A 288,358-nucleotide genomic window follows, 5' to 3' on the forward strand; every position below is an offset into this window, starting at 1 on the left:
GTGAAACATACTTAAGATGAATGCCAAGGGCAACCTGGAGAAGGAAGAGAAGAAGCCAAAAAGTGAATCCTGCAAAAGGAGCATTCATGAGGGAGGGTAAATTAATCCACTCACCTTCCACTTCCTCTCTTCTCTGACATGAACTTCAGGTTATTTATTAGCAACAACTGGTAATCATTACCTCTTTCCTAACTGCCCTAAATCAATACCTATCCCCCAAACCCCCTTTCTCCCCCAAATTCTCAAAGCTGGTGTCCTAAGTAGTATTTCTAGTTTGGCAAACTTGGTAGCAATTTCGGTAGCCTGTACATGCTCCTGAGTGAGGGAAGCTTGGACCATCTGCCTAGGGGTTCACCTGGTCTTGGGGGTGGGAGGTGGTAGGAGAGTTGGCAGGTTCAGCAGCCAGTCTTGTAAGGATCAGAACACAGGTTTGGCAGTGAAACAGACTCAGGTTCAAACCCAAGTGCTACGCTAGCTGAACTTGGAGATTGTTTCCCTGTTTATAATGTGGAAATATCACTAGATCTACTTCATTGGTTGCTACCAGGATTAAATGAGCCAGTTCATGTAAAGCTCTTTGAACAATGTCTGAAAATAGTAAGTATTTAATAAACGTTAGCTATGATTATTACTATGGATTTATGTAATCCATAAGCAAGGAGGCTGGTGAATGACTTCAGTCATTCACTACTTATTATTAACCCCTTTACTACTGACTAGATATTATGTTAGGTCCTGGAGACACAATCTTCATTTCTTTATTCAGCAAATATAACTAAGCTTCAGACAGGAATAATACTTTGAGTTATTTGCAATGATAAGTGTACTGTTGAACTGGCCAACACCTTGAAATCTTCTTTCCCCAATATTTCAACTCTATTTAGGGATTTCCCTGCTACAGGTAATCATCATAAATAGAAAGCATTTGGGTCACAAAATTTTGCTTTACTGTAAAAGTTTATTTTCTCCACAAACCTCAGGATGTTTATTTTGTACAGTTGAGCGTTTTTTGTTTCCAAGTAATGTGGTGTTCAGGGAGGTATAATGCTTTTTACAGATTAATTTATGGGTTTTGACACTCTTGAGTGTCCAGAATGTCCAACTCTGATTACAGTGGATTTTTTTGTCATACAAAGCAGTGAGAGCTGTGGGCTTTGGGGTCAGAAAAACCTGACTCTAACTAAGTTCAGCCACTTAACAACTATGGAATCTTAAGTAATTTTTTCACTATTCAGAGCCTTGGTTTCTTTACCTGTAAAAGAGGGATAAAAATATCTCCTCTTTGGAGACTAATGGGAAGATTAATCCTTTCTTCCTACTCTCCCTCTCTTTTTTTCCTCCTTCCTTCCTTCAACTAGTATTCATTTGTTGAACACCTATTATATAGCAGACATTCTCCTGGGTGCTGAGACTACAAAAGTAAACAAAACAGGCAGGAATCCTTATCCTCATTGAGTTTGCAATCTAATAAGAAAAAATTGAGGGAATAATTAAGATTGTTCGTGGAAATTAAAAGACAAAATTAATTATTGCATCAATGTATGTAGTACTATAAGTCCGAGGAAAGGAAATCCCGGGGAAAAATACCTCTAAAAACCGAAATCAGTCAAAGGGAGAAATAAAGTTTAAAACCCGTTTATTGCTTACAAAACTGCAGTCTGGCCCATCTCTCTCTCCTGCTCCAGCATCAGCAAAACTGGCCCTCCCCTTCTCCTCTCAAGTACAGATAAGCCCTCTGTTGCCCAGGTAATTACCCACTGATATGGAGATGAACTTCTCTCCACCCCTGAGGAATGATGCAAATGCACTAAAGCCATACTTTTTTTCCACCTCTGAACGCCTATTGATATGCAGATGTACTAAAGCCAGCCGAGATATTCTGGAAATATTACAATTCTACCCACAAGTACTTATATCACTAATAAAAGGCTTCAGAAGCATTTAATTGTGACAGAGTAGAGATGTAAATTTGAATCTGCAGTTATGTAATGAAGACAATCTGACCAACAAAAACAGGAAGGAATTAACTGCCAGTGAAAAGAGTTTCAAAGTATCTTTTATTAGGTAATCTTATAATTTCATAACAGCTGTTTGGGTATACAAACATGTATATACAGTTTCCTAAACATGTAAATAAAAGACAGTAGTATACTAGATCTGCTTGAATTCATATTATTCAAAATATCATCAAACATTTACTAAAGAAGTCAGTAAAATTGTTAAACATGTTCTAAAAAATTTTGGGTGTGTGTACATAAACATTTTCAAGCTTGCTTAAAAAAAAAAGTGCAATTTCTATCCATGTGTTCATAGTGACTTTCAAAAATAGTTCAAAGGGGGAAAAGAGAAGGTAGCATTGCCTTGTAATACAGCATTAATACTGACTTACCCTGGGACATTTGTGAAAGATCTTTTGTTATCATATATGGTAAAATATATTTAAAAATTAATACTCCATTTCTGTGAATAAAACATAGGAAATAAGACTGTTTTCTTAGACTAACTTGTTACCATAAAAACTGCATTCATTTTGCAGATATAATTGATAGCTCACATTATTACTTTAAAAATATTTATGATACTTGAAATTCAAAAGGAAACCCAGAAGATTTATTCTCCTCTCAATACATTCATTGAATGCAGATTTAAGTGAGCACATCTCATTTTGATGGTGCCCTCTATTTGCATATTTTTAAATGACTACAATATGGTACATGTGTATTTTTAACTGGTACCAAAAGGAAGATGAACGATCTATGCAAAACCAGCAGCCTGTACTTCCATAACAGTTGTCATATGCAAAAAGAAAAAAAAAGCCCTGAGTCAGTGTTTTTTGCAAAAGTAATGAAAAAGGGTGCTCTGAAGTCATTTCATAACTTATGAAATTGGTAAGACTGTCCGGTATTCATTTGTTTTGTTTTCATTTTGACTGAAGAGAGGTATGGATTTTGTTCAGTTAATCCAATTCAAATCATTTCTTAAAACTCAATTTCATTTAAATCCTCAGAATATCCTGATGATTGCTGAGTTGTATCTTCCATTTCTGTCAGGAAAGATAGACAATAATAATCTCTATTTTTATGGTAGAAAAATATTTAATTTGCATTATCAGCTGAGACTACTGTAAAAGCCCATTCCAATCAAACTTAAATTGGGAAAAATACTGTTACCTGCACAGGGTCCTGCTTGAAATTTAACATCATCAATGGCAATATCACTTCTTATTGACACTCCCCGAATGGCTTCAAAAATTACCTGAAAAACAATGAAGGCTGAATTTAGAACAGAGTCATCTGATAAAACAGTGCTGGTCAGGGACAGATTCAGGCTGTGTGTATCTGGAAATTTAGGTTGTTCTTGGGCCCCCTTTAAGGAAAAAATACAAACCCACAAATACAAATTTAGGTCAAAAAGAGAATACTTATTTGGAAATAAAAGAAATTCACAACAAATTACTGGAGACGTGGAGATTCAGGTCCCTTTCTTCTGAGATCTCTTTAGGCCATTTCCCAGGAACGCTCACCTAGAAAGGTTTCCTGGTGGTGACCTGGTTTCCCCTCCCCACCTGCATTCTACTCCCAGAATTCAAAGGTCCTATGAAAGTTATGGGCTGAGAAGCTTAAGCTTTCTTAGGTTCTCCATAAATCTACCTTTGATATTGGTACTAAAATAGAGAATTTAATATGACTGATGAGACTATGTATGAACAGCAAAGCATAGTAATTAAATTTACCAAAAAGACAATGGTTCATTCATCATGTTAAATACCATAACATCTAAGAACAGCCCAGGAGGATGCGGGAACCAGTTTCATGATTCTACAACCTGAGAAGAAAAGTAATGATCAAATATACAGGTCCTAGGGAAACTAGATTATATTACCAGCTCTAAGGCTGACTCAACAATGATTAATAACCCAGTGAATACTCCAAGGAGGTTTGTGGGTAATAAAAATTGTCCAGAAGACACATTTGCTCTACTCATTTTACGAGCAAATGATTCCCTATTGAACTACTTGATGATTTAAATTGAATCAAAGAATATAAAGTTGATAATAAGTCTGTGAAGCTATCTTGAAATTAATGACCTAAAAAATCTTTAATGACCAAAATATGGCAAAATAACATTAATAAAAATTCTAAGGACACAGCCCTAAACAAGAATCCAAACAAATGGCAAGAAGAGGGAAGAAAATGTCCTGACACACTTAGGTAGGAGGGTATATGAGTAAAGTTAATAAGCATTTTGGTTTACTGGACAACAGTAAAATCTGTTTTGACTTTCAAGTCTGCAGTGGAAGTGTAATAGACAAATGACCTGATAAAGTTACATTCTGAATAGTTTGTGGTTGGGCTAAACACTTGATTTCATAAAACCTTCTTCTTTGAATTTCCTTCATAGTTGAGTGATAACCATTTTATCACATAATGACTTCCTCCTTGGATTACAGATAGGTATTCTTTTAGTAAATAATAGTGATTACTTAAAAGTTAGATAAAAATATTATTTCCCTTTCAATTTAAGTGTATTATTTTTTTCAAATGGCTGCTGAGTTATTAGGACATAAATACTTAGGTTGTTTGGACCCAACAACTTAACAAATGAAGCTGTTAGGTATTTCTTTAGGTCTAGGGACAACTAGGAAAAACTTACTGAGACTAAGGGCACCATGAAAAAGAAAATTTGGAGACTAGTCTTAGCTGAGTACCTGGCACATTCCTAGTATTTAGTCAGTATAATGAACAATATGAGTGATGTAAATATTCCAGTGAGCTGAGAATTTGTCTAATATTTCCTTTCAATGGCATCAAAATACAAGAAACCATGGACAAAAACACTTGAGAGCAGAGATGGAAAGGTCTTGAGCAAGGAATCCAAAGGAAATAATTTTGTGTTTTTGATCAATTGCAAGTCAAGCTCTGCTTAGCACTTTAATAAATCCCTCAAGAAGAAGCATGATTAAAATTTTACCACTTGAAGCATTCCTTCTTCAAGGATAATCTCATGATTGGGACATCATCCCAAGACCACCTGCATATTTTCCCTGGAGGATGAGTCTCACATGGCAGCAGTACTGTAGCATTCTAAACTCATCTATATGCCCACTCCCACAAATGATATCCACATTTCCTTCTCTAGCTCTGTTCTTCCCCCTGAACTCATCTCTTATCCTACTGTTTGCCTGACATGCCCACTCGGATGTTTGATATCAAAAACTTGGCATGTGCCCCCACAAAAACCTGTTAATTTCCCTCCTGCACACATTGCCCTCACTCTTCCTAATCTGCCACCTGAAGTCTTCCTCACCTCAAAAAATGGTGACTCCATTGCAGCAATTGCTCCAGCCAAAAGCTATGGAGTCATCTCCACTCCTCCCTTTCTCTCATACCCCATGTTCCATTCATAAGGAAGTCCTGTGGGGTTCTGATGACATCTCACCTCTGTTGCATAGCCCAGGCCACTACTCCTCTTGCCAGAACTAGTGCAGTAGCCCCCAAAGTCGTCTTTTCCCCCACAGTTTGCTCCCCCCATAGTAGCTTGTGTGATCATTTTAAATATAAATCAGATCATCTTACCTTCAAGTCATCTGACAGTTTAATGCTTTTGGAATGAGTATCAAATACTACCATGATGTCCAAGGCCTTTCATGATAACATCATGACCTCATTACCTGATTGGCGTGACTAATTTTTCATTGTACTTATTACCACCTGATGTTACATTATATATTTTTTGGTTTATGTTTTCTACTTCTCCTCCACTAGAATGTAAGCTCCAAAAGAGTAAGAACTTTATATGTTATGGACATTGCAATATACCCAGCACTTAGAGTAGCAAGTGGTCAATAAATATTTATCAAAATGAGATATTTTGGCCTCATACTACATAGAAGCTATGCTTGAATGCCTGATGCAGCTACTGAAAATGCCGGGTCTGTCTGATGATATGAATTAGAGATCAGAGAGATTTGAGAGGGAATGTATTTTTAGAAACAATAATAATATCTTTTTATATTTTAGTACTTTAAAGTTTGTAAAACCTTTCACATACTGTGGGGTAAATGGCAGAATTTCTAGAATTTCTTGCCTGGCCTTAGATAAACACATATCAATAGGTGTTTACTGCTGCAGCTTCCTACAGCCTCTGGGCAAGGGGTGGAGAGATAATGGTCATTCTTTCCTCCCCTCCACTTCTGGTATGTAATTGGTCTGGCATCTACCAGTCACCAAGGACCTACCAATGGAGTTACTCTTGGAAGAGGCCGGTGGGAAGTAGAGAGCATGGGGTGGGGGTGGGCAGAGCGTGAGTGGAGGCTGGAGGAGACAGATGGGGCCAGACCTAGCAAGCAAATTTGAGCAAGCTGTGAGCAATAAGAATTGGTTTCTCCCAACCCACCCTTTCACATGACTTATTTCGGTTTCACCGGTTTCATAGGGGAAGTTGCACCAGGCCAGGAATACCCTTCCCCCTGGAGCTACACATACCTCCACTCGAACTGGTGATGTCAGCATGGCAAGAATTATTACCTCATTTGAAAATGTGTAAACTTTATCAGAGAAGATGACCTTTCCCCAAGATCATACAGGTCTTATGACACTAGGGGAATGAGGTATTTGGGGACTACTATGGTGGGAGGGATACAAACTTTGGAACTAGTCAGATCTGGGATTAAATTCTCACTCTGCCATTTGCCAGCTGGACATTTAGTTTTCTCCATCTGTAAAGAGGAGTGCCAAGATCAATTAGAAGAATTTATATGCCTGATACATAGATGATGGCCAGTCTATGTGCATATGGGTATATCTCTATTAGATGCTAGGATATTTTGGAGAAACTAGTTCAGCCCAGTCTCCTCCAGACAGTTGTTTTGGATTCCTGAAGGAATCATTAAATCTAAAAGAAAATTCATTACAACAGATTCATATCTGTTTCATTCTAAGCCAAAGGGAATGGTCTGGAGTCTTCTTTTCAGATTGAAAGCTGAAATCTCTCAGGCCATTCTGCACCCTTTGAACTTGAAAATCCCAAGACGCCATCCCAGATGGCTCACTACTTTGTGTTCAAAAAACATTGCAAACAACCAGTGTGGATAAAATGGGAGTTCCAGTGGCCAGGATTCTCACCTGGCCCTGGTTGACTAGCTCTCTGCACACCAGTGGGCAATTTGACTCTATATAAAGAGCTCCACCCAGTGCTCTGGGTGCAACATGGTGGCAGGGCTGCAAGGATGCAGGAGAGCAGAACAGAGGCTGAAGTGGTGGCAGCGCAGAGGACAGAGGCCTAGAGGATGGCTGTGCAGACAGAGGGGCCCAGAGGCAGAGACCGGCTTGCTGCATGCAGACTCGCTCTGAGTGAATGGAATTCTAGTGACTGACCTGCAACCTGGAAATAAACTTGAGTATAACCCTTTCACCCCAAGAACGTTTCACTGTCAATTTCTTTGGTCACACTGAATCCATAGCAAACTTGCCTGGGGCTGAAACCTATTAGCAAGACAACCAGCCACTCTTAGTCTAGTAGATGCAAGGCCTTGTACCCAACTCCCTAGGCTTAGATATCCATAAGTCACCTGTTCCCAGAACTCAAGTCCTAGAACTCCTATGCATGAGCACATGAAGTTTGGGGATTTAAAAAAAAACACCAATGCTCGCACTCCACCCAAGAGATTAGGTTAGTCTAGGGCAGTGATTCTTCATCTTTAGTGGGCATCTAATTACCAGGAGGCTTTAAGAGACAGATTCCTGGGCCCCATCCCCAGAATTTTTGGTTTAGTAGTTCTTAGGTGGGGTCTGAGAATGTAAATTTCCAGTGAATTTCATTTTAGGTGAATTTGCATTTCAAATGTTGCTGCCAGTCTCAGGGCCACATTTTGAGAACATTTGTATAGGCTAGAAGTATGAGTGTCCTAATAGCCTAACAAAATTGGTCCATCAACTCTGGTTGATGATCAATCATATTAGTAAGTTCTTGAGGAATCCACTTTCCTTCTGTAAACAGACATTAAATCATCAAAATCATTCCAGAGTTATCTGTTTTCTTTACTGTATTACTAGACAGTTTTGCCCTGCTGAGCTGGTGGGCCATTCCTGGACAATGGCACATCTTCCCTCTGTCATTGGTTCTTTAGGAACTCAGCACTTTAGATGGCACTGCAACATGGTGACCTGAGCTTCTGGAATTTCTTCCCATTTAGATCTGCAGAAAATTAATTTAGGCTGTGGGATAGTATAAAATAAAGTCCTTGTTTTGGATACCTCTTCCCAGAAAGATTTGGGCTTAGCCCAAGCAGCTGGTGGTTAAAGCTGAGGGGTGCTGGTCCCAGAGTTCACCAGTCAGAAGCAGGGATTTTAGTTGAAGGTCACACCTGAGAATTCTACAGAGCAATTTCATGAACAATCAGGGGTCTGAAGGTTATCTTCCCAGAGCTCTCTAAAGTTTAGCTCATGGTAGGCAGGTGAAGTCAGTGGCTGCAGGAGGCCACTGATGATATCTAGACTCGATTGGCTGCACCACCACATCTAGTGGAATTTAAAAGGGTCTTTCCCACCACTGCCCACATTCCCTTATAATCAGGATGCTGTAAGATGGAGATCTACTAGCACCTGAGAAGACTCAGGGGAGACTCAGGTCTTAGGAGCAAGACTTTCAGTTTCTTCAGCATCAATGCAGACAGAGGCTTAAAAATTTACTCTGGACCATATACTCTACTAAATAAAGGCTCACAACAAAAGCCTTGCATGTGGGTAATGATGAGTGAAAGATGCAGCTGCAACAACTGATTAGTAATACCATGTTTGGAAGAAAGGGAGCCTTTGTTTTTGGAGATTTGCAGGACACACAGAATATACTTGACACAATGTACCCAGACAATTGCTGGCATTCATCACTGAGTTGCAAAAATCACTTTATGCATAAATACCCAAAGCTTTCTCTCCTTAATTTCCCACACACTGCTTGGATTTAATCAATGTAGACTATGTTTACTCTTAAACAAGTACGGCCTTTATCTTTGACCCTGAAAAAGAACAAAACACTCTCTTTGGTAGCAAGAAAAAGAGAGAACACCAGAAGCTTATAGTTATATGTCCTTTCGTTTACCTGGTGTTGCCTCTCACAGCTGTATTCAATCAGTGCTCGCGTCCAGGAAATGCTCTGCTCCCCTCCTCTTCTCCATAGGAGGGACTCTTCACTGTCACCTTCCTTTTTCAAATAAACGCTCAGCAGGCCAGTCCCTGCTCCATACATATGGTAGAAAAAGGTCAAGCAGTGTTTTCCAGTGACTCCCCTCAGAGGCCTGGACGAGAGGTGTGCTTTCTGTCCGTACACCATGTGGGAGGCTTCGATGTACATGTAGTAACCTTGAGAGCAATGCAAAATCAGGTCTTGTTAGAAAGGACCCATTATATTCTCTTCTTTATCTTCTGACTAGTGTTCCTAGAAACAAATTAAAGTAAGTAGATGACTTGACTCCAGTACTGATTAAGGATTTTATAAGTTCAGCAAATTCAGTTGAATATACAGAAGGTAATTAGTATACTAGTATTATGCCATTGTTGTGGTGATTAATAAATCAGAATTTATCCTACCAATTCATGGACAATATTCTGGAACTTACAGACATTGTTTTGGTGGGGGGGGGAAGCAAGGAGTTTTGGAGTCAGGTTCAGGTAGATCTGGGTTCAAGTCTTGGCTTTAATATTTGTTGTCTGTGTGATCCCGGTCTAATGAATTATCCTCTCTCAACCTATATTCATCATTCAAAATAAGGGTTAATAGTATTTGCAGTACAGAGTTGTGAGAATTAAATAATGTATGTGTCATATGCCCACTTGTAATACATATTCAAATGTTAGTTTTGTATTTCCACTTCCCTTTCCCAATTTTAGTTTTTTTTTTAATTTCCAGGCAGAAGCAGGATTAGTCTGCATATGAATAAGGCAGTGATCTGCTGGCATCAGTTTTCAGCAGTTCCCATGAGTCACTGGTGTGACTTCTGTGGGTAGGTCCAAATGATTGCACATCAGTAGCTGGAAATGAGCCATGATGTAAATATTTACACCATAGAATTGGGAATAGCTACAAATGGGCAACTACCCCCAACCCCCACCAAAAAAAAAATGCTGGTTAGTATTAAATAATTATCATCAAGCCACTGAAATAAGGCAATAATGAATAGGAATTTCTAGAATAATGTACCAGGAATATAATTCTGTGTACCTAAGCCCATTTAAAAAAAAGGGCCCTGGACTCCACATCTGTTCTTAACCTTTGACCATTTGATGAAAAGTTTTTACCACTTCTACCTGAAAAAATATACACAATCTTTTGCAAGCAATTTGTCTCTTTGCCAATATTGACATTTTTTAGATACATGATAAAAAAATAATCTTTACATACTGTTACACCTCCTATTATTTCATGCAGAAATTGATGGCTGAATGGAGTGGGGAGAAAAAGAGATCCCAAATACTGCATGCAAATGATGGCTTCTAGGGCATTGTTCTTCATAATTTGAAGTTTAATGAAATGAGCTTTAGCCATTTCCCCAAATGCATTGCTTGAGATACCTCAATTGCAACTGATCAAAAGCCTCATCTATGCTCCTCCATGGTGTTCCCCTTTCCCCCATTTCCACAAACACAGACTTGAGAAGTCCTACAGGCTATCAGAAGACTGGGAGAAAGAGTACTGCCCAATTTGGTCTTATCAAATTGTGTGCACTGTGTAACCCCCTCTCTCGGAGTTTCGCTCAGTAATGTTGTCACTCTGAAAAACTGGGCCATTAGAGTCAAGGGATATGGCCTTTGCTCAACCAGTCATCCCCATGATCTGCTTTAAAATATTAGGAAAACTACTGTCAGTGTTTCTGCAGTGTTCACCAATGATTCCTCTTTACGAAAACCAATGGTCCATTTTCAGTCCTTGTCGTTCTTGTCCCAGCAGTAGCATAACAGGTTACTCCCTGGCTTGCAGGACACTGTTCTCTTCTGGGTTTTCTTCCACCTCACTGGTCACTCCTTCGCTAGTTCACGCTTTCTTCTAACCTCTCGAACTTGGAGTGGCCCAGTTCTTGAACTTCTCTATTTTCACTCTCTCCTTTGGTGATCTCATCTTGTTCCATGGCTTTAAACATTACATATGTTGTATATCTCAAATTAAAATTTCTAACCTCTTTGCTAAAATCCAGAATTGTTTATTCAAACTGACAAACGGACATCTCCACTCACTGTCAAACAGACATCTCAGACTGAACATGTTCACAACTCAGCTCCTAACAGCTTTCCCCTAAAGCCTACTGAGCTCTTTCTGGTTGGCTAGACCCTAAACCTGGGAGCCATGTACCACTCCTTGCCTCCTCTTGCTCTCCACAACCAGGCTGTCAGGAATTCCTGTGGCTCTACCTTCAAAATCTATCCAGAGCCCAGTCATTTCTCTTTTCACCATCTCCATTGCTACCTCTTGGCCTGAGCCACTATCATTTTTTGCTTGGATTAATGCAACACTTCCCAGCTAGTTGGCCTGCTTCTACCCTCGTTCTCTACAATCTAATCTCAACATAGTATACATAGTGAACCTTCTGAAACAAAAGCTAAATCTTTTGAACACTACTCTGTTCAAAACCTTCCATTGGCTCAGAATTTCACTCAGAGTAAAAGCTGAAGGCCTCAAAATTGCTTTTAGAGTCCTGTACAATTTCCTGCTTATTCTCTACATCTCTGATTCTTACTATTTTCTTCTCCTATAACCTTCCTCCTTACTCTGTGTTGAGTGAATCACTACACTGGTCTCTATGCTGTTCTGGGATATAGTAGGTATGCTACTGCCTCAGGGCCTTTGGATGTGCTAACCCCTCCACCTGGAATGGCTTTTCCCCTACAGGATCTGAAGTCTCACTCCCACCTCCAAATCTTTACTCAGATATCACCTTTTCTATTAGGCCTATTTTGACTATACTATTTGAAATTGCAATCCCTCTCTTCTTGAACTTCTCATTTCCTACTAATTTATTATCTTCCACAGCACCATAACATTTAAGTTGCCTAACATGCTATAGAGTTTTCTTATTTTTCACGTTTGTCTATTTCTCTACTGTAGAACACACAACAGCAGAGATATTCTCTTGTGTACTTCACTGCTATGCTCCCAGGTCCTAGAACAGTGCCTAGACACAGTAGACGCTCAATAAATGTTTGTTTGAATGAGCTAATGAATGCATTTTTTCCACAGCTCTAAGCCACAAACCAGTGTGACCAAGGTCACTCCAGTTGTATGAGGGTCTTGGAATGAGACATGCACTTGACTAGAACACTCTAAGGCAAAACTAGAACAAATCAGGTTTTGATAAAATTAGTCATATCCAAGCAAATGTTCTTAAAACAGTTCCACACCATCTGATGTATTTTTTTTAAGGGAACACACATAATATGATAATTCTTTAACTTTGTTACTTTCGTTTCTTTCACTGGCAAGAAAATTGCTATACTAGAAGCACTGGGATTATGGCACTTTCAGCAACAAAAGGAACTTTGTTCTTTTCCTTGCATTTTCTCACTTCAGCTAGGCTGGATGTAAACACATACAGATATACATAATCCTAACTGAACAGTGTATCTAACTTAATTCCCTGGGGAATAAGGTCAAAGCATGAAAATGACCATGGTTCACTGCCTCACTTCATATAAAGGTATCCCAGGCTGTTCTATATATTAGGACAGTTCGTGGCACAGTGGACGGAAGCCCCACTTCAGTGTGTGTTTTTAACCTAAGAAACATTTCCTCCAAAAACTAATTCTAAAGGAAATCAAAAGAAATCAAAGAAAAATCACTTTTATCCCTGGCCATTGGGGCTCTAAAAAAGGCCCATGTGAATCCTAAGTAAAGGACTTGGTTAAAAATGAAACAGTAAGGAGGGTATAATAGCCTCCTCTGAAAATACTGTCCCTAGGAAAACTGGGAAGTAAAGACTAGTGGGGCCCTGAAACCAATTCTTCTCAGAAAGGAAAGGGAGCAGCAGACCCATCACAAATGAGCAATGGCCCAGAAGTCTCTTTCATCTGGTGATGATAATGTGCCTCCTAGTGATATCATGAGTGCTGGCCAGAAGTCAGTCCTGGAGGGGAGGAAAACCCCTAGTCACCTCCAGGATTACCCAGTTGAATCCTTTTTCATGATTACAATGCGCTAATCATTTAGCTTCAAATGTTGAAGTATTCTTCTGGCAATGCTTTCACCTCATGCTCCTCTAGGTCTCAGGTATCAGGCTGAAGCCAAAGACAGGTTTCCAGTTCCTGGGGCCTTTGTGTTTTGTACTGTGAAATGTGAAATAGGAAAGGAAATCTCCTAAGCCTTGACCTGTGTAATTGTGCCACTTTTCCAAGAGAGGGCTAACATTCAGGGGAACGTAAGTACAACTGGGCCTTTCCACAGCACTGACACCAGGCTACTTTTCTTCAGTAATGTTGGCCTTTCCAAAAATCCTTCAGGACACAGTTTTTATTTTAAGCACATTCCAGAAGGCAATACTGATTTAGGCCAATCTAGGCCAACACATACACCTACAAATAATTTTAGTATATTTGTCAACTGGTTAGAATTTGTCCTTCTGATGCACAAACCAATTATCCCTCTTGATTCCAAATATGTTTTTCTTCTTGACTTTCATATGACAGTGACATTTCATTTTCCCAGAAAAGATCAGAACCTTATAGAGAGGCCTGCCTCAGGTGTGTTTAGAAAGCAGAGAAAAGCCCTGTGTGTTAATCAGTTTTGCCACATTAAAACTCCAAACGCTGTCTGTCTCAGCAAACAAGAGCTCTGGAAGGGAGTCAGGAAGCCCCAGCATTGAAACCTCCAACTGGCTCACGTTTTCTTGTCCATGAAGGATTCCAGTCAGTAGAGGGGATTATTAACAGGAGAAAACATATCATTTTCTCTCTGTGGGTCATTGTTTAACATTCAAGACAGGGTTCCAATAGTTCTACTGGGAGATCAGAGTCCCATCTGTTCTCTGCACAACAACTGTGATATGTTGAGACACACACCATATTTGCAATTTGGAATAGGCGAAGCAGCTGCTCCTTCCTTCTTGCACCCCCTTTACCAGGGCCAGAAAGAAGCCCAAGTGGCGTGAACATCTAGCTGCATTTATTAACTCTGGAACAGGATTCTGAACAGAGAAAAAGTACATCAATACTTTGGATAGAACGACAGCTAAATGTCTCTCTTTACAATTGTTCTTTACTCTGCCTTTTAAATTATTTTTAAAGCTTGTCATAAATGAGGAATTACTGTTTTATTGGCATGGCATTTTGGCATTTCTGTTTGGGAAAATGAAAAAAGTCCAGGAGGTGGATGGTGGTAATGGTTGTACAACAGTGTGAATGAATTTAATGCCACTGAACTGTACATCTACAAATGGTTAAATGGTAAATTTTATGTATGTATACTTTACCAGTTAAAAACTTATCATAGAAGTCTTCTCTGTGTAATAGGTTCTGACAATATCAGGAACTAGTATGATAACATAAAGAATGGGAGGATTGAAGGACACTGGAGATTTTAATAATCTGAAGCTAATTCCTCAGATGGCTACAGGCTAATTGGGTAACATTTTACATGTCTGGATATCAACTATCAAAATTCTGAAAAGACCAAGACTTGAGTTAGACTGCTATTAAATTTCAGCTATATAACTAACACATTAAATACACAGTTTTGGTTTTCTTTCGTCTGACAGCACAATTTTACAAATAGATTTCACTATTTGGTATTTTAATGCATCACTGATATTTCTGTCACACTGGAAGGCAGTGTTCTTAGACATGAAGGAGACTTCCATCTCTACTTAGGAGCATGTTGGAAGAGAATTTAATTGCCAGAAATATGAAAGACTTACTGCAACACTGAAAAACACCACAAAAAACCCCCACATACTGAAGAGGAGTGTCCTTAATTAAAAAAACCTCAGGTTGTATTTTTGAGGTATATTCTTGAAGGCATATGGAGAACCAGGGATGGAATCAGCAAAGCAGGTCTGCACCACCACCTCAAGCTGGCTCAGGTCTGATTGGACTGAGGTGACACATTTTACTCTAGTTGGTTATTTGTGAATAGGTTTAAACCTCTCTGGAGGAAAAAACATCACCAAAGATTCTGTAATTTTTCATTCACAATATAAAACATTCAATCAAACTACCAGGTATTTCACGAAACAAAGCTAAAGGTGAGGTGGGTGGGGAGGGAGGAAACAGACAGAAAAAGCCCTCCAGGACCACAGGTGACCCAGATACAGAGTTATCATACAAGGACTGTAAAATAACTATGATTAATAATATAAATAAAAGCATTAAATAATATGTTCAAGAAAAAGATAAAATGGGGAATTTCATCAAAGAACTTGAATCTATTGAAAAAACAAATGTAGGGGAAGAATATGGAGCTTTTGGAATGTCAGAATAAGGACCTTTGAAAACCTGTTTCTCTATAAAAGCAGTGAGAACATTGGCAAAAATTGTCAAATTAGCTTTTTAGAACTCTGGAAATTAATGCATGCAATTATCTAAGAGTTTTATTCAAGAAAAATGACTAGTTCTTACTGATAATGGTGAGCTTATAACATGTCCTAATCCTGTTTTCATCTCTCCTACTCCAAGAAAGACTTGAAAACCAGGAGATTTACAATTAAGGTATCTGTAAAAAAGCAGTAGCCCATAGTCACTGCAAGGGGCAAAACAGGTTTGGAGATCCCCAAAACCCTATTCCCAGAAACTCATTATTTGACCTGTTTATCAGCTCACTGAAAAGCTCCATTCTCAGAGCTCCTCTTTATTTAACCTGGCTGAGGTAAACCTTACTCTGTATGAGTAGCCGTATCTCCAGAGCATTTGTCAAAAACAATCAGTTAAACAATTGTTTAACATTGTAACTGCCTGAGGTGATATTAATAACCGAAGCTAAAAAACGGTTGACCAAAATTTTTTAAAGAAAAGAATTAGGGAATGGGATGTCTGTGGGGGGTCTTGCAAAGCAGTGACTCTTGGCAATCTAGAAAACCATGCATGTGTGCAGAGCTGTGCACATACCCAAGAGAAAATTGAGAAGGTCCTAATGTATCACCCCTGGCTGATTTTAAGACTGCACAAGCAAGAAGTGAAGGCTCAGGCAGAGTCATAAATTGCCTGCTGGAGCATTAAAAAAACATGTTCTAACACACAGAGCACCTTGACAAGGACTGGACAATGTATTGGTTGAAGGCATTTAAGGAAAATATCTGTTCAATCATTAGTTGATGATTAAGCTAACAGCATATTCTTCAGTGGCCACACACAACAAATAATACAGGCACTACATAATTAGTCCAGGAAAGTCACTAAAAAAAGGAACAACAAGAACACACGAAAATAATAACAAACAGCAACAGCAAAAAAAAAAAACCTGGGAAGGAGAGGGAGCTGCAACATTACATTATTTAAAATGTCCAGTTTTCAACAAAAATTACATACAAAGAAACAGGAAACTGTGATCCATACATAGGGTCCCTAAGGAAGCCCAGTCATTGAGCTTACAATAAGTCAATTATTATACTTTTGTTCAAGGAATTAAAAGAAACAATATCTAAAGGATTAAAGAGAGTATGAGAATGATATGTCATCAAATACAGAGTATCATTAAAAAGAGATATCATACAAAGAACCAACCAGAAATTATGGATTTGAAAAATATCATGACTAAAAAAAATTCTCAAGAGTCTCACTGGCAAATTGGAACTGGCAGACAAAAGAATCAGTAAACCTGAAGAAGGTCAATTGAGATTACCCAATCTGAGGAACAAAGAGAAAGATGAAAAACAGAAGACTGAACAGAGCCTCAGAGTACAGTACAACAGTGTAAGTATACCATGTATGCATAATGGGAGTCCCAGAAGGGAGGGGAGAGAGAAATGCAAAAAAAGAACATTTGAAGAAAATAATGCCCCAAACAATCCAAACATGATGAAAAATGATAATCTACATACCGAAGGTCAAACAACTCCAAGTAGGATAAACTCAAGGAGATCCACACCTCAAAAAATCACAGTTAACTGTTGAAAGACAAAGACAAAGTGAATTTTGAAAGCAAGAGAAAAGTGACTCATCATATACAAGGGATACTCAAAAGGTTAAACGCTTACTCCTTATCAGAAACTATGGAGACCAAAAAGCAGTGAGATGATATAATTCAAAAGTGCTGAAAGAAAAATGAGAGTTCTGTATTAAGAAAAACTTTCCTTTAAAATCAAATGGGAATTTAAGACATTCCTAGATTAACAAATACTGAATTCACCATGAGCTAGTAAAGGGAGTCCTTCAGGCTGAAATAAAAGAATAGTAGACAGTAACTCAGATCCTTATGAAGAAAAGGAGGTAAATGTAAAAGACAGAATGAATGTATTTTTCTCTATCTCTTTTCTGTAAAAGACAAGTGCACAAAGCAGTAATTTAAAAATTATATCTATGGGTTTATATAAAGATATCACATTGTACATGACAATAATAGTACAAAGGGGGAAGAAAGGAATAAAGCAAGGTTTTGTATATATGACATTAACATTAATAGGAACTAAACAGTTTTAAGTTAAGATGTTAATTTTAATTTCCAGGGCAACTACTAAGAAAATAACTTAAAATATGTAATAAACAAGGGATTAAAATGGATATTAGAAAATATCTATTGAACACAAAAAAGGAAGTAACAGAGGTATAAAGGGATAAAAGGAATAAAGGAACAAAAAAGACATTACATATAGAAAGAAAATAGAAAAATGGCAGACATAAATTCTATCTTATTAGTAATTACATTAAATATAAATGAACTAAACATTCTAATCAAACAGTAGAGATCAGTAGAAAAGATTTTTTAAAAAGATTCAATTATATGCTGTCTTCAAGAGATGCACTTGATTGAAAGACATGAATAGGTTGAAAGTGAAAGGTTGGAAAACCATATACCATTCACACAGTACCCACAAGAAAATGATATACCGTTCACACAATACCCAAATAATAATCAGACTAAATAGACATTAAACAATGAGATACTACCTCACACCTACTAGGATGGCTATAATAAAAAACAGAAAATAACAAGTTTTGGCAAGATGTGGAGAAATTAGAACCCTCATACACTGCTTATGGGGATGTAAAATGGTGCAGCCACTTTGGAAAACAGTCTGAATGTTCCTCAAATGGTTAAATATTGAGGTACATATGATCCAATAATTCCATACCTGGGCATATATTTAAAAAAATAAAAAAATATATATATCCACACAAAAACTTGTACACAGACAGCATAGTATTATTAATAATAGCCCCAAAGTAGAAACAACCAAAATGCTCATCAACTGATGAATAAACAAAATGTGGTGCCTCATATGCTGGAATAAAACTGCTATAAAAATCAAAAGAAGTACTGATACACATTACAACATGGATGAACCTTGAAAACATTATGCTAAGTGAAGGAAGCCAGTCAGGACATATCACATTTCCTGTTGTATGATTCCATTCATATTAAAAGTCTAGAATAGGCAAATCCATAGAGATAGAAAGTAGATTAATACAGTTGACCCTTGAACAATATGGGGTTAGGGGTGCTGATGCCTTCCACAGTCAAAAATTTTAAAATTTTTGACTCCCCCAAAACTTAACTACTAATAGGCTGCTGTTGGCTAGAAGACTTACTGATATATAAACAGTTGATTAACACATAATTTATATGTTATATGTACTACATACTGTATTCTTACAATAAAGTAAACTAGAGAAAAGAAAATGTTTTTTCAAATTGTTACAAGTCTTCAAAATTTTTTCCAATATATTTATTGGAAAAAATCTGTGTATAGGTGAATCAATGCAGTTTAGACCCATGTTGTTCCACAGTCAACTGTAGCTGTTTTGAGATGTGGGTTTGGGGTAACAAGAGTTGGGGGAGAGAATGAGAATGACTGCTAGTGGATACAGGATTTCTCTCTGAGTTTATAAAACTGTTCTGAAATTAAGATAATGTTGATGGTCACACAACTTTGAGGATATACGGAACACCACTGAACTGTACACTTTGGAAGAGTGAATTGTATGGTATCTGTATTGTATCTTATAAAACTAATATTTAAAACAATAAACAAATGGAAATTTCAGAAATAAAAAACAGAATTACTGAAATTAAAATATCAATCAGTAAATTTAACAGCTTCCTGAACACAGCTAAAAACAAGATGTGCAAACCAAAAAATTAAGTCAATAAAAAACATCCAAACTGAAGCATGGAAAGCAAAAAGAAAGGAAAAATTGTAAAGCAGCAGAAAGGTGTATAATAAATGGTGAGAACTTTCATTGGAGTCTCAGGAAGATAGAAGAGAGAATGGGGCAGGAGCAATATTTGACATTAAAGATCAGTTTTTGAAAACTGATGAAAAGATCTCAGTCTACAGATTAAGGGGTTTAATGCAGATTAAGGATGTTTGATGAACCCCAAGCAGAGTAACTATAAAGAAGACTACACACACACACACATATCATGTTAAAACACAGCAGATCAAACAGGAGGAAAAAATATTAAAAGCACCCAGAAGAATAAAGTATACTTTCAAAGAACAATTATATGGCTAACATCTGATGGAAGCCAGAAAACAATAAAATGATATTTTAAACCATTTTCAACATAGAATCCTACTCCCAGCAAAAATACCCTTTAGATGTGAAGGAAAAATAAAGAAGTCCCAGACAAATACAAATTGAACTAACTATCAGCAGACGTGCAACAAACAAAAACAAATCTAACCAAACAAAACCAAAAGCTAGATGGAGAAGAAAATACTTCTGACAGAAGAAAACTATTTCCTACAATAATGGGTATAACTAAAGGAAAGAAGACTAATGGAATGGGATAATATGTGAATAAATATAGAAAAATACCTTTAATAAAAAAAAGAAAGAAAAATACCAAAACTGTCTAATCTTCTGGAGTTTAAAAAATACATAGAAAAAATAAATGCAAGACCAACAGTAGACAAGCTGTTAAAAGTATAAGACTAGTAAAAGAAAGTAAAAAAAAAGCTAATAGAGGAGAAATTAAAATAATACAAAAGTAGATATAAATCCAAATAGGTCAGTAACTACATTAGATATTAATGATCCAAATAACCAATTAAAAGACAACATTGTGGGAATGGATAAGTAAAAAACTCAACTATGGCCATATATAAGAGCTATACTTTAAAAAATAAGGACACAGGAAATTTGAAAGTAAAAAGATGGAGAAAGAAACAAACACTAATCAACATAGAACTGGTGCAGCAATACTAATATCAGGCAAAGTAAACTTGAAGAAGCATTACCAAATATAAAAGGGGATATTTCATAATGATAAAATGGCTTATTCACCATGCATCAATTATAAATTTGTATATATTCCTAGTAACATAGTTTCAAAATACATATAAACAAGAATCAATGGAAGGAAAAATAAATTCACAATCATAATGGGAAACTATGTCTCTTAATTAAACTGATAAAAAAATCTGTAAAAATATGATCATGATTATAAACTTGGTTCAGTCAACATATATAGACCATTTCATCCAACAAAAACAACAAAATACACATTATTTTGTAATACACATACGACATTTACCTAAGTTGACCATATGTTGGGTAATAAAGTATCTCAACGAATTGCAAAGGATTGAAATCATTAAGGGTATGTTCTGAGTGTAGTCAGATTACCTAGATAAATAAATTGGTAACTAGAAAATTTCCAAATATTTGGAAATTAAGCAGCATGCTTGTAAATAACTCTTGCATAAAAGAAAAAAAAATGGAAATCAGAAAAGATTTTTAACTGAATGACAGGGAAAACACAACATATTAAAACACGTGGTTTGCAGCTGAAACTGTACTTAGAAATTTACAGCACTTAAGTATAAGTTATTCTTCAATAAGTATTTTACTTCTAAAAAATTAATAGGAATGTACTTTTCTAGCTATGTCTAGAAGTATTAGTAGACCCCTGGATGGGTATTGAGGAGTCCTGGATTATAATCCCAGTTCTAAACTAATACTGAGCTCATTTAGAGTATAAAGTATTTGCTTGAAATAAATATTGGGCATACTAGGAAGTCTTTGCATTACAATTTTGCTAATAGTTTTACCCAAGCCAGCTGAAACATCCTTCAAAGTTTTCATGATACAAAACAAACATAATTGCATCATTTTCTTTAAACAAAGCCACACCAAGTTAACCTAACATGGGCCCCTACAAACAGGAAAACATGCAAATAAAGGAGGAAAATTATGAGTAATTGAATTATCTTCCAATATGCTTTTCTTAGATTTTCACAGATTTTGTGTATAGGGAAAGTACGTAGAAGATGGTCTTCAAGTTAAACAAGTGCAAATTATTTTGGCATAAAGATGCGAGAAGCAGGACAAAGGCTAGATGGTCATTTTATTAAAACTCCATTTTATGTCATAGGAGTTTACCCTGATTCTTCAAAGTTCAGCACCCTACACCAACTCTGAGTTGTGTTCTTCCACATTCAGACATTGAAGCCCCAGCCCCAGTACTTCACAATGTGACTCTATTTAGAGACAGGGCCTTTAAGGTTGTAGTTAAGTTAAAATAGGGTTGTTAGCCTAGGCTTTAATTCAATATGACTGGTGTCTTTATAAGAAGAGATTAGGACACGGACATCACGGCCAAGGGACAAGCATGTGAGGACACACTGATAAGAGATCATCTGTAAGCCAAGTAGAGAAGCCTCAGAATAAAACCAACACCTGTGGACTTCTAGCTATAGAACCATCAGAATTCTGGTACACAATATAGGAAATTCTGATTTTTTTTCAGTAAATTCCTTCCTGAACTCCAGACTGCCTACTAGACACCATCACTTGAGTATCTATTAAGTATCAAATCTAACATAAAACTGAGCTCCTGATCTTCCCAACAAACCTATCCACTCAATCTTTTATCTTCAATTGTTGACAATTCCATGCTCAAGCAGTTCAGGTCAAAATCACTGAAATCAGCCTCGACTCCTCTCTTTCTCTTATACCCATATCCAGTCCATCAAAAACTTCTTTTGACTTCACTTAAAAAATATATCCAGAATGTGGCCACTTCTCACCACCTCCACTGCTACTACCCTGGTCTGATGCACTGTCATTGGTAAGTCCACCACCACAGGTCACCCGGATTACTTGCCTTATCCCCGGAACTGGGCTCTCTGATTTCACTCTCCCTTCAATTCTATCACTCGTTTTTTCTCAACAGAGTAGCCAGAATGATCCTCTTAGAGCCAGGTCAGATCACTTCTTCCCTAAACTTGACACTCTTCAGTGTCCTGCCGTTCCAGGGAAAGTAAAACCTAAAGTCCTTGTGATGACTGACCAGGTCCTCCAGGGTCTGGCCCGCCCTAATTGCTCTCATCTCATTTCCTAGTATTTCCTCCCTAGCTCTCTCGGCGTAGCTAACCCAGCCTCCTTGCTGTTCCTGAGACACACTGAGCATGCTTCCCCGGAAAGGGCTTTGCACTGGCTGCTCCCTCTGCTTGGAACACTTCCTCCCCGACACATACCTGGAGACTAGCTCAACTCTTTCAAGGTTACTTCCCCAGTATATTCTACTGTGACTCTCCCGTCTAGATTCGTTAACTCCAGCCACCTCCTCCTCCCAGTTCCCAAGCTCCCTTGGCCTGCTCTATTTTTTTCTACAGCAATAATCACCTTTTAACATACTACATAAGTTATAGTTAAGTGCAGTGTTTATCATTTAGAAGGCAAATGATTATTCTGTCTGTTTCCCAAGTACCTAAATAGTATCTGGCACACAATAGCCAATAAATATTTGTTGAATGAAGGAACAGATGAATAATAGAGCATTCATTGAGTATTTATTGTATACCAGGTCCTATCCTAAGTATGTTTTATATATTGTCTCATTTAAATGTCACCACCATCTATGAGGTAGGTATTAATTATTCCTAATGTCCAGACAAGGAAAATTAGATTTAGACAAGTTCAAAAGTGGGACTCAGGCAGTCTAATCCAAAAGCCCTCAATATTTAAACTCAACCAGCCTATGTAGTAGGTAAATAGCTATAATTATTCTCATCTCCTAGATGACACAACTGAAACTTTTGAGATTTAATTAACTTTCTCAAGGTCTCGTCTACAGTGAGTGGGGTGTGACTCCAGAGTTCATGGGTCTGTTAGAATCCTGGCCTGGGGACCCTCCTCAACTGCTTACTATGTTTGCTTTGCCCTCTCTCCCATGTTCAAGACATTCCACGGCCCGTTACCTAGAAAATTCCCCCATGATAGTCCACCACAGCACAGCCCTCTGTTAGAGCATCTCTTCTGATATTTTTCATTGCTAGCCTTCTTGAGAAATGGAAGAAAAACTATCAACTCTCTTTCCAGAAAAATGTTCATAAAGACAACACCATGATTACAATGGTCTCTCATTAAAGCTGACCTTTCTCTGCTACATTCCTGACCTTTCTCTACTCTTCTTGTAACTTTCACACTCTCTCGTCTCTAACAGTTCTTATATGCATCAGTGAAGGCTTATAGCCTCATCTATTCACCCCAGGGACATTTTTGAACATTTATAGCCAATTTTTCTCTCTGTCCTCCAATCTGCTCTAGTTTTTCTGGGTTGGCTCCAATTTCAGACTGGCGTGCCCGCTGTCTACGTGCCACGACATAATACTTAGACTACTGTGCAGGCGTGTGCACAAACCCACTGGCAATAAGCCATTACCGCCGAAACTGGTATTCCCCTGGTGCTAAGACCAGATCCTAGGAAAGGCAGCAAGAGAGCAGGAGAGAGGACAGCAGAGGCTGGGGGTGGAGGCAGCCCTGGGGCAAGGAAGAGACAGAGGCGAATGGGATTCTAGCTCTCGACCTACCGCCTTGAGAAAAAAGCTTGGTATAAGACCCTTTTCACCCCAAAAATGTTCTGATGTCATTATTCGGTCTCACTGAATCCAGAGTGAACTTGCCTGGGGATGAAACCTCCAGGCGAGACAGGAACCCAGGCAGAAAATCTATGCGGGTTGTACCTCTGCAGAGCAAGTGCTAAGGAAGAGGGCGTGGTCACAGGAAATCAGACATTAAGTACATTGCCAGATAGGATAAGATGGTAAGTGGTTCCCCAAAGAGCCAGTATTTAGATATCTGTCAGAACAGAGGACATTCAACAGCCAAGGGAGGATTTGAAATAGTACCAAATATTTGAAAAGGTCTTTTCTTTTCATCTCTTCTCCACTCACTCTGACTAAAGGTTCACGAAGATGAGGGGCATGGGAGGAAACACAGCAAAGATAATGAAAGAATGGAGTTTCCCCTTTCCTCACCCCCAAAATGAGTTAGGCCTAAATTGAGGGAAACAGAAATTATTTAACTGAATGAGAAACTGAGGTTTTGATTTGAATTAGACTTTCTAACATATATGAATATGTGACTGCTCTAATGCCTTAACAGGACTGGGAGCCGATGGGATCTGCTAAGGGGCAGGGAAGGTATAATCCTTTAGGGTATGTTTGCAAAGAGTGTTCAAAAAACAAAACAAAACTGTTTCTGACTGCACCTACCAAGTTTGGCCAATTCAGCAGGTCACACTGTAAGTGCTCTGTGAAGTTGGTCCACAGACTCGTCCTGAGGAAAGCTGTGAGAGACAGCACTGTGCACCTCACCTTTGTATTTGCTATCATAACGGCTTCTCCATAGAGATCCTTTAGGAAATAGCTCTCTGAGCTACTTACCAGGGGTAGTTCTGCCTCTCTGGAAAGCCCATTTAAATCCTCTTTGTAGCAAGACATATAAGCAATGTAGTAAACAGAAAGAACGATTTTAAATGCACATATTTGATTATCTATCCCAGGTGTGCACAATCATATGGGTAGCTCATTCTAGACACAGGACATAAACCTGCATACTTCGAATTCCAGTAAACGACCCCTTGCTATTTTAGAAGGTTTCCTTAGCAAACAGCACCAGGTGGCGTGACTCACCTACCCCAGTAGTGTGGTCTCCCTTTGGTCCCGTGTAGGAGGTGGGAGTTTCCCCCCTCCTCCTGTGCCAGCTGCTCCGGTTTCTTCTCTCCTGAGTAAAGGCACATTCATCTTGTTCAAAAGTACACTCTCCAGGTGGAGGTGGGAGTTTCTCTGCAAGGAAAAAGCAGGTGCTGTGACTGCAGGGCACTTCCAAGGATTATGCACTCCGGTGCTGGCTGGCAGCCCATTCTGCATGCATGAATGCCATGTGGACACAGGCTGTGCACACAGAAGGGCAGCCTCCGCACTGGCAGCCCATCTATACTAAGCCTGGCCTTTAGCTGGTCTGGGCTCTATGGGGCCTGCTGGAGAGGCAGAGTACAATCAGAAATCGGGATCCCAAAGTATTGGGATACTTCAAGAAAGAAACTTTTTTTGACTTGTGACTTTATTTGTGTGAATGAGCTTATAAAGCTCTGAAAACTGGAGGCAAACTGCCTTTATGGAAATAAGGGAAATAACGAAGTTGTGTAATGTAGGAGCTTTCTTCAGAAGTCCAGGATGAGTGAAGGGAATCCTTTGAACAACTCTGTAGTTGCTTTTCAGGAGGGGAGAATGGGAGAGAATGAAATGTGCTTCTGGAGGCGAAGCCTAAATTATGTGGAGCAAGTTACTTAATTTTTCTGTGCCTCATTATTATCTACCTCAGGGACTGTGAGGGTTAAATGAGATGATGTATATAAAGTGTTTAGACCAGGAAGTCTCAATAAATATTAGCTAAATAAATATTAGGGCTTGGTGTTTTGCCACCTGGAGTCTCATCTTCCATTTCCCAAAACAAATGTTTATATCTTTGGATGCTATCTTTAATAAGTTGAATAATAATTACTACTATTAGAATGGTGCCACATCCCAACTTACTGGGACTTCTATGCCTCCCTATATCCAGATTCTTAGCATTTTTCTTTAATAAGCAGGCTGCTTTTTATATCTCTGCATGATAATTATTTTACTTCATTTTATTTTACATATAGAACAAGTTAATGAAGCCTCATTCCTTTTCCTATGCCTTGAGTGTAGAAATTTGCATCTTGTTTTTCTTTGTGTTGTCCTTACAATGCCTTGCAAGTCAAGGGACTAAAAACAAATTATCTTTTAATTAAATAAACATGGAGATTGTTCTCCAGTGTGAGAGAGAGACCACAGTTGGCCTGTTAAAGAAATGGATATCCTATGATTTAGGATACAGCAGTAATTAGTAAATATAGAACAGTGATCTGAGTTGAGATATGCACTATTTTCTCATTAGGCAAAATGTTCAACACAGAGCCACCACCTTTATTTAATCACTATCATCAATGCTTGGTCCATTGTTCCACTGTGATTTAATTCACTTAGGAAATACTTATTTTACTACCATTTAAAAAGTATGTGTTTAGTATCACAGCTATGTAATAATAAGTTCATTAGTATTGCTTGAAAATCTGCATTTGTGTAAGATGACAACAATAATAATAGTAGTAATTAAAATAGAACATATTTGTTTTTAAAGCACTGTTTTGTGCCGGGTCCTCTGCCAAGGAATTTATATGTATCATCCCCAATATTCAGGTCAGTATTACTACCTCTCTTACAGATGAGGATACAGGGGTCAAGTCATATGTACAAAATCACACACTGCATTCAAGTCATCATTTCGAAATTCCAAAATTGATTATATAGAGAGGTGCTTCTGGCAAGAAAAGCAAAGGATACACTAGCACAGATTAAATGTATGTGATATGTTCCTAGAAAAGCAGGATATGCCACATATTGAGGAAGACAAAGAGGACTGAAATGACAGCCATCTTACCTGGAGACCAGCAGCTTCCCAATTCTATTGTAATGTCATCTAGGGCTACAAGTCCACAGTCCCAAAAGCTTTTGCATAGGCTCATGAAAACTACCTACAATTCAGAAAAATAAAACTATGAATTCCATTAACTGAAAATTGGAAACTCTCATAACTTGAGATTTACTTAGCATAATAGGTGTGCATAAGCAAACCATGGACCCCTCTTCATTGTCCACCAGAACTACAGATCACAGTAGCCTGAGTAACAGTTAAGCCCTCATACAACCCTGGAATTACTTCCATTATTTTTTTCAGCAGAGTCAAGTTCATAATGACATATTGGGTACACTAATGTTGAAATTAGTTTGCATTCTTTAAAGAATTGAGAGAGGAAAGCTAAAGGGTAAGTGGGTAGCAGAGGAAAAACCTGTCAGGTTTTGAATATTTTCCCCAGATAAACCACAAAGTACATCCAGAGTTGATGGTATTCCAAGCATTTTTACAAACATTTCCAGTACAAACACTATTGATTTCTTTGAAATGACTTTCTGGCAACGTGCTTCATTCATATTGTGAACAAAGTCCCAGTGATTTGCCATCTGGAGACTTATGTTCCATTTTCAAAGAAAAGATCTATGTCCCTGGATAGTATCATTAATAAAAGCCCTAAACACAGTTATTTTATCAGGCCAAACATTTTTACTGTTGTATGTGAAGGAAAAACAAATCCATACTATAAATTATTAAATTCATTCTGCCAGAGGGAAAGAGAAAAATCTTGGGTTTCTTTCCAATAGGTCAATTTTAGAGTCTCCTTTTCACATATAAGATAACAAAGAACACTTTTCAAAACACTTATATTAGATTTTCACTACTTTGTGGTTTACAAAGCTACTTCACATGTAATAGAATGTTTAATGAGCACAAGACCATTCAGCCCATGTTTAATCCCTCTAATACAAATCTTCATTCAGAGGCTAAGAGAAATATAACAGAAACTAAAACCCAAATTATGGATAAGGAGAACATCTGAGTTTTTTAGGTTCTAATATTCAGTATGTTATGTCTTCAGTTTATCTATTATCAGTAGGATCTCTTTGCTCTTTGATAATCAGAGCCATCAACTTCTTTATCTAAAAAGAAATCTTAAGATTATGTGGTATCTCACCACTATGAAAAATAGAAAACGTCTGAAGCTGATATCTTCAGAATAATTACTCATTGTAAGATGTGTGGAAGTTGTCTTGGACTATAGTCATACAGCTTTAAATTATAAAAAGGATAGTTTGGAGATGTAACAATATATTTGCAAGGAATAAAATAAATGGATTCTTTTTTAACCTCTTAAATTTTCTCATCTTTATAGATTCTAGAAATTCTATTAGATTATCTGAATGTGTAAAATATTTTATTTCTTGTACTTATGCCTGGGAACTTACTCCCCATTAGCAAAGCAAGAGTCTATGTCATCAGTCATGAATGCAGTTACATTTTTATCAGCAAACTTTATATGGGAAGGAAATATAATCTCTCTCATAATTCATTGAAGTAATTGTGCTGCAGAGAGAAGAGTCTTGGCTTTCTTTTGGCAGCTTTGAAGTCTATTTTTCATATGAATGGTGAAAAAAAGTGCTTTTTCAAAATGAATCTGTGATAGTGAAATGATTCACCATGTAAAGTGTTACCTGAAGAGGATTCAAACATTGGCTTGTAAATGTATTCTAAAGAGGTGAAATATTAACATGCATTCATATGTTTACTATGGCATTATTTTATGAGGGCCATAAACCAAGCAAGCAAGCAAACAAACAAATAAAACAACCCAACATTTCAAATAATACAGAGGACATGAATAAACTATGGGACTGCAATCTAAGAAAGAGGCCATCATTAGCCCTGATAGTTCACAAATATTACTTAGTAGTATACCAATATATATCCTCTCATAGTGTTAAGTGAAAAAAGTTGGTTATAATAGATAAAAATAAAATAAGATAAACTATATCCAACTCATCTAAAAATACATAGAAAAAAACCTCTGAAAATCTATCAAATTTATAATTATGTTAGGCTTATGAAATTATGGGTATGAAACACAATTTCCCCTTATTATCTAAACATTCTTCAATTTTGTTATATTTATAATTGAGAAAAAAAGAAAAAGGAATCCGGATATGTATAATTAAGATGTGGAATAATGAGTTGGTGTTCCCCACATGGGCATTGTTTATTCTAGTAGCCACAAGGACATGGGGCTATTTCAATTAAATTTAAGTAAAATTAAAAATTCACTTCTTCAGGTGCACTAGTCATACTTCCAAGTGCTCAATAGCCACATATAGCTAGGCCAACTGAATTGGACATAGCAGATATGTAGCATTTCCTCACTGCAGAAAGTTCCACTGGAAAGAACTTCTGGCTCCTTTTAGGCATTCTAAAACAATTTGTAAACTGACACAGAGGGTTTAGTGAAATGCTCAAGATGTTTTCTGGGCAACAGTAGGCCACTAGGTTGTTCCTGTCTTAGAACTCTTTCCTAAGTTAGAATACCAGCCAGACTACATGTTGTTCTGTCTGATGAAAGGGCCACACAGTCAGTGAGCTGTGGACTAGATTCACAGGATGGCCGCGAAGCACAGTCTGTCTGGCAGTTGTCTACGGGCATGCTAACGCACAAAGGAAACACGGCGAGATTGGTTTGTTTGGTCTAACACCCTGGGTTTTCCTCTCTGCTCTTGATAATGCTTACAATGTTAGCTCCTATTCCTGTGTCCATCTTAAAGTGTTGAGCTGGAGAAGTTATTTTTAGGGGGGTTGGTGACTGAGAAAGCTAGTGACTGGGCCTGGCTGATATGGGGCTAAAAGAAAGCCAAAACTCTTAGTCTATTCTTAAGAACTCTGGCCCTGGATCCAGTTAAGAATGTGACAAAGGAATTGGTCATAGCCTAAACTCTTGAGGAGATTAACTACTTGTTTATTTATAGATCATTTAAAAAGAGTGTTTATTTCATTTTAGGCAGTATTTCAAAGCAAGTAAAATACCTCTATAGAATGGAAAAAAATTCTTAGGCAACTTGGGTGTATCTTAATAGCTATTTGAGAGGGGAGAAAGCAGTTATGGTAAAATAATATCCCTTACACAGGTGTTGCCGATTTTATGTGAATCTCCTAAAAGTGAGGGGCAAATTAGATTTGTGCATATCAGTTTGCTTCAGTGTAGTAGAGGTTACAATCCTTAAATACTGGTGATATGAAAAATTTTGTTTTGATAGAGAATATTCATTGTTGAGGGCATTTACCTAAACTAACTTTGGGAACATCAATAGGCAGTGAATGGAGAGCTATATAAACATATTTGCAAACAAATAGTTTTAAATAGTCAAGTAAGGATCAACATTATTACTTAATTTTTATCATAATAAAGATAGCCATTGCCCGTGCTCATCTGTCTACAGCAGGTGTTACAACCTCAACACTTGATATTTTGGCCAGTTAATTCTTTGTTGTGGTGGACTCCCCTGAACTGCACGATGTTAAGCAGCAACCCTGGTCTCTAGCCACTACATACTAATATCACCCCCAAATAGTGACAGTCAAAAATATACCCAGACACTGCTAAATGTCCCTTTGGTGGAGGGGCGTGTATGTGTGTGTGTGTGTGTGTGTGTGTGTGTGTGTGTGTGTGCAAAATCTCGGCTGTCAACCACTGGGGGGTGTGGAAAACTGTGGTGTGGATTATAAAACCTCAATTTCCCGAAAATGAACTAAGATACGATATGAAAAAGAACTTCCAACATCAGCACTCTCGGGAAGACTCATGACAGAAGATGATCAGCAAAAAAAAAAAACCCCAACAAAGATCCACGCACTGCTACAGCTGTAGATGCACTCATCCCACCAGCTCCTGGACTTGCCATGGGAATGATGAAGGAGATATCTAAGCTGGCCTGTGCATACAGTAAAACAAAAATTGGACTGGATCTATACTGATGGAACTCAACCAAGAATTAGGAGAAGTACAAATTGTAGCGCTCCAAAATCTTACAACCACAGACTATTTATCGTTAAAAGAACATATGGGATATGAACAGTCCCCAGGAATGGGTTGTTCTAGTTTATCTGAATTCTCTCAGACTGTTTAAGTTCAGTCGGACAATATCCACCATATCATAGATAAGTTTTCACAAATGCCTAAGGTGCCTAACTGGTTTTCTTGGTTTCACTGGAGATGGCTGGTAATTACAGGTATGCTTTGGTTAGGTAACTATATTCCTATTATGTTAATGTGTGTGCACAATTTAATTAGTAGTTTAAAACCTATCCATGCTGAAGTTACTCTACAAGAAGATATGTCAAAGAAATAATCAATCTTCCCAGGTTTTCTTCTGCCTGCTACTTCTATAGCTTTTCTTCTTCCTACCTAATCACAACCTTTAAATAGAACTCGTGCCACATGTCAAATTTACCGAGTATCATAATTCTTCCAAGTGGTAAAGACACCTCAAGACAAATGCTGGGCATAGAAGCCACAGGGCATAAATATGCAAAGAAGTAAAAAGCTAACCTTTTCAAACAATAAGGCTTCTCTCTCACTTACCAACTTAACATTTCCCTGTATGGCCCCGGAAGATGACTGGTTAGCCAGAGACGGGTAAGATTCCTCAAGGGAGGAACAACCTAAGACAGGCACAGTCGCAGGGGGCCATCTGGTGAGAAAATGGGGATCAGCAGAGGTGAGGCTTAGAACCTCCCCCCTCATGTTCTGAGAGAAATCTTCTGCATACATGGATGTTTATTGCCCTCGTCTAGCTTGGATTAACACATAGTCTACAGGCACACACCTGATCATCTACATTTGCTCTCTTACAACACTAAACTCTGTTTTCTACCTTTATCTCGTATCTACCTACCACTTCAGCATTTTATTAAAAATAATAATAATAGAGAAATGTGGTATCCACATATAAATCAAGTTTAAAAATCAAATGAATATTCATATTTGAACTGACTGTGTATAGTTCATAATGCATGAGCAAAACCGAAAGTTTCTGTGATGACTGCCCTTGCACTGTTCACCATGTAACTTATTCACTATGTAAGAATTTGTATTCCATGTAAGAATTTGTTTGTTATGCATCAGAAGATTGGAGACTGACGAAAATTAGGCTTGGGGTGGATTAATGATTGTGCATTGAGTATTGACCCCCCTATACAGAAATTTATTGTGGTTAACAACTATTTGATCAATAAATATGAGAGATGCCCTCACAAAAAAAAAAAGAAATACACACTTCCAATGGTAAAATAAATAAGTAACCGGGATGTAATGTATAGCATAAGGAATATAGTCAAAATATTGTAACAACTTGGTATGGTGATACCTGGTACCTAGAATTATCATGTATATAAATGTTGAAGCACTGTGTTGTACACCTGAAACTAATGTAATGCAATACTGTTGTCAACTACCCTTCAATTAAAAAAAAAAAAAAACCTCAATTTATTCTCTCTAGTGAGAATAGGACAGTTTACATTTTAAAAGCAACTAGATTTTCTCTGCCTCTGTAGGTCATGGGGTGGTATTGTTCTAACAAATACGGAAATACCGTCAAGCCCTGGAAACAAAAGACAAAGGGGTAAAAATGCAGGGGAGATGGAGTAACACTCAAGCTGCAGAATCATCCTTGAGATTATCACAGCTTCACTGCTCCAGTTTCCTGCTTCTGAAAATTACAAAATTGTCAAAGCACAATAGAATCTTTTATTTATTTAAATTTTTCTCTACTACCTCAAAACAACATAAATGACCTAAAGGTCACTTTCCCCATAGTGTATCATTTTAACTGTCTTCTGAATGGGTTGGGTGGGTGGTGAGGGGCTGGGGAAGGCAGTGAAGTGGAGAGAGAGGGTCTGGACAGAAATCCAGCCACGGGGCTGTGTTAGTCAGAGCGGCTGGACTGATCCTAGGCCTGGAAAAGTCCATGAGAGTTCCTGGTAAAAGGAAAAGTAGAGAAAGGAAACTCAGGGAAGAAAAAGTACAGAAACAGATATGTCAGGAACTTATTTTCCCAAACTAAATCAGGTTGGATTTTTAACAGAATTCGGGTTACTGACTGTCACTCTAAGAGGTGTACAGTTTAAAGGGCCACCAGCACAGTGAATAGGGTTTGCTGAGGAAGGGAGGAAATGGAGCTTTGCAGGGAGCTGTGGCGTACACAATCACAGAGCTTTGTTGGGCAGTTAAAAAGGATTGTTTGTATTAAATAGCTAAATACTGCATGAATTAACTGGTTTTTCACTGTCTTTTAAAGTAGTTTCCACAGCCTCCTCAACAGACACAGTTGGCAAGGTTGCTGGGTTCTTCCACCACCTAATTTTACCAGCTGAATAGTCCCAGTCAGGCCTGTAATAAGTGTGTGAATGATAGGTTACAGAAATGGCCTGCTAGCTTCGTACATTTCAGTGCTGCATGCCAGCAATACCATAAATCACCCATGTTCACAACCAACCTTGTTTGCTTCTTGTTAAAAGCAGTAGACTGCAACCATTTAGCAGAGGGTTTGATTCTGGGTTAAATTTAACTTTTCTTCCAGTGGGGTTAAAAGCCTTTGAAAACATTGGTACAGATAAATTTGGATCCAGAGAATACAGAGATGGTGGAATAATCATTCACGAAATTACTATAATCCAGTCAGTGAAATTTCAGAGCCCTTCATTAAGACACTGCTGACACAATTACAGGATATACTGTAGAATGCAATTGCATTCATTCCGCTGTTTGACCAGAAGTTGTTATAAGAATTTAAAAAAAGAAAACAAACATAAAGTAAAACGAAACAAAAATTTCAATAATAAAATATTTGGCTAAAGGGGTAGCATTATCACAGATCCCTAAAGACAGGCAGAGTGGAGCTTTATCTGGAGAAATGAGTGTAAGACATTAATGCTTTTAGAATCTCAGCTATGGTTTGGGAAATGTTGCTAAATTGAAAGAGCATGCCTCTGCAAATACTATATTTAGTCTTCAGACAAAAGACAGAATGAGCATGTCCTTAGCTGACCAATACTTTTTTCCTTATAAGACCCTTTTTTTTTTTTAAAGACCCATCTGATTTAATTCAACTTTTGGCTTTGACAGGCAGCAAGGATTGAGCAGTTTCCAGCTTCTCCCAGTGTGAAGCCTTTCTACTCATAGGCCTTCTGTTCTGAGATAGCCGGCATGCTGTGGACTTGCAGATATATAGCCAAATTTTTTCATTGCTACTTTGGTGGTAAATATCCAGATCTCTCAACTCACAGATTTCAGAAATCTGTATTATTTGTGGATCTTTTGGTCACTGTAAAGGAAGGGGAGATTCCAGAGAACTCAGAATCAGTCATGTTTTATAATGAAGGCCCAGAGACCTTGTGGTGGAAACTCAAGGTCACACAGCAGCCAGCTGTAGACCCAGACATGAAACATCACACTCCAAATCTCTGATAGGACATATTTCATTATACCAAACTGCTTGTTTTCTGCATTTTGTTTTAGGTATTTAAAAATAGGATTCTGAATCACTATGTTGTACACCTAAAACTAATATAGTGTTATATATCAATTCCTCCTCAATTAAAAAAAATGATTCTGAAAGGCATGATCCCGGAACTGCCCAGTTAATAGCAGTGGGCCAAACATGTCTTTGACCTGTGTTTCCAACCAGCTTCCTACCATTTTGTCGTAGTCTGTTGGTAGAGAATTTTTGGTAACATGGCACTAGAACCTGAATCTGGTATAAATTATGGCTGAAATTCAGAGCCAGTCATTATCAGGGTGTGGCATTAGTAGTCTCTCCTCTCCACAGCAGGTGTCCTCAGCTCAGTGACATCCTTCTCTCCCTTAGCTGATGACTGTACCTCTTGCTCCACACTGAAAATTTAGGCCCATAGGAAAGAACCCCCTCAATTCAGCACATCCATAGCTACAACCTTATCTTCATTTGCACTTATTTTCACTGCCTTGCCTTTGGTTTGGGAGCAAGGTCCATCTGACTGCCAAGTTCATGCTCTTCTCACTATGAAACACAGATGCCTAATCCCACATAACCAATATTGAGGAATCAAGTGGAAAATAAACACGAAAAGCTTCTGAAAAAAAAAACAAAAGAACATTCGACAAAGATAAGATGGTATCATTTTTAGTGTTTTAGAATCTAATCCCACACCCTAAAATTGAGGACTTATCATATATAATTATCCCATAAACCTGTCATTGTCACTGAAGGAAAATAGGTGTGAATGCCTTCCTGCTTTTTACATATTGTTCTCTGGGGGCAAGTGGCCTGAAAACAAACAATGCTGGGAGGTGGACATATAATGTGGTTTATCATTGACTCACCTCCCTTAGGGAGGATCTGTGGCCAAACACTTCATTGACCAACTTAAAATGAACAATTTAACTGTCATATTCAAGGATGGACATCCTAACACAGAGCTATTGCTGCGGCTCACTTGGATGGAGATACAAAAATGTCAATCCTACCAGAAAACATGGCAGAACACAATCAATACACAGCAAAAAGGAAGCATCTAGGTCTTCATCTTGACCCTCAAGGACTCCTCCCTGCTCTGGGGGAACCTCTCCTGGGTCAGAAGACAGCGAACACTTGAGCAGTGCCTGCTGATACCCAAACAGAAACACTGCCTTTGCTCTGCTCATCTGAGAAGACACAGTTGTTGGCCTGTTTCACTGATTCCCAAGGCAAGAGTATAGATCCTTGATGTGATGAAGAGCTGTGGCTTAAAGCTTACATTACACATCCACATTCATGACCTTATCTTCATTTGCACCCATTTTCACTGCCTTTCCTTGTTCTGGGAGCAAGGACAGCTGACTGTCAAGTTCGTGCTCTTCTTGCTATGGGACACAAACCTTTTTGAGCAATGTCACAGCTTATTTAGCAACCCCTACCAATAGATAATTGCGAAGTTCCCATTTCCTCAGTACTGCAAATCTCACTGTGATGAATATCAGTAGCTAAATCTTTATGCGTAACCGAGATTATTTCCTTATGCTAAATCCCTAAAAGTAGAATTGTTATGTCACATGATATGCATGTTTGGGGACTTTCTTTCTGATACATGTAATTAGATTGTCATCTAGAAATATTATATCAATTTACTCTCACACTAGGGCTTATGAGAATTGTTATTTCCTTGCATCCTCACCCCTCCAGGCCGTGTGTGTGTGTGTGTGTGTGTGTGCGCACGTGTGTGTGTATGCATATATATAGCTTATATATGCATATATAAATATATTTTTTTATTTAAAATGAAAGCTTTATTTTTTAATTGATAAACTGAATACAAGCAATATAAGTATACAGTATGAATTCAGCTATTAATACGAACATCACACCTCAGAGTATTTTATTTTTAAAATATTTTTATCCATTTGATAGAAAAATGTGCTATTCTATTATTTTAAATTTTCTTTCATTACAAATGAGGTTGGATATATTTAGGCATTTATTTTCCAGTAGTATTTCTTTTTTCTGATTTGCCTATATATACCCATTGCTCACTTTCCTATTGGTTGGTTTACCTCTTGCTTATTGAGTTACTAGAATACATTTATATATTAAATGTATTAAGAGATTGTCATGTACATTGCCAACTTTTTTTCTGGTCCGACATTTGCCTTTCAGACATGTTTATTAGGCAATCTTTATTTGGAGAATGAAATGTCTTGGTCTGAAGACTGAGATAATGAATTAGGCAGGCCACAAACAGTAACGTGTCCTTGGCTATTGTATAGACACACATGTAGCCTGACGTTGAACAGGAATTAGAAGCTCACGGCCTGTCAGTGGTGTGCTGGGAGATGCCGTGGAGAAGTGGGTTTTGGACTATCTGGAGAAAGGTTTCTACTAGAGGTAGGTACTCAAAAGATGGAGCAGAAAATAACCAGAGAAAGTCATTCCAGAGAGGGAGAAAGAGAAGGGAATATCTATGTAAAAGGAAGTAAGATATTCCTTCCTGGGTGAAAGTAAAAAGTCCTCACTAATGTATGAATTGTCAATTTCCAAGTAAGTGAATGGAGCTTATAGCTACAGAGGCCAGCAAACATTCTCTCAGTCCGTGTGCTCAGAAAAATCAAACGATTCCCCAGAGAATCCAGTATGAACATCAAAAAATAATGTTGCCTCATCCAACAATCTTGGGAAAAGATTTCCCTAAAAATGCAGCCATTTTAAGACTGTGAAATACTCACAAGAGTAGGAATGTGGAGGGAGGTACAGTGTTTTCAGATTCATAAACAATCCTCAGAATATATGTGTGCTTAATTAAGCTTTTTAATAAAATGATGGGGAAAGAATGTCTATGCTGTCTTCCCAGGTATCTCTACAGTGCTAGGAGGACAAATGTGGTAATCCATCAATATTCCATGAAGTTAATTCCTCAGGAAAGTCCGGAAAGAATGCACTGACATCAACACTCCCTCGTGTAAGCCGTGTGTTAACAACTACCAGCTGTCCGCATCAGTCTCTCCAGTCATTTCCCCATTAGTTGGCATGAAATGCAGAAGCCCTCAACAAATACCTGAAAGGAAATACAAGAGAAGGAAAACCAGAGCATCTCACCCTTGTCTCCCTCATATCTAAAGGAATTTGGAACTCCTGCCCTGACAACTGACACTGAGTGTAGCCTGTAAACCTGAAGAGGAGGCTCCTTTTCTATATTTAGTCCCTCTATTTAATTTCACACCAAACCTCATTCCGCTTGCAAGTGTAATTGTCCTTGCTCTGTTCAACAGAACCACCCTAATCTGTTCTATAATGTATTGATTATCTTGTCAGTAATTAATGATCTTGCTATTTCTACTTTGCCCTCAGCTGCCCTGCTTTAATAATGCTGGGACATTAATATCCTGGAGCAGCCATTTCCCAGTGTTCCCAGACATGTGAAGTGATAGGACATTTATCTCCGCTCATGTATCTTGTCTACACATTGGCTTTCTGGGCCCTTAATCCCTTTCTAGCAGGATGTCTTGTTATTAAATAGCCACCTGTTTAAAAATCTCTTCAGAAACGTACTAGACTTGCTCTTATACTTGAACAAACTTTTCAGTATTGCCTTTAAACATTTTAGAACCTAAGGTATGTTACATCTAGTTGCATTTTCATTAGGAAAGGGCAAAGGAAGATTTTAAAAGCAGATATCCAAACCACAGACTTAAATTTCATTGTCTTTTTTGCTAAAAGGAGATTACTGTAAGAGAAGATAAGGAAATTGAGAAGGTTATCCACAAGGACTGTACTGCACAATATTAAAAGATAGTTCCTGCCATTAAAATATCTAAAAATATAACAGGAAGTAGAAGAGACTTACTGGTCATTTAAAAACATGTCCTTATTTCATAGAGAGGTGACATGACATTGTGACTTACAGAGTTAATGCCAGAGTCAAGAATTGAAGGCAAGTCTTCCTATTTATGATCTAGAATCTTTTACTATACAAATCTTATTCTAATAATTAAAACATAAGTTAGTGATTGGTGACTTATAAAAGATTCAAAGAGGACGGGGACTTGAGATGGGCTTTGAGAGAAGGGTAGGTTTTTCTCAGGCAAGGTGATTTCTGCAGCAAAATCAATGGAAAATATTTGCTGTTGATTAACCTTTGGAGGAAGCATTGAGGGCAGAAGGCACAGGTCAGAAGGCAAGAATCTGAGGAATGAGAAACTGCACTGGAGCCTAGATAGTAACTGAAGATGCATTTTTCAATAAGTTTGGAGACTAAAGGAATGGGATACGGTGGTAACTTGAGTGGGTAAAAGGCTGAAAGGAAGGTTTGTTGTATTTTGTGACCAACATGTTGGGAATAATTTAGGAAATAAGATCCCAGAGGAGGCAGGACGGTGAGATCAAATGTACAGATGGATGATTGGTTTTGTGTAAGAGCAAGGGTAATACTTCCTTTGTCATAGTCACCAGGTGGCAAGGAGAGGCAGGTAAGGGGTTGGAGAGGAACAGAATTGAAGCAGCTTATGTTGAATGCCTTCATTCTTTTGGGAGATGAACCCATGAGCATGTCCTGGGCCTGAGGCAGGGAGGGTCATTTCAGCCATGCAAGTGAGAGTGGATCTGACCACCCAGGGCATAGGGGTTGTGGAAAGAAGTCAAGGAGAGATTACATGAACAAGCTTTGCCAGCAGCATGGAAAGGACAGTGAGGTTTAGTCTTATTTTCTCCAGTTGTGCTGAGAAGAGTGAGGGGAGGGGGAATGAAAGTAGCTCCTGAGGGTTCTCAGGGGTTAAGAGGACCATGGTGGGAGAAGCCAGAAGGCCCTGGGGGTGGTAGAGAATGAATGTGGAAAAGAATGCATCATCCACCACAAGCCCAAAAAGGAGGCTGGAGAAGCTGGGTTGTGGAGAGGGATGGGATTAGGAAAATCAAGAGGGCTGGTCAAACCTTACATCAGTCTTTGGGAATAGGGAAATGGTGCAGTGTGAGGACGGGAAGTTGTTTCAGTGTCACACCTTTTGGTTTTATAAATACCATAAGAAGCCCTAAACCAGACTCAGCATATGTGTCTATCTGTGTCCTTATAACCACTCCACCAGGATATTCTTGCCTTCATGTATTCACACTCAAATTCCTTGTGGGATTAATGGCTCAGGGGTTGGGCTATAAGTGATTTTGGTTTATATGATCTGAAGGCAGAAACAGTTAATCTCCCTTCTTCCTTTGATGGATTTACTTTGTTCTTCCTTGTCATCAACACATATTCATTGACAGCTCAGTTCTCTTTCCAACTATTTATTGAGTATCCACTCTGTCCAAAATCGTGTTCACTTTAGAAATAAAAAAAATAAGACATGGATCTCTGTTTTCCCGAAGTTTGCCATTTGATTAATGTAGATAGGCATGTAGGGAAACAATGTCAGTATAGTACATTAAACCCCATGCTAGTAGTATGATGCTAACGGGGGCTACACAAGGGTTCTATGCCAACTCCTCTGAGAGACTTGCCACCTTACACAAGGCTAAATAGGATTCTTTAATGTTGAACTTACCAGCGTTGCTAATATGTTATTGTGCATCATGAATGTATGTGGAAGAGTAGAGATCTGGTATGCAAAACCTTCCCCAACTCATTTGAACACAAAACCCTTTTTAAGTGAATGACTCAAGGGATTTATATGTCAATGGGACATACCCAGAGAAGTGGTGACATAAGGTTCTTGCCAGTGGGAAAAAAAATGTATTTATATTTTTCAGACTGACAAGATAGGGGTTCCCTCCAAGTCCATAAATGACTTTTGAAGTTTGTTTTTTAATACTATTAACAGAGTAAAGATGTAGACTTAGAAGGGTTTAACAGGAAGATTTTAATGACCTCTGAGCTGATCATTAAGCTAGACTTGGATGAAACAGAATGTCTGGTCATTCTCTCATTTATGGGCCATTTAACATTTCTTTCTCCTAAAGAAATATTTAATAAACACAATATTGAGTTCCTCCTGGTGCTTCTAATTAACAGACCACTTAAAGATCTTTGTTAAAGGGAACACTAGCTTTAGGAGAGATTGCAGGAGCTAATATATGCACTGTAGTGACCAAGCATAATGTTAAACTAAGGATTTGAACATATAAAGGCTAATGACTATATCTATCATTATGGAATTTCTGACAATGACCTTCTAGTCTCTCTTGACACTTGGCTTTCGGGAAGGATTTTGGAATGAATTATTTCCTCTCTTCACTATCCTCTTTGCTGTACAAAAGTGTCAAGGTAAACTCAATTACCTGCTCTCTATTTAGCAATGTGCTGGGGAAAAATAGATCAAGGAAATCATTCCATGAGTCATGCCATTTCAAATGTTTCTAAAATATATATATTTTTAATTCTAGGCTGTCATGATAGTATAAAAGCATACATTTCATTAAGAAAGTCTAATATTACTAAAATAAAGATTTAATCCTGACCTGATTTTTAGCACGTACTGAAGAGATGTCACCTATTAATCCTTAGGAGAATCAGGACCCAGAAAAAACTGTCATTCTTTGTCACTTTCTCTCTCTGTTCAGCTAAATTTAATAAATGTTATTAGCTATGTGCCAGGTGCTATGCTGAGAGCTTTACCTGATGCATCTCATTTGATCTTTACCATAACCCCGCAAGGAGGCACTACTTGCATATCCATTTTACATATAAGCTAAACCGAGGCTTGGCAAGATCATATAACGAGCCCAAATCATAAAGGCGTAAGTGGCAGAGAATCCACATGTCTCTAAAGCATTAGGCTGTATTTCCCTCAATCCCAGAGCCCTCCTTTGTCAGTGCTGAACCACATTGAGTTTTGATCCCTCCTAGGAACCAAATTATTTCTAAAAGAAAACCACTGAGTGTTAATAACAAAGCCCTATAAATGTTTAGAAATCTTGAGTTAGGGCTGGGCTCCTCCCCTTACCTAGTCTGACACTTTCCATGTTAGCTGGGAGGCAGAAAGGCATAGTATAAAAAGCATGGATTCAGGTTTCAAAAAGACCTGGATTTATCACTTAGTAGCTGTGTGCTGTTGAACAATGTCCTTAGTTTGCTGCCTGAACTTTCCTCATCCCTTCAATGGGGCTATAATGCTTTCCTTCCTAGCGTCCTGTGGTATCAAATGAAGCAGTGTGTGCCAAGCACTTAGCATGGTGGCTGGTTCACGGGAAGTGTTCAATAATGTTCCTATTGCTGGAAGCTGGTACATTATACAGAATGTATCCACATGGCTACTTTGCTGTAATGCTCTCAAGGAAATTCTTTCCATTGCTATCATTCCTTAAACAAAGCTATATATTAGAGTCCCCATCGAGCACTAGACTATTTAGGGGAGATAGCAGGGAGTGATTAATCAAATCAGCCCACTGGGTAAGAACTAATAGAGAAAAGAAAGGTAAAGAAATATGCAGAGTCGAAGAGGTCTGGGAAGGCACAGATAAGGTGCGCGTGGGTGTTAGGAGTGAGGAAGGATAAACAGGAAAGGAGGGCTGAAAGTTTTGACTTCTTTACAGTTCTGTCAGGCTGCCTCTCGCTCAGCTTTGGTCTCACATGACAACTCATGGAGAGGTGAAAATAACTCGTAAGAGGAGGTTATACTAACAAGCAGCGGTAAAAGATTACGGATTCATTTTGAATATGCAGCACAGATACTCAAACATATCATCGTACCATTTCCACCAATGAAAACTAGGAGCAGGAAATTGGAAAAGAGCAGGATAAAACTTGGGCGTGGCTGGGAAAGGGGGTGGGGCTGGGGCTGTCGGCTTGGAATGGAAGAAAACCTGCCACCAGTTGAGAATAATCAAACAGAAATTTGTTAACCCAGTCCAGCATCTGAGAACGAGCAGAACACTATCGGTTCCAACATACCTTGGCAGGCATGGGCTTCTTAAAGGTGATTTCGGCTTGCAACCAAACACCCCGTGGGGACTCCAGCACAGACCAGATCTTCTCTTGAACCACATGGTTCTCCTCAAAAATGTAAACTGCAAGGGTGTCTCGCATTTTTAAAAACCCATAGATGGCGTAAAAAAACCGCAGACAATACTGCAAATTTCCTGGCAGGGAGGGGCCGTAGAGTCGTCCAATGTAACCAGGCTGAGATGTAAACTTTGTGTTGGCCAGCAGGTAATACCCTGTGAATAGGACAAACCACTGAGTGGATCAGCAATGAGAACTTGAATGATCTAGCCCAGATTATCACGTGGGAATATTTGGGTAAAGTAGTGGAATTTGCCGACTGAGATTATTTCCATTGACTTTGAATCAGAGAAAGTACTTTCTAACATCTATGGCTTAAATGACAGAAGATACCTATGTGACTATTGTAAATAAGCCTCCAATTCTAAGTAAACTTCATAAAGCAGTGTACATTTCCAGTTGCATAGGCTCAGATTCCAGTTATCCATTAGAATTTATACTTTTAATGAAACACCGATGGATGGAATCATTTTGGGGGCTCCCAACCAACTGACTTAGACTGAGTGCATGGCACTGTGTCTGCAAGGCCCAGCACAGACTTTTCCATCCTATCTCTGCAGCGATGGCAGTCCTGGGAACTTTGGTTATTTCACATGCGTGGTGTTATGAACTGAGTTGTATCCTCCCCCAAATCTGTTTTGTTTCAGGCTGTCATTCAGTCCAAAAATGTCTCTCAAGTCCCCTCTCTGTACAAGAAAAGGACCCAAAGAAGGATAATTATTTCTTCTAAATAACATAAAGAAAAGTAAGATCAGAAACTTCCGTACCCACTTGCTCCACCAACCCTATGGCAAACTTCAAACAGGTCCATGTACCCTAGACAGCCTGGGCAGACGAGAAAAATGTACCTGCTTTTTTCCTTCCTTTTTCTGCTCCTCCCCACCAGTTTTCTTTTGTTTGCCTCAGCCTTTGCTATATAGTTTAGTTCTACCCAATTATTTAATTCATCTGGCAAAAGGTTCTTTGGTTATTGCACGAGTGGTGCTACGGACTGAATTGCATTCCCCCCAAAGTCACAGCTGGCAGTCCTAACCCCAGTGTGACTGTATGTGGAGACGGGGCCTTTGAGGAGGCATTTAAGGTTAAAGGAGGTTGTAAGGACAGGACCTTAATCCTATAGGACTCATGGCTATAGAAGAGGAAGAAACACCAGAGATCTCTCTGTCCACATGCACACACAGAGAAAAGGCCATGTGAGGACACAGTGAGAAGGCCCATATGGGCTGGGATGAGAGTTCTCTCCAGAAACCACGCTGCTGGCCCTTAATCTTGGACTTCCAGCCTCCGGAACCATGAGGACATAAGTGTGCTGTGTAAATCATTCAGACTGTGGGATTTTGCTATGTCAGCTTGATCAGCCGAATAAGGTAGCTGCATAACGGCCAACAAATTCTGAAATCTAAGTTTAATCTCTCTTTTCTCTACTTAAAGCCTTTTAATGGCTTCTCATTTCTTTTATTTAAAAAAATCCCAAATGCTACTCTGGCGCCACACCCACAATCTGTATCCCCTCCATTTTCCTCCACTTGCCTCTTCCCCCGAGTGTCCAGTCATTTCCAAACTTGAGGACTTCCCAGATGCTGTTCCCTCTGCCCGGACTGCTGCCACTCTTCTGGTTGATACCCACACTTCCCTCAGGAAAGCCACCCCTAAGCCCCTGACCAAAACTAGGTTCTTTGCTCTATTTGTTCTCAGAGATCACTCTTCATTTCTTTCATAGCACTTATCACAGTATGTAATTGTAAGTTTATTTGTGTATATATTTGTCTAATGTCTCTCTTGTCCATTGAAATGATTGTCAGCCAGCGAGGATGGGGTTCACAGATCTGCTCACTACTGTACCCCCAAGACTTAGTCTGGCCACAGTCAGAAAACGTTTTTGCAGGGTCTGTGTTTCTACAAGTTAGGCAACCTCTAAGAAAAAACTACCAAATTACAAGTAGAAAAATTTGAGGGCCTTTTTCAAGGCCTTTCCCAGGGCCTAAAGGGGTCCTGAAACTTAAGTGTCATCAGCTTACCATCAGCTCACCCTGTGGTGCCCAGTATATAAATAATTGTGGAATAAATGAATTAGACACTAATACCCTCTTCAGAACAAGCTCTTTCCACCATCTACTGGAGTGGGCTTCACGAGGGATGGCAGTAAAGTGATCAGGTAATCCTTATATACGGGGAGCTCAAACCCACTGCTTTCTACGAGTCCCTTATATATAATTCATCATGTATCCAACATTTCCCAATAGGTTTTATAGTTTTTATTGCCCCATGATATACTTTTTATTTTAGTAATATACAAACAGCATACATAGCATAGAAGTCATCATTTTAACTATTCTAAAGCATACAATTTAGCGGCATTAAAAACATTCACAACCACCACCCCTATCTAGTTCCAGAACCTTTTCATCACCCCAATCTATGTTCATCACCCCATCTGTACCCAGTGAACAGTGACTCCCCCCCTCCATTTTCCCTCCCCAGCCCCTGGTAACCACTAATCTGCTTTCGGTCTCTATGGATTTGCCTGTTCTAGATGTTTCATATAATGGGAATCTAATAGTTTTTTAAAGGTACTTCTCCCTCTAAAATGAAGAGCAAGATAATTTCCAAAGGTTCAGCTATTTAATTGACTGGCAAATACTTTTGCTACCACAGCAATCTGAACTCCAATTTTTAAAAAATGGTCAAACACAAGATTACCAATGGTCACTGCTTCTGAGCAGCTGCCTTTAAAAAAAAAATTTTTTTTTAAGTTAGTGTCTTGGGAGGTGTGGGGTAAGAATGGCAAGTGGATCATGAAATGTATCCCCTGCCCCCAGCTATGTTCCCACATGGACAGACTCATGAGTTACCTGTGCCTGATGTGTGGTCTCCAGCCCGGTACATATTTGGTTTTACTTTCACTCGAGTCCAGCCTGGACCTTCTTTATCTTGGTAGAAGTTGCAGAGATCTCCCTCAAAACTGCAACTTGCTTCTATGGCACTGAAAGGAAGCCCTGGGCGAAAGAGAACCAAAGTTAAATAGCCAAACCCAGGGATCTGAAAGGACCACAGCAAGTGGTTGGTGAATACACATCAGTGTCAGGGGAGACCAAGGAAGTGACACACAACAAAGCCTTTTTACCCTGACGGCATGCTGACAGGTTAGCATCAAACTGAATGTTTCACAGACAGGAAGATTGTTCTTTCCCTCCCTAAGGGGACAGAAGGAGCTCGGTTCACATTCTCTATAAAAACAAAGCAGTGCCAGACTTCAAAAGAAATTTCCTTTATGATGTAAAGACAGGGAGCATTTATTCACATACTTCTTCACAATTCACAATTATTCACAGAAAATTAAAAAGAAAGAAAAAAAGAAGGAGTTTAAGGAATTCTTAATGTCTAAGACAGATATTTTAGAAATCATATTTTCCAAAAAGAATCTCCCTTCTGTGGGTCAATTTCTGTGTCAGAAGCATAGCCACTGTCTGTTTATAATTGATGTTAGTAATGGCAGCTGATCTTCTTGAAGAAAATCATTACTCAGTATAAATCACTCTGTTCAAAAAGTCACACCAATTCCTTCACCCATACTGCTATTGCTTTGACTTCGGCTTGGTTCTGGTATTGTTTACCCTGGCCTATAAATGTCACCCCATTCCAGATTGCCTAGAGGGAACGGAACATAAAAGATTTCTGTTCTTTTGAGAAAACTTGGTACTAGCAACAAGTGATTGTAAACCTCACTGTGTTTAGATTGCCCTCTGAGTCCAGAGAGGATGTAACTGCTGGAGTTTGGGATAATTCAGTGTAGGCAAGCAGGATCCTCTTCTACATGCTAACATACCTTGGTCTAACCCTTAGAGCCAGAGAGAGAGGGCATGGTTTTGATTAATTGGGAAATCATATCTAGAGAAACATATGAGTTCTGGGAGCAGTGATCCGATGAAACAGGGAATTATTTATGGACAGACTCTCTATAGTCTCAGTCTGTTAATTTTCAAAGCAAGAAAACATTCAGGTGGGCTGAGTTGCTGGCCCAGATTTAAGGCGACAAAAGAAGCATGACAACCAAATGCTACAAGGGATCCCAGATTCAATCTTGGTTCAGGAAAACAAATAGCTATAAAGGACATTCTTGGGGCAATTGGCAAAACTGGTATGTGGACCATGTGTTAGTTGATAATATTGTATCAGTGTCAAATTTCCTGAACTTTATATAGTACATTGGAGAATGTGTTCGGTTTAGAAAACACACACAGAAGTATTTGGGGGTAAAGGGGCATAATGTTTGGAATCTATTCTTGAATGGTTGGTAAAGCAAATGTGGTAAAATGCAACAATTTCTAGATCTGACTGAACAGTATATGTGAGTCATTTTTCATATTCTTACTAATTTTATCTGAGTTTGTATATATTTATACAAAAATAAAGTTTTAGGAACACCAAATTAAAAAAGAAGTAGGTGACTAGCTCTACATTACAAAATAGGAATAGGAAAAAAATGTTCCTATCTAACTGGCACCTGGCTGTATCTCAGGACCTAAGTCTCAGCAAGCGGACAAGGAGGTGTCCCTGATGAGCCAGACAGGAGAAAAGAAATATCATAATGTCAAGAACATATGATGTCATCTGAACAAGGATCCTCTGACTTCCCCCACAAGTAGATTTGAGCCCTGGGCAACCCCATGATGGTCTCCAGTCTTAGTCACCTGTCTGCCACCTGGTATGAAAAAGCAGATGAAAATTCAGAATCTACAGATGGCCACCTACCTCAGAAAATGGCACTCCCAAAAGCCACACATAAGGGAATGGCAGGTGGGTGAAATTACTCATCAGGGATATAGCCCAAGGAATATACTCGTGGGTGGCCCCAAGAGAACCATATCCCATTTATTTGGTGTGTAGGAGGGGTAGAGGGGTGGTATTAAAATTTGAAAGTACACAAGGATCAGTTCACTCCAGGATGACAAACTAAGTCACACAGACAGGACTTTCCTGAGGATGTGATTATATTCTTTTGTTAAATACCTAGTCCTAGTAATGGATAGTCTGAGGACTGATAACGAGACAGTCTGATAAAAAGAAAATTTCAAATTCAATGCCTTAATCCTTTCCACCCAGAATGTGTCTTCTACCATGAGACAGTTTCTAATTCCTGATGATGGGGCAGAGGGCCTATTTGTGGCCCAAAATGATCTCCCAATCATTGGGGTGCAGTGTGTCCTTTAGGCAGCTAAACTTGTCCAGTGATTTTGTTTTAGAACAAGTCAGCCTGAGAGCAGGCTGAGACAGCTGACACGGGGAGGAGAGTGAGTGGGTCCTGGCACCAGAGAGGACTGTTGATGGATCAGGGGCTGGGCCACTGACTGGACTGTGGCGAGGCTTGAGGGCAGCTGAGCTAAGGAAGGCTGTGGCGACCTCATCTGTAACCAAGGCAACAACTGGAGCCTGGGTTCCAATTAATCAAGAGGTCTGGGCAGTGTATTGCTAGCGCATGGCCAGTATTGGGGTTTAGGCCCAGACATCCTTTGAGAGGTATAGCCATGTAGGTCAGGACTCTCCCAGTCCATGGCCTGAGTGTGGGGTTGACCCAAGCCCAGATATTAGGCCTGCAGGTGGTAGAGCAGCGGAGCCCTCAGTTTGGGGTTAGGCATTCAAGGATTTACAACCTAAAAGGAGAGCTTATTCCTATTATTTAGACTCTAGGCCAAATGTGGTAATGGAGTCAAGCTTGTGGGTGGAGAAGGCTTGGAAGGGCAAGTATTGTAACTCAAGGTAGGGGGATGGGAGATCTGTCCTCTGGAAGCATCCTGGACAAAACCTGGGGGGTGACATGGCACTAGTGTGTAACCCTGCGACTCTGCAGTGGGTCTCAGGTCTGGGACACTGGATTAACTCTAGGCCCAACCAGATGGTGGGAACGAGGCGTCACATGTTGAAATCATTCCTGTCTTGGCTACAAGGAAGATGAGGGATGGAAATGCTAGATCCAGCTGGGAAAAGCAGAGACAAGTCTAGAGCTAACCAAGATAAGGGAAAAAATTCTGGCACCTGCTATGAAACAGAAGGGAATAAACTATTTGTGAAATGTAAAATGAAGTATGAAAACCGGAGGGCTCTGCTTCTAAGACTCAGAATCCGGCTCACAGCTGCTGAATGAAGGCCCAACAGGCTCAGCTAAGGTTCTCTTTAGTTTTGATCTGACCCCCTAATGCATGGGAGTAGTTCAAAAATTAAGTAAATAATGAGTCTCATGGCCAAGCACTTTCTGTGTGCCATACTCTGCTAAGGCCTTCATAGATACTAATTCATCAATCTTCCCCAAAACTCTATAGAACAGATTCTTCTATCCTTGTCCATAAATGTGGAAATAGAATCTCAGAGAGGTTAATTAACATGCCCAAGGTCACACAGCTTGTAAGTGGCAGAGTAGGAATATGAATCCAAAATCCTGGCTCTCAAGCACAATATTGTGATCATATAATTGAACCATTCTGAAGCATAGTCGGTATGTTGGGAAGTTCTGAAGACCAATATGGAGACTTAGTTAACCTAATTACATTAAAATGTGAATCTCTGTTGTTCCCTGAGGAGGAAGGGTCTTCACGGGGGCTGGGTTTACAGACTGCATGGCCACTAGACTCTTTTACAAATAGTCTCACTGCACTGGAATATTTCTTTTCCTTTCACCAGTCAGTAAGAAAGAACTCATATATGTTCTGTATCTTTTAAAAGGAAAAGTGTTAAACATTACTTGTAAGGTGGCTGAGTAGATTCTATTACCTCTCACCTACCGCTTCACCACACCCTCTAACCAGCGCAGATACAAAATGGAACACCTCTCCTTCATGTATAACTTGGGAATAAAAATGTTCAATGTACAAAATAGCAGCAGACTCACAGAACCCAAGAATGGACTAACAGTTACCAAAGGGAAAGGGACTGGGGAGGATGGGTGGGAAGGGAGAGACAAGGGGGAAAAAGGGGCATTAAGATCAGCAGACATAATGTAGGGGGGGCACGGGAAGGGCTGTACAACACAGAGAAGACAAGTAGTGCTTCTACAGCATCTTACTATGCTGATGGACAGTGACTGTAATGGGGTTTGTGGGGGGGACTTGGTAATGCAGGGAGTCTAGGAAACATAATGTTCCTCATGTAATTGTAGATTAATGATACCAAAAAAAATGATGTTCAATGTAAATGTGGAGTGACAAAGAAGAAAAGGCTTTCTAAAAATAATGATAAAAGAGGATGTAAAACTACTATTGGTATCACTAAACTATCAACTGACAGGAGTAGGAGCAAACAGATTTAGACGAGTAAAGCAATTTTGGTTTTTGGGTTCTGTCAAGTTTAGAGACTTTTAATCTTTGATTTCGGCTTAGTTAAATCACTTTCATGAAATATGTAAATATGTAAGTCCAGCCTGGTCCTATCTGTTTCACTAGTTTTTTTAAAAATTAGAATTAGTAAAAAATAATATCTGTTTTCAGCATATTAGTATGTGTCTCTTTAATTTTGGGGTAACAGTTTAGCTCAAGTAGCAAATATTACCTTTCTCAGTTCCTTTTCTTGTAAAATATATCTGAAACCATGCAAAATTAGAGACCAATTCTATCTTCAGTGAAAGTCAGACTACAAAGGCCAACTTCAAAAATTTACTTCCCGTGCTCTTAAACCCAGAGTGAGGGCTCATTAATAAGATGAAGTGGCCCCAAAGGAAAAATTTCTTCTCTTCCAAACACCAAATTTATGGAAATAACAAAATTGCCCATACCAAAATAACTTGAGAGTTCACTTTGAAAGAGAAATTAAATCAAGTACATAATACATAATATTTAGCCACAAACTATCACAGAGAAATATACCAAATACTAACATGAGGACATTTATGGGTATTGACACACATAGAATTGGAGAGAGGCATTATGATTCTACTAACTAGATTCTGAGTTTTTTCCACCTACCCATCCACTTGCCTGTGTACTCAAGATAACCTTTAAAGAGAAACAAGGGGAGGGAATGAATTAGCGTTATTTAATTTTCATTTCCTAGTAGGTAGGGAACATGAAAGCTCCTTAACACATGACCCTGCTGTGGTGTCAGAAAAATCAGAAGAATACAGAGATTCACTCTGTAAGGGGGAAGATGAGCGACGTGCTAGGAAAATGACCACTTGGTTAATTTTTAAAGGATAAGATCCCAAGAAAGGTGAGGAAATGAGAAGGAATTAAGTCAAGCCCTGACCACAGACATCCACTGAGAAAGGAAAATTCCAAATGTGGAGAAGAAGAGAATACTTACCTGTCTGATTCTGGCAATGGACAGGAGAGAAAGAAATATCATCCAGGGCAACATGCCCTCCTTTGGGGCCATTAAAAGCAACTTCAAAAATAACCTGAAGAGGAATATGACACATCATTAACATGTTTATGTATTTTCTGTCAGGCTTCAGTGCTCTTCACTATTATTTAAAATGATGTGTCACGGGGAAAACAGTGTATCACAGAGAAGGCAAATAGTGGATCTGTGGCATCTTACTACACTGATGGACAGTGACTGCAATAGGGTATGGGTGGGGACTTGATAATATGGGTAAATGTAGTAATCACATTGTTTTTTCATGTGAAACCTTCATAAGAGTGTATATTAATAATACCTTAATAAAAAATTAAATGAAAAAAAAAGAAAAGAAAATGATGTGTCAATCAAGCCAGGAGATGCCAAGTTTTATGTACATGAGAAATCATGTCCCTAAATAAAAGCATTTGGGTAGCTGCCTCTGTGACCTAAAGCCTTTTTTAGGGAGAGTGAATACTAAGACTTATGTCATATTTTATTGGAGTATTTATTGGTGATGCTCCCTTGAGTACTGTGAATACCTTCAATAATAAGAGTACCTATATTACTTCTGATAGAACTACAGAGTTAACAATTTGCACTGTGAAATTCAATTAAAGAAACAACACGCTCCTTGCAGAAAGCAACCTGGATCCTCCCCCTGCCTGTCACAGAGAGCTAAGCCCCAAGGCCCTTTTCCTTTTCCTTACGTGGAATTCTGCGGGGAGGTTCTGGACAAAGATTCAGCAATCAGAGATGATTACCTGGTGGCAAAATCAGGCCCAGCAATTCTGTGCACAGAGGTTAGAATTTTAGCATGTCCAGGAGGGTCTGAATGGCTAGAAAGCACACTGAGTGTTAATGAGTTCAACCCCCTTAGATTTACTCTCTTCTCTGCCACCAGCTTTAACTCCGAGTGCAATGGGCTACCTTCTGCCTGTGACCATGGGGATCAGGGGTCAGCAGAGCACCCCCTACACTGGGAACATCACCCAGGTGAGCAGTCCACTCCTGGAACTTGATAACATGAGAAGACACAGTGTTGAGCAGAGGTTGAAACTCAAAGGCCTACGAGGGCCAGGCAGGTCATGTAAATGAGTGACATGGTTTTGACAGGATGCAGCAAAGGGTGCAGACTGTCCTGAAATGGAGAATACAAGACTATCTAATGGGGGCAGCTGCTCCTCAGCTTTGTCAGTTGCTGACGGGTAGGAATTCAGGCCTCACGTGTCTGGATCTAACAAACTGTCAGGAGGACCTGGATCTCTAGATTTTTATTTGAAATCTTTGGATTTTTTTAATGTTGGCAATTAATTTGAAACCTGAAACAAGCAAAGAAACCAAAATGAAACAAAACAAAAACAAACTAAAACCACTCTAGCAGGCAGGCAAGTCGTTGTGGGCTAGATTTGACCCATAAGCTTCTAAGTTTTCAGCCTCTTCTAAAGAGAATGGTGTCTTGGAGGCAGACAGACCAGAGTCCAAATCCCATTTCTGTTTCTATCACTTTCTAGTGACATGATTTTGGGTACATTGCTAACCCTCTCAGGGCCTCATGTTCTCATTTATAAAATAGGCATAACACCACCTACCTTGTAGGACTGGTGAAGAGATTAAATGAGATAATGCATATAAGGTGCTAGCCCGGAGTCAGGTATATAATGAACTCTGGACTAAATTCACACCTTTTCCTCTGGATGACCTCTCTTGAACTCATATCCAGGTTTGAGCCGTGTTAGCCACTAATTAGCTCACATAGGTCCCTTCTCTCCTCCAGGCCTCAGTCTCTTCATTTTTGAAAAAATGGGTTGGGACAAGATGGTCCCTTTCTGCTTAGCAACAATGATCCTACTGATGTCTGGACTCGGCAAGACCTAAAAGGGCTCTGGAGGTTTGTCTCTGGCAAGGGGAGAAGGGCTGAGCACAAAGGGAACAGATGTGGACAAATGATAAGGGGCAGATTAAGTTTACAGACTCATCACAGGTCCGTGACATTTAGTTTTCAAGGTGCCAGCTGTTAAAATCAATGACCAAACTTGATCTTACTGACCAGGAGGATTAAGAATTTCTGATCAGAATGTGCAAATCAGAGCCCATGTGACAATGTGTTCTTTCTTATTCAGAAAGAGGTTCTCAAATGTTTTTCCTTTTTAAAATTCATTTGAGAATATATGATGACAAATTCACTGATTTCTGCAGGATAGATCTCTTCCTGGCAATTCCCAAGAGCAAATAGTACTAGCATAATGAATTCAGACTGCTAGAGCAAAATCACACATGTGTGAATCAAAAAGATATATATCGAAGTTTTGAAGTTTCCAGAGTTGTAACTTTCCAAACATTGACTTAACAGAAAATTCAGCAAAGTCTCACTTACACTGCATTGCCTGAGGAGTTTATGGTTGGATAGAAGGAGTTTGCAAAGAAAATGCCCTCACTGTGTATGTGACTCATTTGACTTTCATAGAAGGAAAACTTTCTGAAGCAGTAGGTATGTTTATTTTCCTCCTTGTAACCCAAACTCACAGAAACCTTCCCACTGGGCTGCAAGAGCAAGTCCTGGTCTGGGCAGACTTCGAGACGGGAAATAGCACATGAGCTGCAAAAGGCATTGTGCTCTCCTTGGGGCTACATGGAGGGGACAGTGCGGGACTGCAGAGGGCAAGGGGAGTGGCAGGCATGCCATCAGGAGATGACCACTTCACTTCAGAAAACAAGACCCACCCCAACGCTCCCTGAAGCTCCAGGTCAGGTGAGCAGACGGCATCATGCGGAAAGCGTCCAGAGGATAATCAGCTTCCTTTGCACTATAAAGGGAATTAGGGAGATATTGCAAAAAGCACAAAGTGAAAAGTAGGGGACACTGATATCCTGGGTTAATGAAGACTACTTAGAGCTCTAAATCTGTACCCACAGTCTGCACCCACTGATTCTAGAGGTCCTGGGGACCCTCAGACAGAGCTGGGCATCTCTTAGCTGTAGGTCAAATTTTAGTCCAGGAACTTTCCTAAGGGCCCTGGCACTCACCAGCTGTGTGACCTAGATACAAACTCTCAGGCTTCTGGGACTCTGTTTTCCCCTGTCTCTGTAACATGAGGATAGATTGTTTGACTTTGTTGGATTGTTTGATTATTTACTGGAATACACACATAGATACAGATATGTACTAATACACGTGCTTAGGAAAAATGTCTGCAGGGATAAACATCAAAATGTTAGTCCTTCTCATCTTTGCAGGGTTGGCCTAGGCTGTTTTCATTTGTTTTGCTTTCTTGAATTTTCTAATTCATTGGCATTGGCATTTATCACTTATGTAACTATAAAAGCTTTAAAACTAAGTACAAAGGTTTGTTTCAAACAGGAGCCACAGTCATAAATTTCTGATTCTTATGACAGTATTTATACTGCAAAGGAGAAGCTAAGAAAATAAGGTTTTTGTTTGTTTGTTTGTTTGTTTGTTTGTTTTCACTCTAGAAAGACTATTCCCTCAAGTAAGGGAAACCTTCATAACTGCTCTCAGGAATGGAAGCTCAGGAGTGAGTTTCACTTAGAAGGTATTGATCTCTTTGACCTCACCAGGGCTATAGCGCAGGGTTCACAGGGAGGGTGTTTCCAGGAAATCTAGATGGTTGACTGGCTTTTCCACATTTGTCCTTAGAAAAAAATACCCTTGCGAGAAAATGCAAATGATAAAAGAAGGAAGAAGGGAATACAGAGGAAGAAAAGAGGGAGAAGTGGAGAGGGCCGATCAAGGGGAAAGAAAGCTAAAGACTGAGATAAAGCAGAAGAGAAAGAGCGAGGGCATGGCTGGCATCTCCTGATCTCCATGCCTGTGTGTGGGAGCCATCCCTGCTGGGCGCTACCTACCTCCATGGGGTACGGAGCACTGAACTCCACCTCAGCCAGGTTCCAGGCAGCATTCCCTGGGCTGCTCATTTTCCAGATCTCCTCATAAAGGCCGGCTGCATCCCGAGTATAAAGGGAGAAGACATTGTCATTCTCCTGCTGGACTTGGTAATAAAATGACAGGCAGCCGGACATGGGGGCCGTGGTCATTGGGGAGATGAGCTGGGCCACCTCCTGGAAGTGCTTGATGTAAACTGAGTCCACATACATGTAATGGCCTGAAAATCACACAGACAAAACACAGCATAAGATAGGCTGGGGGGCTTCAGATGAAACGATGTGATTCTGGGATTTAAATAACCCAGTGGAAGTGGTGGAGAGACTTGGATGAACTATGGATGGAAGTTTGGCTGTGGGTTGATGAATATTGCAGCTGGGAGATGAGTATATGGAGTTTATCGTGCTCTGCTAAGCACAAGTTAAGAACCATTATTTTTCCTTGCCTTACTTTGGAATGAAGTGAAAAATATACATAGAAAGGTGGATGTATAATACATAAACTACTTGACTTTTTGCAAGCTGAACACAGCTGCCAGAAGAAACAGACCCTTCCCCAAGCCTTCTCTGAGTTATAAAGTTTCTAAGAACATACCAAGCATACCATCTGTTTTTAAAAGTGCACAGAGGGACCCTCCCTTACATCTTACAATATATACAAAACAGCGCTGGCTATTTTTTTAATGAAACTAAGATTGTGACTTCAAACTAAATGACAAGTTGTGCCTCTTTAATAAAACATCTTGGTCAGTCAACACAGCAGACAGGGATTGGGGATGTAGAACTTGTGACACCACTCTCGGCAAGGCCTGGTGCACTGTGGACCCAGAGGCTGACCTCCATCAGAGGCCTCTTGGTGAACAAAAGCGTAAGGCAGCATGGGGAGAGACTGAGTTTACCATGGAAGAGAGCTGCGATTGAATCCTGCTTCACCTCTTACCAGCCCCGTGACCTTGAGCAAGTTATTGAATATCTCTGGGCTTCAATTTCCATATCTCTAAAATGAGAATCAAACACTTCTCTCATAGGGTTGATATGAGTATAAAATGCGATTATGCACGTGGAGAGCTTAGTGTGCACCTGGTACACTATAATTGCCTAACATAGTTATACTGAAATAAAATAATGCCATTAATGATCTAGGATCATGCTTTCCCCATTGGCTGTTCTGGATAAAGGGTAGTTATTATTATTATTAGCAATTTCACAGGAATTTATTTAAGCTACAATGACAGAGGAGTGCTATACAATGTAGCTTTGATAGAATGCCCTATTTGTAAGCTCAGAATTATAGCTTAATACCTTGTTTTTATTAGATGGTGCCTGATTAATTATTCCTTTTATCCTCAGCAAAATAGCAGTAAGGATATTAGGAAGAAAATACACATCATACACTGGATACTGACTGCATCTAGCACACCACCCAGTAGATGGCAGACCCTCAACAAATGGTTATTCAAAGCACAAATAAAGTCTCCATAAGACCTTCACCTCATCATGGCAGAAGAGAAAGATGGACAAATCCAAGTATACTTTCTTGTAGTAGCAAATGCTCAGCCCCCTGAATAATCTCTTATTTAAACATAATGTCCCTTATCATCTCACCAAGCCATGCAACTGTGAATGAACAGAGATGACAAACGCAGATGATTAGGACAGCCAGCCAGACCAAGTGTGTGACTGAAGTGGACTGGGTCAGGGAAGAAAAGAGAGTGATGAATTCGTTTGAAACTAACATTTGGAATCATATTTCACCAGCAACAAGAAATAGAAATCAAGCTTCTCTGGAAATATCAGAAAACCTGACAGTGCTGGGCCCATATTCTCTGCTGCAACCACCACCTGGTGGTGACGAATGGTGGCCCCTAGCATGACCTGTGTTCTCTGGTCCGTCCCTGAGGGTCCCTCCCTCTCCTCCCAGTTAACACCCTGACGTCCAGCCCACTGAAGCTCAAAATCCCAGATTTTTATAGCATATCTATCCATTTAAAAATGATACCCCCTCTATTAGTCTGCTAGGGTTGCCGTGACAAAGTGCCACAAACTGGGTGGCTTAAACCTTAGAACCTTACTGCTTACAGTTCAGGAAACCAGAAGTCTGAGATCGGGGTGTTGGCAGGAGTGGTTCCTGTGGAGGGCTGCAAGGAGGCATCTGCTCTACGCCTCTGTCTCAGCTTCTGGCAGCTGGCTGGCGATTGTTGGCCCTCCTTTGCTAGTGGGTCTCTGCCTTCATGTTCACGTGGTATTTGCCCTTTGTGCATGTTTCTCTCTATCCAAATTTCCCCTTTTATAAAGACACCAGTCACACTGGACTGGGGACCCACTCTGCTTCAGTCTGATCTCATCGTAGCTAATTCCATCTGCAACAAGGTTATTTCCAAGTAAGGTCACATCCTGAACAGCTGTGGCATAGGAAGTCAGCACACAGATTTTGAGGAAATACAGTTTGACCCATAACACCCACCACCAATTTTTTTAAACATTGGATGTGCCAAATAAACGTATCTGCAGGCTGGAAATAGCTGATAAGCTCCCACTTTGCTGCCCCTGGGGAGGGGTTTTAAAGGATCAGAATGTCAGACTGAATAGAAACAGAGACCCCCTGCCGAGGAAGGCATTCCCATGACTCCCCAGCCAGAGGGCCAGTCTCTCTGAAGCACAGCTGGCGGCTGGCCCGCCTCAGTGTGAACACTCCACTAATGGGGAACGCACGTGACAAGTTCACCTTCATAACACGAGTGTCAACGGCAGAGGCGAAGTGTTTAATGCCCTCTGTAATATATCTTGACCTATGAACTGAATCCCTCTCCATGCCCTCGGGGGAGCCTGCTGGAGGAGGCCATGCAGGGGCTGCTGCCATCTCCAGGAAAACTTGATGCAGACACCGTAGCTGGCTGGTGGCCTCAGCTGCCCGCCCCCGGATCCACAGCAGTGCTTGTGCCCAGGCTGCGCACACCGGGCTGTCTACATCCGGTGAGCACGCATGGCCGGAGTGCCGGAGCCAGTCCATTTGGGCCTCTCTCTCTGCCAGCGGTCAGCCTTCCCTCTTGGGCTGAAGGCGCTCCCCGCCAGGGCTGCATCATGACTTCTCCCTGGTGCTTTGGCGGCTGTGGGTCCCTCCCCCATAAAAAATTAATATTAAAGACTATATTTTACAACTGTGTTGGAATACAGATGATTACAATATAGGCTGGACTCACTATTATACTTGTTATTATTACATTCATTTTTTTTCTTGTGTTTTTAAATAAGTTAGACCATTTTTGTGGATCCCTAAGAAAGGCATGTGGGCACTGTGATGTCTGCTCCCAGTGGACATGGGAACGTGTCCGAGCCCCACTACTCCAGCTCTCTCCTTCTTTATCCCTCACAGGCAGTTCCCCCAATGAATCTCTTTTCCACCTCATCCCAGCTCAGGGCCCGCTTTTTGAAGGACCCAGTCATGAAGAGAGAAGTCACCTCCAAAGACTCTGCAAGACTCTCAGTGAATCTAGAAGACCTCACAAATCCACTTGAAAAAAATTTTATGAATATTAAGTTAAATTTTTTAATGATGAGGGAAAGGAAGGTATCAGTTCATGCCCCTCCAGCTGCACCCAGTGTGGCCAGGCACAGGCCCTGCCAATGGCTAACCTGTGGCTAAAGCAGGTGTCTAGGGAGGGGTAGGCACATCAGTGCCTCTGGGCCCCTCTCCTTCCCCAGAAATGAGCAAGTGGTCACATATTCTTCCAGAAATTCCCCTGCCCACCTGACAGAACAATTTAAATCCTGAATATTCAATTCAGTTTCAGAAAGTACCTAACATTTTCTTTAAAGGCTTGTTACTCCCCTGCTGTACGCACCATACTTTAATCCCCGAATTTGCAGTTAAAGTGCCTCATTAACAACTCATGTACATGACACTAGGCCCAGTGAGCCACAGTCAATTTATTTCTGATCCAAAAAAAACATCCCGCAAATGTAATGTGACCTGCCCAGCGTGAGTCAGACGGGCTGCTGGAATAACCAGGGCTGCTGACACCGAGTCTTGCAGGAAACCACTAGACTAGAGTGCATTCTGGCGCTCTGCTTTTCCTTTACATCATTCATTTGTTGCCAAAGTTGGGTACTATTCACAGACAACCTGAGGAAGACGGCTTCCCACTGGGAAACAAAAGGGAGCTCATCATAGTTTATCAACACAGAGGGAGGAGTGGCCTGCTTCAGAAATCACCAGGTGTCTGCGCCAGGAGGCCAGCACGGAGGGATGACGACCAGCCCAGGCTGAGCATGTGTCCACAGGTACAATCTGCCCTGCGCAAGGGGAGCAAATGGTTGGGTGGGTGCAGCCACCACTGTGCACCTTTCCAAGGGGAATGAAGAAGGTAACCTGGAGTTCTTGGGCAATTATGTCTAGTGTCTGGTATTATGGGACGTCTCCTGCCCAGGTCAGTGAGGCCAATCCTCCTGCCTGGGCCAGGGCTCTAGAGCACCCAGCATCTCTAGGAGAGGCAATTTTTATGAGATCCTTTGAGTTCAAATAGGATCCAACTAGATATTATATAGATGGTCCTTAGGTGGACAGGATCCTATAATCAACCAAATCACTGGGGATCCTGCAGGCCAATTTTAAGCATTAAAACTTAACTGGAAATTACCTATGAAGGGGACAATGGGTTTCCCACAAGATTAAAGACTGAGAATTTTAGTTCCACTCTGCTAACCAGTCTATTTTTCCCAAATTCTGGATTATACACAAAGAGCCTACAGTTCCCAGGGAAAAAAACAATTCCACTTCCACTGAAAGATCAAAATCTCAGTGATGCCAGCTCAAGCTCAGGCCCGTTCTGGAGAATGTCAGCAGTCACAGTGCAGGTACGCCGACCTGGCCTCTTGCAGCAGCCCTCTGCATTAGCTCAATTTTTCATGGGGAACCGGTGGCCTCTGGGAGTGAGCTATTTTCCCCTGAATTAGGAAAAACACTCTGAGGGAAGTTCCTGAACTCTTATTTTCAAACAGTCTGGCTAACCAGCATTCCATAAAGATTGCCCCTAGCCTGGCTGGGATGACAAAGGTGTCCTCTGACTCAGATGTGATTCAGTCCCATCGGCCACATTTGTGCTCCAGTTGCAACGTCTAAATCCATGGCATGATTGTCTGAACAAGCTGTCTCCTGGGTAAGGGGAAAACTTGGTCTGAAGAAATCTATGACAGCTGGGAACACTCACCGGTCAGCTGCCACTGTGAGGAGACAGCACCCAACAACTGCAGGTTACTGTGCTGCTCACCCAGTCTATGAATCCGATGGCTATCTTCATGGCCTTGAGTTCTAAGGGTTTGGGGGAGGCGTACTATAAGAGTGCCAGACTCCAGTCTTTTTATATAGCTCTCAGGGCTGACATAAATGTAAATGAACATGACGTGGGGCATAGCCTACTCTCCGCTAAGACCTCAGTGCCAAAAATGATGTGTAACAAGTACCCCTATTTTCTCAAGAGTGGTGCTAGGCCATCCATGTAGAATATGCTGCACTGGGGCAGATCTGTCCCCTGAGCCTGCTCCGCCAGATTTAGCCCATCTCTCTCTCCACCAGCCTGTACATGTGAGAAGGTCAGAGAGGGATCAGAGAGAGGGCAGACAAAGTTTCTTTGAAGAGAGTTGACCTGCCATGTGTTTCCTTTTGACCTTCCAAGGGAAGGAGAGGGGACTGTTGCCCCTTTCTTACCTTGATCCAAGGGACGGGGCTTAAGAGAACCACTTGCAGAGAGGGTGGAGGAAGGAAGGTGCCATCTACCATCATCCCTACCCATGCTTGCAGAAATTCCTGGGTTCTGCAATTGCCTTGGACCTTGAGAGGAGGGTGGTCAGAGTTACTGGGAGAATTCATCAGTGTTGGCTAGGGTTTATGGGGTGCAGAGGCTGCTATCTGATTCTTGACTGCATTCATCTGAAGGCAAGGTGTCCGTAGGGGCTTGTGGGGGTTGGGTGGGGAGGATGGATTTTGCTGCCAGTGAGCTATGCTTGTGGAGTTTGACGGGGCAAAGATGTGTTTTGCATTAGCCTAAGTGGGTGACTCGGAAGGTAGCTGGGCTAGAGTGGTTTGAACGGACTCTTCTCAGGAGAACAGGGTGGTGACTACAACAGGAAGGGGTCATCAGGGATACCATTATTTCTAGTGTTAACGGAGACCCATGGGTGGCTGGCCAGAGAGCGCCTCCTCCCTGTTTGGGAATAGTGAAGTGAGATTTGCCATGCAAGAAACAGCCAGCAATTAGCCTCCTACAGGATGAAAGGCATCAACTCCAGATTATATAGCAACAGTCACATAAAACCTTTGTCCCTTCCCTTCCCCTTCCTTTCTGTTCTACCCTCACCATGCCTCGCTCCATCCTCAAGGAGCCAGAGGCACCACAGAGAGTGGGGGAAGGGAAGGAGTATGAAGGACTAAAGCATAACAAACCCTTCTCCCTGCTGCCCTACTGCGCTCTGCTCTGGGGGAGGATTTGAACTGGATGAGGTGCTGGAGTTTTGACTTGCCTGAACTTAGTCCTTGAAACGGAGGCTGTTAGCTAATACCTGCAAGTGACTGAAAATCTATAGCAAGTCGTCCAAGGACAGGAAAGGAGAGCCCGCACAAAGGCAACGGCAAGGACACGAGGAAAGCCGCTTCCTCACTCAGTGCTTATGCAGTGAACCAGACAGGTCAGTGCAGAGAGCGAGTGGACAGGCACGGTTAAGGTAACACCTGAGGTCAATCAGAGCTGAAATGAGAAAAGCGTGCCATGAGTTATGAAAAGATGATCCACCCACTTCCTGGTCTTTGGTGGAATAAAATACTTGGGACCTTATTTTAGGTCTGGACACCTTGTTTATCCCCTTTCAGAGCGGCACCATAAGCAGATTTCATTTTTAAAGCCTCAGTCAAGAGATGGATTTCCCTCATTATTTTTCCAGCAATAATCTTCTCTTTTGCCAAGACAGGTAGGAGACAGTAATGATCTGAGCTGTCAGTAGGCCACTGCCTGGAAGATTTTGTTTCACTTCATAAAATATTAACAAATAAAAAACAATCCATGTGATAAGCCAGAATTGAGTATGAAAAATCAGGAAAATATCCCATCCCCTCCAGTATTCCAAAGATGTCCCCCCACAATTATTACTGTGTTGTTTTAGTCATTTGCATCCTTAGACAATTTGGAGACATAGCACTCATTTAAAAAATCTGACTCACTGTTTGGGGCTATTAAAAACATAGGACCAATGAGGGAATACTCATATCCACATCATATTTTTCAGATACCATATTCGCTGTTCCCTTTTCTACAACACAAAGGCCCTCCTGGGAGGACTTCCCTGCACCTCTGCAGCTCTGACGTTTCTGAGCAGGCACACAGCTCCTCTCACCCCTGCTGTTAACCTTCTCCAGCCTTTTCCTGAAAGCGTAGGCACAAGCTGCTTCCAGTGTATGAATGAACATGAGGTGAGTTTATCTAGAGCAAAATCTGCTGCTGTGGGCAGGCATCTGAACCATTCAATCTTTATTTTGCTACCCAAATTGATAGAGCTCAGGGAAAATCAACACAGCCAGTAGAAGGCAAGTGTAATAAGAAAGGCAACTTCTCTCTTATTTGGAGCACTGGGTGTTTTGTTTTGTTTTGATCCTAGTCAAACTTTTGCATCATTGGGGCAGAGAGTTTTTCAAATAAAATAGAGTCTTAGAATTCAGCTCTTTTAGCCCCTTCTCACACAGGGGGAAGTTACAGGGGAGCCTGGGAGTGCGGGGTGTGAATGAGCAGGAGTGTGAGTGTGTACGCAGGTGTGCCTGTTTGTGTGCCTGCGCGAGGATGCCAAGTCTGTTTGGCTAACGATTGGGTGAAACATTGGTCCAAAACCTGAAGAGAAGCTGGAGTGAACAGTAGAACAACACTGGAAGAAGCAAGTGGAATTCCGGCATCCAGGCTTCCTGCTCATCACAAGGAGGGACACAGCCTGGAACCTAGGATCTGCCCTGCCATCATCATACAACCCCGCATTCTCAAATACTCCCCGACCAGCAAACAGACCACCCGCCCCCAAGCCTATACACCTCTGCATATGCTGCACTTAGCTTCTCCTTACCCATGTGGCCAGATCCAGTTCTGATCTGACTTCCTCCAGAAAGCCTCCCTGGAACTCCCAAAACCAAGGTAATTTTTCATGTTACAGGGGTCCTGTGACATTTATTTCATGTCTCTATTAGTCACCCATCACTGTGTGTGTTCACATAGCATTTTGGTATTTGAGTAACTTGAGAAATGCCATAATATACATTAACAAAGAACCATATTAAAGGCACTGAGAAGTCCTGAAGTAAATCTTTTGCTTTCCTCAGCTCAGGGTTTCCTCAGTTTATTACCCATGTATGTAGCCCCTTTTCCCTGATACAAAGATTATTAGACTCAAGAACTGGCATTCCAGGGTACAGTATTTTGGAAAAGATGGTTCCTGTGATCTCTTTGAGGTCAGGAGCTGTTTTTGAATCACCAGGATATGAAGAATGCCTGACCTTAACAAGTGCTTATTATGTGTTTGTTGAATGAATGAATAAATGAGTGATCAATGAAGAAGCCTCATTCTGATGTTCAGGCTCTGACTACACTGACTATATAATCCAGTGGATTGCTACAAGGGATGTAAGAGGCCTCCCTAGATTTCTTCCCTTCAGGCTCTGGGCCAGCTTCTTTTGGCCTCAGTATTGCCATCAGAGGACCAAGCAATGCTAGTGGGCAAAGCTGCTGTTTTAGAATAGCCAAGGAAGAAGAGAAAAGAAAGGGAAGTGGAGAGGGGGAGATGGGGTGCAGAGAGAGGCAAGTGCTTGTGGCAAGGCTGCCAGCACCCCACCACCAGGGCTCAGTACTCCTCAGGGACGACCTCATCACCTGATATAGATGTTAGAAAATCTTCTGGTCAAGGTATTAGAAAACCCAGGTCTTCTTTTTCTCATTCCTTAGTCCCTTCAGTCCTCTTTTGTTCTTTTTTCTAATGCCAAATACAATGTGCTGATAAATGTTCAAAGAGGGACCCAACACATTATTGACATAGATCTCAACGGGTGGTGAATTTGGAGATTTTGATGGATAGTGCCGGGAGTAAAATACTGGAACACAAAGATGGAGGCCCTGAGGAGGGAGGATTGCCCGAAGTGGCACTGTGCCCCGAGAACTGGGTCTGTAGCACGAGCCTTCCACTCCCAGCCTGTGCTCCTTCTCTGTCCCCTGTTGACACAAAGCTGGTCAGCATGTTCGGTGGTCACAAGTGCAGTGAGGAAGGGCCTGGGTGATACACTCATCAGACGGTGGGTTACGCTCAGGCAGCAGAAGCAACTGCCGACGTGACACTAGGGCGCAGGTCTGCACCTCTCCCAAGGACTCTGCCCTCCCCAGCCAGCTGGACCTCACCATCGCCGAGTGTGAAGAATAAAAACTGAATGAGTGATCAATGGGTCATGACACTGCTTCCCAGAGTATCTGACCTTGGAACTAATTGTTCAGTGATTTGGGAAAAGTTCTCTCTCTAACTCTCCTTACACTTAAGCTATACCTCTGTGATAATGATACCTAAAGGATTATTGTAATTTTAAGGCAATTTTAGTCTTTTAAGCTCCTCTCTACTCCTTGCACCAGATTCTTAAGGTATGACAGAAAAACAATCTCAAAATTGGCCTACTTCCATAAATTAAGAAAAGAATCATCTGGTTTTTCTTGTTTTGAAACCCCAAGACATTGTCAGTTGTCATATTCATTCAAACTAAGGTTTCAGGGGGTGGTAATGTTTTATTGTTTTGAGTTAACCCAATTGTCATTTAAAATACTCATGCAGATTCATGGTTTATCTATTCTGATAGGTCATCATTTTCTCCACATAATGCTCACTTACAGTGTTTCCTACAATGGCCATAAGTGGAAATGGCCTTTGTGTTCTTAGGGTCAAAACATGGATATACATATAGAAACCCCAATCTCTTTATTTCCTAAAGTGGAAACCTTACTTTTAAAAGAAGTGAAAAATGGGAGAAGACAAGTAGTGACTCTATAGCATCTTACTATGCTGATGGACAGTGACTGCAATGGGGTGTGGCGGGGGGGCTTGATAATATGGGTGAATGTTGAGACCACAATGTTGCTCATGTAAAACCTTCATAAGATTGTCTATAAATGATACCTTAATAAAAATAAATAAGTAAAGAAAAGAGGTGAAAAATGTTTTGTCTTTTTCTAAATCCCAATTCCTTATGTAAGTGATCCTGGATGTATGCAGAGAAATGGTTTCTAGAGTATTTTTTGTTCTCTTGTTCTATCTTTCGGTCCTCTATCTACTGAGATAATCACCATCTGGTTAATCTAACTAAATACATTGTTGTGATTGCATCTCTCCCTGCTCAAAGACTTCCAGTGGCTTCCCATTGTAAAAAATTAAGTTAAAATCTCTTTACTGGCATTCAAGTCCTCTTAGAATTTGCCCTTACACTGCTTTCTCAGTTATCTCTCTCCCTCAGCTACTCCTGTAATTCACCATGTATCATATCGTTGCTCCTGCTCTCTCTTGTTTTTGCCTGTCAAAATCATACCCATCCTTCAAATGCAGCTGACTTCTTGTAGCATGTCTTCTAGGATATCCAAGCAGTTAGTGATCCCACTTGTCTCTGAATATCTGGCACCTTTCTTTTTTTGCAGGGAGAAGGACCACTCTTAGAGTGCTTGACACATACTGCTTCATCTTACATCCATTTGTAGTAGAATTATTTTTTTCCTTTCTCAAATATGTGTTCCTTGAAGTGGGGCAGGGGTCCATAGGAGACTTATCATTTGCCAATTATACTCCATACTGGGTCAAATGAATGAAAATGCTAGATCTAAAGTTGGATTTGTCTCAAATAGGTAAGCCCCAGGAGACTCCAACCTTTTTATATATGGTTACCTTACAAATTTCGTTCCAAGTAGCCTGGACATGCTGAAAAAGAAGATCTAAAATAAAGGTTACAAAGTAGGATAACTTCTTCTGACCTTCAGTTCTGACCTGAAGATGTGTTTTGTTGGTCTATGTGGTATTTTTTTCACCAATTATTGGTAAAAATATTCACCAACTATAAAATATTGGGGTTATTTCCCATAAAACTCGGCTTTTGAGTATTTTATAAAATCAAAATATCTGCCCTCCTGGACTGCATTCCCACACGGTGGTGATGAATCAGAGCTGAGCACTCTTTGTACAGCCTGTGCTTCCCAGTTTGCCAAAGTCCTCACCCAGCCCGCATGTCACTTGCCTATTAGTGCCAGGTGCCTGGTCCCTTTAGGAAACTGAATCTGAGACTCGGGATATAAAGGAGACAGAATGGAAGCAAAGAGAACAATAAGGTCAGGAGGAAGCCTGCTCAGAACCAAGATAAGCTGCAGGATGGGTACTTTCTCAGGAACAGCTGGAGACATGGTTAAGAATTATTCACATGAAAATAAACTACAGTGAATAAGGAACAGAGAACCATAAAAAGTTGCCATGTCTGCAGGCACAGGGACACACTGTCAGCATCAGCAGTTGATAAGGACTGAGCAGATCACCTCACTATCCACACAGCAAAGGGTCACAAGATATACAAAGTCACTGTTTGCAGCAGAACTAAAATTCCTATTCTTGCTCACCAGAATGTTCTAGTTACAAAGCCTACCAGGGGCCAGGTGGGAGCGGTCATAACCCCCAAGGAAGGAAGGAAGCCCTTGCCCATGTCTCCCTTCTGAGGCGGTACCTGTCATCTCGCCATAACCTCTCCTCTCCATTTCCCCTGCAGAGAACCTGCCCACTTGGCCACTAGGGGGCCCTGTTGCACACCACATTCAGGATTAACCCTGGGCACTGGCTCACCTCACTGCCACTTGGGTAGTTCTTAAGTACTTGTTCCCATCATTTGTTCTATTTTTGGTGTAAACTAACCTAGGATTATTCCAAACTTCTCCTTAGAAATAACAAATTTTGAACTTTAACTGGGTGGCCTTCTCCTTAGTTATAAAGCCCATGTTATAAAGGTTGCCTCTATTTCACAGCCTTATCTTCCCTACTCGGCCACCAGACCGCCTGGTCCCTACTCAGCCTCTTCCTTCCTCCCCTCTCTGTTAACAGAGCCACTGTTAGATCAATGTAGTGGGTGGAAGGAGACAGCAGAAAGTTATCCCGGGAGAAGGACTCCATCTGTCCTGGCTCACCCAGTTCACTCCTGAGGGTATGATCTTGCGGGAGAATGGAGTGGGAATTCCGGATATTTCCTCCTCCAACGAACCAGTTCACATTGGGGTTCCAGCGGTTCACAAAGCCACAGAGATGATTTTCTTCAAAGTCACACTCTGGCAGAAGAGAAACAAAACCACACTTGATGGAGATACAGTTACACCAGGGGGCACCCATACTCACTGCAGAGTTTGCTCTTAGGTATGCAGGTATGTTTCTTGCTCCCTTGGGCCACTGGAAGCTTTGTACCAGGACCCCTAGACACTGTGCTGATCACCTTCACATCCACGGTCTTGTCCCCACAATGATCCTGTGAGGGGAGCATTTCATCCCCATTTCACAGGTGGTGAAATGGAGGCTGCAGGGTCAGTAAGCTGATGAGACCAGCAGGTGGCGCTGTGCCAGGTGTGTTTGGCTCTAGTCTATGGGTTGTCCAAGACCCAGCTCCACGTGACAGTGACAGAGAAGTGTCAGGGAGTGTGGGTTTCAACTCACTGTACCTTTGGATAATGGCCACACTGCCAGCAATTTCTTTCCCTTGCGTTAGCATCATCATTGGAAGGTTGAAATAGAGAAGTGAGACTCAGGGAATCAGCAAAGGCTCACATATCTTTGACACCCCTTTCTCTTCCTCTCCACAGCCATCCAGCCTCAAAGTACTGTCAGTGCAGAAAAACCTCTCAAAACTACTGCCTTTTTGCTATTCCTGCCAACCCCCGTTTTAGAGCCTTATTACATCCCTTCTGCAAGATCACAATCACTTCCTAGGGTTTTCCTGTCTCTTATCATTTCCAACTCATTTTCCATGAGGCAGCCAGCAGGTGCTTCCCCAGTGACAGACCTGCCATGCTCCCAACTACATAATTGTTAATCCAAGCTGCACAGCCAGGATCCAGACTCTTCTACAAGGAACTCCCCTAACAGCCCTGACTCTCAAACACCCTTCTCAGCTTCTTGCTTTGTCTGAAGATGCTCTGTGCTTTTGCCCTTCTGGGGTCTGCCCACAGAGAGCTCTTTCCTTCTTACCCTGCACTTAATTCCCCTTGGAATTCCAACTAAAATACATCTCCTGTATTCAGTCCTGTCTGATTTCCTCGCCTCCTCCCTGCACCTCCACTGCGTGGCTTGTCCTCGCGCATCAGTATTTATCATGTAAATATTTATCAATGGTAGACCAGCAGGAGGTGAGCAGCAGCCGAAGGACACTGTCCCTGTCTTGTCTTTATGCCTTCTTAGAAGCTGGCGCATTAGAGGCATCCAACCAACCGTGCTCAAGTGGAATCTAAACAACAGCCAGGATTATAAAGACAGGGGCAATGGTGTGTGAGAGAGAAATAGAGAAACGTGAAGAAAGGAGGTAATGTGATGCCTATTTTTCTGGCAAATGCTACAGAAAGCTGAGTTCACAGCAAACTGGAAATTATTTTTATTAGAATACACTGAGGTTAAGGCAGCAACTCAAGTTACAGTTGCTGCATTTACTGTTCTTTCATTAATCCAGTCAGTCCAGGCACATTCTAATAAACCTTCCTAAGCTGGAGAGAAACAACACACAAAACAGAAGTGAGCCTAGCAATGAATCTAAACTATTCTGCATTATGCACTGTATTCTAGAAAATACTTTGCCTTTAGGATCAATTCAACTCCCCCTGGCAACAGATTTTAGAAAACGATTCACATTCTAATACAATGAAAATAAAATCTGCTTACCAATACAGTAGCCAGTTGTCATCTTGATTTCAAAGAGTGCAATGCTGGCTGTGTTTCCCTGTCCCAGCACACCTTCTATTAAAATCTGCACAACACAGGAGAAGAAGGGACTTAGACTTCAAAGCACCAGGTTTCCCTGGTTCAGTATTTCAGCTACTAGTCAGTGGTTAAACAATTTAAGGCAAAGCAAGATTGTTTGTCTCAGCTAATTGCTATTGGATACCAATCTTGTGATGGAATTTATTCAAGGAATATGTGTGTGTGTGAACATGTGCGTTTGTGTGTGCATGTATGAGGATAAAAACACATACATGTACACCCAGGACTTTGAGGTGGGCAAGGTGTCCAGTGAATGCTCGGAGCCAGCTGTCTTCAGCTGTTACTGCAACCACCACCTTCTCCAGTGCCGTGGTAGCTCCGGTTGGCTGTAGGTGAGGCCGAGAGCTTTGGTCCCTGGGGAAATCCATTCTGACAATGGTCAGGAACAGACGGCAGAGCACTCTGCAGGGGAAACTTTTTGGAGGAGCAGGTAGCAAGCACTATCTGACTAGTGGTGGGAGACCTCTGCATGAGATGGAAGAGGCTCAGAAATCAATTTGTGGTTTCTGTATTGCTGAAAAATTCAAAAAGTTTACATGAAGAACAGACAGAAGCATGATAATTTATGTGGCTGATTTCAACCACTATGGTTTACCTGTGGTCCTGCTCCTGGAAGGATTTGCTTTTCCTTATGTGATTTTAGCCCAATATTTTGCAACTATGCTGGTAGACTTAGGATGTGATATGCTGTCAGGGGAAGCTGTGAAATAGGGAACTCAGACCCTCAATGCCCCTCTCTCAAGCTGCCCCACTGCCTGATGGGGAGCAACTCCAGCAGACAGGGGTTCAGGGAAATACAGCATTTCTTCTTTGAAGAAGACAAGACATGGGATAGAGAAAGGAAAAGGGGAGTAGGAGGGGAGAAAGCTTTTGTGAAGGCTCCGTTCTGTCCTCCACGACATATTCTTACTAAATATCACTCCTCATGGCCGCATGAGTCCAGATCCCATCCTCCTTCCCTACTCCAGTTTACACCCAACTTTATCTTACGTTCTCCACCTTCCTTTTCCAACCCTTCTGATGGAACAACTTCCATCTTTGAAAAGGAATCAGACTGTGTCCTTTAAGTGTCTTACCTCTTTCAAAGTGTTTTCACTTTTCTTTTCATTATAGTTCATGTTTAGTTCAAGATTTGTAGCAAAAAAACATAAACATGTACCACAGACAACTTAGAAGGATGAAACAAAATAATAAGAAAGAAGAATGTTCCCTAAAGCCAGTTAGAAAATAAATTTCCACTGAAGAGGTTGGTTTAAAAACGATTTAGATTCTTACAGAAGTCCCACTTAAACAGAAAAGAAAGAAATGTGCAGGGAAGCTCTTTTAAGGAACAAACAACATACTAACTGACACTACTAACACTCTTCTATGATTCATCTCCTAAAAAGCATCACATCCTAACACCGAGATAGTTTACTTCAATGGTAGAAGTTTCTGTAAGATCCCAGATTAGCATTAACACCACATAAAAAGCCCGTGCACCTAAATTCAACCAACCTTGAATTTCTTAGCACTGTTTTGTAAATCCAAGCTGGCTATGAGCCAGCTGTCCGAAGGTTCCGTAGCCGACCAACGCCAGCGATCAAAGCTTTCATCTTCAAATCTCACATAGAGGTTCAACCTGCTGGGATCTGGTGGAGACCCTGACGGCGCGGCTATCTGGTAGACCAATCTGAGGCAGCTCCATTCCTCGGCCTGTAGGTCAGAACTTAGCAGCACGGCCTTCTCCCCTTGCTTGGCAAAGGACGTGTCCACATAAATGTAGTGGCCTAGAAAGGGAAAGGAACACAGAGAAGGATTCAGTCACCGTTTCACAACTCAGAAAAATACACAACTGTGTTCTAATAAATCAGAGGGCAGATACAGCCTGCAGATGCATGATGTTGGCTCACTGAATGTTGCCTAAACTCTGGATTTCTGCCGTTTTCCTGAAAAAATGTGAAGGTTCAGCAACACTGAGGGCACTTTCACATGACATATGACAGAAAACAAGCTGGAGCTGAGTAGCGCCGCCCCTTCAGAGGGTAGCCCGTGGAGTCCCTTGCCCCATAATCCCCACTAATCCCTCCTCCCTCTTGACACTGAAGCCACGTGTCTGTTGCCTGTTATTATCTGAAACCAGGGCTATTTAGCACATTGCATCCGTCTGCCTGGTCCCCATCTGCATATGAGCTGAGAGCCCAGGCAAGGGGCCTCAGAATCCCAAGGGAGCGGCACACCTCTGCCGGACTCAGAACACCGTGGTGGACTCAGGCTTTTCCTTTCACAGCTCCTTTCATACCTAGTGATTCAAACTGCATTCGATTTGTATTATCGGCAGATTGAATTTATTCAGTTACCTAGGGGCTCAGGAGAAAAAGTTCATTGTAAACTAATCTTTAAATTGCGAATGAGACTCTCCTCTCCTAGACTGTTCTACAACCACATCTCATAGTTCTGGTAACTCATAAGAAGGCATAAGCAAAACATGTGGGACGGGGCGCGGAAGGACCCGTGATCAGTATCTCCTTCTCCCCCCCTTTCTCACTCCCTCCTTCCCCCGCTCTCCCTTTCTCTTCTTCTCTCCTGTCTTCTTCCCTTTCCCTCATTCTTTGCCGTCCCCCCTTTTCTTATCCTTCTCTTCACTCCTCCTCCCTTCCCCTACTCCTTCACCCCCACTCCATCTTCCTAATACTGGCAAGTGGTGCTTGCTGGCTACATGATGTACAACAGCATGTCTATGAAAAAAATAAAAATAAGGACTGGTACCAGATCCTCCAACTCGAGCTCTCCAAAGCTAACTCCGGGCACCCACTTCCTGCAGCAGTGACCTGGCCCGCCTGGGGGTGCAGGGACCTGGCTCCTTCCCGCCTGCACTCTTGCGCTTGCCCACAGGTTCCTGCACTGGTGGCCAGCATCCAATCTGCTGCTCCCATTCTGCAGCCTCTCACACCACCCTTTGCACTGTGGGCTCCCCAACACGAAACTCTTTCTAGAAAGGCCCTGAAATGCCTCTTTGCTTAGCTGGTGTTCTTCAGCCCTTCCTCCAATCCTTGTTGCTCAAATGCCAATCCCAGCCAGGATCCTGGTCTTCGTGCCAAGTACTGACAGGCCAGCAGCCACTTAGCTGCCGACCATCCTCACAGGGCACAGTTGGGGTGTGGCCTTTAGGGAGGCTGGCTTGCCTACAAAGGGTTTCAAGATCAAGATCTCCAGCTGGCAATCTTATAACACAGTAACCCCCCAACTGGGTGCAAATAGCAACTGCTTCTAAGTGCCACCCAGGGTCCCTCTGTGGGAAAATCTGGCCCTTGCTGTACTTGCCTTCAACACCATTCCTCCCACACAGGGAACACTCACTACGAACCAGGCATGGTTCTAAATGCTTTACATGTATTTACTGGCTGTGGGGCCTGGTGGGTTCCGATGTTCTAAGCCGACTTTCCTGATGCCAACTCATTTTGAATAAAAATGCTGCCTCCCTGAGACACAAGGAAATTTATAAGCACCATCCTCCTTCCCCTACTCTCTGCTACTGTCCCCAGTGAAGGGACTCTAAGAAGGCTGGCAGTGGGATGGGTGGGGCTGGGGCCTGGGGACAATCCCAGGAGCACTTCAGGCCTTTTCCGAGGAAGCGGAGAGAACGGCAAGTGGGGTATAACAGAGGAAGGAGGCAGAGGGAGCTCCACTGGGTCCTATGGAGCTGCACACTGCATGCCAACTTGGCGGCGATATGAGACCCAGTTCCCCCAACTTCTGTTCTCACCCTCCCTCCTCCCTTTCCTGTTCCTGAAGGGAGCAACTCACAGCAGCGGGTCTCAGACTGGAGCCCAGAGTCACCTGGATGGCTTGTTCAAACACAACTGCTGGCCTACCCTAGCGTTTTGATCCAGCAGATCTGGGGTGACGCTGTATTTCTAACAGCTTGTATTTCTGAGAAGTCCCAGGGGATGCTGAGGTGGTTGGTCTGGGGACACAATTAGAGAACCAGTGACTTCCAATATCTGACAGAGAAATATAACTCATTCTTTAGGCACCTCTTACCTATCAAAGAAAGAGCTGGCTGCTGCTCTAGCATGTAAAGGGGGGAGGAGACAGTCCAACTTGAAGGTAAAACAAACTCAAGTATATAGCAGGCTCATAGGTCCATCTGCTGGTGATTATCTTGATTTTTCAGGGAATACCATAAAAAGAAAACTCTCTTGACATAATCTCTTACTACAACAGATTTTATTTCAAGCATAGGCTAATGCTCTCATGTTAAGAACCTTTGAGAGCCCACACTATAAAAATTATTTAAACTACCTTGATATTATACAGTATAAAAGACGAGTGATCTTGAAATCTCAGCCCTAAGTGTTGCCTATTTCAAAATACTGGGATTTTGCATGTAAATTACAGACCTCAAATTCGTTTGTAGTCATGCTGTGTGAATGCGCCTATAAGCTGCATTACGTTCCATCCAAAGATTTATCTACCCAACTAATTTTGTGTCCACTCAGCAGACTAATGCATTTTCCTAGCCCCAGTGCTGCCCACCTCTATTACCACTGCCAAGCTCACGAAAGATGTTCTTAATCACTACATGTTTTCTGCCCAGTCTAGATAGAGCCTCAGAATCCTTCTAAACACAGTGTTCCATGTAGCCACTACCAAGCAATCTGAGTTAGCACTTCAGTTGAAACGAGTTATCTTTGCTTGTGGCTTCAGTATCAGAGTATATTTTGTGAGCATGTTAGAGCTAATTTAAACTAGAAAGAACATGCTGTATTTTGAAGATGTTTTAGAAAAGAAAGAAAGAATGAGAAAATACTGCTCTCAGGCATGGTGCCTTTCCCTGGACTGTCACTAATAAAATTGCCATCCTAGGACACATTGGTAATGTTTTTGGTGAGTTGTTTCTTCTTAATTTATTAAAAAGAATCATTTTTTAATGATTCTTTTAAAACCTCATTAAACTTTTGAGTGATTTTATGAGGTTTTCTTTGTGTATGAAATACTTCATTTATTCATCCTAATGGGATTGTATCCAGAAGTTAACCTTGGACATAATTAACATATAAAATTCACCCTTTTCATACAATTCAGGGGCTTTTAGTATACTTACAAAGTTGTGCAACCACCCTACTATCTATTTCCAGAATACTTCCATTGCCCCAAAAGGAAATCCCGCATTTAGAAGTTATTCCTCATTTTCTCCTTCCTGCAGCCTCTGGATACCCATGAATCTTTCCATGTGCCTTTCCATGAACTTTCTGGAAAGTTCATATGATTGGAATCATATAATAATATGGCCTTTTATAACTGCCTACTTTCATTTAACATAATGCTCATGGTTCTTCATGCTGTAGCATGTATCAGAATTTCATTTTTTGAGGCTAAATAGTATTCCATTGTATGGATATACCACTTTTTGGCTATTATTAATAATAGCACCATGAACATTTGTGAACACGTTTTTAATGTAGATGTAAGTTTCAATTCTCTTAAGTATAGGTCTAGGATAATTGCTAGGTCATATGGTAACTCTACTGAATTTTTGAGGAGCTGCTAAAATGTTTTCTAAAGTGGCAGCTCCATTTACATGCCCATTAGCGATATATGAGAATTCCAATTTTTCACATGTTCACCAACACTTATTATTGTCCATCTTTTTATTATAGCTATCTTTTTTAAATAGCCATTTATTTATTATAATTATGAAGTGGTATCTGTGCTTTTGATTTGTGTTTCTCTCATTACTAATGATGAAGAGCATTTTTTCACGTGCTGTTTACCATTTGTATATCTTAGGAGAAATGTCTATTCAAGTCCTTTGCTCATTTAAAAAACTGTTTTCTTTTTGTTGTTGAGTTATAACTGGTTACTAGATCTTATCAGAGACATGATTTGCAAAAGTCTTTTTCTTTTCTTTTCACTTTTTTGATGGTATCCTTTGAAGTACAAAAGTTTTAACTTTTGATGAAGTAAAATTTTCTATTTTTTCTTTGGCTATATGTTCTTTTGGTGTCTTAGCTAAAAAACTGTTGTCTAATTTAAGGTCATGAAGGTTTATGGCTATGTTTTCTTCTAGAGTTTTAAAGTTTTAGTCCTTACATGTAGGCCTTTGATCTGTTTTGAGTTAATTTTTACCCATTAAATTGTCTGGGCACCCTTGTTCAAAATCAATTGAGCACAGATCTAAGGGTTTACTTCTGAACTTTCAATTCTATTCCATTGATCGATGTCTATCCTTATGCCAGTGTCCCAATCTTGCCTATGATAGCTTTGTAGTAAGTTTTGAAGTTGAAAAGTGTAAGTCCTCCAATTTCATTCTTCTTTTTCAAGATTGTTTTGAGTATTCTGGGTCCTTTACATTTCCATATGAATTTAAAGATCAGGACAGGAATAGGGTAAGCTAAAATATTACCAAGCTCACTGTTGCTACTGATAATTTAGTCATTTTTCTTGAATAAATGCTCCTGGATGTTGCAAGACTTTGGCTAATTTCAAGTTCTTAAAAATTTGATTTTGACAATTACTGATTGTGTTTTCATTGTTTTTATGGGGAGAGGATTTTCTGAAGTCCTTACTCCACCATTCTTGCTGAAATCTCTCCCTTTTCCCATCTTTTTTAATCAATCAGCATAGAAAACAATGCTTTGGAGGTAGTAATGTAAACACAAAGACATTTTTTAAAAGGCAAAGAATGACAGAGATCGCATGTGGCCTGGGAGCTTGACTGGAATGCATCAGGCCAGGGATCTGGGGAGATTTAGTAGCCACAGCGCTGGAGACATGACAACAAGAGGAGAGGAAAGGTCTTCTTCAAATACTGCTGCTTAGGCAATTCGAACTGATTTATGAGACATCTGTTGTAAAGGATAAAATCTTTGGAGGTGGTCAGGAAAGGACCATAAACTTCCAAATAGATTTTTTTTAAAGTAAGCCAGCAATCAAAACTAATAATTAAGCCAGCCTGCCAAAATGGTCAGGCTCTACGTGCCTCAGGGTTTGAACATGTCTTCTCATCACAGGCAGGCATCAGAAAACAACAGAAGCTTTTCAGTTTCAGTGAAGGTAGACATAAAGAACTGAGTTTTGAGGTCATGTTCAGCTGATGGACACATCTGCACAGCTAGAGCTCAGTGTATGAATGACTTCTAAGAGCTGAGGCACAGTGTGATGGGACTAATCCCAGGCCATTGCTATGGCAGTGTGGCCAGGGCAGGAATCACGGGGCACTTTCTGATGCATAATCTTTCTGGGTCAACTGTTTCTTTACCTGCAAAATGGGAATAATAAAACAGTGGAGTCCTATTACCCACACATTCAATACCTGGGAAATCACTTGATGTACTTAGGAAAAAAACAAACCAATTGAAAACATCCCAGTCACTGGAATATACACATACACATATGAAATAACTTCATGCAAATATCCATTAAATGAAATCTGTTTATATATTTCAAAAGAAAAGGGAAAGTTGGATAGGAATGTACAGAGAAATTGTATAGAGAAAACCATGTATGCTGTACTCTGTGTAATTTAAGGAACTTTCAAGGGCAATTTAGATGGTATCTATTATTTATCTTTGTGCTGTCTTCTGAAAATAAAACTCAAGTGAGATATGACTTCATATCTAAGGAGTTGCTCTGAGAACCTGATGAAATGGTGTATATAAAAATGCTTTGTGAAGTATCAAGTCAATTGTTAACTATTTTCCTTCTCAGAATCGGGGGAAGAGTCCTTTAGCTGTTTCAGAGATAGTGAGAAATTTATACTGTCTTCCTACTTCATTTCCAATATGGTCTGGAGCTGACATTTGCTCAGTAGCAGGCCAGCAGCATATTTTCAGTGCTTACACTTTCACCTTAATTGGCCTTTTGATGTTGAATATCTGTATGTCTGTCCTCTTTTGTGCTGGGTGCCTTCTGGCTGCGCATCCTCAGCAGCTCCCCTCCTCGCAGCTAAGCCCGCCTGGCTCTAACCCAGGATTAATCATCATCTAAATTAGAATTCGGCACATTTACTCCTGGTATGATTCTGGCTAAACCCTCGTGACCGAGGTCTGACCATGCTGATGCTTCTCTGTGCTGCTTAGCACTTGGTATCACGCATACCTACGACAAGGACACTGCCTTCTTTATGGCAGCGTCCCTTCCAGGGCTGATGCTCAGCCCCTGCACTCAGGCAAGGACCTTCCAACCAGAGTTCCTGAATTCCTTGCTGCCTGCCTTCCTGGACTGAATCATCTTTAATGAAGATTAAATAAAATAATGTCTAAGTAAAGTGCTTAGCACAGTGCCCTAAAGGCACATAATAAGTGTTAGCTCTTATTTTTTCAGGTATCTGATCAGCATGCCCTTCCTGATGGTTAGCCCATCTCATCTCCTTTTACAGCACTTCCCAGATACTAACTGCTGTTCTTCCTGCTGCCTGTTGTCCTGCCCTTCTGACACCAACTTCTGCCCACTATACACAAGATCGCCTGCAGCTGTATCCATTCTCCCCAGCACCCACTCTGTTGCTGTGGGCACATCTTTTTCTAGATCTCAGCCCCTCTTAGCTTGTCCCATCCCATTGCTCAACTGCATTCTCTGCTGTGACAGTCAGTCATCTCTGGGATCTGCCCACTGATCAAAGCAGCCTGGACAATAATGTATGCAAAGCTTCCAGCAGTTCACAGAGTTGTTTTTTTTTCTCTGCAAAGAACTAGATTCCTATTGTGGTACTGTGGGGAGAGGATACCTCCATGGAACCGCATCCTCAATTATGTATAAGCCACCAGCTTATAGTCTGAAAAAGTCTTGCTTTCTTTCACATCAAAGAAAGACTTGTAAAAGATTAAAAAGTCAAATGTATAGAAAATGGAAAGGGCATGGGGATTCTCAAAAACAGCTGATAGTGTTAATAAAAAATAAATGGCACAGCATTCCTCAAATGTAAAAACGGTATTAAATTTTCAAAATTGTTACTATCTGATTTTTTTATTAATCAGATTTATAATTATCTACTAATTTACTGATACCTCTGGCTGAACAATGTTCTTTTCTGAAAATATCTAAGAAAAATCATAAATTTCTATGACTCGTATAAACCATTATCACCTCCTGTTTGAAGTTTTCAACTTTACTATTATCCCTTGTAGTTTATTTCATAAATCACTCTATGAATATAATTTTGATTTCATGAAAAGGAAGACAGCTTTCAAGAATTCATCTGGGATCATCTGGTAAGAAACAAAGATTCAAAGGGAATTAGCATCTGTTGTGCTGTAGGCACTAGATTCTCCACATGTGTCTTTCCCTCTTAATCCTGACGACTGATCCTATTAGGTGGGAATTACAGCTTTACAAGGGAGGAGCCCCAGGTTCACGCAGGTGAATCCAGCAGTCCATGGTCATAGCTGGTAAATCAAGGTTTGGCTTCAAGTCTATGCATTTCCCCCTGCTTCCACACACCAAGTATTTCCTCGTCTGTCTCTTCATTAATTTATCTCTTCTTAAGTGTATTCATCCTCCTATAACAGAAGAGCAAAGTTTTCCTCCTTTTCCTTAGGCTGGGATCCTAAAGGGATGGATGTTTCTACATGGAAGTCCTATTGGCTTTTCTGTAAATACTATTCCTGTTGATGACACAATAACAAGATTAACTTTTCTATCACATTGCCTCAAATCTAAGAAGTTTTTAAAACATGTCAAGTTTTCTAAAATTAGAGTATACTTAACAATTTGATCTATATCAGTGCACCTTTCCTCCCCTAAAGAAGGATGTTAACGAATCAGTGGTTAGAAGCAAAGCCTGCAGAATAAGATACTTGCACTTGCACTTTGGTTAGTGACAGTGGCTTGGGCTTGGAGAAACCCAGACAATATCCCCCGTAGATCCTGCTGGGGAGTGGGGAGCAGGAAGCAGGAAATGGGGCAACATGGAGATCAAAGGTTATGGAAGCATGCTGAGAGCATGACGGCCACACTGGCAGCCCAGAGACCCACACGTACAGGGCACAGTCCCTAGTAAGTAGTTTCAGTATTTATTAACTTGCACTCAGCAGAAGGCACTACGTGTGTATCTCACGGGTAATACATTTCCACACTGGATTTGGACTCCTCAGTGCCAGACAGCTGCGTGCTCTGCACCACCCACCATAAACAAGTCTTCCCAGTCTCCCTGCTACATTAGAGAGGATTTCTCTGCAGAGTTTTACAAGGCACATCTCTTTTCAGTAAACGTTTTTGATGGGAATGGCTCCTCTTCTTCCCTTTCCTTATCATATGAGCTCCCTAATAACGACATAGTTTTAAGAAACTTCTCATTCCCATTCAATAACTGCATGAAACCCCTGGCTTTTATAGTGAGCTTCCGTGGATAAGCAGATGAATGGGATGTAAGAGGTATGAGTTTAAATCTAAATCCCCCCAGCAATCAGTGTACGGAAGATGGTTTGTAGTGCAACTTTATGGCAGAACCCACTTCTGAAACGTAATGGGTACAATGGTGTGTACTTGAGGAGAAGTGACTAGCATTTGCTGTCCTATTTTGGTCCCAAGTGGTAAGAAACCCCTCCCATGAGGGAACCTTCTCTAGTGACAGCAAAGAAGCCCTTCTCTTGGGGAACATTTCAAATATTGCTTTGTTTAAGGAAAAAGAAAATCCTGCATTTAAAGAGCAGCATAAAATTGCCATGTAAAACTTCAGTGTCAGCCTAGCACACAGGGCTGTGGGAAGTGTGAACCCTTTCTCCTGGTGGAAATTGATGTTTCCATTTTCCCAGTCCTAATTTGTAAATAAGAATTGGCTCCTGTCACCAGTGGAGCCAGAGCTTTGCCTCTGACTGCAGAACTTCTGTAGAAACTCGACATTTGGGGCTGGAGGGGACCCTGATGTTCAGTAGTTCCAGGGAAGGTTTTTTCTGGGACCATTTCAGATTGCTTGAAGAAAACCGTGATGCTCAGTGCACAGTCACTGAACAGAGTGTGACCCTCTGCTAGCAACATCCGCCCTGGTCCTGGGAGAAGGCCATGGGGGACAGAGAGGGGCCAAGTTCTTCACCTAATTGGCTGAGTAACCTCCCCCACATGTGGGTTGTCTGGCCTCTGGGCAATGAGGGGGATCTCACAGGAAGGTGATGGCACTCTTCACCTTAGAGGTGGTCCTTGGGTATAAAATCACACAGGAGTGGCATTAACCTCTCTGACTCCCCCCAGACCTTAAAATGCTTTCTTCCTCTGCATTCCTTGATACCCTCTCTCCAAGCTTTGCTCCTACCTTCTACCTGCTCCTTCTCAGACTTCTCTGTGGGACTGTCCACCTCTGTCTCCTCAGTGTTTATATTTCACAGCCTGGGTCTGGTTTCTCCACATGCTGATATGTTTTCTTCACTGTGGCAGGAACTGCTAATTGCCTACCCCATATCCATTCTCTCCTGCTTCCTCTCTGAAGAACCCTAATGTGATTCTGGCTGATGATGAATGTGACCAAGACATTACCAGTGCTGTGCCACCCTCACATGGAGAGGTGACCAGTGGCTGAGTTCTAGCTAGAGACATAAGAAAAAGTTGTTGGGTGGAGCTTCCAGAAGGCCCCTTCCAGATGGGTCTGACTCCATCGGCATGTCCTTTTTGTCCTTATCCCTTTGTCTCTCCTCCCATCTGAGGTGTGGATGCAATGGCCTGGAGCTGCAGGGGCCGTCTTAAAGCCAGGAAGTAAGTAGGGTAAACAACTCATCCTAGTTGGCCTGGGACTTCCTGGTTTTAAAATGGAAAGTCTCTTATCCTGGGATCCCTCCCAATCCAGGCAAACCGACTAAGTTGGTCACCCTAGCAGGCAACCCTGAGGATGGCCTGGCAGAACAGAAGGATCTGGGTTCTGTCTCATGCTGTGGAGTCTTCTAACCAGTCTGGACTTCCTACTTCTGCAGCTTGCTATTATGAAAGAGCAAAACAAATCCCAGTTTAGATCACTGTTGTTTAGTTTTTTCAGCTACAGGCTTCCAAACAACCCAACTGATTCACGACCCCTATGACTTCCAGTTTCATTTTTATACAAGTGATTTTCAAGTCTTTACCACCAACCTGATCCCTTATTAACTTCCAGAGCCAGGCAACTAAATTTCCTGCTGAGCATCTCTATTTGGACATGCCATAGACACAAACTCATTCTCTTTCCCCAAATCCTACTCTTTGTCTGTGTTCCAAACTTGAGCAAATGAAGCCCCCCCAACTATCTAACAGCAATCAAGAATCTCAGTATCTTCATTGATTCTTCAATTTCCTTCTCCAAAATTCTATCAATCTTGGTGACTTAATTTCCTAAATTTCTCTCAAAGCCATCCAGTACACCAAGTTCCTCTCCTGCTCCAGTCTAAAACATCACCTTTCATGTGTATTCTTGCAACAGCCTCCCAATAGGTCTTCCGACTTCAGACTTGCCCCACTCTAACCCGGTCTCCACACTGTAGCCAGTGTGATTTCTACCATGTCAATTTGACATACTATTTCCTAGCCTAAAACACTTGAGGAAGTCCCCACAGCCCTGAATTTACAAGGCTCTGGTGTTCTGGCTCTCATATCTAACCACCACTGCCTTTCCACAGTCTACATGGAAGCCACTGAATTTCTTTTACCTCCTCTAAGCTGAAGCATCACACTCTCTCTTGCTTTCGGTTCTTCTCACATGCTGTTTCCTTTACCTGGGAGACTCTTTCATCTCCCTTCCTTCATACATTTCATTCTCCCACTTCTGCCTCCTTTCCTAGTTCATTCTTATATTTCATTAAGTCTTAGCTTAACCAAGCCACTAAGTACAGTTATGCAGTGTACAACCTAGACAACTATACACAGTGCTGGTACTTAGATACCCCTTTTTCCAGGCAGTGTACTTGTTTGTATCTCTCACTAGGTTTTAAGCATATACGATGACATACACATCTACCTGCTTCCTAGCAGGTGCCGCCTATAGTTTTAAACAAATAGGTAAACTCCTCCCTGATGATAGATTAATTTTGTTATGTTTACATATAAAGGACAGATTAAAGTTCTTTTATTATGGAAATCTCTCCTTAGGTTTGAACTTGATAACAATTTACTGTTATTCCAGGAAATACAATATGTAAAGAGAGCTGTAACTTCACTGGCAACTCACACCACACTTAATATTTTCATATTTGCTCCCACTCTTAATACTTTCTGGGACATACATTCTCATTATATCAAGATACACAAAAGATTTTAAATGTACAATTCTCCCCTTCTGGAATGCAGAGTTTGTGGGGAGCATTCAGAAAATGTTTCAGTGTATGACGTTTCTAGACTAAAGAGAACTATAGTTTTATCAGCTTCAAATTTCAAGGAGTTCCAAAGTGCAGAGACCAGCGATATATCGAGAAGTGATGAGGTCAGCACCGCTTAGACTACTGAATGCCCTTTTAGTTCCCCCTGACGATGGGGAAATTATTCTTACATCCTGGCTAACACTGCAAAAGTAGTCTTACAAGATTACAAAGCATTAAGCCTGGCAAAAGTCAAACAAATGCCAGGAGGCAATCTCCAGTGTAAACAATCTGCCAACATTTGAAACCACTACCACAGATGTTTGTGCCACCCTCCTTCACAAGGTCTCGGAAGGGTGTAGCTTTAAACCCTGTTGGCACCAGTGGTGGTTTTAGAAGAGAAGTTTACCTTAGCAACTATCAACAGAAAACCAAATGATAGGCCACACAATAAAAGGTCATGGGATATTTGGAAAGGGAGCTTCACTTTATATTGTATTTAACAAAGAAATATGAGAATATAAGAAAAGGCTACATTATCTGATAGTGTTTGTCCTACCAAAGATTAGTTCTCAGAACACATTTTTCCACTACATGGCTTGCCAGGTGGGATTGATATTCCTTGGAAACTTGCAAATGTCCCTCTATTCAAGACAAAAGGCTGTGTGGAGGGTGATGGTATTAGGGGGCCAGGGATAACTGAATTCACTCTTCAGCTTCCTTGTGTGCACCTGAAAGGAAAAGAATATTCTTCTCCCATGGAATATGTGTTCATTTACAAGGAAATCTTCTCTTCTGACTTACAAGAGACTCTAACTCTCTGTCTTACCAGCTTTGCCAATAACTCTGCTGGTGAGCACAGCTGAATTATTTTTGTTCATGCATTATGCAAGCCAATTTTGTCAAACAAAAGGAGTTATACACACTTCAGCTTCATTCAAACCAGAATAAAATAGGAGTGTCTATAAAAATTTCAACATGGTGCAGGTAAATAAATAAACCTGAATTTAAATATATTTTAGGTATATAAATAGATATATGTATATATTTACTTTTATTTGCACTTTCTCATTTCAAAATCTGCAATTTCATGCCTATTAGAATCATAAAAGCAAATAGGAACAAGAATATTCAAGTTAAAAGGAAAATACGGCTACGAGGGGAACAGATTTCATTTTGTTGCATTGTAGGACAGAATAACTTACAACAGTGTGAGCATAACAGAAAGAAGAATTTAAATGAAAGCAGACCTCATAAAATTTGTAAAATGAGTAGTCTGATCTAGACTAGTGGCTTTAAAACTTTTTGGTTTTTTCAAACATACTTGAACACGGATCCTTCACTTCATTCTTCTCTCTTCCTCCACCAACCCCCTACCCTCCCCACCTATCCCATGAACACTCTGAGGAAGAGTCTGTTTAAAACTCCCTGGGTTTTCCTGCCAGCTCTCAGCTATTCCCTACTACAGTGTAAACTACCTAGTAACCTCAAACTTACAGAGCACAAAGACAATTTTTTAAGAAGCCCCAAATCCCATACATATACAATGAGAGCTATAGTGATGACTTGATATAGTGAGCTATAGTGATGACGGGGCAGGGGGTGCTTGCAGAGTTCAAGTTGGAAGCTCATGTTCTCTGTCTGCCCATGTGTCCAGCCCTGTCTAGGCTGTGAAGGGTATCAGAAGGCCCCTCTACAATTTGAAGCACATGAATTTTAGAAAAAAACCTGCCATGCTTTGAAGTTAGAAGGTATGAGGTCCTGTCCCGTTTTTACCTCCCTGTTATCATGAGTCCTGGGAGCCAGTGTGGCTGGTGCAAAGAGCATAGTTTTAGAATCAGGTCGTTCTTTCTTTAAATAGCATCTCAGCCAAATGCTGCATGACTTCAGGAAAGTTAATTAACCTCCTCCAAGCCTTAGTTCCTCAGGCATAAAATGGGAATAATAATACATACCTCAAGGGATGTTTGTAAAAATTTAATTATCGTATGCTTGGGAAGTACCTAATACAGCACATAGGTTCTCAATAAAGCAGGGTCTCAGATTTCATGTGTCAAATCATTATACTACTCTATCAAATATTTTTTATATTGAGGTCATAAACATCAGAGTTTTCTCGAATTCTATAATTCATGAATTATCTTTGGGGTTTTGCGGTATCTGTGTACCAAAACACTATTATTATTTAATGTCTTTCTTTAACTGTATTTATCTCTGAAAAATATGTTATTTATGTTATCTGGTTCCTTAGCTATAGTATCTCTGAAACTTGGGAGTGGCTGTGCTGTTTAATCTAGCACACTTAAAAATGCATAGTGCATGTTAGATGTCAACTGTATTTCAATAAAACTTGGAAAAATATATACATGATTATTAAAATAAAAAATATGGCCATGTGCCACTAAAATAATCTTTTGAACCACCATGCTATGCATACTACACAGAGAAACACTAATATATGTGAAAGTTAATTATTACATTTCCAACCTTTCCTTTTCAAGACTTGGAAAATAAGGCCTACAGAAATTTGATCAAAGTCAACCAGATAATCTGTTGCAGAACTGAGATAAGAACCCAAGTTTCTGGATATCCAGGTCCATATTTCCATTAGGCAGTCTCCTAAAATATCTCTACTTGAAGCCTAAGTTAGAATCTTATTGCAAAACTACAGGATTAATACTGTGATATCCTAAAGTAATCTTGTTCTTCAACTGCTGTTGTTATTGTTTCTTCACCTAGGAAACCTAAAAGGTAGCCTTTCCCTCCCAGAACCTGCGTGAGATTGCACACCTGAGCTGACCTAGCTACGAGTCTTGCTTGGTTTATAGAAGCATGCCACCCCAGGGGAATATGAACAGAGAAAAGCAGAGCAATTTGAGGTTGTCAACACTATGCTCAGTTTAGAGACTTCTCTGGCGGTTTCTAATCTTGTTTCACCCTCTCCCAACCAAACACTCTCAAATGTGTCAAGCCCTCTGATGGATTATCTGGACATTTCTACCACTGCCTTAAAAAATACAGGATATGTTTAAATTCTGGGTTTTAAAAATTCAAAAAATCCTTACCTACTCCCTAAATAAGGAATAATAAAACATTAAGACTCCATGACAGAGAGGAGTCTGGGGTCCTACAGAAGTTATCAACAGCTCAGGCAGCCCTGTGGTGAGCCCTCTTGCCTCTGTTTCTGTTTTCAGCCCCAAAAACCAACTAAGAGTTGAGGATGTTGCAGCAGATTGATATTGTTTTTACCTTCCCAACATGTATGCCCTCACCATTCTGGTTAATCGTACCCTGGGTCTTCCCTGGGGAACCTGCCCTTCCTTATTTGCAGTCCAAATGGGTTGAGTGGGACTGACCCCCAACTGCCCTTCCGTGGGAGACCACGTGACCCATGCTGGACAGATCAGATCATTCAAACCCTTCGGTCACAGAGATTGCTTCAGGAATGAGTACATGCACCGACTTCAGTAAATGAGGCTCAAATATGAGGATTTTCTTTGGAGAAGCTTTGTTTCCATGGGAACTCTCAGCTGTAAGAATGTTGGGTGCCTCCACCTGCTGGAATTCATCAGGAGACCCCATGGAAATAAAGTCAGCACAACAGAAGCCAGAACCAAGAAAGATGGAAAGAGAAAGAGACTGAACTGCATTGTTAAAGCCCCTTGTTGCACCTGAAATCAGGATCCCTGAATTTTTCATTTACATTAGGTGATAAAGTCTCTTTGGTTAAGCCAGTTTGAATTAAGAGTATTTTTTAGTTGGGGGTAAAAAGCCCTGTCAAGACAGAAGTCAGAGTGAGTACATGACATGCTGGTTTCAACCACGAGGAAACAGAGGTTAGGAACGAGATAGTCAAAGGTGGTCAGGAGACCTGATTTTGTCTCAAATTTTTTGCTACTTAGTTGTGTGGTCCTGAATAATGACTTAACCTCTCCAAGTCTCAGTTTCCCCACCTGTAAAGTAAAGGAATTGGGGAATCCATAGTTCTCGGACTTGTGTGGAACCCTGAAGTGCCTCAAGCAATGGGAGGAGAGTGGGGACCCAGGTTCCCAGACTTCCACTCTGTGGGCTTTGCTCTCCATTTATCTATATCATTTGTCAGGCTCTCTTATAAGGTTTGTTGGAAGAATGGGTTCTACTTCTCAACTGGATTAGTTGACCATTCCAGTTCTGTTTATACGGTAGTCTAAATTGAGTCAAGCTCATCTGGGGCCAGAGAGAATGTGGCACCTCCATGTTAAGAGTTGGTCAGAAGCCAAGGTCAAGAGCCCAATCCCTGGAGGGCATATAAGCTCTACACACTCATAAAAAATTGTTAATGTCAACGTTCTGCCTCCCTGCCCTTAACAACTATCTTAGAGATGTGGGTCATCAGTCACACAAGGGACTGGGAAAGAAACAGGGATGATTCCATACAGTCATCAGCTCTGCTTTAAATGCCAATACAAACACCACTGGTAATGCTCAGGGCAGGCAACCTCTTCATAGCTACAGAACAGGGGGAGGTACGATTGCAGATTTGTTTACTTTTCTTTCTCAAGACAGTATAATCATTGTAGAAGAAGCTGCAGAAACAGAAAATACTTGTTACACAATCAATTGCACAACACCTGATGTGTATCCACAGGGCTCTTAAGTTTATATGGATTTGCTTTTCCTTATAGAGGCAACGCATATATTGTCATGGAAATTGAGACAATAATCTTTATGAAAGCACATAAAAGCATTTTTATGGGAACATAAATAATTATGATTATATTACAATATTAACTTCCAGGCAAGTTTCAACTGTGTGTAAGTTTGGAGTGTTTCAAATCTTTAAAAAAAATATATATATATATCTTAAAAAACACATCTTAGTACCTACCAATTGCCAGAATGGGTCATCCACTACTATAGTCAAATCCACTACTATAGTCATATTCTTAGCTTTATATCAAGTAAAAATAGCAAATGTGATTAAAGTGTAATAAACATATGTTCCAAGAATAATATTGATCTTGCTAACAGTAGCAGAATATTTAATCTACTTCAACAAAAATACTAAAAGACAAAAAATGAAAAATGAAAATTACTTTGCTATTTGTCTTTCTGGTCTCCATATAACTAGAAATTTTCTCATCAGAGAACTATTTTTTTCAACAGTATAAAACTCAGGCAATTTATATTATCACAAAAATAAAACCATACGTATCTTGAGGTTTAATCTTATTGATTAATTTCGGATTTTTATCACTTTGCTAATATGTGCTACAGATACACAAAGCCTAGATGGGGACAGGGTGAGAGAAGACAAGAGTTAAGTCAGACTAGGCAGAGTCAAGACAAGATGCAGGCCAAGGGTCAGTTGAGGGCAAGCTATGAATGCGTCACAACACATCAGGATTTGGAAGCAAGTAGCCGTCAGGAAGGATCCAAATGGAAAGACAGATGGTTTCCGAATTAGACAAACGCAGAAAGGGCGAGGCTCAAGATAGGCAAACTATGTGTCAACACTTGGGACAAAACATTCAGATCTACCAATGACAGGGAGTCTTAGACAGCACCTTGGATAGCTCCCTGAGCAAGAGGTGCTCTGACAAAGCTAAGACCCTAAGAAACAAAGGATCTCAACCTCTATGCCCCAGAATTCCCAAACTGGTACCACCCTTGATGGAATGGTACAACTCCTGGAGCCTTGGAGAACCAACTGCAATTTTCCACTGGAAGGTTTGGCTTAAAGCCCTGGGGAGGATGCCTAAGCCCCTCAGCAGCTCTTTGGTGATGGGGTGCCGGGTGGGGGGTACTGAGGGGGACGGAGTGTATTGCCTTCCCAAACTTCAGATAATTTTGTTCTCCCAAATCCTATCCCACTTAATTTGGGAACAGAATTTCATCCCAGGACAAACACTGCTGTGAGAGAAAAGGGGCCCTGAAGTGTAGTTTTAATATGTTAATGTTCACTTTTGATTTCATATTGTCTTTTTGGGGGACTTGTACATGCAGATTAAAGGAAGTGGAAGATAGTGAATTATGTATTTATTAGATGCAAAAAATTCTATATTAAAACAAGTTTAATTTTTTCCAGTACTACAACTTCAGATACAATTCATGATAATAAAAATCCCTGGGTATGACTTTGATGCAGGCATCTGTTGCCAGACTTTATTACCCTCTGACAAAGTACTATTAATAGCAGAAAAAAATTTTCTTTAGTTGACTCCTCACTAGTAGAGACTAAGGTCTCTTGGACTCAATGACAAGCAGTATCATTTATTTCAAAGTTCTCTGGCTATAATTGTCCCATGGTGTCAGTGGATAATAACAATAACAGGAAAACCAAACTCATTACAAATGGCTTATTCACTAAATGAAAACATGACACTTAGATTATTAGGCAAGTTAATAGGAAATTTTTATAGATTAACCTAGGAGAGGAACTAGGTAGAAGGCAGAAAATTAAGTTGTGAGTGAGTGATGGTGGGGCATGGAGTTTGTGGTGACAAAGAGGAAAAGAACTTGGGGACATCTCTCCAATGTGTGATTGCAACTCTGGGAAGCCCAAGACATGGTGATATCAGTGATACCAGCCCCTTAGATCAATGATATTTATTGAGCATCTACTCTGCACAAGGCACTGTTCTAAGGCCCTGGAGACATAGCTGTAAACCAGAAAGATGTTCATGGCATTATATACTCCTTTCTGGTAGTTTTAAGTCAGGTCATCATGAGAACAGGGTGGTAACTCTCCTAAGACTATCGCCAACATACATTCAACATATGGAGGAAGCAAAACAGGAGGTGGGGAAGTCAGACCTGGCAGCAGCGGGCATGAAAGACCTGGGTAAGAGAGTAGGGGTTACAAGATGCAAAACTGACTCACATTATATAAGTTGAAAGTGGACGAGGAGAAGGAAAAAAAATAAGGTTCCAACTGGTATTTTGAAGCCAAGGAGGACTTGATATATTAGAGGAGACATAGGTGATACCTAGTTGGGTTTTTCTCTCTGTGGTTTCTTTGAGTTCACAGCACATTAACAGCAGAAAAGATTTAGTCATTGAGCACAACCCCTGCTTTCCACTCCTCTTAAGTAACTCAGCCTATTGGCTGTAAAGCTAGACCATGCTTTTCTGTACTAGAATGGAAGCAAGATGTTTATTTGTGTGACTTTCACATCTGAATTGTGTCTGGCTAAAGAATCTCCTTAATGAGAATAATTAATTGAATCCACATCAATATACATTTGAGGGACTACAGGTCAGCCATGCCAGAGGTTCCTTGGTCCCCAACAAGCTGGGCTTTGGCTAGTGAAGAGGAATGTAAGAGGGGAACTCACGTGTAAGGGAGGAGAAGGAATGCAGCCAAGGGAACAGAATGCAAGGCCTGACCAGGAGCTTGCTGGCCCCTTTCAGTGAGAAATATCATCCTCATTTTCAGTTACAACTCCCTTCTGGCCTGGTGATTGTTATTGCTCTTTAACAGAACAGACTTCATAGACGATCAGACAGACTGGTTTTGGCTTAGGAGACATATTAAATCCATGCAGGAAAATATTCACTGAACTATGGAGGCCTTTATTGCTTTATTTATAAAACAAACAACACCTTAAAAGAAAACCTGAAATGTGCACTATTTTCCAAAAATTCAGTGCAAAACAAATATAACTTAGTAAAACTTAAATTAGAGAGACCCTTAGATATACACTTTAAAATGAAAATACTGAATTATATTCTTTACTGCTAAGCCACCTATGGTACAACATGAATACAAAGAGAGGAGAGGACAATAACAGACAAAGTGCCCATTCATACCTGAAAATCGTCCTCATTCTGGGGAAAAGATAATCACAGCCGCAGCTCACTTCCAGGGCTTTCAAAACTTGGTCACGTCAGTGATTTTGGATATGATCTTACTCAAAAGATAAAGATGCCCTATGTTTCCTTTCTGTTAATTCAATCCTTCGGGGGATATGCTAGGAACTCAGATAAACATACTTTTAAATTTCATTGCTTATAGTTGCTCCTTCTTAGAATGTTCCCACTGTAGCTTTTTAAAAATTAATCTTTTGACATTTTCAATGTTCCCCTGGCGGAGGGAGGCTGGCATTTATTAGGAAGTTCCCACTTGCAGGTAGCGTATTAAGTGCCAAGAGCGACCCAGGAAGAGGAAACTGCTTCCTAAGCCTGCAGGTCTGAAAGGGCTGGGAATTGCCTTTCTTCAAAGGAAAGTAACTTCCATAATTGGCACCGTTTTCTAACCAGCCCTCCAACAGTGATCATGCCAGTGACAGACCCCAAACTGGGCTAAGTTACTTGCAACAGACCCTTCAGATGTAAGGCTGCCTCTAGACTTGCTTTTCAGATAAAAAGAAACCTAGCCACCAATTTAACTTCTGTATTAAAAGACAGAAAACATATATAAATACCCCAATATTTCTTGGTGTTAAAAGATATGCCAAAACAACCAAGGCAAAAACAGAAAGGAGCAAAACAAAACCCAGTGACATTCGATAACAGAACACACTTTTCACCAGCTTTTGTACTGTGTGAATTACAGACCTCCTTCCATGGGGAGATGACAGTAGACTGAAGCTAGGCTTTAGAAGACAGCTTTTTAAAGAACTTTGTACCTTATGGATTTTGTGATCCAGAACAAGTAACAACTCTAATTCATAGCCCTTTCTGCAGTTTACCTAGAGCTGCTACTCACACTTTCATATGTGAGTTTTGCAACAATCATTTGAAGTCACCATTATTACTCCATATTCTTCATATCTTAACACTTCATGGTCTGTATCAAGAAGCAAGATGGAGAGTCGTAAAACCATTTATCCTTCTCTTTGCATTTTCCCCACCTGTTAGGCTCAAGCCACCTCCAGAGGAGGACCTCTGGAGCAGGACCTAATGGACCTTACCAGAGCAGGGACCGTCTTGTTTGCCCAGGTAGGATATCTTTTATTTTGCCTGGATATGAGATCATCACAGCTAAGAACATCTGGCACAGGCATAGTGGGCAATAGGCAAGTATTGGCAGAATTAATTTTAGTTGGCCAGTCTACTTAGATATTCCTGGGAGGAGATGCTGACCTCCAAGGACCTCCAGAAGAGATGATCTGTTGAAGCTTGTTTCTCTCAGTGGACTGGGCCTGGGGCTAGCTCATCTAACAAATATGCAACCTCCAATTTGCAGAATCTCTCCACAAGCTTCCAGAGCCTTTGGGAGACTGGCTGAAGTTTTGGAGGTCACTGAAAGTCTCAGGAGGACTGAGGACAAGTAATGAAGTTTCATTGTTACTGAAGGATTTTTAATCTCAAAGTATATATATTTTTGGTTGATCTGTGAAAATGTGTGGTACTTGTACACATACACAAATATCATACTACAGACAAACTCACCATATGAAAAATTGGAGTTTTGTTTCTGTTGTTCTGAATATTCTTTGGAGCCTAGAAACCTGGCAGGACAAACTATAAAAATAAGGTATAACAAACCTCCCATACAAGGGACAGGAAAGGACAGTCTCCCAGGTCATCTATCACAGTGATGCAGAAAAAGCCCGAGTCAGCTTCTCCACTCACTGATTTGGCCATTCCCTCCTCCAGAAAGGTTCTTGTGGCTTTCTGTTGCTCTCAAGCCCAAGATAAACATCCTCAAGATCTGATTTAGCATCTATTACTACAGCAAACCACATTACCTCATTTCCCTGGTCTCCTCCTCCTCCCAAATTGAATCTTACGCCTGGCCAACTCCTCCCCTACTGTCTCACCAAGCCCTCTTCGCATCAAACAAACATCTGAGAGGCCCTCTTCAGCAAGACTCCTTTAAAAAAATGGTCCTTTCCAGCCCTGTGTAAATCCATTTGGCTCAACAAACATTTACAAAGTACCTGATTTCTGCCAGGCACAAAACAAAAACACATACAAAATACATATATACATATGTATACCTATAAAATAGGTATACATACAAAAATAGGTAATGCAAAAAAAAAAAAAAGAAGCCTACCTCAGTGAACTAACAGTTTAGAGGGAAAATACTGTTAAAGGAAAGCCCAGCAATGGGGTACCTGCTCAAACCAGTAACTTCAAATTTCTCTTCATTTAACACAAAGTAAAAAGTTGTCTCATTGCTTATGTGCAATGTAAATACTCAAAAGAATTTTTTAAAAGTTTCCACACGATTTTTCACAAAATAGAAACTAGACCTGTCTTGGAATTAAAACCTTCCTGACTACTTAGAAACTTTGCAATATTTTCCATTCCTTGGTGTTCCAGTTTGCATTTGGCCACAAGACACAGTTTAGGAAGAGCTACTGGCTGCCAAGTCAGAATGGCAACAATACATGGAAACCAACTGTGTACACAAACAATATCCTAAATAGTCATGCAACCAAACCAACCACCCTGCAATCTCTACCACGGTGGAGCAAGCCACTTTTCTCTTTTTTTTTTCTCAATAAAGGACCTTAAGATAAAAAAAACATGTATTTTTAAAAAATCACTTGCCATGTGAAGGATAAGAATCCTAATTAAGAAGAACTTAAAGTAAAGGTCAAGATTGAGCATATAAAAAAATTATAAAGCCGAGACAACAGTCTTTGCTTCTGCCCTTATCTCTTAAGAACAGAGTAAAAATTACAGTGGCCAGCAATGGGGAAATGATTTAACAAGTTATAGTCCATATTATAGACTGTCAGGCAACAATTAAAAAGAATGAGGTATCTATTTGAAATGAAAATATATCATATGTATGGAATAAAAAGATGAAGAAGACTTAATTAGTAACATACACTTCTGTATTACTTATATTGTCATAAAAGCCTGTTTTGATCGTTTAATATAATCACTAGTATATTAGAGCAAAAACAGGAGACTGGAAAAATGCTCTTTGTCCTATAAAATGCATGATAAATTTTAAATGTTTCAACATATACGAAGTGAGTAAGAATAGTATTTAGCAATAACACTTGTAATTGCATAACCTCTGACCACCATGTTTGCAGACAGATGTTAACTGGTTTTAGCCTACTGCAGCTGTACATATTCCGCTCAGCCAGATAAAGGTCAGGTGTGTTTTGCTTGTGTTGGGGATGGCCCGAGGCCCACCTGTCCCACACTTCTTCATGGCCTTTTAGTGGGCTGTGGATCAGAGGGAGGTCTTCTGAATCTCACCCCAGAGTCCATGCACATGTCCATGCTGGGGCTCTGGTTTGTAAAGGCAGATGTATTATGACATCTGGGAATAAACAAGTAGCCATTTTCCTGTCAAACACCCAGAAGTTGCCATTAAATGCGCAGTTTAGGAGCAATTAGCCGAGTGCTCACAAATAACATGTGCAGGCTGACCAGAGAACAAGACCTCTTGGCTTTGAATCATAACCCCCAGCAGACCACCCACAACGTATGCTCAAGACCATGTGTGCTCATCAACAAAACAGTAAGATCTGAAATTCTAGGGCTGTTTATATTCATGGCACTTCTACTTCATGGCTCGTTCAGTAGAGAGGAAAGAAGTTAATGCCATTCTTACAGCAGCTTGTAATGTGTTGTGAATTTTCTCCTTGAATATGCCCCTTGGAGAGCTTCTGTGTCCCAATGTCACAAAATCACCTTAGATGCATGAATTGTACATAATGATTTATGTAAAGAGGATTCACTCTTTCAGGAGTTCTGTAAAAAATGAAGGGCGAATGTGCCAATAGCCACCTATTTATAGCATTTTGGGGTTTTTCCTTGGCTGGTCAAATAAAACATGGTGTGTTACTAATGGGGGTGCATCAGAAGCCAAGAGATCATCTTGAAGGCTTGAGCACAAAGCTCACCAGCTCAGTGGGGGCTGGAGTGAAGACTAATTCTGGGAGATGACTCCCTCTGTGCTAACTCTGAATCTTTTGGGATTCCCAGATGGACAGTCGTAGGAGTAAAGATCAACTGGATCTGAGGACCTGGGGTTGCTCTGGGCCATCCGACCTCCTTACTTCCTAAGGAGATAGAATTCCTGGGAAAGGAGGACTCAACCCATCTCTTAAAAATTCTGGAGCTATGTGAGTGTGTGAGTGTTACATGAGGATTATTGTTGGTGGGACCTGGTAGGTTGTAGGATGAGAGACTCAACTACACTTTGTTTCTTAGTCCACAGTATAAAAAATATTACGTAGTGGGTGATTTGAAAAATACTACTGAATGGACTAGATAAGATAAAACATGAACATTCTGGAGGTAGGAGGAAGTTATCAGACAGATTTAGGGTTAGTTAAGATAAACAGCTTGAATGGTGTTTGCTCTTACAAAACCACTTTGCATATCTATACTGCTACACACAAAACTGTTTTGTAAAAACAAATTAGCTCCTAATTGTCACAATCCCACAAAATGTATAGTATAGCAATTAGTTTTTTTCTATTTCCTGGTAAAAATTACAAGCAGGTATGAGTGGAGGTGGGTCCTCTGTGAGTAAAGTCAAGTCCATGGAATGAATAAATTGAGTTTAAAGGCACACACACACACACACACACACACACACACACACACACACAAATAGAGTTTTCTCACTTGTATATATAAGGTGCAGTATTGTGATTTTACACCTTTTACTGTTTGGGGCAGTGCTTTCACACCAGCCTGCCTCTCCAGGGACTGACTGGGTTCTTGAAAACAGACGAACACACAGTCAAAAAACCGCTTGGCTTTGACCTCTCTGGCTCATGGGACATACTATCAAAGTCTGGATGACCCACATCTCTCAGAACATGCAAAGGGGAGGTGAGGGTCAATTACACCTATTCTATAAGATGGCCATGTAATGCATACAGCACTAACATGATATTACCATCATCTTAATTTGACATAAAGACAGAGTTCAGAAATCATAATTCCTGACCACTATTCCAAATGTGGACAGCTGTGCTATCCAAATGGTAGCCACTGGCCATTTAACTGTGGCTATTTAAATCTAAACTAGTTGAAATGAAACACAATAAAAAATTTAGTTCTTCAGGCACACTAGCTACATTTCAACTGCTCAATAGCCACAGTAGCTACTGGACAACACAGGGACACAACATTTCCATCATCACAGAAAGTCCTATTGGACATAGCTGGTCCAGATTAACCTTAGATAACCTTGGGTTTTTGTGATCAGAATAATCTATCAAGTTAGGGCAACAAGTGCCAAGGTGAGGCCTGAGGGGGTGGGGAAGGAAGGCTTCATCTCTCTTGTCCATCAGCTGCCCCTTCATTCTTTGGCATGCTCATTTACACCTCTCTGATATTACATAAAGGGCCATTAAAATGCAGTTTTAAGCCCTTCCCACCCCAGGTTCTGGAATCACTACTGGCATGACAGAACCCAGAGTAAATTAATCTAGGCCCAAACCAAAGGAAGCAACATAATTTTTATTATGCTAACAGATCATCAGCTAGTTAATCTACTTCCTAATGCTGGGGTCATTTTTAATCCTTACTTTTAAGTAAAGAAAAATAAAAACGACCTGACATTTGGGTTTCTCTCCTCTAACTCATGAAGAATTCCAAGGTCTGCCTTCCTGGGGTTTCACAGCCATATATGAGCGTCTCCCGGGGGGCTCACCCTGCTGCTTTTGCTCTGACAAACCGCTCTGCTGACTCTGAGCCTTGTCACCTAGCTTAATGAGAAAGGCTGAAGGGACTATTTTTAGAAGACGGTGTGTTATTGAAACTCCCTCATGTTTCCTCTCAAGAATGTAAGCATTCTCTTAGGTACAAAAGAAAACACCCAACTAGGAGTGAGCGATCCAACTCGAGAGAGAGGCATCATACAGAGCTGGATGAGTACTTAAAAAATAAACACATAAAGCTTGCCCCCGCCGCCACCAGATCTAGTCCAGGAGGGAGGCAGCAGCCCTTCCAATTGGAAATGAAGAAAAAGTTAATGCAATCACAGAATTGTTCTGTGCTCCAGAGCTGGGCTTACTGCTTCTAAAGGGCATTTTACTTCATCATCGAATCAGTGAATGTCATAGAATCGCTGAAGGGGGATGACAGCTTGGGGCAGAGAGGCCCTCAGTGCATGCATTAATTCTAAAGATTAATTCTAAAGATGTCAGGGAGCCTTCAGCCACATAGCACCTACTAAGAGGGCCAAAGTTGACCCTACTTTCCCCATCTGCCACGCTGCCCTGAAAGTCAGTCTGTAAAGAGAGTCATTTTGGGGAGTACACTGTTCTGGGTGAGAGGTAGTTCTCTTGCCTGCCTGTAGTGCACACACTGCTGGCACCTTGCTTTCTCCACTTCCCAAAATGTCCTGGAGATTCCCTACATCAATCCTTGGCGATATTCCTCACTCTTCTGGATGCAACATGATGTGCTGCACAGATGCACTTGGCCAGCTCTCCACCACCGGGCACCTGGACTGCTTCCAATATTTTGCTACTATCAACAGTGCCACCACTTACGTGTGTGCCATTTCACACATGTGTAGGTCTATTAGCAGGATATATTTCTGGAAGTGGGACTACTACCCCACAGAGCCAATGCAACTGTAATATTTGTAGATTGAAACAAATCCTCTCTCCCTGGGTTGTAACGGTTTTGCTTTCCTGCCACCAATGTGTTAATGTGAGTATCTCCTTCCTCACACCTTCCCATGCAACACTCATCTCAGGAAGTTTATTCTACCCTAAAACTTGTAAGCAACATTTCTTACAGTTTCTAAGAATCACCTGGGGGAATCTGTTGAAAATGAAGATCCTTGTGATCTACTCTCAGAGATTCTGATTCAGTAGTCCAGCTTAGAGTTTAGGAAGTTGCACTGTAGACAAATATTGTAGCAATTCTGATACAGGTGCTCCATGATCTAACTTTTTATAAGACACTGCCTTAGAGAACCAGAGTATCTCTACTGAGCAAGCTACAGATGGCAGGTTTTACAGGCTGAGCTGCAAAGGTGGTACCCTGCAGGGATCCTGGATTCAAAATCCAGACTGGCCAGGTTTGATCCTGGCTTCACCACTTGCTAGATGTGGTTCTGACGTCACTGACTTGGTCTCTATGTGCTTCTGTTATCTGTAACCTGGGGCTAGTAGTACTATTGCTTTTAGGATTAAATGAACTAAAAGTTGTAAACCCTTTCAGTAATGCTTGGTCCCTGGTAATTATTTTAAAAGTGTAATCTTATATGGTAGAAATTATTAGTTATGGTCCCCAATATCCTCCACTGGACCCACCTCCCTTGGTAACAGAGCTCCCAAATTAGGGCTGAGCATGACTACATAGAATAAAGAGAGGATGTACCAGTCTCTTGCAGCTCTTTGTGGCTGGCCTGTGAGACAGAGCAGGGTCGTAATTTGCAGGGGTTGGTGCAAACTGAAAATGCAGAGGAGAGAAAGCGCTATTAAAGGAATTAAATATAAAGCTTTCTCATTTCTCAGATTTCTCTCTTGACCTGTCATGATTATTTCATTTTGCTGTTTGATGTTATACATTGTTTGATGTTGCTGTTTGATGTCAGGCACACAGATACTACAGGGAAGTGGACACATGGAGACATTAATGGGGGGCCAGGAGGACAGCCCATGGGGCTGCTCAGGGTCCCCCTTCTGCCAGCTACCAGCCAGTCCTGTGTGCAGTGCCCAGGCTGGGGGCTAGGAAGTCAAGCTGGCATCTCCTCTCCCCACAGGGCTGCTGCCCACCCCACTGCAGTTGGGTGCCCCTCCCCCTACCCTGTTGCACCGCCACCTCTGCGTGCTGGGAGGGCCTAGGTATCTACACAGAAGGTGGAAGAGTTGCTCACCCCCTCTGTTGCCTGCTTTGTACATGTGATGCCGGCAGCCCAGGGTGGGGCTGCTGTTGCCATACCCTGCTCCAGGGGGCCACAGGACACTTCACCTGACACCAACCCTCCCTGGGTCCACGTAACCACAGCAACTGCTAGGTGGGGATGCAGATGGGAGACTGGGAAGGCCCAGGGTGTCAGGGCAAGAGGGGCCAGCAGTGGAGAGCTAGTCAGGAAGGTAACAGGAAGTAGGAAGTGGTTGTGCATGAGCTGAGGCTTCCAGTTGTTCCACTCAACTTCACTTTTTTTCCTCTGAACTTCACTTACAAAATACAAATTCAAACATGAATCATTAAGAATTTCAAGATGGTGACTCCAGAGCACTAACCCCAAAGCAAAAGGCCCTGGGTACCTGCCCTGTTCTCCTGCCCACGCAGCCAGTCCTGCACATAAGCATAAGTTTCATGTGCAACTTTTGGGAGAAGCCCTTAGAAATTATCTTTTCTTTCCATCATTCTGCCTGAGGTGTATTTATTATGCTGAGAACCTTTGCCACTATCTGAGGCTTTTAGGCTAAGGGCCACACCTGGGATGGCAAAGCGTGAACCAGCCTGGACCCCAAAAAACAGCTTTTCATATAAAGCTAATAGGGTCAGGGTTCTTACCCTGGGGTACAGGGATGGCGTCAGAGGTTCATAACATTGTAGACAGACCACTCTGTGTGTGGTTATTTGCTGGGAGAGCATCCATGGCTTTCATCAGATTCTCAAAGGGGCCGATGACCCTAAGAGCTTAAGGAGTGAGCCTTGAGTGGCTGCACAACACATTCTCTTCAGATGCTTACAGGCTGAGGGAATAGCAACCACTAACCAGAGCAACAGAAGTTGTAGAAGTGAGCAACATGGATAAGAACACCAACAGGACAAGAAGGGGATTGTGGCCAGGCCAGAAGAGATTCCAGCCTCTTCTAGCCTCTTCATGCCCAGCACTGTCCTGGTGAGTTGAGATTCATGGTTTATATCAGAAATATAAAGGACTTATCCTTGGATCGTGACTTGAAAGCTGCTAGAACCCTACATAGAATTCATTATTTGAAAGCTGCTACACACTGTCTATGAATCACTGCAAAGCAGTGGTTCTTTCCAGCTAATCTTTTCAACGTCCTTGGTAAAAGGCCAGAGCTGAAGAATCCCTTCAGTAACTTCAGGGGAGGTATCTGAGCTGCAGGGACCATACTGACATTTGGAGTCACCATCCCGGCATCTGGACAAGTCTGTCATCCACTCCCACATGAACTTTCTTTTGCCTCCATGGAAGTCTTCCCATTGGGATGAATTAGCCCCTACACCAATTCTTGGTTTTATTTTGGGTTTAAACCAATGAGGACACTTTATTACAAATATTTAGTGCTCCTCAGGTACAAGATGTACAAGCACTACAAATTAAAACAAACTTGGCTTGTCAGAAGTGAAAGCCTTCTCCCTTCAAAACTTGTATTTGCAGATTCTTAAACTTGGAAATGAGAGCTTTATTCCTTTACAGTCTATTTTTCATTTCCTTACACAAATCTTAAATAAAAGTAACATAAATAGGCTTTCATCTTTCCTTTTCAAATGTGCCTCTCTCACCTTTAAGTTTTGGTATGCTCTTTAATCTCAGCTTTTTAAAAAAATATGGCAGAGATACAGACAAATATCTATTAATCTTCTGATATTTCAAAAGTTTGGTAATGCAAGTATTTAGACAGACAATATTGGTTAAGAACCCAGATTGCCTTGAGTCAAATCCAGGTCACTATCACCTGGGAAATTTACTTAACTTTTTCACTGTGCCTCAATTTCCTCAATTGTAAAGTGGGAATAATAATATTATCAGTATTCAACATATAGAGGATAAAATGAGTTTTAGCTGGTATGTAGAAAATATTTGATAAGTATGATGCTACCACTATTATTCTAGTACACACAGTATCAAAATTCTAACATTAAGAGAATTTATAAGGTACTCTAGAAGGGACTAGAGTTCTTGTAGCTTATTGAGTACTCATCCTGAGGAAAGGGGCATAGAACCAGACATTTACTTCCTGGGACACCAGGTGGATGAGTCACACAATGGTGAGCCCAGTAAAATTGTGAACCAAATTTCTTTGCAACTGGTTTTATATGGAGATAATGGTACAGGGCAGGAAAGCTAAATGCTTTGTTCTTTTCAAGAGAATTAATAACAAGATGAACTAGACTCTCCAACTTACCACTTATTCAACCCCTGGGATGTAGCATGACCCCAATCAGGATACTTTCTGGTTCATAAAAAGAAACCAGGTATCTAGGTAAATAAAGTCTCTTCCTAATAATAAATGATTCTTAAATTATTATCAGTCATAATATTGGCAGCACCTACTTAACAGACAGCCAATCTTTAATAAACTCCATGAGGTTTTAATTCTGATCGGTTCCTAAAATAGTTAAAATAAGGGCTCTTTTAAATATTCCACATTTATATATTCAAATTCGGCTTTTCTATGTATCACCTTCATACTGCACCAGTTAACTTTGTAATGTATTCCCAGGAAATTTTTGGTAGCTTGAAGAACAATGTCAATTTCATTTGGTCCCTTCCTTCAGCCTCTTTATTCATCTATTTATAACAAGTCTTCTCCAAATTCAGTGCTCCCCTTCTGCCCCTAACTTGTTAGTTTCTTTAATATTGTAACTTTGCTTTCTTTCTAGAATTTCTTTGTTGATTCTCTCCCCCATCAGCAACTCCTCAAATAGAAATGCTTTAAACCAGTGCTGAAGCAAAAAATTACCCAAAGGTTATATGGTACATAAACTTTCTTTGGTTTCCTCTTATTTATAAGTAACAATAAAAGTAATAATACCTTAAGTGTGTAATGGATATGAAGGCTTACAAAACATTTTATATCTTTACTGTCTCCACCCATCTCACAATAATCCTGGGAGGGAGGGAGGGTAAATGATAATTAAGCAAAGCTGGCATTTTGATCTTATGAAATTTAAGGATCATAAAAAGAACATTTTCACCAAAAACGCTAGACTTATGACTCATCTTAGGTTCCTTAGTTAATTGTTTCTGCTTGAATGGAAAGAAAAATAGAGTAACCAATTCTGGAACCCCTGGGATGTAGCATGGCCCCAATGAGGACATGTTCTGGTTCATAAAGAGAAACTATGAATCTAGATAAAGCAAGTGCTGCTTTCAAGTTTTCCTTCATCTCACAGTCAGTCTCCTTTATAAGGAAGATGGGGCAAAGTGTGCGGTAGAACACACACACCAAGTTAACTCTACCCAAACGAGTGCCAACAAGGGCCGCCCATCCCGGTAGACCAGTGGTCTCCTTCTGACCCCCTGAAAATTACTGTCTGTTGAGGGATTCCATTAGGTCCTTTTTAGTTCCTGTATTTTGGATATTTGGTGTTAAGAGTTGGTCAAATATTCAAATATTTAATTGGTCATGATTTTTAATGCTTTGCAAATAGCAATTCTATTTATTTAAATACTTTTTTACTGACATTGTATAGTAAATCTCAGAATTTTTACCATAAAAAGCAAGAAGGGGACACAACTGAGTGTGGAAATGGCAGAAGAATACATTCTGCTAAAATAGGAAAATGAGAAATGGGATAAGACAGTGAGTATATTAGCCAAGGATCTAGGGCAAATAAATGCCTATAAAGAAGGTCAGGAAATGGCCTGGAGTTTGAGTATAATTCACTAGTAGAGTAGTAGGAAAAAGACCGTATCATACGTGAAATATATTGTTATAAGATCTTCTTGTCTCTCAAATCAGTTAACCATTCAATCAGTAGGATGTTACTGAACATCTGCTATGTGGTCAGCCCTGTATTTTCAGTGATTCAAGCCCTGGATATTGCTCAACACTAACACTATTTATACTACACTAGCAATGTGTGGGTGATTTTAGAGCTGAAGGCTTAACCTCCCTATCTCTTACCTTACTTATTCCAAAGGAGTAATCAAAATTAAGAGAAAGAAACTCCACTCTCCAGAAACAGAGGGCAACTCGTCAAACTGGTAATGACTGGGCCACATTGTTCCCTACCAGTGGAGTCTCTGAAGTCCATAAGCCCATACAGGTTCAGTCTTTCTTCCATATGCCTGTAGTGGTAAAGGTCCAGGCCCACTCTTCCATGGCATGAGGCTACTGTTTGCTTTCTTTCCACCCAAGGAGCAGACAGGGCCATGTACAGTTTGTGCATGTATGTTTCTCAGGAACCTCAAGAAATCAAGGGGTCACCAGTCCAGGAAGGCTTTGGGTACTGGTAGCTCTCCCAGGTAGTATGTCTGTTTCTGACAATGCACAGAGAGAATACAACCCGCCAGCAACCCTCAGTCACCCTACACTATTTCCATGTTCAGCTCATCTTTTTGAAACCACCTCCCCTGTGAGGGATTATCAGAGCAGTCTCAGACAGGGCTTCAAAATGGCACATTAAGATTGTTATTGTTAGTTGAGGAAAATGTTAAGAGGAGTAAGTTCTTCTTCAGCCAAGATCTTGCTGACATGAAAATTTTGTCCTGGAAAACAAGGGGAAAGCAACCAAAAAAACAAATGTTTCTGGCTGAAATTCTCCTCCAACTTTTCCTGTAACTCTTCAGGAACAAGAAGTTCCAGAACGCAAAGCAGTTTCCCCCCAGGTGCTACAGTGTGGATCAGGGCTAATGCTAATTATGCCCCAACATCTTCAAAAAGTTCCCCATCTCAGGAATTGGAAACTCACAATTTCCTCCTTTGGATTTATTTTTAGCCTCTGCTAGGCACTAGGGAGTAAAGTAGCTCTTAATTTTAAAACTTGTCAGTTGTTCCCTTCTAAATGAATTATTGGAAGGCTGTATAAATACACAATTTGTTTCTGACCCTATCATTTATGAAATGTTTACAAAAACAAGCCCTGGCCATTTGGCCCACAGAAGTATTATGGATCCTGAGGCTCATGTTAGCATACGTTAGCAGAGAAAGCAGGCTAGGATAATAGTACACAAGGAAATTGTGCTATGATTGGAAAAACACATTTAAAGTGCCCGTGGATATATTAAACGTAATTACCTTTAGTAATTATATAGGTCTTTAACTTGACCAGTAAACTACCTAACAGGGGAAAATCCACAGGAACAGTAAGAATACAGATTTTTCCAGTGTGCATGGAACTGAAAAGCCACACAGGAGATGACACATCTGGGGCAAAGCATCCAGGAGATTCAAAATCAAAGGCTGAACTAGGGTTCACTTCAGCTTATCCCTCTTTCTGTCACACCCACAGTCCTCCTAACATGACCTGTCCCTTCCAAGCAACTACCAAACCCTTTCCATTCAGTCTGCACATGTCTCCAGAGGGCACCCTTGCACCCTGGTCCGCCGGCCCTCCGCAGTTACTTCCTGAGCAGACGAGGGATAGGGCCAAGCGCTGTCCTGCGCCTTTCTGGCTCAGGTCTTCCACGTTGCCCTCCCTCTTCCCCTGCTCAGTAGTGCAGGAGCTGCATTTCCTAGGCTGGAGGGAGGAGTCTGGAGAGTTGGATGGGGGCAGAGCATGGATATTTCTCCCTGTTCCTCTGTGCCTTAGGTGATGTACAGCTCCAGCAGGGCTCCCAAGCTCCAATGCAATTCTAGCGTTTGCCAGCTTGGCACCTGGGCTCCAACATAACCTTTCCCCTTTGCCCTCCAGCCAAGGGAGAGAAGCAGATTCCTGGGCCGCCTCAATGTACCCACTCTGGCTCCTTGGTTCTTCCAGCACCTATGTAACAAACGCATTTTCTGCACCAACTCACCTTACCGTAGAGCTTTACAGACACTTCTCTTTTCTGGGTTTCACATTGACTCACATGACCCACTAAGACTGGACTCCACATCTCTCACTGCTGGACCCTCTAATTGATCCTGAATGTTGAGGTAGGATTAATTTCCCCAAATGAGGTAGGGCCAGGGCACAGAACAAGCATCATGATTAATTTTTCCTGCCAATGGTGAAAAATGCCGAGATATAAACAGTATAGAAAGAACAGGAGGGACTTTCTATTACATTATATGTAATATATTATATGTTATATATAATTATATGTTATACTATATGTAAAAATATAACAGCATGCTAAGTGAAAATTTCTTAAGGCTGAGATTCCATTTTAACAACTGGGGAATTAGAAGGTGAGATTCCTATCATATTTTATGGTAATTAGCCAATAACTGACTCTATTAAGGCAGGGCGAGCAGTCCTAAATGATATGTGCCCAGTGCTTAAGGGTAACCACTATCTTGGGAAAGAACAAGATCAATAAATTTCTTGTGTTAAGTTTATCTTACAGAATATCTAGGGGACTGACTACGGATGGTGACATGATGTCTCTCACCAGAGAAGGACATCATGAGACCGTATGTCAAGCCTACACTCCCCTGGCCCTCTACCCCATTCTTGAAATCCTTAACAGACAGAACCCTAAACCTTTCAGGTCACCTTCTCTCTGAGGCTTCCCATACTCCCCTTTCTTCAGGTGTGTACTTTGCTTTAAATAAAGCCTTTTTGCTGCTCAACTAACTACATTTTGTTTCTGTGCTCTTCCAAGTCTCTCAGGAGGTTAATAAGAGACCATTTTTCCCAGTGGTAAGCATCTTCATTACTTTGCTATTTCATTCAATTTTCTAGACTTAAGCATAAATCTTCTCTCTCCGTTCTACTTCATACAAGTAGGGAGGGGCGACTAAGATGTCTGATCTGGGCTTGCACATTCCCATCTCCTGGGTGACCCAGACGAGACTGAAGCTGTAAGATCGTGCTCTTCAGTAGCCTTCCCAAAAATCTCCTTTGCTTTGGGGAAGTTCTCAGAACATAATCTCACTCCAGTCAGTGCTTGAGGCTCCCCCAAATCCTGAGGTGGTAGGAGCTTAGTTCCCATACTGTGCAGATTCAAGCGGATGCTGGACTCCAGGTGACCCTGGCTGCAGGAGTTGGCAAGGGGTCTGCCCTGTGCCAAGCAGGAGTTCCATGAATTTTCCTTTCCTTCCTCTGCGCTTCCTTGCTCGCTACTGCCTGCATGGCTGCTGCCATTTACTCCCTCTCTCATTTTAATCCCTTCCTTCCTTACCTAAACTTGTCCAACCTGTTTGTGAATTTTTCCCAAACCAGAGTCAAGAACCCTCCCCCATCCAGGCCAAGGTTTTACCTATCATGCAGGGAGAGACCCCCTTAGACACAGCTGCCTGGCAATATGAAGAGTATATCTGAATATTCCCCTCCCTTTCCTAGCAACTTTCATTGCTTTGTACTGTCCATCCTGGGCATCCTCAAGCTTTAGCCATTCAAGGGCTACCTTCATGGTTTTTGACAAATCTTTCTATCAACTGTACTCTTATTTATTTTTTCTTTAATAAGTTTCTTGAAAAGTTTTAAATTTGACACGTGTAAAAATATAACAGCATGCTAAGTGAAAATTTCTATGACCAAAATTTTTATATGTTAAATATAGATGTACTAATACACATTAAAATAAACATATAACTTAAAAAAATTAATGATCAATTACCCAAAATATCTTTTGTCCCACTAGTAGCCCATGTCCTGATTTGGGGGAACACCAGTCTATTGAGTTAAGAGGACACTCATGTCTGCGCCTTAACACCTTAATGGCAGTGTGGCCCCAAAGGAAATTTTCAGCCTCATCTCAACTTCTCATCCGAGGCCCATGGGAAGGTATATAGCACAGTGGTTTAAAATGTGGACTCTTGAGTGATACTGTTTGAGTTCAGTTCTGGCTTTAAGCCACTTACTAACTTGTTGGTCTTGGGCAATTTACCCAAACTATCTGTGCCTCCTTTTTCTCATCCATACAATGGCACTGATAATACAGATGCTTTGGTAATTACTGAAGAAACACCCTCAATGTCTTTAGGATGGTGCTTGATATGCAAGAAGCACTCAATAAGTGTTAGCTATGATAATGCTTCCTTGTAGACCTTTGCTTCGATCATACTAAACTACTCTTTTACAGGCATAAGCCCTGCTACCTACACTTGTGTCTTTGCCTTGCACCAGGCTTGCCTTATGGAACTTTCAGAATCCTTCCTATCTATGAGGCAGGCAGTTGTAAAATTCTACCTCTTTAAGAAACCTCTTCTGCTGCTCTCTCTTCCCTAACAAAACTCCTCCACTCTTTGGACCTTCTGAGACTTTTGTGTCTTATTATTATGCACATCACATTCCATCCCTGGATTTGGCTGTTCGCTTCCAATTCCCTGTTGCTGTGTAGTCTTTTGAGGAAAGCATCCCTGTCACCATTATATCTGAATCCTGCCCAGCCCACATCCCCCACTCTCACAAAAGAGAAGCAAAACAAATGCTGTTTGGCTTGATTCTCAGCTCCAGGTGGTACCTTGGAATACAGGCTGCCTGAGACATGGAGTGATTTTTGCACCTTTTAAGAAGTAGCATATGTGCCCTGAATATTTATAAAACAACTCTTTGCCTAATTCACACGTTAACTAAAATAAATAGTTTCCTTACTTTTATAGTCTCTCATACTTTTAAAATGTCACTGTCAAGATGAACTCAGCTCTTGATTCTTTTATAAGTCTTATAATGGCTCAGAACTGTATAGTGCTTTACAGTTTAAAATGTACAGCTACTCAAGTCAGTTCACGTGAGCCACACAGCATTCTTTATGGGGATTCTCCTCATTTTACAGAAGTTGAAATAAGACTTGGGATAAATGCCTTGTATAGACCATAAGGCTCAGCACATTCAGACCCCAGATGGGGCCATGATAGGCTTAGATCTGGCTTTCTGATGCAGCTTCTTGGTGAGGAGCTGTGGCCCTGGTGATACGACAATGGCAAGCCACACAGCGAGACACTAAGAGAGTCTAAGAGGAAATTTCTCTTAAGGAAGGTGATTGTCTTAAGTTATCCAAAAAAGCTCCATCTCCCACTTGACTTTTCCATATGTGTCAGTGAACTGAAACATCCTATCTTTAGATAATAATGCCATGTAAAGAGACCATAGCAGCCAATCACTAGCCCCTCGGATCACCTGAACACCTTGTCAGATCAAAGACCTCTAAGTCTATTACTCTTTCTCTCTATGTTTAGGTTTTGCCCTTGTACACTCTAAGCTTGCTGAGTCTAGGGGCATGGGTAACTTCTTTTTAAAACATGGAAGGCAAATGGATTTCATTGCACAGCTATGTGAAGTGATTCTTGGTAGCTACCTGGAAATCTGGAGGCTGTTATCTGAGTAAGCAGGAAAGAGTATCATGTTAGTATGTATGCAATAGACATGAGACATGGAGTGTTTTATAGACCTGCATCAATAGTGTCTTCTGTGATCCTAAAAAATAACCTAATCAATGAAGCTGGTTCCATTTCAGAAGTATAGTCTCAGATCAGCAGCAATCTAGGAGGTAAACAGTTTTTACTTCAAGCTACCCGGGACCACACTTCTAATCTTATTCAACTGGGCACATTTAGGGAGGTCAGGAAGAGTTACATGGATTATAAAGCCCAAGTATGATATAGTTAAAAGATTCCTGGATTCTAGCCTGCCTCTATCATTTACTTTTCCAGACTTCTGTTTCCTCATCCATAAAATAAAGGGATTATCAATGTCCCACCATCTAGACCATTCTATGATTCCAAACATTTCAAAAGTAAAGGGCAAAAGACAAAAACAAAAACCAAAAGACAGTACATACAAGGGAAGAAACTGGACTCTGGTGTGTATTTGAATGAAACAAAGGATACCAAAAAAATTCTGGTTAATTCTATGCCAGAGAATGCAACCATTGTCAGTCTGCTAAATAGTGGAATATTGGTATATTCCTCTGTATTCCAGGAGACAAAGATTCACAATGACTTCATGGTGAGGCATGAAACTTGGCTCCCTCAGCTGAAGGGAAGCTGTTCAAAACTGTTATTCTCTATTCCACTCAAACTGCTCTTGCCAAGATCATGAAAAACTTCATGTTGCAAAAGCCAACGGTTTCTCTCTGCCTTCATCTTACTTCTCGGTTGTATTCGACATAGTTGGATACTCCCACCTGGAAGCACTCTCCTCTTTTAGTTTCTGAGGCATCCCTTTGTCTTGACTTGCCTTTGACCTACCTGGCCACCTCTTCTCAGTCTCTTCGTTGGCATCTTCTCTATGTCTCCACTTTAAGTTTTGTAATACCCACCAGGGCTTGGTCTTTTTCTTTTCTTTATCTATACTATCCCCCTAGTTGACCATCCAGTCTTGAGCATTAAATAGCTGTTACATGCTGATAATTCCCAAATACATAGCTCATCCTCAGACCTCTAATTTGAACTCCAGACACCCATAGTGAATTGTCTACTGGACATTTGCACTAATTAAAACTCTATCAAGGGCCTCAAATATAACATGTCAATATCAGAACTGATTTCCCCTACCCTTGTGATGGCCTTCTCCAAACTGTTCCTTTCTCATTCTTTATCTCTACCCATGGCACCACCATACATGTAGTTGCTCAGGCCAATTACCTAGAAATCATTCTTGATTCTCATTATGTCCTACATCATTGCATCAATGAACCCTATTGACTTATTCCCAAAATATATTTCAAACCCCTTCTTCAACTTCATAACCTCTATGAGATTTGAAATCAGTTATCTCTCACCTACATTACAGCAAAGGCTGGTTTCATAGTTTCCATTCTCATTACACATTTATCCTCCACAGAGCAGCAGTGATCTTCTGAAATAGGATTCATACTTAAATCCCTTCAATGGCTACCCATTTCAATTAGATTAAAATCCAGATTCCATGGCCTTAACATCTCTCCAAGGTCTGGCCCTGCCTACCTCTCAACCTTTCTCCTTTGCTCACTAGACACTGGCCACGCTGGCCTCCTTGCTATTCCTCCATCACGCACAGTTCATCCCTATCCCAGGGCCTGTGCACTGCTGACCGTCCACCTGGTACACGTCCAGGCCTCCCTCACGGGTGTTCAGCTACTCTTCTTCCTCACTCTATTCTCAGTTCAATGGCATCTCTCCAGAGAAGTTCTCCTAATCTTAACTGCAGCAGGCAGTCCCATTCTTCCCGCTTTCCCACCACCCTCTTGCATTTTATTCAAAATGTACCTGACTTGACTTTATTTCTTTGTTTATGTGCCCATTGCCAAAATTCCCCACCAAATTGTAAGCTCCACAAGGGCAGGGTTATGCCAGGGATCTAGGTGCCCAGGGTCAAAGCACTAGCCTTTCTCTTCTTGAAGTCAGAGTGACCTTTACAGAACAAGACCTTGTGTCAGGTCTGTACTTGCCTCCAGAGGCTTCCCCTCTCTCTCAGAATGAAGTCCGATGTCCTTCTCATGGCCTGCACCAGGCTGACACATTCTGGCCCCTGGACTCCTGTGTGACCTCATCTCCGCTCACTGGCCTCTCCCTCGGCTGCAGCCACACTGACCTTGTGCAGCTCCCCTCTCTTTACACTCATTCTCTCATTCCAGCCTCGGGTCAAACATTTCCTTCTCCAGAGATTCTTTTCCTACTCACCTGAACCAAAGCAGCTAACCTTACCCTGTTCCATTTCTCTCCATAAAACATGTACCATCTGCCACCTCATGCTGTTGTTTATTGCATCATTTATCTCAAGCTCCTCCCACCAGGATGCCTATTCCATGTGAGATGACTATTATTTTGCTTACTGCTGAATCCCCAGCCCCTGGCATATGTAGGTCTTTGGTAGATATTTGTTGAATGAATGAATAATCTGGTCTTGCTGAAGACTGTGAAGTCTTTCCAAATAGTGCCTGTCTGAATAGATTATACCTAAGCAGTGAAAGATTTATTCTCATGGAACTTGTTCCTTCTTTTCAACAGTCTAGACCCAGAGCAAAACACCTGTGCTGCAGTTAAGACAGCCACACCAATAGGAAAGAAGAGAGACGCCTCTGCCCGATCCCTCAATGGCACAGCACCAAGGGCAAATCTTCCCTGAAGCTTCAGTTTCTAATTGGTCTATTTGTGGACTTGAAGCTTGTTTTCAACATTTTAATTCTATTGACTTTGGGGAGACATGTCTTTGGAGAGAGGCTAAAGTTCCTCTGAAAGTGGTGCTTTGCTCTGTAATTGAGCCTGTTTTCTGAGAGGAGAAGCTGCCCAATGTACACTGAGGTGCTAGATTTCTGTCTTATTAATTGTTACTATGAACAACAGTGCAACTGCATTCCACCTACAGATTCCTCATTTGGCTAAGTCTTCTATGTTCCAAATATAACAATAAAAACAGCATGGAAAAATAGGCTTAACTGAAATGAAAGCAAATTAGACCTGTCAATCTTTTTGTTTGATATAAAGTTTTTTGTTGGCTATAAAACATAATGGTAACTTTGGATATAAATTTAATTTGCTCAGAATTAAACTGTTCTTTTTCCTACAGTCCATCTCCTATAATCCATAATTAACAAGTTCACAAATATTTACGGAGTTTCTTATAATCTATCCAGCCCAGGTGGAGGGGTGGGGATAGAGGGAGGAAGGATATCAAGATATATATATATCTGTCTTTCCAAAACAACCATTCTGATTTCTTGAAACAACAAGAATAAAGAAAAGGGAAAAATAACAAAATAAAAAAGTAATTCCAGGAACTTCAGAATCTTAGACAACCAAGGGCAGTTTTCAATTTAGAGTTGACCTTCTGCTAAGAAAACTCCCCCTGTTGGGTAGATTACTGCTAGGACTGGTGGGGAAGCTGGACTCCAGTGGTTTTTTTGGGCTTCGTGGGTGTGACCAGTACAGCTGAATCAACATCTTGGACTAACAGCAAGAAAAGCCAACAGCTTTAGTCCATCTGATTCATCAATGAGTTCTTAATAGTAACATTTCACTGGATCACTAATGACACGCTTTGTTCACATATGTCAAACACCAACTCTATAATCCATTCATTCAAAATGTATTAAGTGGTTTTACAGGGCCAGGACTAAGCCAGGGAGGCATGTACAGGCTCAGAAGCTGTCTTTATTAAAAATTTTGCTATTTTGTTCATCATGGAATTTTTGCATTAGTTTTATATTTTAAAAATAGACAACTTCCCAGAGAAAACATACAGATAGCCAACAGGTACATAAAAAGATGCCCCAAATCATAAGCCATCAGGGAAAAAAAATTAAAACCATAATGAAATATCACCACATGTCTGTTAGAATGGCTGTTATCAAAAATACAAGAAATAACAAGTGTTGGTGAGGATGTGGAGGAAAGGAAACCCTCCTACACTGCTGGTGGGAACGTCAACTGGAGCAGCTGCTGTGGAAAGCAGTATGGAGGCTCCACAGAAAGTTAAAAATAGAACTATCATATGATACAGTAATTCCACTTTTGGTAATTTATCCAAAGAAAATGAAAATACTAATCCAAAAAGACAGATGTGACCCCATGCTCATTTACATTACTGTAAATTGGCACCACTATTCACAATAGCCAAGATGTGGGAACAACCTACATGTCTATCAATGGATGAATAGATAAAGAAATACACACACACTGGAATATTATTCAATCATAAAAAATGAAATCTTGCCAACTATGACAAAACAGATAAATCTCAAGGGTATTGTGCTAAGTGAAAGAGTCAGAGAAAGACAAATACCATATACTCTCTCTTATACATGGAATCTAAAAAAAACACAAACAAACAAGCTAATGCTACAGGGAACAGATTGGTGGTTTCCAGAGTTGATGGGCAGCAGGGGTAGAGTGGGAGAAATTGGTAAAAGGGTCAAAGGCAAAAAAAAAAGTTTTTTTTAATAAATAAATCAACCAACAACAAATATTACCAACCCTGATGACAGCGTTTTATGACATCACCTTAACAGCTACACGCAAGGTAAGCACCTCACTTGCCTCACCCTCATCCCATCCCAGTTTATTATGAGCAGGGTATTATGCTAAAGCACAAGGGGATTAAAAGAAGGAAGAGACGTGGATGCTAACTTCTAGAATCACAGTCTACTAGGAGGGAAAAGATATGTTCTTAAATAAAGCCAATAAAACAAAAGAGTAGTTAGTGCTCTAAGAGAGGTTCAGAAAGAACAATGCCTTGGGAGGGATGTAGCAGGAGATAACCACCATAGGCTTTCATGCCCGGTGCTATCCGTGAGCATCAGGCAGACCTCTTAGCTGCTGGACACTTGTGTCCTTATCTGTGGACTACAGGAAGGTCCCCCACCTCAGAGGGTGGTTGTGAGCAGGGACAATGTAATTGTATAAAGTACACAGGGACCTATGATAAATGAAAGCGATTAGTAGCCATGGTTCTAAGTGGGGCTAGGGAACATGGATTTAATACCTTGGTTATGATACTGGATTATCACATCCTCCACAGTGAGAGGGTTGTAGAAATGCAACTTGCTGTGGGCATTTTTACAAGAATGCATGAGAACTATGGCCAGACATTCATACCCATTATTTGACAATTTCTTTTCAAACTGCTTCAAGGGCTCCAGATGGAATTCAGTATCACTGGGATAGTAAACAAAACCAAACAAAACTTCTGTAATAAGGGAGATGTTTCCAGGTGATCTGGAGTTTGATTACCATGATGGATTTCAGGTATCAGCTTGGCTAACTTTAGGGGAAGAGAAGGAAATGAAGACAATTTTAAAATAATTCATGCAACCAGGACTGAGAAAAACTAGACAGTTTTCTGAACAATCACTTTCTGATTATTGACTAAATAAGGATTTGCCTTTCTCACACACACACACACAAATGCGCCTTACTCACATTTGGGCATTGCCACAGAATTTCATGTCCAAAATTACATGTCTTTTCATTGTTGCAGGAATTGCTTTCTATATTTGTCAAAAGAAGAAAATCCTCCCCTGTGTCTGGGTAATAAATCTGTGTTCCCCCAGTGGACACTCACTCAAACCCACAGACAAGGGGAGAGCTGGTACCCCAAGAGCAGGACCAAAGCATAACAGAAGCTCACCTTCTCTACCTAATGCTTCTGCAGACACACACCTCACTTCCTCAGAACATCTCTGTGATGCTCAGGCCCATCTGGTATTTCTTTTTATTTAACAAATCCTGGCAATGTGTTGGCCTTTATATGTTTCTAGGGTGGCATCGCCACCAGATTAAAATTTGTTCCACCTATCTGTCAGGTTCTTATTGAGTGTCTTTCAGGTGGCAGACACTGTGCTGGGCACCAGAGAATCCACAGTGACACAGACAGGCTAAACACACAATTGAATAAACAAGAAAAATATCAGAGAGCTAATGCCCTCTAGAGAGAATTAAAATCGGGTGATATGATAGTGACCATGAGGGAGGTGGAACTTGAGATGGGGCTCAGGGAAGGAGGTAACACTTCAGGCAAGGCTGGGATGATGAGAAAGAGTCCGCTATGTAAAGATCTGGGGAGATTGGGTTGCAGGCACAGGAAATGGCACTACTGCTAATCTTCACCTATTTCAGTTATCAATGAATCAACACGTACTGAGCTCCAGTAAATGGATCTTGAGAACTGGGCACTGGGTGTGGCAGTGCAGGCCTCACAGGTACTCCGCATTTTTAGCATCTCTTCCAGCTGGTAGAGCCATGAGCCAGCACACTGGCCCTGGAAAAAGGATAAGGAAATCTATATCCTCAAAAACTGTAGACTGGAAAAACTGAATATAGTGCTGAAGCTCTCTCTTCATTTCTACTTTATGAATCTGGCCTGGGAAGTGGGACATGATGTTGGTTTTGTGATTATGGTACTAGGTTCCCTGAGTGAATAAGGAAAGAATTACTTTTAGGCTTAGAAGTACTAAGAAACACTGGGAGAAGGTGAGAGGGGGAGGAGATGTTGCAGGATGAGCTTAACAGGAAGGGAGGGAGGAAGATGAGTCAGGTTCAGTAAGCCTTTATTAAATGCCTACCATGAGGAGGACAGGTGCTGGGGCACAAAGCAATCTCTGGCCTCAGGGCAGCTTGGGAGAGATGTTCATTATGGATGAAGGCAAAAGTGAATAGCTCTTGGCAAAGACAGAGGTGAAGAGGCTGGTTTGGGAGAAAACATTCTCAAAATAGTTAACAAATGAGAGGTTAGAATCCTGTTTACTCCAAGAAGACATTTAATGGAAATATAGTGTTTGGAGCAGACAGACCTCGTTCCAGTCCTGCTCTGGCCGTGTGACCTGGAGCAGACTGAATAATGGTGCTAGGTCTCAGCTGTTATACCTTTAAAATGGAGATAGCCATAGAAAGCAGTGTCATAGTGAGGTTTAGAGGTGTACAGGTATGGTTATGTGCAACATAGGTACTAATGGTCATTATTATTTTATCATGGTTGAAGTTCTGATTAACAAGTAATTTTCCATACTGTATTATTATGGATCCACAGAAGTAATTGCCTGGTCACTTAAGAGTTGAATACTGATCCCCTCAGTATAGCGTCTGTCAGGCCACTGCATTTTGGTAGACAGATACAAAATCACTCACCAACAGTCTAAGGCTATGCTTTCACTACAGGCTACTTATGATTTTATTTTTATTTACCCAAAACTCAAGATTGAAAAGCATTCCTTTCTTTAGCTGGTTAGAAATTTTGTCAAGGGGTCAGCTATTGTCGACAGTGACAGGTTGTTGGGTCCAGAAAGTGGTAACAGTGACTGACCACTGACCAACCTACAAGAAACTATTTGTGACCTACGCATCCTCTCTGAGGCTGGGAAATAGCAGTTTTGCTGCACAGATAACTCTATAGTGTAACCATCCCATGTAGTGTCCAACTATGTAGTGTAGTTGTGTATAACTGTCCACAGTGTTAGCAAAAAAGGCTATACATTCAAATGAGATGGACCTTTCTGGTTCTTGTGTGCATGGGTGTGGCCTGAGGTAAAGTGACAAATACCAGGTTTATTTATGTTCTTTTTCCTCCTGCATCCAATACACCTGTCAAAAGAGTTTTCATACTCCTTCTAGACCAAACCCCTTGTTTTCCCACTCCTGCCTTTGCCCTCATTACTCCTGACATTTGACATGACCTAAGAGTCATGCCCTCTTGGTCATCAGGACCATCAAAAGGTTTCCTCTTACCCACATGGTCCCATCCTTGCCAGCTCTCATTAACCTCTGAACTCCCAGGCAATTTTACATTTTCCTTGCTATGCACTGGTCTCAGTGACAGTAGAGATGGCTGCTGTTCACGTATCTTATTTCTTCTACTAGATGGGGAGTTCCTTAAAGGTACCTACCTTTCTTAGTCCTTGCCCAGCACAGGTAAACAAATGTTAAATGAATAAAATTAAGCTAAAGGTGCTCACTCTGAATAACAGGCCTACGTCCCTATTATTACACGGTATCTTAAAACACATGCTCATGCCCCATGGGATAGACTTCGGAAATGTTAAAAGAAACTCTCTAACCTGCAATATCTTTACGTCTTAAGAGTACCTTCCTCAGTGGGTCATTGTAAGAATTAAACGAGAGATGCAGTTCATACCCCATGCATCAAAAGACATCACCCAGTACAGAATGAAAAGAGAAAGACTGAGCCCACCCCCTGCCTTTATGCCAAGGGTGAAAGACTTCCATTGTCCTTCAGCTTGTATGGTGTCTCCTGACTATATCCCTACCAATTTGAGTTCCTAATGTCTTTTTATGTAACCCAATTAGCCAAATACTACATTTTTCTTTTTTTTTTTCCTTCATTTTACTTGAGGATACTTGGCTCGTTTTCAAAACCAGACCATCAGAACTATCAAGAAAAACAAATTCTACTGGAATTTGTCCAGAGAATGCAGGGCACTCATGGGGATGCTGTGAGTTTGAGACTCCCAGAGGAGTTCCCGAAGTTATCTCATTTAGCACTTGGAAACAGGCAGACATTCTGTTGTCCCAGGGTTCTATGTCATTTCTAAAAGAAAAGACTGATTTTGCATTTCCTCAAATTAGAATTTATTTGGTGGTAGGATCCCTGTGTATGGAAGAATTTGGAAGAAGTAATGCCCTTACTTGGATCTCAGTAATTCATATCAGAACTCAAATAGAAAAGTTGATCACTTCAAAGTACAGTGGAAAAAATGAATATTGCAATTGCTATATTGTACACAACACAGACTTAAACCATAAAATCCATTACAAAATATAGCCCTGCCGCCTATGATCTCTGTGACCTGAAAATCATTATTTCTGTATGTCTCACTTTCCTCTACCCCGAAACGAGGATGAAAATAAGACCTGACTCACTGAGCTATAAGAATTAAATCAGCTAATGCCATTAAACATACAGAACAGTATATAGATGAGAGAAATTACTCCATCATAAGAGTTAGCTATTATTATAACTACTATTATTATTTCTATCACAAAGATCCTTTGAGACCTTACGTCAAGGGAAAGTGGGAAAAGTGAGGTAAAATAGTGGAGTGGTTATTTTCTTAGTCTTTCCAGACAAATGCAGGTTAAAATCTTAAAAGGAGGCTCCATCAGTGACTTGCTCCATGACTTTAGGTAATGCTAAAAATCTTTAAACCCATTTCTTCTATTGTAATCAGTATCTTCCTCATTGGATCATTGTAAGAATTCAATGAGATTAGACATGCAAGACATCTAGCATGGTTCTTGACATTATAATAATTGCTCAATAAATGTTACATAAATAATTGTTATTAATCATTTTTATTCTAGGTTTTCTGGATCATTCAGTGCTCAGTAAAAGCTTGCAAATGCCACTTTGATCTTTGCAAATGCTAAAATGCCAGTTTGTTTTAGCAACTCGAAAATAAGATCTAAGGACAAACATAAATGATCACTGATATGTCCATTCTCAAAATATTTAAATAAAATATGCCATGCATCATTCTCCACTCCCATCTGAGGTCATCTTGATGGCAAAATCATTCTGTAATGCACCTGGTGGTTGGTGATCAAGACTAAAAGAAGACTGACACCAATCCCTGTAGTGCACTCACTCTTTAGGCCTTTTCCTTTGTCAAATGTTTCCAAGGAAAAGTTCTTAAATCATCTGAGTATCAAATGCAGCATCTTTTGTGCATGACCGTGATTCATGGCACATTTGGATAGATGGGTATTTTTCCAAGACTCATTAATTTTCCAAGAAACCTTAGACTACTAAACCAATATATGCTCAGCAAGAGATCATAAATATGTCCAAACTTATTTTATAGAGCCACAAAATTATGAATGATTCTTGATAACCAAAATGACAAATGAACAGTTAATTAAAAATATGTGCGATGTGGCATCCTTTATATCTTCCAGCAATTTTTATGTGAGTAGCTGAGTTTGTGGAGAGGCAAGAAGCTTAAAGGATATTCTGAGGACTAGAGAAACTTTCTTAGTAACTGAGCTGTCCACTTTCAGCTGCTACACAAATAGGTCGCCTTTGTCCTCTCTCAAAAGTTGCTTAATAGCATACTCGATGGCAAGAGGGCCACTTGGATCAAACTTGCACATGACATTGTTGGTAATTATTGATTTTCTTTAAATGAGGGGGTGGTCTAAAAATCTGGGATTTATGTTCTATAGCTATCAGTTTCCTTTTGAAATTGATAAAGCATATGCACTGGACAGCAAATAAGTTCTAGTCCACAAGCCCGAGGTTAAAAATGAATCATGCCTTATGCCAATGTATTTGTTACCTCTAACCTCACTTCTATTATACAATATTAAATAGAGAACCAGGTATAGGTAGTTCATTGACTATTTTATGTTGACAACAAGGATGAAAATCTACAGGACTAATATATAACCTACAATATATTAGGGTTTTTTTCCCAATTATTCCTAAGTGTCAAATGTGAGTCCAAAAGGGCCTGTTCTTCCATGTTTATTCTTAAAAAAAAGAAGAAGAAAGGAAAGGAAAGATACTAATGTTTAGCTCATATTTGCCTTTTCAGAATTTGTGGGAATGCGAAAAAATTTTCAGAAACAATGGTGTGATTTCAGATGCTTATTCCCAATTTTCAGGATTTTTAATGGAAAACCAAAGGGTTTCTATAAAGCTTGTATTTTAAAATGGGCTAATACAGGGTCAAAACAGACTTCAAAGGAAAATTCTTCAGGCTGTTATCCATTTTTAATTAAGTCGCAAAAATAGGAGAAATCTGTAGAAGATTAAAAAAGAAAACTTCTTAAGTTATAGTTTCAGATGACATGGTCTTAGTTACAAAATATTGGTAGGCAAAGAAGGCAGCTTCTCAGTGAAGTTAAAGCATATTAAAGTCATCTTCATTATAAGCATGGCCCCAAATAACACTTCAGATCTCCTTGGCAGTGAGGCAAAAGTTTCTCAAATAAGGAATGGAAATTTTTCTAGGCATAGAGCTAAGTTCTGTATCAAATTGCTGTATAGCAACATTGCCATCCTGTTAATAGTAATCACATGAATTAGTACCAAACTGCTTGTCTAGGAGGGCAATGCGCTAGTGAAAAACACGTTTATCCATGTGCTCTTTTAATTCTTTCACTGTAGGAATGGATGAATCAGAAGTTTAGGAGCCCTCCTTAGCACTGCCAAAGCATTTTAGGTCAAGCTGTAAACTTTCCCTGAAGTTCTCTGCCAAGATTATGCTGAGGACTGAGAAGAGAATCCTTCAAATGATTCCAAGAATACACTCTAATCTGTTACAGAAAAAAATAAGTAAACTTACATTTCCCTTTCTCTGCTTGATGCCTGCTGTATTCCGAAGGCATCCATGCGCTCCTGAGGGCAGGCCTGGCTGTAGCTGTGGCCTAGAACCCAGGGGAGAGAGCCTGAATGTGGAACATGGTCAGAATCTTGCAGAGGTTCCACCTACCTTTAGAGAAGCATAACTCTAGCAGGTCTGTGTTCCTCAGTGTTGACCTCTGAAAGTCCAAAGGCGTCATCCTACTCACTGATGGGAGGGAGCCTGGGGCCAAGTAAACCTCAAGTCTCTGGAGCCAGGTAGCCTGGGTCAATGTCCTGACTCTCTAACTATGCCTTAGACATGTTACCTTCATCTTGCCATGTCTCATTCTTCCGCAGCTATAAAATGCTGATCACTACCACCCACAGGACTGTTGTGAAGGTTAGAGATAATGACAAGTGTATTTGGCAGGTACTATGAAAAGCTACATATGGGTCACAGACCCTGACTCTGCAGAAAGCTGTTGTGTAACTATTTCATGAGGTTTCACTTCACACTTACTGGGAACCAGTCCTACAACAGAAACAGAATATGCTACACCATTAAATTTCCTTATATCCAAAACATTCTCCTGTAGCTTACAAAACTTGTTATTGCTTTTTAATAAATAAGTTCCCAGATGCATCATAATTACCAATCTCCTACATCCACTGCATTTACTTATTTTTTTGTAATGTAAGTTTACTTATTTTTTTCTGTAACAGATTAGAGTGTATTCTTGGAATCATTTGAAGGATTCTCTTCTCAGTCCTCAGCGTAATCTTGGCAGAGAACTTCAGGGAAAGTTTACAGCTTGACCTAAAATGCTTTGGCAGTGCTAATTTCATCCATTTTGACACTGACAATCAGGTGTCTTTGGCCACTCAGTGGAGGGCTTCTGGGTTACACTGGCTCATGAGAGGTAGATCTTCTTGAGGCTTCTGAATTGTCAAGTGGAAATTGACTCTAATACAGAGCTAGTGAGGAAGCCCCCTCTGTTCTGAACCTTCCTTCCTACTGTCCTTTCTACTTACTCCATAAACAAGCCCAAGTCTCCCCTTCCTAAAAACAAAGCAAAACAAAATGTAAACAAAACCTCATCTGAAGTTTCTCTGCAGGTCTGGTTGAACCTCTCCTTAATAAAGAGAACATCTAAACTTCTTTACTGAGAATTCTCTTCTGTCTTATTTCCCCTCCATTCTCCCACCAGGGCATTCTGGTTCTGTCCGTGACACTGCACCATTCTAGCCCTTAACTGCCAATTCCAACAGACAAGTCCCACTGTGCACACCTCTGTGCTGTCCTGGATCCTGTTGAACACATCCTCCTTTTGAAAATCCTAACCCCTTTGGCTTCTGTGGCCCTGGACTTTCTTAATTTTCCTTATACATGTCTGCTTCCTTCTGTGTCTTTCATTGCACCACCCCCTTCCTAAGCCTAATCCTTAAATGTGAGTTTAAGGCTCTGCCCCGGTCCCCTGCTATTATCGCCTTATACATTTTCCTGGGTGATCTTATCTCTGTGCAAGATTTCTACCACTATCTTTCTGCTGAAGATTCCCACAGCTATAGTCCTGCCCAGACTATACCTGACCTTTAGATCCTTACATCAAAGGCCTGCTGGGCACCTCCACCTGGATGTTTCCCAGGCAACTCAGAACTGAACACATCTTTTCCCACCCTAACGTGATGTTCCTCAGGACATGCTCTCAGCTCTTGGCACCACCAAACAGCTGCTGAAGCGCAAAACTGGGGAGTCCCTCTACCTCTGACTCATCACTCCACCCAGTCAATCCAGTCCTGCCATTTAGTCCCCTTTTGGGTATTTTATTTACTCCCTCCCTTTTGCCCTACCACCCTGTCCTAGTCAAGCCCTCACCATTTCTCAGCTGGATCTCTAGCTAGTCCCCTAAGTAGCCTCCCCATTGCCCATTTTATCTCCCTCAGAAAGGCCCCTCCTCACAGCTACTGAATTGGATGGTAGGTCACGTCACTATACATTGCCTACAGGATAATTACCTGGCAGGCCCAGTAGTGCAGTAACAAATGTCCAGGGGCAAAGTCCCACACATGGTTCCTCCAGAAGGACCTTGCCTATGCCTTACATCTCTTTATTTGTGCCTAATATGGCTCTCCAGGCTTCCTGTTGGTTCTGAGCACTAATACCCTTCCAATAAACTCCTTTCCTGCTTAAACAGCCAACTTATGCTGTTTGCAGTGAAGATCACTGACTAGTACACAATTCTGCTTGCTTTCTGCCATGGTTATAGATTTGTGTCTCCTATTGGTCTATGGCTGCTACCAAAGGCAGACACTGACCCTGTATGTATTCCCTGTTCTCACTGTACTCCAACTACTAATATAGTGCCTGATGGACAACAGGCACCCAAATGCTTGTTGATAGAATAAATATACTTAGAAGCTTTTTCTGTAAAATATAAGATTTGTTCACAATACTATGAAATTACGGTATGGTACAGTTGTTTCATTATTATCTTACTCTTAGCCTCAGAATCCCCTAAAACACAAATAACCTTCTCACCAAGTAGAAAAAGAAAATATTCTGGAAGATCTCACTGAATTACAAACCTATTCCTTTGGTTTCTCCACAGTGAGTATGCAAGAGCTTCTTCTAAGAGCAAATATTTCTATCTGCTTTTACTCATCAAGGCGGGTACCACTGACGTCTCACACTTGAGTTCCTTAGAAACAATAGTTCTCAAAAGCTAGTTGGAAGCCTGATCATCTCTTGCCAGAAACACTTTTCAGACCAAGCAATATCACTCCCAAGGTTGCGTTGTGATTGTTTGTAATGGCAGATGACCAAGGCACTCAGGAGCCCTAATGGGTAAATAATCCAAGGACTATTTGTCCATTGGTATGTCAGCAATGGAACAGACCAAGTGTTAGTGAGACAAGCTGAAATACTGTTTCACTGTTTTGTTTAGAAATTACAGCTTAAGCCTCCAAAGTCTTTGAAGTGTTATGGTAGGAAGGTTTATTAAACACAACCTCTTTCACTATAGGGAAAAATGTCAAGGGTTTTCTTTTTTTTTTTTACCCTATCAGCCTCAACGAGGGCTCTGGAGATTGATTAAACTTAGTGTTTGTTGATACCACAGACTGTTTGTCAGGCATGTGGGGAGGATGTGGTCACTATTTTCTAAGATGTAAAACTCTGATGAGGTGAGGGGGTGGAGACTGCAATAAGGAACCACTAAGGAGAAGATTTACAAGGTGGAAAGTGAAGAGAAGAGGACCATGGGAAGGGAAGGGAAGGGAAGGCAGGAAAGGCGAGAAAGAGAGGAGAATATTTACCTGGGACACTCAAGGAATGTTTCAAGAAAGAGCAGGCATAGGATTTAAATAAGCCAGAACAGGGCTGGGAAATAAAAAAAAAACACAGGATAATACAGGTCTAGAGAACAGTGCACATAAAACAAGGCAAGAAAGTAAAGGGTGTGTTGAGTGAACAGCACATTAGGGATTAACAGGAGGGAAGAAGAAAAATATAATTTGGGGCAAATCATGAAGGGCCTTGAGTGCCAAGCTAGGCAGTTTGCACTTTATACTGGGCAACTGACAATCATTAAAGGATTCTTAACAAGAGGGCATTTTTTTTTCTTTCATCTGGAATGGGTAGGGAGTTGGCAGTCATTCTAATGCACTGTTCTCATCGCACTGGGTCCCTATTAGAATCACCTAGGGAGTTTGTTCATTTGTTAGTGTTTGTTTATTAACAAGGCCAAGTCTGGCCCAATTTCTGGCCAAATAAACCAGAATCTCTTGAGGAAAGGCCTGGATGTGACTATTTTTTTAGACATTTTTAAGTGATTTTAACATCCAGTCAAGGTTGAGAACCATTGACCTAATGCATAGGTATCGGAGTTTCCCTATAAATTCTTTGTTGTTGGGAATGCTTTGCTGACGTTAGGTATGACATTATTCGTTGCTAAATGAGATATGGCCTAATGGAAACAATAGAAATTTCTGATACAGTGTGAAAATTTACTCTTACATAACTTCTGCTTTTATCACCAGCAATTAGTTCTCTTGTGTTAAGCACTACTTTTTTCCTATAGGTATTTCATACATATATATAAACACTCCAAGAACCCAAATCTGAATGTGTGAATACATTTATATGATTGAATTGATTAAGACAATCATAAGAAAAATTGAGGTAAACTGGTAGGATGACTGGCAGATGTGAAAAATTGGGGTTGACCAACCAAGATGCCCGAGATACATTCAATCACCTATTGGCCTTACTTATCAAGAGGGCCATCACTTTTATGAACATAAATGGTTAAATTCTTAAAAATCAAATACTATTTAATAAGAGATAGAAGTAGGACTACTGCTGGGGTGACCTACCAAAGAGATTCTGCTACTTTAAGAACCAGAATTTTTTATGAATACTATATCCCAAGATGAAAGTTATAAAGCATGGTAACTGTATACTGAGAGATTTGAAGATGACAATGAAAGTAGAGAGTCCTAGGACAAGAAATTATTTTTTCCTCCCAATATATTATGACCTCAGTTGATTTCTTCAATTACGAGAAGGGAAACATCCTGAAAATCCCCAGGTATCTTATTGGGGATCAGGCCAAAAGTTGGGTAGCAACTTCCCATACAGTAACTCTCATTTGAGTAGGGAGAAAGCCAGACAGGGGTTGGCCTTGATAGGAAGGATGCTGGCCAGACAGAGCCTACATCCAAAGAAGTGAGTCAAAGCAGGGAGAAGTGGACGGATATTACCAGTCCCGGCAGGGTAAGTCCCAAGTTGGGGAACCAGGTAAGAGAGCCCAGAAAGCAGACTGATTGACAGGGAGGCCAAGGGTTAGGGGATGAGATACCAGCTCTACAGCTTAGGGGATGAGAGATCAGTCGGCTGGAGGTCTCAGAGAAGGTGCCCGCACCATCGATCATGGAGCCTGGCTGATGCTGAGGCATCTACTTCGTGGGGCAGAGAAGCAGGGAAGGTCAGGCCAGGTGGGAGAGCGCTGGGGCAGGCAGCAAAGGACTCTTGACAAAACCCAAGAATTTGTAGAGAAAGGAGTCCAAACGATAGGGAGAGACTATAAGCCAAGTGGGAAACTCAGTCTTACTACTTTATATCCACCTCATTCATCCACACGAAAGTCAGATCACTGAGAGGTTAAAGGACATCCAAAATAGAGCTAACCAAAGAAAAAGAAAGGTCTTCTCCTGGTTGGAATGAAGAAAAAATGGCAAAATTATAATCAAAAGAAAATCATACTCCCCTGAGCTCCCCAGAAGCTGTATTAGAAAGCTGTCTGAATGGAAGAAATCATGTTCAATAAAGTAGAAATCTAGGAAAACTGAGAGGAAGAATAACACCAGGTTGCATGTATGAAGTGCTCACCATGTGTTAAATGTATTAATGCACTTAATCTTCATAGCAATCTTGTAAGATAGGTACATTTATTATCTTCATTTTTATATCCAAGGAAATTGGGACACAGAGAGATTAAATAACTTGCTCAAGGCATGAAAAGGCAGAGCCTGGATCCTAATCCAATCTGTTCATCTCCAGAATTCATATTAACCACTAGGCTTAAATTGTTTCTCATTATAACAGATTGCCTTTGAAGGTGCAAAATGAACCAGAAGCACACATGAAAAAGCGTAAGAACTTTTTAAACATCCAATAATATTGGATTTATTCATTCAGCAAATTCATTCATTCAACAAATATTTATTGAGTATCTACTATGCACCAGCCCCTTTTCTATATGCTAAAGATTGCAGATAGGTGGAACCCCTACACATATGAAAGAATGAGTAAACACATGATAAAGCATAAAATGTAGTGTTCTGTGGATCTGGAAGGCCCAGAGAACTGTGCCTGTGGAACCTATATTCTTCCATATGTAGGAAATATAATTAGATGGCTGAGGAAAAGTTTCCAACTTGTTACAATTAATACACCTAAGCTCCAGGGTCCAGGAGCCAGTGGGGACAGGGATGTTAGCAGAGGGACAGCAATGCTGGGGACAGACAGGTAGAGAGCTGAGGAAATGAGGCCCAGCCCAGGGCTGCCCCTGCCTTGGTCTATGACCATGACTGGTAGCCGGTCTGGGCCCCAGTAAAATGAGGAGTTTGTCCCAGAGGACCTCTAAGGCCCATCTCCAGGATCTAGAATCCCAGGCAGAGCCAGAGCACAAGCCAAAGCCAGGCTCAGACACAGCACACGACAGCCATGCTCAACCCGACAGCAGCAATAGCCACAGTGCCTGAGGGAATGCCACGTGATACGCAGGAACAACTTTCTGGGGTGAGTATCCCTCTGAGAGACATCCAGGCGCCCCCCAGACTCGTGTTGCTCTCCAGCCTAAACACCACATGGGGGCTGTGTTTTTGCTGAGAGGGCACCAGGGACCACTGAGCAGAGGCGATGGGGGTTCGTGCAGGCCCAGATGGGTCAGAACTGCCTTATGACCGTGTGATGTTCAGGTGGGATGCTGAGCCAGCCCCCAGAGTAGGGAAAAGACTAGTCCATAGGAAGGGAAGACTGGACCTCCTCTCCTAGGAAAGACCCCTAGCCAGACTTTGGCTCTGGCTGACATAACAGGCGGGATTTACCACTATTAATAATTGGCGCATGACTGAATGCAGAACTGAAACTCAGATAGTCAAGTAACCTAAAGTGTCCTTAAGAGAGAAGGAATGGGTCTGGGTGGAGAAAGGGTGTTAGAACACCATGTGCATGTACTTACGATGGGATTTCAACACTCCACCACGCCCTCCCCACCCCTGCGTATGCCAAACCTGGAACTGTCCTCCCTGCCTCAGATACCATCATTTGCCCTGAGGTACAAATGCCATCCAAACTTTTCCTGTATTAGGCAATTTCATAAGCCCTGACCCTCATTGTTGTAGAAAAAAATGCATTCCCTACTGCAAGTGCTTTGAATTTCCTTTTCTTACCTTCTTTTAACCTGACACATAACTTGATGTGTATCTACCTTCCTCTCCCAAGGGGCTTAGAATTCCAAACTTCCAATTAAGGAGCAGTACGTAGACTGGGTTTTTACCCTACCTCCCTTCCTCACCCCTTCAATGGCTTTTTCATAGTTAGGTTAAAGGTGCTAAGCCAGGGTGTCCAAAACATCTACCCAATGACTAATTTGAATTGTAACTCTTCCCGCATGAGGCCAAGTTTATAACCTCCAATAATCCTCAGCCAAAGGGCTTCTGCCCCCACAGCTGGCACTGGGGAGATGGAACCAACAAACTCCATTTCAGCAGAGGACTATTGTTCAAAGGGGTTCCAATATTCTTTGATAAAGAAGACTTTTATAGGATAAAATGGATCTTTTCTTTCTTGGATTTAATTTGAACCTAAAATTTAGATGTGAGTTCCAAATTTGAGTCTAACATAATCTCACTTCTCTTGATAAATTAGGGAAAATAAAAATATCCTACAAAAAGTGTAGAGGGAAATCAAGAAAACAGGGCAACCATTAGCAAAACCAGAAAGTAGATGAGGCTGGTTGCAGTGCTCAGTCACCTGCATTAGTGCCGCCCCCCACCCCTGGGGTGCCTCCATTGCACAACCAAGGAAACACCAGCTCCCACCTCACCCATTCTGCACCCACAGGAGATTAAGTAAATTTCAAAACGGCCATGGACTAGGGACAGTGGAGAACTGTAACTGGAGATTCTTAGAGATTTAATACTCTAAAAAAACCCAAAATGAGTAGACCTCAAACACCGTTTAGGGCAGCTGGGGAGATATTTTGAGACATAAGCAGATTCATGCAACCACTCCCAGATTTGATCTTCCTGTGATGAAATTCTAATTTGTAGATTCGTTTCCCCATTTAACTCGGCCACCAGTCTTTAGCTTTGTTCTCTCCACTGTAAATTAACCTACTGACCACATATACAAAGGGCCATTTGTGTTCCAAATACCTGTGGGCAGAAGTCTCTGAAACATACAACATTCTACAGTGGATCCAACAGACACAGGTGATTGAAACCAGTTTCAAAGGGTTTCTGCAGGAAGATAAATTTGCAGAGGCTTGTGGACAGCTTGCCAAATTTCAGCCTGGGACAATTTTATTATCTTTAATTTAATCAACCCAGAAATGGGTTTATAATGGAAATTCTTAGTGATGGCTTCTCAGCAGGCAACCACAGCAATTGACACACACCTACTTCACTGCCCCTCTAGAGTGAACTGTTAGGTCCAAGCTCTGGCCTTTGAAAAACTTGATTTCTAATGACAGAAGCCTGACCTGCCTGCTCCTGCGGGTGCAGGAGAATGAATTAACTTTCCCCAGCCAAGCCAGTAGTCCCAGTCCTGAGCCAGCAAACAGTAACTGTTAGAAGTTCAGAAAGAAAGCAAAATGGAAAGCAACAGTGCTTTCATTATACTGTTAAACCATAATCACCTTTTCCCATAAGCACCTTCCTGTGTCCCCTGAAGGGGCACTTTTTAACTGCCAGCCCTGCAGAGAGCACTTCCTGTGGATCGGGGAGGCAGTTGAGCTCAGCAGGCTGGGGCATGTCCACTGACCCAGGAGCAGGCTGTGAGGGGCTGACTGTCCTGATGGAGGGCTGGTGGTGTGTGCTCAGAGACTGAGGCTCCTGGATTTAAGGGGTGATGTTGATTTCCCTTCCTCAAGGCCAGGCAGGACTGGGGTGAGGCAAGAGAGGTGTTTAGAACACAGGAGGTTTTTGCTCTCAGGGTCATGCAAGTAGCCCTTGTACGCTGGTCTCAACCCTACTAGGGGCCACCAGCTCAGGGCATGTGTGTGCATGTCTATGAACACACGTTCTGAAGGTCAGTGTTTGTCAAAGTTGGTCTCCAGAGCAGCAGCAATAGTGCTTGGGAACCTGTTAGGAAGGCCACACTCCAGAACCACTGAATCTGAGACCCAGGGGGTGGGGCCCAGCAACTTGTGTCTTAACACGCCCACCAGATGACTGCAATGCAGCTAACCTCTGAGAAGTACAGCGCTGGAGAAGAATCTTCAAAACCAGTCCCTAGGCCTGTCAGGCCATCTCTCAAAATGCTTCATACACAATAGGAACAGGACAAAGGGTGGGGTGGTGAGATGAAAGAGACTCTCCTCAGGCCATCCACCAGCAAGGCAGAAAGCTCTCAGATAATAAACCAGGAACTGCTTTCTCTCAGCCATCCCTAAGTAAACTGTAAACTGCAGTCAAGACTTGGCAATTATTGGCAATAAATAAAGTTTACCACTGAACTGGTTCCCTCCTGTTTCCTCCCCTAACAGGACAGCACAGGGCTGGCCACTGACTGACCCTATGTGACATGGGCCAGCCATTTGAATATTCTGAGATTCCCTCCTCTGACCATCAGAGAAGCTAATGTATGCAAAGCCCCAAACAGAAGCCTGGCACTTAATAAGCTGTGATGACAGTTCACACCTGCTACGCAGGGGTTCTGGGCTCTACCCTGCCCCAGGGAGCCAGCTTGGATGATTTGGATGATTTTGGGGCTTACCGACAACAAAGAGGGGAAGGAGACTAGCTGATCGCCTTTATGCACCACAGTTTTTTAAGGAGGCTATTTTCTAGTCTGAATGGCTTTTGGCATCATGCTTCTCAATGGGCTGACACAGGGAAGAGAGAGGAAGGAGGGAATGCCCAGCACTTGCTGGTGGGCCCTGGAGAACTACTGACTCTTTCCCATATAAATGAAGGGTAAGAAGAGGCATCTGAAGACCTGCATTTAAAATTGGCCACCAGAACCCAAACCATATGTAGTGGTGAGAGTGACCAGCGCTGGCCAGCTGTGACCTCAGGCACATGGTCACGGACTTTTTTTTTGCCAAGTACTGGATTGTAAATACAACAGTAGTATGAGGATGAAGTCATGCCACAAAACACTGCCAGGCCCACAGGTCTTACTTAGCATTGAGGTCTCATCCCAGAGCTACAGAACCATTCCTGCAGGGTGGGAAGAGCCCCATCCGACTTTCCCAGTTCATAGAAGTGTCTACTGAGGACCAGAGTGGCTGAGGAGCAGGAGGCACATAGCTGGTGGGTAACAATCATTAACTGGGCCCTCTTTCTGCCTGTCATTGAGGAGTGCTGAGGGGGAGGGACAAAATCTCAGAGATTCTACCCAAAGGCCAGGTAAACAAAGGGCGCCCCCACCCCCATCTCTTTCCAGGGCACCGGCACAGCACAGCTGAAGGTTGGAAGGAGGCTGCATGACTCACACTTTTCCTCCCGAAGGGATTTACCCCAAGATAACATTATCCACTTGAAAGAGCCAACCAGCAAGGAGGAAAGTTCACCGCTGACCTGTAGGCTGAGCCCTTACCTTCCTCATTTAAAATCCAGGGCAGGAACTCGAACACCGAGTCAAATCCACAGGTGCTCTTTTCAAAGGTGCAGGACCCATCGGGCAGGTCCAGGGCACCCACAAGCTGCAGGGCTGCAGGCACAAAGCAAGTTTCAGTTTGGGCTCGGGCCTGGGAGCTCTTGCACCAACTCGGGGCGCCCGTGGGGGACTACCTGGGGAAAGAGGGGGGAAGGAGCGCGGAGGGGGCGGGAGACGTATGCACTACTGTTCCCTGCTCCCCCCTCTCACCGGAGCTTCCACTGCCAGACCCTACACGCCCCCCATCGCCACCGCACGCGAGGCTTGGGGAGGGAGTTAGCGGCTGAGGAGGTTCAGGAGGCGCCCTCAGATGGCCCCAGGGCAAGACAGCGAGCCGGGCCACCCGGACAGCAGGAGCGGGAGAGGGTCAGGAGAGCGCTCCCCAGGGGTCCCCCGGGGTCTAGGCCTTACCTTGCACCGCCAGGAGGACGCTTCTTACCAGCATGGTCACGCTTTGGGGAGGAGGACCGGAAAAGGGTGCAAGCTGCCAGCCCGCTGGGACGCGCTGCTCCTGGTGGAAGGGAGCGTGGGAGGCGGGGGCGCTGGGGACGCGGGCGGGAGAAGTCCAGAGGCAAAGCGTGCACTTGGAGCTGCCCGACTTTACAAAGCGGCTCCGGGAGCTGAGCAGAAAGCTGAAAGGTGCTTAAATGGTGAGCAAGCGCTCGTTCTGCTGCAGCCACGGATCAAATCGAGTCCCAAATGAAGCTGCAGCCGCACAGCTGGTCCTGGGCGAGGATGGGGCTGGGCGGGAGGAGACAATCGCACTCTTTTGAAAAGCCAGCCACGACTGGCTGGGAGAGGAGAGGTCGGGATGCAGTGCCCGGGCCCAGGGTTTTAAAGCTTGGGACCAGACCCCTTGCAGACAGCTGGAGGGGGCAGGCTTTTCAGGAGCGCCTCCGCTGGGTTGGGACTGGAGGCGCCCCGCCCCGCCCATCCGCTGCGGGAACCAGCTTATTTCTGGGGATAGTCTCCCTTCATCTGGCATGCCAGTCCTTCAGGGCTAGCCCTAATTTTTAACTTCTCCCCAGAATGGAAGAGGTGGAATTCTCCTAGAAAAACCTAGAAGAAACTTTTGGAAACGGTTGCGTGAATAAGCATTATATCTCAGGAGTTTCAGTGTTTATGGCCCAGTAATAGCTAACCCAGAATACCACCCCCCTTTTTTTAGCAGTGGAATGTCTGGCATGCCTGGTGCTCAGCATTCCCTCTGTCCGGTGAAATGGGGGCATTCCTCTTCTCCAAAGAGCCATGATAAATTAGTAGAACGATTCTAAATTGGGATGTGAGGGGTGGGATGGGGGTATCAAGGAGGGAATTACTATGATGTACCCATGGTTTTTTTGGATGAGATATGACGTCCAAATTGTTTTTTTGAGCATTAAGTAAATTTGTAAAAATACTCTCTTCCAGGAAAGAAAGAGTTGGTGGAGGTGTTTCCTTCTTAATGCTCTTCACAATTTTGTGCAGGCAAATTTATGCCTAGGTCAGTGATTCCCAAACTTGAGGGTGCATCAGAATCCCTTAGAAAGCCCTACCATCTGAGTCTCTGATCCAGTAATGTGGGTTGGGGCCTGAGATTCTGCACATTCCTAGGGAGCTTCCAAATGCTGATGCTGCTAGTCTAGGACCATGCTTTGTGGATCACTGCCCTAATAAACTCCTGTTCCATCATCAAAACCCTGTTCACATGTCTTCACCTGATTTCCAGATGCTCCCGGTTTTCCTTGTCCTTCACCGGCATCTCCTTCTCAGTCTCCTCTGCTGTTTATTTTTGTCTCTCTGACCCCTGAACACTAGAGTGCCTCCAAGTTCCGTCCTTGTATCTCCTGTTTCTGTGGCTACTCACACCCTCTGGGATTTCGTCTAGTCTCATAGGTTGAAACACCAACTATAGCCTGATGACTCCCAAATTCATATTTCTAGCCCAGACTTCTCACTAATGCCAGACTCTTCTGTCTCACTACCACCTCAACATTTTCACTTGGATGCTTAAGAGCTATCTCATACTTAACAGGTCCCAACATGAACACCTCTATTTCTTCCCATACCTGCCTGCCTCTCCCCTGCATCCTCTCCATCTCACTTGCAGGAATCTTTCTCCTCCAGTTGCCTCAGGACAAAAACGTTTAGTTATCATGACTCTTCTCTTATTATTATTATATTACCAATTCTGGCACTTCAGGATTCAAAATACAGCAGGTGCTGCCCATGCTCCTCACTCTTGGTGACTGCCCTGGTCTAAATCGCCCTCGTTGCTAGCCAGGAGTACTGCAGCAGCCTCCTCACGGTGATCTCCCTGCCTCTTCTGCCGTGTGCGTCTCTACTCCATTCTTATCAGTTAGTCAGGAATATCCTTTTAATATAAAAATTGAGCCATGCAATTCCTGGGCTCCAGTATCCTAATTTCAAAAAAACATCAAGCAAAATACGGTGTCTTCACAAAGACCTATTAAGTCCTACATGACCTTCCCCCATCCTTGTATTTCTGACCTCATTTGCCCTGCAACTCATCTCCAGCCACATGGACCACAGCTGGTCCCCAGACACAATCTAGCTGTTCTCTCAGGACTTTGCACCGGCTGCTCCTTCTGCTTGGATTGCTCTTCCCAGGAGAGCCACACAACTCATACCCACCTTGCCTCCAGGTCTCAACTCAGATGTCACCTTCAGTATTAGAAAATTTAATGACCTTCTCTCTAGTAAGAAAAAAGCTCCTGGATCCTTTGAAAATAAGTTGGACAAATTCTCATGGGTGTTCTATAAACAATAACTCAAATGATCTAAAATTTGTTCAGTGTTGGTGTGTTTGTATGCTTTGCCTCAGGTAATAGCTAATATCAATAAATAACATTTATCATGTTCACTGTAATAAGTGTTTTATATAGAGAATCTCTTTAACTTTCACAAAGACCCTATCAGCATTCACCACACATTTTACAAAGAAGCGAAGGGATATTGCACATGGTGAAGGCCAAGCAGGGAATCCAGAAAATCTAGAAAATGTGTGTGTCAACCCCCTTCCTTTGGTTAATGCTCATGGGGTCACACGGTCACACACTGCCCCATCACTTGGGAAAACAGCACCAGGCTCCAAGGCAGGAACTACCCACGAATCACTCCTCTGATATTTAACTGAATCAAATGATTAAGTAATGCACGAACAGTTCAGATTTATAGAAAGCACTCTAAACATTGGGTATTGTACTGGGAGGAATAGTTGCCCCCAGGCAGATATGTTTAATCCCAGAACTTGTAAGTGCAACCTTATTTGGAAAAGGATCTATGCAAATGTAACTCAGTTAGGGATTGAGATAAGACCGTCCTGGGTTATGAGGTGGACCCTACAGCACCGACAAATGTCCTAACAGGAGACAGAAGAGAAGGAACAGACAACATGGAGATGGACACATTTTCTCTCCTGACGAGGGCTGCCACCACACGCCGTGGGCAGAGTGACCTGCTGGCGCTGTGGGCACCCACACGGCGCCTCCCACAGAGCCTGGTGGGTCATCCCCACTGCCCCCCAGTGGCCCTTGGCCATGGGTCCTTGCTGTTGCCCCTGGAGATCTTTCTGGGCTTCTTGCTTCTAACTTCCTGGGCAAAAGAGAGGACGGTGAAACACTGGTGCCACTTGCAGGAGCCTGTACCACCCTCTGGCCAGTTTCTTCTCATCACCAGGTGAGGCACTGGAGTGGACAAGCACGTCTGTGGGGAGCGACGCAGAACCCAGGGCTTAGGAGGCGCCCTTGCCCACATGGCCCACGCTGGGCCGAGCTCCCAGGCTGCCTTCCCCACCCTCTTCCCCTTCAGCCCGCTCTCTCCTTTTTTGTCATTCTCACGCAGTGCCATATAGTGGTAAGTTCAGCAAACATTTCCTGAGTACCTACTACGTGCCAGGCACTGTGCTCAGGGCTGATAATTCAGTAGTGGACAAGACCCATTCTCTGCCTCAGAGACAAGAGATTGACCCCTGAAAAGATCATGTCACTAAATCACACTGATGAGACAGAACACAAAGCTTCAAATGTAAAAACTCCAGGGGCCATGGAAGTAACATAAATGAATGAAGCAAGGCAGACACAATAGGGAGTGATGGGGTCTGTGGTGAACCACAGTGAGCATGCCCAGGTAAGGGCGTCAGGGGCGGCAGCTTGAGGGAGAGCCGCCATGGTGGGGTAGGGGACCAGCAATGCCCATTCTGCCCACTTTTGTTAAGAAGCCCAATGTCTAGATATATATTAATAACTCCTTATTTTCAAATGCTGGCCATGACCAAAAACAGAATACATTTAAGTCCCTGTGGGCAAAGAATAAAACTGGTGGGAGGCCAAATTCAGGTCTTGCACTCCCGTTTGCAGCAATAAGACAGAACAATGAAGATGGAGAATGGGATGCCTCAACACACCCTTCCAGAGGGGGTAGCCAGGCGCAGGTGCCATTCTATAGAAGAGAAAACTGAGCCAGGGAGAGTCCAAGTGACTCTTAGCCAAGGTCACATGTCTCTGAGTGGCAGGGACAGGGTGAGAAGTCATTAGCTTGCCTCCTCACTGGCCGGTACTTGGGCACGTGGAAAGGGCTTTGTACACTGTAGGTCCTGCACAAACGAAAGGCTATTCATATCCTATAGTAATTATACTTTGGTTGTTTTCTATTATATATTATGTTTTAAAGCTATGTAGCTCTTTTTCCCCTCTCTTGTGTCCTGGGTCTCCTGGACCTATGCCCAGATACTATCTCTACTCTGGATTTTTGTCCGGCTCTCCCTGTCTCCATTGTTCTTTGTCTCTCTGTCTCTGGCTCTGTCTAGCTGTCTGGCTCTCTCTGGTCTCTGCAATGCACTCTGTCTGGAGCTCACATCTGCCCCTCACTCTCATGCCACAGTTGGTGTTGTGCTATGTTGCTCTCATGTTCTCTCTCGCTCTCCACTCACACACCGACATGCCTCTACTCATTGCACACTATCAGGTTGAAAATGAGCTGGTAAAAAAATTCCAGGCTCTGTGGCTTGTCCTGCCAGTGACCCTGCATTCCAGCAGGAGGTGTCTGGGGGCTCTGCCCTGGCTGGTGGTGTCCCTGGGTTCCTGTCCAGCACCAGCTGTCTCTTACCCCTGAGGAACAGTCACGTGTCCACTGTGGGTCTGAATCATCCACTGTGAGGGACTGAGACCCAAGGTTAACCAGTTCTTCAATAAATCTTCTTTTATTACAAAATACATGCATGCCCCACTGTTCAAACTACCATACTCAAGTGACCTGAACTGGTAAAGAAGATATTTCTTTTAGAGTGAGGATTTAAAAGGAAATAAATACTGTAATAGATACTTTCTATCATTAATCTTTTCTCCATCAGTTTACTCTGAATCTTCACTTGGAGTCAGACGTCCTTTGCTATGGTTTGAATGCAACCTTTCAATACTCTTTTTAAGTCAAAGTTCCCCAGGCTGATTCATCACAGTGATAATGCTACCACCTTTTGTTAATGATGTGCCAGATGGTTTCAAGGTCAATTTATAGGAGAAGAAACTAGGATGGAAGATTTTAAGTGACTTGCCCAAGGGTACGGGGCCAGGATGTGAACCCAACTCTAGTTACCGTCAAAGCCCTCTTGATCTTTCTCTACTTCCACTGCAGGAAAGGTTGGAGCAGACAATCTGAAATGTCCTGTTCTCAGATCCCCCACCTCCCTCCTCTACCCCTAGTCGAGTTTCTCTCTGCCCCAGGAAGGCATTCATACCCAAAGCACAGCAGAAAAAGCCTTCTGTGATCAGAGCCGAACCGATCTCTCTGTCCTGCGTCCATCCCTCCCCCTCCCCCTCTGGCCACTTGCCTCTCCATGCCCATCCTTTTGTCCACTCCTTGCGTTCTTTCATTCTCTTCCTTCCATTCAAAATCAAAATGCCTTCCTCCCCTTCTCCAGCTGGTAAACTCCTTGTTATGGGTTGATTTCTGTCCCCACCCCCACACTCAAATTTGTATGTTCAAGTTCCAGTCCCCAGCATCTTAAAAGGTGACCTTATTGGGAAACAGGGTCATTGTGATGGTAATTAGTTAAGATGAAGTCACCCTTAAGTAAAGTGGGCATCTAATGCAATATGACTAGTGGCTTTACAAAAAGGGAAAATTTGGACACAAACACACAAGATGAAGGCAGAGATCAAGGCAGTCCTTCTACAAGCCATAGGATGCATCAGATGGCCAGCAAACCATAAAGCTAGGTGGGAGGCATGGAACTGATTCTCCCTCAAAGCCCTCCAGAGAACCATCCTTGCTGACACCTTGATTTTGGATTTCTTGTCTCCAGAATTGAAAGTCCTGTTGTTTAAGCCACCGAGCTTGTGGTGCTATGTGTGCAGCCCAAGGAAATTAACACACTCTTATTCATTTCTCAAGATCCAGTTCAAGTGTCCCCTCCTGCGGGTCTGTGCTTGGCTGTACTAAGCTGCAATATGTATTAAGTTGTATTGCAATGATTTGTTTACATCTCTGTTATCTTCAGTGGAAGCTGCAGTGTCAAGGGCAGAGACCATGTCTGCTTTGTCTTTGTGTCTACTCCTGTGCACCCGTGAGCTAGATGTAGGTGCTCATTAAATGCTTGTTGTAGGAGAGGCTAAGGAATAGCACACCCTTGTTAGTACACACAGCCTGGAGGTCTGCTTGGGTTGTAGATTAGAAGAAAAACAACTAAATCTAAACTGTAGGTCACCTAGGGGTTATTTGTGGGAATGAATGAGCTACACAGACGTCCTCTGTGAGCTCAGAGCTGATCAGAGGAGGGGCAACAGTGTGGTCAGAAAGTTAGAGGAGGCTTTCTGGGGGCAGAGCAGCACACTAGGCAAATTGGGAGGTGAGGGAAGCTCTCAGAAGCACTTTCATGAGTGGTAGAGGAGGCTTCAGGGAGAGAGCTCAGCCTCTGGAAGAGGCACCAGGCCTTGAGCGTTGGAGTGAAACAGATGGTGAAACAGCCTGCATCCTGCCACTGCACCTGTTCCAGCCCAGGCCCACAGACTCCAGTCTGGATCCAGGAGAAAGGCTGAGCTGTTTGGCATCCAGAAAGATCTGTTCCCCTAAATCTCTACCAAACACTGGCCACCAAGAGCTCTGTGACTCCTATGGCAGTAATAAAAAGAGCAGGTGAGCAGTGTCATGTCCCACTTGGCTGCAGACCCCCGCCCTTTGGCATCCCGGGTTTGGTGCATGTGGTGGGGCTGCAGTCACAGGCTGGTTTGCATAATGTATGCTTATCCCTGAACCATCACCCCCAGTCCTGGGGTTAAGGCTCCACCTTACCTGCTGGAGCTGAGTGACCTTAAGGAATTGGGATTTGACTTATGGTTAAGGGGGATCCAGAGACTGGGGAGGCCCATGGTCAACTCAGGCTAAACACAGGTGTTGTGCTTTCTCCTCTGCAAGTTTGTTTGACTGCTGGCACCTGGGAAAGAAGAGGAAGAATAAATCATTCTGCAACCAAAAGTTATTCTCCCAAAGGGCAGTGAGACCCCAACATTATTAATGTGTTAATTAAATTATATGACTTGATCTAAATTGAACAGGGACAGTGTGATATTCACAACCAGGAAGGCCTGGGTACTGAGAGACAGAATGGATACCAACTGGGAGGGGAACAGATAGTAAATGTCAGCTCTGAACAGGCATAGGAGAGGTGTACATGTGTGCATGCACACAGGTATGTATGGGTAACAAAGACACATTGTTGAAAAGAAGCCAGTTCATGCTATTACCACTTATCTGGAAGCTTGACATGCAAAGGCCTAAAACACTGGGGATTTAAAGATGTTAAATGATACAAATTCTCTCAAATTTTCCAAGTACCCGAGTTGATGTGAATGAAGACATGCTACCACCAAGCATTGCCAAGATGTCTCAGTGAGCTAATCTGGTGAATCACAGTTAACAGCTGCACGTTAGAAACATCTGGGGGGTGGTTTCTTTTTAATACAAAGGTTGGACCCTATCAGACCAACTAAATCACCATTTCTGGGATAGAAGCAAAGTGCTGATATTTCCTAAAAACTCTCCATAGTAATTCTACTAAGCCAGGGTTAAGAATGCACTGGCTTAATCTTTCCATCATCAACAAAATTAAGTACTATGATTGTTAATAGAAAAAAAAAAAGCTGTGTAAAAAGAGTAAAAGAGTCTTATGTCAGAACAGGGAATATGTTTTCTCACTGAGACCATGGATTCTGGAGCCAGACTAGAGGGGTTCAATTTCTAGCTCTGCCACCTACTGTCTTGGAAACTAGAGCACATTGTCTAGCCTCACTGTGTCTCAGTTTCCTCTTTTATATAATGAGAATAATAGTACCTATCTCACAGGGTGGTAATGAGCTTTAGTTTATATTGTTTGAGTAGTCAAAAGAGTGGCTGATGCTCTGTAAGCACTATATAAATACTAATTTTCTATCAATTCATGTTTTTCATAAGTCCAGGCTTCTAGTTGAAATTGGTGGTGGAGTCAATCCATCAAAATAGCTTTTCATAAAGTATCCTGCCTTTAGGTGGGAGGGTGCAGAAACTAGAAATGTAAATTGGATAATTGTTAAACTGTAGCTTTGATATTCTACCAGAGTAGGAGAAAAATCTAAACTATTGGGTGGGTACCATTATAAGTACCAACCACTAGGACATTGAAAATAGTTATGTAGCAAATTGTTTCAGAATTAAAATAGGAATCCTTATTTGATGGTACTTGAGGTAGAGTAAACAAGATGGAGTGGAATATACGAGGAAGCTTTTTACCAGATTATGTTTCTAGAGGCTGAAGGGAATGATCTTGGTCCCTGGAAACAGCCCAAGGGGTAAATCTGTCTGTGTCTCATAAAAGTGTCTTCTGAAAAAAAAGCCAGAAAGCAACTTTTAAGTGAGACATCTTGTTTCCAAACTGTGGAAGCCTACAAAACTCCTTCCAAACTAAAAAGGTTGCTTTTCTCATCATGCATTTTATAACTTTATATACTTATTTTTATTTATTGTGTTATGGGAAAGCTTTACAAATTTTTTTGTGATTCAACAATTATATACATTATGAAATGCTCAATGGCAGTACGTGTATTGGTCACCATACAAAGTTATTACAGTATCTTTTACTATATTCCTTATGCTGTACTTTTCATCCCTGCAGCTTATTTATTTTATAATTGGAAATTTGTACCTCTTGATCCCCTTTACCCACTTTGCCCATTCCTCTGGTCCCCTCATCTATGACAACCACCAACCACTAGTTTGTTCTCTGTTTATGAGTCTACTTCTGTTTTCTTTGTTTGTGCTTTTCTTTCTTAGATTCCATATATATGAAATTATATGGTATTTGTCTTTCTCTGACTTATTTCATTTAGCATAAATCCTCCAGTTCTATCTGTGTTGTCCCAAATGCCAAGATTTCGTTATTTCTTTGGCTGAATAATATTCTATTATATATACCACTTATTATGGGTAAGTTTATTAATTATCTTCCTTATTATGGGTAAGTTTATTAATTCACTCACCCACAGCAGGCTTGAATTAGACTTCTGAATAGCCAACTCAAGGGACTCAGAGAATTTATCTCATGGTGGTGGGGGTCAGGAATGTTATGTGGGGAAACAGGTTCCCTCACTTCTAGGTTTCATTCCAAACCAAGGTAATAGGACTGAAATGGCTTCTTTCACTCTAGCTGTGGAAACATCTTGCAGCAGGGGCTGCCTTCTGCATCTCTGCTAAGTTTCCATACTAGGCCAAAGACATCACTACATTCTTCCAGAAGGGAACAGTTGCCCTGTTTGTGTTATCCATCTGGGTCCCCACAGGTTCCCGAATCTATTGATTCCTGCATTCCACCCTTCCCTCTAAGGCTCAGTTTCCTTATATTTTTGGAATGTGTCCTTTAGTAACTTTTTTTTCAGCATAGATCTATGAGATGTTAATTCTCCAAGTCTTTAAAAAATATCATTTAAAAAAATAGTTCAGTTGGAGGTGGGCTTCTAGATTAATATCCTGGGTGAAGATGATAGATTGAATACAGTCATCCTTGCTTCCCCAGAAGCCAATTAAAGATTGAATACAGTCATCCTTGCTTCCCCAGAAGCCAATTAAAAACTACAATGAATAGACATTATTTAGAAATGTATGAACTTTTAAGGATTTGGAGAATGGGATAAGGGACAACCACAAACTTTCAGAGCTAGAGAGAAGACCAGTAAATAAAAGCTGACCAAGCAGATCAAAGAAGGTCAAATTTGAAGGTGACTTGGTTTATTCCACAACATCTTCAAGGGTCCAGGTGATGGTGATATGAGGTAAGACTGGACATGGGGGTGAAGAGTGTGGCTTAAAATAAGGAGGATTAGAAAAGCTCTTTGAGAAGCACTAGCTCCATACACTCCCTCTATATTCCATGCTATTAGATGACTTCTGCTTCCCACCTGTATCAGTCAGGGTTCTCCAAAAGTATACATAAATATATATGACAGGATATGCACATATAAATAGATTTATTGTGAGAGGTTGGTTCATATGATTATGGAGGCTGAGACATTCCATCGTTTGCCAGTTATAGCTGGAGGCCCAGGAAAGCCAGTAATATAGTTCCAGCACAAACCTGAAGGCCTGATAACCAGGGCAGCAAATGGTGTCAGTCCTGCTCCAAGTTCAAAGGCCTGAGAACCATGAATGCTGTTGCCTGAGGGCAGGAGAAGATGGAGGTCTCAGCTCAAGCAGAGTAAATTCACCCTTCTTCCACCGTTTTGTTCTATTCAGGCCCTCAACAGCTTGGATGATATCCACCTACATTGGTGAGGGCCATCTACTTTACTGATGCAGATGTTGATCTCTTCTGGAGACGCCCCCAGAGATACACCCAGAAATAATGTATTACCAGCTCTCTGGGTCTCCCTTAGCCAGTCAAGTTTACGCAGAAAACTAACCATCACACTACCCTAGAAAAAGAATGGATGTTTACTCTCTGGAAAGGGCAAGATAGAGGTAGGCTGGACTTGGAGGGCACAGACTGGGTCAGGAACAGGAGCACCACCTTGAAACCAGGGTGAATGAGCGAATGCGTAGGCACTGGAAGCTGAGACCCTTCCTCAAGCTCTGTTCACCCACTCAGCTTCCAGAATGGTTATGACAAGACCTTTTCTCTCCAGGCAGAACAATGAGTAGAACAGAAGAGTCCTCTCTGAGGAGTCTAACCAGGTACCTGAACACGCTGATATTGACCTTTCCCCCAGCAAATAGCCCAGCCACATCAACCCTCCAATCAGTTCCTTTGCTCCACAATTAAACGTGAGCAGACATCTAAGAATTACCAGACAGCTGAAGAATGCTCTAATATACAAGACAAAGATCAAACGAACTACAGAGAAAAACTTGGAGGAAAAGTAAACTATGAAAGGAAAAGAAAACTTCAAAATAAAACGGTTATTAATATCCTCAACCTGATAAATTATGATGCTGAATCCCAGAAACAAGGTGTGGAGCAAGTGAAGGTTCCTGTGGCCAGAATTCTCACCTGGCCCTGGTCACCTTGCTCACTACACATGTGGGCAATACGTCGTTGCTGACTCTAGGTAAAGAGCTCCGCCCAGTGCTCTGGGTGACCGGCAGCACGGCTGCAGGAGAGCAGAGGCTGGAGTGATGGCAGCGCCAAGGACAGAGGCTGAGACAGCTGCGGGGGCAGAGAGGGCCAGAGGCAGAGACCAGCTTGCTGCCTGCAGACTCGTTCTGAGTGGACGGAATTCTAGGGATTGACTTGCCACCGTGGGAATAAAGTTGGGTATAAACATTTTCACACCAAGAACATTCCACTGTCATTTTTTTCGATTTCACTAAATCCGTAGTGAACTTGCCGGGGACTGAAACCCATTGGCAAGACACAAGGTCAGAACACTATTTTATTTTATTATTTTATTTTATTTTATTTATTTTATTATTTTGTTTTATTTTATTTATTATTTATTTTTAAAATATTTTTATTAAGGTATGATTGATATACACTCTTATGAAGGTTTCACATGAAAAAACAATGTGGTTACTACTGTACCCATATTATCAAGTCCCCACCCATAACCCAATGCAGTCACTGTCCATCAGTGTAGCAAGTTGCCAGAGATCCACTATGTCCCTTCTCTGTGCTACACTGTTCTCCCCGTGATCCCCCACACCATGTGTACTAAACATAATATCCGTCAGTCCCCTTCTCCTCCCTTCCCACCCGCCCTCCCACACCCCTCCCCTTTGGTAACCACCAGTTCATTCTTGGAGTCTCTGAGTCTGCTGCCATTTTGTTCCTTCAGTTTTGCTTCATTGTTATAGTCCACAAATGAGGGAAATCATTTGCCATTTGTCTTTCTCCACCTGGCTTATTTCACTGAGCATAATATCCTCCAGCTCCATCCATGTTGTTGCAAATGATAGGATTTGTTTCTTTCTTATGGCTGAGTAGTATTCCATTGCGTATATGTACCACATCTTCTTTATCCATTCATCTACTGATGGACACTTAGGTTGCTTCCATATCTTGGCTATTGTAAAAAGTGCTGAGATAAACATAGGGGTGCATATGTCTTTTTGAATCTGAGAAGTTGTATTCTTTGGGTATATTCCAAGGAGTGGGATTCCGGGGTCAAATGGTATTTCTATTTTTAGTTTTTTTGAGGAACCTCCATATTGCTTTACAAAATGGTTGAACTAGCTTACATTCCCACCAGCAGTGTAGGAGGGTTCCCCTTTCTCCACATCCTCACCAGCATTTGTTCTTAGTCTTTTCATGCTGGCCATCCTTACTGGTGTGAGGTGATATCTCATTGTGGTTTTAACATGCATTTCCCTGATGATTATTTTATTATTTTGTTTTATTTTATTTATTTATTATTTTAAAAATTTTTTTATTAAGGTATGATTGATATACACTCTTACGAAGGTTTCACATGAAAAAACAATGTAGTTACTACTGTATCCATATTATCAAGTCCCCACCCATAACCCAATAGCATCTTCTCATGTGTCTGTTGGACATCTGATTTCTTCTTTGGAGAACTGTCTCTTTATAGCCTCTGCCCATTTATTAATTGGGTTATTTGCTTTTTGGGTGCTGAGGTGTGTAAGTTCTTTATATATTTTGGATGTTAACCTCTTGTCGGATATGTCATTTACAAATATATTCTCCCATACTGTAGGATGCCTTTTTGTTCTGTTGATGATGTCCTTTGCTGTACAAAACCTTTTTAGTTTGATGTAGTCCTATGAGTTCATTTTTGCTTTTGTTTCCCTTTCTTGAGGAGATAGATGGTAGAACACTATTTTAAAAGGAGCATTCAGAGAACATAAAAGAGCTCTTTCAAATTAAGAACATGAGAGCCGAACTGACACACTCAGTAGAAAGGTTGGGATTTAAGTGAGTCCATCTCCAAAAATCAGAGCATAGAACAAAGAAAAAAAATAGGAGCAAAATATATAAAATATTGTATTATGTCATAAGACATTATATAAACTTGTATCTCCATATGTGTGTTTTCTATAGAAAATATGAAATCTTGATTATATTATAAAACTTTGCATGAAACAGTCTTGGGGATGAAACAGTCTTGGACAGCCAATATCTGAATAATGGAAGTTTTAGGAGAGAGCAGAGAAAATGAAGGAGAGAAAAAATTTTTTTTAATGATTTAAGGAAATTTCCTGAATTCAAATATATGTGTTTCCAGATTGAAAGGTTCACTAAATTCTCAGAATTATTGATGAAAACAGATGCGTACCAGGGCATGTAACTGTGAAATATAAAAACAATGGGGAAAGTTAGACCTTAAACACTTTCAGAGGCTAAAAGCAAGTCACATACACATGACTCTTATAATAATGTAAACATCAATGGTTGATCTACACAAAATTATACTATTACTATATTAAAAGGATGAGGGTCTAGGAAACATGCAAGTGTATGGTGGATAAAGAAGGAAGAGAAAAAATTCCTCCTTCTATTGATGCTGTTGAGAAGTTTATTGACATTCTGATAATTGCTCCTTCGCATATAATCTATCTTTAGTCACTGGCCACTTTTAGGCTTTACTCCTTGTCTTTGTTCTGTAGTTTCTCTAGGGTTCCTAATAATCCCAGTGAAGATTAGCGGGGGCTTATATGGAATCCTTTAGGAATCAATGTACAGCACTACAGTTGTGTCCTGGGCTAGATAATATCCCCAGACACAAAAATTACACCTATAAGGATAAACCATTGTAGATACAGGAAGAGCCTTTGGATGAACTGCAAATATTTAAAGTTCTGAAAGGAGACTGTGGGTAATGAGTGGGCTTTTACTCAGGAAAAATATCCAGGGAATGGATGTAGTGGATTACTGAGTACGACATGAGTGAGCAATTGCCCAAAAATTAAAGACGAAGAGATAGGCACACCCCAGGTTTTAAAGACAGATGAAACCAGCTGGGGCCAGGCAATTCTTCCAGGGATTATTAAGAAGTGGCCGACCCCCAATATCATCTCAGCCTCTGCCCCACACTCCCTTCCAACTCCAGTCTGTATGAGGGATTAGGGAGAGAAAGGAGAAACCTGGGTGTTGCTGGGGAAGTACATGTACTGTGGCTTTTCCCTTCTCTCCCACAGGGAAGCTACCTTGTTCCAAATCCTCCCAATGTAAAAAGGGCTCCAAATGTCACTATTGAAGATCTAGAGTGTTCTATTGACATCTTGTTCCTTACTTTGGGCCTATTTATACAGTGCACTTGATGATCTGTGCCCTAAACCTGTATGTCAAGAGGGAAAAGAAAAGGAAAAAGATGACAGGGCAGGGAAGATGCAAATGTGAAGCAGTCTCTGCTTTCGCTACTTGGTGGGGCAAAGCTGTGTGAGTTTCCTGTGGGTCCACAAGCAGCCAGGCTTGAGCTGCCTTGCTAGCACCCCACCCAAGAGGGAGACCCACCAAACAAGGACTCTAGAAGCTGGAGGCCATGGGGTGTTCCACTATGGACCAAAGCTGGGGGCAGTGGTAAAGGTCAAGTCTGCATGGATCTCCCAGGTCAGGAAATGCATCCTGCTGATGTGAAGAATTGGAACCAAGACCCCCATATAAGAACAGGGCCCTCAACATGCTGCATCAGCAGTAACTAGCATGTTAGACTATCTGAGCTCAGAGAGCTATGAACGAGAACTGGCTTGATTTTTGTCCACTCGCTGCCTTCAACCATCTTTTCCTGCATCTCCCTTGACTGTTCTTTAATGACATCTTGCACGTATTCCATAGCTTTCAGGTTGCTTGCATACACAGAAAAGTCCACCACTGGAGAGCTGATATTTAGACACATACCACAGAGAGGAGAATGCTGTCTGAGAGGGGACTATAATAGCATCTGCTAGGGGACCATTCTTTCTTTTCTTCATCCATTCTCCCTGCCCCTGCCCTGCAAGAACCAAGACTAGAGTTACAAAGAAGGAAGAGTGGATGTGTAGACAATGCTCATTGCAGCTCCAAGGCCCTCAGGCAGAAGCCTAGCTGGTGGTTTGGGGCAAGTAAAGATGAGCTTTCAACTGGATATGCAATTGAAGTTTTAAATTAGATTGGATTGGGCTTTCTGGTTAGAGAAATAGGCTTAAGGCTGAGCTTCCAGGAACAACACCCAAAATCATACCATAGAAATGGCTTAATGAGGAAATGCCTCTGTCAGACTAGACATCAGGAACTTGACTGCATTGTACCTGTTGCAAGTATTAATGCCTCCAAAAGCCAGATTCCACTACCATCACCCAAACCAACACAATGGAAGTGTTAAACAGAGCTTGTATCTTTTGCTTAGTCACTTAGAAATTTGAATATTGCATAGGTATATTTGATTAGTGGAGTCTAGGTCACATGACTTTATTCTAACTGAAAAGGAAGCTGGGACTTGAACTCTGAGTTCCCATGGAAATTCCCCATATTTAGAGAAGCTTTTCAGCAGATGATGCATCCACTGCAAATGTGACACATGTCCATATAGCCAGTATTGTATAAAATAGAATTAATTAACCACCCATTAAGATGACTGTTATTTAAAAAAATTAAAATAACAAGTGTTGTCAGGAATGTGAACAAATTAGAACATGCGTGCATTGCTGTTGGGAACCTAAAATGGTGTAGCTGCTATTAAAAAGAGGATGGCAGTTCCTCAAAATTCAAACATAGAATTGGCATATGATCCAGCAGAATTACCATATGATTCTACTTCTAGGTATATATGCAAAAGAACTGAAAGTAGGAACTCAAATAGATATTTGTACATGAGTGTTTATAGAAGCATTATTTATAATAGCCAAAAGGTAGAAACAGCCCAGATACCTACCAAAAGATGAATCAGTAAATAAAATGTGGTATTTACATAAACTGGAATATTATTTAGCCTCAAAAAGAAATGAAATTCTGGCACATGTTATGACATGAATGAACCTTAAAAACATGCTACATGAAAAAAGCCAGAGACAGAAGGACAAACTTTGCATGATTCCACTTACATGAAATATCTAGAGTAGTCAAATTCATAGAGGCAAAAAAAGAATAGTATTACCAGGGATTAGGGGTTAAGGGAAATGGGGAATTATTATGTAATGGAAAAAAATTTCAATTTGGGATGATGAAAAAGTTCTGGAGATGGACAGTGGTGATGGCTGTACAATAATGTGAATGTACTTGATGCTACTGTACTGTACACTTAAAGATGATTAAAATTTTTAATTTTATGTTATGCATATTTTACCACAGTAAAAAAAATATAATTGATTAATAGTTTTGGAAATCAAAATTAAGTAGAAATTGACCAGATAATTTATTTTACTACCTCCATATTCGATATTTACTCAGATGATAAGGTAGGAAAAAAGGAGATAAAGAACAATTTTTATTGTATCTTTTATGTGAGACTCCTTACTCAGCAATGGACAAGTTACACGAATATTATGAGCATTGAATGTTGGGACTTAAACTCCTGAGAATTTGGATAAAACAGTGACCTCTTGCAGCAAAGATCAGTTCAATATATCGAAAAACTGGTCAGGGTAGCACTCATCTATACTTAAGTCTCCCCACTCTGGTGGTAGTCTACAATGCTGATAGTTCTGGAGCAGTGAAAAAAAAGGATTGAAATCAGTAATAGCAGAATATGCTTATTGACAACAAAAATATCAAAAGTTAGTTTTCTTTTGCAAAAGATCTTCAGACTCATTTTCTCCAGCTTTAAGGAAAACCAATTATTAACAAATGCATAAGCCAAGGAGAGAGCAACTAACAATTAGCACAGGAAGTTTGGAGACAAATATTCCCTGATCTCCAAGTGACCTTGAGCAAGTCATTCAAGCTCTCTGTTCTTCAGTTACCCCACAGAGTTGTGAAATTCTCTGAATTCACTGTTGTCAAGTAAATCCATGGCATGCAGGAACCCAGGAAAGACATTTTGTTCCTTTTATCTTTATAGAAAATATATAAAACAGTATATTGAGCAAGAATCATCAAGTGCTCATTTGGGGCACATGGAGTGCTCCAGTAAAACAGAAACTTTATATGTAATGGTTAGCTTTCCTTGTTGTGGTTTTCCGAAGTCAAACACATGAGTTGCCACTTGCAATGCAATTCCACCCTGTGTCTCTTGCCTCTTGTTGTCCTGGTGACCTGCTGTATCAAATGCTCAGGAGAGGAAGTAGTTCAGGAAAAGTGTAAGAAAGCCAATCTTTCCCTTTTTCACTAGCACTCTTGATTTTGTTCCCTAATCTTGTTCATCCTAGTGCAATTAAGCTGCAACCTTGAATCTAAGTACATGTGCTCCAGAACCTCTCAAGGTGCATGATTTACAAAGATGGCTTTAAAGTTGAAGCAAGCTATCTTGATCCTTTAAATACAAATGACACCATTAAGAGGAAATAATAAATTCATCAGAAGGACTGTTAGGCTTAAATTCTTTTTCAAGGATCCAAAGTTAATTAAAAAGGGACAAAATACAAAAGAAGATAAACTTTTCCATATAAGCTACAGCTGGACCATCATTAATGAACTGCACTACAGGCAAGAGAAGACAATTAGTAGTTCTAGATAAATTCACCATTTAACTTAAGATGATGGAATGGCAGATAGTATAATGTTTTAAACAGGTAAAATATTCTTACAAAGCCATTCTTTAAAAACAGACATGAGCATTAAAAATAAATGAATATAGTTTAAAGCAATAAGCTTTTGTTTAGGCTTTGGGGTCATATTAATGATTTGTCTTTCTTGTGTCAGCTAAAGATAATTTTAAAATATTAATCAGAAAGAAAGACTTATGGCATTGACTACATCTAATTTACTATATCCTCTCTTGCAGTTAGGTGGCTTTTTGTTATATTACCCTGTTGAAGAGAAATTTGTTTACATTGATGGCAAACTAAAGCAAATTCAGCCATTGTGGTAGAAGAAAAATGCTGTGTTTCTTGAGCAAAATTACATTAAAATGTGCTGACAAATTCAAAACAACCGTTCTGAGTAATGAATGCACAGGGAAACTCCCGACCAAAGGGATTGGAATGGTAATGACATAAAGGAAATACCCTTTTTTTTTGCCCCTAGAAACTGAGCTAAAGTTCCAAGTACTTTTCATTCAATAGTTCCAAATATCTTTCATCAGTGTCAATCCAAAAATGAAATGAGGGAAAACAGAAAGACATCTGAATGCCCAGTCTGTTCCTATTGGAAATACACAGTTAATTTGCACAATTAACAAGTCTTTGTTCATTAAGCACAACTGCCGCTGGCCCAGCTAGGTAGGGGGTGGAGGGAGACAGTTATGGACTCTGTGCCAGGAGCTGCAGTGGTAATGTTACTGTTCTATTGTTCCAAGAGCTTGGAGTTTGGTGTCAGACTGCCTGGGTTCAAATCTCAGCTCCACCACTTAGCAGCTCTGTGACTTGAGACAATTTAACCTTGCTGAACCTCAGTTTCTTCTGTAAAAGAGAGATGGTAACAGTCCCTATCTCCTAGGATGAAATAATGTGATGCATCTGAAGCACTTAGTGCATGCCTGACACATAATAACCATTCAATAAATCTTAACTATCTTATTATTTTTGCTACAGGCTTGGATGATTTAAAAACTCCAGAGGGCATAACTCAACTTCCTATTCAAAAATTATTTAGGCAAGAGGGATGCCCTTATGAGCAAAATTTATGGAAAATTTAGTAGAATTCAGTGATTTCTTCCAGGTGCCCAAGCTACTTTCTGATATAAATTAGAGGCACAGGGAACCATATAATTCTAGAATGAGAAGAAGAAGAAACCATGATATGGTCCTTAACACAGGCAAAAAAATTTCACAGAGGGAGAGAGTGAGAGCATGGCAGAGTCCATAGAATCAGAAAGCACCTAGACTCAGTTCACAGCTTGGTTACTATAGTGGGTTGAATGCTGGTCCCCAAAAGATGTGTCCAATTCCTAACCCCTGGTACCTGTGAATGTGACCTTATTTGGAAATAGGTTCTTCGCAGTTGTAATTAAATTAGGGATCTTGAGATGAGATCATCCTAGAGTTAGGGCGGGCCCTAAATTCAATGACAAGCATCCTTATAAGAAACAGAGAAGCACAGACACACCACAGGGGAAGTTCTATGAAGAGGCAGGCAGGGTTTGGAGTGATGCATTTAGAAGCCACCAGAAGCTAGGAGAAAGGCATGGAATGGATTTTCTCACAGTCTCAAGAAAGAACCAGTCCTGCCATCTTTGATTTCAGACTTCTGGTTTCCAGAACTGTGAATGAATAAATTTCTGTTGTTTTAAGTCACCCATTTTTGGTAATTTGTTATGGCAGACATAAGAAACTAATATAGTCAGTAAATTGGAAAGTTAGTGGATTTCTCTGAGGACTAATGAGATCAAGTATAGCAAGCTACTTGGTCATAATAGGTGCTCAACAAATGTTAGTTGAAAATATTCTTCCCCTACATCTACACAACAGCCTAGTTTTCTGAGTTAAGTATTATTCTCATTTTCTGATGAGGAAATCAATTCTCTGAGAAGCTGACTACTCAGCCCAAGTCCAGGTGAGTAAATGGCAGGTTTTCTAGCTCTAGTGCTGGTACCTTCTCAGCCACACCAATTTATCCTCTCTCTTGCCTATAGAATTTTGCCATAATTCTCTTTTACTAACTATAGTATGTCATTGTACCAGACTCAACTGGCATGTATCCTGTGAATCTATAAAATAAAATATAAGCTGAGGAGGGAGAGGAGGAGATAGAAGAACTGGAGTATAGGAAGGAAGCCTAAGGGAAGTGCACAAAATCCAGATAGTCCATTTCAAATCTGGATGTTGGAGAAAGGCTTGCAGAAATAATGAAAGTTTATATTAAGCCCTAAGGGACAGTGAAGAGCCCCTTTTTAAATTAAGAAGTTTCCTGATAAATAGTAGATATCCCTACAGAAACAGACATCTAATTATAATATCTCAAAGCCATTTCTGCCCACCTGGCTTTAAGAGACACAGCAGGTCCAAGAATCACAAAGGGTCTAAATGCTCACAGCTTGCTATTTGCAGAATTTGGGAACGACTATTTGAATTATTAAAAGGTCTTTAGTTTTACAAAAACATGTAGAGTATCTTACCTTCTTATTGATCTCAAACATTTGTTTCACATTAAAATGATCTTCAACCTCTTTCAGGAACTGACTGGTTCTTAAACATAGGAAAATAAAGGCTAAAATTCCCTCATAAAAAGGATGCACATTAAACCACACTGAATTAAATTTTTTTTTTTTTTACTTAGCAAAACCCGAAACATTTGAGTTGGAAGGGTGTGAGGCAGTGAGCCCTCTCATGCTTGGTGGGTATGAAAATGTTTGCATCCTCTATGGAGGACAATGTGGCAATATTTATCAAAATCACCATGAATAATCAGACAAATTCTTTACTGAGTATCATAATTCTTCCAAGTGGTAAAGACACCTCAAGACAAATGCTGGGCATAGAAGCCACAGGGCATAAATATGCAAAGAAGTAAAAAGCTAACCTTTTCAAACAATAAGGCTTCTCTCTCACTTACCAACTTAACATTTCCCTGTATGGCCCCGGAAGATGACTGGTTAGCCAGAGACGGGTAAGATTCCTCAAGGGAGGAACAACCTAAGACAGGCACAGTCGCAGGGGGCCATCTGGTGAGAAAATGGGGAGCAGCAGAGGTGAGGCTTAGAACCTCCCCCCTCATGTTCTGAGAGAAATCTTCTGCATACGTGGATGTTTTATTGCCCTCGTCTAGCTCGGATTAACACATAGTCTACAGGCACACACCTGATCATCTACATTTGCTCTCTTACAACACTAAACTCTGTGTTCTACCTTTATCTCGTATCTACCTACCACTTCAGCATTTTATTAAAAATAATAATAATAGAGAAATGTGGTATCCACATATAAATCAAGTTTAAAAATCAAATGAATAGTCATACTTGAACTGACTGTGTATAGTTCATAATGCATGAACAAAACCGAAAGCTTCTGTGATGACTGCCCTTGTAATGTTCACCATGTAACTTATTCACTATGTAAGAATTTGTTCTCCATGTAAGAACTTGTTCGTTATGCCTCAGAAGATTGGAGACTGATGAAAATTAGGCTTGGGGTGGATTAATGATTGTGCATTGAGTATTGACCCCCCTATACAGAATTTTATTGTTGTTAACAACCATTTGATCAATAAATATGAGAGATGCCCTCACACACACACACACAAATATATATATATATATATATATATATATATAAACACACTTCCAATTGTAAAATAAATAAGTAACCGGGATGTAATGTATAGCATAAGGAATATAGTCAAAATATTGTAACAACTTGGTATGGTGATAGCTGGTACCTAGAATTATCATGTATATAAATGTTGAATCACTGTGTTGTACACCTGAAACTAATGTAATACTGTGTGTCAACTACCCTTCAATAAAAATAATTAATTAATTAATTAATTAAAAAAAAAGAAATAATCAGACAAATTCAAAGTATAGAATATTCCATAAGATAATCAGTCTGTTCTCTTCAAAACAGCAATGGTGGAAAGATGATGAAACTGGCATTCTCATGTATCATTAGTGAAACTCTACATGTATTTCCTAGACCATGCATATTTCGTGCTTAGAAAAATCTCTCTATCCATCCTCAATGCCAATACACATTCATAAATAAAATTTGAATTCATCAGGATTTACATCAAAAGGAATTATCATGTAAGAAGCAGCATAATATTTAGGAGAAAATATTAAGGATATGAGTCAATTACATTTCTTGTATGCATGTACTATGTAATATCACTTTAGGCACCAGGTATTAGTGCCTAGATTATAACCAGATTATGGTGAATGTTAGTGAAGTAAAGGGAGAATTTATCAGTATATTCATGCCTCTCTCAAACTAGAGTTTGTTTTCTTTTTTTAACTTATTAATATTTTGGGCTTATTAAGAACCTCTATAACAGTGCTGAATTGTTTTATGTACTTAAAGTAGCCTGCGACTGAGTTACAATTGCTATGCTGAGATAGCTAGTCAGGGCACTCGAATAACTTAATTATATCCAAAAAAGCTCTTCATCTCTTTACCGCCCACAGTTGTTCTAAAATTTACTATGTTATCAATAGTGGGACTCAAGTAACCTAATGAAATTTGTTGTTTATGCCTATAATCATAGCAGTGCTATTTCAAGTCCATCTCATTAGTAGAAATATTTGTAGTCAACCTATTTGGGATGCCCTTGGAAAAGAAATATGCCAAGCATATCAAAAGGGCTTCCCTTTCAGACCAGAGACTTATTTATTAAAATGTTAGTGTAAATACCCACATTACATTAGTGCAATTATTTCATTCTCTCCCCCAGAAAACCACAGAGATGTCAGGATGCTTAAGAATCTGCTGATATTAGAGTGAAATAATGCAAACTTGTAGATAGTACTTTGAATTGAGAAGGAATAACATTTAGGAGAAATTAGAAGCAAAGATTATTGGCTCTATTTTCTTATCTGGTAGCTTCTAATGAGTCAATGCAGTACTATCCACAAACCTGTTCAGCTGTATTACTAAATATTAATTGAAGAAATAAGAGTCTGTCAAGTACTTGCCCCTAGAGATGTCCCATGACTCTGAAAGTAATGTTCATTGGCCATAAGTTAGAGAGGGGCCTCATTCCAGGCATCATGATAATGAGAGGAAATTCAGACGGAAGCAGCCCAATAAACATTGTACTCTACTCTTTTCCTGGACATTGCCCACTGACACATTTAGCACCTCCCAAGCCCACAAATGGCTTACCTCCTCAAAACACTAAGACATGGTCTTCATTCTAGTGAACTGGTTGACAGAATAGGCTTAAATTCTCTCTTCTACCATTTGCTTCCAGAAAACAGGCAATTCACTCTTCAGACCCTCATTTCTTTATCTATAAAATGGGAATAATAACAGTAACTACCTCACAGAGCTGATAGAGTGACTAAATGAGGGAAAATATGCAAAGCACTTAACATTCACTCCTTTTACACTCAGGATTTACTATACAAAGTGCCATGCTGGGCACTGTATTCAACGATGGATAAGACAGCCTCCCCTGAAGATCTCACGGTCTAGCTGAGGAACAGACATGAAAGTAAATCATTAAAATGCTATAACTGAGAAACATCAATGTAGTGGATGTAGAAGGCCTCCTTTAATGAGCTGTGCATTACACTGGGTCTCCTGAAATGCCTCAGAACATCACAGGATAGAGATACTTCTGTAGGCTCTTGAAGGTTAAATAAAACTTTCCCTTGAGTCAAATGATCTAAAATCAAGCACATCCGGGAATTTGGTATTGTTTTTAATTACACTACTTGCTTAATGCTGCTACATGGAGGGGCCAGGGGCATGCTCACATTACCCTAAAACCTTCATGCTTACCCCATGCATAAGAATTTAAACACTGTAGTTTTGTTACACGAACCCCACCACATTGTTTTCCTAGACCCACATCAGCTGACAAACTGTCCCAAAGGTTTTGAGTTGTCTGGCAGTTCAGGTCAAACTAGCACTTTGAGTTTATTATAATTTCTTTCCCTGGGGAAGGGTTACATATAATTCCCTCTTGACCTGAGAAAAAGTTAGCTTAGATTTATATTATCAAACTATATCTCTTAAAACTGAATTTCCCTCTTTGCTTTGGTTACTGGGAAGTTTGGAGACAAACTATTTGACAATAACAACTATAAAAAGCCCTGCGCTCTTCTTTTCTCTTGTTTTGAATTCTTACCTGTATCTGACATCTTTGCAATTTATTTAATTTGTATGGCATGTCTTTTTTTAACCACTTCAAATCTTCTCTGGATAAGAAGGAAAATAATATATTTTTAGAACTCTCAAACTAGAACAAAATGGTATACTTAAAGAGTTAACACGTCTTCAAAGGGCTTTATTTACTCCCAGAGAATTTACTCATTGACAGATCAAGCATAAAGTTCCCAACCATTAAACACCAGGGGGATCTTTTTCTAGGGGAAATAAAGCACCTTAGTAAACTTTTTTTCTTGTAGAAATAAGCATTCAGATGTATTTGCTAGAGGAAACAGCCCATCTAGTACTAAATTAGCTAAGCACATATTTGAAGGACAGAGGCTGTTAGGGGCCAATGGAAATTCTGAAATCAGAGTTGGAGCAGCTCCACCAGCTCGCCCAGCTGGACAGCCACCGCAGTACCACTTCCAACAGAGGTTTGCAGGAGGCAAACTGTGATGGGGGAAAGAACTAGAAAATGAGGAGACACACACACACAAACTATCCAAAGAAACCCAATAACCCTATAGTGTCTGCACAAGATGACTGCTTTTAGAAATATTTTTTTAAATAGACAACTCAGTCCAGAATTACAGCTAGAATAGCATGAAATTCCAAATGATCCTTGCATTCAGAGAAAGATATTTATATCAAATATTTCAACACAATGAGAACATAAAGCAACAGCGTTACATAGACCTACATAGACACAAGGACACATACCATTCATATAGCTACCTGCACACACATACCACATACATAGCTCTACTTTGTGCTAGTCTGTTGCATATGTTAATGCCTTTGACTCTCCGAAGATGTAGGTTTTAGGTTTTATGACTTCTGTCATCGGGAGCTACCTAACTTGGTTATCTGACTTTCTCAGTACGTTTGTCAGCGGTTGAGCTGGGCTTCCATCCTAGGTCTGAGTAGCTCCTCTGCAGGTCATGCGATTTCCACTCTGCCATAGGAGTTGGGAAAGAGAAGGCAGAAGAAAGACCTGAAGATACCTTGGAAGTCACCAAGGAAAAAGATACTTGAAAGTCATGCTTTGCTGGCCTGAAAGAGATTAATTCTACACCATCTTTCCCTATCACTAAAACCTGCTTACAGTTTTGATGAAAGCTGTACATGATCCAGTTTTCGTGCTACTCTGAAAAGACCTCTTTGGCTGTTGACTTATACAGGTTTATTCATTAGAGACAATTCTGATGTCTCTGCACAGAGAGATCCTGCTCTGAACTCACAGGAGTCACAGGCTGTGCTGCGTGGTGCTACGCGAGGAGGCTAAGTTAATTCACTCGGAACAGGAAATTTAGCTACATGATCAAACTTCTGACTTTTGGAAACATCTGGAGGCCTGACATTGAGAGACACAGTCTGAGCCTCAGTTGCTCTTTTGCTTGGTACGTGCCCTGCATGAATCATAAGAGAGCTAAGAACAGGCAGCAACAGATGGCAAAGCAACCCACGCCCAAGGGAACCAGTGTCTTTCCACCATCAACTGCAGCATGGCTGGAACTCCATGAGCTTCGGGTGGGATGCGAAGTTTGGTCTGAGACAAAAGTGACGGTGGGAGCCACAGGTGCCATAAAACAGGTGAGAAGGGAGCACTGGGGCCCAGCAGTGACAGGAAGAGGATGAACACCATCCCAGAGGAGCAGAGGCGCGAGGGGAGTTGAGCGTTCAAAGCCAAGAAACAGAGAAGAAACAAAATGAAAAGCAGGTGGGGATGAAAGGTGGGAGGGGTGGACCCTGGGAATGCCTGCTGAAGGCCGATGGGAAAGACCTGCCTGGAGGAGGCACCATCTATTACTTGTTGAAGTACTGTGAGCTGAATTTCATTAATTCAGATTGAGGAACAAAGAGGGTTATGTACGTGTGTTATTCTTGCTAAACAATGTTCTTGTTAAAAGTTGATATTACCTCTTGCTTTTCAGTGGGAATAGGAAGTAACCAGAAGATGGCATGTATAAGATGAGAAAAGGGCTGTGCCCAGTAATTTCTCTAATTGATAATCAGTAACTTGACTCATCTTCCTAACAAAGGCAGCAGCAGTTAACACCATGAGGAACCGATGCGCCAGGCACTGTGCCAAGTGCTTTACATGAACAGTTTCATTCCATTCACATAATCATCCCTGGAGGTAGGTATTGTTAGCATCTCTACTTGACAGATGTGGAAACTGAGGCTAGGAGCTGTGAAGGACTTGCCTATCACCCACAGGCAGGGCTCTCTCTGGCTATGAAATTCTGTGCTCTTAAATCACTCTCATTTGCAGTCTTAGATTATGGTTTCCAAAGCCCCTCCACATGATGTAACATTTGGTCTTTTCAACAACTCTGGAGGGGCCTGGCTTCGAACATCAGCTTTGCCACTTCCTAGCTGTGCTACCATAGCTCTTAAGCATTCTGAAATACGGTTTTACTATCTGTAAAGTGAGGATAATAATGGTGTCCATGCACAACTGCTTAGCATAGAGTGGAAGCTAAAGAAATGACAGCTCCATTGATGGGCAGAGCAGGGGTTGGAGTATCTACAGACAAGCAGAATGAAGCTCAGGGTGGTGGAGGGGCTGACCCAAGACCACCTGCCAGGAAAGGGCAGAGATAGGAGCCAAATCCAGATCATCTGGTACAAAGTCCTGCATCCTTTCCCCTGAAACTTCTTCGCCCCGTGTTGTCCAGGACACCACCTCATGGTGCTAAGTGTGGCTTGCTTTCCCAAGGGACCCTGGCAGCTGCTGTACCAAGCAGTCTCTGGTGCAGGTGCACGTTAGCTTATTGAAAATATCTGGATGCTCTTCATGGCAGCTTTGAAAGGAAATTTTCCCCTTCTGTTAGCACGATAGCACAGCAGGTTTTGAAAAGTGCAATTCAGAGTGCTTCTGGCTCCTAATTCCCCCTAAACAAGGACATGTGTTTGGCATTGTTGCCTGAAGGCCCAATGGTGTGTGTTGAACTACAGGTATACTGTTGAAATGATCAGGATTTCAATGATGACTCCTGGCTCCAGTGAAAAAAAGGAGAATATGTTTCTGTTCAGTATAATGATTTGGGGAGGGAAGGTAATGGGGAGAAAGAAAGAGAGAGGTTGCAGAGAGAAACATTCTCAGTTAAAGAGACAGAATACAAGGCCAAATTTCTCCCAGAGAATTTACAATGACCTTGTTTATGAGTCATCTGCATCTAAAAGTGAGCCCATTTTCTTTATCCTGGAATCCAGCAGTACCAGCCTTAAACAAAATTGTGATATAGGCACCATTGCTACTTGCAACAACCTATTTACTTCCTGCTCTGCCTCCAAAGCCCCTTCTCCCAGTCTTCACATGTGCTACGTGGCCAGACTCCCCAGTCCCACCTCCTGGCCTGCACAATTCTTTTATTCCTTTGTTTCATTCTCTCTCCAAAAATGATTAATCTCAACTCAGACTTAGGAAGAAAACAAACTGAGTGGCATTATTCCATATTAGGTTCTTGATGACTGATGGCTGTCCCAAGGTACTCAGAGTTTAAGAATTGATACACTCTACATGCTAAATTTTTTTTAAATTAAGTATTATTGATATACACTCTTATGAAGGTTTCACATGAAAAAACAATGTGGTTACTACATTCACCCATATTATCAAGACCCCACCCATACACCAATGCAGTCCCTGTCCAGCAGTGTAGTAAGATGCCAGAGTCACTATTTGCCTTCTCTGTGCTACACTGTCTTCCCCGTGACCCCCCACAACATGTATACTAAACAGAATACCCCTCAATCCCCTTCTCTCTCCCGACACGCCCTCCACAACCCCTCCCCTTTGATAACCATTAGTCCCTTCTCGGAGTCTGTGAGTCTGCTGCTGTTTTGTTCCTTCAGTTTTGCTTCATTGTTATACTCCACAAATGAGGGAGATCATTTGGCACTTGTCTTTCTCCACCTGGCTTATTTCACCAAGCACAATATCCTCCAGCTCCATCCATGTTGCAAATGGTAGGTTTTGTTTCTTTCTTACAGCTGAATACTATTCAATTGTGTATATGTACCACATCTTCTTTATCCACTCATCTACTGATGGACACTTAGGTTGCTTCCATATCTTGGCTATTGGAAATAGTGCTGTGATAAACATAGGGGTGCATATGTCTTTTTGAATCTGAGAAATTGTATTCCTTGTTGGATATGTCATTTACAAATATATTTTCCCATATTATAGGATGTCTTTTTGTTCCTAGGAGTGGGATTCCTGGGTCAAATGGTATTCCAATTTTTAGTTTTTTGATGAAACTCCACATTTCTCTCCACAATGGTTGAATTAGCTTACATTCCCACCAGCAGTGTAGGAGGGTTCCCCTTTGTCCACATCCATGCCAGCATTTGTTCTCCTTAGTCTTTTGGATGGTGGCCATCCTAACTGGTGTGAGGTGATATATCATTGTGGTTTTAATCTGCATTTCCCTGATGATTAGTGATGTGGAGCATCTTTTCATGTGTCTGCTGGCCATCTGAATTACTTCTTTGGATGATTGTCTCTTCATATCCTCTGCCCATTTTTTAATTGGGTTATTTGCTTTTTGGGTGTTGAGGCGTGTGAGTTCTTTATACATTTTGGATGTTAACCCCCTGTCAGATGTGTCATTTACAAATATATTCTCCCATGCTGTAGGATGCCTTTTTGTTCTGTTGATGGTGTCCTTTGCTGTACAGAAGCTTTTTAGTTTGATGTAGTCCCATGTGTTCATTTTTTATTTCGTTCCTCTTGCTAGAGGAGATGCATTCAGGAAGAAGTTGCTCATGTTTACATTCAGCAGATTTTTGCCAATGTTTTCTTCTAAGAGTTTTATGGTTTCATGACTTGTATTCAGGTCTTTGATCCATTTCGAGTTTACTTTTGTGTAAGGGGTTAAACAATATTCCAGTTTCATTCTCTTACATGTAGCTGTCCAGTTTTGCCAACACCAGTTGATGAAGAGGTTGTCCTTTCCCCATTGTATGTCCATGGCTCCTTTATCATATATTAATTGACTATATATGCTTGGGTTTATATCTGGACTCTCTATTCTGTTCCACTGGTCTGTGGGTCTGTTCTTGTGCCAGTACCAAATTGTCTTGATTACTGTGGCTTTGTAGTAGAGCTTGAAGTTGGGGATCGTAATCCCACCAGCTTTATTCTTCCTTCTCAGGATTGCTTTGGCTATTTGAGGTCTTTTGTAGTTCCATATGAATTTTAGAATGATTTGCTCCAGTTCATTGAAGATAAAGTAATCTTGGTTCCAGGCCCTTCTGGCTCATGGCATTAAATACATCATGCCACTCCCTTCTGGCCTGTAAGGTTTCTGCTGAGAAGTCTGATGATAGCCTGATTGGCTTTCTTTTGTATGTGATCTTATTTCTCTCTCTGGCTGCTTTTAATAGTCTGTCTTTATCCTTGATCTTTGCCATTTTAATTATTATATGTCTTAGTGTTTTCTTCCTTGTGTACCTTGTGTTGGGATATCTGTGGACCTCCATGGCCTGAGAGACTATCTCCTTCCCCAGATTGGGTAAATTTTTCAGCAATTACCTCCTCAAAAACACTTTCTATCCCTTTTTTCTCTCTCTTCTTCTTCTGGTATCCCTACAATACGAATATTGTTCCATTTGGATTGGTTACACAATTCTCTCAATATTCTTTCATTCTTAGAGATCCATTTTTATCTCTGGGCCTCAGCTTCTTTGTATTCCTCATCCCTAATTTCTGTTTCGTTTATTGTCTCCTCCACCATATCTAATCTGCTTTTAAAACCTTCCATTGTATGTTTCATTTCTGATATTGTATTCTGTAATGATTGGATCTCTGACTGGAATTCATTCCTGAGTTCTTGAATATTTTTCTGTACCTCCATGAGCATGTTTATGATTTTTATTTTGAAATCTCTTTCAGGAAGATTCATGAGATCAGTTTTATTTGACTCTTTTACTGGTGTATTTATGATTTTTGCTTTGAACCAGGTTCCTCTGACATTTCATACTTGTATGTGGCGCTCTCTGATGCCCAGAAGCTCTACTCTCTGGAGCTGCTCAACCCTTGGAGCAATGTCAGTGGTTGCAGGGGTGTGTGTTGGTTCCTAGGGGGAGGAAAGAGCTGTTTCCCACTTCCCAGCTGCTATGCCTGTCTCCACTGCTAGAACCAGTGGGCCGAGCACACAGGTATAAGCCTCTATACTTTGTGTTTGTAGCTGCCATAGGTGGAGTTTCCCTCTGGCTGGCCTGATGCCAGGGCAGGGGCTGCCAGTTTGCAAGCCAGGTGCAGGCTGGCCAGGTGGAAGGTACAGCAGGCTGCAAATCATGGTGGGGGGCCTTAGAACTGCATAGCCAGCCAGGGTGTTGGAGCGTTTGAAGACTGTGAAAGTTCCCAACCTGCTGGGCAGAGTGCACCTGGACAATTTTGTCCACCTGTCCTTTCTCCCGAGCAGTAAGCTCTATTCCATCCTTGCCCCTTTAGCAGCCCTCTTGCTATTAGGAAGTCTCACAGACTGCCTGCCTTTCATTGGTCCCAGAGCAGGCAGATATGGATCCCTGTTTTCCACAAGCAGCTGGAATCTCAGTCTCTCCAGGTATTCTGCGTGTTTTAGCTTTCCAGCCCCACTCATCACCAGAGCACCATGCAATGTAGGTTCGTGCTCCCAGAGCAGATCTCCAGAGCTAGGTGTTCAGCAGTCCCAGGCCTTCACTCCCTCCCCACTCCATTTCTCTTCCTCCCACCAGTAAGCTGCAGTGGGGGAAGGCTTGGGTCCCACCGGGTCACAGCTTTGGTATGTTGCCCTGTTCCGTGAGGTCTGTTCTTTTCTCCAGGTATATGCAGTCTGGCTCAGCCCTCTTTCCTGTTGCTCTTTCAGGATTAGTTGTATTAATTATATTTTTGTATTATATGCAGTTTTAGGAGGAGGCCTCTGTCTCACCTCTCACACTGCCATCTTTAATCCTTCTACTACCTGGTAAATTTTAGAAAAATTTTCACCAAGCTCTAAACCCATTTATCTTCACAAAAGCAGATCATTACACAGGATTCAAAAATCCCTGGCTTGATGTATATTTAATCACTGACCTACTGAGAAAAATATTTATTGACTACCTATGATATGACAGATACTTTGCTGGGGATTAACTGGTGAGCGATAAGGAATCTTTGTTCACATTACAGTAAAAAAACCCTACAGCTTCCACTAAGGGAAAAAATTGGTCATCCAGGCTACACTGTCTTGGGCCAGTGCTCTGGAAATGTCAGAAGAGAAGGAGAAGGAAGAGGGGAGTGAGGGGAGGAAGAAGACTTGCAGGCCAATAAGGCACGGCTTACAGCTCCAGTTTTCCAGAAAACCCCCATTCCTATTAGCTTTGTCACCCATTACCTGCGTGTACCCAGAGGCATTTGAGTTTACTACCCTTTTCTGGGAAGATTTTCTTGTAATACATTTTAATACTAAGATTATTTTACAATTTTGGAAATTGTTGTTAAAATATGAAATTTAGTAACAAAACTTTAGAATACAAAATTATAAAAAGGGCTTCCATAGAACAAAAAGTTATCAAAAAGGTGGCTATGTTTGTTCTGTTTGCTCTATTTTCCCATGTTAAAGTATATTTGCTATAAATTAGGAGACCTAGATTCTAGCTCTCACTCTGTGTGAGTGTGAGCTGTGTGACCTCAGGCAAGTTACTTCACCTCTCTGCGTCTATTTCCTTATCTGTAAAGAGAAAGGATTGGATTCACTAATCTTCAAAGTTTCTTTTAGGTCAAATAATGTTCTAATGCTGTGATTCAGTGAGATTTTAATAAAAGAACTTGGCATAGCTCAGTGGTTAGATGACTCAGGAATCCATCTCAAAGAAACACAAAATAAAGGTTGTCAGAGAAAACAGCAGACTTTCATTTCCTGGGCAAAATGCTTCCTCTAAGGCCAAAGAATGTCCATGTATTAATTCCTGGTACAAAGAAAGCTCAAGAAACTATAGAAGAGAAGAATCAACAGAAAGCATAGCTGATCGTACATAGGATACTTCTACAAGTAAAGACCTATATGTAGTAGATGCTTCTGGAACCAAAAATGAAGTCTAAAGGTCAAAAGTATTTTTCAAGTTATTCTTTATATTTCAGATCCCAAGATCTTCAAATAAACAGAAAGCTTTTTCATCAGGTTGTATTAACAGGTCTCCAAGTAGACTTCCCTTCATTTCCTTAAGACTGAGGATTAGTCTTAGGTGCTTAGCACAGAAAGGTGAATCCTGTACCAGACTGCCTTGCTAGAGGGTGGTAAGCCTGTGACTGGGGAGAAAGACTGAATTTTTCTTGGCAGTGAGTGGCTTTTTCCAGGGAAAAAGGAATGATGAGCATGCGCAGTGAAGTTTATAGGCGACAGGGCCCAGAGAGGAAGTGAGCAGGTGAAGTGATAGTACAGGATTCCACTGCTGGTGAACTAGTTGAAAATGGACCCGTGTTTAACCCCTAAGCATTGTTCAGCTCACTATCCACCTCTCTCCACATGCTGGATCAATGAACCATGTATAGAGGAAGAGAGTGAAAGGAGGTAAGTAGGCTCCTAAAACACTAGTTAGAATGTTAGAACCAAAAGAAAACTTAGAGGCTTGCTGGTTTCACTTTCTTGTAACACAGATGAGGAAATGAGACCCAAAGAGGGACAGTGTCTTGGCCAAGGTCAAGAAGCTCCCTATTAGCATAACTAGCTCTAGAACCCAGGTCTTTAGACTCCCAGTCACATTTAATTAGATCAATACAACAGATTTAATAGAGATATTAATATTTAATAATTTAATAAAGATCAGAACAATAGATCTCTAGGTTGAAAATAGTTGAGCTTGCCTGCATGTAGACAGTGCAACAGAACCCCATTAAAGTCAATCTGAGTAATTGAATCATTTACTCTTCCTAAGCAGACTTTGGTTGAGGAATGCTATTATAATTCATTGCTGTGGTACTCAAGTTTAATTTGTAAAATGTACTCTTATTTTACCTCTAAAGTGTCTGGACTAGGAGCTGAGTCCTGGAGAAAGTTGGAAAACTAAACTGATGTAAGTCATATGCTGTGATGGCATTGGGGAAGGTCATCAAGAAGATGTGGTGCTGTTGAGTAACAGCTGGATCTCAGCAGTGGAGGATCTTCACCCCCTCCCCTATCCTTGCAATGTGGGTTCCACCTGCCTTCTGGCTCCCAGAGGCTGCCTCAGGGGCAGAGCCTTGAGAAAATGATGTGGTATGGTAACCATCTGGAAGTGTATGTGACTGAACCCAGTTAGGGCCTCAGTATAAATTTTTAAGCTCTGGGGGGGCAGGTGTGGAGATCTGCTCATCTTGCAGGCAACCATGGCAAGCCTGCAGTGTAAGTTCCCTTGCTTATTAAACCTGCAGTGTACCAATCTGGAGTAGCCTGCCTCTTTGCTTCCCTGCCCTTTGCATATGGGGCCAGTTTGAGATTACTTAGGAAGCTCCCAAGGAGCTTCCCAATGAACAGATGGGGCCATGTGTGACTAGGGCTTGCAGGTGTTAGAAGAGAAAGAAGGGCATTATTGTCATGGCTGAGGGTTCACCTGGTCAACATGACAGAACTGAGGCATGCCAAGCTGGTTCTGAGACCACTAAGATGTGGTCACCACCTCAGTTCAGATCTCAGGCAATTCTCAAGTGATCTTGAGTCCCAGCCTATGGAAATCCCAACAGTAGCCAAAATAGCATAATGTTATCTACAGCTAGGAGGAAGTTCTGTTCTAGCATAGACAAATATTCACCACCCCTTTTTCCCCACCTTCTTATTCCCAGCCACTGCCACCTCCCAAATCTCTTTGCCTTGACAAATAGGTTTTCCCTATTTGTAGTAGAAAAAAGCAAGACTCTTTGTCATGTGACAAGGGATCCACATTAGATTTTGCTTCTTGACCCAGTTTGAACAGTTATGTCCCATCTGGGTCCTACTTCTGGGTGTTTTGTTGTATGATCTAAGACAAATCAATATCTCTGAATCTCAGTTTCCTTATCTATAAAATGGACTAGGTAACTCTAGATTCCTAACTATAAAAAAGAATCAGTAATATTTTTCTGATTTTACAAGTGGCTGCAAGCTTCCAAAGAAACTTACCATTGTTTATTAGGTGAATAGGGCTATAAACAGAATGAAAGGTCAAGTTACATATTTTTTAAAACTCAGTTCTGTTCTTGCAATATAAACATTTCATTTTATTCTACCTTCATGCCTATCAATTATAGACATGAGGACACATCAAACATGTGAAACTATGGGTCAGTAAATAACCAAAATGAGCAAAATCTGATGTAAAGTGTAATCAACGTTGGGTTCACTTCAAATAGCAGATATAGGTCCTTCTACATAGACAAAACCTGAATGAAACTAAACCAAGGTGAGCCAGTTTTACATCCCAGAACCAATCATGGGACAGCCATAGGTGTCAGAGGTCACTGTTGTTGGCCCTTCATCCATCTATCAATCTATTCATCCTCCCACTCATTCTTTTATTTTTTGATAACTTCAAATGGATTATCTAAGTTATTAAACAACCTCTCAACATGTTCAAACTTGTCTTTTGCTATTAAGACACATTACTAGAGGATACAAGTAACAATAAAAAACATTGCAACATTAGGTATTACGTTCTTCCCTTTTGGATAGTCGTAATAACTCAGCCCATTCTTCGGTCTCAGATGTACACAGTCAATAATCAAGATGAAGGAAATTCCCATATAGAACCAGTTATAAATAAAAATACTATTTTAAGTAGTCACCTGTGCATGGGTACACACTAATTCCCCCTTCCAGGGAAGAAGAGGAAAGAAAAAAAGAGCTACTATGTTATCCTCTCAGTATATTCATTAGTCCTCTCATTAGAAATGTTAGTTCAATGTTTAATATAGGTTTCGTATTTACAAATCATTCTGTGGACTTGAGAATTTCAAAAATATATGGGCAAGGGACCCTCTTAGGTCCAGAAGCACATTTTAGGCCTAAGCTCACAAAACTGAGTGGTCTGGGGTTGTGCATTTCATACACAGAGAATGACCACTTTTGTCCCTTTGCCAGGTCAGTGGGCCAAGTTTTCCCCATGTTCCAGAGGAAGCTGCATCTATCTTAGACACATGAGCAAATGGGAAAATCTGAACAGAGGTTATTTGTTCCACGAAAAGCAGCAGATGTGGTACAACTTTAAAATTCTAATGATTTTACCACAGCCCTGGATTTCTGGCCAGAAGAGGCAGTCACAGAAATGCTGTTGCCTAAATGCTCCCAAAAGAACCTAAAATCACCACCCTCATCTCCCCCTGGCACCTTTGAACAGCCATGAGATGCACCTCTAGTTAACTGTTCTAGTCCTGCAGGGCACTGACAGGAAGGATCCAGTCCTTTCCTCACCCTTTCCTGTCTCTCAGTTACAGTTGCATCTGCCAAACTGCCTGTGCCAAGCTCAGGGTATTGCATGTTTATTGAGTAACTACTATGAATACAGCTTGATGGCTAGCTTTGCAAGTGCCAGCCTTAACTGCACATTACAATCACCTGGGAAACCTTAAAAAAACACAACCTACCAGAGCCCAAACTCTAGGAGTTTCTGATTTAATTGTTCTGGAGTGGGGGCTCTGGGGGTGGTATTTTTAAGAGTTTCCCTGGTGTTTCTAATGCACAGCCAGGGTTGAGAACCCCTGAGCTAGGTACTGGAGATCCAGAGATGACCATGACACAATTTCTGTCCCCTAACAAATCCTGTGTCTTTGGCTAGTCTTTAACTGGCACTAACATTCCACCTTGGGGAAGGCAATCATCAGTTTGGGCTTTGTGGACACTTTGCACAGAACACGAATCACTTTGGTTAGAGACACGCATTATCTGCTTGCCAAATGAGTGGCCCAGCATGGTTATTTTTTAATTTCTCTGATTTGTTTCAGTGACTGGTTCTCACAGGCATTATTTCCTCTCACAGCTGAAGCAGCGCATTAAACACTGATAGCTGCTTTCTCCTGCCCTAAGTTCCTCCACTGCCTAGCACAGCAAGTGGTACAAACACACCATCAATCTTGGCTCAGCCAAAGTAACCTGGCAGAGCTGATCACAGGCAGAACATAAATTTTGTCACGGGAGACATGCCTAGTGAAGTGCTATGACTAAACTGTTTATAAGACAGTACTGCAAATACTATTCTTAATCACATGGGAAAGATAAAAATATCCCCTTTTTTTTTTCTCCTGCCCCTTGGAGCAGGAGTCATTAATGTTTTCCACCAGCTCGGGGTCTGGCTAATCATGACCAGCGTATGAAGCACCCCAGGTGTCTTGGCACACCTGGCCAATGGGAGCCTGTAGCCAAGGGGTGCTGGAGTGCCCCTGGGGCCTCCAGAGGGGCGATAGGGTGAGCTTCTCCTGTCTATTTTCCCTTCTGCCTCAACCACCACCTTCACCATCCCAGACTTTCTCTATATGAACAGATAGCTGCCTCAGTGTCCCTGTTTGCATTTAAATTCTCTGCTGGCTAGAATCCTAACCCTAAGTCCAGCTTCCTTGCCCTCGGCCCCTACCCCAGAACCACTGCCTAGTGAAAGCAGACCTCAGACCAGAGCCCTAACTAGTAATTCCAGGGACAGATGTTCTCAAAGCAGTCTTCCTGTCCTCCACACTCCACTCCTCCCTGCCTGGACACAGCGCACACAAGACCCCCTCTCATCTAGGGAGGAAACTGTGTCTCCATCCCCCTCATCCAGACTCACCCCTAATGTTCATGTAAATGGAAGGTGCCCATATCCTGCATGTAACTACTTACAAGTTACAAATCAAGTTAACTAACTGTTAAATAAAATACATTCTGCCCTCTTGACCTGACAATTATATACCTTCATAGTGACAGTGTTTATTCTTTCATCCAGTTATTTAACTGAACTACATTTTTATATTTCTACATTATTATTTCAACCTGTACTCATTTCCAGTGATGTAAAATATAAAATATAATTTATTAAAAATATACAACTCTTAAATATATTTTTATGAAAAATTTAATCGCATGTTAAAAATAAAATTTGATCATGTTTTTGAAATTTTACTTCTGATGTATTCAAAATTACCCATTAAAATTAAAAGGTAAAAACAGAAATTGTAACCAGTGACTAGTAAAATATTAAATTTAAAGTTTTAACATACGGGTGGAATTATAAAATTTGCTTTTTTGAAAATTCATTTTAAATCTTAATAACTATCTTAACAAAATTCAACATATTCAAAATTCCATGACTTAATATCAGTCGAGCTTGTGAGACAAAGAATCAGTATCATACTTCACATATGCTCTGTCTACATCTACATATATGTAAGTTCAACAGAAATAGTCATTTTTTTTTTAGTATTTCCAAGCATTCTTTAGCTGCCATGTGCAGCTATTTACAAATACTACAGTAATTTGTGAATATCTCTGTACCTGAATCTCTCTGGTACAATACAAAGAGAGGCAAGAAAATGAATATTTGACACTACTAACAAATGATAAGAATTTGTTGTATTCAGGTTGTCTGAGAGAAAGAATTTGACAAGGTAATTTCTCTCTCACCAAGCGCTCTGCCATTCAAATCCTCTCATCACCCTCAAGTAGGGTCTGTCTCTGAAGTCACCAGTGGCACAACCCATAAACTTTTGTGGCATTCAAATGTAGTCACATCTTGTAACATTTGATTCAAGAACATAGGGCAAGAGATATCAAGAAGCAAGCAGTCCACTGAGGCCTGGATGGTGTAAATCACTGAGTATGTTTTCAGTTATAGATCCAGCTGTGTCAGTGCTGAACATCAGATCTCATCTCACAGAGACACCACTGCCCATGTTCTCCTGGTAAATTCATTCGTGTATATATTTGTATGTTCCTCTAAAGTGTGGGGACCAGAGCAGAGACCCTAAAGCCTAGGTCTCTCACCAGGTACCAAAGGGGCTGGTTCAGAGCTAGAATAAGACACTCCTAAGAAAAATTAAAGAGGATACTAATAAATGGAAATTCATCCCATGCTTTTGAGTAGAAAGAATTAATATTGTTAAAATGGCCATCCTGCCTAAAGCAATCTACAGATTCAATGCAATCCTTATCAAAATACTGACAGAATTCTTCAACAAACTGAAACAAATAGTTCTAAAATTCATATGGAACCACAAAAGACCCCGAATAGCCAAAGCAGTCCTGAGAGGGAAGAATAAAACAGAGGGCATCTCACTTCCCAACTTCAAGCTCTACTACAAAGCCACAGTAATCAAGACAATTTGGTATTAGCACAAGAACAGACCCATAGACCAGTGGAACATAATAGAGAGTCCAGATATTAACCAAGCATATATGGTCAATTAATATACGATAAAGGAGCCATAGATATACAATGGGGAAATGATAGCCTCTTCAACAGCTGGTATTGGCAAAACTGGACAGCTACATGTAAGAGAATGAAACTGGATTACTGTCTAACTCCATACACAAAAGTAAACACAAAATGGATCGAAGACCTGAATGTAAGTCATGAAACCATAAAACTCTTAGAAGAAAATATAGGCAAACCTCTCTTGAATATAAACATGAGCAACTTCTTCATGAACATATCTCCATGGGCAGGGGAAACAAAAGTAAAAATAAATAAGTGGGACTTGTTCTGTACAGCAAAGGACACCATCAGTAGAACAAAAAGGTATCCTACAGTATGGGAGAATATATTCATAAATGACAGATCTGATAAGGGGTTGACATCCAAAATATACAAAGAGCTCATGCACCTCAACAAACAAAAAAGCAAATAACCCAGTTAAAAAATGGGCAGAGGATCTGAACAGACACTTCTCCAAAGAAGAAATTCAGATGGCCAACAGACACATGAAAAGACACTCCACATCACTAATCATCAGAGAAATGCAAATTAAAACCACAATGAGATATCACCTCACACCAGTTAGGATGGCCAACATCCAAAAGACAAACAACAACAGATGTTGGTGAGGATGTGGGGAAAGGGGAGCCCTCCTACACTGCTGGTGGGAATGTAAATTAGTTCAACCTTTGTGTAAAGCAGTATGGAGGTTCCTCAAAAAACTCAAAATAGAAATACCATTTGACCCAGGAATTTCTCTCCTAGGAATTTACCCTAAGAGAGCAGGAGCCTGGTTTGAAAAAGACATATGCACCCCTATGTTTATTGCAGCACTATTTACAATAGCCAAGAAATGGAAGCAACCTAAGTGTCCATCAGTAGATGAATGGATAAAGATGTGGTACATATATACAATGGAGTATTATTCAGCCATAAGAAGAAAACAAATCCTACCATTTACAGCAACATGGATAGAGCTAGAGGATATTATGCTCAGTGAAATAAGCCAGGCAGAGAAAGACAAGTATCAAATGATTTCACTCTTCTGTGGAGTATAAGAACAAAGAAAAAATTGAAGGACAAAACAGCAGCAGACTCACAGAACCCAAGAATGGACTAACAGTTACCAAAGGGAAAGGGACTGGGGAGGATGGGTGGGAAGGGAGGGATAAGGGTGGGGAAAAAGGGGCATTATGATTAGCACACATAATATAGGGGGGCAGGCACAGGGAGGGCAGTATAGCACAGAGAAAACAAGTAGTGATTCTATAGCATCTTATCATGCTGATGGACAGTGACTGTAATAGGGTATGTGGTGGAGACTTGATAATGGGGGGAATCTAGTAACCACAATGTTGTTCATCTAAGTATATATTAATGATACCAAAACAAACAAGCAAATAAATAAAAATAAATTTAAAAATTGGTCAAAGACCTTAACAGACATATAACCAAAGGAGACAAACAGCAGATAAGCATAAGAAAAGATGCTTTACACTCTAAGTCATTAGAAATTGAACATTAAAACAACAACGTGATACTGCTATACACCTATTAAAAGTATTAATCAATGAGAGAAAATCTAAGCAACCAAAGAAAATACAATTAACAAAGAGAAAAAAAGATAAACAAATTATCAGAACCTATGTAAGTGAAATAATGAACAACTTCCTAACATGCTAAAAGAAAAACTGTAGCCTAGAATTTTATATCTAGTGGCAATATCCTTCAGTGTTCTGCATGGTTCTGTCTATGGGAAATTCTAGAAAAGCCCATGCTAATCTATTGTGACAGAAAGTAGCTCCATGGTTGCCTTGCACCATGAATGGTGGGTGGAGACTGACTGCAAATGAGGCACAAAGGAATTTGGGGGATGATGGAAATGTTTTCTATCTTGTATATGATAATTGTTGTAGAGCTGTATATTTGTCAAAAGATTCTTGAACTGTATACTAAAAAGAGGTGCATTTAATTAAACTTAATTGTACGTCAATTAAGTTGATTAAAAAATTAGTCTCAAAAACTGCAGTACTCATTACATTTCAGGGTCTCTTGGCAAACCTTTGGTTGTTCCACCCTAGTGAAAACCCATCCCCATGCCCTGCAGCTGAATAGAAACTTGTGAATGACCTGGTACTGAGTCTTTGAAAACTTCCTGACAGTCACCCACTTGTCTACCAATAAGCTGCTATGTTGTCTGAAAGATTGTCCCCCAACACCCCTGAACAATTCAGATGACATCCAGAACCATCCCAGATGCATTCAGAGTTGTCTATTTCTGAAGTCTGGTTCAATTTAAACAGCCTTTATCCTACCCACCAGGAGCTGGCTCAAGTCCAATATCATCACCGAGAATAAACACAGTGTCTACACTGTTTACATCACTGAAGTATAAAGCTGTCTAAATTATATATAAGGATTCAATGGGCAACTCAGAAACACTTAGTAGATTATGAGGATGCTGAGGAAAAGACTCTTAAACTTTATGGGCATAAAAAACTCCCGGGAGAGCTTGCTTAAAATGCTGATCCCCACCCCACCCCACTTCTCCACCTGTAGAGTAGAACTGGTGTGGAGCCTGTTATCTATATTTTAAATAAATAAACACCTGATTCAAGCAGGCTGAGGATCACATTTTGAGAAATACTGGTCAGAACAGTCTTTGTAGGCTGAAGATAGTATCTGGAAGACCCTCAGGAATAGAACTGGGCTAGAGGTTCACAGAAAAGTCACCAGGAAGCAGGAGCCCAAGAAAGTCCTAGAAGCTCCTTAAAGTAGGAATGGGGAAAGGGTTTAGAGGTTGTTAGAAAGAGGACTAAAAGGGCGAAGTTGTTCAAAGTGGAAAGTGCTAGAAGGAAAGGTTCAGGTGTGATTGCTAAATGCTGGTGACCAAACCTGGCTTCTCAGACCATCCTACTGCCCCTCAGTGAGGATAAAAGACTGGTGGGCTCTTCCTTACTGAAATGTGATATTCCACATCTTTATTGACCTTGTAATAGTTAGTTATCCTCATGTCTCTAGGATTCAGAGTCAGATGGAGATTAGTGTGGAGGAAATGGATCAAAGAGTACTCTTGGGAGTATCAGCTGTGGAAAGAAAAAGATGGAAGCAGGTCTGGGCAGAGAGTAACTTGGGCTGTGATGCAGATGGACTCGGCCAGTCCCTCAGGTAGTGCTGAAATAGGAACAAACCCTTTAGCATTGTCTCAAGTTGGAGCACTTCCACCTTGAACAGATGTGCTCCAGAAAAAGGAGAACTTAGACCAGGTAAGTCTTTTCAGATGAGCTTCCAGGAGAAAACTGATAGCTGAGGAGCACCCCAGCATCGCTCTCCTCAGCTGCAAGAATACATATGTAAGGCCGGACTGGGGATCTGGATAGTCACTACAACCATTATGCCTGCCCACTCTTGTTTCACTATGCTTTTAAGAGTAAACATTAATGTTTTAGCCTGACATTTTCACCAGAGTAAGTTTTCCAATCTTCTAGGCTATTGCTGCAGATGCTGTTGTTCCTCCATACCCAATGACCGCTTGGCTCCCTGCTCCTGTCCTGTTCCACCTGGCAAACTCCGACTCACCCTTCAATGATCAGTCCCAGTGTGGCCTCCTCTGTGAAGGCTTTCAGTTTCCATCAGTAGACACAGGCTTTCCATTGCCTATATTACCACAGACCTCCAGCTTCTCGGCGAAGACCTCATCTGTGGTATTGTTTATGTCTGCATGGCTTTCTCATGACCAGAATGGAAGATCCCGGGGGAAGGAAGTGGGAAGAATACAGGGTCACTACTTTATTTGTGTAGCCCCGGCATTCTGGCATAGGCACAGCATCAATATTTGTTGAATTACATCCATGGATATGAACATAGCAGTGGCTCCACGATCTTCGTCAAGTCTGCCTCTCCCAAGAATTCTGTGTGCCTGAGACAAGCTCATGATTTGGCACTCTGTCAGCCATTATTTTTTCACTTTTTTTATTTTGTGGGAACAGAGGGAGTTTTAATTTGAAAGTGTTTGCTTTTGAAATGAATTTGAATTTGATTACTAATATGTTTTCTGTTGGCTGAAATAGGATCAGTATCTCTAAAGACTCAAAGAAAATGTCACCCATACTTCTGTATTTCTTGTCCTCTTTTGTGAGTTTAAAAAATCGGTGTGCTTGGAGGCATTTAAAGAAAATAAAATTCAGATAATAAAATAAGTCACTTACTCTTAGTTAACAAACTATGCCATGCATTCTTTAGTTCCAGATATTTTAGCAGACTGTCATCTTGCAGCTGACTGTGTACAAATAAGGAGCTGTATGTGAAAACCTGATTTATCTGGATCTGATTTCTCATTTATCCTAATGACATGTTAGTGCTCATTAAAGACTGGCAACTGACACAATGTCTGGCTAGCTCTCCTCCTCATCTGCCTGTGTTGGGCTTCAGTTTCTTCATCTGTAAAATGAGGAAATCTCCCCAGAAAGTATATCTCTTCCATCTCTGGCATTCTTTGATTCTATGGTTCTTGACTGTATAGAAGTACAGAATGACTATATATAAAATGTTTTACTTGATATTTTACATACAGTTTAAAATTTAGACAATGTTGCCATCATAGAACATGATCTCTATTGAAAGGTAATTTGGTTTAGGACTCTTTCTGAACAGTCATTCCTATTCTTCTTTAGGTCACCCAACTAAAAATATTACTACATTAAAGAATATATGAATGCATAATAATCTAACACATTTTTAGCAATAAATGTATACGGCAGATATGGGAAAAAAGAAATCAAAATTGGAAATCACTGAGGTAAGGCTGCTACTTAGAAATGAAATTATTTTCATAAGCTAGATGAAAATTGGAACTTTTATGTGTGGATCATCTCTATGGTGCTTTGCAGATAATAGAAAAGTGGGTACTTAAGAATGGTGTTTAATCTCATTCTCTTTCTAAATTCTCACATAATGTGCTTTCTACAGTTACATATGGCTCATTTCTGGGGAACTAGAGGTACATGTGGAATTTCTGAGAAGAAACGACAAGAAGCTAAGCTAGATGGCATGCACAGAAGAGAAAGCTGGAACAAAATGACATGTCTTCGGAGATGTATGGCATCTGCAAAGACATCACACTTGTGGTTTTCCTGGTGTCTGAAACTTGGACCAATTTAAGGTGCCGTATTTGATAGATTCTGGCAGAACTGAAAGGAAACTAGGCTGGTGTTTTTTAAAGCTTTATTGCTTTCTGGAGGATAAATGTCTTCTTTTAACATTATCTATCTCCTTCTATGAGATATATGACTATACTCCCTGGCCATTTGGGAGCCAGTAATGGTTATTTCTTTTAAAAAATTTTTTCGCTGCCTCTTGATCTTACAATGAATCCTTTTAAGTAACAGTCTTAAAAAACAAGAGATGCAGTGCTGATACAGGATCACAGAATTTTAAAGTCAGGAAGGGCCCCAGAGGATAAAAGTGTGTAGCTGCACTGTGCTTGTTTCCTTCTGCATGCTTGGTGAACCACCATGTCCAGAGATGCAGAGAATGAGGGCTGAGCGGGAAGCCGGACTACTGCGTTCTCACACTCTTTACAGCCAGCCAGCTGAGCAGCATGAATGAGTCACTTCACTTTCGGTTAACTCTTGGTGAACACCTGGTTAACTGAGCAACGCAATTAATCTTCAGCTTTCTTGGCTGGAGAATGGAGTCCAGTTAGAAAACTGCAAAAGCCCCTTACAGTTAGGACCATTCTATCCTTTCTTGATGCCACACCCAAAACTAAAATGATGTGTATTTCTCTCTCAATGGTCTGATTTGGTTGCCCATTGCTCTAAGAAGACTTAATATTCAAAAAACCTTGAATTTTCAAAGAATTTAGGTAGGGAACTGGGATTCATATTACAAAAGTACCCTTTCCTGTACAGACATACATTTCCTTTAAATAGCTAACCATTAAATACAGTTTTACTTTATGACAATTAGATTTTCACACAATTTTTCAGGAATACAATGGGAAGTCAAATGTACCCAAAGACTAGTACTACCATCGAGTTTACTATGTCTCTCCTACTGTGACGTTGAGTTTATAGTCTAAGCAATCTCTTGCCATAGCTTTCGTATTATCCACAATTCCTCATTTACCCTCCATCCCTGTACTTTCTTCTGAGCTACACAGCTCAGGACCATTCTCTCTTGCACTAACTGAATCCTTTTCTCAGAGCTCACCATCTTTTTCTCCTACTTCTCCTGCTTTAGCTGACTCTTGCAGTTCACCCTGGAGTTCTATAGTGTCAATATCAAAATAAACCCTGTTCCCTCAATCTATGTTGTGGTTGTATCTGTTTTGAAACTCAAGTCAAGTTCCCTTCCACAATTATCACTGAAGCTCACCCCCATTCTTTGCTTCTCTCTGAGCTTCAACAGATGAAATAAATACTATTTATGGTCTACATTAGGTAATATTACATTATCACTGAAACAAATCAAATTGGGAATTCTTTGAACAAGAAAAATGAGTTTTCTCAATTAAGTATAAAAAGTTCTTTCAAGAAAAGTGCCATAAAACTCTAAGGTGTTATTGATTTGTTGGTCAAAAAGAAGCAATGTTCTTTATTACCTTCTCAAAATATGTGCAGGGTTCCTAAAAGAGAAAAGCGATCCATTTTCCATGTGATGTCTCAATACTTCAAAAACTTGGCCAGAAATATACCTTTTGATTCTGAATATGTGTTTTAATGGAGTATATTCTACATTTTGCCACACAGGTTAACAACCTCAGGAGTTTTCACATCTGTGAACTTTGGGGTTTGCACTTTATATGCCTATACCACAGTGCCAATGATCCGGCCTTTTTCCTAACAGAAATCCTATTTTAACACAGGAAGTTGATACAATACGGAAACAAAATGCATCATTTTTTCCATGAAGAGTAGACATCTACTTCTAGAACTTATTTACTTTAAAGCTGAAAATCTTTGGTGTCATTCCTGGTAAGATATCTTAGCATTTTTCTGAAGTTACTAAGGCTTAATCATTTTATAAAATATTAATTTCATGTACAACAAAATTTCTCTCCTGAGAGTTCAGGTGACTTTCCTACACTGACAGTTAGCTGGTGACAGGGTAAAATGGTCTTCGATTTTTTTATGTAGTTTCAAAGTCACACAAGTAGACAAAACAGGAAAAATATATATTCTCATTTTCTATTTCACTTTCTATTTTTCTGGTCATGGCTACTGTTTTAATCTAGACTAATCCTCAAGTCTGAATCCCTCACTAATTTTAACTTCTTTTCTGTTTCCCTTTCCACAACTTCAATTTTCAAAGGGAGTTTTAAGGTACTCTTTTTCTATGATAACTTCAAGGTTTTAAAGTTACATATATTTTTAATTTAATCTATTGTTTTCAGCTTACTAAAGCCAAAATTAGCTCTCTTGAAATTCAGAATGACCGTTTTTCTGTTCTTCTGCTAAGTTCATGCATAGGTAATATAATTATTCTATTTACTTTAGCACCTTTAAAAATCATTACAGATATGGTAAGTTTTAATTGTTCATGGAAATCAATTTATAGGCAAGCAACTTAAAATCTATTTTCATTCCCTACAATTTGCATTTTTGCATGTCAGATTTGCTTGTACAGAAATAAGATGTAAAGTCTGATTGCTAATTGCTTAAATACATAAAGTAGTTTCAAGATGCACAGAGATACAAACAATTTTCATAGAACAAATGAGGATTAGAAAGAATCTGTTCTATGAATACAAGGTGTGCACAACAGGGCCAGCTTTTACTGGGTCTTATTCAAAGGCCAGTAATGACAGCTGATAAAAAGGTAGCATACTGCTGGTGATGCGTTCTTTTCAGTCAATTCCCCCCATGACTCATGGTTATTATTTTGTTATATGTATAGGTACAAAAAAGTGAATAGGAGGATGGTATGAAATTGTATGTATTCTCTTCACTTCTTACCTTCAGAATTCAATTTCAGAATAGCTCTTGAGAGGTGAGCTTTCTGGCAAACCTGACAATACCCTGAGCAGTAGTCATTATGCAGTTCTGATGCTTCATACCATCTTTCAAGCTTAGGCAGAGGGAGACTCTCCCAGCTTGCTTGGCTCCATTTCAGCCCAACTGGAAAGATGCCTGAAGGAGCCAGTCCCAAGAGTTTCCTCCTCCCTGTCATATCCAAACCCAGTGCTGTGCATGTGGAGAGGCACATCAGTCCGCCCACCACATTAACCCTGCAGCCCCACCATTGCTACAGGCCAGGCAGAAGGCAACCCTTCCCACAGTGAGCTCAGCAGAGATTCTTGAGCTGATCACAAAGGCAGCAGCTCAAGAAAATTGCACACCCAGACTGAGAGACCACTACAGAAGCCAGACAGGAAGGTGCCCCATCCACGGCACACCAACAACTGGGAACCCCACAAAGTAGAACCAGGCACTAGAGATTAAAGAATCTTGAACTTCTGGGCACCATAGCACACCTTCTTCATAAAGCTATTACATGTTAGACCAGAAAGCATAGCAGAGACATCTAATATGAAGGAAGAAACACAGAATCCCTGAAAAAATGAGCAGGCAGAGGAATTTGATCCAGTCAAAACTACAGAATCCCAGAAAGCGGGCTAAATGAAACAGAGATCACCAATCTTTATAAAAATTTCAAAATACAAGTCATAAACATGTTCATAGATTTACAGAAAAGTATTCAAGTTCTCAAGGAGGACTCACAAAGAGATAGAAAATCTGAAAAAGAGCCACTTAGAGCAAAGAATACAGTATCTGAAATGAAAAAAACAATGGAGGGATTTAAAAGTAGATTAGATCATGTAGAGGAGATGATAAATGAAATGAAAATTAGAGAACAGGAAAACAAAGAAGCTGAGGAACAGAGGGAAAAGAGGATCTTCAGGAATGAAAGAATGGTAAGAGACCTAGGTGACCCATCCAAACAAAACAATATTCACATAATAGGGGCACCAGAAGGAGAAGAGAAAGACAAACGGTTAGAAAATCTTTCAGGAAATAATTGTTGAAATCTTCCCCCATCTGGGGAAGGAAATAGACACTCAGGTCGTGGAAGTACAGAGATCCCCTAACAAAAGGAACCCCAGGAAGACAACACCAAGACATACAATAATTTAAATGGCAAAGATCAAGGATAAGGAGAGAGTGTTGAAAGCAGCCAGAGAGAGAAAAAAGATTACTTGTAAAGGAAATCCCATTGGGCTATCAGCAGACTTTTCAACAGAAACTCTCCAGGCCAGAAGGGAGTGACATGATATATTTAATATACTGAAACAGAATGAGATCCAAACAAGAATCCTTCATCTGGCTAGATTATCATTTAAATTTGAAGCAGGGATTAAACAATTTCCAGATAAGCAAACATTGAAGGAATTTGCCACCACCAAGCCAGTCTTACAGAATATGTTAAAGGGACTGCTGTAGATGGACACGACCCTAAGGCTAAATAGCTTTTACCAGTGAAAATAAAGCCACATTAAAGGTAGTTGACCAGTTAATTACCAAGCAAGTGTGAAATTAAAACAAAACAAAAGAAGCAAAAACAACTATACATAAAATCTGTCAAGGAATACACAAAAAGTACAGATTATGATACCTTATACATAAAGTGTAGAGGAGGAAGAAGAAGGAAAAAATACCTTGAGATTGTGTCTGAAATAGAGTAATCAGCAATTTAAGATAGACTATTATATAGTAAAGAAGCTATCCTTGAACCTTTGGTAACCATAAAACCAAAACCTACAATAAATACACACACACAAAAACAAATAAATTTTAAAAAGAGAGAGAAGCCTAATTATAACACTAAAGAAAACCATCAATACAAGAGAAGAATATAAGAGGGGAAGAAAGGAACAGAGAGGAGATATAAAAAACAGCAGAAAATAATTAATAAAATGGCAACAAATACATAACTATCAATAATCATCTTAAATGTAAATGGACTGAATGCACCAATCAAAAGACATAGAGTGGAAGAATGGATAAGGAAACAAGGCCCATCTATATGCTGCCTACAAGAGACTCATTTCAGACCCAAAGACATACACAGATTAAACGTGAAGGGATGGAAAAGATATTACATGCAAATAATAGGGAGAAAAAAGGAGTAGCAGCACTTATATCAGACAAAAACAAAGAAAGTAACAAGAGACAAAGAAGGACATTACATAATGATAAAGGGGTCAGTTCAACAAGAGGATATAGCTATTATAAATATCTATGCACCCAACATAGGAGCACTTAAGTATGTAAAACAAATACTAATGGAATTAAAGGAAGAAATAGATTGCAACACATTCATTTTAGGAGACTTTAACATACCACTCACATCAATAGAGAGATCAACCAGGCAGAAAATAAACAAGGAAACAAAGGCACTAAACAATACATTAGATCAAATGGACTTAACAGATATTTACAAAACACTCCACCCAAAAGCAGCAGGATACACATTCTTCTCAAGGGTACCTGGAACGTACTCCAGAATAGATCACATACTAAGGCCACAAGAAGAACCTCAGTAAATTCAAAGAGATTGAAATTGTTTCAAGCAGCTTCTTAAACCACAAAGGTATGAAACTAGAAATAAATTACATACAAAAAAACAGAAAAGCTTACAAAGACATGGAGGCTAAACAACCTGTTTCTAAATTAATGAATGGGTCAATGAACAAGTTAAAATAGAAATCAAGCAATATATGGAGATAAATGAAAACAAAAACACAACAGCCCAAATCTGTGAGAGACTGCAAGAACAGTTCTAAGGGGAAAGTACATAGCAATACAGGCTTACCTCAAGAATAAAGAACAATCCCAAATAAAGTCTGAAATCACAATTAAAGCAACTATAAAAAGAAGAACAAATGAAACCCAAAGTCAGTAGAAGGAGAGACATAATAAAGATCACAGCAGAAATAAATAAAATAGAGAAGAATAAAACAATAGAAAAAAATCAGTGAAACAAGGAGCTGGTTCTTTGAGAAAATAAACAAAAGAGATAAACCCCTACCCAGACTTACCAAGAAAAAAAAGAGTGTGTACACACATATTCAGAATCAGAAATGAAGAAGTAATAATCACAACAGATACTTCAGAAATACAAAGAATTATTAGAGAAACTATGAAAAATTATATGCCAATAAATTGGATAGCATAGAAGAAATGGACAAGTTTTTAGAAAAATGCAGCCTTCCCAGACTAACCCAGGAGGAAACAGAAAATCTGAACAGAACAATTACCCACAATGAAATCAGAATGGTAATCAAAAACTCCCCCAAAACAAAGCTCCAGGTACAGACAGTTTCACAGCCAAATTCTACCAAACATTAAAGAAGAGCTTTACCTATTCTTCTTAAAGCATTCCAAAAGGTAGAAGAGGAGGGAGTACTTCCAAACTCATTCTATGATGCCAGAATCACTCTAATACCGAAGTTAGACACAGGCCACAAAAAAAGAAAATCACAGACTAATATCCCTGATGAACACATATGCAAAAATCCTCAACAAAATATTAGCAAACCAAATTCAAAAGTACATCAAAAAGATCGCCCATCATGATCAAGTGGGATTTATTCCAGGGATGCAAGAATGGTACAATATTCATAAATACATCAATATCCTACACCACATTAACAAAAAGAAGGATAAAAACCACATGATTATCTCAATAGATGCTGAAAAGCATTTGACAAAATTCAACATCCACTCATGATAAAAACTCTCAATAAAATGGGTGTAGGGGGCCATATACAACAAACCCACAGCCAAAAGCTGAAAGCTTTTCCTCTGAGATTGGGGGGAAAAAAAGATGCCAACTCTCACCACTTTTATTCAACACAGTCCTGGAGGTCCTAGCCATGGCAATCAGACAACGCAAAGAGATAAAACACATCCAAATTGGCAAGGAAGACGTTAAACTGTCCCTGTTTGCAGATGACATGATATTGTACATAAAAAAACCTAAATAATCTACTAAAACACTATTAGAACCAACAACTGGATTCTGCAAAGTTGTAGGATACAAAATTAATACACAGAAATCTGTTGCATTCCTATATACTAACAATGAATTAGCAGAAAGAGAAATCAAGAAAACAACTCCATTTACAATTGCCTCCAAAAGAATAAAATACCTAAGAATAAACCTAACCAAGGAGGTGAAACACCTACACCCTGAAAACTACAAGGCACTCGCGAGAGAAATTAAAGAAGACACCAAAAAGTGGAAATCTATCCCTTCCTTGTGGATAGAAAGAATTAATATTGTCAAAATGGCCATCCCACCTAAAGCAATTTACAGATTCAATACAATCCCTATCAAAATACCAGCAGCATTCTTCAATGAACTGGAACAAATAGTTCTAAAATTCATTTGGTACCACAAAAGACCCCAAATAGCCAAAGCAATTTTGAGAAAGTAGAACAAAGCTGTGAGGATTATGTTCCCTGACTTCAAGCTCTACTACAAAGCTGCAATAATCAAAAATAGTTTGGTACTGCCACAAGAACAGACCAATAGATCAATGGAACAGAATAGAGAGCCCAGATATAAACCCATACATCTATGGTCAATTAATATATGATAAAGGAGCCATGAATATACAATCAGGAAAAGACAGCCTCTTCAACAACTGGTGCTGGCAAAACTGGACAGCTACATGGATGAGAATGAAACTGGATTATTGTCTAAAACTCCATACACAAAAATAAACTTGAAATGGATCAAAGACCTGAATGTAGGTCATGAAACCACAACACTCTTAGAAGAAAACATAGGCAAAACTCTCTTGAATATAAACAATGAGCAACTTTTTCCTGAACACATCTCCCCAGGCAAGGGAAAAAAAGTTAAAAATGAACAAGTGGGACTCAATGAAACTAAAAAGTTTCTGTACAGCAAAGGACACCATCAGCAGAACAAAAAGGTATCCTACAGTATGGGAGAATATATTCATAAATGACTCATCTGATAAGGAGTTAACAAATAAAATATATAAAAAGCTAATGCATCTCAACACCCAAAAAACAAACCCAATCAAAAAATAGGTGGAGGACCTAAACAGATACTTCTCCAAAGAAGAAATTCAGATGGCCAACAGGCACATGAAAAGATGCTCCACATTGCTAATCATCATGGAAATACAAATTAAAACTACAATGAGATATTACTCACACCAGTTAGAATGCCCACTATCCAAAAGACAAGAAATAACAAATGCTGGTGAGGTTGTGAAGAAATAGGAACACCTCTGTACTGTTGGTGGGACTGCAAATTGGTGCGACCACTGTGGAAAGCAGTATGGAGATTTCTCAAAAAACTAAAACTAGAAATACCATTTGACCCAGTAATTCCAGTCCTAGGAATTTACCTGAAAACAAAATCCCTGATTTGAAAAGATATATATGCATGCCTATGTTTATTGCCACACAGTTTGCAACAGCCAAGATATGGAAACAACCTAAGTGTCTGTCAATAGATGAAATGATAAAGAAGAAGTGATACATATACACAATGGAATATGACTCAGCCATAAGAAAGAAAGAAAACCTGCCATTTCGGACAATATGGATAGACTTAGAGGGTATTATGCTCAGTTAAATAAGCTAGGTGGAGAAAGACAAATGCCATATGATTTCACTTATTTGTGGAAATACATAAAACAAAGCAGAACAGAAGGAACAAAACAGTATTAGGGTCATAAACACTGAGAAGTGACTAGTGGTTACCAAGGGGGAGGAGAGTGGGCAAGGTGTGAGAGGGAAGGGGACTGTTGAACCACTGTGATGTACATTTGATAAAATAAAAAAATTTAAATTTAAAAAATAATAAGACATGGTCTCTACTCTCAGCAATTTTACAGACCAACAGAGGAGACAGGGAAGTGGACAGCCAATGACCTGCTATGACCACACAGCACAACAGAGGAGGAGACCTTCTACCTAGACCAAGGACACTTGAGAAGTCTCCCCAGAGGAAGATCCTTGTGAGCTGAGACCTGACAAATTAGTAGAAGTTTACCCAGTTAGAGAAGAATGGGTGGGCGAAGAAACATAGAGAAAATTCTCCTTTCTAGGAAGAAAAAATACAACATGAAGTCCTAGAGGTGAGAGTTTAGTGCTCAGAGGAAATGAAAGAAACTGGTTCTGCTCTGGTAACAGTCTGAGGCTTGAAGTTGCGCAAAAGGCAGGAACCAGTTTGCACCAGATCCGACAGGCCAGTTCAATGTATTTATCCTAGGAATAAGAGAAAACTGAAAAATTTTATTTAACAAAGTGGGACAATCACATATATGGCTTTCTCAATGAGGAATCAGATTTCTTTTTTTTTTAATTGAGAGTTTTTTTCAGCAGCATGAACATATTTATGTATGTTCATTTCAATAATTCATTCTTTTTCACCCAGAATCCATGTGTACCATTTTAACTGTCCCCAGTGGACTCTCATCTTCAAAAAAAAATACTGCATAGGCAAATTGATTAATTTTACTCAAACGACAGCAGGGCCCACAATCACAAGTGACCAGACAGGATGAAAAAATACTTATGGAATAAATACATGCAGTGCAAAATTGCAGTTAAAATTTCCAGCATTTAATCTAGAAGAAAAGATAGGAATGATTGGGATAAGAAACCAGAGTAAATAAACATAAGGCAACATGAAAACATACTCTCAACTGTGAGCCTACTGAAATCACCACACCCAGCCTGTTTGCATATGTGGGCAGCTCTGGAAAGCTGGAGCACCATGAAGTAACTTTGCCAGATAAACCGGGTCAGGCCAAGCAAGCTGGGGCCTCCGTGGAAAAAGATACACTTTGCTTTTGCCAGAAGTGATGCCATGACCAGCAAACTTTTCCTGAACCTCAGCCTAGAGTTTGCACTTAAGGCTGGGGTTCTGGGCCCAGTGCTGGTGAGGCAAAGCCCATTTTCTATGCATTTGGGGGCCAGGAAGGGCACCATGTTTCTACATTAGAAACTTTCTTGTGAATGGGAGACTCTCACTGTCAAGGGGATTATAAATTCTGTGGGTTTTGTTTGTCATAAAATTCATGAGCTATGTTCTAGCCAGCTTTATTTGAAAGTCTTCAATGCGCTTACGAACCATAAAGCAAATAGAAACAGCAATCATTTGCATTTATAGAGTATTTTTTTCTTCTAAAAGCCCAAAGCTTCAGAATTTGAGCAGTGTTCTTTGAGAAAAGCACTTCCCTCAAGCTGAAAATTTTATTTTATCAAAAAAAGGGATTTATGGACCACAAACAAGGGGGATGGCAGCTGATGTAGGAGAAACAGTTGAACATCGAGAGGGCTTTGGGTTGGAAATGTGAAAAACAAAAACAAAATGAGGCCTCCAGGGGTAGAAATGTGACAAGCATCTAGGAGATGGGAATAAGGAATGTAGGCAAGGCTCTCTGCAATTTCTGCTAAGTTCTAACTTTTAGCACTTAGTTGTTTAATTGCATACATAATTGCACTTTTAAAACATGATATATAAAGTTTATTGCCCCCAAATTTGGAAAAACAGATCAACAAAAATGAGAGGATAATTCTGGCACTGAATTATAATCACTGTTAATGCTTTTTTATCTATCTTTCCAAATTTCTGTTGCTCTTGCTCTCTCACTTTCTCTTCATGTATAACTATACACATGTCTTCTCTTTTTTATAATATACATTTATATATTTGGATATGTAAAACATAGTATCATATCACATATACCATTTCAGAATCTTCTTATTCTTAACAATTATGACAACATCAGCCCCTGGTATATAAGGCTAGAGATGCTGGCTCCTTGCTGCTCCCTTAGCATCTAGAACAGTACCCTTATGTGGGTATTCAATAAACATCGAAAGACTGAATGGATAATGAGTAAATATTGTTCCAGACAAGTATATGTATTTATACATACAGCATATTATTATATAATAGACATAATGAAGCATACACATACCATTAACATCCTGCATTCCATCTGCATGCACTAATGAATGTCTACCCCCACTCAAAAGCTACTCTATTAAACCCAGCTCAGCCTCCCCGTGACTCCCTCCTCCCAGCTCTTCCTCCTCTACCTACCATGGAGTAAGTAACCTTTACCTCTTTTTGGCACTTAGCACTTTCCATTTTATTTTATAGATATTTCATCATGTTATAGAAAGATGCATGGTAAATACACCATGTTTCTCGATCTCAACATAGAGCAGCTTCAGTATGGCATCTATGTCTAGTAAAAGTATATTTTTCTACTATCAATAGCAAAATAATGCATCATTTCATGTGTGTCAGGAACTATACTAAGTGTTGTATGTGCATTAGATGATTAAATATTCTTAATAATTGCATAAATAAGGTATATTATTTTGTTAGGGCTACCATAACAAAATACTACAGACTGGGTGACTTAAACAACAGAAACTTACTTTCTCACACGTCTGGAGGCTGGAAGTCCAAGATCAAGGTGCTGGCAGGGTTGGAGTCCTCCAGGGCCACTCTCTGGCTGCTTGCTCACATGGCCAGTTCTCTGAGCACTCCTGGAGTCTCTATGACGCCAATCATAGTGGATTAAGACACCACCCCAATGGCCCCATTAGGCTGAATTACCTCTTTAAAGACATTATCTCTAAATATGAGGTACTGGGGGTTGGTTCTTCAACATATGCATTTGGGGGGCATAATTCAGCTCATATTATGATTATTTTCAATTTAAAGATGAGTTATAAGTCTCAGACAGGAAAAGTGACTCGCCCAAGTAAGAAATGAGCCTCTCACTCAAGCCCAACCGATCCCAGAATTTGCTCTCTGGAGCCACTTCCCCCTGTATTCTTACTTCTCACCTTCTGCTCCCAGATCATTTATAGCAGTGCCTCAAGGACATGGTAGATACTCAAATAATTCTTGTTGAATGAATAAATTAAACAAGCATATGAAGCATGAGTGGGTTAATGATGAAAAGCTAAGTCCTAAGTTGGAACGTCCAAGTGGCTTGGTTGGGGAGCTGAGAGGAAAGTGAAAGGGCAGATTTAGGGACACAGTCCAAAGTGGCCCATCTAATCTTCTATTCAACAGCCAGGAGATGTGAGCATAATGAGCCTTTCTCCAGACAAAAATAAAGGCAAAATTAAAGGCATTAGAGTGTGGAACATCTCCCACATGATTTGTCCATGAGCATCTTGAGAGGCTAGCAGTCCACAGAACACAGAGGGGACATTGCCTATCTCCAGAATAATCCATAGAAAGCCCTTCTAAGGTCCAATCATGGCCTCCCTATTCATCCCACCTCCTACCACTCTTTTCTGTTAATGTACCCCACCTGCTCCACAGGTTTCAACACAATACTCCTTCTCAGAACTTTCCAAACACATCAGGCATATTCATGCTGCTGGGCCTTTGTGCATGCTGATTCTCTGCCTGGAATACCACTTCTCACTTTCTCACCTGGTGAATTCTTTGTTGATCTTTGCAGACACACCCAGAGATTACTTCTTATGCACAAGCTTCTCCAGAAACCCACTTCTTGTGATGAAATACACATAGCATAAAACTCACCTTCTCAACCATTTTTAAGTATATAGTTCAATAGTGTAAAGTAATAGGCAAATATCCCTTCAAGACCTTGCTTTCAGTTCTTTTGGGTACATTTGATGATTCTATGTTGAGCACACAGACGTTTTAAAATTTTCCTTTATGGTTGAAAATGTATCGAATGACAACCTAATCTTTCTCTTGTTAGCTATCACCAAAAGCATAAAACCAGCAACACTGTTCCAATGTTTGAGAACCTGGCACAGAAACCAACTTCGGCCAGTCTAAGCCGATGAGGAGATTGTCGGAAGGGCTTGAGGATGTCTGTGGTACCCAAAGAAGAGCTGACTTCACACAAAGCTAGGTACTGCTGGGCTGTAGGAACCAGTGGAGCCGGGGCTCCAAGTGGCTCTCAGGACCCTCCATCTCGGTGTCTCTGCTCTCTCCTTTCTGTGTGCCTGCTCCAATTTTTTTTCTCATCATATGCTGGCTCCACCTGGAAGAAAAATGGTATCCAATTCCCCTTACTTTGATATCTGTGGCTCCTAGAAAGAGACTATAAAGAGGTTGGCCTAAATATCTCTAAGACCCCAATTCCTATGCCAAGCAAGAGTATTTTTGTCAAGTTCCCATCCCACTGATGAAGTATGCCAAGGAAGACATGCCAGATTGTGTGAAATGGCTGCTCCCAGTGTGATGAAGTGCGTATGAGTGCTGGAGAAGGGCAGGCAGTCACCAAAATGTCATAGATCCAGAAAGATACTAAGCCTGTTAACACCTTAGTAGATGGGCTGCAGAGTGAAAGATAATGGGATGAGAGTGCACAACCACCATCCTCCTCAATGGGTGCTGCCATGGAGTTAAGGTGAAGGGGTTGTGTAGGGGGCAGTGAGCGCTGGAGTGGAGAAATGCTTTAATCAAAATTCTGTCTCATCGACCAAATGAATCCACAGTTAATGAGGCAAGAAAAAAGAGATCTCTTCTGGCCCTGAAATCTCTTTAGACAAGTTTTTGTGTCATAGGGCACAAGAGATGAGTGAAAGAAAAGAAAAATCATAGGGTTTCTCCTATATCAAGCAAGTCCAGAGGCCAAGATTAACAGAAAATAATAACACTCAGAGAAATCCTAGACTGTAACATTTCCAGGAGAGAATGCTCAAGCTTAGGTGCCTCCTAGGTATCTTATTAAAGAATTTAGGTGGAGAAATGCAGTTGGCCACAGGAAGCAGAAAAAAGAAAATGAAACTATTTCTAAGAAATCAGAGCTAAACCCCACATCACTTGTGGCCTGTCTCTGATAAAATGTTTCTCCAGTTTGTTCATCGATTCTGAATGTTAAGTAAATCTTCCCAGCAGAGGTTCCAGGTGGTGGAGCAATGAATCTCAGATGGCAAATGAAAAATGAGGGCTGCAAAGTTCAGGGAATAATAGAAAATTAAATCTTAACTGAGCTGCTGTAAATACCACAGCCAGAAAATAGCGCGCATCAGCAAACTGTGCTGGCAGTGAGGGTAATGAATTTCTCCTCCTCATACAAAATTATCGGTGGTGCATAACAGGGTATCCTGAGATTTGAGGGCAAGGAGGTGGTGATGGGGAGAGTGAGAAAGGAAAACAAGTGGTGTCTGTAAATTAAAATGTCTTTTCAGTAAAAGGTATTTTAGTAAAAATATCTTTTTCAGCCAAAGCCAACAGCCCTGCTCAAATGACCCTTCTGCAATAACTCCTCTAATGCAAACTTCGTTAGGTCATTAGCTGTAGTTCTTTCATGGCGCTCGTCATTTCAGGGTATGTATAGTTATTTGTGGACATGTCTTATCTCTGCAATGAGATTATAAACCCCTAGAAAATGAGAGAGATGACTTGTTCCCTTTGTTCATCTTTGTATGCCTCACAATATCCAGAGGAAGTCGTATTTATGCACTCTCTCCAACATGCCACGCACTCCTTCCTCTGAGCTACACTGCCCTCTTGGCAAACAGCAATCAAATTTTCCAATAGTCACACTGATAACACTAATAACTGCTAATTTCATCAAGGACTTTCTCTGAGCCACGTCCTGGGTAGATGCTTTACATGTATTATTACAATGTATCCTCACCACAGTCCAGGTGTTTGGTAGTATTATTATTCCTGTTTGATAGATAAGAAAACTGAGGCATAGAAAGATTAATGAAATCATCTAAGTCTTATACCTACCGTAGGTGTGTGCTCCCAGTCATTATCCTACATTGATTTTAAAATATAAAACTACACACACACACACACACACACACACACACACAAAGCTAGGGAACATATTTTGAGCAACTACTTTGCAACAGGCTCTGTGAATTTTCTAATTGAATCTTCATTACAACTCTCAGGACAATGTAGGTATTCAGTAATTGTGGGATTAAGGAACAACTGATGATAAAAATAGAGCTACAGCCATCACCAATTGCTAAAGTAAGAAAAATCTGTAAACTCTGTTTTTTGCATTGGCAACACCAGGGGTCCCAAGCTATGGAGGGCCAGAAAAAATGAATAAGGATTGGAAACGTATGAGCAATTCAGACAATAGAAATAAGAAAAGATTTTAGCTTGAAAAATAAGTGTAGTATAAAATCAGTAATGACCCACTCAGTATGAAACAGGTCTTCTTGGTTACAATAGCTCCTTGAATAAACAGTGCCAGAAAATCAGCATTTACAAATAAGACAAACAGAAGCCTCCAACTCAGTATCAATTTTATATAAAAAATACAGCCCTCCCAAACTGATGACACATCTTCTATAGGCTACATCTAGATGAACTGGATTATAATACGATAGCCTTGGAAGAGTAGAGAGCATTAGACAAAAAAATAAAAAGACCTTGGTTCTACTTCCGGCTTTTACCAGCTTTCTTGGTCATTTGTGCTATCTACCAAATGTTTCTCTGCTTCCCTTGAGGTTAGGCATGGCCATCTGACTTGCTCTGGCCAGTGAAGTATGACCAGCAGTGATGTGTCCCTTTCTGGCAGAAGCTTTAGAATCGGTGCATAGTTGGCAATGCTCTCTTTTCTCCTGTCATAATGATAGATGATGTTCTAGGAGTTATTTTTCTGTCACCGTGGATCCCTAAGTAAAAATGACATGAGGCAGAGCACAGAGCTAACACACAGTGGAAACAACCTGAATGATAAATAAATATGTTGTTTTAAGCTACTAAAATGTTATTGTTTGTTACTGCAGCATAATTTACTGAACTTGATTGATACACCAACTAATGAGCTGTGTGACCTTGGGTCAATCTTACCTGACTGGGTATCAGCTTCCTTACCTATAAACCTGATGGGTTAGCCCAAAATAGGAAGGTTTAATCTGGGGGCCCATGAGTGGGCTTCAAGATGAGAATGAAGCCCCAAAATTAAAGGTAATATTTTGTGTGCATACATATGTATGTGTGTGTGTGTGAGAGAGAGAGAGAGACAGAGAGAGAGAATTCACATTTTTAAAATTTTAAGTGGGTTTATGTTATTCAAAATGAGGTTAAGAACCTGAGTAATCCCAAAGGCCATTTCTAGTTCTAATGTGCTTTGTAGCAACTAGAGTAGGAAAAGAAAATAGCTAATTAGGTTCTTCTCTGATCTGGTATTTCAAGACTTGCCTTGAGTCAGATTTTATTAAGGTTGTTTTCAAATAATTAAGTTCAAGAGTTCTGCTTAATAGGATTGCAAATATAAAAATCTCAGGATGTATTCCTGAGTCAAAAGAGGAGATTCAGAGCAATTCTTTTTAAACCAAAGTTGGAAAGTTTGTTAAAAAATTGGAAATGAGGTCCCGGATCATATATGGTGGATAGGACAGAGTGGGACCTAATTCTAGTGGGAAGAAGAAAGAGTCACTTTTCCAAAAATACAGCTCCACCCAGGAATTAATGACTGAAAGACTGGAGTATAATACTCAGTGGAAGGCAATGAGCTCTCTTAAATATGAAGATGGTTGGGTACACTAAGGTAGTAGAGAGAATCTGAGTTTTATAGATGTACAACCTGGGTTCAACATGCTGTTTCTTGGGCTAGTTTTCTCATATATGAAAAAGTACAATAATGCTCAGCTGTTAACAGGGAGAGTCCCAGCAGCATGTAGGTAAAGATAATATAGTCAGAGTAACTGAAGGGGTTTTAGTGAGGGATGATATACAAAGGTCAGTTCAGGGTTCAAAGAAGCTGACAAGGCATGCAGAAGCACTTGAGAGGTGAAAGCAGGGAGCCCTTTATACTCCCAGGTCTGAAGGGACAAGGAGAACAAACCATAAAAAGGAGAGAGCCCTAGCTGTAGCTCTAGGAAAGGGCTGCCTTCCAGCAGAAACATAGACATTGTTAATCATGGCCCAGGAGGAAATGCTTGTTCTTCCTCACCTCTCGCCCTCGTACACCCCTCAGGTACCTCCCACTGGCCAAGTCCAGGAAGAAACCAATGGGCAAGGAAGCCCGTTGATAAGGTCCATAGAAAGTCAGTTTCCCAGGGGTGGAGAGGATAGAAGAGGTAGATGATATGAAGGGAAAAAGGAGCATTTCAGACCTTAGGGTCACTGTAAAGATTCAAAGAGATAACATTTAGAATCATATGAAGTGTTACACATGTGTAGCTTTTGGTTATTCTTTCTGTAAATGAGTACCTCACATTCTCTGCTAAAACAGATTCTGATAGGGCTGAGTGGGGAGAGAGTCGTCAGCCCCTGAGAGAGCAGGGAGAGGGCACATGGACAGACATCCAGGCCTCAGAATGAAACCACTGTGCCAGGGGAGGTGGGTTGGGGGTTGGAGAGATATTTCTGAATGCTTTAACTTGGGAAGAACCAGAATAGTATTATGCTGCAGAGACAGAGCATCTGTCACTCATCTGCTATTACAACTCTGGCCCTATGGGGAGAGCTTTGCTACTCCACCGTGCTGTATTTCCCATAGGCTTCCACTGAACCTCTCTTAGGCTCAGCCATGTCTTCTCGCTGTTGGTCAAAGCCCATTTGTGCCGCCTCTGACCAAGCATCTTGACAGGCACAGATGATGAATTCTAGTTTCTCCACAATCTGAGTCTGACTTTTTTTCTGTCGTGTTTGTTACCCACTGTTCCCTTTCACCTGCTCTGCAGGATTATTTTGGAGAGAATACATTTAGGTGCATTATCATGAATCCTTTTAACATATCACTAAGGTTAAGTATTGTTTTCCCATGTTAGAGATGAAGGAATGAATGCTCAGATAAGAGACAAGAGCTCTTATGCTGCAGAACAGGAATTCAAACCCAGATCTCTTTGACTTCAAGGCCCACATTCCTGCCCTATCCCATTCAGCCCAGTTCTGATTGTAATTTGTGTTCTTGGATAAGTGACTCAATACACCTCCGTGAGTATGCACATAATGGAATCTTCCCAAGTTTGCTGGGACAAGATGGAAAGGGAATAGATAAGAGGATTCAGTGACATGACAGAATGGTTTCTGATAACAGTGAAACTAAGTAGCTCTCTGTATTCTTTTTGCATTTTTCCATGGCTACTTTTTAAAATGAGACATAAACATTCTATCTTTTGTTTGGAACTGAAAATTCTCCTACCCACTCACAGCCAATGAAAAACCCCAGAATGAGGCATTGCTAGCTAGCTATCTTATCTCTCTGTGCATTTATGTATTTCTTCCTACATTTGCTCTCCAAGGCTTAGTTAGAAGGTCTCAGTGGCAGTTCCTCTTTTCAAATTATTCCAAAAATATCTCCTATATTGATACTGACTTGTAAGAATCACCATCATTACTAATCTAGGATATTTAATGCTAGTTTAACTATCCTAAACTCTAACGTCACCGGAAACTTAGACTAATGGGTTTCTTTGCTCTCTTTCCTGGATCCCAAGCGTGTTCTGGTGGCCAGCATCAACCAGGATAGGAAAGGGAGTTTTAGTGACCCAGGAGCTGAGTTGGATCAGAGAACTGGCCCTTTCTAGAACAAAATCTTAAATCAAGCAAACATGCAGCAGAGGTTTCCCCCACTCCCTAAGTATCGGTTTTTTGTCTCAGAGAAAGTAATTGGATTTCTGTACTGAGCGAGCTCTGTGATCTACTGCTGCCAGCTGTATGGCCATAAAACTATTAACTCCTTGCAGGAGTTTTACTTCTGCAGAAGGAAGAAGTAAAACGAAGAGACACAGCCCTTAAGGCCAAGGAAAACATTTTTAAGTGGTGCGATGTAAATTCCACTAACAGGGTATCCTCTCAACTGGCTTGAGATTATGGCCAGAATTGGAGGATGAAAGCCAGAGAACTTGGAACACAGCAGATCTCTGCCTTCAGGCGCAACCCCGTACATTACCCAGCATTTGCAGGAAAAGAGTCCAGAATTCCAGTCAGAGCTGTGTCCTTCTCTCCTTTTGACTCTTGGCTTTCACATCTGTCTCCAAGAGGTCATCACCCACCAAATGAGAGATGAAGCCAATCTCTCCACTTCCTCTGCCTCCATTTGCTCTCTACCCAATAGGGCTCTAAAAGTTCATGAAATCTTCTGGGTCAATGTGAAGCATGCCCTCTGCAAAATAAGTAGGGGTGGGAAAAATGCAAAGGCAAATGCAACACAGCCTCTGCTCCTAGAAGTCTCCAATGGAGCATTCTGAATTCATTAATAAAAATGGTTATAGGGAAGTGGAAAGTACTGATTGATAAGTAGGGGTAAACTGAATGTATCCCTGTCTATGCAACAGGGAGCCTCACCAGGCATCTCCTTGCAGTTACTTGCAAATTTCTTACATATGGAGACACAGTTCAACAAAAATGTACTCTTTCTGTTTAATGATTTTTAAGACTCAGTTAGATTTCAGGCTGATGAGAAAACTTCCAAGGGTGTGGCTAATTATGGTATCACTCTAAATGTTTTGGAGTCTCCCCAGCATTACCTATGCTATACACACTGGAGCTCATGGATGCAGGGACTTCTCTCTTTAATGGGATGAATCCCATACAGGCAATAGACCAAACAAAAGTCAAATAGCTAAAGTTTATGGAGTATCTTTGAGATTCTCCCATTCTTATTACCAAACTTTGATGCATGATCCTTCAGACGTAGAGATAGGATCTTGTCACTTGTTTTAAACATCATTTTTTCAACTACTTTTGGTTAAGACAGTTGAGATTAGCAGCTCTGTTTGAACAGCTGCTTACCATCAGCGGAGGAGCTATGTCCTTCTGCACCCCGGGGGATCCTGGAAAGCACTGCTTTCTCCCTTCAGTCAGAGCGAGTTGACCTTGGCTTCGCATCCTTCTGCTCAGGTCTTCCTTCTACCTTCTGAAAGGATTTTCAAAACAGATTTCCTTTGGGAGATTTTCACAAGGAACATGGGTTTACCTTGATACCCTCTTAGAGATTTAATGTTTGAATGTAAGAAATTTTGGAGAAAGGGGCTTATAGTTGAAGAAATTGGAAGCCAGCCTCCAAATGACTGTTCCATATTACATTGGTGAGCACCAGTCACCATTAGGCATTTTTCATAATCGCTGTGAAAAGAAAGAACCACAAAAGTCGAATGTTAGCCAGGAAATAAGTAGGTTACATTTGGGCAGATGGTTAATATTAGAAGAAAGGATATCCAGATTCATGATTTTCTTTTTCTTCAACACCAATAACAACAAAATAAGGCAACCACTCTTGGTTATTTGAGGTGAAGAACTCATGGTATTTACATTTAGGCTTAGCTCATAGCTAATTTCTATTAACTAACTATTGTCTATTGACCATCACTGCCTGGCTTGATTGTTCCTATGACAAGACTTATATTTTCTGCCTAATAGGTTGTTTTAATCAATTGCTGGCTTCCACATTCATCAAGGTCATTGCAATTGTCTCGAGTCTAGCAAAGTGAAACATTGTACTTGGGTTTGTGTTTTTTCCTCTAAAGCTAATTAATGTTTTAAAGATGACCCCTTGAATTATAGCCATGAGTAGTTATGCACAGTGTTAGGCTTACAGGAGTCTTGGTGTCCTAAACTGTCTATTAATCTGTTGGTTGATGCAACAGTCCACATCTGTGAAAGGGAATGAACAGCAGTTCCATGATATTCTTTGCTTTCTCCCCCTATGGGAATATTTGGGATCATGGAGAAAGTGGAGATACCACTATGGAGAAGAGGAGGGAACCATCCTCCCTTCCACTTCCTCTCCAGCTCCCAAGCCCAACTCTTTGTGAAGGTATCTCCAATGCCATTTGTTTACTTAGATTTGCCAAATGATAGGCAATTTTCCCCAAAGCTTGCATTAAAAGGTGTTCAGTTAGGGAGCCACGAAGCATTAAACCACTCGCCTAAATTCATTAGGCATCTTTACCTGGATGCCACAGAATTACAATGGAATCCAGTCATATACACTGTGACTGCATAATTCACAATATCCACATTGGAAAAATTCAGACAGCACCCTCACCGCCACCTCAAACACTCAAAAAAGCATAGTTTTTGGTGCAGCATGTCCTTCAAACATAGGCCAACAACTTTATTTGTGTTCAATTTAAGAGAGACTGATTGTTGAGATATAAGGGATTTAAATGGCAGTTTTGTCTACATTAGATTTCTGCCTTAGTGTCTTTGGAATCTAACCCCAAGTAACTTGCAACCTCTCTAGACCCCATAACTGAACACGTTGACTCTGAAGCTACTTGACTTTCCCATCGTGCTTCACTCTTAAATTACAGGCAACACCATAACAAATGCTTGGAAACTTGGAATCATCATTAACTGAATCTACTCTTTCATCAATGATAGATACTCAGTTTCAGAGCATGCGCTACATGCAAGAGATCGCCAGATGTGAGGGATAGAAAGAAATATATAAAATAACCACTGATCTCAATAAGACTGAAATGGAGCAGCCTTGAAAAGGTAATTAAAGAAATACAATGTAAGATTAAAATGGCCATGGAAATCACTTTGGGCATGAGGAAAGGAGAGACCTCAGGCAACAAGGGGACCAGCGGGGGGTACCGTGCTGACACAGCCCTGCACCCATGTCAGGAGCAGAGGCTGGAACACCCTCGGGAAAGAGCCAGGAAGGACCTGGGTAGCACTAAGGCCTCTGGAGTTCACCCTCTAGGCTCCAGGCAGCTGTTCTTTTCTTTCCACCGTTTTTACTGACCACACATTCCAGGCTTGAACTATAATAGCAGCTACTTGCTAGTTTTTGTTGAACACTGCTTTATGCCAGAAACTTCTTACATTTTAATTATTTAACCCTCAGACAACTTTATAAGGCAAATACTATTATTAGTCACACTACACAAAGGAGAAAACAGGAACAGAATGGTAAAGAATCTTGCCCAAAGTTAAATGGCCAGAAAGCTAAAGACCAGAACTCCATGCCATTCTTGCTTTGCCATCACAATGCCACTGTGTCATTTGAAATACCAGATCTAACCTCAGAAACACACCTCTCATCTGCCCTCTTCACTTAAGAATGTTTACAACTTCCTTATTGCCTAAAAGACAAGACTCACACTCAAGAGCTTGGTCTGTGCAATGCCTTAACCTGTCCTATCTTCTCTGGCCAGACCCCACCACTCTAACCAAGCTGGTCTGCTCCTCGGCCCCAGGAGGTACCCTGCATGTTTATATCTTCAGGACCCACGATCACAGATATGGCTGCCAGAGCCCTTCAGACACCCTGCTGGTGTGGGAAGTGAAACCAGGTACATACGCCAATAGCAGTCAGACTAGGGCAGGTCTGAAGGCGTAGCTTTTGAAAGTGCAACCCAAGATTAAATTGTTGTTAGACTACATTCTTCTTCACTAAAATTTCATTTGTCATCAACTAAAATCAGCAAGTACTGTTTTGTTCTGAAATAAGAGTTTCTCCCTTTCCAGATCTCTCCTATACTGTACTTTCATAATTTTTTTTAACTTAATGCCAGATTTTAAACACAGCCCATTTCAATTTTACCTTACTAGCTTCTGTCAGTTTTTTTCAACCTTGGAAGAACTTTAAAATACTACTAATTTCCACCCCCTATTAACATTGTCTTCTCCACAAACCTAATAGGGTACATTTACATAGCCATTCGTGTTGCTGATTAAAAAAGAATCTTAATAAGATTTGGCCAAAGAAAGCAGGAGACTTTCATTCCAAATTGGTTCTGGTCCATTAAATCAATATATCTCTGGTACATTTGTCCAGTCAGCTATGAATCCATCTAAATTGTCTGTGATCCAGTCTACAACTATCCTCTCTGCCTAATTAACTTAGGACACTATCAAAAGCTTTGTTGAATATTTTATTTGCTCCATACAGACATGTCCCTGACAACAAGTCTAATAACTTTAAAACCTCGGTCACCTTATGTGGGGATAATTGATTTTTTGTTTACTTACACTTGCTCCTTATGATTATCTAAGTGATTGCAAACTACTTGTTTAGTAATCCAATTCAAAATTTCACCAATAATTAATATCAAGTCTGGGTTTACTGGGACACCCATTATAGAATTGTGACATGCTCTTGCCCATCCTTTGGGACCTTTACTTTCTGTAATGGTTTTCCAAGTCTGAGGTAATGATCCTATATTAGTTCCCTATTGCTGCTATAACAAATTACCATAGACTTATTGGCTTAAAACAACACATATTTTTTATGTTATAGTTTTGGAGTTTAGAAGACTGAAATCAGTATCCCTGGGCTGAAATCAATGTCTGGTCAGTGCTGCATTCCTTCTGGAGTCTCTGAAGGCAGAACCCATCCCCTTGTCTTTTCCAGCCCCTAGGGGCCACCACATTCCCCGCGTTCTGTGGCTCATGGCCAGGAGCCCGCAATCACATCACTGGAACCTTTGTTTCCTTGGTCACATCATCTATTCCTCTGGTTTTCCTGCCTCCCTCTTATAAAGATCCTAGTGATTATATTTGACCCACCCAGATTACCAGATAATCATTCCATCTCAAGATCTTTAATCACATCAGCAAAGTCCCTTTTGCCATGTAAAGTAGGGTATTTCATGGGTTTCAGGGATTAGGTTGTGGACATTTTTGGAGGAGATCATTATTCTGTCCACTACAGATCCCAACATCATCACATAAGCAAGTCGTTTCAATCTTTGGACATAATTCATTTCCTTAATTAGTAAATGCATTTTAATGGGCTAAACTCTTATTATCATCGTTATTCTTTTGAAATACAGCTCTCTCTCTGATGTACTAGTCTTTCCATCTTAAAAAAAAAAAAACAACAGAAAAGACCCTTTCCTTAAGAGGGGAGAGGCAGTTGAACAGTTCTGCTTTCTCTGTCATCTAACTTGGCACCACCTTCCCCAAACAATGATATCTCTTTTGTTCATTTTAGTTTTTGCTTTAAAAACAAAGTTAAAAAAAAAAGTTTTTGGTTTTAACATTTTCTCAAGTCTCAATTTATTCACAATTAGCCTTCAGGATGGTTCATTTGCAGAGATTTGTGCCAGGTTCATGGTCTTACATGCATCCTTGACTATGTGCCCTGCCTCTCAGATTCTGTTTCTGTTCTTTCTAAATCTAGACTTGGAGTGTTCCTTGAGCATGTTCTATTTCCTTAATGTCTCCTCAGTATCCTTCTCATTAGGACAACCCAAGATTACAGAGTAAGCTTTTCTTTTTTAAAAGCTACTTATTCTTCTTAAGTGATAGTCCCTTTTAGAAATGATGGATTCATTTTACCCTTCTCTGATAAAAAAAAAAATCCCATGGATGTGTCTGAACATGCCCATTTGTTCCCTTTCTATGTCATTATGAATTCCAAAGTCACTCAGTCACTTCCTCCCATGTCTCCCATACCTTCTGTTTCACCAACTGAGTTTTCCTTTCTGGTTGGAATTCAGTGGAAGCATTATTCATCTTGTCCTCTAATCAGCTGTTCCACTTTTAGCAATAGGGGCCTCCCAGCAGATGTTTGCACAATTAAAGTCAAGACATCACCACATGACTACTACAGGGCCCAGCAGTCCTTACCCCTCACCACTTTCTGCATCCTTTCATCTCTTCCTAGAGGCATTTATACTGGGTACTTTGTTAACATCTAGTGCTCTGACTTGAGGGTGGACAGCTGGGGCTAAGCAAGGTTACAGCACCAACAAGATGGAGGTTAGGGATGGGTCATTAAGTGGGATCTAAACCAATCTGCATGTCCTGCTAGTAAATGAACAAAGGGCATGTCCTGCTAGAAAATGAACTCAAATGAACATTCTGAGTTAGTTTAAGGGAGTCATATGGTTTCAAGGAAGAACAAGCCACTCCAGCTATATAAGTACAGCTTGTGCTGAGGCTCTGGCAGTCATTACACTTCTCTCTGTGACCATGGTGATGAAAGGTGCGTGTGCTGAGCCAGACCAATCAGAGTAAACATCAGGACTTTAGCTGGGGATGTTGGGACGAAGTTTCTCTTGCCTGATAGGAATCTCATCTATCAGGGAGCTGCTTGTAGCCATCTTGGGATCACAAGAAGAGCTAAATTTAAATGAAGAATACCATGGCAGGGAAAACAGACAAAAATGAAAGAAATCAGATTCTTGATGACATCACTGAGCTGTGACACCAAGCCTTTCCTGCAGCCAGCCTCTTTTTTGGATTTTCAGCTCCTTTAAATGTTGAAGTCTGCATGAGTTAGGGTTTCCATTCAAAGTGCATCCTTCCATTCCATAATCTGATCTGAAGTTTTGTTCTATCAAGTTTCAACAATAACTAGAAGCTGGGTTAACATATTAAATTTAAGTTGCTTATTTTTGTTAATTGCTGGTATTTCTGTGTATTAAACCTGGACAAGAAGGAGTAGTCTGTTTGCTTATTTTTCTGAATTGGGACATACCAGTGGAAAGGGACAAAATACACAGATAGATGGGATTATTAAAGGGACAGGTGTCAGAAACTGACTGGAGGGTGTGGTAGAACTTTAGTTGAAATGAAAAGGAAGCTTGAGAAGACAAGCCCCAGGAGGAAAGATGGGTGACTCGCGTCAGGGGTGAGGGGGTTGAGGGAGCTCTCACTGGTGTGAAGACAGGGTGGGAGGCCCAAGGGGCAACTAACTGGAGGACTGCTTGGGGCAGGGCAACGGCTGACCTCGAGTTCAGGGGGTTATAGGGAGTGAGGCAGAGTCAAAAGAAGGCTAAAAGCCTAAAAAAAGAAGGGTGGCTGAAGGAAGAGAGGTGTGTGGAGAGGAAGGCGAGGGCAGCAGGGAGGAAGGGCGAGAGTCGGAGGGGCAGCGTGCGGCAGTGACTCAGCTCTGAGCTGTAGCCTCTTCAGGACACCTTCAATTTTTACTCTCTGCCTGTGTGCAAGTTACGGAAAGTACAAGGAATCATTCTTTCAAAATGCTGTATTTCCCCTTGCCTATTGTTGCCATGGTCTCAGTTTTAGGCATAGGCACAACCCTGTCATATCTGGGCAGCTGGTGGCAGCAAGTGGGTCACTTAGTCAATCGTCAGTGATTTATGTGGAATTCCCATTCCCTCTCTCCTGCCCTGGCCATAGACATAAACATCCCTTAGTCTTACAAACATCCATGAGAATTAACCTATAAAACATCCCTTTACCGATGCCAATAGGGTTTCCTAATCAGGAGGGTTAGATTGTGCTAATAAGCTGTATAGTTCTCTTCCCAAGACTTTCCTCCTTATTAACCCAATTCCATTTTCCACTACAACTCAATTTTAAGGAAAATTGAGGAACTTGTAAAAACCAAGTTTGGTAAGGAAAAGCAACTTGTAAAAACCCTAAATGGCCAAATAGATGATCTAATCCACCTCACTCTCTTTTGCAAGCTGGGAAATTGAGGCCCAGGAAAACAGAGATGCTCAGACAGTCAGTTAGTGGCCAAGCTGGCATTAGCATCATGGCTCCCGGAACCCTAGGCTAGGACTGTTCCCCTACGGGGGCACCTCTTCTCAGCCCACTTTCCCCACCACACTAAAGCTAGCTTCAGATGCATCTTTGAAAGTCTATCCTTGTTTCAACCCAATTCCTGATTATGTGAAAGGGTTGTGAGTTTCTATTTGGTTTTTGGTTTTTTTAGTCTCTTTGCCCCATTAGAGTGTAAGCCCCTCAGGGCATGGACCACCTGTCTGCCTCTCACATTTTTCTCTGCCTGTGTAGTGCAGTCCAGTTCCCTGCTCCACCCCAGGACTGTGAGCCCCTAAGGAGCAGTGACTGTAGTTGACCTTGGTGTCCTTGGTCCCTCCGCTAGCACATGGCACACAGTAAGCCTGCAGTAAAAGTCGATTTGATAAAAAACTGCATAGTGCATACTGTTGACTGCTTGATGATTTCGTATTCCTTATCATCACATACCTCAAATAGTGGAGGAAGCAAGCAAAAATTAATTCAGAGAAACAGTGGCAGTTCCTCAAAAAGTTAAACATGGGATATCGTACGACCCAGCAATTCCATTCCAAGGTATATACCCCAAAGAACTGTGTACACCACACTTTATTCATCAGCTCTTGAACATTTGAGTGCTTCCACTATTTTGTACTAGTATGAGCAATGTTGCTATGAACATTCATATACGAATTTTTGTGTGAACAAATGTTTTCAACTCTTGGGCATATCCATAGGAGTGGAATTACTGTCTCATATCTGGTAACTTTATGTTTAACTGTTTGAGGAACTTCCAGATTGTTTTCCAGAGCAGCTATACCATTTTACATTCCCACCAACAATGAATAAGTGTTCTACTTAACCACATCCTAACACTTGCTATTTTTCGTTTTTTTTTTAAATTATAGCCATCCTAGTTGGTGTGAAGTGGTTTCTCATTGTGGGTTTTATTTGCCTTTCCCTACTGGGCAACTTTTCATACTGAGCAACTTTCCATGTGCTTATTGGGCATTCTTCTCTGGAGAAATGTCTATTCAAATCCTTTGCCCTTTTTCTAAATTAGGTCGTCTTTCTGTGGTTGAGTTGTAATAATTCTTTATGTATTCCTCGATACTAGGCCCTTATCAGATATATGATTTGCAAATATTTCTCCCATTCTATGGGTTATCTTTTCACTTTTCTTGATAGAGTCCTTTGACATACAAAAGTTTTAAATTTTGATTAAGTATTATTTTTTTTCTTTCACTGCTTGTGCTTTTAGACCATGGGATCTTGAACACCAGCCCTCACTACCAACTAGGTAGTGTCTTCCTTACTCTACTTTCTGGAGAATAAATCTAGTGGATGACCAGCTGGTCAATCATTGACTCCTCCAAGGGATTTGAGCATCAGGAATAATAGAGGGAGCAGGAATCACATGGAGAACATGGCCACCAGGTGTATGCTCTCAGCAAGAGGTAGGCGTAAGGGATCACTCCAGACCAAAAAAGACACAGGGATGGTCCCCTAATCCCAAGAAAATTGTAGGTGACCTGACCCCTGGCAGCTGGCTGCCACCCAGTGGTAGACATGGGGAAGGTTTAGGGTACTAGTTTACAGTTACTAGTTACTACAAAACATTTTGCTTGAAATTTCAGATAGGCCACTCTTTCAGAGAGGATGTGCTTAGGTTTGGGGTTGTTGTTCGACTGGGTTTCAGTGAAGGACAGAATGGTCTTCATAAGTTTGAAATTGCTGAAATTGGAGTGCTGGTTCCACAGAGCAGAGCCTTGCATTCCAGGAGGAAGGCATCACTGTTTCAGACGAGCAGCTTGCTTGGTGACCCAGCTGTACTACAGTTATATGCTTCTTCTACCCTTTATAGATTTATAAGCTGCCAACAGTAGTTCCCTTAATTTGAGGTGATTTTCCAGCAGTGAAATATCTGTCACACTGACAGCTGTGGCTGTGAATTAGAGCAGACCCAAACCCTTGGCTTTAAGTTTGACCTCCTTTCTCCAAACTCTAAATGATTAAAACAAGTAAACATAAATCGCAGAGGGGAGAGAGGGGGACATGCTTAGCGGACTAATTATTTAAAAGTTGTAACCCAGTAATAACATCTTCAAGGTACTCTACACCCCAATTCAATTTAACTTTTGATTTGCTGGTGACAGACATCCACCTTGAGTGAGCTTAAGCAAAAGGGAAAATTCATAGTAAAGATTGTGGTTATCTCGTGTAATCAAAGGCAGGTTGGATAACCAAATTATGAACTCGTAATATGTGCTGCATGACCTCATGGATAGCAGGAACCTAAATTCCATTTCACTTAAACTCTCCGTCTCTTTGTGCTTCAGTCTGTGTTGCCTTCATTCTTTCTCATGCTAATTTAGCATTCCCACATAGCAGGAAATGTAACCATTGAAGGCTCCCCTCTTTCATGTTGCAGCTCCTACCAGGGAGGGTCTGTATCAGTGAGGGTTCAGGTGCAGATAAGTAGTTTGAGAAGAAAACAAGACACCTGGTGATGGTGTTTCACTATGTGATCCCTGCTCCTTCTCCTACCCCTAGAATTAGGTGCTTACAAAATCACTGGAAGAACCGGAGACGCAGGTCCTAGGCTTCACTTCCAGGAAACTTCCAGAACAGTCCTGCGGTTTCCTGCCACAATCAGAAGGCTGCCCACTGCCCCTGCTGCCCTCTTTGCAAGTGAAATCAATGTCCCATGTTCCGCTGCTTGACACCCACAAAGCTAAGGACCAGGCACTGGGACCTCAGCTACAGCTGTCACAGAAAACCAGACATCAGTACATCACGTTCCCAGGAACAGTTTCATGATGTGAATTTCTACCCTCCACATCTCTCAGGGTTATCTGCTTGGTGTCAGGCAAGTCACATGAAAAACACAGCCATAAAAGAGTCTGGGTAAGAATGTGGAGGAATTGGGACCTTTGTGCACTGTGGGTGGGGATGTAAAATGGTGCAGCCACTATGAAAAACAGGACAGAAGTTCCTCAGAAAACTAAAAATAGAGCTACCATAGAATCCAGCAATCTCACTCCTTTCTGGGTATTTACTCAAAATAATTGAAAACAGGTTCTCAAAAGAGATATTTTTCACACCCATGTACACTGCAGCATTATTCGTAATAGCCAAAGCAACCTAACTGTCCACCAATGAATGAATAGATATGTAAAGGGTGGTGTACACAGGCGATGGAATATTATTCTGCCTCAAAAAGGAAGGAAACTCGGACACCTCTACAGCATGGATAAACTTTGAAGACAATAAGTGAAATAAGCCCATTACAATAAGACCCATACTGCCTGATTCCACCTACCTGGGGTACTTGGCATAGCCTGTATCAGAGAGACAGAAAGTATCCTGGCATTGATCAGGGGCTGGGGAGGGGTGAAATGAGGAGTTATTTTTTAAAGAGATTAGAGTTTTAGTCTTACAAGTCAAAAAAGTTCCAGAGATCTGTTGCATAAGAATGTGTATATAGTTAACACTAATGTACTGTACGCTTGAAAATGGTGAAGAAGGTAAATTTTGTGATGTGGTTTTCACTACAATAAAAAGAAATCTGGGTAATGTGTCCTTTAGCTTTCTTTCCTCTAATAAGCAGTCTTGAGAAAATGTCCTCTAATATGTCCTGATTTTCTCAATTTCAAGTTTAAAATTCTATGGGAGACTCCACTTGAGCTAGATTTGGTCCTTAGTCTAATGAATGGTGGCTGGTGGGGAGCCCCGTGATTGAATAGGAGTGAGGAGGGACCACTTTAGAACTGGGAGACTCCTCTGAAACCACTTGATTTACAGGAAAGTCCTTATATTGACCTTCAAAGCCCTATGTTATGTTTTCTCGGGCCCCTATTTACTCACTGACCACATCTCTTACTCTCCCACTTGCTCCCTCTGTTCCACCTTATATGCGAAGTTGTTCTCTGCCTGGAACATCCTTCCTGGGATAGTCACAGGATTTACCTCCTTATCTCATTCAGATATCACCTTCTCATCAAGACCTACCCAAACCTCCTGTTTAAAATCACAACCTATTTCCCTTCACTGACACTCCTTTATCCTGCTTTATAGTCTTTCTTCAAAGCACATATTACCTTCTAACATACAACTTACTTACTAATGCTTATTGTCTTTCTCCCCTTTCTGGGAGGCCAGGGAGATTTATGTGTTTTGTTCTTTGATGAATTCCAGGCTTCTGGAGCTGTGCTTGGCTCTGGCACCCAATAAATTGGATGGACCGGTAGATGGATGGATGGACAGAGGATGGACTAGTTACCAAGTGAGAGGGGAAGCCCTATAACTAGATGAAGGAAGAGATTCTGGGCAGTAAAAAAGAGCTGTCTACTACATCCAGCACTTAATGGGTACTAACCACATACCAGCACTTATTGGGTACTAACCACATACCATGTGTACCACGTGGCTCAGGCACTCAGAGACCACCTAAATATGTCTCAGGGAAAGAAAGCAAGGGCGAAACCATGGAAATGTTTAATGACTAAATGAGAAGTGGTACTTTTAAGAGGCATCATAGTTCAAAGAAGAGAGTGTTTCATTGCTCTTGGGTAATCAGAGAAGGCTGCATGGGGAAGAGCCGTGAAAAGACAAATGAATTCATTTAGATGGTGGGAAGTAAGGAGGCTATTCCAGGCAGCGACGGCTGTGGGAATAAAGACAGACAGCACAGGACAAGCAGAGAGAAAACTACTCCCCACTTTATACGATAAAAAGTGAGCCACAAAGAAGTAGTTTGTACCCTGAAATCTCTCCCTTACCCAGACCCCCACTACCACATGGGCTTGTGTTTGCTATTTTACCATACCAAGGCCTGCAAGAACTCAAGGGGGAATTTCCCCCTGGGCAGGGAATAGGGAGAATCCCTATTCACTCCAGCTAAGCTAAAGGAGGTGATCTAAGCCTTCCTCAATGTAGATTCCATGTGTATGACCTAAATCAAGGAGGGCAAAAGCCATGTCCCCATAAAAAAAAAAAGAGAAAATTGTGGATTTCAGTCCTATTGGAGAGTATAAATTAGAACTTCATTACTTTGTGTGTGTAAATGGGTTGCAAGTGTTCATGAGAATTATTGGGTGTGTGGGCATATGCCCTGTGCCAAATTACCTGTCACTTTATTATTTGGAGCACTTTTCTTCTTCTTCTGAACCTTTTCCATCTTACCCAAGTCTAGGAGGGCCTTGCCTTTCATAGCCAAAGAGACCTGTGAAAACCTCTATAGTGTTTTCCTAATAAATGTAAGAAAAAAATTCTTTAAATCTATTATGGAGAAGAATTCTATCACATCCCCAGAAGGCAGAAAGGGTTTTAGTCACTTTATGTTTGAAGTAGAATTTTTTTCTTGTAATCAAAAGTGGTTTGTATGACCACTTCCAAGATGTCTATGTCCCAGTCCCCAGAACCTGGGAATATGTATTTACTTTATATGGTAAAAGGGATTTCTCAGATGGGGTTAAGTTAAGGATCTTGATACTAAGGGGAGCATCCTGCATTTTTCACATGAGCCCAATCACATGGGCTCTTGGAGTCGGAGAACCCTTCCCAGCTGTGGTCAGAGAGAGATGTAGCATTGCTGGCTCTGAAGATGGGAGAGTCACAAGCCATGGGAAGTGGGTGGCCTCTTGAAGCTAGAAGAGGTAAAAAGCAAAACAAAAACAGAAACATATTCTCCCCTGGAGCCTCCAGAAAGGAACCCAGCCCTGTCAACATCTTGATTTTAGCCCAGTGAGTCCTGTATTGGGCTTCTGACCTCCAGAACTGTGAGATAAATGTGTTCTTCTGAGCCACTAAATTTGTGGCAATTTGTTACAGCAGTAACAGAAAACAAATACAATAGCAAAAGTGAACTTTGCAGAGTTTTGCCCAGCAGGTTTTAAAAAGTACATGACGGTAGAAGCCATATGAGTGAGGGAGGAGGCTCTACCTTGCTGCCGTCTGGCAACAGTTTTCTCCCCACTGCCTACAGCACTGGCATGATGAGGGAACTCATGTTGCTTTTTTGCATATGCTCATCACACTCCTAAGTACTGTGGGAAGCAAAGATGGAAATACAAAATAGAAATAAGTGGAAAACACACTATTTCAAATGTTCATATGGGGTGTCTATATTTTATAAGCTTATTATCTCATTTCTCCTGACATTTAGTAACATCTTATTTGAATGTGCCAACCTCCTCACCACTGAATTTTGTGGTGTCAGGGCAATCATGTGTTCATCTTTGAAAATAAATTATTAAAAACCAAGCAGGTCGCACACATCCCAAGCAGAGTGATAGTAGTAGTGGAAAAACGATAGGAGTTTCTTAAAGGAAAGATGATTAATAGAAGATAAGAGTCAGGACTGTGAGGTCTGACCTCTTGGCCTTGGGAGCAGAATCATTATTCTCCATGGAGGACACAGATTTTATTCTAGTTGCACCTTAATGTTGGAGCAATATTTGCACCTTAATATTTGAGGCTTCTGGGGTTTTGAATTAAACAGGGAAATTACATACTCATTTTCCCAGAACTGGTTTTCTTAAGTTCACCATTGGAAGCTATTGCCATTTCATTTTGCCTCCTTAGAGCTACAGGGAATAAATTTTTAGTGCAATGAGATGGAATTATTATTAAAATTATAGAAAACAAATAGAATACATCACACGTATGAGAGATGACACCAGTTTTGAGGGTCAGCCTGTCTGATCAGATCAACCACTGTACAGCCAGCCACCAGCTTCCATATTTCCTGGAAAATCCCGAGGAGTCATTCACAGTTGAAGATACCTTCCCAAACCAACTCATGTACAGTGGACACCCCTGTTCATGTGATCCTAGCCATGGAGCTCTCCGTGGCCTTGTGGGCAGTATGAACCATGGCCCCAGTACCATGGCCACAGCTGACTGGCCTGTGCCAGTGACCCAGATTAGTAAATCAGTGTCTCTTCTCTCAGAATTTAGAATTAGAGAGAGAAAGAGAGAGAGGGAGAGAAAGTAGGAGGCAGCAGAGAACCTCAGAGGGACAAATCTTTACGGAGAGTCACAGCTGTAACATTTAAACTCAAAAGCTCTTGGAAACTAGTTTTTTTTCCATCAGGTGAACCACAAAAGCAGAGGAAGCTAGACTGTAGAAGGACAGAGATGAATAAAGCAGAGACAGAGATGTATTATTGAGTCTGTTTCAGGCCCTGGTTCCCGCCTGCTCCTGTCTTAGCAGCAGCCCTGCCCTGGAGTACTCTAAGCCACCTCTTCGCCTTTTAATAAATGCAGCTTTCCTTATGCTAGTTTGCATGGCTTTCATTCACATACAAATGATGAATCATGAGGAATAAGATCTGGTGCTGAGGTGCGAGTCCACCATGGGAGGGCACGCTTTGGGGGGAACATGGCCCCAATAGCCCACCATCTCACCCACCCTGTTAGTGCCTCACTTCAGTCCACAAATAAGGAAGCACTAAACAGAAAGGAAGGCTGCTTTTAAATGCTTCTTCTAAAATGTAAAGAGGAGGGTCAGAGATCCCCTTGTTAGTCTCTGTTTCACTCTACTTCCCCCTAATATGTCTCTGGAGGGGAAATAAACCAATGAACCAACTGCTTTGGTCATTTACAAAACTGGCTAATATCAGAACGAATAAGAGCAGAAACTCTTACAGTGAGCTTAATACCACAAAGGGCTTCCACAGACCAGAATCTATGTGATGATGAATCAGTGGATTGTATCTCCAAAAATTAATATATGCATGTTCTCCCTGCCCCAAAATACACAATCTCTCTCTCTCTCTCTCTCTCACATACACACATGCACAAACACAGATTTCTTACTCAGTCTTAAGGACTCATGTCCCACTATGTCAGTTCAGGGGTAGGAAGACATACTCCGGCAGAGAAATGGTTGTTAGACCAAATATGATACAAAATATGACCTAATATAGGGCTAAATTATAGGAAAGGGAAACCTGGCCTAGAAAAACCTCTGAGAAGATAGAAGAAATGCAAGAACCTTGTTAAGTCAGGAGGTGCCTTATTAGCTGTTAATTTCTGGCACTGTCCCAGATAGAAAATACTCCCTGTGCATGTACAACTTCTCTAACTTTGGCCAGTCCTCTTAATCAACAAAAAAATGCCTTAACCATCCTAACAAATTCATTCTACACAAAGAAAATCTATCCTCTTGCACAATTTCAATACCATGTTGTATTTTTATAAGAAATGAAAGCAATCTGGTTTCTGAAAATGTGCCAGGAATATTTATTCTCTAGAAGATTTGAAGATTATAGATCCCAAATCTCAAATATCTTAAGTCTATGCATTCTTTGCTACCTAAGCAGGAAAAGAATTTATGAGGGTAGGAATACAAAAGAGGGATCTATATTTAACTCAAAGATATTCAAAATGGAAATCTTTTGAATTCAAAAATAGTTACTTGGTATAGGTCAAACTGTGCGAAAATGCTGAAGCACACCTACCAGGAGGTTTCTGAGTGTGGGCTTTGGAGCCTGGAAGAGCTTGCTTTCTGTCCCAGCTGTGCTACTTCCCAGCTGTGCGCAGTTCTGTAAGCTCTCTGAGCCCCAGGTTCAGTATCTTTACAAGATAAAAACCTCCTGGGATTATCACACCAGCTGCTCTGCCAGGTGTGAGATACCTCAGGGCCACCCCACCCATAAAGGGCAAGGAAAACCTTCAGATAATCTGGGAAACAAGGTTCTTGCATTTCTTCTATCTTCTCAGAGTTTTTTCTAGGCCGGGTTTCCCTTTCCTATAAACAAGCCTAAAGAACTGTCCCAAGCAAGAGGGATAGAAAGTTATTACTCAGGGATCTTCTAAAAGGAAGATCAAGAAATCTATGCATGAGACAAATTCTTCAACCCAAACTTCTCTGCAGTGTAGAACATTTTCTTTCTTTCTTTTTTCTGGCTTTCACAAGAATAACAATAATGAGTTTTTGCACTGTCTACAAAGACAAAGCAAAAGCCTTGTTCAACTGTTCTTTATCCAACCTAGATTCCAGACTTGTCAGTGCTCATAAAGAACTTGGCTAAGTTCTTACTCTCACCTCAACCCCTGTCCCCTGCCCAGCATGACTCTCCTCCATGGCCCCCACGCCCATTGGAGACGGAATAAGGTTCATGTAGCAGATGCCCTCTGGATGCTTCCAGTGGCTGAGTCAGCCCAGCCTGCTATGGTACAGACACACTCATCTAAGCAAGCAAAGAATTAACATCAGGAGGAGGAGGCAGCATGTCTCCAGCCTCACATAATCTCTGCAACAATCTTACACCACACTGACCACTTCACTCACTTTGCAGGTGAGGGATCTGTGGCAAAGAAACATAGAATAGTTTTCCCATATTCCCACATCCAACTGACTTCAGAACACCCTGTAGCCTTACCGGCCTTATAGAGAATAATTCACAAAAAGTCACTCCTGCGCTTGAGACTTTCCAGTGGTTTCATATCACATTTTCAGTGAAGTCCAAACACCTCCTCACAGCCTGCAAGATCTACTATGAACTGGCCCCTGGCTTCTTCTCTGAACCAGCCAGGCATTGGCAATCAGAAATGCTGACATAGGTTTGCTAACAGGAGCAAATCTGGTTAATATCATATCAAGTAATAAAGTGTGATGTTTGGGATGATGTTTTCTGCAGGGCAGAAATTGGTTGTCTTTACACTCTTGCTGTGGGCAAGAATTATTTGCACTGCTATCAGTTTTCTACAATATAACTTCTATCTCCATAAAGTGGTATAATCTCCATCAGCTGAAAGACAACCAAAAGTGTCACTCTATGAAATCAGCTAATTCCCAAAGCAACCACTAGACAATGCCCTGCACCCCACTAAAAGGACATTCAGTAATCTCTTTGGCATATTTCCAAGTCTTGGACAATTTTTCCTGACAATAACTTTTCTATACCTTGGCTTTCCAAGTAGCTGGGAGAGTCAGGTCCTGCTTTTCTGCAGAGAGTCAAATCCATGGGTGAGAAGTGGTTCAAGGTAGAAAGAAGAGATTGTAGGTTCTGCTGATTTGGGCAGAGATGGCATTTTCCAAGTTCACAGCTGAACACCGTGGAGTCTGTGACAGGCATTCAATAAGCATTTGTTGAATCTGTGAATGAGGGAGCACAGAGTTGAGAGGGACACACTTGGGTTTGACTAGATGACTGTGGATAAAGTGAAGTTTCCTATGGCCAGGATCCTCACCTGAACCTACTTGATGATGTAACTGGCTGGCTGCTAGGCTACTGCTTCCACATCTGTAGCCAATAAGTTGTTATTGATGGGGTCACTGTATAAAGAGCTCTGCCCAGTGGACTGGGTGAAGGCAGAGACCAGGAGGATTACAGACCTGAAGACTGTTGAATGTAGATGTAATTCTAGTGCACAACCTATCATTGGGACAACAAGCTGGGTAATAAACCCTTTCACCCCAAGAACATTCCATTGTCAATTCCTCAGTCTCACTGAATCTATAGTGAACTTGCCAGGGGCTGAAACCCATTGGCAAGACAGTGACCTCAGCCAACTTAGTTATCAGGGTCTCAGTTTCCACACTTATAAGATGGAAATAATAACATCTACCCAGCAGGGGTTTGGCGAATATTCAAAAATGTTTATGAAGTGACACACATGGTATTTAGCAGGTTGTAGACCTTAAATATGCAATTAGTTATTAGTTTATATATATGGGTGATCACTTACTCTACCCATACAGACATCAAATATCTCCTGCAGTGGGTGAATTATCAGTTATCAATTCTCCCTTGTTGTTATCCTTATAATCAAAATCAAAAGCAAGATAGGAAAACAATCAGCAAATTCTTAGCAACAAAAGAAACCAACTGTTTTCTTTACAAAAATGTTCTTTGGTACAGCGAGTCACCAGCTCAACAGCCATCAAAGCCGCAGTCAGTTCTTTCCCATCTACCCTCTGCTTCCACATTATTTTGAAGCAAAACCTAGATGTTACAAGAGAAGAACAACTTTTGTCTTCTATCCTCTTGGGTTCGGTGGCTGGTGGGGGCAGCGGGTATGCTGTACATTAAACTGACAACAGACAGATTAATAGGAGAGAAAGCCTATACATTTACTGATTTTCAATTTTATGTGCATTGAGAAATCACAGATGGGAGAGAATACCCAAAAGAGCGGTGAGATTTGAGAGCTTGTATACCATCCTAATAAGGAAAAAAAAAGCATGGGGTGGACAGAAAGACACTTCTGGGAGAACAAATGACTTCTTAGAAGTGACAGGGGAAAAAGTATTTATGGAAACAAGAATGAGTTTTTAGAAAGATAAATGTGCCCTTAGGAGACTAGGTGGGAGAGATGATGGTTTGTGACAATGTCTATTTGGGTGTGGAGTTGACTTCCCTCCCAGCAGAGAAATTAGAGTTGCTACTGGGGAGGGGGTTTATGACAATTGAGTTATTTTAAGAGGCACTGCTTTCAGGCAGATAAGGGATTTCAGGAACTCAAATGCCTTCAGCAAAAAATAATTCTTATGCCAAAGGGGGCATACTTTGGGGTGGTGTATCCTGATCTGTCATATCACTTGAACATCATATCATTGTATCCACAGATGAAATTAGCTGATTTTTAAAAGCAGCTCATTTATGTAAAGGAGGCCCTAGGCGGACAGGAACTGTCTAAAGGAGAAAGGAGAGGAGGCACCCCCAGGAGAGGCACTCCAGTGCTGGTCAGTGCAGTTCATGGTCAGTGCGGCGGCTCAGAACACGCCCCCCCACCCCACACAATATGGCCTCTTCGCACGTTGAATATTTTGAGCTGAAAGCAGAGGCAGGAAGGTCTCTCTGACCTTCCCCTGCCCTTCATCCCTGAAGCACATCTTAAGACCCTCCTGTGGGAAGTGCCAGCCCTGCACCCGAGGAAAGGGGCAAGCGCATCTCCGAGACAGAGGAACCCAGAGAGGGACACATGTGAGTGCACAGGCCTTGCTAGGTGTCCCCGTGTACTACCCTTACCTCGTATTCCTTAACCTGTCATATTCCTCCACGACTGTGCACTTGTCATCATACCTGGCATAAACTCCTCAAACCTAACATCAAAATAAAAGCTACTTGAGTTTTTTCAGTCTTCATTTCTGTATGAGGGCTCCTGTGTCATGTAACATTTATATTAAATAAACTTGCACACTTTTCTCCTGTCAATCTGTCTTTCTCAGTTTAATTTTCAGGCCTAGCCAGGGACCTTAAGAGAATCAAGGAAAACTTTCATCCCCTACATAAGCCTAGGATTTCACTGAGACTTTATTCATCTCAAGCTCAGGCAGTAAATTAAGTGTTCTTTCTGGCCATTTAATTGGGAGATAGATCTGTGTCTGACAGGCCACTTTTATCTTTCTCCTAATTCTTCTGGAAGGCTGACCTCTTCCAGAAAGTATGATTTGAGTCACTAAATGCTGGGGGCATGGTCCTCCACAGGATGTGCACTGGGCAGTTACCCCAGCCTAGTCACCAGGGTAAGTGAAAGGTACATTCACTTGAAAAGAAGCTAGTGACTACAGCTGTTCCTGAGGCCAGGGAACACTCGGAGACTTGTGTCTTAGAGGGGAAGCTACCTTGGGGAGAGTTGAGAGACCAGAGGCGTGAGATCCTAGGAGGAGGGATACAGCAAGGACGTTTTAGGGAATTGCTGGAGTCTGGGCAGTTGGGGGGGTGCTGACCCCAACAGCTGGGTTGTGGAGAAGGGTGGGTCAAACTCAGCATGATCCTGAAGAGTTAGGGCTTAGATTGTGTAAAAGTCAAATACAAGTTAAAAATAAGAGGCTTAATTCTCCCTGTTGAAAATCAGGAAAGAGACTCCCCAACTTCCCACCCTTCACCCCTGACTCTGCTTTCCTTCTCTATTCTTTTCAAACATATGTAAACCTTTTAATGGTTAAGTAAGCCTCTTGCCAGTCTCACAACTCAGGAAAACTTCCTCAAGGACCTGGCAGCCATCTCTTTGGAATGTAATTGTTAGGAAAAATAATGCCCACCCTGCAGTGTCCTGGGAGAAGATGGGTCTAACTTGTCCCCTAACTGCAAACGTGACACCGATCTGATGTGCCACCACTCAGCTATGAAAAAAGAGTGAGATTTCCCCTCTGTCTTTGCCATCCCTTCATGGGCTGCCTGTGAGGCATATCATATTCTGGTTTAATGCTTTATTCAATATTAAAATTGTTTTCTTTCTCTTCCACCTTTGGGGAGAGGTTTTGTAGTTTGGGAGATTTTATTTTTAATTATCTTTTCCCAGAAATTGCTTGAAACCCAGAGAAAGGAGTGAACTTGGGGTCTAAGTGCTTTCCCAAAGGCCACGGAAATGGGAAAAACTAGCTCAGATTTTGACTGGAAAGTGAAAACAAGCCAGATAGCACGGCAGCTAAAACCATATTTTGGTCTTAGACACCCTTAAAGTTCAGATCTAGTTTTACCACTTACTAGCTAGGCAAGTTACTGTCTCTGAATCTGTAAAATTATCTGTAAAATCAGCATAAATAGCATCTACACTGGAGAGGTTTCATGAAGGTAAGAAAATGCAATCAAGGCACTTAGGCCACGCCTCCTGCATGGGGTGAGCTCAGTAATCCTTAACTATTCAAAATGTATAAGTCTTAGTTATTTATACTAATTTCTAGATGTTCTTATAAAAATCTGAACTATGTTTAAATGAGTGCTGAACTACTTTTGGAAACTAATAGATGTTGAACTATAACCCAATGATTTGTATGTGGTTCTAAGATTACCTGGCCCTGCAATGAATCGCACTGGGCCATGGAAGAAATAGGAGCAGAGATGCAGAGGATCATGGACTAGGACTTGACAGAATCATTTTTGGAGATTTTTTTATAACCCGATTGATTCCTTAGATGGAAGCAGAAGAAAAATATCCATGCATTGTAAAATCTGCACACACAAAAAAGGCCAGTTTGCAGGCATTGTAGGCTCAGGTTTGTCACATACTTAAATAGGGGAGGAAAAAAATCTTTTCCTTCTACCCTGGCTGGGGGCCCCTTCCTTTCCTGGCTGGGGCCCCTGTTATGCAAGATAGGAACAAGAGAAGAAATGAACAGAAGTCCATTAAGGAATGAGTATATCTCTGATATACATGGGAGAACCTCAAGGATGAGTAAACTCCAGGACTTGGCTAGAATTTGCACTTACCTACCATCTTCAGCTAAAACACTCTGAAGAATGGTATGGGGAAGGTGAATTAGGGAAAAATGACCAGGAGAACTATTGTAAACAAGAGTAAGTTTTGTTATGCAGCTTTAAAATTTGTTTTGCAGATATAAGTGACTTCTCTAAAACGTGTCTCTCAGGATTTAGAATATCTTTCTCTTCCTGGGACAGAGAAGGAGACACTCTTACAAATGGTAATTTCCTTTATAAATGTAAATTTCCCTTACAAAAGCAAACTTCCACTCTGTGCTCAGAGCATCTTTTGTGTCTGCTGCTTCTCAAAATAATCCTTATGCCAAAAAAAGTTTAAGGTAGCATATTCTGGTCTCTTACAGTCATATTTTGGAGTGGCATATTCTGGCCCCCTATGCCTTCCTTTCCATGGTCAGCTGACAGAACAGCAGGAGCACTTTGTGAACTACACTGTGATGACCATTGCCCCCAGGCCATCTACATCAGTCAGTGTGGACCCTTAACTGTGCAAGGGCCCTACCCTCTAGAGGTATGTGCCAGATCAGCCATGAGATAATTCAGTGCCATTCTCAAATATAACTGACATTCCTAATCATTTCTGAAATGATAAGATTTTTTGTTTTTTTGTTTTTGCATGTAAAACAGACATTGTTTCTTGGCACTCTCTCCTAAGTGCTCCAAAGTCAGTATTGGAAAATGTTGACTACAGAACCATAGAAACCTCACTGGGAAGTCAGAACACCTGGGGAAAATGCTCAGAGCATTTGTCCGAGAGTCCAAGAGCTGTTGAAAGAAACTTCACGCCCTGATGGGTTTCTCTGCAGTCAAGGAGCCTGCTTACAAAGCCAGTTTTGTTAAGGAGGCCATAGCTCTGGGACTGGGCCTGCCAGGCCAACTTCCAGGCCCAGAACTGAGAGAGTTCCAAGTCTGACCCCAGCTGGGAAAGAAGAATGTGCTAGGGGGAAAATCTGGGAAGAAGGAAGAGGCAACTCAATAAACTGCCTGCCACATAAAACACAGATAGTTTTAGAGATAGGGCGGAAGTGTAGTTTTTCAGATCCAGAAATAGTGATTTCAAGTGTGATCATCATAAGGGATCTGTTTCAAAGTTGGAGGACTGATCCTCCACTCCCAAGAATTCTGCAAGGAACATATGTGCACAGATGCCACACACATCTGTTCTGAACTAAATTGACATGTTCAATGGGGGAACAAAATTTTAGGGCCTCAAAAATAGCACCAGGATAAAGGAGGTATTCAAATGGGGATTTTTAAATGTCTGGGGTTGGAATTCTGAACTGAGGCCTAAAAGAAGATCTGGTGCTTGCTAAACAGCTCAGTTCTGTGTTGAACTGTGAATCTTAATGGAATTCAAGTGTATGATCAATAGATACAATTTATTGTCACTTTAGTCATAGATTCAAAATAATAACCATTGTTCTAATCATACATTATGCAACTGATAAAAAAAACTTCATTTAAAGATGAATTTGTAGAGACTGATGTTAAAAAATGATTAAAGATGCAATTTAGGTGATAAAAAGAAACTTCATTTAATACTTCATGAACTGCAAAATGGGATGGAAGGCAGGAAATTTTTATGGGATAAAGGGTAAAGAACAAGGAAGAGAGAAACAGGGAATATCTGATTGTCTGGGGCCACATAGTCAACCTTGTTTAGGGTGAGATGGAGCAAAGAAATAAGTATAAGGCCCAAAGTTGGGGTTTGGGTGACTGACTATACTATTACCGTCAAGTGAAGCATTTACAGGGACACAACAGCTATTTGGTTTGCTGACATGGTACCTGGACAGGAACATCTCCGTCTTGGGTCTGAAACTTATTTTAATACTGGGCATGTGCCCTCCACAATACAGAATTGGACAATATTTTTCAATTAATGACAAAATTTACCAACGCTGACCTAGACTTATTATACTTGCAACATTTTTTTCCCAACAGAATATGAATATGCAAATTCTGATGAGCACAAAGTGGCTTTTTCTATATTCTGAATAAGTGCCAGCCACCATGTCCATGACAAAATGTCCAAGAGCTGATTCTCTTTTAGGATCAAATGTGTTTTCTGATGGATATGATGACGTGAACCCACAGAGTAGAAAACTCTGTTGAAGGTTCAAGGGCTTTACAAGCTCCTTCAAAGGCAACACAAGCTCTCTCACCAAACTAATAGTAGTAACAAACCAACAGCTATCCAAGGGTATTACTATTATTATTGTATTATATTATTAAAATCTTACTCTCACCCTGCTTTCCGTTAATTATTTTGATGCCCTTCTTTTACTTCATGAAAGAAGGTTTCCGCCAGATTTTTCCATAAGTCATCCCCTAAGCTTTCAAACTTTCAAAACATTTTCGAACTTCTGAGCAGTGTTTTGCTCTCATGGCTTCTCGGTAAAGATTAATGAGATTTCAAAGATGTATATCACTCATTCTATTCATTTGAAACCACATTACCTTTCCATTTATAAGTATTTTGGCCTTTACTATTTTGCTCACAGTACAAGGCACCACTATTTAATAATACACATTCGAAACTATTAATTTATATTGGTGTATTTTAAATCCCAGAAAGATGATAGACACACTTAAGAGGAATTACTAAAGCAATAACTTGATATCAATTTATACCAATATCCATACAGGTTTTGAGTCATATTCTTACGGTTTATAGATTCAACTGAGTTCTAGTGGATTATGACCCATGAGTTTGAGGACATTCCAGGCAGAGGGGAAAACCTGAGCAAGGATTTAGAAGCAGGAATGTGCAAAGTATATTTAAGGAAGAGAAAGTTTTCCAGGTTGACTAAATCCTGTAGTAGCTAAAGGGCAATTACAGCATGAGATAAGGCTGAAAGGGGATGTTCAGAGCATAATTCAAGGGCTGAAAACCAGACAAGATATCTGCACATGATTCTAAAGGCAATGAGGACACAGTGAATATTTTCAGGCACGGACCTTGCATGATTCCAGCCAGACTTAGAGTAACAGAGTAACAGCATGTAGAAGAAAATAGGGGAGTTCAGGGAGGGGAAGGGACTGTAGCCAAGACTGGCGTCAGGGGGCCCACTTAGAGCCATTTCTGCTTGGTTGGCCCCAGGCTTCTCCAACTGAAGATCGCCAAGTCAGAGCTCTTCACTTATTCCTACCAAATATACTGCCCCCTTAATCTTCCCTATCTCAATAAATGGCACCACCATCCGTGCAGTTTGCAGTCAGAAACTTCTCCTACCCCCACATGTGACCCATCAGGAAGTCCTGACAGCAGTACTCTAAAAGAGCATCCCTTGTCCGACCACTTCTCTCCATTTTCCCTGCCAACAGCAAGTCGAGAGCACCGTAACCTTTACCGGGACAACTGCAAGAACATCCCGAGTGCTGTTCTTCTGAGAAGTTCCCATTCTCAAGATGGCTCCCAGGGATCTGTTCAAAGTGTGTATCAGATCACACCACTCTTTGGTTTACAACCGTCCAATGATTGCCGATTGCATATAGAAAAAATCCAAACTTTTAATCTTAGCCTACAAGGTCCCACATATTCTGTCCTCTGCTTAACCCTCATATTTAATCTCTCTCCTCCTCTTATTCATGATGCACTTAGTCTTTTGGTCACCGGAACATACAAGGCTCATTTCCACCTCAGGATCCCTGTCGTTTCTGGGTACCAGTAGTATAACTCTGACAGCAAAAAGCCAGTGGAGTAACAGCTAGGTCCCATTCTTTCAATGTAAATTTTTTTTTTTTTTGTAGATAATTATTTTTTATTGAAGGGTAGTTGACGCACAGTATTACATTACATTAGTTTAAAGTGTACAACACAGTGATAAAACATTTATATACATAATTCTAGGTTCCAGCTATCACCCTACCAAGCTGTTACAATATCTTGACTATATTCCTTATGCTATACATTACATCTCGGTTACTTATTTATTTTACCATTGGAAGTCGGTCCTATTTTTTTTTTTTTTTTTTTGTGAGGGCATCTCTCATATTTATTGATCAAATGGTTGTTAACAACAATAAAATTCTGTATAGGGGAGTCAATGCTCAATGCACAATCATTAATCCACCCCAAGCCTAATTTTCGTCATTCTCCAATCTTCTGAGGCATAACAAACAAGTTCTTACATGGAGAACAAATTCTTACATAGTGAATAAGTTACATAGTGAACAGTACAAGGGCAGTCATCACAGAAACTTTCAGTTTTGCTCATGCATTAAGAACTATAAACAGTTCAAATATGAATACTCATTTGGTTTTTATACTTGATTTATATGTGGATACCACATTTCTCTCTTTATTATTATTATTTTTAATAAAATGCTGAAGTGGTAGGTAGATACAAGATAAAGGTAGAAAACATAGTTTAGTGTTGTAAGAGAGCAAATGTAGATGATCAGGTGTGTGCCTGTAGACTATGTGTTAATCCAAGCTAGACCAGGGCAATCAAACATCCACGTATGCAGAAGATTTCTCTCAGAACAGGGGGGGTGAGGTTCTAAGCCTCACCTCTGTTGATCCCCAATTTCTCACCTGATGACCCCCCTGCGACTGTGCCTATCTTAGGTTGTTCCTCCCTTGAGGAATCTTACCCGTCTCTGGCTAACCAGCCATCTTCCGGGGCCATACAGGGAAACGTAAAGTTGGTAAGTGAGAGAGAAGCCTTATTGTTTGAAATGGCTAGCTTTTTACTTCTTTGCAGATTTATGCCCTGTGGCTTTTATGCCCAGCATTTGTCTTGAGGTATCTTTACCACTTGGAAGAATTATGATACTCAGTAAATTTGATATGAGGCACGAATTCTATTTAAGGGTTGTAATTAGGAAGGAAGAAGAAAAGCTATAGAAGTAGCAGGAGGAAGAAAACCTGGGAAGATTGATTATTTCTTTGACATATCTTCTTGTAGAGTAACTTCAGCATGTATAGGTTTTAAGCTACTACTTAAATTACGCACACACATTAACATAATAGGAGTATAGTTACATAACCAAAGCATATCTGTAATTACCAGCCATCTCCAGTGAAACCAAGAAAACCAGTTAGGCACCTTAGGCATTTGTGAAAACTTATCTATGATATGGTGGATATTGTCCAACTGAACTTGAACAGTCTGAGAGAAATCAGATAAATTAAAACAACCCATTCCTGGGGAATGTTCACATCCCTTATGTTCTTTTAACAGTAAATGGTCTGTAGTTGTAAGATTGTGGAGCGCTACAATTTTCACTTCTCCTAATTCTTGGTTGAGTTCCAACAGTATAGATCAGTCAAATTTGTTGTTTTACTGTATGCACAGGCCAGCTTAGATATCTCCTTCATTCCCATGGCAAGTCCAGGAGCTGGTGGGATGAGTGCATCTACAGCTGTAGCAGTGCGTGGATCTTTGTTGGGGTTTCTTGATGATCATCTTCTGGCATGAGTCTTCCAGAGAGTGCTGATGTTGGAAGTTCTCTTTCATATCGTATCTTAGTTCATTTTCGGGGTAGCCCAATTAGGCTTTGATCCTCTGTATAAACACAAACAGACCCTTTGCCTACACTTTTATATGCCCTTTATACCCTTGTGTAGAACTCATTGGAGGTTACCACACAGGAACTCTCCTTTTTTTGTTTTGTTTTGTTTTGTTTTGTTTTTGGTATCACTAATCTACACTTACACGACAAATATTATGTTTACTAGGCTCTCCCCTATATCAGGTCTCCCCTATAAACCCCTTTACAGTCACTGTCCATCAGCATAGCAAAATGTTGTAGAATCACTACTTGCCTTCTCTGTGTTGTACAGCACTCCCTTTTCTCCTACCCCCCCATGCATGCTAATCTTAATACCCCCCTACTTCTCCCCCCCCTTATCCCTCCCAACCCACTCATCCTCCCCAGTCCCTTTCCCTTTGGTACCTGTTAGTCCTTTCTTGAGTTCTGTGATCCTGCTGCTGTTTTGTTCCTTCAGTTTTTCCTTTGTTCTTATATTCCACAGACAAGTGAAATCATTCGGTATTTCTCTTTCTCTGCTTGGCTTGCTTCACTGAGCATAATACCCACCAGCTCCATCCATGTTGCTGCAAATGGTTGGATTTGCCCTTTTCTTATGGCTGAGTAGTATTCCATTGTGTATATGTACCACATCTTCTTTATCCATTCATCTATCCATGGACATTTAGGTTGCTTCCAGTTCTTGGCTATTGTAAATAGTGCTGCGATAAACATACGGGTGCACTGATCTTTCTCATACTTGATTGCTGCGTTCTTAGGGTAAATTCTTAGGAGTGCAAATCCTGGGTCAAATGGTAAGTCTGTTTTGAGCATTTTGATGTACCTCCATACTGCTTTCCAAAATGGTTGAACTAAGTTACATTCCCACCAGCAGTGTAGGAGGGTTCCCCTTTCTCCACAGCCTTGCCAACATTTGTTGTTGTTGTCTTTTGGATGCCAGCCATCCTTACTGGTGTGAGGTGATACCTCATTGTAGTTTTAATTTGCATTTCTCTGATAATTAGCGATGTGGAGCATCTTTTCATGTGTCTGTTGGCCATCTGTATTTCTTTTTTGGAGAACCGTCTGTTCAGTTCCTCTGCCCATTTTTTAATTGGGTTATTTGTTTTTTGTTTCTTGAGGCGTGTGAGCTCTTTATATATTCTGGACGTCAAGCCTTTATCAGATGTGTCATTTTCAAATATATTCTCCCATACTGTAGGGATCCTTTTTGTTCTATTGATGGTGTCTTTTGCTGTACAGAAGCTTTTCAGTTTAATATAGTCCCACTTACTCATTTTTGCTGTTGTTTTCCTTGCCCGGGGAGATATGTTCAAGAAGAGGTCACTCATGTTTATGTCTAAGAGGTTTTTGCCTATATTTTCTTCCAAGAGTTTAATGGTTTCATGACTTACATTCAGGTCTTTGATTCATTTTGAGTTTACTTTTGTATATGGGGTTAGACAATGGTCCAGTTTCATTCTCCTACATGTAGCTGTCCAGTTTTGCCAGCACCACCTGTTGAAGAGACTGTCATTTCGCCATTGTATGTCCATGGCTCCTTTATCAAATATTAATTGACCATATATGTCTGGGTTAATGTCTGGATTCTCTAGTCTGTTCCATTGGTCTGTGGCTCTGCTCTTGTGCCAGTACCAAATTGTCTTGATTATTATGGCTTTATAGTAGAGCTTGAAGTTGGGGAGTGAGATCCCCCCTACTTTATTCTTTCTCAGGATTGCTTTGGCTATTCGGGGTCTTTGGTGTTTCCATATGAATTTTTGAATTATTTGTTCCAGTTCATTGAAGAATGTTGCTGGTAGTTTCATAGGGATTGCATCAAATCTGTATATTGCTTTGGGCAGGATGGCCATTTTGACGATATTAATTCTTCCTAGCCATGAGCATGGGATGAGTTTCCATCTGTTAGTGTCCCCTTTAATTTCTCTTAAGAGTGACTTGTAGTTTTCAGAGTATAAGTCTTTCAATTCTTTGGTTAGGTTTATTCCTAGGTATTTTATTTTTTCTGATGCAATTGTGAATGGAGTTGTTTTCCTGATTTCTCTTTCTGTTGGTTCATTGTTAGTGTATAGGAAAGCCACAGATTTCTGTGTATCGATTTTGTATCCTGCAACTTTGCTGTATTCCGATATCAGTTCTAGTAGTGTTGGGGTGGAGTCTTTAGGGTTTTTTATGTACAGTATCATGTCATCTGCAAATAGTGACAGTTTAACTTCCTCTTTACCAATCTGGATTCCTTGTATTTCTTTGTTTTGTCTGATTGCTGTGGCTAGGACCTCCAGTACTATGTTAAATAACAGTGGGGAGAGTGGTCATCCCTGTCTAGTTCCCGATCTCAGAGGAAATGCTTTCAGCTTCTCGCTGTTCAATATAATGTTGGCTGTGGGTTTATCATAGATGGCCTTTATTATGTTGAGGTACTTGCCCTCTATTCCCATTTTGCTGAGAGTTTTTATCATGAATGGATGTTGAACTTTGTCAAATGCTTTTTCAGCATCTATGGAGATGATCATGTGGTTTTTGTCTTTCTTTTTGTTGATGTGGTGGATGATGTTGATGGACTTTCGAATGTTGTACCATCCTTGCATCCCTGGGATGAATCCCACTTGGTCATGGTGTATGATCCTTTTGATGTATTTTTGAATTCGGTTTGCTAATATTTTGTTGAGTATTTTTGCATCTACGTTCATCAGGGATATTGGTCTGTAGTTTTCTTTTTTGGTGGGGTCTTTGCCTGGTTTTGGTATTAGGGTGATGTTAGCTTCATAGAATGAGTTTGGGAGTATCCCCTCCTCCTCTATTTTCTTGAAAACTGTAAGGAGAGTGGGTATTATGTCTTCCCTGTATGTCTGATAAAATTCCGAGGTTAATCCATCTGGCCCGGGGGTTTTGTTCTTTGGTAGTTTTTTGATTACCGCTTCAATTTCGTTGCTGGTAATTGGTCTGTTTAGATTTTCTGTTTCTTCCTGGGTCAATCTTGGAAGGTTATATTTTTCTAGGAAGTTGTCCATTTCTCCTAGGTTTCCCAGCTTGTTAGCATATAGGTTTTCATAGTATTCTCCAATAATTCTTTGCATTTCCGTGGGGTCCGTCGTGATTTTTCCTTTCTCGTTTCTGATACTGTTGATTTGTGTTGACTCTCTTTTCTTCTTAATAAGTCTGGCTAGAGGCTTATCTATTTTCTTTATTTTCTCGAAGAACCAGCTCTTGGTTTCATTGATTTTTGCTATTGTTTTATTCTTCTCAATTTTATTTATTTCTTCTCTGATCTTTATTATGTCCCTCCTTCTGCTGACCTTAGGCCTCATCTGTTCTTCTTTTTCCAATTTCGATAATTGTGACATTAGACCATTCATTTGGGATTGCTCTTCCTTTTTTAAATATGCTTGGAGTGCTATATACTTTCCTCTTAAGACTGCTTTTGCTGCGTCCCACAGAAGTTGGGGCTTAGTGTTGTTGTTGTCATTTGTTTCCATATATTGCTGGATCTCCATTTTGATTTGGTCATTGATCCATTGATTATTTAGGAGCATGTTGTTTAGCCTCCATGTGTTTGTGAGCCTTTTTGCTTTCTTTGAACAGTTTATTTCTAGTTTAATGCCTTTGTGGTCTGAAAAGTTGGTTGGTAGGATTTCAATCTTTTGGAATTTACTGAGGCTCTTTTTGTGTCCTAGTATGTGGTCTGTTCTGGAGAATGTTCCATGTGCACTTGAGAAGAACGTGTATCCTGTTGCTTTTGGATGTAGAGTTCTGTAGATGTCTATTAGGTCCATCTGTTCTAGTGTGTTGTTCAGTGCCTCTGTGTCCTTACTTATTTTCTGTCTGGTGGATCTGTCCTTTGGAGTGAGTGGTGTGTTGAAGTCTCCTAGAATGAATGCATTGCATTCTATTTCCTCCTTTAGTTCTGTTAATATTTGTTTCAGGTATGTTGGTGCTCCTGTATTGGGTGCATATATATTTATAATGGTTATATCCTCTTGATGGACTGAGCCCTTTATCATTATGTAATGTCCTTCTTTGTCTTTTGTCACTTCCTTTATTTTGAAGTCTGTTTTGTCTGATACCAGAATTGCAACACCTGCTTTCTTCTCTCTGTTGTTTGCTTGAAATATCTTTTTCCATCCCTTGACTTTAAGTCTGTGCGCGTCTTTGGGTTTGAGGTGAGTCTCTTGTAAGCAGCATATGGATTGATCTTGCTTTTTTATCTATTCTATTACTCTGTGTCTTTTGATTGGTGCATTCAGTCCATTTACATTTAGGGTGATTATTGAAAGGTATGAATTTATTGCCATTGCAGGCTTTAAGTTTGTGGTTACCAAAGGTTTAGGGTTAGCTTCTTTACTGTCTTGCTGTCTAACTTAACTCGCTTGTTGAGCTATTATAAACACAATCTGATGATTCTTTATTTCTCTCACTTCTTATTCCTCCTCCTCCCTTCTTCATATGTTGGGTGTTTTGTTGTGTGCTCTTTTTAGGAGTGCTCCCATCTAGAGCAGTCCCTGTAGGATGCCCTGTAGAGGTGGTTTGTGGGAGGCAAATTCCCTAAACTTTTGCTTGTCTGGGAATTGTTTAATCCCTCCTTCATATTTAAATGATATTCGGCTGGATACAGTAGTCTTGGTTCGAGGCCCTTCTGTTTCATTGCATTAAGTATATCATGCCATTCTCTTCTGGCCTGTAGGGTTTCTGTTGAGAAGTCTGATGATAGCCTGATGGGTTTTCCTTTGTAGGTAACCTTTTTTTTCTCTCTGGCTGCTTGTAATACTTTGTCCTTGTCTTTGATCTTTGCCATTTTAATTATTATGTGTCTTGGTGTTGCCCTCCTTGGATCCCTTGTCATGGGAGTTCTGTGTACCTCTGTGGTCTGAGAGGCCATTTCTTCCCCTAGTTTGGGGAAATTTTCAGCAATTATTTCTTCAAAGACATTTTCTATCCCCTTTTCTCTCTCTACTTCTTCTGGAATGCCTATGATTCTTATATTATTCCTTTTAGATTGATCACTCAGCTCTCTTAAAATTCTTTCATTCCTGGAGATCCTTTTATCTCTCTCTGCATCAGCTTCTCTGCGTTCCTGTTCTCTGTTTTCTAGTCCATTAATGGTCTCTTGCATCTCGTCCATTCTGTTTTGAAGTCCTTCCAGAGCTTGTTTTATTTCTGAATTCTCCTTCCTTAGTTCTTGCATATTTCTCTGCAAGTCCATCAGCATGGTTATGACTTTTGTTTTGAATTCTTTTTCAGGTAGACTGGCTAAATCTATCTCCCCAGATTCCTTCTCAGGGGAAGATGTAGCAGATGCTGAAGCTGTCTGGGTTAGTCTTGTCTGGATCATATTTTTTTGCCTTTTCATGTTGACAGGTGCTATTGACTGTCAGCTGGGAGGGCCAAAATTTTCACTTGCTACTGGCCTTTCTTTACTGGGGCAACTACGACCCCTAGTGGCTTGTGTTGGGTAATTGCGTGTAGAGTGGGTCTTTGTGTCTTGCCTGGCCGGAAGGGAGAAATTTCCCTTTCTGTGGGCGGAATTTGTCTCAGGCTGCTTCTCTGCTTTCGCAGCGCCCGGTGGGGTAATGGATGGGGGGGCTGCTTGACTGTTTGCCTCCGTGAGGGGTCTCAGAGCTGTTGCCCAGGGGGTTAGTGCACCCGATTTTCCCTGTAATTTCCAGCTGCTGTACTGTGACCTGGGTTGTTTCCGTCAAGCTGTTAAGTCCCTGTCCCTTTAAGACTTTCAAAAAGCCCCCGCTTTTCTTTGTCACAGGGGCATCAGCTTCAGCACCCGCTCAGAGGTCTTACTCCCTGTTCCCCCAGTATCCAGGGCCCCTGGGCATGTACTGTGTCTGCGCTCTGGCCCGGATGGCTGGGGCTGGGTGTTCGGCAGTCCTGGGCTCCGTCTCCCTCCCGCTCCGCCTATTGTTCTCCCGCCGGGAGCTGGGGGGAGGGGCGCTCGGGTCCCGCCGGGCCGGGGCTTGTATCTTACCCCCCCCACCAGTCGCTGGGTTCTCGCTGGTGTAGCTGCAGTCTGGCCACTGTCCTGCGTCCTCTGGTCTCTCTTTTAGGGCTAGTTGTGTTTGTTGTATTTTCAAAAGTATATATGTTTTTGGGAGGAGATTCCCACTGTCCTACTCACGCCGCCATGTTGGCTCTGCCTCTCTGCTTTTCTTATGTCCTCCAACACCCGGCCTCCAGTGCCCGCTCACTGTTCTTGCTGCCCTGTTTTCCCAGTATCGAGGGCCCTGCACTCTGACCCGGATGGCTGGGGCTGGGTGTTCGGCAGCCCTGGGCTCCGTCTCCCTCCCGCTCTGCCTGCTCTTCTCCCGCCGGGAGCTGGGGGGAGGGGCGCTTGTCTCCCGCTGGGCCGGGGCTTGTATCTTACCCCCTTCTTGAGTTGCTGGGTTCTCTCAGGTCCGGATGTGGTCTGGATATTGTCCTGTGTCCTCTGGTCTTTATTCTAGGAAGGGTTGTCTTTGTTATATTTTCATAGATATATGTTGTTTTGGGAGGAGATTTCCGCTGCTCTACTCACGCCGCCATCTTCCGCCCCTCCCTCTCAATGTAAATTTTTATAGGACAGGGATGATAGCTCATTCATTAAATCTATACATAGCTTTCTAACAGCCACATGTAAAGATTTTTGGTCTGTGGTTGCAGAAGCTATTGCAGAAATTGACTGTAATAAACACGGTTATCTTGTGGAGAGCCCCCAAATAGGAGACTCTCCTAGCTGATGTCCTCCCCTTGACTCTTTGGGGGAACATCTGGCAGACACAAACCAGAATAGGAAAGGTGGTAGTGGGAAAGGGAGGGAGGAGTGAGATTTTTTTCTTGATCTTCTGCCCCAAGGCTGCATGGACCCCTCCCACCCCCACCGTGCCACTGTTCCCTTTGCCATGCAATTTCCCTGGTACCTTCATTCATTCAAATGAACAAAGCTTCTATTACTTGTTATTTTAAAATAATACATGATCTCAAACATGTAAAATCTCCTCTTTTTCCTGTCAGATCTTCTTCAAATTACATCCCCAAATAAACTCATCTTAAATATTTTTATTATATATGTATTCAAAACATTTTCTGTGCATATATACACAGCCACTAATAAAAGATTATTCCAAAACTGTGTGGCCTAAAATGCTCTTCTTTTTTTAAGCTCAGGGAGTCTATAGTTTAGGACTCCATGTCCCACGGCAGCATGATGGTGGCATCTCCTGCTTCACGGTGTCTTGGGCTCAGCTGGTTGGTCAGGAAGACTTTCTGACTTGATGCTGGTGACTGAAACCATCTCAAGTTTCACACACTCACATTCCGGGGCCTGACAGGACTTGAAAATTAGGCCTGATGACTGAACTGATACATTTGCTGAAAAAACCTAAGCTAAAACAATAGGAACAAAGGTGGGGCTGTACCCTAGGCACAAGGAACAGCATCCATGCACCAAGTTCCCCTGGTCTAAGCGAGCACAGTATATTAAAGGTAGTGAGAGAAAGCCAGTGAGGCTAGATACACACACATACACACACACACACACACACACACACACACACACACACACACACAGAGAGAGAGAGAGAGAGAGAGAGAGAGAAAGAAAGAGAGGAGTCCTAGGTGAGCAGCTGGGTCCCATATACCCTTACAGCCCAGTTTTAAATTTGTGTTTTACCTTAAGAGCAGTGAGGAGCCAGTTAAAGTCTCAAGCAAGTGGGTGAGGCACTGGGGTCAGGGCTTCAGTGTATCTTCTTTGGAGAGACACAATTCTACCAATTACAGGTGCTGACAGCATCCCACCGCTGCTAGTCCTTTGGTGTTCCACCATCTCTTGTAGGTATCTGGAACTTTCCCACCCTCTGTAAATGATCCCTTTACTAAGGTCTCTTAGGTCAAACCCTTTGAGGGTTTGCTCTGGGACCTGGACTCACTCATACATCCATTTTAAGAGCTATTTCATAAGTAAAATGGACAGGATGTGGGGATGGGTTGCATGAGCGGGAAATAGAAATGAGGGAAAGGGAAGTGTCAGATATCTGCCAAGTTTCTGTTTTGTGTAATCCATGGACATTGTGCCTTTCACTGAGATCAGGCATGCACAGAAGGACCACTGCAAAGGAGACAATGATTTGTCTTGAGACATACAAAGAATATATAAGCCACAAAAACAAACCAACCAACCCTAAATTTCTGTTCATTATAGAGTTTATATGCTCTGGACTTACAAAGTCAGCATGGATTCAATTCCTGGCTCTGCCACTTACCAGTTGAGACACTTAGGACCAAAGGCTTCATCTTTTTATTCCTCATTCTGCCCATTTTTATTTGTTAAATAAACATAATATCTGTCTCATAATGCTGCTATAAGGATTGATGAGATGAGCCATATAAAACACTTTGCAAAGTGTCTGACATTTACTAAGGGGACAATAAAGGCTGGTATTAGCCAGTATTACTTTTACACACTCAGTTTCCATCTGGAGAAAGTATCAGTTTAAGTTTTGAAATTATCCTTCTGAATGTGGTCTAATTCCTATTTTCCACTGAAACTTTAAAACTATTTTAAATGCAGTCTGGGAGGAAATAAAGTTGCTAGCAGGCTTATACTTCTAAAGCTTTATCCTTTCCAATAGGTTTGGAGTTCAGTAAGCCCATTTCAAACAATCTCTAACTTTGACGCTGGATATCAGTTGAAGATGTGGATGAATTTCAAAGCACTGTAGATATTTTGGGATGTCAAGAGGGCTTTGGAAAATTATGTTGTCTGACCTCTAATTTTCGGATGAGGAAATTAGGAGCTGAGAGGTTAAATGAGTCATCTGAGGCCACACAACTGCAGGCAGAATTGAGACTAAAATCCAGGCCTCTGACTCATAAACTGGCCCTTTCATCTCCAACATGGCAACCTCCAGCAAAACAGTCCAGACAAATGTTTATTGCATGGATTTTAAAATTTATAAAATGAACCCAACCCTTCTCTAAAGAAAAATACAAGTTAAAATGAGGAATGAGGGACCAAAGTAGGAGTTCAAAACATTATTAGTTTTTAAAAATCCACTGAAACAGTTCTTATTGAAAAAACAGATAATGATTTAACTGGCTTTTTAAACTTTCATAATTGTATGCTCTTAGCAAGGTGTTGAACTACTTTTGCGCATGGAAACAGATTTTTTTCACACTCCTGAACTATGAGTTGCTACTTTTCAGGTTTTATTTTGAAGACTTGGTGATTTTTTTTGCCTGTGACAGTCAGTTAACTTAATACTGTGTTCAAGGTTATATGTCCTGATGAGATTCTATTTTAAAGAATTCTGACTCAATAAACCAATGGAATGTTGAGGAGATGGGTAGACCTTTTTATAATCAACCTGGTTTGGGAGACTGAGTTAAAAAAAATCTAAACATCACACTTGGGCCAATCATGTTAATATTTGTATGTAATTATGTGGAACCACATAAATCAGCTTTCCTACTTAGATAGAAAAGATAGATAGAAAAGCCAGAGATATAGTTTATTTCTCTTTATCTTCTTTTCTAGTATAGGAAAGAGGAGGTAATGGAAAAAGAAAACCTTCAGAGCAAAACTGGAGAAAAAAATTTAAAAACACACTTGCTGATGTTGGAAGAGAGGGATATAATTTTTTTATATTGGAAAAAAAAGTATGTTGGAAAAAAAGTAGTATTTTAGAGAAAAGCCAATCTAACTGAAGTGGATTATTTTGAAAGGATTCTGAAAGACTTGGTATCCATAGCAACTGAGACATCACTACACTTACTCTTTCTAGCCATAATGAGGGGAATAAACAGCCAAACAGCTTGCTAGTTCCTGATATCATTACCATAGCTAATAAATGACTATTAAATGAGACATCTTAACAAACTCTACTGATATTTTACTTTTGAAACAGGACACCTCCAAAAAGAATAAGAAAATGTTACCAAAACACAGGAAAGAAAAATCAACTCACAAGGGAGAATTGCAATAGCACATCCAAGGAGGGAAGAAATTGCTCTCTGAACCTAGCCCCAGGCTAGCTGCTGTCCAAGGCAGAAAAGCACGTTTTAGGCTCTTGCCAAACTGCAGGTCACCTGGTCCTCCATCCGTGCAGACTTTGTTGGTTGAAAGGGAGTCCAGATGTAGGCAGGCCAACCTCAAACAGCTCAAACGCTTTCCTAACCAGAATGTCCAACCAGTGGCAAATGTGTACCTTTTGCATATACAGCTGATTATTGTTACAGGATAATAACTTTTTATTCTTTCATCAAGCATTTGCTTCACATCTATATGAGCCAATCACTGTGTAAGGTTCTGAGGATGTTAGATGTGAGTAAGACAAGCCTGACTGACAAGAAGTTCTCATCTTGCATAGAATCAAGACATATCAAATTTTCTTTTAACAGCAGAAAATGATAATTAATATCCACGTATCATGGGCACATTGTTACATAATCCCCTGAGGATCATCACAGTTTCTTGCAAACAACTGACAGAAAATAAATGTTGACTGAATTTAACAACTCAAGGAAGTGATCAGGATGAAGCTAAGGAACAATATCAAAACAATCTATAGCAGCGTGGTTTTCAAAACACAAAGCCTCAAGTTTTAGTTGATGAAATAAGTGCAATTTTAAAATGGTTATAAATAAAGATAAACATAATAAAAGTTTTCAGAACAATAAGTGGTAAAGCTGGGACTCGAGTCCATGTAGTTTGGCTCCAGAGATTTTTGTGCTTAACTACTACCCTATGCCACGTCTGAGAGCAAAGCAGAGCAGGAAAGGAGGACAGATGTGAAATTCTTACTATAACCACAGTGATTTAAAAGAAAACCAGTTCAAAAATACAAACCGGAAAGCTTTAGAAGCTAAACATACTGTTTGAACAACATCTATTCATTCATTCATTTATTTTTTTATGCCTCCCCAAGCGAGGCATTCTTCTGGACACTAGAATTTACCTGTGAGAATACATTCAGCCCTTGCTTTCATGGTTTATTTTCTCCATAAGACTGGCTACCTCCAAACAGACACTATGATGTACTTATTTATCAAAGCTTATGATTATTTTCTGTCATCCTCTTAACAGAATGTAAATTCCATGAGGACATAACATGTTGTGTTTGTTCTCTGAGAAAAATTGTCCCTAAAAGAGTGATTGGAATGTTGCTTCGCAGTAACTTTTTTTTTTGGTTCCCTCAATTCCATATGAATTTTAGAATTAGCTTGTCAATGTCTACAAAGAAATCAGCTTAGATTCTGATAGAAATTGTGTTAAATCTTTAAATCAATCTGGGGAGTATTGCCATCTTAAAGTAAGTTTCCTGATCCATAAACAGCAGATGGTTTTCCATTTATTTAAATATTCTTTAATTTCTTTTGACAGTGTTTTCAATTTAATCTTGCACTTCTTTTGTTCTTAAGTTTTTCTTTTTTATGGTACTGTGAGTGGAATTGTTTTCTTAATTTCATTTTGGATTATTCATTACAAAGTGTATAAAAATGCAACTGATGTGTACCCTACAAACTTGTTTATTAGTTCCAATAATTTTTAGTGGATTCCTTTCTATACACAAGATCATGTTATCTGCAATTAGAGATAGTTTTACATCTTCCTTTCCGATCAGAATGCCTTTTATTTATTTTATTTTTTGAAATTGTTTTGACTAATTGCCCTTGCTAGAATCTCTAGTACAAGTTGAATAGAAGCAGTGAGAGTAGAATCCTTGTCTTGGTCTTGATCTTAAAGAGAAAGTATCCACTCTTTCATCAGTAAGTATGATTAGCCATGAGGTTTTTGTAAATGCTCTTTTTTTAGGTTGAGGAGATTTCCTTCTATTCTCATTTGTTGAATGTTTTTATCATTAAATTTTGTCAAGTGCTTTTTCTGCATCAATTGAGATGATTATATGAATTTTGTATTTTTAGTCTAGTAATATGATCTATTACATTAGTTGATTTTCAGTTGCTGAACCAACCACACATTACCGGATAATTTTTGCTTGGTCATGGCAATAACTCTTTTTATATGCATCTGGATTCTGTTTCCTAATATTTTGTTGAGGATTTTGGGGGCCTATATTCATAAGAAATTGGCCTGTACTTTTCTTGTAACTGTCTCTGGTTTTGATGCCAGGGTAATACTGACCTCATAAAAGAGTGGTTTCTCTGTGATCTTTGGTTTGCTTAATCTCTACCTGTCTTCGAATTTGCGAGTTCTTTCTTCTGCCAATTCAAATCTACTGTGGAACATTTCTAGTGAGTTTTTTACCTCAATTATTGAATGATTCAACTTCAGATTTTCCATTTGATGCTTTCTTTCTTTATAATAACTTCTAACACTTTGTTGATATTCTCTGATTCAACATTGTCATCACACCTTCCTTTACTTTTTTTTTTTTTTGTCCTAATAATTTATATATTGGTTACATGTTCAAATGACAATTTTATATATGTTGGATTAAACAATGTCCTATTAAAATTAATATTCACCTTTTACTTTTTTTTTTTTTTTTAGATAATTATTTTTTATTGAAGGGTAGTGGACACACAATATTACATTACATTAGTTTCAGGTGTACAACATAGTGATTCAACATTTATATACATGACAATTCTAGGTACCAGCTATCACCCTACCAAGCTGTTACAATATCTTGACTATATTCCTTATGCTATACATTACATCCCGGTTACTTATTTATTTTACCATTGGAAGTGTGTATTTCTTTTTTTTTTTTTGAGGGCATCTCTCATATTTATTGATCAAATGGTTGTTAACAACAATAAAATTCTGTATAGGGGAGTCAATGTTCAATGCACAATCATTAATCCACCCCAAGCCTAATTTTCGTCAGTCTCCAATCTTCTGAGGCATAACAAACAAGTTCTTACATGGAGAACAAATTCTTACATAGTGAATAAGTTACATAGTGAACATACAAGGGCAGTCATCACACAAAACTTTTGGTTTTGCTCATGCAGTATGAACTATAAACAGTTCAAATATGAATACTCATTTGATTTTTATACTTGATTTATATGTGGATACCACATTTCTCTCTTTATTATTATTATTTTTAATAAATACTGAAGTGGTAGACAGATACAAGATAAAGGTAGAAAACATAGTTTAGTGTTGTAAGGGAGCAAATGTAGATGATCAGGTGTGTGCCTGTAGACTATGTGTTAATCCAAGCTAGACAAGGGCAATAAAACATCCACATATGCAGAAGATTTCTCTGAAAACAGGGGGGGTGAGGTTCTAAGCCTCACCTCTGTTGATCCCCAATTTCTCACCTGATGGCCCCCCTGTGACTGTGCCTGTCTTAGGTTGTTCCTCCCTTGAGGAATCTTACCCGTCTCTGGCTAACCAGTCATCTTCCGGGGCCATACAGGGAAATGTGAAGTTGGTAAGTGAGAGAGAAGCCTTATTGTTTGAAATGGTTAGCTTTTTATTTCTCTGCATATTTATGCCCTGTAGCTTCTATGCCCAGCATTTGTCTTGAGGTATCTTTACCACTTGTAACAATTATGATACTTGGTAAATTTGATATGAGGCACGAATTCTATTTAAGGGTTGTAATTAGGAAGGAAGAAGAAAAGCTATAGAAGTAGCAGGCGGAAGAAAACATGGGAAGATTGATTATTTCTTTGACATATCTTCTTGAAGAGTAACTTCAGCATGTATAGGTTTTAAGCTACTACTTAAATTACGCACACACATTAACATAATAGGAGTATAGTTACATAACCAAAGCATATCTGTAATTACCAGCCATCTACAGTGAAACCAAGAAAACCAGTTAGGCACCTTAGGCATTTGTGAAAACTTATCTATGATATGGTGGATATTGTCCAACTGAACTTGAACAGTCTGAGAGAAATCAGATAAATTAAAACAACCCATTCCTGGGGAATGTTCACATCCCTTATGTTCTTTTAATAGTAAATAGTCTGTAGTTGTAAGATTTTGGAGAGCTACAATTTTCACTTCTCCTAATTCTTGGTTGAGTTCCAACAGTATAGATCCAGTCAAATTTGTTGTTTTACTGTATGCACAGGCCAGCTTAGATATCTCTTTCATTCCCATGGCAAGTCCCGGAGCTGGTGGGATGAGTGCATCTACACCTGTAGCAGTGTGTGGATCTTTGTTGGGGTTTTTTGATGATCATCTTCTGGCATGAATCTTCCAGAGAGTGCTGATGTTGGAAGTTCTTTTTCATATCGTATCTTAGTTCATTTTCAGGGTAGCCCAATTAGGCTTTGATCCTCTGTATAAACACAAACAGACCCTTTGCCTACACTGTTATATGCCCTTTATACCGTTGTGTAGAACTCATTGGAGGTTACCATACAGGAGCTGTCCTTTTTTTTTTCTTTGTTTGGCTTTTGTTTTTTGTTTTGTTTTGTTTTTGGTATCACTTATCTACACTTACATGACGAATATTATGTTTACTAGGCTCTCCCCTATACCAGGTCTCCCCTATAAACCCCTTTACAGTCACTGTCCATCAGAATAGAAAAATGTTGTAGAATCACTACTTGACTTCTCTGTGTTGTACAGCCCTCCCATTTCTTCCACCCCCACATACATGCTAATCTTAATACCCGCCTAATTTTCCCCCCCTTATCCCTCCCTACCCACCAACCCTCCCCAGTCCCTTTCCCTTTGGTACCTGTTAGTCCATTCTTGAGTTCTGTGATTCTGCTGCTGTTTTGTTCCTTCAGTTTTTCCTTTGTTCTTATATTCCACAGATAAGTGAAATCATTTGGTATTTCTCTTTCTCCGCTTGGCTTGTTTCACTGTGCATAATACCCTCCAGCTCCATCCATGTTGCTGCAAATGGTTGGATTTGCCCTTTTCTTATTGCTGAGTAGTATTCCATTGTGTATATGTACCACATCTTCTTTATCCATTCATCTATCCATGGACATTTAGGTTGCTTCCAGTTCTTGGCTATTGTAAATAGTGCTGCGATAAACATAGGGGTGCACTGATCTTTCTCATACTTGATTGCTGCATTCTTAGGGTAAATTCCTAGGAGTGCAATTCCTGGGTCAAATGGTAAGTCTGTTTTGAGCATTTTGATGTACCTCCATACTGCTTTCCAAAATGGTTGAACTAACTTACATTCCCACCAGCAGTGTAGGAGGGTTCCCCTTTCTCCACAGCCTCGCCAACATTTGTTGTTGTTTGTCTTTTGGATGGCAGCCATCCTTACTGGTGTGAGGTGATACCTCATTGTAGTTTTAATTTGCATTTCTCTGATAATTAGCGATGTGGAGCATCTTTTCATGTGTCTGTTGGCCATCTGTATTTCTTTTTTGTAGAACTGTCTGTTCAGTTCCTCTGCCCATTTTTTAATTGGGTTATTTGTTTTTTGTTTCTTGAGGCGTGTGAGCTCTTTATATATTCTGGACGTCAAGCCTTTATCGGATGTGTCATTTTCAAATATATTCTCCCATACTGTAGGGATCCTTTTTGTTCTATTGATGGTGTCTTTTGCTGTACAGAAGCTTTTCAGCTTAATATAGTCCCGCTTATTCATTTTTGCTGTTGTTTTCCTTGCCAAGGGAGATATGTTCAAGAAGAGGTCACTCATGTTTATGTCTAAGAGGTTTTTGCCTATATTTTCTTCCAAGAGTTTAATGGTTTCGTGACTTACATTCAGGTCTTTGATCCATTTTGAGTTTACTTTTGTATATGGGGTTAGACAATGGTCCAGTTTCATTCTCCTACATGTAGCTGTCCAGTTTTGCCAGCACCATCTTTGAAGAGACTGTCATTTCGCCATTGTATATCCATGGCTCCTTTATCAAATATTAATTGACCATATATGTCTGGGTTAATGTCTGGATTCTCTAGTCTGTTCCATTGGTCTGTGGCTCTGTTCTTGTGCCAGTACCAAATTGTCTTGATTACTATGGCTTTATAGTAGAGCTTGAAGTTGGGGAGTGAGGTCCCCCCTACTTTATTCTTCTTTCTCCGGATTGCTTTGGCTATTCGGTGTCTTTGGTGCTTCCATATGAATTTTTGAATTATTTGTTCCAGTTCATTGAAGAATGTTGCTGGTATTTTCATAGGGATTGCATCAAATCTGTATATTGCTTTGGGCAGGATGGCCATTTTGACGATATTAATTCTTCCTAGCCACGAGCATGGGATGAGTTTCCATCTGTTAGTGTCCCCTTTAATTTCTCTTAAGAGTGACTTGTAGTTTTCAGAGTATAAGTCTTTCACTTCTTTGGTTAGGTTTATTCCTAGGTATTTTATTTTTTTTTGATGCAATTGTGAATAGAGTTGTTTTCCTGATTTCTCTTTCTGTTGGTTCATTGTTAGTATATAGGAAAGCCACAGATTTCTGTGTGTTGATTTTGTATCCTGCAACTTTACAGTATTCCGATATCAGTTCTAGTAGTTTTGGGGTGGAGTCTTTAGGGTTTTTTACGTACAGTATCATGTCATCTGCAAATAGTGACAGTTTAACTTCTTCTTTACCAATCTGGATTCCTTGTATTTCTTTGTTTTGTCTGATTGCTGTGGCTAGGACCTCCAGTTCTATGTTAAATAACAGTGGAGAGAGTGGGCATCCCTGTCTAGTTCCTGATCTCAGAGGAAATGCTTTCAGCTTCTCGCTGTTCAATATAATGTTGGCTGTGGGTTTATCATATATGGCCTTTATTATGTTGAGGTACTTCCCCTCTATTCCCATTTTGCTGAGAGTTTTTATCATGAATGGATGTTGAACTTTGTCAAATACTTTTTCAGCATCTATGGAGATGATCATGTGGTTTTTGTCTTTCTTTTTGTTGATGTGGTGGATGATGTTGATGGACTTTCGAATGTTGTACCATCCTTGCATCCCTGGGATGAATCCCACTTGGTCATGGTGTATGATCCTTTTGATGTATTTTTGAATTCGGTTTGCTAAAATTTTGTTGAGTATTTTTGCATCTACGTTCATCAGGGATATTGGTCTGTAGTTTTCTTTTTTGGTGAGGTCTTTGCCTGGTTTTCGTATTAGGGTGATGTTAGCTTCATATAAAGAGTTTGGGAGTATCCTCTCCTCCTCTATTTTTTGGTAAACTTTAAGGAGAATGGGTATTATGTCTTCCCTGTATGTCTGATAAAATTCTGAGGTAAATCCATCTGGCCCGGGGGTTTTGTTCTTTGGTAGTTTTTTGATTACCGCTTCAATTTCGTTGCTGGTAATTGGTCTGTTTAGATTTTCTGTTTCTTTCTGGGTCAATCTTGGAAGGTTGTATTTTTCTAGGAAGTTGTCCATTTCTCCTAGGTTTCCCAGCTTGTTAGCATATAAGTTTTCATAGTATTCTCTAATAATTCTTTGTATTTCTGTGGGGTCCGTCATGATATTTCCTTTCTCGTTTCTGATACTGTTGATTTGTGTTGACTCTCTTTTCTTCTGAATGAGTCTGAATAGAGGCTTATCTATTTTGTTTATTTTCCTAAAGGACCAGCTCTTGGTTTCATTGATTTTTGCTATTGTTTTATTCTTCTCAATTTTATTTATTTCTTCTCTGATCTTTATTATGTCCCTCCTTCTGCTGACCTTAGGCCTCATCTGTTCTTCTTTTTCCAATTTCAATAATTGTGACATTTGGCCATTCATTTGGGATTGCTCTTCCTTTTTTAAATATGCTTGGATCGTTATATACTTTCCTCTTACGACTGCTTTTGCTGTGTCCCACAGAAGTTGGGGCTTAGTGTTGTTGTTTTCATTTGTTTCCATATATTGCTGGATCTCCATTTTGATTTGGTCATTGATCCATTGATTATTTAGGAGCGTGTTGTTAAGCCTCCATGTGTTTGTGAGCCTCTTTGCTTTCTTTGTACAGTTTATTTCTAGTTTTATGCCTTTGTGGTCTGAAAAGTTGGGTGGTAGGATTTCAATCTTTTGGATTTTACTGAGGCTCTTTTTGTGGCCTAGTATGTGGTCTATTCTGGAGAATGTTCCATGTGCACTTGAGAAGTATGTGTATCCTGTTGCTTTTGGATGTAGAGTTCTATAGATGTCTATTAGGTCCATCTGCTCTACTGTGTTGTTCAATGCTTCCGTGTCCTTACTTATTTTCTGCCCGGTGCATCTATCCTTTGGTGTGAGTGGTGTGTTGAAGTCTCATTCCCTTGCATTGCAGTCTATATCCCCCTTTAGTTCTGTTAGTATTTGTTTCACATATGCTGGTGCTCCTGTGTTGGGTGCGTATATATTTAGAATGGTTATATCCTCTTGTTGGACTGAGCCCTTTATCATTATGTAGTGTCCTTCTTTATCTCTTGTTACTATCTTTGTTTTGAAGTCTATTTTGTCTGATATTAGTACTGCAACCCCTGCTTTCTTCTGGCTGTTGTTTGCTTGAAATATGTTTTTCCATCCCTTGACTTTTAGTCTGTACATGTCTTTGGTTTTGAGGTGAGTTTCTTGTAAGCAGCATATAGATGGGTCTTGCTTTTTTATCCATTCTATTACTCTGTGTCTTTTGTTTGGTGCACTAAGCCCATTAACATTTAGGGTGACTATTGAAAGATATGTACTTATTGCCATTGCAGGCTTTAAATTCGTGGTTACCAAAGGGTCAAGGTTAGCCTCTTTAGTATCTTACTGCCTAACTTAGCTCACTTATTGAGCTGTTATATACACTGTCTGGAGATTCTTTTCTTCTCTCCCTTCTTATTCCTCCTCCTCGATTCTTCATATGTTGGGTGTTTTGTGCTGTGCTCTTTCTAGGAGTGCTCCCATCTAGAGCAGTCCCTGTAAGATGTTCTCTAGAGGTGGTTTGTGGAAAGAAAATTCCCTCAGCTTTTGTTTGTCTGCGAATTGTTTAATCCCACCATCATATTTGAATGATAGTCGTGCTGGATACAGTATCCTTGGTTCAAGGCCCTTCTGTTTCATTGTATTAAATATATCATGCCATTCTCTCCTGGCCTGTAGGGTTTCTGTCGAGAAGTCTGATGTTAGCCTGATGGGTTTTCCTTTATAGGTGACCTTTTTCTCTCGTTGCCTTTAAAACTCTTTCCTTGTCCTTGATCTTTGCCATTTCAATTATTGTGTGTCTTGGTGTTGTCCCTCTTGGATCCTTTCTGTTGGGGGTTCTGTGTATTTCCGTGGTCTGTTCGATTATTTCCTCCCCCAGTTTGGGGTAGTGTTCAGCAATTATTTCTTCTAAAATACTTTCCATCTCTTTTCCTCTCTCTTCTTCTTCTGGGACCCCTATAATACGGATATTGTTCCTTTTGGATTGGTCACACAGTTCTCTTAATATTGTTTCATTACTGGAGGTCCTTTTGTCTCTCTCTATGTCAGCTTCTATGCGTTCCTGTTCTCTGATTTCAATTCCATCAATGGCCTCTTGCATCCTATCCATTCTGCTTATAAACCCTTCCAGAGTTTGTTTCATTTCTGCGATCTCCTTTCTGGCATCTGTGATCTCCCTCTGGACTTCCTCCCATTTCTCTTGCGTATTTCTCTGCATGTCTGTCAGCATGTTTATGATTCTTATTTTGAATTCTTTTTCAGGAAGACTGGTTAGGTCTGTCTCCTTCTCTGGTGTTGTCTCTGTGATCTTTGTCAGCCTGTAGCTTTGCCTTTTCATGGTGATAGGAATAGTTTGCAGAGCTGGGACGAGTGACGGCTGGGAGATCTTCCTGTCTTGTTGGTTTGTGGCCCTCCTCTCCTGGGAGAACAGTGACCTCTAGTGGCTTGTGCTGCGCAGCTGCGCACAGATAGGGCTTCTTCTTCCTGCCTGGCTGCTATGGAGTTTATCTCTGCTGTTGCTGTGGGCGTGGCCTGGCTCGGGCGGCTACTCCAAAGTGGTGGAGTCACGTTGGAGCGGGAGCGGCTGGGAGGCTATTTATCTCTGTAAGGGGCCTCCCTGCTCCCTGCAGCCAAGGGATTAGGGTGCCCATAGATCCCCGGATTTCCTCCCTCTGGATTAAGTGTCTCACCCTGCCCCTTTAAGACTTCCAAAAAGCACCCACCAAAACAAAACAACAATCACCAAAAAAAAAAAAAAATTTTTTTTTAATTAAAAAAAAAAAAAAGTGTGGCCGCTCGTTTTTCTTTATTCTCCGGCACCAGCCTCAGGCCTCTGCTCACTGGTCTTGCTGCCCTTTTTCCCTAGTATTGTGGTCCCTATCCCTTTAAGACTTCCAAAAAGCGCTCGCCAAGACAAAGCAGCAAAAAAAAAAATTAATTAATTGGTCACGCCCTTTTCTTTTGTCCTCCGGCACCCGGCCTTCGGTGACCGCTCACTGTTCTTCCTTCCCTGTTTTCCTAGTATCCAGGGCCCTGCACTCTGGCCCGGATGGCTGGGGCTGGGTGTTCGGCAGTCCTGGGCTCCGTCTCCCTCCCGCTCTGCCTATTCTTCTCCCGCCGCGAGTTGGCGGGATGGGCGCTCGGCTCCCGCCGGGCCGGGGCTTGTATCTTACCCCCTTCGTGAGGCACTGGGTTCTCTCAGGTGTGGATGTGGTCTGGATATTGTCCTGTGTCCTCTGGTCTTTATTCTAGGAAGGGTTGTCTTTGTTATATTTTCATAGATATATGTGGTTTTGGGAGGAGATTTCCGCTGCTCTACTCACGCCGCCATCTTCCACCCCTCCCTCCTTTCTTTACTTTTTTAATCATGCTTTCATTTAGTTCTGTGAACTTAACGATTATTTTGAAGTATTTTTCTATTAAATCTGACCTTCAGTCACCCTCATAGGCTGTGTGTATTGCCTGCTTTTTTTTTTCCCTTGTATTTATTGTTGGGGAGTAATAATTTTCTTGTGCCCTTCAAGGTTCTTCTAGCTGATCTAAGAATCAAGCTGATATGAGACAGATAAACAGGAAAAAAAAAAACCCAAAGCTTAATTACACACATGTGGAGAATCCATAGACATGAGATTCCAAAGACAGTCAGGGCCAATGAGATATATATATTTGAGCATAGTAGGGGATGGGTAGGAAAGGAAGACAGTTCACAAGTATAAAGGAGTAAATGGTTGGTAAACAAATGCTTGATGGGCCACATGGAAACAATGAGGCACAAAGAGGAATTTTAACAGAATTTGCCACATTTCTCCCTGTTTACCACACCTAGTTCATACTCTGATGTAGTTTTCTATGAGGATAGTTCTCTTCTTGGAGCAGTTACTTCATCTAAATTCTTTTTATGCAGCCGAGGAGGGAAGATCAAAGTTTCCTTCTGAGTCTTCTGAGCTTTGGTCACTTTCAGCTCGATGTAATCCACATGCTCAATGGCATATCTTGGGGTGGCCTGCCCTTGGCCCCTGCAGGGTTACTTTTGCACAGCTCATAATTGTTTGTTGGAAACCATGTATTTCAGATAGCATATTGCAGCATTTCTGGATACTGGACTCCCCTCTCTGAGGCTGTTATTGTCATTTGCTTTTATAAATAATCTTATATATAAAATATATAAGTTTATAAATAAATATATATAAAATATAAAAGTTTATAAATATAAACTTGTTGGATGATTCTACTGAAATCTATTTTCTCCTCCCTACCTCCATAAAGTCAAGCCTCTAATGTTGCTCCTCAGCAAAGCAGGCTTTTGGGTACGCCCCCAGGAACCCTGGGAAGACAGTGGCATTTCTAGGCTCTCCTTTCTTCTTTCCCTGACCACGCTCAGTTAAACCCCCCTAACTGCCAGCTGGTCGCGGTATTGTGTTCCACAATATCCTTTGTCATAAATAGTTCTACAGACTAATCCAATCAAATTGTGGCTCCTTTGAAGGAATCGTTTGTGATGTTTGATATTTGTTCTCACAAAAAACTGTTTGATATTTATTCTCACCACAGGAGCCCTCCTCCCAACTCTCTGGCAAAGGGGTCAGCCTATAGTCTAGGCTCGATCTTCATTAGATCCCCAGTTGCCACGGATCTCGCGAGTACCCTTTGACTTGTACTTCTCCAAGGTCTGTTGTGAATGAAGTCAGTTCCCTTCAGAAGAGATTGAGAGCTATCATTTTATGGTCTGCTTCTCCCCTCAGGCAAAATCTCTGAACCAGGGCTCTGAAACTTGGGGTGGGGACAAAGACAAGTCTCTCTTTGAGTGACACCTGTGCTCTAGGAGCTGAGTGCTTGGTAGATGGGGAACGCAGCAGCCTGAGCTTGCCTCTGCTAGCATGGAGCCATAACCTCCCAAGCTGGGGTAAGGGTGATTCGGCCCCAGTACTCTTGGCATGCCATGCCCAAGGTTCTATCTCCATTCCATGAGTGGGGCTCAGGAGAAGGTCACCCTCATTTATTGATTACACTCATCCAGGACTTAGCCTCAGCAACAGATAGCTGGGGGCAGGATGAGAAATGCTGAAGTCCTGTTTTTCCTGGAGAGGAAGCCCTCCACCTAGGAGCTGGGAATGGAGAAGGAAAGAACATCTTGGTTCAGCTACCAGACTCATCTTTTTTTTTTTTTTGTAGATAATTATTTTTTATTGAAGGGTAGTTGACACACAGTATTACATTACATTAGTTTCAGGTGTACAACACAGTGATTCAACATTTATATACATGATAATTCTAGGTACCAGTTATCACCATACCAAGTTGTTACAATATTTTGACTATATTCCTTGTGCTATACATTACATCCCGGTTACTTATTTATTTTACAATTGGAAGTTTGTACTTTTTTTTTTGTTTTGTTTTTGTTTTTGTGAGGGTATCTCTCATATTTATTGATCAAATGGTTGTTAACAACAATAAAATTCTGTATAGGGGAGTCAAAGCTCAATGCACAATCATTAATCCACCCCAAGCCTAATTTTCATCAGTCTCCAATCTTCTGAGGCAAAACAAACAAGTTCTTACATGGAGAACAAATTCTTACATAGTGAATAAGTTACATGGTGAACAGTACAAGGGCCGTCATCACAGAAACTTTCGGTTTTGCTCATGCAGTATGAACTATAAACAGTCAGTTCAAATATGAATACTCATTTGATTTTTATACTTGATTTCTATGTGGATACCATATTTCTCTCTTTATTATTATTATTTTTAATAAAATGCTGAAGTGGTAGGTAGATACAAGATAAAGGTAGAAAACATAGTTTAGTGTTGTAAGGGAGCAAATGTAGATGATCAGGTGTGTGCCTGTAGACTATGTGTTAATCCAAGCTAGACAAGGGCAATCAAACATCCACGGATGCAGAAGATTTCTCTCAGAACAGGGGGGGTGAGGTTCTAAGCCTCACCTCTGTTGATCCCCAATTTCTCACCTGATGGCCCCCCTGCGACTGTGCCTTAGGTTGTTCCTCCCTTGAGGAATCTTACCCGTCTCTGGCTAACCAGTCATCTTCCGGGGCCATACAGGGAAATGTAAAGTTGGTAAGTGAGAGAGAAGCCTTATTGTTTGAAAAGGTTAGCTTTTTACTTCTTTGCATATTTATGCCCTGTGGCTTCTATGCCCGGCATTTTTCTTGAGGTGTCTTTACCACTTGGAAGAATTATGATACTCGGTAAATTTGATATGAGGCACGAATTCTATTTAAGGGTTGTAATTAGGAAGGAAGAAGAAAAGCTATAGAAGTAGCAGGCGGAAGAAAACATGGGAAGACTGATTATTTCTTTGACATATCTTCTTGTAGAGTAACTTCAGCATGAATAGGTTTTAAACTACTAATTAAATTGCACACACACATTAACATAATAGGAGTATAGTTACATAACCAAAGCACACCTGTAATTACCAGCCATCTCCAGTGAAACCAAGAAAACCAGTTAGGCACCTTAGGCATTTGTGAAAACTTATCTATGATATGGTGGATATTGTCCAACTGAACTTGAACAGTCTGAGAGAAATCAGACAAATTAAAACAACCCATTCCTAGGGACTGTTCACATCCCATATGTTCTTTTAACAGTAAATAGTCTGTAGTTGTAAGATTTTGGTGCGCTACAATTTTCACTTCTCCTAATTCTTGGTTGAGTTCCAGCAGTATAGATCCAGTCAAATTTGTTGTTTTACTGTATGTACAGGCCAGCTTAGATATATCCTTCTTCATTCCCATGGCAAGTCCAGGAACTGGTGGGATGAGTGCATCTACAGCTGTAGCAGTGTGTGGATCTTTGTTGGGGTTTTTTGATGATCATCTTCTGGCATGAGTCTTCCAGAGAGTGCTGATGTTGGAAGTTCTTTTTCATATCGTATCTTAGTTCATTTTCGGGGTAGCCCAGTTAGGCTTTGATCCTCTGTATAAACACAAACAGACCCTTTGCCTACACTTTTACATGCCCTTTATACCCTTGTGTAGAACTCATTGGAGGTTACCACACAGAACTGCCTTTTTTTTTTTGGTATCATTAATCTACACTTACATGATGGATATTATGTTTACTAGGCTCTCCCCTATACCAGGTCCCCCCTATAAACCCCTTTACAGTCACTGTCCATCAGCATAGCAAAATGTTGTAGAATCACTACTTGCCTTCTCTGTGTTGTACAGCCCTCCCCTTTCTCCCACCCCCCCATGCTTGCTAATCTTAATTCCCCCCCCTTATCCCTCCCTACCCACCCATCCTCCCCAGTCCCTTTCCCTTTGGTATCTGTTAGTCCATTCTTGAGTTCTGTCATTCTGCTGCTGTTTTGTTCCTTCAGTTTTTCCTTTGTTCTTATATTCCACAGATGAGTGAAATCATTTGGTATTTCTCTTTCTCCACTTGGCTTGTTTCACTGTGCATAATATCCTCCAGCTCCATCCATGTTGCTGCAAATGGTAGGATTTGCCCTTTTCTTATGGCTGAGTAGTATTCCATTGTGTATATGTACCACTTCTTCTTTATCCATTCATCTATCCATGGACATTTAGGTTGCTTCCAATTCTTGGCTATTGTAAATAGTGCTGCGATAAACATAGGGGTGCATTGGTCTTTCTCAAACTTGATTGCTGCATTCTTAGGGTAAATTCCTAGGAGTGCAATACCTGGGTCAAATGGTAAGTCTGTTTTGAGCATTTTGATGTACCTCCATACTGCTTTCCACAATGCTTGAACTAACTTACATTCCCACCAGCAGTGTAGGAGGGTTCCCCTTTCTCCACAGCCTCCCCAACATTTGTTGTTGTTTGTCTTTTGGATGGCAGCCATCCTTACTGGTGTGAGGTGATACCTCATTGTAGTTTTAATTTGCATTTCTCTGATAATTAGCGATGTGGAGCATCTTTTCATGTGTCTGTTGGCCATCTGTATTTCTTTTTTGTAGAACTGTCTGTTCAGTTCCTCTGCCCATTTTTTAATTGGGTTATTTGTTTTTTGTTTCTTGAGGCGTGTGAGCTCTTTATATATTCTGGACGTCAAGCCTTTATCGGATGTGTCATTTTCAAATATATTCTCCCATACTGTAGGGATCCTTTTTGTTCTATTGATGGTGTCTTTTGCTGTACAGAAGCTTTTCAGCTTAATATAGTCCCACTTGTTCATTTTTGCTGTTGTTTTCCTTGCCCAGGGAGATATGTTCAAGAAGAGGTCACTCATGTTTATGTCTAAGAGGTTTTTGCCTATGTTTTCTTCCAAGAGTTTAATGGTTTCGTGACTTACATTCAGGTCTTTGATCCATTTTGAGTTTACTTTTGTATATGGGGTTAGACAATGGTCCAGTTTCATTCTCCTACATGTAGCTGTCCAGTTTTGCCAGCACCATCTGTTGAAGAGACTGTCATTTCGACATTGTATGTCCATGGCTCCTTTATCAAATATTAATTGACCATATATGCAAGACTCATCTTTTTTAGCAGTTTTTTTTGAGTACATGTTTCTTCATTTGCTGTTTGCCTCAGGACCATTTCCAGAGACTTTACATTAAAAAAAACAATTTTCACCAGTTTCTCTGAGAAGCAAGTCAGCAGAGGTCCTCTGTTAGTCCCTAGAAGTCCAGCAACTCTTCATTTTAATGGGTTTATTCATTGCTATGGAGATGGAGAACAGCTATGGAGAATATGCTCTCCACTTATTAATGCCAAATAGGTTTGTAGCAACTACTAGCATGGTGTGAGATCCCCAATTAGTAGTGAGAAGATGCTTATGGTGAAACCATGTTTTGCTCTGGTGAGATCCCAGGCACCAAAAGAAAACAGCTCATAGAAAATGTGGGTTTGTCAGTGATTGCATGAACACTGTACAGTAACACAAAACATCTAAAACTCAACCTGTTATACAGGCTTTGAAGAAGCTGCAAACCAACTAGTCTTTTTATCTTTCAGGAAATGCCTGGAAAACTGGATTTTAATTCAAGCTCAGCCTGATTTCTGGGTTGTACAGAAGAAGAATCATCAGTGATATAAAACAGGAAACAGTTGATTACATTTCATCTGAATTTTAAAAGCTAAATGCTTGGAAAGCTCTAGTCATTTGCAATAATCACGTTTACATCTACTTGAGGAAAATAAGGTACTACTAAACCTCAGAATGATTCTCAGTTCTGGAAGGTATTTCACACTGTCTAAAGTCTTCAGAGAGGTGCTGAGTGAAGCACCTGCTGTTACATCATGAATATTAAGAACACAGAGTCCTTTTGTTGCATCTGCACCTTTTCTTTGATGCTGACACCCAGAACCCAAGAACTACCAGTGGGTTTGAAATAGAACAGCCAATGTGCTCTGAAGCTGTGTCAGTAGAAAGAGAGATGTGGTGTGCTCAGATGCATATTATTTTACTTTTGCCTCTAGGGGATATTCCCTCCTCAATGGACTTAAAAAGTCATTTCCATAATGCTTTTTATATCTTCTCAGCATAAGATGTGGGAACAGCAGGGCCTGACATTTAGTTTATTAGGTTGGAACTGAGATTTCAGGTGTCTGTGGTTACCAAACCAGAGAACAGCTCCTTCACATCTGCATGTCCAGAGCTAGCATGAAATGGTATTTATTTAGTTGGGTCTCATTTTGTAAATCCCCTTTTGAGTCCTTTCTTAGAATTTATAAACACTATATTATCTTTCCTTGCACATACAATTCAAGTAATAACACTGTAAGTGAACACATATATGTGCTCATTATGTACCAGGATCTCTTCTAATGTCTTCATGTATATTAATTCATTAATCATCACAGCAACCTCATGAGGAATGTGAAGCATGAAGAGGTTAAGTAGTTTTTCCAAGGCGACACAGCCAAGTAAAAGCAGATATGCAAATGTGCTTTCCAAGGAATCAAGATTCTGACATTTCCATTTAAAAGCAACCTTAGATCATTCACTAGGATAATCCCAAGTAATGTTCTACATTAACAAGAAAAACAAAATTTTGTAACCTCACCCCAACACAAATACCAGTCCTCCATCAAAGTCATTAATTTTCAGTTCAGAAAACCCCAAAGCCAGCTGCACAGGAGCCAATACCCAGTCAAAGAGATTAACTGGCTGCACAAAGAAATTATCAATCATCTGTCAAGAACTAGTGCTCCAGAATGTGAAAAAGGTTATTTGATTGGCCATTTGGACTTGCAGACCTGGCACCTGTGTCTAACCTGGAATCATCATTCAGACAATTTAATTAACTGTAAGTTCTTTGAGGAGGAAAGATCATGTCTCACATATCTTTGCATATTGCTTGGAGTTGGACACATAGTAGGCAATCAAGAAATATTTATTAACTTGATTTAATGCACTAATTGCTGTAAAATGTTAGAGAAATGCATCATATGGAATTTGTTGTGTATGCCCATTGAAATTGTCCTAACTGCATGATTTGGGGAAATCACTTCCTCCCTCGGCATCTGTCCTTTCCCATTAGGAAAATTAAGAGTTGGACAGGATGGTCTGTGTGGTTCCTTCCAGCTCTGAAAACCTAATGCAGACCAGCAGCCTATGTCCCAATGAAAAGATTGAATGTCGAGTCCGTGTTCTTACTTGGTTTAGGGGCTAAATTAAATGTTACCTCTGTTTTAAATAGAGGATGGGAGGTAGTTGATAGCTGATTTATAAATAGTGAAACTTCCAATTTTTCCCCATTACAAACCACATGTTGGTCAATGAGACAATTTCTATATATGCATTGAGATTGGAAAACCCTGAGCTGTGAACTATCCTGACTATGATTTTTGGACTTCATGTTAAAAGGAAGGCAGGAAAAGTATCATGTCCTCCAGTAGAGGGAGCCAGATTTTAAGCATTAACCAGAGCACAGTTGGTTCCATGGCACTGTTTGCCTCATGTAGAAAGAGAAAATAATTATTTTGACACTGAATCTTCATTTCTGGGTCTTACATAATACATTAAAAACTGTATCATAGAGAACAACATTAATTTTCCATAAGACAAGATTTTTCATGGTAATAAATAATTATTCTTTGTTTAAACCTTTCTCTTCCAGTTTCTTTAGAGGTGGTAGGATTTTTACAAACAGTAATTCAGTCTATGGGTATTTGAGTTCAAGTTCAAATAAAACTTACAGATCTATGAAGGTTCACTACAACTTGGTCACTTGCTTTAAGTGGGGACTTTTTTTGTTTACAGAAAGAAAGTTTTTTTCTTTTTTATTGAGATATAATTGACATATAATGTATTAATCTGGGGTGTACAATATGATCGTTTGATATATGTACATATTGTGAATTATTTGGTTCAGGTGCTAAGTTAACATCCATCACCTTGCATACTTACTTTTTTTTCTTATAATAATAAATTTTAAGATTTACTCTTTTAGCAACTTTCAAATATACAATACAGTATTGCTAACTATGGTCACTATGCTCTACATCACCTGCACTTGTTTATCTTGTAACTGGAAGTATGTACCCTTTGACCACCATCACCCATTCTGCCCACACTCCTGCCTCAGACAACTGTCAATCTGTTCTCTGTATCTGTGAGTTCATTTTTTTTAGATTCCACACATAAGTTATATCATTCAGTATTTGTCTTTCTCTGTCTGACCTATTTCTCCTATGATAATGCCTGTAAGGTTCATCCATGTTTTCACCAAATAGAAGGATTTCCATTTTTTTTAGGGATGAATAATGTTCTTTGTATATATACATATTTTCTTTAGCCACTCATCTGTCAATGGACACTTAGTCTGTTTCCATACTTTGGCTATTGTAAATAATGCTGCAAGAAACAGGGGTGCAGATATCTTTTTGAGATAGTGATTTTGTTTCTTTCAGGTAAATACCCAAAAGTAGAATTTCTGGATCATATGGTAGTTATATTTTTAATTTTTGAGGAACTTCCATACAGTTTTCCACAGCAGTTGCACCAATTTACATTCTCACCACCAGTGTAGAAGGGTTCCCTTTTTTCCACATCCTCACCACACTTGTTATTCCTTGTCTTTTTGATAGTAAACATTATAAGACATGTGTGGTGATATCTCATTGTGGTTTTGATTTGCATTTCCGTGATTAGTGATGTTGAACATCTTCTCATGTACCTGTTAGCCATTTGTATGTCTTCTTTGGAAAAAATGTTTATTCAGTTCCTCTGCCCACTTATTAATTCAATCATGGTTTTTAGCTATTGAATTATATGAATTCTTTACATATTTTGGATATTAACTCCTTATCATATATGTGATTTGCTAATATTTTCTCCCATTCAGTTGGTCGCTTTTTCATTTAGTTGATGGTTTCTTTGCTGTACAGAAGCTTTTTATTTGATGTAGTTCCACTGTTTATTTTTGCTTATGTTTCCTTTGCTTTTGGTGTCAAATCCAAAAAATCACTGCCAAGGTCAATGTCTAAGAGCTTACCCCCTATATTTTCTTCTAGGAGTTTATGGTTTTAGGACTTATGTTCAGGTCTTTAATTCATTCTGAGTTAATTTTTGTGTGTGGTGTAAAACAGGGGTCTAGTTTCACTCTTTTGCATGTAGCTGTCCAGTTTTCCCAACACTGTTCACTGAAGAGGCTATTCTTCCCTATTGTATATTCTTGGCTGAAAAATTTTAGTTAATAACAATATTTTGGTTCAGTCATGAGAGATAAAATAGCTTGTGGGCTATAGCCTTCATTCCCTTGTGTAGGGAAGTTTACACACTTCAAAATAATGAAATAATGAGGACTCCTCTCATAACACCTCTGAGAAGTGTTATGGCTTGAGTTGTGCCCCCTAAAATTCATATGTTGAAGTTCTAGGCCCCACTAGCACAAAATATGACCTTATTTGGAAATAGGGTGACTGCTGATGTTATTAGCTAAGATGAAGTCACACTAAAGTAGGTGGATCCCTAATCCCATATGACTGGTGTCCCTTTGAAAAGGGAAGTATGGACACAGTTGTGCACACTGGGAGAATGCCAAGTGAACATGAAGACAGTGACTGGGGTGATGCCAGCAAACCATGGGAGCTAGTAGAGGCACAGAACAAATCCCTTCTCACAGCCCTCAGAGGGAACCAATCCTGCCAGTACTTTCACCTCAGGCTTCTAGTCTCAGGAACTGTGAGACAGCAAGTTTCTGTTGTTTAAGCCTGCTGGTTTGTGGTACTTTGTTACAGCAGCCTTTGGAAACTAATTCACAAAGTTATTTCATTCACCTGCTTAGAATAAAAGCATTTTTCTGACCATCTTTGGCTTATTTTTCATTTTAACTTTTAAAACACAAATGGCTTTTAAACATTGCAAAGGCATATAAATTCATTGTAGAAGCTAGAAATGTACATACACAAGAATGAGAAAATAAAATATTCCCACACCAGACATCACCTCTGCTAAGAGCTTTTTGTATATCCTTTCAGATATTTTTTATATATTTATAAACATTGATGAAATTCTTACCAAAATTATGCTTTATATTTCACCTTACTCAGTTAATGAGACACACCTTTCCACATCAATAAGTTTTCATTTTTTTTTTTTTTTGGCTTCTTTTTTTTTTTTATTTTTTTTATTTTTTTTATTTTAAATAATTATTTTTTATTGAAGGGTAGTTAACGCACAGTATTACATTACATTAGTTTCAAGTGTACAACACAGTGGTAGAACATTTATATACATAATTCGAGGTTCCAGCTATCACCCTACCAAGCTGTTACAATATCTTGACTACATTCCTTATGCTATACATTACATCCCGGTTACTTATTTATTTTACCATTGGAAGTCTGTCCTTTTTTTTTTTTTTTTTTTGTGAGGGCATCTCTCATATTTATTGATCAAATGGTTGTTAACGACAATAAAATTCTGTATAGGGGAGTCAGTGCTCAATGCACAATCATTAATCCACCCCAAGCCTAATTTTCGTCATTCTCCAATCTTCTGAGGCATAACAAACAAGTTCTTACATGGAGAACAAATTCTTACATAATGAATAAGTTACATAGTGAACAGTACAAGGGCCGTCATCACAGAAACTTTCAGTTTTGCTCATGCATTATGAACTCAGTTCAAATATGAATACTCATTTGGTTTTTATACTTGATTTATATGTGGATACCACATTTCTCTCTTTATTATTATTATTTTTAATAAAATGCTGAAGTGGTAGGTAGATACAAGATAAAGGTAGAAAACATGGTTTAGTGTTGTAAGAGAGCAAATGTAGATGATCAGGTGTGTGCCTGTAGACTATGTGTTAATCCAAGCTAGACAAGGGCAATAAAACATCCACGTATGCAGAAGATTTCTCTCAGAACAGGGGGGGTGAGGTTCTAAGCCTCACCTCTGTTGATCCCCAATTTCTCACCTGATGGCCCCCCTGCGACTGTGCCTGTCTTAGGTTGTTCCTCCCTTGAGGAATCTTACACGTCTCTGGCTAACCAGTCATCATCCGGGGCCATACAGGGAAATGTGAAGTTGGTAAGTGAGAGGGAAGCCTTATTGTTTGAAAAGGTTAGCTTTTTACATCTTTGCATATTTATGCCCTGTGGTTTCTATGCCCAGCATTTGTCTTGAGGTATCTTTACCACTTGGAAGAATTATGATACTCGGTAAATTTGATACGAGGCACGAATTCTATTTAAGGGTTGTAATTAGGAAGGAAGAAGAAAAGCTATAGAAGTAGCAGGCGGAAGAAAACATGGGAAGATTGATTATTTCTTTGGCATATCTTCTTGTAGAGTACTTCAGCATGAATAGGTTTTAAGCTACTACTTATATTGCGCACACACGTTAACATAATAGGAGTATAGTTACATAACCAAAGCATATCTGTAATTACCAGCCATCTCCAGTGAAACCAAGTAAACCAGTTAGACACCTTAGGCATTTGTGAAAACTTATCTATGATATGGTGGATATTGTCCAACTGAACTTGAACAGTCTGAGAGAAATCAGACAAATTAAAACAACCCATTCCTGGGGACTGTTCACATGCCATATGTTCTTTTAACAGTAAATAGTCTGTAGTTGTAAGACTTTGGAGCGCTACAATTTGCACTTCTCCAAATTCTTGGTTGAGTTCCAACAGTATAGATCCAGTCAAATTTCTTGTTTTACTGTATGCACAGGCCAGCTTAGATATCTCCTTTCTCATTCCCATGGCAAGTCCAGGAACTGGTGGGATGAGTGCATCTACAGCTGTAGCAGTGCGTGGATCTTTGTTGGGGTTTTTTGATGATCATCTTCTGGCATGAGTCTTCCAGAGAGTGCAGATGTTGGAAGTTCTTTTTCATATCGTATCTTAGTTCATTTTCGGGGTAGCCCAATTAGGCTTTGATCCTCTGTATAAACACAAACAGACCCTTTGCCTACACTTTTATATGCCCTTTATACCCTTGTGTAGAACTCGTTGGAGGTAACCACACAGGAACTGCCCTTTTTTTTTTTCTTTGTTTTTGGTATCACTAATCTACACTTACATGACGAATATTATGCTTACTAGGCTCTCCCCTATACCAGGTCTCCCCTATAAACCCCTTTACAGTCATTGTCCATCAGCATAGCAAAATGTTGTAGAATCACTACTTGCCTTCTCTGTGTTGTACAGCCCTCCCTTTTCTCCTACCCCCCCATGCATGTTAATCTTAATACCCCCCTACTTCTCCCCCCCTTATCCCTCCCTACCCACCCATCCTCCCCAGTCCCTTTCCCTTTGGTACCTGTTAGTCCATTCTTGAGTTCTGTGATTCTGCTGCTGTTTTGTTCCTTCAGTTTTTCCTTTGTTCTTATATTCCACAGATAAGTGAAATCATTTGGTATTTCTCTTTCTCCGCTTGGCTTGTTTCACTGAGCATAATACCCTCCAGCTCCATCCATGTTGCTGCAAATGATTGGATTTGCCCTTTTCTTATGGCTGAGTAGTATTCCATTGTGTATATGTACCACTTCTTCTTTATCCATTCATCTATCCATGGACATTTAGGTTGCTTCCAATTCTTGGCTATTGTAAATAGTGCTGCAATAAACATAGGGGTGCATCTGTCTTTCTCAAACTTGATTGCTGCGTTCTTAGGGTAAATTCCTAGGAGTGCAATTCCTGGGTCAAATGGTAAGTCTGTTTTGAGCATTTTGATGTACCTCCATACTGCTTTCCACAATGGTTGAACTAACTTACATTCCCACCAGCAGTGTAGGAGGGTTCCCCTTTCTCCACAGCCTCGCCAACATTTGTTGTTGTTTGTCTTTTGGATGGCAGCCATCCGTACTGGTGTGAGGTGATACCTCATTGTAGTTTTAATTTGCATTTCTCTGATAATTAGCGATGTGGAGCATCTTTTCATGTGTCTGTTGGCCATCTGTATTTCTTTTTTGTAGAACTGTCTGTTCAGTTCCTCTGCCCATTTTTTAATTGGGTTATTTGTTTTTTGTTTGTTGAGGCATGTGAGCTTCTTATATATTCTGGACGTCAAGCCTTTATCGGATGTGTCATTTTCAAATATATTCTCCCACACTGTAGGGATCCTTCTTGTTCTATTGATGGTGTCTTTTGCTGTACAGAAGCTTTTCAGCTTAATATAGTCCCACTTACTCATTTTTGCTGTTGTTTTCCTTGCCCGGGGAGATATGTTCAAGAAGAGGTCACTCATGTTTATGTCTAAGAGGTTTTTGCCTATATTTTCTTCCAAGAGTTTAATGATTTCATGGCTTACATTCAGGTCTTTGATCCATTTTGAGTTTACTTTTGTATATGGGGTTAGACAATGGTCCAGTTTCATTCTCCTACATGTAGCTGTCCAGTTTTACCAGCACCACCTGTTGAAGAGACTGTCATTTCGCCATTGTATGTCCATGGCTCCTTTATCAAATATTAATTGACCATATATGTCTGGGTTAATGTCTGGATTCTCTAGTCTGTTCCATTGGTCTGTGGCTCTGCTCTTGTGCCAGTACCAAATTGTCTTGATTACTATGGCTTTATAGTAGAGCTTGAAGTTGGGGAGTGAGATACCACCTACTTTATTCTTCTTTCTCAGGATTGCTTTGGCTATTCGGGGTCTTTGGTGTTTCCATATGAATTTTTGAATTATTTGTTCCAGTTCATTGAAGAATGTTGCTGGTAGTTTCATAGGGATTGCATCAAATCTGTATATTGCTTTGGGCAGGATGGCCATTTTGACGATATTAATTCTTCCTAGCCACGAGCATGGGATGAGTTTCCATCTGTTAGTGTCCCCTTTAATTTCTCTTAAGAGTGACTTGTAGTTTTCAGAGTATAAGTCTTTCACTTCTTTGGTTAGGTTTATTCCTAGGTATTTTATTTTTTTTGATGCAATTGTGAATGGAGTTGTTTTCCTGATTTCTCTTTCTGTTGGTTCATTGTTAGTATACAGGAAAGCCACAGATTTCTGTGTGTTGATTTTGTATCCTGCAACTTTGCTGTGTTCCGATATCAGTTCTAGTAGTTTTGGGGTGGAGTCTTTCGGGTTTTTTATGTACAGTATCATGTCATCTGCAAATAGTGACAGTTTAACTTCTTCTTTACCAATCTGGATTCCTTTTCTTTCTTTATTTTGTCTGATTGCCGTGGCTAGGACCTCCAGTACTATGTTAAATAACAGTGGAGAGAGTGGGCATCCCTGTCTAGTTCCCGATCTCAGAGGAAATGCTTTCAGCTTCTCGCTGTTCAATATAATGTTGGCTGTGGGTGTATCATTGATGGCCTTTATTATGTTGAGGTACTTGCCCTCTATTCCCATTTTGCTGAGAGTTTTTAACATGAATGGATGTTGAACTTTTTCAAATGCTTTTTCAGCATCTATGGAGATGATCATGTGGTTTTTGTCTTTCTTTTTGTTGATGTGGTGGATGATGTTGATGGACTTTCGAATGTTGTATCATCCTTGCATCCCTGGGATGAATCCCACTTGGTTATGGTGTATGATCCTTTTGATGTATTTTTGAATTCGGTTTGCTAATATTTTGTTGAGTATTTTTGCATCTACGTTCATCAGGGATATTGGTCTGTAGTTTTCTTTTTTGGTGGGGTCTTTGCCTGGTTTTGGTATTAGGGTGATGTTAGCTTCATAGAATGAGTTTGGGAGTATCCCCTCCTCCTATATTTTTTGGAAAACTCTAAGGAGAATGGGTATTATGTCTTCCCTGTATGTCTGATAAAATTCTGAGGTAAATCCATCTGGCCCGGGGGGTTTGTTCTTTGGTAGTTTTTTGATTACCGCTTCAATTTCGTTGCTGGTAATTCATCTGTTTAGATTTTCTGTTTCTTCCTGGGTCAATCTTGGAAGGTTATATTTTTCTAGGAAGTTGTCCATTTCTCCTAGGTTCCCCAGCTTGTTAGCATATAGGTTTTCATAGTATTGTCCAATAATTCTTTGCATTTCCGTGGGGTCCGTCGTGATTTTTCCTTTCTCGTTTCTGATACTGTTGATTTGTGTTGACTCTCTTTTCTTCTTAATAAGTCTGGCTAGAGGCTTATCTATTTTGTTTATTTTCTCAAAGAACCAGCTCTTGGTTTCATTGATTTTTGCTATTGTTTTATTCTTCTCAATTTTATTTATTTCTTCTCTGATCTTTATTATGTCCCTCCTTCTGCTGACCTTAGGCCTCATCTGTTCTTCTTTTTCCAATTTTGATAATTGTGACATTAGACCATTCATTTGGGATTGCTCTTCCTTTTTTAAATATGCTTGGATTGCTATATACTTTCCTCTTAAGACTGCTTTTGCTGCGTCCCACAGAAGTTGGGGCTTAGTGTTGTTGTTGTCATTTGTTTCCATATATTGCTGGATCTCCATTTTGATTTGGTCATTGATCCATTGATTATTTAGGAGCGTGTTGTTAAGCCTCCATGTGTTTGTGAGCCTCTTTGCTTTCTTTGTACAGTTTATTTCTAGTTTTATGCCTTTGTGGTCTGAAAAGTTGGGTGGTAGGATTTCAATCTTTTGGACTTTTCTGAGGCTCTTTTTGTGGCCTAGTATGTGGTCTATTCTGGAGAATGTTTCATGTGCACTTGAGAAGAATGTATATCCCGCTGCTTTTGGATGTACAGTTCTGTAGATGTCTATTAGGTCCATCTGCTCTACTGTGTTGTTCAGTGCTTCCGTGTCCTTACTTATTTTCTGCCCAGTGGATCTATCCTTTGGGGTGAGTGGTGTGTTGAAGTCTCCTAGAATGAATGCATTGCAGTCTATATCCCCCTTTAGTTCTGTTAGTATTTGTTTCACATATGCTGGTGCTCCTGTGTTGGGTGCATATATATTTAGAATGGTTATATCCTCTTGTTGGACTGAGCCCTTTATCATTATGTAGTGTCCTTCTTTATCTCTTGTTACTTTCTTTGTTTTGAAGTCTATTTTGTCTGATATTAGTACTGCAACCCCTGCTTTCTTCTCACTGTTGTTTGCTTGAAATATGTTTTTCCATCCCTTGACTTTTAGTCTGTACATGTCTTTGGGTTTGAGGTGAGTTTCTTGTAAGCAGCATATAGATGGGTCTTGGTTTTTTATCCATTCTGTTACTCTGTGTCTTTTGATTGGTGCATTCAACCCATTAACATTTAGGGTGACTATTGAAAGATATGTACTTATTGCCATTGCAGGCTTTAAATTCGTGGTTACCGAAGGTTCAAGGTTAGCCTCTTTAGTATCTTACTGCCTAACTTAGCTCGCTTATTGAGCTTTTATATACACTATCTGGAGATTCTTTTCTTCTCTCCCTTCTTGTTCCTCCTCCTCGATTCTTCATATGTTGGGTGTTTTGTGCTGTGCTCTTTCTAGGAGTGCTCCCATCTAGAGCAGTCCCTGTAAGATGTTCTGTAGTGGTGGTTTGTGGAAAGCAAATTCCCTCAGCTTTTGTTTGTCTGGGAATTGTTTAATCCCACCGTCATATTTGAATGATAGTCGTGCTGGATACAGTATCCTTTGTTCAAGGCCCTTCTGTTTCATTGTATTAAATATATCATGCCATTCTCTTCTGGCCTGTAGGGTTTCTGTCGAGAAGTCTGATGTTAGCCTGATGGGTTTTCCTTTATAGGTGACCTTTTTCTCTCTAGCTGCCTTTAACACTCTTTCCTTGTCCTTGATCTTTGCCATTTTAATTATTATGTGTCTTGGTGTTGTCCTTCTTGGATCCTTTCTGTTGGGGGTTCTGTGTATTTCCGTGGTCTGTTCGATTACTTCCTCCCTCAGTGTGGGGAAGTTTTCAGCAATTATTTCTTCTAAGATACTTTCCATCTCTTTTCCTCTCTCTTCTTCTTCTGGGACCCCTATAATACGGATATTGTTCCTTTTGGCTTGGTCACACAGTTCTCTTAATATTGTTTCATTCCGGGAGATCCTTTTGTCTCTCTCTATGTCAGCTTCTATGCGTTCCTGTTCTCTGATTTCAATTCCATCAATGGCCTCTTGCATTCTATCCATTCTGCTTATAAACCCTTCCAGAGTTTGTTTCATTTCTGCGATCTCCTTTCTGGCATCTGTGATCCCCTTCCGGACTTCATCCCATTTCTCTTGCGTATTTCTCTGCATGTCTGTCAGCATGTTTATGATTCTTATTTTGAATTCTTTTTCAGGAAGACTGGTTAGGTCTGTCTCCTTCTCTGGTGTTGTCTCTGTGATCTTTGTCTGCCTGTAGCTTTGCCTTTTCATGGTTATAGGAATAGTCTGCAGAACTGGGACGAGTGACGGCTGGAAGGACTTCCTTTCTTGTTGGTTTGTGGCCCTCCTCTCCTGGGAGAACAGCGGCCTCTAGTGCCTTGTGCTGCGCAGCTGCGTGCAAACAGGGTTTCTGCTTCCTGCCCGGCTGTTATGGAGTTAATCTCCGCTGTTGCTGTGGGCGTGGCCTGGCTCGGGCAGCTACTCCAAAGTGGTGGAGTCGCGTTGGAGCAGGAGCTGCTGGGAGGCTATTTATCTCCGTGAGGGGCCTCCCCGCTCCCTGCAGTCCTGGGGTTAGGGTGCCCAGAGATCCCGGATTCCCTTCCTCTGGACTAAGTGACCCGCCCTGCCCCTTTAAGACTTCCAAAAAGCACCCGCCAAAACAAAACAACGACCATCAAAAAAAAAAAAAAAAAGAAAAAAAATTTTTAAATTAAAAAAAAAAAAAGTTTTTAATAAAAAAGAAAAAAAAAAATGGGTGGTCGTTCGTTTTTCTTTATTCTCCGGTGCCAGCCTCAGGCCTCCGCTCACCGGTCTTTCTGCCCTGTTTCCCCAGCATTGGGGTCCCTATCCCTTTAAGACTTCCAAAAAGCGCTCGCCAAAACAAAACAGCAAAAAAGCAAAAAAAAAAAAAAATGGTCGCGTGCTTTTCTTATGTCCTCTGTCGCCCAGCCTCCAGTGCCCACTCACTGTTCTTGCTGCCCTGTTTTCCCAGTATCAAGCGCCCTGCGCTCTGGCCCGGATGGCTGGGGCTGGGTGTTCAGCAGTCCTGGGCTCCGTCTCCCTCCCGCTCTGCCTGCTCTTCTCCCGCCGGGAGCTGGGGGGTAGGGGCGCTCGGCTCCCGCGGGGCCGGGGCTTGTATCTTACCCCCTTCGCGAGGCGCTGGGTTCTCTCAGGTGCGGATGTGGTCTGGATATTGTCCTGTGTCCTCTGGTCTTTATTCTAGGAAGGGTTGTCCCTGTTATATTTTCATAGATATATGCTGTTTTGGGAGGAGATTTCCGCTGCTGTACTCACGCCGCCATCTTCCGCCCCTCCTCAAGTTTTCATTTTTTTCATGTCCAGTCCGTACTCTAACACTTCCAATAATCACAAAATGCTTTTACAATTGCTTGGTCCAAACAGTAATCTAATCTGGGATCCCTCTTCAATCTGGCAGAGTTCCCTCTTTTCTTTTTTTTTTTGGTCTTAAATCTCATAGACTTGTTGAATAAACTTGGCCAATTGTCCTACAGAGTGTCCTCTCTTCTAGATTTGTTTAGCTGTTTCCTCATGGTGGCATTTAGCTTGCTTTTCTGGACTCTGCATTTTTATAAAACTGAAAGATAAAACTAAATGCTTAATGTATTCAAGTTAACTATTTAGCTAGACTACATCATAGGTAATATTACATATTCATATCAAACATTTTTAAATGGTAGTCTGGTGAAATCCTCAGAATAGAATATGTTGACTAGAATATAATATAAACATTAATACATTACAGAAATTCATTTTTCCTAAGGCGGGAACTAATAGAGGATGTTTTGTGAATGTGACCATAGCCCACAAAATAGGAACCTCCTGACAATATTTATTAAATTGCTTGCCACAAGGGAAGATATGAGACATGCACTCCTAAATACAAATCAAAGACATCTATTCAAGTTTTGTAAGAATTTCAACTTCCTTGACCTCATCCATTTGATTAACTTCCCATTCAGTGTACTTCAGTGATGCCCCCATTCATTATTCAACAAATGCGTATTGAGAACCTATCACATACCATACTCTGCCCTACCTGTTGTATATACAGAGGTGAAATACTCCTGCCTTCATGGAATTTACACTCTATTTATGACTCAAACCTGGTCCAGCCTGAAAATCTTAAACTCCAGAAAGTGTTCTCTTATCACAAGCTCACACCTCTCCATATTCTCATCCCTCACTACTCCAAATCCCCACCTCACTAGGACCTCGGCCTCCTCACCACCCCACATACCCATGCGTCACCACATTTTCCTTCTTACGGAGTTTGGGCCCATGCACAGTGCAGCACTTCAGTCACTCTCTGACACTTCACCCTTTAACTCTTTTATCTACACATCTTCAGCCATGATTATCTTCTTACTTACTTGTTCTTCATAAATAAACTCAAACCTCCTTTTACTTTTAATTGCCACATGTGTGTCTGCCATAGAAAACTCTCATAGCTCCAAGATCATTCTTCTGGGCCCATTCCCAGTATACCCAGCTACCTGTTAGATGTCTCTACCTTAATGTTCCAAATTCAACACATCCAAGACAGAAGTCGTCTTTCTCTACATTCCCACTTTTCATTTAGTGTCCTCTATCCTCATTAATGGTATCATTCATGTCGTCTTGGACTCCTACCTGTCTTTTCCCCATCTAATTAATCACTAAGATCCACCAACTAAATCTTAAACTTCTCCTTCTACTGCTCTCTGTCTGCACGGACATCATCTCTGTCTCTCACTCTCATAGTAGCTTCTTCACTGAGTTTTCTGCTTCCAGCTTTGCCCCCTCCAAACATTCCTCTACACTACCTTTATCTTTCTTATATGATCCCCTGCTTAAAGCTCATCACCTCCTAGATAAAGTCCTGTACGATATACATGGCCTTTTATAATCTGACTCCTGTCTTCCTCTATTACCTCATGGTCTTAGTCAGTTCTGGCTACTATAACAAAATACCACAGACTGAGTGGTTTAAACAACAAACACTTATTCCTCACAGTTCTGGAAGCTGGGAAGTTCATGCTCAAGGTGCAAGCAGATTCAGTGTCTGGTGAGAGCTCCCTTCCTAGCTTGCAGACTGCAGTCTTCTTACTGTGTCCTCACATGGTGGAAAAACTGAGCAGGCTCTTTGGTTTCTTCTTAAAAAGGACAGTAATTCCATCATAAGAACCCCATCATCAAGACTTCTTTTAAACCTAATCACCTCCCAAATGCTCTACCTCCTAATACCATCACATTGGGGGTTAAGGTTTCAACTTATGAATTTCAGGGGGACACAAATACTCAGCTGGTAATGCTCAGTTCCTGCCATTTCCTGATAGTCTCTCAAACTACACACATTTTCCAAAATCCATCCTGCCTCTGTGACTTTTCTTTAAGCTGTTGTATCTATCTAGAATTCTCTCATCTCACCTTGTTCAGTGTAATGACATCCACTCCCTTTTAGGCAAATGTGTACTCTTTCAGCATATACCAGCTCACATGTTCCTCCTTATTGCAAAGTTAACTCTGACTTCCCCCAACAGACCAAAGACCATATCTAGAATCTGGTAATTATCATAATATATGATTTTCTGTTTATAAGTCTGTTTCCCATATAATCTATGGTTTTAGAGATAAGCCCATCTTAGGTGTTTAATAAATATTTGTGGAATGAGTGGATAAATAAATGGACAACTTACATTTCTAACAACACAGTGCCTCTAGGTCTTCCATTGTGAAAAGCGTTTACTATTTAGAAACCATTTACAGTCCATATTTAAATAAATATTGAAAAGCAAGTTGGCAAACTTCTCAAGTTCAACTGTTTTCTTTAATAGCCATTTTATTGAAGTATTATGTACATGTTGAAATTAAGCACACAAAAGCTTACAGCCCAATAAATGTTCACAAAGTGAATATATTGTGGTAACTACCACCAAGATTAGGAAAAAGAACATTATGCTCCCTGAACCAGCCCTAATAACCCTCCTATTCATACCCCCAAAGAAAATTACAGTTTCAACTGCCAGCATTTTAGATTAATTTTTCCTTAATTTTATGTTTTGAGCTTTTTATATGTAAAATTACATAGTATGTTGTTTTTTTTTTGCATCTGTGGACTCAACTATATTTTCTTTACTTTTTAAATATATATATTTTTGCCTACCAGAATTTATTTTAGAAGTAGTTTTGATGAATTTGTAGAGAAGTGTTTAATCATTTTAATAATAAGGTATTTCATCCAAACAAATCAACTTATGTAAAAGACAAGTTTATCACAAGGTTTGGTCATCAAAGATCAAATATCACATCTCTATAACAATTTCTTAGCCCACATCTTCAGGTGCCAACATTCATCACAAATACATTTTTTAATGTTCAAATAAAATTTTCTTTAGAATAGCTTCAGGTTCACAGAAACATTGTGAAGATAGTACAAAGAGCTCTCATCTACCCCTCAGCTGGTTTCCCATATGTATTAGCATTGGTATGGCACATCTGTCATAATTAATGAACCAATGTTGATACATTATTATCAACTAAAGTCCATGCATTGTTCAAATCTCCTTAGTTAGTAACCTAACATCCTTTCTTTCATCCCAGAGTTCCATGTGGGATGTCACACTGTACTTACTTATCACATATCTTCAGGCTCCTCTTGGTGGTGACAGTTTCTCAGACTTTCCTTACTGTGATGACCTTGGAAGTTTTAATGAATACTACTCAGACACATTGTAGAACATCCCTCAGTTGGGATTTATCTGATGTTTTCCTCATAATTAGATTGGAGATGTGGGGCTTTAGGGGAAGACCACAGAAGTCAAGTGCCATTTCTATCACATATTTCAAGGGTACATGCTGTCAACATTCCTTAACACTGCTGTTGACACTGATTACCTGGTGGAAGAAATATTTATCAGGATTCTCTATTATGAATTTACTCTTCTTCCCCCATTTTCATGTAGTACTAATTTGGAAGGAATTCAATATGTGCAGCCCACATTGAACAAGTTGGAAGTTATGTTCATGCCTTCAGGATGGAGTATCTATCAGGTAAGATGTTTGGAATTCTTCCATAGGGGAGATTTCTGTATTCTACTTCGTTCACTTATTTATTCAATTATTTGTTCGTTAATTTATTTGATACTTTAGGTTATAATCCAATACAATTTTGTTTATTTTGTTGCTTAAATTATGTCTCAGCTATGACTGTTTAGATCTTTGTCAGTTGACTCCTGTGTTTCACTGATGTATGTCTATCATGTCATCTGTGTGTGTGCGTGTATGTGTGTGTATCTTGTATATTCCCTGCTACAGCTTAGAATCAGCTATTTCTCTAAGGAGTCCTAGTGCCACAAAAGCTCTTAAGTCAAACATAACCTCAAGCTGAGTAGCCAATGCACATTTTCTAATGTTTAGTTTCGAAGTCTAGAAATGTTGAAAAACGTCATCATTGATATTTGTCCATGAATAATCATCACCTCCCCGTCTTATAGCAGCACTTGAGAGGTGAGACAATCCACTTATCTTCTACTCAAAAAACCTCCTTACACTACTCCAGAACTTCAACTGAGGCAAGCCCATCATGAGAGAAATCCAAGGTTCTTTAGTGTACCATCTGTTTGGCAATCTCTTGAGATAAATTTCAGTGCCTCATTTCTTGGAAGTGAAAGACTTTACATTTGCCTCCATATTCACTTCATCTTCTCTATTTTATCATCTTACCATGCCATTCAGCTACCCATTTCCTTGAGTTTTTGCCTTCTTTTTCACAGCCACTGTTTTGCAGTTATTCAATAAAACCAGAAATGCCAGTGGGTTCCTTTACTATTTTCTTGCTTTATGATAGAGCTTTTTGCACACTCCATGGGACTTTAAGCTACTTATGAGAAAGAAAAAGCATCCTGAAATGTTCCTTATGATTTCCCTGTTCTTTCCTTCAGCTGCTTGAACAGAAAAGCATTGGCAGATTCCTATATTTACTTGAGACTTTTAGAAATATTTCTTTGCTTGATGTACTTCAATTTTAAGCTACTTTATATATTGTGAGGTTTTTTTTGTTGAGTTGTGACTAAGGGCTTTCTTGTGACCAACTCTTGGGTGTCATTAAAAAATCCCAATAAACTCTTTAATTGCCAGTGTGTTCTTATCAATACACCACCTGAATTTCTTAGTCAGTTCTGGCTACTATATTACACTGAGGTAATAGAGGAAGACAGGAGTCAGATTATAAAAGGCATGTGTATCGTACAGGACTTTATCTAGGAGGTGATGAGCTTTAAGAGGGGGTCATATAAGAAAGATAAAGGTAGTGTAGAGGAATACTTGGAGGGGGCAAAGCTGGAATCAGAAAGCTCAGTGAAGAAGCTACCATGAGAGTGAGAGGGAGAGATGATGTCAGTGCAGACAGAGAGCAGTAGATGGAGAAGTTTAAGTTTAGTTGGTAGATCGTATTAAATTTTTAATAAAAGTGTGAATTAATTTCATTAAAGCATACAATATTGAAAACCACTCTGCCTTTAATCCATTCTTTATGTCTCCCAATTTTCCAATTCCAACGTGAATTTCACGTCTCCCAAATATTTCCAAATTTGTTTCAGGTAACCCCTCTCAATTCATTCTCCTAGTTGGTGATTTCTACCCATTTGTAGAGACTTAAGTTAATTAAATGAAATTATTTTTCCTGAGAGTTCTCAAGGTTAGGTTAAGAATCTATAGAATCTTATATTCTTATAAATGAACACTTTTTAGGCACCTATATGAATTCAACACATTAAGTGTTAAGGTGAAAAGACTCTTGTTAAATTCTTAGTCTGGTAGTACAGTAAAGAATAAAATAATTAGAACTTCCAAATACTCAATACCTGCCTTTATTAAAATGGTGGTTGGAACAACAGATCACAAATTCTAGTACTTAATGGAAACCTTTGAGTGAGATGTGAAACAAGCAGTTTTGAGAATGTAAAGCAGAAGGAGTTAGCTATTACCCTTTGTTCAGAATGATAAGGGAGAAAGCGTAGAACATGTACCTGCTAACTGCCATCACAGTTAAGGTAAATCTATACTTCATTTCACTATTATGAAGTTGGATTTCTGTAAGTCTGTTCACTAAAAGAGATACTTGGGCTTTTTTCTTTATTAATAGTATTGAGATTTTTTAAAAAATCTACTTCACCTGTGTACATGGTACTTGCTAGACTCTCAAAAAATATTTCATCCCACATCCTTACTTAAAAATTGTATAGATCAATGTTTCCCCACTGTTTCCTGTGAAATACTACATCGCAGTACATATGAACAGATGTTCTCTGCAAAAATGATTCTGTGATGAAAGAAGCTTGGGAAATGCCCTATTAAATTGGGTTTAATTGCCTTTTGTTCTACAGAATTTCTCAAAGTTGTCAATATTTTAATGTGCATTGTGATGCTCCAAGAAAGGGATATGGTGTACAGTAATCCCCAAAGGCATTTTGCCACAGAACACTTTCTTCAAGGAACACCTATTAACCTCAGATCAAATTTAGGGAAGCACTAGATTAATGTACAGAGCAAGAGAGAAAGAAATTTAAAATGGCAGTGGGAGGATGGTGATGCTATTTAACAGTAGGAAACAGGAGAGACAGTTTGGCAATGGAAGATTATTTCATTTTGAACATACTGAGGTTCCTTTACTGTCTGATGGAAATGAGCAGTATATATATATATATGAGAGACTCGGGCTCAGGAGAGAGGTAAGGGCTGGGTTATTGGTTATTTTTTATTATTATTGATTATTAAACCTCTACCACCCAGTGTCAGCACTCTGATCCACTATTCACTTGTGAGATGGTCACATGCAGCCTTTGACAGACACTAGTTAAAATACCAAAAGTTTGCAAAAGATTTATACCTTCAGAGAAAATGAGTATTTTAAAATAAGTACTCCATATCTATATAGTTACAATATATTATATAAATATTAATATATATATTAAATAAGTACTTTTCTCTATGTAATGATATGAAGAAATTTATTTTCTCAGCAACTGGTGAGTGAACGGATACTTTATAAATCTGAGCATGGAAGCTGGCCTTCCAGGTCCTCAAGTCAATAATAGTAGGCAGACCTTCCCTACATGGGACAAGGAAAAGGCGTGAGTTTACCTTCTGAAACAGAAAAGGGGAGTGAAGCTGTGTGAGGGTTTGAGTGAATGGAAGAACATAAGAGAAGGGGGAGGAAAAAGATATATGAGAGCAGAGACACTTAATGGGGTTTTCAAGCAAACTGTCATGTGCTGTGTGATATAACTCATCCTCATGTCCCAGTTCTCAAAAAGCAATATGCTCAGTGTGGTTTGATTTTTTTTTTAAAGAAACCAATCTTTTGTTGGGAAGACTACCAAGACAACATCTGTTTGCATGAGAAAAGGGACAGCCAAGTCCAGTGGCCCCTTTGGTGGACTCTATTGGTACTTGCCCAATATCTGCTTACCCATTTCTTTCTTCTTGACAGGACCCTGCTTTACTCAAAGTCCAGGGGTTTATGTAAATCTCACCCCAAAATACCCTCACAGAACACATCCAGAATAATGTTTGACCAAATGTCTGGGCACCATGGCCCAATCAACTTGAACATAAAATTAGTTATCACAACTATTATTTTAGTTCCTAACCAGTTTCTTGGGACTTCATCACACTCTGAGCATATCCAAGGCATTATGCCATGCACAGATAAATGCAGAAGCCAGATGGGAAAGAGTGGGTAGGCAGAAGGTGCAGATAAATAAATATATTCCACTGTTCGAGAGTGAAACAGTGGTGTGAAAGAGTAGCAGGGTGGAGGGGTGGAGTGGATAACTAGTGTGGCCAGGTCCAGAAGGGGCCACTCAAGAGCATATTTGGAGAGATCAGACCCTCTTCCTCCCAGCTTGTGAGACTGCTTTAATGCTTCTCCTCCAAAAGAAGCTGTCTATTTTTCTCTAGATGGTGCCCTGGATGCTCTCTGGAAAGCACTTGAGAAGGATAAAGATCTGAAAATGAAATTTGTGAATAGATAATACTTTTAAGATATCATTTAAGTTTTAACCAGATTGCTCATTAGTATTAACAAACTCAGGAGAATTACCCACTTTTTCTCTAGAAGTCTTAGAGTTGAATTATTATAACTTTTTTCTATGAACACATTTCTTTTCCCTTTTGTTGCTGTACACCAATGCCACGGACAGCCTACCTTATCTTGTCACAAATTTTACTATTTGGTTAGCTTCTATATTTTCTAAGACCTGGGCATTGTTAATATAGATTAAGTTTCATAAAGAGAATATGAATTTTTAAATGATGGCTTTGTCTGGAAGATGGGGATTAGTACTTGCCACTGATTATTTTTCTTTTAATTGCACTTCTCTGAAGTACTCACTTCCATGGTTAGTTCTTGGTCATACGTATGCTATAAACAGGAACATGAAGGAGAAGGTAAACTCAAATGTTGTCCCTACACCTCATTTTGGTTATTTACTTCAGTTTTGTTTTATTTTGATGCTTGCTTTACTTCACCGGGATAGCTGCTGTCTGCTCTCAGTCTGTGATAGGAAAGTTACTTATAAGAATATTGCAGACTTTGTGTTCAGAGGACTACAAACAGCTGACAAAATTTTGTCATTTATTCATAAACAAACAAAAGGCACTGTGAATAGAGATAAAATGGGTTATCACCAGTGACCTTCAGAGAACTTACAGAAAATTTCACTTTCCATAGTAAGACATTTAAGTGAGGTGAGCTTAGGACAAACACAAAAAGGCAAGTTATACCACTTGAAATAGTTATCCTCAAACACCCAAGTCAGCACCATCATTTTCCAACTTTATAGCTGCCATGGGCTGTGGTTGTGCTTCAGATCACCAAATCCATATGATGACTGAGGAAGTAACTACTTCTAGACTTGAGATAATTAGGGACTATTTTCCTGAGCATGAAGGGGATGTGTCTCAAAATAGTAAAAAATGGCCACAATTCTGTTTTGAGCTTCTTTGTGACCATAGCATTATATCCTTCACACTTTAATTCTGGTTTATAAAAACAATGTCTGATAAATGATATGGGAAAACAAAGCTTTCACATTCAGGCAAAACTGATCAGGCTACAAGAAAAATGCACAATTGGCTTTCTTTTAGGAGGACCAGGTGGGCCATGGATTGTGTGGCCATTTGACAAATTTGCCATAGCATGGGACACTGGAAAATCACAAGCTAAATAAATGAACAGTATTCTACTTAATGACTAAGAGTTAAATCATACTTGACTAAATAGGAAGGATATGAAGAGAGTTCTGAGCTTATTTTCAGAGGATCTTGGTTCTAATTCCAACAAATCACTTCATCAATTGGATGTTTAAATGTCAAAGAGAAGTAATGACAATCACACACACACACACACATGCACGCACCTGTGTACAAGCACACATGTTGTCTTAGGAGTGGACCCAGAGGGGTTATCCCATCCCTAACTAGGCTCCGTGAGGACCACCAATGATAGGAGCAAGGTCGTGAAGTGACAGAAAAGCCCCAAAGTATATTACCAATTTAAGATAAATAAGGAAGGTCCCTCTCTATTCTCTAATAGAAATATCAAACAAGAAGATGCATAATTTCTGTACAAAGACTTCTCGGAAGAAGTGTGCAACCATACTGTGGTAGACTGCAAGAATGGACACAGATTAACCCTTCCTTCTATCCACTTTTTGGTAGAGCCCTCCCACACTGCCTCCCACACCAGCTGGCCCCAGGACTCCCACCAGTCAGGCTTTAATAAATGTGACACAGGCAGACATTTGACAAGCCTTTGTGCACAGAAGCTTCTCTACTTGCTGCTCTTAGGGACTCTGCCACCACCACCATATGAACAAGCCCTGCTGCATGATGAATGACTCTCAGACAGGGGACCCCTGACATTCCAGCTGACTTTGAGCCAAGTGCCAACCAGGTAAGTCAATATGTTTACAGTTGATTAGCAAAAGCTAGTTGATAAAAATGACATATTTTCTCTTCTGGTTGCCATACATACACACACACACACACACACACACACACACACACACACACACACAGGCCATAGGCTTCAGGAAATGGGCACATAGACCTTAATTTAAATATTCACACTTTATTTCATCTTCTTCTAAAGGAACAGAAAACTCCATTACTTAGTGATGTCAGAGTATTTCCCAATGTTCTCTTAAAATGACTATTTATAACATTTTAGGGCAACAGGTCTAGATTTCATTAGATTGAACACAACAGTTTAAGATCCACTGTTAAAGGGGAAACTTTAGTGTGAGGAAAGGTGTTGGAAAACAAGTGAATTTGATTCCTGGAAGAGAAGACTAAGTTACTATCCTGACAAATGAAAAGAAGAACTATGTGATGGAAAATTAGAAAATACATTTCCCCACCATTTTATGAAAAATCTCAGTATAGTGTATTGACTTACTAGAGTATCAGTATTATCATTTTCAGTGTTAAAAATATTGAATAAACACACACATGTGCATTATAAATTTTCACATGACAGTGCTTGCCTCCAAGATCTTCCAGGAATCTCTTAATTTAAAAATATTCTGTCACTTTATAACTGAAATTCCAATATTTGATTCTAAATGAAATCTTCCAGGCTGCTTCTCAAACTCAAAAATCTTTTTTTTTCAGATTATGTATCCCAGTTTTTTTGAAAATTATGTTACAAAAGGTTATGATCTTAAAAGATAAATAACACAATTTTAAGAATGGAAAACTGATCTGAAAATGATTTCTTCAAAGTAGATATACAAATGGCTAATAAACATCTGGGAAGACAGAACTGGCCATTAGGGAAATATAAAATCAAAACCACAGTGAGGCACTACTTCATACCCACTAGGATGGCTATAATCAAAACAATGGAAAATAACAGATGTTGGCAAGGATATAGAAAAATTGAAACCCTCATGTGTTGCTGATGGGAATGTAAAATGGTAAAGCTACTTTAGAAAATAGTTTGGCAATTTCTCAAAAAGTTAAACATGGAGTTACCATTTGACCCAGCAGTTCCACTCCTAGGTATTTGTCCAAGAGAAATGAAAACAAACATCCACACAAAAACTCATAGCAGCGTTATATTCATAACATCCAAGAGGTAGAAATAACTCGATGTCCATCAGCTGATGGATAAATCATGATAAATAGCCGAACAATGGAATATTATTCAGCCAAAACAATGAAAGAAGTACTGACATTTCATTCAACATGGGTGAACCTTGAAAACATTATGCTAAGGGAGAGAAATCAGTCACAAAAGGCCTTGTAGTGTATGACTACAACTATATAAAATATCCAGAATAGGCAAATCTATCGAGACAGAAAGTAGATTAATGGTTGCTTAGGACTGAAGGACTGGGAAGGAATGGGGACTCGTTGACAGCTAATGAACATGGGGTTTCTTTTGGGGAAGCTGAAAATGATCTAAAATGGATTGTGGTGATGGCAGCACAATTCCATGAAAATACTAAAAATCATTGAGTTAAACACTTTAAAAGGGTGAAGTTGTTAGTATGTGAACCTTATCTCAATAAAGCTGTTAAAATTTTTTCATGAAGTCTATGATCTTGATATTTGAAACACTTATTTACTGTGTGAGATTTTGCTTGTGTTTTCCACTTTGATATGTAAAGTTGCCTCACGCTTGCCCCTCCTCAGCTAATTGAAGTGGGCTTCCAGCTATGGGTAAACTGCCCTGCTACCATTTCTGAAATAAATTTAGCTGTTGGTCAGCACAGCCTTAAGAAATAATTTTTCTGCTACTCTGTTCTTGGTGGTGGCATTGCCAGACTCTTCCACAGCCTCTCCCAGCCTACCATTTATACTCTGTGTCCCAGAGGAAGGGTTTTATCAGTTCTGCCTAGGGTCTTAGTAAATGTGGAGTTTTTCTGTACCTCTGGAACACTGGTATCCAGGGAGTGACTTTCGTTTGTGAACAAACCGATGAGCTGGCAGGGCCCTGCTTCTTGTCTTCATCTGCCAGCTCCGTATCCCAGGGGTCGGGTCTGGTGCCCTCACTTCCTGCCTATCCACTGATGGATTCCTAGTATACACCAGGGGGTCTAAGGTTTCTGTCTGTTTCTAAAGTGAAGATCTTGGCTCACTCCTCATCCCTATTTTCTACATCATATCCCCTAAGATCGAGATTCCTACTTGAACTCAACCAGATTTGCTATGTACCTACTGTTAGGATGCAACCTCTGCCTTTATCATCCTAATTTAAGTCACCAGCCAGTTGCCAGTTTTGCCACATTTCTACCACCCCTTTTCCTCACCATGTGACTTATTATTTCATATTTGTCCTACGTTTCCTTAGGTAAAAGGTCGATGCTTCCATCAATGAGTGAAATATACCACGTGAGAATTGCAGCAAAATAATGTTCTTAGCTCCCATCTAAAGAGGGCCTCCCACGAAACCCCTGCTGATTGTTGCTGTATCAAAAAGACACCTACTTCTGCCAATTTGTCAAGAACATAGAAATACCCATTTTAAAGTAAATGTGCTAATTTATAAAATTTGGCTTTATTTCTTTTAATTAAACAACAAACAATGTGTAGACTAAATAAAACTTACCTGTAGGCCAAATTTAATCAAGGACCACCATTGTGGTAAATTACTTAGGATCTGCCCAACCAATTTCCCATTCTCCCAGCAGCAATCTTCATTCTGCCATAGCAGTCTCCCACCAACAGTTCTGACATAACAGTGCACAAGGGCCAAAATAAAATAACTGAACAAATTTGAAGATATAGATATAGATACATGGAATCTGAAATAAAGTTAGCTGTTAGTCAGCACAGCCTTAAGAAATAATTTTTTATACACATAAGAAATAATGTTATTTTTAAACATTGTGAACACTATGAATGCTATCAACACACAGGTGAAATCCAGTCCCATGAGAGGACAGTGCGGTCACTTTCTAAAGAGGACATTCTCCAATGATCAAATCTGAGTTCCAATTTTTCTTGTTTGAATGCCTTTATATTGGTAAGATGAACCACTGAGGTAGTTATCTAAAGAAATCCAAGTCAATACAAATATTTAACACCTGAAAGATATAGGTTTCAGAGTAATGTGGAGTTCATTCAGTCCAATATTCATTCATTCATTCATTCATGGATGGCAGCTGAGTACTTAGATTGGGCAAACCTCCACTGTAATCTGTATTTCAATGTACCATTTTACTTGACTAGCTTAAATGCAGTCTCTCTTGTTTAATTCTCCTTCTAACCAAACCAAAGTGGGTTTCTAAGTTGATCCCTCATAGAAAACCCAGGTCATTTATGCCAAATGCCATGTTAGCCATTGTGACAATATAGAATTCCTGCTAAAGTAAGTGAATTCTATTTTATCTTCCAGATACCATGGCCACTAAGACTTCTTCCTCATAAAAAGAAAAAATCAGATGAGTAGATTGACATCCATATTTACATACCTCAAACAGCTGTCCACTCTAGATATGTCAATGAGTATTAGGAGTGATTAAAATTGAATCTGTAGGTGAGGAAGGAAAGTAGGTAAGTAGCCTCTAGGACAGGTAATATATAAAGAATGAACATTATACATGTGTGTGTGTGTGTAATCTATATAATATACATTTTGTGAATATATAATATATTGTTTTTGTGTATATATAGACACATACTTTAAAGCAGCAAGAAATTATAGTAAAACTCCATTGGTGAATGTTTACCTGGCATATACACATTTTCTTTATTAATTTTCATTTCTCCACTCATAAGGCTTATAGTCATTTCCATATTTTGCTAATCAAGAGTTGGAGACAGTGTTAAATTAGTGTTTATCATGAAATGTTATTTCATGAATTTATTTTTTAAAGAAAAATAATGAGAGTAAATTAGAAAGTAAATAGCCTAGGCTGACTAAATAATTAAACCCATTCTCAGAAGAAACAAAAGTTCAAATGCACCTCAAAGATCAACTAGAATCTGCTGTTTATGTAACCCTGGACAACTTACTTAAACCCCCATGGGTCTTTGTTTGCTCATCTGTGAAATGGGAGGGTGAGTCAAAAGCACCTGCTGAGATTTCTTCCAGATCTAACACTAAACGATTGAATTTTCCCACCAAATCCCTAGAGTTTCACCAATATTCTGTCTGTGCCTCTGCTATCCCATACACTCAAAAAGTGTTAATCTTGAGTCCAGGCTGATTAGGCAATACACAGTGTAGTTAGTCACCGTAAAGTCTATAAATAGACACACTTCCCCAACAACACACACACACACATCATTATAATAGAGCCAGTGTTGCCCAAACTTCAGCCATTTAAGTTTCATGTCAAATCTGAGTAATCACCTATATTTTTATTCACTTAATAAAAAATTAGCCACACCCTAACAAATCATAAGTTTGAATATACCAGCTTCATGAATTTTTTCTAATAAAAACTAAAATAAATGCACAGCCCATAAATAAAAATAAAATAAAATTACACCAAGTATATCTAGAATTGTGTTGTTTACCCTCAGTGGTACACATACTAAACTGGAAAATGCCAGAGTAGCTTATGAAAAGAAGGATATTTACACACTGGTCTAGAATATATTGTTTTTAAAGGTATTTTGCATAGCAACATTTCCTGGCATTTATTAGACTAGAAAATCATCAACTGTTTCATCTTTAGTCTTTCATTAGTTAGACAATCCAATTCCATACATTACTTTTAAAAGGGGACAGTAGGACCACCAGTTAATGGATAGAGTTTTTGTTTTACAATGAATTAGCATAAACCCCACTTTCATCATGCCAAGTGTTGATGCCAAATCTTTTGGAACCATCTAGATCTGTGAACTGAGAACGGCATTTTCTGTGGACTACTGAATAATCATCTTGACAAGGATAATCCTATGGGAGGGAGAAAGAGAAATAATACTGAATAACTGAGATATGTAAAAAGGGGTGATTTCCAAAAGTTGATCTGCAATGTGTTAGTCTTATTTTGATCCAAGTCTAATTTTTAAACAATTGATTAACTTAATCTCTCATATGACAAATGCCTCAATGAAAAAAATGGTCATAGTATTTATAAGTAATTAAATTCTGAAAGAAGAATCTAGTTCATGGTTGTTTTACTTATAAAACTAAAAAGATAATTATACATGTAGAATTTTTCTAAACCATAAATATACAGCATAAAGAACAATTTAAATTTTATAATCATCTACATAAGACCAAAATAATTAAAATTTAACTACCATTCAATACCTTTTTAAAATTAATATATTATCATCCCAAAGAGTAATAGCTTGGGTTATATCTTTAATAATTGCTATCAAGTCAAACTTGCCAGTAAATGCCAAGCTCAAAGATTTCACTCCTATAAGAAATTTACCTCAGTATAACCCAGTAAAATGTTTAAGGTATCTATTCTCAGAGCACTTCATAAAACTTCTATTGTAATAAAACAAGACACTATCACTGATTGTTTCCCAAAGGAAATATTGATTCTTTCAGATTACATCAAGGTCAATGGTAGACAAGGAAAATAAAGCCTTTGAACTGATTACCTAATGTCTGTTTTAAATTGTTACTAATTTTAAAGCACTAGGACAATATTGAAATTAAATAACCAAAACTATAAAACAATGAAAGAACACCAAAATAGTTTCCATCTTAGATTGGCTTTACTGAAAATAACTGAATAATTTAACCATACATTCAACCATAACAATCACTATTTATTTACTGAATTTAAATATTTAAATAACTTTTAATAATTTAAATAACTAATTTAATTAACTTTTATTAATTTAAATAATTTAAATAATTAATTTAATTAACTTTTATTAATTTAAATAATATTTAAATATTTAAATAACTGAATAATTTAACCATACATTCAACCATAACAATCACTATTTATTTATTTAAAACAATTACTATTTATTTATCATGGGCTGAGCATGGTAGCTGAGTGTTCATATCTTTTAATCCATAACAAGGCTCTGACATAGGAATTATTACTCCCATTTTACAAATAAGAAAAGATGATTTGCTTAAAATCTCAAAGGAGATAATTTAAAGAATGCCAATATTGAGTCACTTACTATGTCCTTGAACTTATATATATAGCCAGGACTTCAAACTAACTATGACTGTAAGATCCATTATCCTTCCAAGACCTTCATGAAATTTTTAATAATTAAGAGATGATAAGAAATAGAAGCAGCAAAATCCTACAGCCATATAATAGCCATGTCACTTTCTACAGAGTTTGGGCTTTTGCTTTTTGTAATTGGGACTTATTTTGGGAAGTATGTTTTGTTTGTTTTTGGTCAGGTGGAGGCCTTCTGAATGAAATTTGAACATCAGTGGCCCAAACTGCCCTCCCAGAGAGAAACAGGATCTGCTCATTCCTACCCCAGCTACAGTCAAACTGAAGAGAGGGAGAATTCAGCCCCTTCCTGCCTGGCTGCTTGAGCTGAGACATCAGTCTTGCCCTGCTCTTGGTGCTCCTGGTTCTCAGGCCCTCAGACTTGTACTGGATCACACCCCTGACTCTCCTGGTTTCCCAGCTTGCAGGCAGCAGACTGTGGTGCTTCTCAGCCTCCATGATAAGCGAACCGATTTCTTATAACCTCGCTCTCCCAGTCTCTTTCTCTCAATATCCTATTGATTCTGTTTCTGTAGAGAAACCTGACTAATATAATGGGTATAGGATTTCTTTATGGGGTGATGAAAACGTTCTAAAATTGATTGTGGTGATGATTGTACAACCATATGGATATACTAAAACTCACTGAATTATACACTTTAAAGGGGAAAATTTAATGGCATGTGAATTATATCTCATTAAAGTTGCTATTTTTAAATGTGGATAAGTGGGGGTAAGCAATTCTGAATTAGGAAAACTAGTTAAGAAACTGCTGCCTATTAACACATATCAAACAGAGTGCCTCCCACTATAGAGGTGCATTGGTAAACCAGTTCCTCACCAAAAAACCCCACACAACTTATTTGTAATATTTGCTAATTTCTGTGGTATAAATACTCCCACTATCACTGACTTCAAGCAACCAAGGTGAGGTCAGTGAACACTGAGTTGGAAAGACATGAGTATAATCAGCTCATGCAAACTTTAAGAGGTCACTCCAGCTCACACCCAACCCACATCTCCTTTTCCCATTGTGTAGCAGCCAGGAAATTTAGGTAGATTGACTCTCCTGCCAGCTCTAGCAGCAGAGTTTAACTGGACTAAGACAATCAGGATGATCTCACTCCACTCTTAAGCACAGTGATTGATTCAACATTGGACGTGTGACTTGAGTTTGGCCAGACTAAAGCCCCAAATATTTGTTTCGTGGTTTGGGGAAAGAAACTCTTTTATTGCTATTGGACAAAATGAGGAATCATCTAGCCCAGGATGCTACTGGCAGCCCTCCTACAACAAGTCTAGCATGAAATCTAGGCAGATTTAAGAGTCAGAAAGAAGCACAATGACATTGTGTATCCATCTTTTCCTGAAGCCTGACTTTTCAAAATATGTGAGTCAATAAATTGCTTTTATTGTCTGATCCAGCTTGAGTTGGGTTTTGTATAACCTACTAAAAGCATCCTAACTAATATGTACCAGAATAATCTGAAATATTGGAACAGTGAGGTACTGAGAATCAGAGCAAGGAAATGGGTCAAAACCAAGGGAGCAGAGAAAATACATATAGTAGGAGTAAAGGAAAATAGTAAATTTGTGACTAAGCATACAATCAGGAATTAGAAGGATATAAATATGGAATAGGAGAACAAAGCAGGTTTTCAAAAATAAGAACAAACTATTAGGAACCTGGAGAGTACAATTAGTATAAGGAAGCAGAGCAAGTATGTTTTTTCAAAGTTTCATATAAAAGGCACAAAATAGAATAGAAAAATGCAGCTGCACGAAGAGCCATCTTAAAGGACCTTAATAATGACTGCAGTTCAGATCTAATTCATTTCCAAATTCAGATGGTGGCAGTCTTAGACAAGCAAGTAATTTGGTATGCCACTTAAACCATGTATACAGGGGGGTAATCATTTCAAAATTATTAGGAGTTTCCCAGATGAAATTAGTAGTTGAATTAGTGGACTCACTAAAGCAGTCTGCCCTCCCCAGTGTGGGCAACATGAGGGTGTGATGCTGAGTATCTGCTGGGACCTTAGCTGGGGCTGTTGACGTGACAACTACACAGGTCCTCTCTGTGTGCCCGCTTGGCCTTCCTCAAGCATGGTGACTGAGTTCTCAGAACGAAGATGGCACAAAGAGGACCAGGAGGAAGCTGCATTGCTTTCTATCCCCTTGCCTCAGAAGTCACTTAACATCACTTCCATCTGTCACAGTTCACCCAGATTCTAGGGGATGCAATATGGACTCTGCCTCTCAGTGGGAAGAGTACCAATATCACTTTGTAACAGCATGTGGAAGGCAGCATGTGTTGCATCCATTTGTGGAAAATAACAATCTGCCACAGGGAGAAAAGTAGGGTGTGTTGGGGTTCCCAAGACTACCCCTTGGTACAATGTTTTATTAGGAGGACTCAACATGTGGCTATGATTTATTATAGCAAATAGATACAAAGCAAAATAAACAAAGGGATAAGGCACATGGGCTGAGGTCCAGAGAAAACCAGGTGCAAACTTCCAAGAATTCTCTTCCAGTGAGTCACACACGATGTGCTAATTCCTCCAGCAAAGAACTGTGAAGTGCTGTCTACTGAGGAGGCTTGTTAAACATAGACTCAGTAGCCAAGGCTCTTCTTGGGGGCTGGTCATACATGTACTCTCTGCATTGCACATACAAAAATTCCAGACTCCCAGAAGGAAAGCAGGTATTCAGCATAAACTATATTGTTTGCATAGTTTAGGCACAGTGAGCTACTCTTATTAGGGAATTCTTATCCCAATAGTCAAGTTTCCAGATGCCAACCAAGGGCCAACCTTGCAAGCAGGCTATTTAATGGGTGCTGATCTCAGTTCTGCTACGTTAGTCCTTTAATGCAAAGAGGGGATAGCAGATCTCTGAGAAAGTGAGAGTTTTTTTAAGGGAAACCAAACAGTCCCTGTAGGAACTATCAAAATCATGGAATCAGAGTAAGTTTTAAATGGGCTAAAGAGTTAGTGTTTTCCCACTGGTGGTGGGCTTGGAATGAAGACCATTTATCAATTAGACACATTTCCTCTGTATAAATGAGTTGGAGACAATTGTATTTTCCACACCCTTACATAATATTTAAATGTTTGTTCAACATTTATTTGGTGTAAGTGGGAAGAAGTGTTTAGAAATTGTGTAGAAAAACAGATTTATGACTCACCACATGTTGGCTGTCCATTATACTGGGGCTACACAGACCCTGAGTTCTGACAAAGTTCACTTAAGATGGGTTGATCACTGTGAGCTCTTTCTGAGCCCTTCAGGCAGATGAAGGTAACTGCGAAAATTTGTCTGAGGTGTGGAATGGGTAGGCATCAGCACTCAATGGCTTGTGCAGAGCCAGACCGGAAGAGACATTTCACAGGAAGAACATAGATGACGCCCCTGGCTAACTGGGGATGAAGAACCAAAGATGATCCACAGCTTCAAACCTGGATGGCTGGGAGAGTTCTCACACCACTATGAAGTATAAGAAAGATATAGAGATGGAGGGGAGGACTTGTTTTAAGGGGGAAATGAGTCACATTTTAGGCAGTTTTAATTTGAGGTGACATCAGTAAAAAAAATCTGTATCTGATGCTATGCGACAGATGGCCTGGAGAGCTGTCAGTCCCCTATGCACAGTACTGAACACTGGCTGGGGAAGAAGCTATAAATAACATTATTAGGACCATGGATGATATTGAATATGGACTATGCATTATATAATTAGACTGCATCAACTTTCCTAAGGTTGAAAGCTTTACCATAGCTTTGTGTTCTTGTTCTTAGGAAATACACTGAACTATTTAGAGGTAAACCTTGTCTACCTCTTGTCTGTCTCCAGCCTATTCTCAAATGGCAAACAAGTGGTGACTCTTGCTGAAGATTATATGGGAGCTGTTTGTGCTATTCTTGTGAATTTCCTGTAAGTTTGAAATTATATAAAAATAATCAACCCTGAAAAAGTGATTGTTGGGGAGCCATGGGAATGGATATATTTTCTGAAATTATGTAAAATGAGATGAGCAGAGTTCTGGGGCCCAAATCTTGGAGACACTCATGTTTGGATCCATAAAGAATCCATGAAGGATAAATAAGAGGAACAGAGAGAGTGTTGCAATTCATAGATTCTGAAGGGATAGGGCAGTCAAAGAATGCAATGGTAGCCAAAAACTGCTTATTTCCAAGGAAGTATCATAGGAAGCAAGACCTGACAAAACACAACCAACAGTAAGAATCAGTCTCTCATCACCTGTGAGTGTGCTGTTCAGGAAATGGTTGAGGACGTCAAATGAAACATCCTGATAAAAGATGGAAAAGAAAAAAATGTCAGATAAAGGATCACAAATAGGTCCTCTAGAAACAGGAAGTGCAAGAGACGCAGCAAGAGAATCACTCTGGGGAAAATCTCCATTAAAGTTAAGAAAGCTGTTTTCTTTATTCTCTTTCTCATCCTTCTTTTTAACAGATAATGGAAAGACAGATTAGGATGTTACAGGAGGATCCTCTTGGTGAGTGGGTCTCCCAATTGACTTTCCCTCATTATGAAGGACAAAAAGAATATGGTTTTACCACTTACATCAGTAAAATGTATCAGGGTATCTTTAAGTGATGGGTATCTTACTGTTAGATCCCCATCCTTGACCAACCCCCACCCCATCATCCGTTGGGTACTATATTATTATTCTAAGCACCTCTACCTCATGAACCTTTTTTTAATATAATGACATCACTGTTTCTTAATCAACTGTATACCCAGTCTTCATCCAGTTTTCCCCAATCTTCAAAGGGACTGTTCGGTGGTTATACTTATTCTTGTTTGATTTTACCTTTTTCTTTAGGACCTTTCCTTCTTGATAATTTATTTTTCAAGGTCATTTTCAGTTTTAGGCCTGCTTTCTGGAACATCAATAACTCTGTCTAATTTAATATTATAATTTGAAGGCATAGTCTTAATTTCTTCATCCAGATCATCCATAAAAAATGCATAATAGGTTATGTTTCCCAGCCAAATCAGTCACTGTGAACTAACCTTGTGTCTACCATTACAGATAGCTATTAGCCACCTGGCATGTATACAGCAAAGACCATTCTTCTCTAGCAAGTCTATAAATATGCTCATTTGGGGTATGCCATTTACTCCTAAAAAGGTATTTGAAGAAGCAAGCTTGTTTATGTTCATGTCACATTGGATAGAATGAGAGTAGATGTAACAGTAGATTGCTGTGATACTTCGTTTTGTTATTTTCAGTATACATCATGTATGAAATTCTTTAGCACTTATATGCACTTGACTGAAGACGTGCCTTCCCCTAATGAGGTTGTCTTCTAAGCACATATGCAGAGTGATTTGGGAGGAAAAGAATAGTTTCCCTACAGCCAAATCTATTTATCAACACTGGGGTTCACAAAGCATAGGCATCTCAGACATATTCCTTCATTCATTTCCTTCACTACTTTTTAAATAATTTCATTTCTATTGGATATTCTTTCTCCGGATGATTATATTACAGACATATGAGTAATTGGCAGATGTAGCTATAATGAATATGTAACTAGTTGGATTTATGTTTCATTGCATATTTAAGAGACATGTCATTTACTACCCCTTTTTATTTGATAAAATTTTGCAAAGGAAAAGCATTTGTAACAAATACAGGTATTCAACTAAAGGAAAATAGTCATGGGAAGTGCAAGGAAGTTTAGGCTGTGGATATAAATATAAATATCTATATCACTAATGAGTCTGGTCACCACAAAAAATACTACAGAGATCTTATATGAACAATCATTTCACAAAATAAGCTGACTTGTAAAGATTAATACCACACAAACTTTAGTAATGGCCAGCATCAAAAAGTAAGCAATATACTATTTAACTTCAGCTATTGACACATTTTTCTTTCTTTTTTTTTTTTAACTGCAAAAAACTTTAATTATGCATATAGTTTTCAAATACTGCTAAGTGAAATGAAATGGTGATGAAACGTGTCCCCGAGCCGTTCCTCTGGACCAGCCCCTTGCCATGCCCATCTATTCCTGGGCTTCAGCTGAAACTTCTGGCGCCCACCTCCACATATCCTGTACATCTGGGTTTTGCTCTATCCATTTTAGACACAGTCTTTTGACTTCCTAATGACATAGGCAAGGAGTTAGTTTTGTCACACCCCTGTCCCAATCCATTCTTTTTTTTTTGTAGATAATTATTTTTTTATTGAAGGGTAGCTGACACACGGTATTACATTACATTAGTTTCAGGTGTACAACATAGTGATTCAACATTTATATACATGACAATTCTAGGTACGAGCTATCACCATACCAAGCTGTTACAATATCTTGACTATATTTATTACATCCGGGTTACTTATTATTTTACCATTGGAAGTGTATACTTTTTTTTTTTTTTTGGTGAGGGCATCTCTCATATTTATTGATCAAATGGTTGTTAACAACAATAAAATTCTGTAGAGGGGAGTCAATGCTCAATGCACAATCATTAATCCACCCCAAGCCTAATTTTCGTCAGTCTCCAATCTTCTGAGACATAACAAACAAGTTCTTACATGGAGAACAAATTCTTATATAGTGAATAAGTTCTTACATGGTGAACAGTACAAGGGCAGCCATCACAGAAACCTTCGGTTTTGCTCATGCATTATGAACTATAAACAGTCAGTTCAAATATGAATACTCATTTGATTTTTATACTTGATTTATATGTGGATATCACATTTCTCTCTTTATTATTATTATTTTTAATAAAATGCTGAAGTGGTAGGTAGATACAAGATAAAGGCAGAAAACATAGTTTAGTGTTGTAAGAGAGCAAAGGTAGATGATCAAGTGTGTGCCTGTAGACTATGTGTTAATCCAAGCTAGACAAGGGCAATAAAACATCCACGTATGCAGAAGATTTCTCTCAGAAAGGGGGGGTGAGGTTCTAAGCCTCACCTCTGTTGATCCCCAATTTCTCACCGGATGACCCCCCTGCGACTGTGCCTGTCTTAGGTTGTTCCTCCCTTGAGGAATCTTACCCGTCTCTGGCTAACCAGTCATCTTCCAGGGCCATACAGGGAAATGTAAAGTTGGTAAGTGAGAGAGAAGCCTTATTGTTTGAAATGGTTAGCTTTTTATTTCTTTGCATATTTATGCCCTGTAGCTTCTATGCCCAGCGTTTGTCTTGAGGTATCTTTACCACTTGGAAGAATTATGATACTCGGTAAATTTGATATGAGGCACTAATTCTATTTAAGGGTTGTAATTAGGAAGGAAGAAGAAAAGCTATAGAAGTAGCAGATGGAAGAAAAGATGGGAAGATTGATTATTTCTTTGACATATTTTCTTGTAGAGTAACTTCAGCATGTATAGGTTTTAAGCTACTACTTAAATTGCGCACACACATTAACATAATAGGAGTATAGTTACATAACCAAAGCATACCTGTAATTACCAGCCATCTCCAGTGAAACCAAGAAAACCAGTTAGGCACCTTAGGCATTTGTGAAAACTTATCTATGATATGGTGGATATTGTCCAACTGAACTTGAACAGTCTGAGAGAAATCAGACAAATTAAAACGACCCATTCCTGGGAAATGTTCACATCCCATATGTTCTTTTAACAGTAAATAGTCTGTAGTTGTAAGATTTTGGAGTGCTACAATTTGCACTTCTCCTAATTCTTGGTTGAGTTCCAACAGTATAGATCCAGTCCAATTTTTTGTTTTACTGTATGCACAGGCCAGCTTAGATATCTCCTTCATTCCCATGGCAAGTCCAGGAGCTGGTGGGATGAGTGCATCTACAGCTGTAGCAGTGCGTGGATCTTTATTGGGGTTTTTTTGATGATCATCTTCTGGCATGAGTCTTCCCGAGAGTGCTGATGTTGGAAGTTCTCTTTCACATCGTATCTTAGTTCATTTTTGGGGTAGCCCAATTAGGCTTTGATCTGCTGTATAAATGCAAACAGACACTTTGCCTATACTTTTATATGTCCTTTATACCCTTGTGTAGAACTCATTGGAGGTTACCACACAGGAACTGCCCTTTTTTTGTTTTGTTTTGTTTTGTTTTTGGTATCACTAATCTACACTTACATGATGAAAATTATGTTTACTAGGCTCTCCCCTATACCAGGTCTCCCCTATAAACCCCTTTACAGTCACTGTCCATCTGCATAGCAAAATGTTGTAGAATCACTACTTGCCTTCTCTGTGTTGTACAGCCCTCCCTTTTCTCCTACACCCCCATGCATGTTAATCTTAATACCCCCCTACATCTCCCTCCCCCTTATCCCTCCCTACCCACCCATCTTCCCCAGTCCCTTTCCCTTTGGTATCTGTTACTCCATTCTTGAGTTCTGTGATTCTGGTGCTGTTTTGTTCCTTCAGTTTTTCCTTTGTTCTTATATTCCACAGATAAGTGAAATCATTTGGTATTTCTCTTTCTCCGCTTGGCTTGTTTCACTGAGCATAATACCCTACAGCTCTATCCATGCTGCTGCAAATGATTGGATTTGCCCTTTTCTTATGGCTGAGTAGTATTCCATTGTGTATATGTACCACATCTTCTTTATCCATTCATCTATCCATGGACATTTAGGTTGCTTCCAATTCTTGGCTACTGTAAATAGTGCTGCGATAAACATAGGGGTGCACTGATCTTTCTCATACTTGATTGCTGCATTCTTAGGGTAAATTCCTAAGAGTGCAATTCCTGGGTCAAATGGTAAGTCTGTTTTGAGCATTTTGATGTACCTCCATACTGCTTTCCACAATGCTTGAACTAACTTACATTCCCACCAGCAGTGTAGGAGGGTTCCCCTTTCTCCACAGCCTCCCCAACATTTGTTGTTCTTTGTCTTTTGGATGGCAGCCATCCTTACTGGTGTGAGATGATACCTCATTGTAGTTGTAATTTGCATTTCTCTGATAATTAGCGATGTGGAGCATCTTTTCATGTGTCTGTTGGCCATCTGTATTTCTTTTTGGGAGAACTGTCTGTTCAGTTCCTCTGCCCATTTTTTAATTGGGTTATTTGTTTTTTGTTTGTTGAGGCGTGTGAGCTCTTTATATATTCTGGACGTCAAGCCTTTATCGGATGTGTCATTTTCAAATATATTCTCCCATACTGTAGGGATCCTTTTTGTTCTATTGATGGTGTCTTTTGCTGTACAGAAGCTTTTCAGCTTAATATAGTCCCACTTGTTCATTTTTGCTGTTGTTTTCCTTGCCCGGGGAGATATGTTCAAGAAGAGGTCACTCATGTTTATGTCTAAGAGGTTTTTGCCTATGTTTTCTTCCAAGAGTTTAATGGTTTCATGACTTACATTCAGTCCTTGATCCATTTTGAGTTTACTTTTGTATATGGGGTTAGACAATGGTCCAGTTTCATTCTCCTACATGTAGCTGTCCAGTTTTGCCAGCACCACCTGTTGAAGAGACTGTCATTTCGCCATTGTATGTCCATGGCTCCTTTATCAAATATTAATTGACCATATATGTCTGAGTTAATGCCTGGATTCTATAGTCTGTTCCATTGGTCTGTGGCTCTGCTCTTGTGCCAGTACCAAATTGTCTTGATTACTATGGCTTTATAGTAGAGCTTGAAGTTGGGGAGTGAGATCCCCCCTACTTTATTCTTCTTTCTCAGGATTGCTTTGGCTATTCAGGGTCTTTGGTGTTTCCATATGAATTTTTGAATTATTTGTTCCAATTCATTGAAGAATGTTGCTGGTAGTTTCATAGGGATTGCATCAAATCTGTATATTGCTTTGGGCAGGATGGCCATTTTGACGATATTAATTCTTCCTAGCCATGAGCATGGGATGAGTTTCCATCTGTTAGTGTCCCCTTTAATTTCTCTTAAGAGTGACTTGTAGTTTCCAGAGTATGTCTTTCACTTCTTTGGTTAGGTTTATTCCTAGGTATTTTATTTTTTGATGCAATTGTGAATGGAGTTGTTTTCCTGATTTCTCTTTCTGTTGGTTCATTGTTAGTGTATAGGAAAGCCACAGATTTCTGTGTGTTGATTTTGTATCCTGCAACTTTGCTGTATTCCGATATCAGTTCTAGTAGTTTTGGGGTGGAGTCTTTAGGGTTTTTTATGTACAGTATCATGTCATCTGCAAATAGTGACAGTTTAACTTCTTCTTTACCAATCTGGATTTTTGTATTTCTTTGTTTTGTCTGATTGCCGTGGCTAGGACCTCCAGTACTATGTTAAAGAACAGTGGAGAGAGTGGGCATCCCTGTCTAGTTCCCGATCTCAGAGGAAATGCTTTCAGCTTCTCGCTGTTAAATATAATGTTGGCTGTGGGTTTATCATAGATGGCCTTTATTATGTTGAGGTACTTGCCCTCTATTCCCATTTTGCTGAGAGTTTTTATCATGAATGGATGTTGAACTTTGTCAAATGCTTTTTAAGCATCTATGGAGATGATCATGTGCTTTTTGTCTTTGTTTTTGTTGATGTGGTGGATGATGTTGATGGACTTTCGAATGTTGTACCATCCTTGCATGCCTGGGATGAATCCCACTTGGTCATGGTGTATGATCCTTTTGATGTATTTTTGAATTCGGTTTGCTAATATTTTGTTGAGTATTTTTGCATCTACGTTCATCAGGGATATTGGTCTTTAGTTTTCTTTTTTGGTGGGGTCTTTGCCTGGTTTTGGTATTAGGGTGATGTTAGCTTCATAGAATGAGTTTGGGAGTATCCCCTCCTCCTCTATTTTCTGGAAAACTGTAAGGAGAATGGGTATTATGTCTTCTCTGTATGTCTGATAAAATTCCGAGGTAAATCCATCTGGCCCGGGGGTTTTGTTCTTTGGTAGTTTTTTGATTACCGCTTCAATTTCGTTGCTGGTAATTGGTCTGTTTAGATATTCTGTTTCTTTCTGGGTCAATCTTCGAAGGTTGTATTTTTCTAGGAAGTTGTCCATTTCTCCTAGGTTTCCCAGCTTGTTAGCATATAGGTTTTCATAGTAGTCTCTAATAATTCTTTGTATTTCTGTGGAGTCCGTCGTGATTTTTCCTTTCTCATTTCTGATACTGTTGATTTGTGTTGACTCTCTTTTTTTCATAATAAGTCTGGCTAGAGGTTTATCTATTTTGTTTAGATTCTCGAAGAACCAGCTCTTGGTTTCATTGATTTTTGCTATTGTTTTATTCTTCTCAATTTTATTTATTTCTTCTCTGATCTTTATTATGTCCCTCCTTCTGCTGACCTTAGGCCTCATCTGTTCTTCTTTTTCCAATTTTGATAATTGTGACATTAGACCATTCATTTGGGATTGCTCTTCCTTTTATAATATGCTTGGATTTCTATATACTTTCCTCTTAAGACTGCTTTTGCTGTGTCCCACAGAAGTTGGGGCTTAGTGTTGTTGTTGTCATTTGCTTCCATATATTGCTGGATCTCCATTTTGATTTGGTCATTGATCCATTGATTATTTAGGAGCGTGTTGTTAAGCCTCCATGTGTTTGTGAGCCTCTTTGCTTTCTTTGTACAGTTTATTTCTAGTTTTATGCCTTTGTGGTCTGAAAAGTTGGGTGGTAAGATTTCAATCTTTTGGAATTTTCTGAGGCTCTTTTTGTGGCCTAGTATGTTGTCTATTCTGGAGAATGTTCCATGTGCACTTGAGAAGAATGTATATCCTGTTTCTTTTGGATGTAGAGTTCTATAGATGTCTATTAATTCCATCTGCTCTACTGTGTTGTTCAGTGCTTCCGTGTCCTTACTTATGTTCTGCCCAGTGGATCTGTCCTTTGGGGTGAGGGGTGTGTTGAAGTCTCCTAGAATGAATGCATTGCAGTCTATATCCCCCTTTAGTTCTGTTAGTATTTATTTCACATATGCTGGTGCTCCTGTGTTGGGTGCATATATATTTAGAATGGTTATATCCTCTTGTTGCACTGAGCCCTTTATCATTATGTAGTGTCCTTCTTTATCTCTTTTTACTTTCTTTGTTTCGAAGTCTATTTTGTCTGATATTAGTACTGCAACCGCTGCTTTTTTCTCACTGTTGTTTGCTTGAAATATGTTTTTCCATCCCTTGACTTTTAGTCTGTACATGTCTTTGGGTTTGAGGTGAGTTTCTTGTAAGCAGCATATAGATGGGTCTTGCCTTTTTATCCATTCTGTTACTCTGTGTCTTTTGATTGGTGCATTCAACCCATTAACATTTAGGGTGACTATTGAAAGATATGTACTTATTGCCATTGCAGGCTTTAAATTCGTGGTTACCGAAGGTTCAAGGTTAGCCTCTTTAGTATCTTACTGCCTAACTTAGCTCGCTTATTGAGCTGTTATATACACTGTCTGGAGATTCTTTTCTTCTCTCCCTTCTTGTTCCTCCTCCTCGATTCTTCATATGTTGGGTGTTTTGTGCTGTGCTCTTTCTAGGAGTGCTCCCATCTAGAGTAGTCCCTGTAAGATGTTCTCTAGAGGTGGTTTGTGGGAAGCAAATTCCCTCAGCTTTTGTTTGTCTGGGAATTGTTTAATCCCACCATCATATTTGAATGATAGTCGTGCTGGATGCAGTATCCTTGGTTCAAGGCCCTTCTGTTTTATTGTATTAAATATATCATGCCATTCTCTTCTGGCCTGTAGGGTTTCTGTTGAGAAATCTGATGTTAGCCTGATGGGTTTCTCTTTATAGGTGACCTTTTTCTCTCTAGCTGCCTTTAACACTCTTTCCTTGTCCTTGATCTTTGCCATTTTAATTATTATGTGTCTTGGTGTTGTCCTCCTTGGGTCCTTTCTGTTGGGGGTTCTGTGTATTTCCGTGGTCTGTTCGATTATTTCCTCCCCCAGTTTGGGGAAGTTTTCAGCAATTATTTCTTCTAAGATACTTTCCATCTCTTTTCCTCTCTCTTCTTCTTCTATGACACCTATAATATGGATATTGTTCCTTTTGGATTGGTCACACAGTTCTCTTAATATTGTTTCATTACTGGAGATCCTTTTGTCTCTCTCTATGTCAGCTTCTATGCATTCCTGTTCTCTGATTTCAATTCCATCAATGGCCTCTTGCATTCTATCCATTCTGCTTATAAACCCTTCCAGAGTTTGTTTCATTTCTGCGATCTCCTTTCTGGCATCTGTGATCTCCCTCCGGACTTCATCCCATTTCTCTTGCGTATTTCTCTGCATCTCTGTCAGCATGTTTATGTTTCTTATTTTGAATTCTTTTTCAGGAAGACTGGTTAGGTCTGTCTCCTTCTCTGGTGTTGTCTCTGTGATCTTTGTCTGCCTGTAGCTTTGCCTTTTCATGGTGATAGGAATAGTTTGCAGAGCTGGGATGAGTGACGGCTGGAAGGACTTCCTTTCTTGTTGGTTTTTGGCCCTCCTCTCCTGGGAGAACAGCGACCTCTAGTGGCTTGTGCTTGGCAGCTGCGCGCAGACAGGGTTTCTGCTTCCTGCCCGGCTGCTATGGAGTTAATCTCCACTGTTGCTGTGGGCGTGGCCTGGCTCGGGCAGCTACTCCAAAGTGGTGGAGTCGCGTTGGAGCAGGAGCGGCTGGGAGGCTATTTATGTCCGTAAGGGGCCTCCCTGCTCCCTGCAGCCCAGGGGTTAGGGTGCCCAGAGATCCCCAGATTCCCTACCTCTGTATTAAGTGTCCCGCCCTGCCCCTTTAAGACTTCCAAAAAGGACCCGCCAAAACAAAACAACGACCACCAAAAAAAAAAAAAGAAAAAAAAATTTTTTTTTAATTAAAAAAAAAAAAAGGTGGGCGCTCGTTTTTCTTTATTCTAGGGTGCGAGCCTCAGGCCTCTCCTCCCCGGTTGCTGCCCTGTTTCCGTAGTATTGGGGTCCCTATCCCTTTAAGACTTCCAAAACGCACTCGTCAAAACAAAACAGCAAAAAAGTAAAAAAAAAAAAAGAAAAAAAAATGGTCGCACGCTTTTCTTATGTCCTCCGGCACCCGGCCTCCGGTGCCCGCTCACTGTTCTTGCTGCCCTGTTTTCCTAGTATCGAGGGCCCTACACTCTGGCCCGGATGGCTGGGGCTGGGTGTTCGGCAGCCCTGTGCTCCGTCTCCCTCCCGCTCTGCCTATTCTTCTCCCGCCGGGAGTTGGGGGGATGGGCACTCGGCTCCCGCCGGGCCGGGGCTTGTATCTTACCCCCTTCAAGACGCGCTGGGTTCTCTCAGGTGCGGATGTGGTCTGGATATTGTCCTGTGTCCTCTGGTCTTTATTCTAGGAAGGGTTGTCTTTGTTATATTTTCATAGATATATGTTGTTTTGGGAGGAGATTTCCGCTGCTCTACTCACGCCGCCATATTCCGCCCCTCTCTGTATGTGTCATTTTCAAATATATTCTCCCATACTGTAGGGTTCCTTTTTGTTCTATTGATGGTGTCTTTTGCTGTACAGAAGCTTTTCAGCTTAATGTAGTCCCACTTATTCATTTTTGCTGTTGTTTTCCTTGCCCGGGGAGATATGTTCAAGAAGAGGTCACTCATGGTTATGTCTAAGAGGTTTTTGCCTATGTTTTCTTCCAAGAGTTTAATGGTTTCATGACTTACATTCAGGTCTTTGATCCATTTTGAGTTTACTTTTGTATATGGGGTTAGACAATGGTCCAGTTTCATTCTCCTACATGTAGCTGTCCAGTTTTGCCAGCACCACCTGTTGAAGAGACTGTCATTTCGCCATTGTATGTCCATGGCTCCTTTATCAAATATTAATTGACCATATATGTCTGGATTAATGTCTGGATTCTATAGTCTGTTCCATTGGTCTGTGGCTCTGCTCTTGTGCCAGTATGAAATTGTCTTGATTACTATGGCTTTATAGTAGAGCTTGAAGTTGGGGAGTGAGATCCCCCCTACTTTATTCTTCTTTCTCAGGATTGCTTTGGCTATTCGGGGTCTTTGGTGCTTCCATATGAATTTTTGAATTATTTGTTCCAGTTCATTGAAGAATGTAACTGGTAGTTTCATAGGGATTGCATCAAATCTGTATATTGCTTTGGGCAGGATGGCCATTTTGACGATATTAATTCTTCCTAGCCATGAGCATGGGATGAGTTTCCATCTGTTAGTGTCCCCTTTAATTTCTCTTAAGAGTGACTTGTAGTTTTCAGAGTATAAGTCTTTCACTTTCTTGGTTAGGTTTATTCCTAGGTATTTTATTTTTTTTTGATGCAATTGTGAATGG

General features: G+C 40.4%; 2 protein-coding genes across 6 annotated transcripts in view; both read right to left on the reverse strand.

Moving 5' to 3' along the window:
* Positions 1-2,038: 2,038 nt before the first annotated feature.
* On the reverse strand, positions 2,039-129,495 carry MAMDC2 (MAM domain containing 2). 5 transcript variants are annotated; one of them, XM_036893464.2, is made up of 14 exons: positions 129,072-129,493; positions 128,601-128,714; positions 70,152-70,423; positions 68,556-68,640; positions 66,824-66,961; positions 54,576-54,832; positions 50,673-50,766; positions 45,236-45,379; positions 42,273-42,538; positions 26,892-26,985; positions 25,058-25,210; positions 9,100-9,359; positions 3,171-3,255; positions 2,039-3,043 (listed from the first exon to the last, which is right to left on the reverse strand). In XM_036893464.2, exons 1-14 carry the CDS (start codon positions 129,103-129,105, stop codon positions 2,979-2,981), a joined length of 2,061 nt encoding a protein of 686 aa, XP_036749359.2. In that variant the 5' UTR covers positions 129,106-129,493; the 3' UTR covers positions 2,039-2,978. The 5 variants fall into 5 exon arrangements, 4 of the variants coding, with proteins under 4 accessions (XP_036749359.2, XP_057354570.1, XP_057354571.1 ...); XM_057498587.1 differs by lacking the exons at positions 128,601-128,714; positions 129,072-129,493 and adding an exon at positions 118,422-118,776; XR_005026386.2 differs by lacking the exon at positions 2,039-3,043 and having other exon boundaries at positions 25,062-25,210; positions 129,072-129,494.
* A 141,475-nt stretch (positions 129,496-270,970) lies between these two features.
* The window catches only part of CFAP95 (cilia and flagella associated protein 95), a 122,080-nt gene continuing 104,692 nt past the window's right edge, over positions 270,971-288,358 (reverse strand). The window contains 2 exon segments of the mRNA XM_036893466.2: positions 270,971-271,803; positions 271,806-271,932. Of these exon segments, the coding sequence (XP_036749361.1) occupies positions 271,751-271,803; positions 271,806-271,932 (180 nt within the window). The 3' untranslated portion in view covers positions 270,971-271,750.

The sequence above is a fragment of the Manis pentadactyla genome, chromosome 3, assembly GCF_030020395.1.
Source record: "Manis pentadactyla isolate mManPen7 chromosome 3, mManPen7.hap1, whole genome shotgun sequence".
Taxonomy (NCBI): Eukaryota; Metazoa; Chordata; class Mammalia; order Pholidota; family Manidae; genus Manis; species Manis pentadactyla.

Excerpts from the sequence above, each read along its gene's own strand:
- MAMDC2 (XM_036893464.2), bottom strand. The coding sequence starts at position 129,105 with ATGCTGGTAAGAAGCGTCCTCCTGGCGGTGCAAG. Across the intron at positions 70,424-128,600 it reads CTGGATTTTAAATGAGGAAG|GCCACTACATTTATGTGGAC; the intron begins GTAAGGGCTCAG and ends TTCCCTTTCTAG. Across the intron at positions 25,211-26,891 it reads GGGAAGCTGCTGGTCTCCAG|AGAAACTCCCACCTCCACCT; the intron begins GTAAGATGGCTG and ends TTTTCCTTGCAG.